Raw genomic sequence first — 288358 nt, 5'->3', positions numbered from 1 at the left:
GTTTCAAGTGTACAACATAATGAGTTGATATTTGTCTATATTGCAAAATGATCACCATAAATCTAGTTAGCATGTCACCATTTTTGAACTTTATGCAAATGGAATCATACCTTATGTATTCTTCTGTGACTTGCTCACTGTTTTTTAGATTCTTCCATGTTGGTGGTATTGCTATAGTTTATTCATTTTCTCTGCTGTAGAGTAGTCTATGGTATGCATATGGCACAGCATATGTATACAATATATCTATGAAAACTGTTTACTGAGATATTGAGTGACTTGAAGGTCAGTTTCTCTGGTGAACCACCCCAGGCTTCAGGCCTGTCTAAAGTATATTCCCGTACATACACTTAATGTTTTCTTGTACATGTGACTTCATATTTGTTCATAATAGACTTTTTCTACCTGAAATATATCCTGAAACATATTTGAGTTGTTATCTCTCCAGCTTCATTTCTTCCGCTTCCCATCGTATATTTTATACTCAGACATGCTGAATCACTGCTGTTCTGAAACTGCGAGTTCACCATGCTCTGTTACCCCTAGGCCTTTGTCCATGTTGCTCTTTCTGACTGGAGTGCTTATTTTCTGGCTGACTCTTGCCCACCTGTCAGATGTGTCTGGTTACAAAAGCCTTCCTCCACCACATTCTAGTGTGGGGCTTCCCCTTGAGCTTACCAAGGGTGCTTCCTGTCGTCATCTCAGGGTTGGTTTTCCAAAGGATCCAACATATTACTGAATAAAACCTCAGAGTTGCACTTGGTGCCTGGAAAGATGGTATAAAAGATCTGTTTTGTATAGTAGTAACTGTGATGAGTGGGAAATATGGAAATACCACTTAGAATGGTCAGTACTCAATTAAAAAATGTTCTTAGGTTGGAGGTAGGGCACAAGTCACATCCTTGTTGGTAAAAAAGAGATGGATAAATACATATTATTTTAATTTGCCTTCAGGTCTTCTGGCTAGATTCTAGAGGACTTTCTCCAAAAACAACAAGGTAAGTCAGACGGAGAACGCCAAATACTGTATGATTTCAGTTATATGTGGAAGAGAAAACAACAACAACAACAAGAAACAGAGACATAGACACAGGGAATAGGTTGGTGGTTAGCAGAGGGGAACGGGGGAAGGGGGGAGGGTGAAAGGAGTAAAAGGGCACATTTAGATGTGATAATGGCAACTAGACTTTGGGTGGTGAACATGATGTAGTCTACACCGAAGTCTAAACATAATGATGTACACCTGATGTTTATACAGTGTTATAAACCAATGTCACCTCAATAAAAATGATTAATTATAAAAAAAGCCAACCCTCTTTGCCTGGAGTTGGCTCTCTGGCAAGGGAAAGAAACCTCTCATTTGGTTCCCTCTTGGTGTTTTTCTGACACCAGCTGCTTATCTATTTGACATCTCACCAAGAAATACCTCAAGGGATGGTTGGAGATGGGAAGTAAAAATCAAAGTAGTTGGTTATATACTTAAAAAAATAAGCTTTTGATTTTTGAATAGTTTTAGATTTATATAAAAGTTGCAAAGACCATACTAAGAGTTCCTAGATCCCCTCACCTAGTTTCCCCTTTTATTAACATCCTCCATTACCATGCTACATTTGTCACATCTAAGGAACCAACGTTGGTATATTACTGTTAACTATACCCTACGACTTGAATTTCCTAGTTATTCCCTAATGTCCTTTTTCTATTCCAGGAATCCATCCACAATGCCACATTATTTATTTATTTAATTTATTTTTCTTATCTCCAAAGCCCTCCAGTACATAGTTATATATTTTAGTTGTGGGTCCTTCTAGTTGTGGCATGTGGGATGCTACCTCAGCATGGCTTGATGAGCAGTGCCATGTCCGTGCCCAGGATCCGAACCAGCAAAACCCTGGGCTGGAGAAGCAGAGCGCACGAACTCAACCACTCAGCCATGGGCCCGCCCCACCACATTATGTTTAATCATAGTGTCTTCTTAGCCTCCTCTGGTCTGTGACAGTTTTTTGGACTTACCTTGTTTTTGATGACTTTGACAGTTTTGAGTAGTGTTGGTCAAGTATTTTGTAGCATGCCTGTCAATTTGAGGTTGTCTGATGTTTTTCTCATGGTTTGACAGGGGCTATGGGCTTCGGGGAGGATGAGCACAGAGGAGAGTGTGATTCTCATTACTTTATATCAAGAATACATGCTATCAATATGACATCACTGAGTTTACATACTTTTTAATGTCTTTCGTTAAATGGTTGGATGATGAGAGCATACATGTTGAAGTTGGAAGACTGATTTCAGATCATAACTCTGTCACTTATTAGTGTGTGACTTGGGAAAGTTAGTCAATCTCTCTATTCCTTAGTTTCCTCATCTGTAAAGTGAGGCTAACAATAATATCTACCTCAGTAATTAGTAAATACATGAAAAACACTTAGAGCAGTATCTGGCACAGAGGAAGTAGGATATAAATTTTGACTTTTATTGATATTATTGACTAACACAAGATTTCTATTATATTTTTCCTATCTCTCTTTACCTCAGAAAATCAAACTGGTGGTTTTTAGTGATTTTAAAAAATCACAAACAACCCTGGTTTTAAATTTTGAACGTGGGAAGACCTTTGTCTTATCGTCTCTTGGAGTTTTGAATTATCCCTAAAATATTGTACTTTCCCTTAAAATTTGCATTGTCTGTCAATGAGAATCTTTGGCAGAAGACTCCTTTGAGTATTTTCATTATAATATAATTTTGTTTATATAATTCAGTTATTAAACTTGTGCTGCTTCCTCTTACAATTTGAAAATTCTCTTCAGCGTGCTGGCTCTTTTAACCATTGATCCACTGATATATTTCTGGTTCTCCAGACCAGGTGTGCAATTCTAATGAATAATCTGTGAAAAAGAGTTATTACTGTTTTCTTCCCTTTGGCCCAAGCAAGAGAATCCCAGGGTGTCTTTCAGCATTTATTAATATTACAAATGAAGATTTAATATTTTTCACTGCATAGGTAATGGTTGATCTTAACATCTCTAAATAGGAAAGACAGTTGCATTTACAAATCTGTATGTCAGTTTTCTGATGCATTTTCCACTTTCCTATTTGCAATTCTAAGTAATAATTTTGAATACTGATTCGGAATATTAACATATATTCTTTTGCTGTTGGGATTTCTGAAAATTTCATTTGGAACTTCGCAAAATGTTTTAGGCAAATCCAGATATGCATATTTGAAAATATTTTTGTTTAACGCCTTATTTTTCTCCCGAAAATGGTATCACCCTGGCTGTTAGTCTCTTTTCTTTTTGTTTTGTTTCTTGGCAATTTTGGCCAGTAGAATAGAGACATTTATAGAGAATCTGTGTGTGCATGTATGTGTGTGTGTGCATGTGTTTGTAAGTGGGTGCCCATGCATAGGCATGTCATGTGTTGGATCAATAAAGAGAACATTTGCCTTTAGCAGCTAAAGACATTTTCACTGAATACTTACAATGACCCACATACTCTTTTAAGCACTTCACGTACATTATCTCATTTGATTCTTACAATAATCCTATGATGTTGGTACTGTTATTGTTCCCATTTTTACCGATGAGGAACCTGAGACAGAGAGAGGTTAAGTACTTGCCCAAATTCACAGAGCTAGTGAGTGACAGAGCTGGAATTCAAACCTAGGTCGATCTGACTCCAAAGTCCATCCTCTTTCTCTACCATTGCATGTTCCCTGGAACATACCCCTTATACTATTTTCTCTGAGATGTGGCATGTATCACTCTCATAATATCTTTGTGTGTATGTGTTTAGGAATATATCCTTCTAGACTTAATTTTTAAAGTGAGAAATAACATACATAAAGTAGCCAAATCTCCAGTATATAACTCCAGGTACTTGTACATATGTACACAGCCACGTAACCACTCCCAAGATCAAGACATGGAGTATTTCTCATACTCCAGAAGACTATCTAATGCCCCTTTCCAATCATAGCCATCCCCCCCACCCCCAAAAGGTATCACTAATGTGGCCTTCATCAACATAAATTTTGCTTGCTCTTGAACAGCCTATAAACGGAGTAATATAATAAGTACTCTTTTCTCGTGTGGCTTCTTTTATTTAAAACTATGTTTGATATCTATTTATGTTGTTATGTGTTTATTTTGTTATATCTTTTTTATTGCTATGTATAATATCCTTTTAAAGCTAACATTTCCTTCTAGCTGCACAAGTAATTCATTTTCAAAGCAGAGAATTTGGGTAAATAGGAAAAAGCACAGACAGGAAAATAAGAATGACTGGTAATTCCCCTACCCAGAGGTAATTATTTTTAAAGCGTTTGATTATACCCTGTCAGGCTTTTTTTTTCCTATGCATATATAATTACTAGATTTGGATTATATATACATTTCTGTTTTATAACCTGTTATTTTCTCTTAACAGTTTATCATGACCATTTTCCATGTCATTAAACATACATTTTTTTACAATGAGCTAAAAATAGTTTTAAAAATATTTTTATTAAAAAAAATGGGTTTTTTTGGTGGTAATGGGGAATGTGTAAAGTATTCACAAGACACAAAATTCAAAAGGTACAAAAAGGTATGAAAAGTCTCCTGCAATCCTTACTCTAGCCACCCCTCCACTTCCTCCCCTACCCCAGGTTCCAGCATTACCAGTTTCCAGTATATTCTTCTAGAGCTATTCTGGGCACATATAAACAAATATGTATGCATGTTATTTCTCCATTTCTATGCAGAAATGTTAGCAGACTACAGTATTTTGCCCCTTGCTTTCTTTACTTAATAAGGTTTCTTGGGGATATTTCCACATCAGTATCAAGAGCTTCATTGTCCTTAACGTATGATAAAATGCTTACTTGACTCATATTAAGCGAATTACAAATTACAGCTACACTGAGACAGCACTTTTCATCTGACTGGCAAAAATAAAATGGCGTTCGATGTTGTCAAAGTATAAAGAAATAGTAATAGTCAAGCACTATTCTAAACAGTTAACTTGTAACAAGTCATTCAATTCTCATAGCAACCCTATGAAATAGGTTTTATTTTTATGCTCATTTTACAGAGGAGGAAACTGTTGCACAGAGAGGATAAATAACTTACCCAGGGCGCTCTTGTACAATGCTAGGGGAGAGTAAACTGATACAATTTCTATGAAGAGAAATTAGACAATAGCTATGAAAATTATGCGTTTACTCTTTGACCAGAACTGTACTTCTAGGAATTTATCTTATCACATACTCCCATGTGAGAAATTACACATATACAAGGTTATTTTTTGTAGCAGTGTTTATAGTAGGAAGGTATCAAGGGCTGAGCTAGAGAGAGCTGAGCTGCCAAAAATGAAAGCACCAGTCAAGCCTGTCATTACTGCTCTAGTATAAGCAAGAGGCTACCCAAGAGAAAGCACGGGCTCCCCCAGGGCTCCATTCTTTCCCTGGGAATGGCACCTAGCAAGGGTCAGGTGGATCCATGCAGATGTGAAGATCTTATCACTGCCAAGGGAGCCCTGAACAAAGGGCTTCTGCCATTTTATGGAACCAGAGACTGGGATAAGCGAGAGAGGGAGGAGGTGGGAATGGAAAAATAGTACTCACTGTGTACTGAGTCAGAGTAGAGAAAAGTGTCTTCAAGATTCCCCCCCAGCCCCCTGTGATAAGGAGGTCTCAGCAGAGGTGTCTGTGAAAGGCTCCTGATAAAGAGGCCTCCAAATGGAGGTGCCTGGGCTAGGGCTGCAGCTATATGTAAGGGCATGGTTGGCTGGGGGCCTGAGCCCTTGACTACAACTCCCTTCCAAGACTGCAGGGCACTGGCTGTGCACCAAGTCTGGTATGGGAGGGCAGCTTTTCCCAAGAGACTTGCTAGGTAAAGCCTTTTTAATTGCCTGTGGTTGGGCCTGAGAGACCAGACATAGGTTTTTGGCCAGAAGTCAGGCTCCTCACTAAGATTAGAAACAATTTAATTGTTCTTTGGTAGGATATTGGTTGAACAAATTGTGGTAAACCAGAATGTGTTACAATGTAGAAGTGAAACATGATTTTCAGTGGCAGCAAAGTCAGGATCCCAGCTGGAAAAAGATGATTTACTTAAAATGAATAATTTAAGAGAGTTTAGGGAAGGTTGAGGGATACTGCAACAGCCAGGGCTAGCAACAGGGAAGCCGTTTCTCTCCCTAGGCCTAAACAGGTGCAGGAGGAAATGGTTACAGCAACCCCTTGAGAGCTCTGGCCTTTGGTAGAGCCACATCGCCACTGCCAAACTATGGCCCAGCAGGGAGGGAGCAGGAGGAATAAGCACCCGGACTTCTCCCCTTCCATGTTTGATCAAAACATCCATTTTTTGCTCATGCTCTCCATCTGCCAAACCCAACCCAAATCCAGAGGGTAAGGGAAACTGTTAGATGCAGTTGATAAAGATTAACCTTACAGGGCACAGAGTTGGGAGGAAAAGAGTGGAGAAAGTGGAGAAGGGTGGAGATTCAAGCTGTACCCAGCAAGGGTTAGGTGGATCAGTGTAGATGTGAGGCAAAGAAAATATCTAGCTCAATGATTTCATTGTAAAAATATATAATTAATCTATTGTCTGTGATTGAGCATTTAGGTTGCTTCAGATTTTCTTTTTGCTTATTATAAACATTCTTTCATTTATATCTTTGCATGCCTATTCTTATTTCCATAAGAAACATTCTTAGGGGGCTGGCCCTGTGGCTGAGTGGTTAAGTTTGCGCGTTCTGCTGCAGGCGACCCAGTGTTTCGTTGGTTGGAATCCTGGGCATGGACATGGCACTGCTCATCAAACCACGCTGAGGCAGTGTCCCACATGCCACAACTAGAAGGACCCACAACGAAGAATATACAACTATGTACCAGGAGGCTTTGGGGAGAAAAAGGAAAACAAATAAAATCTTTAAAAAAAAAAAAAAAAAGAAACATTCTCAGTAGAGTGCCTGGGTCCCACTTTCAAGATTTTTTTTAAAGATTACTTTTTGATTTTTCCTTTTTCTCCCCAAAGCCCCCCAGTACATAGTTGAATATATGTTTTTAGTTGTGGGTCCTTCTAGTCATGGCATGTGGGACGCTGCCTCAGCATGGCTTGATGAGCGGTGCCATGTCCGTGCCCAGGATCCAAACTGGCGAAACCCTGGCCCGCCGAAGCAGAGTGCGCAAACTTAACCACTCACCCACAGGGCCGGCCCCTAAGATTTTTGATATATATAACCTTAATAAAATTTTTAACAATTTACCCTCCACCAGCAGAATGTGAAAGTTTGTTTTTCTGCATTCTCATTAACACTAGGTATTGTCATTAATCTTTGCCAATTTCATAGGGAAAAAATTACATCTTGCCCTTTCAATTTTCTTTGGTTACTAGTTGAACTTAAAAATAAAAAATCTTCATTGGTCATCTGTGGCTTTCTTGTTTTGTTAAGTGATCTTGTTTTAGTACAAAATCCTTACTCTCGCTTGTGCCTAGTGCCCTTTAATCCATAGATCCTCTCTCTGTTTTACCCTCTCTAGAGACTAAACCTTCAATATTTTGTGATGATCTTTGCCATGGTTACTTGATTAGAGTTGGAGGAGAGTTGTCGGAGTGTCTAACTCCTTAACTGGATTTTCAACCAAGCTTCATGTTTTTAGTCCCATTTTCATACCACCACCCTCTTCTTCTATAGACACCTGGTGCTGCCAATTCCCAAGCCAGTTGGTGGCAATGCAGTGTAATTTGCTTTGATTGTTGATTTTCTCCACTTCCAGCTTAGAATTCAAATTTCTCAGGTCTTCCACGTAAGTTACTACTCTTCCCTTTGCTTTCCATCTTTCTCATTTTTGTGGTGGTGATCTCTTCTTCTGATCTCTTTGTCCTTATATATTATGGCTTAGAAGTATATAATTCCCTCTCCTGTCATTTTAATGAGTTTATTGGAGGGCGTGGAGTTTTAACAGAAAGTTCCAAGTTGAATTTGTGTCTTAAAGTTGAAAGTGTTTTACTGGGCCTTGTTAGCTTGGTAAATACTACAGATGTTTCATAGACGCAGAAGGGATAGAAAGGATAGCTGTTTAGACCAGAGAGCCTTGAAGTTGCTTCAGATCAGTGTAAAGAAGGCTCCTCTATTGAGGAAAATTGTTTCCATGACCTCTTAGAATATCTCTGCACTCACATTCATAAAGGTGTTAAACAGTTGGGTTGTTCATGCAAAAACATTTGGGGGGGGGGCCGGCCCTGTGGCTCAGTGGTTAAGTTTGCATGCTCTGCTTCGGTGGCCCAGGTTTTCGCCAGTTCGGATCCTGGGCACAGACATGGCACGGCTCATCAGGCCACACTGAGGCGGCGTTCCACATAGCACAACCAGAGGCGCTCACAACTAGAATATACAACTATGTGCTGGGGAGCTTTGGGGAGAATAAAAAAACAAAACAAAACAAAATATTTGGGAACTTGTTTACTTGCATGCAATCTAATGACTCAGACAGGTACGCATTTATTGTATTCACAATTTAGGTTAAGTCTCTCAGGAGCATAGCATAATATTTAATAACTGATGATGCATGAGCACCGACAATCAGAGTGGACAGTGGCTGGAATAGGGTCCGGGGGACCTTCTGCTGGGCCATTTATGTGCTGGATCATGAGGTGATCTGGGCCACTGATCAGGTCTAGGAGGGGCAGAGTAAGGGGAGGGAGACTCTTTGAGGGCTCAGTGTAGCTGCTGTTTGCCAACTAGTATGGACATATTTTCACATTTTACGGTAGGTATGATCATAATGATACATATAACTAATTATCAGTCCTGAACCTTTCCCTTTAGCTCCAACCATGTTGCTTTTATGTGAATTGTTTACCCTTGCTAGGATGCTCTAGATGTAACTTTAATCTATGTTTTCCCTATGTTGTCTGTCACTGCCTTATTTCCTCCACTCAGTATCTTTCCTAGCTTTCTACAGATAATGAGAGATAATCCCATCTCTCAGTTTCAGGCCCTCACCTGTTCCTGAGCCAGTCCTGAAGCTGGTGGCTGTCTAATCAATAACATCAGCAACCTAGTGCTCGCTTTCCAACAAGAGCTCTTACTGTCTAGGTAATCCCTGAATTGTAGCTTTCCCTTCCATCCCCCAATCTTGGCTTTATTTGTAAGTTGGACTTTTGTCTCAGTTTCCCTCCTCAGTATGCTTGGTGCCTGATACCTTCTGGTGCGTCCTACATCCTTTGATCCCCCCTCTCCCCAGTCACTTTCTGTAGTCTTGCTGCAAATGGACAGATATAGCCTGGAATCAGGGTATAGCTACCTGTGTGGCTTTGAGTGCACCTGCCATCTCCACTCTGCTCTCTATGCCTCCATCACACTCCTTTGGTATTTATGCTTGCCCAACCGATGACCAAGTATTGCTGTGCCCTTTGGATTCTATATTACGGACTGTCTGGCTGCTCCCACAGGACCATGTTTCATACCTTGAATTGGGCAAATTTACCACCCTAAAAAAAAATCGATGTCCCGTTAGCAAGGATGGAGGGAAGAATGCTGACAGGTTAGATACCAAACAGCTTTTGGCACACCGTATCACATACTGGTATTGGAGGTTCCCAACTAAACAGGCCCTCCAAAATATCTGACGATGAAGCTTATGGTGGGCAAGTGCCACCCAGGTGCTCAGAGTTTCCAATTAGCTTTTTTAGTCCCCGTCTCTTAAGTATGAGAAGACAACCAAAGATTATCAGACATTTGAGGAAAGCTGTATACTCACAAGAAAGATACAAAATCATGCAAACATAAAAAATAGCTTGGAGATAACAGAGGCAATGTAGGGAGAAGAAAAAAGTTTAAAAATTATTGTTAATATTCTCAGAGAGATAAGAGAAGATAGTGTAATAATGAAACAAGAAGAGAACAGTATAAAAGAATGATTTAAGGAATAAAAAAGAACTCTTGGAAACTAAAAATATGATCACAAAAATGATAAACTCAATAGAAAGTTTAGACAATGAAATTGAAAAGCAAAAAATAAAGAAGATGAAAAACGAGAGAAAAGAACATTAGAGTGTCTTTCTAGCAGATCTAACGGCTGAATGTTAGAGATTTCAAAAAAGAGAACTAAGAAAATGGAGGGGATAAATTTGTCAATTAAATAAGTTAAGAAAATTCCCCGGAGCTAAAGGAATAATTTTCAATGTAATTTCATAAGGTACATCATGGTCAAGTTTCAGAACTCGAGACAAGGAGAAGATTCTATAAACTAAGAGAAAGAGAAGGAGTGACAGACACAAAGACAGACCAGGAATCAGAATGGCTTCAGATTTTTGAAAAGTAATACTGGAATCTAGAAGGCAATGGAGCACTGCCTTCAAGGTTTAACCTAGAATTCTGTAGCCAGACAAATTATCAATCAACTGTGAAGGTAGAATAAAGACACTTTAATACTTGCAAGGTGTCATATTTTATCTACTGTGCACCCTTTCCCAGAAGTAACTGGAGGATATGCTCCACCAAAACAAGGAAGAGGAAGAGATAGGTACAGGAAACAGGTGAGGCAGATGAGGCCAAGGGAATTCTCAGGAGTGATGATGAAGAAAGATCCCAGGATGAAAGTTATGCACCAAGGAAGGCGCTAAGGGCAGCTAGTCCAGACTAGAGCATTTCAGAAGGCTCTGGAAGAGGCTTCTTTAAGAAGATGTGAGTGATAGATTATCAGATACATATGAATGTCTCTAGTCAGATCACACTACTGGCACAGAGTTAGAGGTTAAATCAAGCTAGGGAAACAAAATCAAGCCAGGGAGAAAGCCAAAAATGGATTCAGACCTGGGAGATAGTTTGAGCAGGGAGGGAGCTACTAGCATAGGAGAGATACCACCTAATAATAGGAAGGAGATCCCCTTGCTCCCAGAGCCGCGTGGAATGTATGGTCTGACTGGGCATTTGTTGACATTTGATTCCTATATGGCTCATTTCATCCTCACTTCTTAAGAAAGGAGTGGCCTCTGATACATAGGATATTCCAATTATAGTTTTATTATCACTTTCCATTTGGACCAATGCTATCAAGCCCTTAGGTCTTAAGTTTTAAAATTGTGTCCTTTCTGTCTAGGTAGTTCTCCCAAACAGATACAGCTTTTCTAAAATATTGTGACAGCAACTGCGCGGTTTATGTAACATGTGAACATCCGGACAACAACACCTGCTTTGGTGACTCTAGGTAATGGAGTCACTACTGCAATGGTCATTGAAGAAATGCTACTGTAGTCTTTTCCTCACATCTTGCTGGTTTATGTTGGCCTTGAGCTTTTTCTGTGTCTGATTCTCCTGGAGTTGATTTGCTCATTTCCTTGTATCAGGGACTTTGTACTGATAGCTATTTCTCAGTCTCTCCACCTGCAACCATTTTGTTTAGTGCAGAACCGTCAATAACTGCATGGAGATTTGTGGTCCTCTTTAAAAAATTCTCTCTCACTCTCTGTCTCTCCCTCTCCCTCTCTCTTGTGTATTACTCTGAGCTTTCCCACACAGGCGGGATGAATGTTAGGGCCTCCACTTTTGGAAAAGAAAGAGAACAGGTTTCAGGTTAAAAAAGACTGTTTAGTGCATTGTCTTAGTTAGATTGAACTGCTGTAACAAAATACCACAGACTAGGGGGCTTAAACAACAGCCATTTATTTCTCACAGTTCTAGAGGCTGCTGGGAAGTCCAAGATCAAGGTGCCAGCAGATTCGATTCTTGGCGAGAGTTCTCTTCCTGGCATGCAGATGGCTGCCTTCTCACTGTATCCTCACATGATGGAGAGAGGCAGCTCTGGTGTCTCTTCTTAGAAGGGCACTAATCCTGTCATGGGACTCCACCCTCACGACCTCATCTAAACCTAATTACCTCTCAAAGGCATCACCTCCAAATACTATCACATGGGGATTAGGGCTTCCACATATGAATTTGGAGAGGATGCAAACATTCAGTCCATAAGAATGCATAGAAGCATTCCTTTTTTTTCCTTTTTCTTTTTTCCCCCCATGAGCTTTATCAAAAATCCTGGCGGTAGCCACTTGGGCATTTACTGATTGACTATGTCACGTCCACTACTTATAGAGGAGTGCTTTTTAAACTTTAGTATACATACAGTTCACCTGGGGGAATTTTGTTAAAATGCAGATGATTCAGGTTCTGATGTAGAGTTTGAGAGTCTATTTCTAACAATCTCCCAGGCAATGCTGATGTTGCTGGTATAGGGAGCACACTTTGAGTAGTAAGGATATATATAACCACAAATACTCAGAAGGATTTATTTGGGAATTTGGGAGAGAAAAGATGTGGGTTTTGTTTAAAAGTATCGAGCACAATTATGTGCAAATGAACTACTGCTGTCTAATATCTGTTCAGTATAGCTTAATGTATTAAAAACCTTATTTGGTCTCAGGTAGTAGGTTAGATACTATAGATCTTATACCTGGAAATTACTGGTGTTTCCATTGGCCTAATTCTCTGTAGATAGTAGAGATCTGTCCTTCTGAGATGAGTGAGCAAGGATCATCTCCTTTTGGGAGGTGTAAATGGAGGAGACGGCAGAGATAGCACAGATAGAGACAGAGGATGTGGGGTGGACAGGGACCAACAAAATTACTTGCTAAGAGCTCTCATCTTCAAAATGTCATTGCAAATTAAACTAGTATTTCTCAAATTTTAGGGCCCTTAAGGATCACCTGGAGTACTTGAGGACAAGTGCAGATTACTCTATGCCCTGAGGTTCTGATTCAGTAGGTCAGTCAGGTAGTGGGACAGGGGAGGCAAAAGTTTGTATTTTAAAGATTTTATTATTCTTTTCTTTTTCTCCCCAAAGCCCCCGGTACATAGTTGTGTATTTTTAGTTGTGGGTCCTTCTAGTCATGGCATGTGGGATGCCGTCTCAGCATGGCTTGATGAGTGGTGCCACGTCCGCACCCAGAATCCTAACTGGCGAAACCCTGGGCCGCCAAAGCGGAGCACGCAAACAACCACTCGGCCACAGGGCCGGCCCCTACAAGTTTGTATTTTAAACAGGCACCTCAGGTGAATCCAAGGCACTTGGGTCCCTGGACCATTAGTGTGAGAGACATTGCATTAGAGAGAGTGGTAGTAGTCTCTGGAGAAAGAAAAACAAAACACTAACAAAACTGGGCAAATATTTCTATCTATTTTGATTGGTGTCTTTGGGAGTTACTGTAAAAGAGAAACAAAGACATCCTGCTGCTCAGGAGACAGGGCTATCAGACATCTAACTGTCAATTAAGCAGGCTCAAACCCTGTGGCAGTTCTCTGAAGCAGGATGAAGGGCCATAATTCACAGGAACATGGAATTTAGAACTGATAGGAATTTTAGAGGCTTTCCAGCTTTTTTGGCTGTGACCCATAGCAACAGATACATTTTATATTGTGTTCCAGGAAACACACACATGCACAGATACACTCACACAACTCATATGCATATATTTATTTACTTCATCAAGCAATACTCTTACAACTTATGATGTACTCTGATATATTTTTTGTTATATTTAGATTTTTAAAAATTCTGGTCATCACCCATTAAATTGATTGTATGCCTACTGTGTTATAACTTGCCACTTGAGAAAACATCAATCTAGCGCAGTCACTTTATTTTACAAATGAGAAACAAGCTTGGAGAGGTAAAATTTGTCCAACACCACACAGCTATAAATAGTAGAACTCCAAGCTAGAGCTCAGATCTCAGATTTCTAATCCAATGATCTGTCCACCATGGCCTACTGTATATGTAAGAGTTTTATTGCTCTTAGCCTGTTTTCTCTCAGGACCAGATGGTCTATTTATATCTACCAGATTGCCAATCTAGTTGAAACATTTTGAAGTGTACAATGTCTTTTCCCTAAATGAACCACTAGATGGTAGTGTGAACTCTTCTGATGGTGGACTATTCAGCTGAGCCAAGGTGAATTCAGTTTTGTATGTTTCCACCCTTATCTTATAAGGCTTTATAGGTTGGTATTTCTCTGTAGATAAGCTAAGCTTTATGCCCATCCTAAGGAAACTATTTTACATGATTTTACAAGCAGGATGCATTTTGTTATTTGGCATTTCTGTTTTTCATCTGTGTGGAAGAGAGCTTTAGAAAAACAAACACACGTGTATTTCCAGTATCCCCCAAAGGACCCTCTTGTTTTGTAGTCAATATATTTTTATTTTCCATGTTTTTATTTTATAGGACTTGAAATAATCATTTTCTGTTATTTCTTTAATTCCAGGTTGAAAACTAAATTTCTCTTAGTGTGGGGAATCTATGTGGGCCCTTTCGGGTTTGAAATAAGTGAACAAAACCCCCAAACAACTTTATATTTACCATCTCCTAAGAAAGAAAGTGAATATTCTGCTTTATAAGAGTTTTTCCCTTTACTTGCAGCAAGGCTGGCAGAATGATCTACGCATGTAATAGGAGCTTCTGAGGAAGGTGAGCATGAAGACAGTGCTATTTGTTGGGGTTTCAGGGTTAAACAGGCTGAACAGTTGAGTTCTTCCTCAACCACACCTTCTTCACAGCTTAAGCTGGAAGAAAAAGAGTGAATCAGATGGCCATCCTTTGATGCTTATTCTTTCTATCCCTCTTTCTGGCCTCCTACACAAGTTCTCCTTTAAAAAAAATGAATTCAAGGATGGAGGAAAGGATAAGAAGTATGATGGTTAATTTTATATGTTAACTTGGCTGAGCCATGGTGCCCAGGTGTTTGATCTAACATTATTCTGGATGTTTTCATGAGAGTATTTTTTGGAAGAGATTAACATTTAAATTGGTGGACTTTGAGTAAAGCAATTGCCCTCCATAATGTGGGTGGGCGGGTCTTATCTGATCAGTTGAACGTCTTAATGGAACAAAGACTGACCTTTCTCCCCCATCCTCCCCTAAATAAGAAGGAATTCTGACAGCAGACTGCCTTTGGACTCAAACTGCAATGCTTTCCTGAGTCTCTAGCATGCTGGCCTACTCATTGGATTTTGGACTTGCCAAGCCTCCACAATCACATGGGCCAGTTCCTTAAAATAAATCTTTCTCCTCTCTCTGTATACATACATACATGCATACATATATATATATATTCATCCTCCTATTGGTGTTTTTTCTCTGGAGAACTTTCACTAATACAAGAAGTAAAGGGATAGGTAAGATAGGGGACTTCAGAATGATTAACCCAGCTTACCAATTAAAAACTCAAAGCATACGGAAAGACTATTAGAACACTGCTATTCTTTCCTTTGTTTCTCTCCCCCAACTTCTTCTTCTTTGAAGCCTTGAAAAATGCAGGGACTTATTCTGTTTTCTGCATCATTGTATCCTCAGTGCTTACCACAACTTTTGCCACATGCTAGACTCTTGGTAATTATTTGTTGGTTGAATGAATGGTTAGGAGTCTTAACTGTGCAACAGGGGGAAGGACTGAATGCTCAATGTCACAGGAGCATGAAAATATACCACAAGTTTGGGGAATGATAAATAGCGCAGAGTTGAAGATGTTTGTGGGATAGGACGGCTAGAAATAAATCTGAAAGTGTAGACTGCTCAGAATTGGGACTTTATCCTTGTGAGCAACAGGGAGTCATGAGGCAATTTTAAGGAAAGATCATATCAATGTTTGCTCCTCAGAATTCTGATTCCCAGGATTTTCTAAAGTAATAGCAAAGCTCAAAGGCTTTTATTTTTACTTTTACTGCAGTTTAGATTGTGTTAAATCCAAATGTATTCCCTTGCCTCTGCCTGTTTTGTCTCCCTAGTTAACTTTTTGTCCACTGACACAAATTGATAAAAACAACATGGGTCTTGAATTGATGTTGAATCCTGGGTTTATTGCTTAGAGGCCTTATGTCTTGAGCAACTGCTTTTCTTCTCAGCAGCATGGTTTCTTCATCTTTAAATATTGGCATAATCCAATGTTGAAATGTTGAAAGAATTTCCTTTAAGATCAGGAACAAGAACAGAGAGTCTATTATCTGCTTTCTTTCAACATTGTATTGAAGGTTCTAGCCAGTGTGATATGGCAAGAAAAAAAGAATAAAATGTATAAAGATTGGAAAATTAGTCAATAGGTAAATTATTAGAATTAATAAGAAAGTTTAGCAAGCCTATTGGTGCATTATAAATGTACTAAAAAGTCCTTATATTTTTATACAATAGCAACAGAAAGTGTAATTCAATAAAATTTATAATAGCATTAAGATATATTAAGTTCTAGGGAGAAACTTGTGTTCAAGTACTTTATGGCATAAATTACAAAACTTTATTGAAAGACATTAGAGAAGACCTAAATAGAGAAATATACCATGTTAATGGAGTAGAAGACATATTATTGTAAAGATTTTACTTATTTGAAGTTATCTACAGATTTGATGCAATTCCAATCAAAATTCCAATTTTTATATTTAAACACAATGAGCCAATTCTAGAATTCATGTGGTAATGCAAAGGACTAAGAACAGATAAGGCATTTCTGAACAAGTATCAGATTGGTGGACTTGCTTTACCAGAATACTAGATGTCAATATTTACAAAGCTATTAGTTCAAAGATGACAAATAGACTAATGGAACAGAATAGACAGTTAAGAAATAGATCCAGATATATATGGAAACTTAAAGCAAATCAGTGAGGGAAAGAATAACTTTTTGAATAAATGATACTGGAAAAATTGATTATCCATATGGTAAAAATAAATTCTACTTGCATTAAGATTTAAACATGAAAATCAAAATTATGCAATTGTTAGAAGCAATATAGAAAAATATCTTAATGATTTGGAGTAGGGAAGGATTTCTTAAATAAGATACAAAAAGCATAAGCCATAAAGGAAAAGATTTATAACTTCAGGTATATTAAAATTAAGAATTTCTGGTTACCAAAAGACAGCACAAAGAGTGAAAATACAAGGCACAAACTGGGAGAAGACATTTGCAACTGATAAAACTGATAAAAGGTCAGTATCCAGGATCTATACATAACTTCTACACATCAGTTAGAAAAAAAATCCATAGAAAAATGGGCAAAAACTTGAGCAGACATTTCACAGAAAAAGAAAGCTGAAAAGCCAATTTACCTACTGAAAAATGTTCTGCATCATTAGTAGTTAAGGAAATGTAAATGAAAATCATAACATAATACCACGTTCTCCACCCACCAGACTGGAAAAAATAAAAACACTCTAACAATAAATAGTGTCGGTGAGACTATGAAGCAAGAGGAACACATATACTGTGGGTGGGAATGTAAACTGATATAACTGCTTTGGAATAAAAAAATTATAAAAATACCCCATGATTCGTTAGTCCCACTTGAGAGAAATTCTTGCATATTTGCACTGGGAGGCATGTGAAGGCAGTATAGGAAGGTTCATAGCAGTGAGGTTGTGACAGAAAAACACAGAAAACAACTCAAATGTCCCTTGAAAGCTGTCAGCCTCACTGTTCATGAACAAGGAGGACGGATGGTGTGACTCTCCCGAGTGTTGCATAGTCCATGAACAGTGCCTGCCATACCGTGACAAGAAGATTCTGAGGAACTCTATTTCTTAAACCTGAGAAAAGTTAACGTGGTCCATTATGTTCTCTCTTTTTTCCTTTCACTTTAAAAATAATTTACAGGTCTTTAGGGATAAAGACTATGATGTCAACAATTGGCTATAAGAGAGGAATAATTTGCTGAATTGAACCTCGGCATTCTGGAAAGTCTAGAGTGGGTATAGTATATAAGAAAAGACTTTAAAAAACAATTTCAAGACCAATCTTGAAATCAATTTGTCAGTCTCTAACTTGCACAGCTACTTTGTATTAATTTTGAAGCTGATTTACACCCTTACAAAATGAGACCACAAAGGCCATGCAGAGGGTGTGGTCAGTTGTTTTTACAATAGTAACAAGCTGAATGCCTGAGCAGACTGCTTTTCCTCATAAGTAAGCCTAGTTGAGTAACTAATGATACAGCAGCTGATGTAGGAGTTGCTCATTCCCCATCCATCAAATCCTAAGGGTTTTCTAGCAAAGGCAGTAGTCCCAGGGCGAATGTTTCTCTCAGTAGCTCACGGTTACCAGCATATTTAACAGTGACGTAAGAAAGCCTAATTTTGCCAGCATCATTGGAATATTTGAATCTTGCCCATCTTTCCTCATCTATCACTCATGTAGGAACTATTTTTTTTCCCCCCAAGATAAAGAAGGAAAAGAAACGCTGTGGGGAAGAGAGATACGTTGTGGGGCACAGGGGTGCGGAGAGAGTTGTATTTCGTATCTTAGGGAAAGAAAATACCACTGACATTTTAGGTTGTCATGTTATCCAAAACAATAACCCCAAGAAAACAGTATAAGATTGAAAGGGGTCAGACACACTTGGCTTCCAGTCCTGGCTCCGTCACTTACTAACTGACTGTGATGCTATATAGCATTGAGAAAGCTGCTTAATCTTTCTAAGGCTTGGTTTCCTCATTTGTAAACTAGAGAGAGTACTAGAGCCACTTTGCAGGATTGTTATGAGAATATGATAATGCATGTAAAGCATGTAGCCTAGCACATGGTAGGTGCACAATAAACCTTATGCGGGGGAACCCTGGGTCCTGAGCTCAGTGATCCATTTCGTTTGTCAAAAGTTGCTCTGAAAATGTTTTTATAACAGAGTCTTTACAAAGAGTCCCCATACCACCAAGTTTATGCTAGAATTTAAGCTGTAACTTTGTGGTTACTAGCTCTGGAAGGTGCAATTGTGAAATTGGTCTCTCACTGAAAGTGGGATTAGGTAACAGCAAAACAATTATGGTGCAGATTTTATCTCTGGGAATAATGCCTCTGAGCTCCACAGCCCTATATACATAGGGACTTGTTTGACATCTGCCTGTAGATGTGTCAGGCATCTCACACTCAACTTATCCAAAATGGAGCACTTGCTTGTCTATCCATGAATCTGTCCCTTTTCAGGTTTCCCCATGTCAGCAAACACTGCTTTTGTGCATCCAACTGCTCAAGCCAGAAACCTGAGTTATTCCCATATCCCTTCATCCCTCACTTCTTAATCCCGTTCATCCCCAAGCACCATTTAAAACTCCACTAACTATATCTTCAATCAGTTTACTCACCCCCATCTCTACAGCCACCTCTCTAAATCCAAATCATCATTTTTTAAAACATGGATTACTGCAACAGCTCTCCAACTTAGTGTTTCTACTTCTACTCTTAGTCCCCCTCCAATCCATTGGATTTGTCACCTTGCTGCTCCAAAGCTTTGGTGGATTCCCTTTGCACATAGGATAAATCCAAAATCCCTAAAATGACTTATAAAGCTCTGAATGATACGTCCCATGCCTAGATTTTCTATTTATCCATGACTATTCCCTCCCTTATGCACTCCAGTAGATTAAGATGGGAACTCAGTTTTCCCAGTGTCAGAATTTTGCATCAGTAATGTGGTATGCTTGAAAAGATGTTACCAAGGTCTCAAGCATTAATGAGGTCTTTATAGCTGTTTGAGAGCAGAATGACATAGGACCAAGAATGTTGAGATTTGACATATTCTCTGAAAGAGGTACTTGGACAAAATTTTGTGATAATCTTGGAATGAGGCTCCAAATAAGAACAGACTAAAGTTAACTTGTCCTAGTTATAGATTACTGTGAGTTCCAGCAGGAAGATAAAAAACAAGTGGAACTCATGCCCTTGTGGTACTACACCCTTAATGGGAGCTATGTCATGCATACATACAATGCTAGGCAGGATACAATCAACTTTATCACCACAATGAGCTAGAGTCATCCATAAAGGCTTGAAAAGATCATGGAGAGAGCTGGATTTTGAAGGAAGCATAGGAATGACATTGATGGAAAAGGAGCAAGAAGATATTTCAAGTGTGTGAAAAAATACACTGGTAGGAATGACTGTTCCAGGTAGAGGAACAGTGAGGAAGCTACGAGAAAGAGGCATCATGATATAAAGAGAGAAGAATCAAATAGAAGTTTCAAAGTAAGGAGACTGGTGCTCCAGGTTCATCTCTGCCTCTAGCCAGCTAAGCAAGAATCTTGGCTTCTTTAGTATGTTTCCTCACATTTAGTAATGTTGACCTTAAACAAATAGATAGCCAGTTATTTCTCCAGCAAAAATAGGCTTATTTGGGATGAGCAAAGAATTGAAATCAGAGGTCTCCAACCACGCAAGCCATGTGCAAATCCCCAACAGCAAGGGGAGGAGAAACTCTTTTATAGAGGGGAAGAGGAAGTTGGGAAGGCTGTTGTAAATAAGCAGTCCATTGGAGCAGACTAGGAATTTGAAGTGTAGTGACTTTTCATTGGCTGAGTTGTGACAGTCTCTCATTGACTGACCTTTTGCCAGTCAAGAAGAGGAAGTCTTGAGGGTCAGCCCAGTGGTCCAGTTATTAAGTTCAGCATGCTCTGCTTCTGCAGCCTGGGTTCAGTTCCAGGTGCAGACCTACACCACTTGTCAGCAGCCATGCTGTGGCAGTGACCCACAAACACCAGAGGAAGACTGGCAACAAATCTTAGCTCAGGGTGAATCTTCCTCAAGCAAAAAGAGGAAGATTAGCAATAGATGTTAGCTCAGGGCAAATTTTCCTCAGGAAAAAAAAAGAAGAGGAAGTCTTTCTTTTTCCTGTTGGGCTCTGCTGTGGATGTAGGGCATGAGAGCTCCCCCTTTTGGCCTCTTGACTCCATTTTAATGTGGTTTCTGCGTATTAATTTCAATACTATACTCCTGTAATAATGAAATGTCATTAGGAAACATGGTATGCTTATTATGCTTATGGTACTTTTCTTTTTTTCAAGTAGAAGCCTTAAATTTTATGTAATCTGAGCATTTGTTCTTTTGTTTTATGATTTCTTAAAAAGATTTTAAGTGTAGGAAGTCATCCTTGGTTTTAAATTCACAGATCTAATACCTTGTTTGAGTGGGCATTTGAAAAAGGATGTTTTAAAAATATTTAACTTTTTAATGTATCCGGGATTTATTTTGTTATACACTATGAGGAATGGGTCTAAATTAATTTTATTTCCCTTAAATTCCTACCCAGTTATTCCTGCACAAGTTAATGAATAGTTCTTCCTTTCTGGTGATGTTACTTTTATTTTTCAGCAGTCTTTTATGGAATAAAATAAATTTCTGGATTATCTAGTCTGTGTTCTCTATCTATATATTTTTTCTTCTCCCAGTAGTATCTTATTTTATTTATCATAGCCTTACAATATATTTAAATATCTAGCAGGGCTAGTCCCATCTCATATTCTTCATTCAAAATTTTCTTTGATAAACTTGTCTATTTTTTCTTCCTGAGAACATTAGAATCTAGTCAGATTCTCTGAAATTTTCATAGAATGTTAATTGGATTTTGTGTCAATGATTTTGGGGATTGTAATGACTTTATGTATAATTCATTTATGTATGAATTTATGCACATTTTCAATAAACTTTGGATGTTTGTGACTATAGAGTACAGATAAGACTAGAGTCAATGAATTGGTCTAAAATGATAACAAAGATATTTTATCTAAGTGGCCTTTGTCATTTGATCAATTTAGGTGTACAGAATAGCCAAATTGAATTTAATTCCCTTTCGTTTTTGTACCTAAATGTCTGGTCGAGATATAATCCAGCAATCAAAGATCCAGTGACTAGCCTCAGGGAGCAGAATAGAAACAATGATAAATATTGTCAGTGAATAGATTTAGAAGCTCTTGAAGGGTAATTCCCATTTCAATTTTTATTTTAACTTAATTCCTTAGTATTTCAAATGGAAACCCATGATCTCTTTCTGCAAGGATCTTCATTTTGAAAGTCTATAATTTCACTTCCTTTGTCTTCCTCATGCTGGTGGGATCTGTACACCCAATTGCCCGGGCCCTGGCTAATTCTTGGTACTTTTATCTCTCTCTTACTTACTTTCTCTCTGTCTATCTTAACTTTCTCTCTCCTGACAGCAGAAAGTAGTAATCAGACAGGTTGAGTGATTCAATGGAAATTTAATCTGATCTCATTTTAGCCACGTGTAAGAAGCAACCTGCTGTGAACTAGAATTGTGATGCTGGGAGTGATCTGATTCCTGCAGGCCCCTCTCCCTTCTCAGCTCTGGTGAGTGACTGATAAAGGAATTTAAAGCGTGTAAAACATAGTATACACTGATTTGTTAACTTAGTCATTGAACTGGACATCTTGTCTTCTTGTAGGTAAAGTTAGAGTGTCAGAGATTGTAGATTTTATTTATAAGGACAAAGCATTTAAGTATATTCATTGAAGTTGCTTCTTGATGCAGTAATCTCTTATTTTCCTTTAAACTAGACTTCCAGTTTTGAACCCAGATGTAAAAGCAAAACAAAACAAAATAACAACTAAAACAGAGGAATCTCGGTCAATAGATCACTGTAGCTGTAAAGATGATGACCTGAAGAATAGGGTTGACATGATGTTATTGGTCAGTTCACTGATCTGAAGGAAAGGAATCCTCTATTTATGGCTGGCTAAAGAAGGCCAGTTACAATGCAGAAAAGCTTAGAAATTGTAGCAGAAAGTAAAGAAACAAACAGAAGAGAGAAAAACTGGACATAAGAAGAGTGTAAGGAACAGAAGGAACAGCAACCTTCAGAGTTGGTGTTGCCAATGTTGAAGAAGGTTATGGTGACCACTGTCACATTGTTGGCCCCCAATGATCCATATCTCCCAGTAGTTCCCCTTGTGTGGTCCTCTCTCTTTGAACCTGAGTTGGGAGTGTGACTTATTTTAAGTAACCGGAAGTGGCAGAGTGATGCTGTATCTGTTCTTCATCTAAGCCTTAATAAGTTCTGCTTTTGTGTTCTTAGGAGCCCTCCTCTGCCTTATAAGAACTTTTGGGGCTGGCCTGGTGGAATAGTGGTTAAGTTTGTGTGTTCTACTGCTGTGGCTCTGGGTTCGCCAGTTTGGATCCTGGGCATGGACCTACATACCGCTCTCAAGCCATGCTGTGGCAGCATCCCACATAGGAGAACTAGAAGGACTTACAACTAGGATATGCAACTGTACTGGGGCTTTGGGGAGAAAAACAAGAGGAAGATTGGCAACAGATGCTCAGGGCCAATCTTTGTCACCAAAAAAAAAAAAGCATAAAAAAATTTTGTTATCCTGCTACAGCTACATGGAGAGGCCATACGAGAAGCCATATAAGAAGGAGAGGCCCTGAGAGAAAAGCCTAGCTAGAGGAATTTAAGGCCAGACCCCTGCTGACCTACTAGCTGGGTGAATCCACATGAGTGACCATTGGCAAGATCAACAGAAGAGTCACCCAGCTAAGACCGGATTGCAGAATTGTAAGCAAATAAAATGTTTATTGTTTTAAGCCACTAAGTTTCAGGGTAGTTTGTTATACAGCAAAAGACAGCTGCTGGTGTGATAATGGAGAAGAGTCAGAGATCAAGACCCAGTCTCGCAGGCCTGGGACCAAAGCAAGCTTGTTCAAGTCTTTTGTCACTTTTTAGCTCTGTGGGTTTGGGCAAGGTATTTAATCTCTCTGGGGGCTCAGTCTTATCTGTAAAATGAGAAAAAATATTTCTTCCCTCAAAGGATAGTTAGGAAATGAAATGAGTGGAAGTTTGGGGCACATATTAAGCACCCACAAACATTAGTTCTGTTTCATTTCCTCCCTGTGGTTCCCTCACCTCCTGAGGGGATGAAAGTGGTCCAAACTGCAGTAACTCTTAAGGGCAGTCCTGTGACCTGCTAAAGGCAGCTCTGTCATAGGTCAGTTTTGCACTGTGTGTATGTGATAAACATTCATTGTGTTTATATGAAAAAGAGGTAAACTACTAAAATATAAGTGATGGATTTTTTTGACTGATGGCAGGTTCAGAGGCCACTTCTGGAGTCAATGCACATTTGTGTTTGTGTCCCGGACTGTCTACACCTGCTCCTCTGGAGGACCACAATTGTTTATCAGACTAAGCTTGGGTCATCAAGGAACCTTAAGTTACACTCAGCTTATTTTATTGCAGAAGGCATGAAGGCATAGGCTATTTCCATTGGGTTTCCACAAAAAAGCATTATCATTTCACTTGTTTGTAAAGTTCACTTAGGCAAAAATTGCACATTTCAAGGCAGTGCTGGATAAAATTTGATGCTTGTTTAGGCCTTGCTCTCAATTTGGAAGGTGATTTAGGGCCCTGCAAAGAAAGAAGCCCCATATCAGATGTCCAAATTATGTTAAAACTGTGCAGTCACCAAGTTCCCAAGCCTTCTGAGAGAACACACACACACACACAGACCTGAAAGGAAGGATTAAGGAGAAAAGAAATAAACCTGCCCTGCCTCACTTTCCAAATTGTAAAGTGAGAAAGCCAGACCGGAAGATTCTCCAAGGTTACTTCCAGCTCTGAGCGTAGCAGACCTCAGATCCTGTGCCTGTATTAGCCCATCTTGGGCAGTGAGATTAAAAACACAGTGTGCTCTCCAGCAAAACTTTAATTACAGAGATTTAATTAGAAAAAGAACCAAAATACTCTTTCAGATTATTTTTTAAAATTTTATTTTTAATTGTTTTAATTGTTTCCATTTTATTTTAAAAGAGAAACGAAAGCCACAATTTGCCAAATTTCTGCACATTTCCTTGCCATACAACTGTTCTAGCAAGTTAACCTAAAAAAATTTTCTAAAATGAATTTTTGATGAGAAACTCAGATCCCTGTAATTTGTCTTAGACATTTTTTTCCTTCAGACCTCTTGTGGGGCTCCAGGGTTTCCATACCTCAATGTCAAGAGCAGGGCAAAGGAATTCGGCTCAGTTTAGTAATTACCTTGTGTTAATTTAGCTCAAAGTTATTTTTCTCTTAATGGCTTAGGAGAGCCATTCAAATGCTTTGATTCTTATAATCAAAGTTCCAGTGGGGAGGGTAGGTGAATGGCCATGTAATGTTTAGCCTATTAAAATGGCCATATCCAAAGCTTATGCAGAGTGAATTCTTACCAGGGACTGTGAATAAGGGGAGGTCATTGTGGAAGAAAGCATGAGAAAGTAGGAGAGTTAGAATAAGTCTGGAAGTGTCTTTCCTTTCTCCCAATTCAGTTCCACAATTTTAGTGGACAGTTGTTTTTGTCCTCTCTCATGGCAAGAGGGAAAGATCTCCCCAAAGTCTCCCTGAGTGCTTCCAGAATGCTGATTTGCCGCCAGGCTTCACAGTGGAGCAAGTACATTAGACCATAGTTCCTCAAAGTATGTGTGGTGAAGGACCAGTTTGCTTTCTCTCCCACATCCTCATCCACTGTGAACTGATATTTGTGTAAAATACAATATAAATGATCACCGGAAAAATGACACGCAGAATAAAGACATACAAAATACAAGCCTCAATTTTTTATTAGATTTAATTAGTCTTGTCAAGTGCAATAAAATTTTCTAACCATCCTTAATTTCTATGCTTATCTTGTTGCAGATGGTAACAAAAATGTGGGAACAGGCACTGGTCCGTGGACCACACTTTGAGTAGAACTGACTTAGATTAGGCCAATAGTATTCTCTGGTTCCCAGTAATTATTTCAGGAGTGTTCTTATGACCTGAGCTGGTCCCATTCACTTGAATGTTGGGACTTTAATTGGGAAGACTGGGACAACAATTCTTTGTTTTTCCTGGCTCTTAACCAGCTTCTCTTTTGTCAGTCATCTTTCCAAAACATAGATCTGGATATGCCATTCTTCTGTTTATGAAAACCTTAGCTTCCCACTGCCATCAGCACAAGTTCAAGCTTCTTAAACTGTCATTCACAGTCTTTCACAATCGAGCCTTCTTCTACTTTTTCAGTCTAATTTTTTGCTACTCTCATTCTCAGGCACATACCCTATGCCTTAGTGTGACCAGATATGTACTTTCATAGATGTTACAGGCTTGCTCATGTTCCCTCTGGCTGTATTGCACTTCCTCTTCCCACACCCCTTTCTGACTTTCTAAGAATAGAACCTTGAGAACATAAGGTGTTCATTATTTTTAAATGGTAAGCATTATGCATTACCTCATTCCTACTGATTCAAGTGCTAATTTTGAGAGTGTTGGCAGCAGGATGAATTGATGCACCCAGATATTTGATAAACACTGCATTTAGACCCCAAAGATCTCATTTCATAGGGAGTCTAACATGGTTAATGAACAAAATATCAGAAAGCACCAAGCTTAGACAGGGTGTGACTTTAAGTTATTGCAAAAATGAATAAGCAAGAAAGAAGAACATACATCTAGACCAAAACATGCACACAAATATTCATAGCAGCTTTATTTATAATAGCCAAAAAGTGGAAACAGTCCAAATGTTCATCAACTGATCAATGTATAAACGAAATGTGGTATATCCATCCAATGGGATATTACTGGCCATAAAAAGAAGTGAAGTGCTCATACATGCTACAACATGGACAAACCTTGAAAACATTATGCTAAGTGAAAGAAGCCCGATACAAAAGGCCACATACTGTAAGATCGCATTTATATAAAATGTCTGGAATTGACAAGTCTATAGAGAAAGTAGACGAGTGGCAACCTAGGGCTGGGGGGAATAAGAAGATTGAAGGATGAAGGCTAAGGGGAATAGAGTTTCTTTTTAGAGTGATGAAAATGTTCTAAAATTGTGGTGATAGCTGCACAACATTGTGACTATACTAAAAGCTCTTGAATTGTACATTTTTAATGGGTGAATTGTATTGTATGTTAATTATGTCTCAATAAAGCGGTTTTTAAAAAAGGAACATTTATAGGAGCTTTATTCATAGTTGCCAAGACTGAGAAACAAACAAGATGTCCAAGGTGAATGGATAAAGCAGCTATTGTGGATCCAGACAATGGAATATTATTCAGCGCTAATGTGAAATGAGCTATTAAGGCATGAAAAAGACACGGTGGAACCTTAAATGCATATTACTAAATGAAAGAGGCCAATCTGAAAAAGTAACATAGTACGATTCCAACTATGTGAGTGACATTCTGGAAAAGGGAAAACTCTGGAGACGGTAAAAAATATTAGTGGTTGCCAGGGGTTAGTGGGGAGGATGGGATACATAGGTAGAGCCCAGAGTATTTTTAGGGTAGAGAAACTACTCTGTGTGATACTACAGTGATGGATACATGTCATCACACATTTGTCCAAACTCAGAATTTAGCACACCAAGAGTGAACTCTAATGTAAACTATGGACTTTGAGCGATAACAATGTGTCAATATAGGTCAATCTATTGTAACAAATGTCCCACTCTGGTGCTGGATGTTGATAGTGGGAGAGGTTGGGTGTTTGTGTGTGGGGGTCATAGAGGAACTCTGTATTTTCTGTTCAGTTTTGCTGTGAACCTAAAACTGCTCTAAAAAATAAAGTCTAAAGAAGGAAAAAGAAGAGAAGGAGAAGGAAGGGGAAGAGGAGAAGGGGACAACAACCTCACAAGGCCCATCTCGCTTTGCACCAACTCTGAAGTTTTCTCTGACACCTCTCTTCCCTCCCTCCAGGCAAGAGAATTAATTGCTCCTTTATCTGTGTTTTCACTGTGTTCATTTTCTTACTTCTTTTACAGTTCCTGTCCCTTGATTAGAGTTGTTTGCATGTCTCACTTACGAACTGTGACCTGCCCGAGGGCAGAGGCAATGTCTTATTTTGTTGATATTTCTACTAGAAATGCTACAGGGTAGAGTTCAATAAAAGTTTGTTGTGTGAACGAATGAAGGGCATCGTGCACCTGTTTTAAATGCCATTTTCAAGGATTTTGTCCCAGAATCTGCTCTCCTTCAGGCCTTTGGTGTCCTGAAAACAGCTGCCTCCATGTGGCTCATCCCAGGGACAGTGGTCAGGATGTGAGAGGACTGTCCCTAGAAAATTGAGAGCGCATGAGAATCCTGAACTAATGACTTATCTCTATTGACTCTCCTCCAATAGCAGCATATTATTCTAGTCGAGCTTTTGGAAAATACTCCTTGGAGACATTATAACCAAGTGCAGTCTGAAATCTGGGACCAGACTTCTGTGTGGTGACGTTGGTCAATTGGGAAGATGTCATGAAGCTGTGAGGAGAAGATCTCACTCTACCAACAAGCCATCTCTGCCACCTCTGGATGGCTACCTGAAATGTTCTGGTGAGAGCTCGTTACAAGGCTTAGGGGTGAGAGAGATGTAAAATGTGTGAGGTATATTCCTGCGAGGGATGACATTTTAAACTGTTATTATTCATATATACCTGACTGAGAGTCGTATGTAATATAGTTCTTGAAAGCAAGTTTTAAGAGGGCAATAGAGAAAACCTATAAAGACACTGGTGCTGAGAGGGAAAAGGAAAAGGTACCTAAGCAGTGACAGAATAACAAAAATGCTTTTCTTTACTTTGCACATTTGCCAGCATTTAATGGAGAAGGTGAATATTCTCAGCCGCACAAGTGCTTTAATTTTAGGACTAGGGCATACTTTTTATTTTAAGAAGCCGCTTATTAATCTTGTTTAAAATAGAAGCGTTGAGAATGTAGGGGACTTAGTAGTCAGGGCTCTGCTACTCACTAGCTGAACGATCTACGGAAGCCACTCACCACCTCTGAGCTTCAGTTTTATTCTTTGATAAAAGGGGCACAATAACACCTGCCCCGCTTACATGCCAGGGTGGTTGTGAAAATCCAGTGAGAGTGCTGAAAGTCAAACGCTTTATAAAGCAGACAAAGAAGTTTATTATTTACAGTTGATGTTAGTGGAGAAAGGACAAGTGCCATGAACCTCTCCTACTAAACTCAAAGGAGTTTATTTTTGGTGGTATGAAAAGAAACAAAACCCAAAATGTTGTACCTTTAGTATCTTGTTCCATGTTGAGAAAAGGAATCTTATTAGCATTTGGGGAAAAGTCTTTTTATTGAAACTTCTTGTAGGTTTTACTTTAAGGCACACAAATATATGTTAAGGACATCTAGCCAACACATGTCCTTTTGAAAAAGAAAAGCTGCTCTTTGACCATCTGTGTTAATTTGTACCAGAAACTGGAGAGGGGAGACCCACATGGACGCCCTCCTGAGGAACCTGGTGTGTTTGAGCAGTTGTCACGCATAGCATCTGTCCCTTCTCTGATCTCTTCCCGAGATAGCTTGGCAGTTTACAAATGTGCTGGGGCGTCTCCTGCGCAGTTGTGTCACTCTTGACCTGTGCCGGGCTTTTCCCTAAAACTGCACCGTGAGGTCCTTAAGGACAGAGACTGTGACTTACAGGTACTTACTTGTGTCTCCTAGTTTCCAGCAGTAAATATGTATTAAATGAAAACTTGGCTGAGGCTGCATATCAAGGCTGGGAGGAAGTGGTGCCTCTTGGCAGGTTTTTATCCTCATGACAGATTACCCGTTCCTGCGTAATTGAAAGGAGACTCTGCCAGGCTTGAAGGCTGTCTCACCCTTTCCCAGGAGGTCAAGGAACAGTGCGGGCCGTGGGGTCGAATCAAGGGCATCACAGTTTGAGAAATCAGCAGACAGTTCAGAGGACAGCTGTCAAGAAGATAAAGAGTTTAGAAAAGAAGATGTAGGAAGAGGGGAGGGAAATACTGGGATTATTTAAAGCTGACAGGAGGAGCCTGGAAAAAGTGTGACAGGTACTTGATTTTTGAACATAGGTGGGGATGATCATATAGACAGAGCTTCTCAGCCTTCTTCGTGGTAGGCACTCTGAGGAAGAGTTCAGATTTACTGGGCCCCCAAGGGCACTCAGGTGAGGCTGCTCAAGACTAGATTCTGCCCTGGCTCTGACACTCCTGGGTCCCACCCTGCCAGCGGAAGGCTGAGGGGCTCCACAGCTTCCTACAATGTAAGCTATCCAGGCCTTGGGGGAGTGTTATGGACTGAATGTTTGTGTCCCCCCAATTCATATGTTGAAGCCCTAATCCCCATGTGATGGTATAAGGAGATGGGGCCTGTGGGAGGCGATTCGGTCATGAGGGAGGAGCCCTCATGAATGAGATTAGTTCCCTCATAAAAGAGCCCTCACAGAGCTCCCGCACCTCTGTTGCCACCATGTGAGGTTGCAGGGAGAAGGCAGCTGTCTGTGAGCCAGGAAGCAGGCCTCACCAGACAGTGAATCTGCTGGTGCCTTGACCTTGGACTTCCCAGCTTCTAGAATTGTGAGAAATAAATGTTGATGGTTTAAGCCAAACAATCTGTGATATTTTTATTACAGCAACCTGCACGGACTAGACAGGGATTTGTACACCTGTAAAGGGCAGGGACGGTCTATATTTTAGGCAGACTAAGAAAAAGTAGGATCAAAATAAAAAATGAAAGATTGGAACAAAAGGAGAAAACACTTTATTCCTGGATTTGAAAATACTGGATTGGTTTGTCAAAGGATCTGTGAGTGTGAGAGTGTGTGTGTATAACATGTCCCGAAAGTCTTTATACAGCTTAAGTTTCATTAACTTCAGAAAAATAAGTGCTACAAACTCACCCCCAAGATCATTTGACGGTTTAGTTATTTACATTTATTCTATATTTTATATAATTAGTTTTGTGAGTGTTGAATAATGAATTATTCATTTTAATTGCGCCAGCCTCTCAAAGATGGTAAAGGTTGACTGAAACAGAAACCGAAAATCTGCTATTTTGTATTCACAAAACTAAGTAAGCGTAGAAGAACTTTAAGTTCTACATCTGGGTTCCTGTGGATTTGAGGACATATATGATCCTGAGTGTAAATGTCTGGGTACAGCAAAAATTCCAGGCAGCATTTCAGACTTTGAAAGCAATAGAATTGGTGAGACCCACTCCAGTTCTCCAAAGAGTAAAGGGAGACCCAGGTAATATCTGGGGTACAAATAAAAAAAGCAGAAACTTTCAGTAAGGTAAATATATGATATGATGAAAGGGTGGAGTTGGAAAATAGGGTGACAGGTAGGGCAGAGGGACCTAGAGGGCCCAGGAGGAGTGGAGAGAGCTGGGCTGGTGGGGGAGGGGCTGTGGGCACACCTCTCCATGCTGTCCCCTCCCCCAACCTCTGCAACCCTTTGTGACTCTTCAGTGCTCTGTGATGCAGGCCTGGGACTACAGTCAAGTGCCTGTGCTCTCAGAGCTCAGTTGTCTCAGGCAGCCTTGCGATTCAGACAATGGAGTTCAGTCAATGGAATGTTCTTTCATTTCTGAATTGCCCCTTTGAGTTGTGTCTGAATTGTGGCTCAGCATTGTTGGATACTGACCCCAACCTCACCATCCTGTGGTGGTTGCTCCTTCTGCTCCTGTGCTACCTGGTGGGGATTCCATCTTTACCAACCTTCTGGAAAGCCAAAGACTTCCAAAAGGTAAGGGACCCTAGGCAAACCCCCAAGAGTGATTCTTTATTCTTGTTTCCATTTCTATTCCCAATTTTAAAATGCGTTTGGTTGCCTCAGAGAGACACCTAAGATGGGAAGTCTGAATAGAGGATGGAACATCATCCTTGCAGGGGAATAGGCTGGGCAGGGCTAGGGGTTCAGCTGGGACTGTTTGCATTGGAAGCTCACAGACCACCTGGGTGTGGGGAGGATTCCAGGAAAAAATCCCATACTCAGTGATTCTGTAGTCTTGGGTTGGGTTATTTAGAGAGTTTGGGATCTCTGCAGGAGAATGGAGTTCCCAGCAGTTGACTATGAGTCACATTCCCATGTCAGGCATCCCTCAACCAAGACTTCTGCGTGTCTGCAGATCAGGAAAGCAGCCTGAGCCCCTGCAAGCCTCTGAGCAGAGGCTGGAGCCCGGCTCTGTCCCAGGATACAGGGTCCTATCTGAGGGAGCACAGATGTGACTGTGGGCCTCAGAGTCTTTGCCTCTTCAAGCAAAAGACTTCTGACGGAGAATATCAAGTGTGAACCTTTTAGACAAAAATCTTTCTTTGAGTTTTTCAAGGAAGGAAAAATTGAAATTATTTTATCATCATTAAAAATTAATAAAAGTTACTACAATTAAAAAAATAAAATTAATAAAAGGAAAGAATACAAAGTTCTATTAATTAAAACAGAGAGTCATATTATTCTTGGATAATGAATATTTGAGTTTCCTAGAGAGAGGAGCAAGAGAAATGAGCCTCAGCCCCTCATTCTTTTCTTTTTGTTCTCAGCATCAGGGCAGAGCCAGGAGAAGGAAAGGTGGAACATCAAGAGGTAAGGTTCTGCCTATTCCACTTGAGCTCTCCAAGGGTGACCCTTCCTGTCCTTTCCAAGAGGTCCCAGGTCCTTACCTCTGAGGATGTCAGTTGCTAGATACAGTCCCTCTCAGACAATAGAGCCCTCACAGGAGAGGCTCATGGGGAGGCAGGTAGAACCTGAGACACTTCTTAGATTCCTGCTCTGCCCACCCCTGGGCATGAAGCAGTGCTGGGCCTGGGCAGTGGGTTGCCTAATAGGTGGCCTTGTGAGATGTCAAGAGTCAGAACTTCTGGCTCCTGGCTTTGTGAAAGTACCTTGACTTCCCGGATGATCAGATTTCTCCTTGAGGTAACCATTGACCTCTGTTCTTCACAAGGTGGTTTTGAGCATCACGTGAGATAACGTATGCGAAAGTACTTTATAAATGAAGCAACATACACATGTGAACCTTGTTAATATTATCATTGACCATTTGACCTCATCTACTGATTCTTGGTGCTTTCAGAATCTAACATCCCAAAGGTCTCCCAAAAAGGGACTCCGGAATAATACCTATGCTTCCACCTTCATTATATATAACCCAGTCTCTTGGTTTCCCAGGTTGGAGATATTATGAGAGGGAAACAGAGGAGAAAAGGAAGCTGATTTCTATTCTGAAAAGGTGACTAGTCTTTCCCCTTCTTTCCCGATCCCTCTTTAGTATGTTGTATGTAATTCCATGGATTCTGTGCAGCCTGTGTCATGGGAGGGGGTTGCCATAGGAACAGGTATGTGAATGAAGGCCTTGGGGTGAGGGCTATTGAGTGTATTGTGAAGTCATGGATGTAAGGTAATGGGAAGCTTCAGGTAGCCCCTCCCCTGCCAGGCCAGCAGGTCCTCCTTTTCTTGTTCTGGGCCTGGCTGTAGCTTTGTACCTCCTGTCTCCCACAGCCCCCTGGGCCAGCATCATGATACCATCCACTTTCGTCAACTGTTATGTCCTGACCCCTTCTGTGAAGTGTGTAATAGTGCGACTGCTGAGGTCAATCGGCTGCTGTTTCTGGAGGAAATGGAAGATGATACTTCCTCTGTGTCCTCTGCGGTTTCCACAGCTTCTGTGACTGAATCATCATTCACTCTGTCCTCTGCCTTCTCAGAAGTCCCTCCAGGAGGCCGAACACCAGCCCCTCTGCCTGAGCCTTCCCTACCACGCCCTCCACTCTCTCACCTAACCCAATGATGCCCTTAGCTGGCTTTCTTTCACCCTCAACACTGGGTCACTCTCTGTCACCAGAACTTTTTTCTCCCTTTGATTCCAAATTAGGGGACCATTCCCCACCCCAACCCCTTGCCTCTCCCCATCTCCCACCACATGACACTCAGACAGTGGATCCTGTTCTCCCCCTACATGCCGCTTTATCTCTGCATACCATCTTCTCTCTTGATCCCACGCATTCCCAAGACATCAACCCCTTACCAAATTTTTCCCAGACCATGAATCCCATGGATTCACTGGATTGTCATCATGTATCATCAACCCTGTCTGTTTCACCACTGCCAGACCGCCCTTAACCTGTGACTCAATCTAAATCAGTTTCCATCTTATTGAACCCTGTTCCAGAGAACTCATCTCCACATAGCCCTGGTGGGTTGTCCACTTATGTCCCAACAATCAGAGGCACTGACCCTTCAAGTCTGTCAGTTTCAGAATTCTGAATTCTGGTGGCAAGCTCATGCCAAAGACTTGTTCCCTTCCACATTGGCACCATATGATTTCAATCAAGAGTTTCTTGCCCTCCATTCTTCAGAGGCCTCTTTTGGGGGAGACCCTGCAGCCAACCTTGTAGAGCCTGGTCACCTCTTGTTTCTCAGCCCTGATGTCCTGGCACTCTGGGAGAGACAAGTCCAACAGAGAAGTGATTTCTTGATGTTGAAGGAAGGGACAAAGAGAAAGGGTTCTTTTCCAAAAGAACTTAGGGCAGACTACCAACTGAATTCTTCAGGGAAAACATTAGAGGCAATTGCTGATAAGCATGACTTGGCAGTCTCCCTTCCTTTTTGGAGCAGCAAAGGCAAACCAAAGGAGTTGCACCTGCACTAGCAGCCCTATATCCTAAGACCTCAGAGGATCATTTACAGCAAAAACATATCCAGCTCTTCTGGGGTCTCCCATCTCTGCACAGCGAGTCCTTGCCCTCTGCTATTCATGTCTCTGGTGACTGTTCCTCAATCTTCATTTTCAATAGAACCTCGAATGCTTCCATGGACCATGAATCCCCAGTACTTCCCCCTCCTCTACCTTTGTCCTTGCCTGAAATCCAGCCTCAACCCTTGCCTCACACTCTGCCCCCATCCCAGCCCCTACCTCTCACTCAGGTCCAGGCACAGGCCCACCTTCAGTCCCCACTTTCAATCCTACCATCGGGTCCATTACCCCAGATTAGGATCTGTGGTGTTTCCATAGAACCCAGAATGAATCAGAGTCTCTCATCTCATCTGAAATTCAGCAGCTGGAATGGAACGTGTTGCAGAAGCAACAGGAAAGTTTGTGGGGTTTACCCTCTGTGGTCCAAAGATCTCAGGAAGAGTTTTGTCCTTCAACTCCGAACTCTACCACAGGGCCTCCCAGGCCCATATTTCAATCTCCATTCTTCCTGGAGAGTTTTCTCTTAGTGATGAGCTTCAGAAGAAACTAGAGCATCACATTCGAAAGGGGCTCATCCAACACCGGTGGGGCCTGCCCCACAGGATCCATGAGTCTCTGTCACTGATGATGCCTCTGAGGGATTTCTCAGAGATATCTGAGTTGTAGAGCAATCATGGACTCTCAGGCATCTCTGTGAACAAAAATGTAAATGTTGGATTGAGCCAACCTGGAAGCTTCCATGAGAGGGGCTCAGAACTGCTTTAGCTGGAGAAGGACATGGGGAAGGACCAGGGACATAGCCCAGAGAATGGCCCAAAAGCTCATCTGTTGAGTGACCCAGAGAGCTCTTCAGATAAGGATCTGGGGTACAACTCTGAGAAAGACATAAACAGTCACATGGTGAGTCTGTCAGAAAAAAATTCAAGGGCCTCAGGGGGCAGCCTAGGTCAGAAACACCTTGAAAATGTTGTGGAAGTATATCTGAGCAAGAAGTTTGAGGAAATCAGTGATGGTTGGCTTCCTGGGACTGTGCACAGTTCATGGCATGCTATCAAGCAGACACTGCAGCTTTCTGACAAAGCCCACACCCAGATAAAACAGAGAAGTTTGCCACCATCAGTGGGTGGGCACTACTCCCTGGATACCTTCCAGTTTTCCTTAATTGATTCCAGTGCGCAAGAGATGCTGGAAGCCCATATTAAAAGGTTTCGTATGAGGATGGTGTGGGGCCTTTCCCGCAGGGTCCTTGAATCCATAGAGATCTTTAAATTGAAAGATGGCACATCCCAGTCTTTGTCCCATTCCCACTTTCTCTCCTCAACCAACCCAATTTCTGAGGTGGACTCCAAATCTGGGCTCTTCAAGCCCCTTAGAGGAAGCTCTAAATCTCCTCATGGAAACAAAGTGGGAAAAACAAATTCAGCCCCATTTTGATTGTCCTTTCTAGGCCACCTCACCTGTGGGCAAGGAAGGACAGGGGACCCTGACACAATCATGCTCTGGTATCATCCAAGAGGTTGGTATCAACCAAGAGGGTGTTCAGAGAAGTAAGGGTGCCAGACAGACTCTTCTGCCTGTCACACATGGCATCACAGGCAAAGCAAGTCAGAGATAGACTCGAATAGCAACAGATGTCCCCCAAAGCTGCCCACAAGGCAAGCTGGGGCTGGACATGAGCCAAAGGATGAGTATGATTTCCAGGGATACAGTAGAAATATGACAGATGGGGAAGAACGCAGAACCCTTTTCCATGTGCAACGTGTCCAGGGAGATATTCAGGGCCAAGGAGCTTGGTGCTCTTCAATCAAAAACTGGTGACATCTTGACAACCAGCAAGCTGGGAAGCTTCCAAATGGTAAAGGTGAATGAGAATAAGGTAGAACCTACTGTGACCACTGAAAGCCCCCCACCAAAAAGTTCAGTTCCCCAAGATCCTAAATCACCAGACCTTACAGAACAGCTGTTTTGTGGGTTAAAGTCTAAACTGGACAAGAGGGAGTAGAGCCAGGCCCATTGCCTCAGAGAGCTTGACTTACAAGGCCTCACTGACTCATGCCCAGGGTGTCTCCAGTGGGGACATGGGAGTTACCCAGGGGCTACACGTCCATTTGGAGGATAGAGGAATCAGTGTGGAGCAGTGGCAGGAGCCTTGGGTCTCTACACAAGTCTCAAGGAGGTGCCAAGATAAGAATTTCCCACCTGCTGCAAAGAGAGTGGGCCGTCTGGGCCCCAAAGCAGAAGAGCTTGGTGGAGGGGATGCAGGGTTGGGGACATCCAAACCTGGAAGGAAGAGTTTCCCTACTCAGGACATGGCATTAGAGGAGACACTTGGGAGTAAGTCTTCCCAGACCCCATCACAGAAGGGACAGCCTCCTCCTGAAAGCCTTTTCAGAAAAAAATGAAGCCCTTTTTACAATGGCTTTATCCTGGGATAAAATGCAAAAGGCAAGAGAATTCCCACGGAAAGGGCATCCCCATGTCATCTGCACAGAGCAGAGGCCCAGATAAAAGTAGAGCTGCTTTTACCAGGACGACTGAAGCTCAGAAGATCAAAACAGATGCTGGGAAGTTCCCAGAGGAGATACAGGGGTGTAGACAGATGAGTGATATCATCTGCCCTGGAGAGCCCCTTCCCTCTGGGGTGAAATTTGGGAAAACTTGTCAGAAGGCAGAAGAAGTGCAGGCCTTGGCAGAGCCCGTCCAGGGGCATCCTTCCTACTACAGAGTTCCCTCCTGTAAAGTGACAAACAGCAAGTCTTGCCACCACAAAGCTGTCTTTGCTGGCCAGAGTTATCCTACAAGTATTAGATGGATCAGAGATAAGGAGAGACACCCCTAGAAAGTTGTGGCATTTAAGACCAGCTATTGGATCAGAAGCGTCCCTCCCCTGTGCCCTGCACAGAGCCTGTGCTGCATCCACACCCCACCTGCAGCCATCAAGTCAGCCAGAGGCCTCTGGCCACTCTCACCTCTGCTGAAGGCACTGTGTTCAGAGATCCGTCTCTGCTGTTTCAACAGAAAATGCTTTGCCAGCATTTTCAGACAAGAAAATTTCCCACCCTAAAATAATTCCTTCCTTGTGCAGTGCATTGATTCTCCCCAATAAATGAGTCTCTAGTAACAGTGATGTCTTTTCTGTGCACTGTGTTGGGGGCATGGGTTTTGGGGAACTCAGGCCTTGTGCTTAGGGAAAGGAAGGAGTTAGTTCAGCTCTCACTGATTGCTTCCTTCGGTTTCTACAAGGGGACCAGTCCCCTGGAGCTCTTGATGAGAAATAGGTGTCCGGTGCCCCGCAAAGCCCCTTTGCTCCCTGATGAAGTTTGAGGAGATGGGCTCTGTCTCCTGCCTCTTAGCTTAGCCTTAAGGAAAATGTAGAGCAGCCCACACCTTCCCCCTCACTGAATGTTTTACATCCTTCAGAGCAGTAGGGAAGACAGGTCTTTTATGTCTCAAGGAGGGTCAAGGACAGGTATACACTTCAGTAAATAACAGGGAGGAAGAAACAGTGGCTTCATCATGATTTAGAAGTCAGTGACCAGAGGATCCCACAGGGAGGTGAACCTTGAATGGCACTGTTTGGGGGGTATTGCTGCAGTGGATCCTGGGCTGGTGGGGGAGGGTCTAGGAACAACACAGATGCTGCTTAAGAATCTGTCATGTGGATCATGTTAATGTGTTGGGGAAGGATCCTTTAGACTTGACATTGAGGTTTCCTTACTGGAAAGGCACCTGGGGCAAGTGGTTCCCCTCCCTGAGTATTTCTTCAGGCTGCCCAATTGATGACATTTTGTTGCAGAGCAAAAGCATCACTCAACTGTCAGTGGTAGGAATGTTGCCCAGGCAGCCCCTACCTCCTAGGGTAAAATAAAGCTGAGAGTAAGGAAAGGATGCCTTAGAGTGAATGGGAAGCTAAGAAAAAACATAGAGGGGAAAGGATGCTCTTGCTAGTAGAACAAAGGTTTATGTCTCATCATCCCCATATCATGACCCTGTCCTGCTCCACCCCCTTCCTAATCTGATTGAGGCACCAGCTCCTTGAGGCTGATCAGAGAACTGCACAGCATACTGATGCCTTATACGGAAAAGGCACGGGGCTGTTCTTTGAGTACTAATGCAATATCTTCAGGGATGTCATCAGGCATGGCATCCCCCTCTTTAGGGAAGGTGATCTTGGTGGCTTCCTTCCATCCATGCTTGATGGAAATATACAAGATCTTGCCCTTACTGTGTACAGTTCCTGTTCAGCATGGAGGTGCTTCTTTTGATATTCATGGCCTTGGTGGAGCCATGGTAGACTTCTCTCAGAACACCTGCAGCTCATGAACCAGAGGTAAGTCCTAGACTATGCATCAGGGTTACAGATATTGGGGACCTCACCATGGAGCTCCATGGAATGCTCTTTTTGGCCAAGACTGCACACATACCCACCCTTATAATAGGCGTCTGGAGGGGAGGCAACTCCATTTACACAGACTGGGACTCAAAAATGGGGTGAGTGTCCTATATGGCACTTGAAGTAATTTTCCCAGAAAGACTTGTGAATGCTGGATGTCAAAACAAAAAACAAACACAAAACCAGTGTCTACTACAGCCCTCTCACTCCCATACTCGTATCTTCTTGTCCAGAGTTATGCCATTGGCCCTATAATGTCTGAAGCTTAGGGTCAAAGAGAGAATGCAGATCCTGTGGAGGCCCTGGGAGAGATAAAGGGTGGGATGGGGCCCAGGGTAGCGAACTTGAAGAGGTGAGGGGGCCATGGAGGGCATGAACATCCATGTAGATAGACCAGCCCAAAGCCTAGCCTCTCAGTTCCTATCTCATCTCATCTTAGGGTCCTCTACTTCCATTCCAGTGCCGTTACTGCCACACTCCAGAATTTATTACCAGGAACACTTCCGCCACCTGGATTAATAGTCTGACATCCCACTCTTTGGTCTCATCCCCGGATTCTTCCAGTTTATAGGCCCCTTGTTAATCTTTCAACCAGGCCATTCATTTTTCCACTTACTCCTCGTCTGTCCACCAAGGTCTTGTCTTCACTTCCTCCCTCTCCAAGGTAGACTTGATGGTCTATCAGGTAACCAACACTTAAAAGGCTCCACTGCAAATGGGCCCCATCCAGTCCCCTTTAATCCTTCCTGTCTGGCAAAATCCCATCTCTGCTTTTCTAGAAATGCCTTCCTATAAGTAACTGATCACTATTGGATGAAATCTCACAATCTACTGTACTGGTGCCATGATAAGTTCAGCCCCAGTACTACCTGGAAAGCATTCGCTCATTCCACATATAATTATCCCATGCTTACTAACTTGTGAACAAAACAAATGGAGCCTAGATCTCTCCTTCCTTAGTCCATTTTCTCTCTGACGCTACTCAAGGTTATTTCAAATCTCCTTCTCTTTCCTCACACTTAGGCCATATCCAATTGCTCAGCAAATGTGCTGGACCACCATTCAGAGGAGCTAGAAGCCATGAGATAGGAACTTTCCATCAAAAAACTTTAAAGAAAACCCATTCCCATTCCTCTTTTCCTCCTCCTTTCCTGTTATACGAAAAGAGGTTTCCTTCCTAACCTCAAAGGAATGACACTTCCTGAAATGTCCTTATTGAGAGAGAGCTAAACCTTCATCTTGATGGACTTGATGCCCTCCTTGCCAGTAACCTCTCATCCCCTCCCTCTCCTTATGAGGCAGTCAACTTCTTTTATTTTTTTAAGCTTTCTATTACAGAAATGTTAAACATGCGCGAGAGCTGTATAACTTCCCAGGTACCCCTCACTCAGCTTTCTCAGTTATCATCTGGCATGTGTGATATATCCAATGTCCTACACTATGATTAGAGGGCAAAAGCCCATCGGAACATCCTGACACCTGTCTCTCAGACATGCTTTGTGGCCATGTCACAGCTCTCACATTTCTTCGGTGTTTACCACCTGCGGACCTACTGATCCACAACAGATGGACACAGCTGTGGGGACAAAAAGCACTGAGTGTGAGGGGCTTTGGCCATCAGTTCTTCTCTGCCCTGTATTCAGGCCTGAGGAGTCACTTGAGTGAATTGCTCCCTCCACCCCACACAGAAAGGAATCTTACTGAGCAAATTCAGTGCCCAGTGTTGCAGTCCCTGAGTCACACAGAAACCACGGCATGCAAAAAGTACAGAAGTAGGAAACTGTATGTGTTGAGAAAGACCTGACATCACTATATAACTGTTTTCAAATATTTAGAAGAAATTTTTTTTCCTCTCAGACAGTTAAAATGAGCTATTTTATTTCGAGTTAAACACAGTAGATCAAACATACTTGTTTATCTCCTCTCTTCCCAAAATGCCATTAAAAGAAGAAGATTAGATGAAAAGATGCTCAGGGGCCGGCCTGGTGGGACAGTGGTTCAGTGTGCATGTTCCACTTTGGCAGCCTGGGGCTCGCTGGTTCGGATCCTGGGTACGGACATGGCACAGCTTGGCATGCCGTGCTATGGTAGGCATCCCACATATAAAGTACAGGAAGATGGGCACAGATGTTAGCTCAGGGCCAATCTTCCTCAGCAAAAATAGGGAGATTGGCAGCAGTTATCTCAGGGCTAATCTTTCTCAAAAAAAAAGAAAAGAAAAGAAAAAGAAAAGATGGTCAACATCATTAGTCATCAGGGAAATGCAAATCAAAACCACTTCACACACAGGATGGCTAGAATCAAAAGGTCAGATAATAACAAGTGTTGGAGAAAATTTGGAGAAATTGGAGCCCTCATACACTGCTGGTGGGGATGAAAACTGGTGCAGCTGTTCTGGAAAATAGGCAGGCTGCTTCTCAAAATATTAAAACACAGAGTCACCATAGGACCTAGCAATTCCACTCCTAGGTATATACTCAAGAGAAATGAAACCATATGTCCACATGAAAACTCATAAAATGTTCATAGCAGAACTATTCATAATAGTGAATAGGTGAAAACAACCTAGCCGTCTATCAACTGTTGAATGGGTAAATAAAATATGGTATATCCATACAATGTAATATTTTTTGGCAGTAAACACACAACAACATGGATGAATCTTGAAAACATTATACTAAGTGAAGGAAGCCAGTCACAAATTACCACATATAATTTCATTCATATGAAATGTCCAGAATAGAGAAATCTAGAGAGATGGAAAGTAGATTAGTGGTTGCTTAGGGCTGGGGGTAAGAGGGGAGAGGGCAATGATAGCTAAAGGTTATGGGGCTTCTTTTTGAAGTAACGAAGATGTTTTAAAATTGACTGTGGTGATGGTTACACGTCTGTGAATATACTAAAAATCATGGAATTATACACTTTAAGTGGCTGAATTGTATGGTAGGTGAACTATATGTTGATAAAGCTGTTAAAACAAGTAAAGCATTTAAAAAGAATAAGCACTCAAGGATGACAAGAAGGGGAGAGGGTAGGAGAAAAGACGTCAACACATTTTTGGAAGACAGATAGCCGGCGGAGTGGTAATTGACTAGCAGAGCAGATGAAGTGCCAGCCAACCAAGTCGCACCTCAAAACCCCAGAAGACAGATGACTTGGTGGCACCAGATAAGAAATTAAGAGTTCCATGCCATAAACATGTTGAATTTTCTGTTTTGTTTTATATTGTGTATAATTTTAAAAAATCTTCTTTTGGAGGGTTGGTGCTCTTGTCCAGTATTGTGTAAAACCCTGTTGAAATGTCAGCACGCTTCAAACGTGCAAAGATGATCTTGGGTCTCTTGCCTGGGACAGAACCAGAGACAATTGTTTTAAAGTCAGCGTTGCACACTCCCGGGGTCTGGGTACGGTGGTGGTAGCAGCTGCAGGAATCAAAGCCAGAAATCTCAAAGGTTAGGTAAAATTCAGGACAACAGCCAACAGTCCATTTTTAAAATGTATTTATTTGAAAATAAAGTTGTGCAAAAGTTGCATGGATGGTAAACAACCATATGCTCTTTATCCAGATTTACCTGTTAATATTTTGACCCATTTTGATCTCTCTCCTGTCTCCTTCCCTCCCTTCCCTTTCTCTATATGAATATGCAAACAATATATGTACATGAAAAATATGCAAACATTCATCAATATTTGAAAATATATTTCTTGCATCATGCACTTTCTCCTTGAATATTTCATCTTGTCTTTCTTATGAAAAATAATACTGTCTTACATACAGCACAGTTATCCTCTTAAGTAAATTTAACATTGGCATAAAACTTTTAACTATCCTTCCAATCATATTCCATTTTTGTCAATTTACTGAGTAATGTCCTTTGTGGCTTTTGTTTTTCCCCAGGAAAATTCACCCTGAGCTAGCATCTGTGCCAATCTTCCTCTGTTTTGTATGTGGGTCACCACCACAGCATGGCTACTGAGGAGTGGTGTAGGTCTGTGCCCAGGAACTGAACCAAGGCCACTGAAGGCAGAGTGAGACAAACTTAACCACTAGACCTTGGGGCCAGCCCTCCTTTGTGGCTTTTTTTAAAGCCCCATTACAGGATTTAGTCTAGAATCACAATATTGCATTGACTTGTCATGTGGTTTTAGTCTCCCCTAATCTGTATCAGTTTCTCAGTCTTTCTTTTCTTTTTAAAAAAAATTTTTTTTTACTGCAGTAACATTGGGTTATAACATTATATAACTTTCACGTGTACATTGAAATATACTTCAGTTTCTGTATAGATTACATCATGTTCACCACCCAAAGACTAATTACAATCCATCACCACACCCATGTGCCTAATCATCCTTTTTGCCCTCCTCCCTCCCCCCTTCCCCTATGGGGACCACCAATCCAATCTCTGTTGCCATGTGTTTGCCCTTATTTTTATCTTCTACTTATGAGCAAGATCATATGGTATTTGACTTTCTCCCTCTGACTTATTTCACCTAGCATAACACCCTCAAGGTCCATCCACGCTGTCACAAACGGCCAGATTTCATCATTTCTTATGCCAGTCGTTTTTTTTTCTTTATGAGAAGGCCATTCTTGAAGAATATACTCAATGTGTCATTCTTATAACACCTTCTCACCTGGAAATTTTTTTGGTGGGCTTATTTTGCTCAGACTTTAAAGGATGTTTTTACAATTGTGAGTCCCAGGAACGTTAGTGGCAGCCAGGACCAGACTTGCTATAAAAAAGCAATGCCAGAGATACAAAAATATGTGGAGGGATTTTTCTGAACAGAGACACCTCCTGCAGTCGAGGGATGGTACGTGAGAGGGGTGGGCTTGTAGTGTACCTTCCTTTTCGATGGAGATGATGGTGAAGCTGTGGATGCAGGAGAAGATGGGGAAAGAAAGGAGCTGTCATTACTGGGAAACACTCTTCACATGGGAGATAAAGGATTGGGTGTCTGTGACCAAGACTGAGTCATCAGACTCAGCGAGGGAATGCAGGCAGGCAAAGAAAGAAATGACAAGGGCTTAATTTCAGCAGTTTATAATCTAAATAATGAATTTGTAAAAGTTATAACTATTAAATCACTAGCTAGCATGGGGAGATAAATACACATACACCATCCACAAAAATGACACCATTGTTTAAAAAGGTACAGAGATGTCAGGTGGAATTTTGGTGAACAGATGGAAAGCGGATGGGGAAAAAAATCATAAAACTTTTAATGGAAGAAGTAATGCAAAGGGTTCCTAGACCCAATTCCAAGATGTGTAGGTGGAGGCTTCCCCACCCCAACAAGGAGTTCTCGGACTGCAGCAGGGTGTCTGAGAATTCAACTGAATTCTGACACTGTCTACTCGGAGATAGAATCAGATTCCACAGGTTAGTCCTGTGGAAAAAGGCTAGTCCCACAAGATTCTCATCCATTTCAGACGCCAGTTGCAAGTCCAGGTTGTTACCTGTGCTTCTGACCAACTGGCTCAATCTGGAGGTTCCGATGACCCCTGACTCAGGATGCCAATCTCAAGTCCAGGTTGTTACCTGTGTTTCTGACCAACTGGCTACAAATTAGAGGTTCCCACGACCCCCTCCTCAGGTTCCATTAATTCACTAGAACGGCTCACAGAACTCAGGAAAACACTGACTTATGTTGACGAATTTATTAAAGGATATGATAAAGGATACAGATGAATATCCAGATGGAAGAGATGCACAGGGCAAGGAGTGAGGTGTGCAGAGCCTCCATGTCCTCTCAGAGCGTGTCACTCTCCCAGCATCTCCATGTGTTAACCAACCCAGAAGCTCTCTGGAAAAGGGCAAACGAATTGTCCTTTTGAGTTTTTACTGGGGCTTCATTACGTGGTCATGACTAAGTCATTGGCCAGGGCAACTGATTCAATCTCAAGCCCCCTCCTCTCCCTGGAAATCAGGGGATGTGACTGAAAGTTCCAGTCCTCCAATCACAGGCTGGTTCATTTGGCAACCAGCCCCTCACACTTGGGTGGGATCCAAAAATCACCTTCAATAACATAAATAAGAAATCCCAAGGGTTTTGGGAGCTGTGAGCCAGGAACTGTGAACTAAGATCACATATATATGAGAAAAATATTTTGGTGATCTTAATGACCAAATATATACTTCTTAATAATCACAATATCGCAGTCTATCCCCTGGTCTTCGAACACAGCTTCCTTACAGCAAAATAACCACAAAAGTCAAAAGACACCGGCACATTACTAGAATCTCATTCAGTCATTAATAATTACCCAGTCCATCATCATATCACAGGAAAATGTCTACCAGGGCAAGGCCACTCAGGTTCAGAGGCTTCCATTCCATCTTGTCAGGTTCCAAAAGCAGGAGTGGTGTCAACAATAAACGGCTTCACCCTTTCAGGCAACTCATGTAATCAAGCTGAGACAATATCGTCTCTTGCTGAGCTTCTTTCGAGGTGTTAAGGTAATGTTGGATTTTCCTGATTACACAACCTGTTTATTCATTCCTTTACCCACAGCTACCATTTTTCCTTCTTTCTATTTATACCTCAACTTTTCCACCTTTGGAAGGGACATAAGCTTTAGCCACTGTGCTCAAGATTGCAGGCAGCAGTACTAGTCTAGCAAGTGCCTCCCCCTCGATCCACTTCTATTCAAATAGGGTAAATTTAGATAGATGCAGAACTAGTGGGCTGTCTTTACCATCAGGCAATATAGCTGCATTCATCGTTAGCCCAAATTTTGCCAGATGGGCTGAAAGCGCATCCAGCCCCATCAGGCCCTCAGGAATTCTCACACAAAGGTAGAAAAGAAAAAAGTTGAGATGATGTGGGGAAGAAAGAATACCAGCACTTTCCCCACCCCTCTTCCCTAGCTCCACCAGAAGAACAAATTTATCCACTGGGGACACTCTTTTAGCCCCACTGATGTTCATGTTGAGTGTCAGCACACACTCATGAAGGCATGTAAACCAGCCCTTCCTGCCTTTATATTCCCCTATTTTAGACAACCAATATTTTAATTCCCCGTTCCAATTCTCTATAAAACTATTACTCTGAGGAGACTATCTCTCTGCATATTGTTGGACACTATGGGCTGTAAATTGTATGCCTTGGTCTGAAGAAATGATAGTTGGCCATTCAAATTGTGCACCATCTTCTGCTCCGGGTCTTTTACAGCCCCAAGCATTTGTATCTACCGCTGAGTAAGCAAAGCCCAGTCAGAGACAGTGTCTATTCCTGTTAGGACACATTGATAACCCCCAGAGCTATCAGCATCAGTCTCACTTGTCAGCTATGTTCAGGGCCTTCTCACCAGGGAGTCTGCCACAGAGCCATCTGCAGTCTCCATCTACCTTGTTGGCAGACAGAACAGTTATTGGCATTTTGTATCTCAGAAGGTGCTAGAGGACTCTATCTAAATTCAGGCCATCTCTGCATTGCTGCAGTGCTCCCATGTCCACTCATTTCAGGGACCCAGGTGTGCACCTCAACTGAGCATACAGGGCTATCTGCTTGTTGATTCCAATCACCTTCCAAATCTGGAAGGGAGTTCTTCTGATGGGCATCCACATGTCCTAGCTTAAAGCACCTCTCAAATTTCCACAGGGCCCTGCCCCATGTGGGCATCCCTTTAATAGAGTGAGTTTCCATTGCCCTTCTATCAGATCCTATGGCCAAACCATTAGCTACTGCCCACGCATCAGTAAAAAACCATATATAGGGGCTTTTACCAGTGTTAATCCTTCCATCACTGCTGGGAAAAGAGCAGGCAATTTAGCCCACTGAGCTGATTTGTTTTACCTTCTTAGATCAGAGTGGTGACTTTCCAAATAGGATGTTGTCCATTCACCTGGAACTGCTCGCCACAAGCCAAGCAGTTCTTTGTTAGCCAGTCAAGGGCTCTTTATCAGGCACTGTCCAAGTGACGACAGAATCAGGCAGCTCCTCACGCGGTTCCAAGGGCAGTCCTAGGGGAAAAAGCCTCCCTGCTTCTGAGTATCTCCTCCTTGCATCATTTCTAGGCAGCATGAACCTGTATAAACCATTTCCATTTCATGATGGAATATTTCTGGGCATTGCCATCTCCATTAGACTGTTTCTCTGACATCTCCGAAGATGCTCTGGGTATTTCAGGTTTCAAGATCATTTTGTGTCTTACAGGTAACTTCAACGAACAATGTCAGATAGCAAGGTGGTAAATGCCCCTCAAATGGAAATTCTCTAGTCCAAAGTCCCAGTAGTCATCGCTGAGAAGTGCTCACAGGCTCTTGCCATAAGCCCCAGTCTATGCCCCACATAGGGCCATTGCACAAAGGATCTGTCCCTTCCAGCACTCCAGCTTCTATTCCACACCATGTGCACTCAGGCAATCTTACTGGTTCCCATTCAGCAGGTCCAATTAATACTGCTTGAAGGGCGGATTTACAGGCCTTCTGTTTTACAGTACTCATAGAGAGACTGTTCCCCAGTGAGATACAATGTCCATCACCACAATGCAATCAGGTTAAACAGATGCAACCACTTCACACAAAGCCTGTTCAAACATACCAATTCTCAGGCCAACTTTTACCTTCATTCCATCAACTCACTTTCCTAACTGTAGCCTCTATTAGGACTTCACTCTACAGGTTTTGGTTTCACAATTCTAGGTAGGGGAAGTGTTCCCAGCCAGACATAATACCCATTCCCATAAGACATTCAGGTAAAGGAGACCCAACTTCTTTACATAGCACCTGCTTAAACACTCCAACTTTCATAATCCTATCAACCATTACATTTTTACGTTCTCTCATTCTAATTGTAGCCCAAGTCAGGGCTTCACCAATGGGTTTTGGTACCTCAGTTTGTGGGGCTCCTGTATCAAGAAGTCCTGGAAACTTCTCTTCTCTGCGTCCTGACCATTTTACCTACTTTTGTGCAAAAGGCTTTGGATTCCCAGCAAGGGGTGCAGCCAAGGGACCCTGGCTCTTTGGTCAATCTTTAAATTGATTAATCTTGCTAACCATTGGCCCGGGGGATTCCTGGTCAGGATTCCGATTGCAGTCTTTGCCTCGTGGTTTAAATTCCTCCAAAATGGGATAAATAGAGAGGATGTGTTTGGGGCCCTTTAATGTTGGGGGATCAACAAGGGGTCCCATTGGTCTACTCCATCTCTAGTAGTGTGGCATCAACACCTTTGTTTCAACTCCATCAATGTCCACTTTATTCATCCCATGTTTCAATAACCATCTGAAGACTTCTACTCTGCTGGGTTGAGTCCCTTGACTCTCCCTATTTTCTTAACTACTTTAATGTTCTTGGAACCAGTAAGACCCATAAGGGGAAGCTGAGATAGCAAATCTGATAAGCCTTCTCAAACTGTTGTTCGATTTTATAGCAGTACAGTTACATGGGGTGCCCTTAATCACAGCATTTACCATAACCTGGCTAGTGGGCATATTCAGTGAGTGAATGTCCCAGTCATCAGAAAGCCAATGCCACCTGTCTTGCATACGAAGCATATCAGCTGCTTCATCTGGGGTGTTCCATTTGGCATTTATTATAGGGGGAGTTGGACAGTCCTCCTTCTTAGCTTAAACACACTTTACTGTGGCTTTTATCCAGTCTTCCAGGCTGGCTGTTCCCTCAGGAATAACCTTCTGTGTGTCTGGATCACATACAGCCATCTGTGATTGTTCAATAGTGAGCTGCCGGTTCTGCATCAACCCAAACATGCTCTTCCATTCTGCAGCATTTAAAACCAAAGACACAGCCCCCAACTGGTTAGTCTCACAACCCATTTTGGTAAAGGCTCTTCAGGAAACCGATGATACTGATCCAAAAAATGAGCCGGTTCCTTCACACTATACCCCCTGGTTCCAGTCGTTTCTTGGTTTTGCCCTCCCCTACATTAACTACCTTCTTGGTGACCACAGGTGTTAGAGGTACTTTCTGTTGCCCCTGCATAATGTTTCCTCCTCTAGGAGGCTTTAAGGCTAATGGTTGAAGCTCAGATCCACCCAGATCTGACAGCTTGGTTCTGCATCATGGCCAGACCCAGCACTTTCTTTGACTTTCATTTTGGCTATTATAGATAGCAATAACCAGGGAATGGTGTATTTAGCGTGCTTCTTCTTATTTCGCATTTCCTTACATACCCAGTGAGCCAACTCCTCAGGAGTGAGGTCTACTACCATTCCTAAATTCCACTGTAACTTTTACCTTTAGTAACTGATCCCAGAGTAGCTGCACTTTCACGCTATGGGCGACTAGGCAGCCATCCAGGGCTCAAAGGTTCCTCATCTCCTGCACTTTTATCCTTATTCTTCAAAAACCACAAATTTCCATGAACCAGGGACATTATGGAGACTTCATTACTTAGTCATGATTGACTGAGTCAATGACGATTGGCAAGTGATTCAACCTCTCCTCCCCAGAAATCACAGCGCGGGACTGAAAGTTCCAATCCTCTGACGGCACAGCTGATTCTCCTGGCAATCAGCCCGCACCGTTGGGTGGGGTCCAGTGGCAGTTTCATTAACATAAACAAGAAATTCCAAGCGTTTTAGGAGCTGGGTGCCAAGAACTGTGAACTAAGACATACATATGAGAAACATATTTTGGTCATCTCAATAACCAAATATATAAATATATATATATATATATATATATATTTTTTTTTTTTAAAGATTGGCACCTGAGCTAACAACTGTTGCCAATTTTTTTTTCTGCTTTATCTTCCCATCCCCCTGGTACATAGTTGTATACCTTAGTTGCAGGTCCTTCTAGTTATGGCATGTGGGACACCACCTCAACACGGCCTGACGAGTGGTGCCATGTCCGCGCCCAGCATCCGAACTGGCCCAACCCTGGGCCCCCACAGTGGAGCGCACGAACTTAACTACTCAAACACGGGGCTGGCCCCCCAAATATATATTTTTTATAATCACATTATCACAAGAAACTCCTTGGGTGTGGTAGTGGATTCCCGTATAAAATCCCAACACAGTGATTCTGTAGTCTTGGATTGGGTTATTTAAAGAGCTTAGGATTTCCGTAGGAGAACAGGATTCCTCAGCACTCCAAATCTAGGTGCTGCAAGCCCCTTAGAGAAAGCTCTAAATCTCCTCATGCAGACAAAGTGGGAACAACAAATTCAGCCTCATACTGATTGTCCTTTCCAGGCCACCTCACCTGTGGGCAAGGAAGGATAGGGGACCCTGAGACAGTCATGCTCTGGTATCAACCAAGAGCTTGCAGAGAGTGTTCAGAGAAGTAAGGGTGCCAGACAGACTCTTCTGCCTGTCACACATGGCATCACAGGCAAAGCAAGTCAGAGATAGACTCGAATAGCAACAGATGTCCCCCAAAGCTGCCCACAAGGCAAGCTGGGGCTGGACATGAGCCAAAGGATGAGTGTGATTTCCAGGGATACAGTAGAAATATGACAGATGGGGAAGAACGCAGAACCCTTTTCCATGTGCAACGTGTCCAGGGAGATATTCAGGGCCAAGGAGCTTGGTGCTCTTCAATCAAAAACTGGTGACATCTTGACAACCAGCAAGCTGGGAAGCTTCCAAATGGTAAAGGTGAATGAGAATAAGGTAGAACCTACTGTGACCACTGAAAGCCCCCCACCAAAAAGTTCAGTTCCCCAAGATCCTAAATCACCAGACCTTACAGAACAGCTGTTTTGTGGGTTAAAGTCTAAACTGGACAAGAGGGAGTAGAGCCAGGCCCAAGGCCAACCCACTGACAGGCCCATTGCCTCAGAGAGCTTGACTTACAAGGCCTCACTGACTCATGCCCAGGGTGTCTCCAGGGGGCACATGGGAGTTACCCAGGGGCTACACGTCCATTTGGAGGATAGAGGAATCAGTGTGGAGCAGTGGCAGGAGCCTTGGGTCTCTACACAAGTCTCAAGGAGATGCCAGATAAGAATTTCCCACCTGCTGCAAAGAGAGTGGGCCGTCTGGGCCCCAAAGCAGAAGAGCTTGGTGGAGGGGATGCAGGGTTGGGGACATCCAAACCTAGAAGGAAGAGTTTCCCTACTCAGGACATGGCATTAGAGGAGACACTTGGGAGTAAGTCTTCCCAGACCCCATCACAGAAGGGACAGCCTCCTCCTGAAAGCCTTTTCAGAAAAAAATGAAGCCCTTTTTGCAACGGCTTTATCCTGGGATAAAATGCAAAAGGCAAGAGAATTCCCACGAAAAGGGCATCCCCATGTCATCTGCACAGAGCAGAGGCCCAGATAAAAGCAGAGCTGCTTTTACCAGGACGACTGAAGCTCAGAAGATCAAGACAGATGCTGGGAAGTTCCAAGAGGAGACAGTGAGGCATATTTATGTGACTGATATCATCTGCCCTAGAGAGCCACTTTCCTCCGGGGTGAAGTTTGGAAAACTTGTCAGAAGGCAGAAGAAGTGCAGGCCCTGGCAGAGCCTCTCCAGGGACATCCTTCCCACTACAGGTCTTCCTCCTTTAAAGTGACAAACAGCAAGTCCTGCCACCATCAAGCTCTCTTTGCTGGCCAGAGTTATCCTACAAGTATTAGATGGATCTGAGACGAGGACAGACAACCCCAGAAAGTTGTGGTAAGGAGTGGAAGAGAATTCTTTTTGTGACTGTTTCCCTTATTAGAAAGTATTACTTAACAAATCAAAAGATATGGAAAGGTAGAAGGAAGAACCTTATAGACAACTCCCCGCTTCAAACAATTACTGTTAACGTTTTGAGGTATCTCTTTCCAGATTTTGCTATGTGTATTTTATTTATCTATTTTTTTTGCTGAGGAAGATTCCCCTTGAGATAACATCTGTTGCCAATCTTCCTCTATTTTGAATGTGGGCCACTGCCACAGCATGGCCACTGTCCAGTGGTGTAGGTCCACGTCTGGGAACCGAACCCAGGCTACCAAAGTGGAGTGTGCCAAACTTAACCACTGGGTCACTGGGACTGGCCCTGCTACACCTATTTTTACATTGCTTAAATAATATGTACTTTAAAAGAAAAACACACTATCCTAAACATTTTTGTTATTATAAACTTTCATAAATAACATGCTTGATGATAACATCCTATTAAGTGGTAGAATATTAAATTCTACGTTTTGTTGACATTTGGGTAGTTTGTAATTTTTTGAAATTTTAATATTTTGCTCACCATGTTTGATCATAATTGTACTTGCTTATGAAGTGTTCTATTCCAAAGTCCTATTCATATCCCAAACAGCATAAAGTTTTTCCTAAATGTCTGATTAACCCAGGGTTCTGACCTGGGCCAATCAGCTTTTCTTTTTCTCTAGCCTCCTTAGATGAGTTATCCACTCATGTGGTTAGCTATTTCAGTGCTGGATTTGTCGGAGTTTCAAGCCAATGTAACCAACTGCTTGTTAAACGTCCTCAATGTACATTCTTCCAAACTTAACCCATTGCCTTCCTCTGCCCCCTACCTTCTCTTCCTCTTGTATTCCCAGTATCAATTAGTGGTACCTGGACACCCAAGCAAGAAACACAAGAGCCATCCTATATTCCTCTTCCTTCATTTTCCCCATAGCTAGTCAGCTACTAGGGGATGAAATGGAAAAATATGCCAGGCAGACAAATCCTAGAGTTCTCACAGTCCATTGCATTCCTGCCAAATAGACTGTAAGATCCTCTAGGTCATGAGATGTATTGTTCAAATTAATTTTTAATTCTATTAGTAATATATGTTTACATTATCTGAGCCAAAATTAAAACATTCTGATTAAGATTAAATATCCCATTCCACATCAAATTTTCAATTTACTTATTTACTATTTACATCAATAGAGTCTTGATTTCCTACTTGATTTGATTCAATCTATTATTATCAATATTTATTTTGGTGCCAAAATTGTAACAGGTTGAGCTAGTTAATTCAATCTGACTTCTGTGCTCTTCTGATTTCTAGCATTTCATACTTCCTGACACAACAGAATGTTTTAAGCTCCTCGTATATTTTTTCCAGCATCAGCCCTGGGTTCAGCCATTTCTCCGAGTAGCCCTGATTTCTTTAAAGGAGAATCGTATTAAGAAGTCAAGGTCAGGGGGCTAGATGTGCTCATTAATGCCACCATTTTATCACTCATTTTCCAGTTCTCCTGCATTTCCTTTGTTTCTCGTCCTGAGTGTTTTGGTCTACCCATTGAATTATGTAGGTTAATGATGTGTTGCTTTGTTTTCTCCTTATTTATTGTTTGTGTCTGTTCTGTTTTTTTGTTTAGTGGTTACCATGAGCTTTGTATTCAGAATCTTGTGTATAAAATAGTCCCTTTTCTGATGGCCTCTTATTCCATAGTCTAAACCGATTCAGTCGCTCTCCTCCTCCCCTCCTAAGTTGTTTTTCTCCCCTCTTATTCCATCTTGTGTTGTGAATTTGTGGTTAAAATGACAAGATTATCTTTATATTTGCTGTTTTTCTTCCCTTCATCTTTAATGCTATACTTGAGTATTTGCTATCCTATTTTGATTCTGTCTACCTATTTATCTCCTTACTCCATGCTTTGTGACCCCTTTCTCCCTTTTTTTCTTTCAGGTATGAGGGCCTTCTTGAGGATTTCTTGTAGGGAGGGTTCTCAAGGCTACAAACTCCCTTAGCTTTTGTTTATCTGGGAAAGTTTTTATTTCTCCATCATATCCGAAGGATATTTTTGCTGGACAGAGTATTCTTGGCTGAAAATTGTTGTCTTTCAAAGGTTTGAATATGTCATTCCATTTTCTCCTAGCTTGTAAGGTTTCTGCAGAGAAATCTGCTGAAAGCCTAATAGGGGTTCCTGTGTAGCTTATTTTCTTCTGCCTTGCTGCTCTTAGTATTCTTTCTCTGTCATTCATTTCTGCCAGTTTTACAACTATACGCCTTGTAGTAGGTCTTTTTACATTGACATATCTAGGAGATTTGGAAGCCTCTTCCACACGGATTTCCATCTCCTTCCCTAGGTTTGGGAAGTTCTCTGCTATTATTTTTTTTGAACACAGTTTCTGCTCCATTATCCTTCTCTTCTCCTTCTTGAATACCTATAATTCTTATGTTGCATTTCCTAATTGAGTCGGATATTTCACGGAGACTTTCTTCATTTCTTTTTAGTTTTAGTTCTCTCACCTCCTCTGTCTGGAGCGTTTCAACACATCTATCTTCGATTATGCTGATACGCTACTCTATGATTTCCACTCCAGCGTTCAGGGAATCGTATTTTGTTCCATTGTTATGTTTCATCTCTAATATTTCTGATTGATTCTTCTTTATAGTTTCAATCTCTTTTGTGAAGTAGCTCCTGAACTCATTGAATTGTTTCTGTACATTCTCTTTTATCTTGTTGAGTTATTTGATGATAGCTATCTTGAATTCACTGTCATTTAAATTACATACTTCTGTGTCCTCAGGACTGAATTCTGGGTACCTGTCATTTTCTCTCTGGTCTGTAGATTTGATATAATGTTTGATATTGCTATAGGGGATGGCTCTAGTCTTATGCATCCCGATATGCTTTAGTTGGTTACCGCCTATCACAACTGGGTGGGAGTCAAGAGCTGCATATTCTGAGTCCTCTGCGTTTAGCCAGGATCCCAGGCAGTGGAGCAGGGGAGGAGCAGGTGTGTGTGGGGGGTGCTTTCTCCTCCATGCTCTTGGGGCTTTCTCACTCTGCTCTCACTACCTGCTCTCTTAGGGTGTTGGTGTGATGAGGTCACCCCCATGAAAGCTCTCACCTCACTAGAGGTCTTCCCTCTAGGCTGCATGGGCCCCTGGGGGCCCTTGATGTTCCTGTGAACAAACGTCCCCTCCCCTGTTCCTTCCCTCTTGGGGGCCTCCTGGGGTCGCAGATCGCAGTTTATTCTGGGAAGGAGCAAAGTTTTCTCTAACCTTATTCCAGCTCTTCCAAGGGAGGCTCCAGCCTCTCCACCCTCCATCATATGGCTGCATGTGTCTCTCCAATGTTTTTGTGTTGTGTTAGGATGTCTTCTGTTGGAGTATGAATGTCACTTTTCATTTTATGTTGGAGGGGACAGAATCCCGGGCAAGTTCACTCTGCCATGATGCTGACGCTACTCAATAATTAAAACTTTTTATTTTGAGCTAAGATTCACATGCAATTGTAAGATATAGTAGAGAAATCTCATGTATGCTTTATTGTTTTCCACCAATCATAACATCTTACAAAACTATAGTGTAATACCACAACCAAGATATTGACATTGATATAGTCAAGATACAGAACATTTCTATCACACCAAGTATCCCTCATGTTGCCATTTTATAGACACACTCACTTTCCTTCTGTCCCTATCCCCAATCTGTTTTCTGTATCTTGACTATTATTGCTGAGTAGTATTCCATGGCATAGACGTACTATAGTTTGTTTAACCACCAGTTGAATCACAGCTGTGTGGTTTCCAGTCTTGGCTGTTCTGAATAAAGCTTCTATGAACATTTGTGTAGAGCTTTTTGTATGAACATAAAGTCTTCATTTCTTTGTGATAAATGCCCAGCAATGTAACCACAGAATTGTATGGTAGTTGCAGGGTTAGTTTTTTAAGAATCTGTGAAACTGTGGCTGTACCATTTTACTTTTCCATCAGCAATATATGAGTAATCCAGTTTCTCCTCCTCCCGTGCTAGCATTTGGTATTGTAATTGTTTAAATTTTTTTTAACCATATAGTGACATTTTAATTTGCATTTCCTGAATGACTAAGGACAGTGACCATTTTTCATGTGCTTATTTGCCATCTGTATATCTTCCTTGGTGAAATGTCTCTTCATATCTTTTGCCCATGTTCTAATTGGGTTGTTTGTCTTTTTGCTGTTGAGTTGCCAGAGTTCTTTATATAATGTTGATATCAGCCCTATGTTGGATATGTGGTTTGCAAATATTTTCTCCCAGTCTGTCACTTGTCTTTTCATCTTCCTAACAGGGTCTTTTGCAGAGCAATAGTTTTGAAGTTTGATGAAGTTTAATACATCAATTTTTCCTTTTATGTTCATATTTTTGGTGTCACATCTAAAGACTCTTTGCTAAGTCTTAGGTCCTGAAGACTTTCTCCTATTTTTTTCTAAAAGTTTTATAGTTTTATGTTTTACATTTAAGTCTGTGATCCATTTTGAGTTAATTTTTATATAAGCTGTGAGACTTAGGCTGAGGTTCATTTTTTTCTTTTGGCTTATGGAACTGCACTTGCTCCAACACTATTGAAAGGCTATCTTTACTCCACTGAATTGCTTTTGTACTTTGTTAATATTCATTGAACATATTCACGTGGGTTTATCTCTAGGTTCTCTCTTCTGTTCCATTGATCTTTGTATCTATCTCCCCATTAATACCACAGAATCTTGATTATCATAGCTACAGTAAGCTAAGTAGACCTTAAAGTCAGGTAGACTGATTTTTCCCACTTTATTCTTCTTTTTCACAATTGTTTTAGCAATTCCAGTTCCTCTGGCTTTCCATATGCATTGTGGAAAATCTTGTCTACAAAAAAACCTGCTGGGTATTTGATAGCAATTATCTTAAATGTGTACATCAATTTGGGAAGAATTGACAACTTTAGTATATTGAATCTTCCAACCCATGCACATGGTATAGCTGTCCATTTATTTGGGTCTTCTTGAATTTCTTTCATTAAATTGTGTAGTTTTCAGCATACAAGTCCTGCATATGTTTTGTGAGATTATAACTATTTTATTTTTCAAGGATTGTTAATGATACTGCATTTAAAATTTTTTGTGTCTATGTACTCATTGATAGCATATAGAAATACAATCAATCTTGTAAGCTTGTTTTATATTCTTTGACCTTGGTGAACTCAAGTATATGTTCTAGGAGTTTTTTTTTTTTGTAGATTCTTTGAGATTTTCTATGTAGTCAGTCATGTCATGTACAAATAGAGGTAGTTTTATTTCCTCCTTTCTGATGTCTATGCCTTATTGCATTGGCTAGAACTTCCAATATTATGTTGAATAAGAGTGATGAGAGCAGGCATCATGCCTTGTACCTGATCTCAGGGTAAAGGCATTCAGTCTTTCACCACAAATACCATGTTAACTGTAGGTTTTCTTTATCAAGTTAAGAAATTCCCTCTTTTGCTATTTTTCTGAGTTGTTTTTATTATAATGAATGGATGTTTAATTTTCTCAGAATTCTTCTCCATTAATTGATATGATTCTGTAATTTTTCTTCTTTAGCCCATTAATAAGGTGGATGCAATGAATTGATTTTCTAACATTGAACCAGCCTTGTATCCCTGGAATAAATGCTCCTTAGGTTTGGTGTGTAATTGTTTTGTTTTTCTTTCTTTCTACTTCTTCTCCCCAAAGCTCCTCAGTAGATAGTTGTATATTATAGTTGTAGATCCTCTGGTTGTGCTATGTGGGATGCCACCTCAGCATGGCTTGATGAGCAGTGCCATGTCCACGCCCAGGATATGAACCTGCAAAACCCTGGGCCACCAAAGCAGAGCACAAACTTAACCACTCGTCCACAAGGCCAGCCCCTGTAATTCTTTATATAGATTGCAGAATTCTGTTTACTAATATTTTGTTAAGGATATCTGCATATATATTCACAAAGATACTGGTCTGTAGTTTTACTATTTTTTACTGACTTTGCCTTGTTTTGGTATCAAAGTCATACTCACTTTATAAAACAAATTGGGAAGTGTTCCCTCCTCCTCTATTTTCTGGAAGAGATTTCGTAGAATTGGTGTCATTTGTTCTTTAAACGTTTGGTTAAATTCTCCAGTGCAACTGGATCTGGGTCTGGAGACTTTTTTTCTTGGGAACTAAAAATTCATTTCCTTTATAGTTATAGAGTTATTCAAATTTTTTATTTCATAGACCCTTACATGGGAAGAGGAGGAGAGGTTTCAAAAGACTGGAAAATAGAGTACAAAGTAGAAAAGTAAGCAGAGAGAAAAAGGATGGAGAATGGAAGCTAAAAGAGGGAGAGAAGAAAATGATTTCACAGAAGAAGCCTAGAATGCACAATTTCTGGAAGATGGCATCCTACCTTGGGTTTCTGCATCGAAGGTATAAAGCTCACTATTAGGTGATGACTTCCCCTAGAAGAGAGTCCAATACAGCATTATTCCTGGTTATTTCTGGTGGATCCCAATATTATTGAACATAGCTGGTACTTCAGGTTTACATTATCCGGGGACAGATCATCTTCACCAGCAGTAGCAGCACTAATATTTATTGAGCATTTACTATGTGCTATAAAGTCAACAAGCATTAGTTTCTTTAAGCCTTAAAAGAAATCTTGTGAGAGAGAAATGATTATAATCCCAATTTTAAAGATGGGAAATCTGAGGTTTAGTGAGCTTACAACTAGTAGACGATGGAGCCTGGACTCAAATCCCAGCAGTTGGACACCAGAGCTTGTGCCCTGTGTCTCATTTTACAGTACAGTCCATGTTCTTGGACACCTTTTCAAAATTCTTCCTGTTATAACTCCTCTCCCTCCACCTCCTCCTCCTCCTCCTCTTAATCTTCTGCCTGCCCCTCTTTACATGGATCCCACCCACAAAGTCAGGTTCTATCTTGTAAGTGATGGATCGTCCAATTCTATTTCCTATCATACAGCTGAGGTATTCCTACTGGTCATCTTTCCAGTGGCTACTAATCCAGTGAAATCAGTATCAGTCTTCACAGAAAATTCAAATACAGGGAACTGCTGCAGCTAGACTTCCATTTCCAAACAGGTGATTTGTTCCTTCCACGTAGTTCCTCCCTTCCTCCTTTCCCAGAAGCCTCTGCCTTGTCTAAACATGAGGCTTTCTATTCCAGGTTAGGCCCCAAATACACTGATCTATGGAGGCATGCTGCAGACATTTAGAGGGCAGTACATTCCTTTTCACTGTCTCTTTTCTAAATAAATATACCTCTATTTCAATCTTCCTTCCTGCTCTTCCCATAATCTGAACTCTCTCTGTCTTTCATCCAGTTATTTACCATCTCAATTTCTGTTCTGCTCATTTAAAAACAATATAGTCAAAACTGACGTGAGAAGGGGCTATTGCTTTACATTGTGCTCGTTTTAAATGGCTCATCCTTACACTCATGTAGAAAAATTTCATCCTGAAAAGTGACAGAGGCAGCTGAAATCCAGATAAGAGTTTCTCCGATCTTCATCTATGGAGGAGGTAGACACATTTGAAAAGAGGACACAGAGTTTTTCACTTTCAAAGTCCAATTGCAAATAAGATACATCCATGACCCTTAAAACAGTGGTTGCTAAGACCCTTAAAAGCAGTTGGGCAAAAAGATTCCAAGAGGAGATTGTCTTGTGGTTATGTATGATCATATCTCCCAAGTTATGAAGTATATTACATTTGCTGGCTGTGTGATTTTGAGTAGTTAATTTCTATGCAGCTGAGTTTCTTCATCTATGAAATGAGGACAATAAAATTAACTACTCCCTAGTGATGTCATGAGGAATAAATTATAAATATATCTTAGAACTTTACCAACCATTGGAAATTTAAATATGTGTTACCAGTATTTATCACCATTCATTTAAAATGCTAGACCTCCTCTTTCTTATTTTAATAGTATTAACTTCTCACTCATAGATCCTTCCTTCCTTTGCAAAGAATGTATTTATTTAGTACCTACTATGTGCCAGACATTGTGCTAGGCTCTAGAGTACAGTGGTAAGTAAAACGAGAGAGTCTCTGGCTTCATGGATCTTACAGTAGTGGGGCGACCAGCAGAAATTAAATAATCATACAAGATCGTGTACATGTCCATGATACATTCTATGAGGGTTCATGAGCTGGTTGATGGTGCCAAGGGAGTGTAAAACACAGGGATTTGGCTTCACCAGGGAGGAGAGGGTCTTCCTCAAGTGTCCCTCAGGAGCTGAATGGGTTAAGAGGTAGAAGGTGAGTAGGAGATGATTTGGCAAAGCAGGGAGGGAGGAGTGTTTCACACAGGGGAATCTGGGTGATGAGAGCCGAGAGTGAGGAGGGAAGAATGTGATGTAACAAGAAGAGGGAAAAGCAGGGAGGCATAGATTATGCAGAGCTCTCTGGGTCAAATCAACTAGTTAAGTCTTTGGAGAAATGGGGAGCCAGAGAAAAACCTGAAGTTAGGTTTTATGTGTACATGTAGGATATTCAGATTTTAGTAGTAGTATTGGAGTTTTCAAAAGATTACTATGAGTATTACTGTGAATTAACAATGTGAATTAATGAATTGCTGTGAATTAATCTAAAGAATGGTTGGGAGGGAGCAAAGCAGGATGAGAGACCAGTTAGAAGGCTGTTGCCTTCTACGAGAGACGTCAGAATGGACTTTGCTGGTGGTGGCCAAGGAGGAGTGATGAGGATGGATGTGAGCAGCATTTATCCCTAACATTTGGAGATGGATGAGGTTGAGGTTGGAGCAGAGAAGCTGGGTGCCATGGATGACTTCATTAATTCTAATGAGACTGAACATTTTTCCTTTTGTTTCACTCCACTGCCCAAGAGGTCTAGGTTGGTATAACAATGTGGGTCTTTATTAGAGCTGGAATAGCCAGCACACCTGAAACATTTGAGAAAGACCACTTAGGCATTCTGATTAGCTAAAATAGAAGAGGAACTTGACCTGCAACCCATCTTTGTTTGGTTCCAGCTGCAATCACTTTCGGTTGCTCTCTGACTCGAGTAAACAACACTCCCTGTCACCTTATCCCTTTGACAGTCGTTCTGCTTCTCTATTTTCACTGGGACATGATTCTCACTGACAGTAGAAAGTGAGGCACCCAGACTTGTGGTTGTGAAAACACTCACTCTTCTCCAGAACTGTTAGCACTTCTGGAAAACCCATCCCAGTGCCAACCACTCTCTGGTCCTGAAAGGACTTGGTTATTTTTGGAGGTAGTAAAACAAATAATATTTTTAAAAAACCCAGGGGGCAGGCCCCGTGGCCAAGTGGTTAAGTTCATGCACTCTGCTTTGGTGGCCCATGATTTCGCTGCTTTGGATCCTGGGTGCAGACACAGCACTGCTCATGAGGCCATGTTGAGGCAGCGTCCCACATAGCACGACCAGAAGGACCTACAGCTAGAATACACAACTATGTCCTGGGGGCTTTGGGGGAGAAGAAGAAGAAAGAAGGAAGGAAAAAAAAGAAGATTGGCAACAGATGTTAGCTCAGGTGTCAATCTAAAAAAAAAAGAAAACCCCAAGTGGCACTCTCTTTGGGATCAAAAGGTGCTCTGTGATAAAATGCTCACTAGACTTAAAGACCTGGGAGTAAACGGGGGCTGGACACTCCCCACTCTCTCTATGGGTCAGCAGAACATATCTGAGCTCAGTGAATTAACCCAGAACCAAGTGTCCTCCTCAGCTGAATAATTAGACAACAGAGGTGGCCAAGGTAGAAAAGCTAACTATCTTCTTTGGTCCCTGCTTTTGATTTTTTATTACAAACAAAACACAATCCTTAGGCAGATTTAAGAGCACAGGACAAAGACTGCTAGATGGTGAACCGCTGGGAGCGCAGCCCACGTTTTATGCTTCTTTGTATCCAAGCACATCCACGGTGCCTGTCACGTGGCAGACACTCAGGGAATGCTGGATGGATAAAGGATTCCTCTATGTTTTCATGGGGTACTTCTACGGTATGATGAGTTAATCATTTTTGGTCCCACTTGCTAGAGATGGATGCTTCCTACACTCCATATTAACTTTGAACACTATTTGGCTACAGAGATGTTCCAAAATGAACTAATAAAGAAATTAGTTTTAACACAATTTTACATATACGATTTTCTCTCTATATATTATCATATATATATATATATATATATATATATATATATATATTTTATAGATACACTTGCTGACTAGGTGCAGATATGGATGCTCTCCCTGGAAGATGCTTTTGTAACCATAGACTGCACTAGAGTCAGGTTATTGATGGGGAAGGTAGGGAAAGTAAAATAAAGCTCACAGCTTAATTTCTAGACAGGGTTGCTATTTTAAAAATGGGTTTCAGGTGCTTCTTGTGTACCTGGCACAGGCACTGGAGATTTTAAGGTGATCTGTGATCTGAAATGACCCAGAACATGGTCTGATGGTCCCCTGTGCTTTGAAGCAGTTGGCCTGTTCTCTTGATTGCTGTTCTGTACTTTCCCACCATCACTCCCCATCAGGGCCCCATTCCTTCTGCTCTGTCCTGGTGGAACAGTCCCCTGGCCTCCATTCTCGCACTACTCCAGCCTTGACTTATTGTTGCTAGATTACTCTGTTACTAGTTCTCAAACTGTGGTTCCCAGACCAGCAGCCTTTGCATTGCCTGGGAACTTATTAGAAATGGGAATTCTTGTGCCTTACCCTGGACCTACTCAAGAAGAAACTTTGGCTGTGAGGTGGGGCCCAGCAATTTCATTTCAACAAACAGGTTTACTTCCAAGCTGAGAACCACTGCCATACGTAGAGCTCAGTTCTGAGCATATCACCCCTTTGCCCAACACCCTTTATTGCCTTCCTGCCAACAACCACATAAGCGTGTGTGTGCGTGTCCTTCTGGCCAAGGCCGTCTGCAATCGAGCACCAGCTCCTGTGTCCCTATCCACAGAGGCGTGTTCCACACTGTCATCCTAATGGGTCACCTGCTCTTCCCTCTGCTTTCTTGCCTCCTCTCTGTTAACGCTGGTTCCTCTGCTAGCAATGACTCCTCTCCTCCCTCTCCTTGTAGAAACCTTATTCATTCTTTAAAGACATTAAGAAACTAATATTTAAGTAATTCATACCTGTGCCTTTAAGATCAAATAATACTGAAAGGTTTATATAGAACCATGACAGGCCTTACCCCACCTTGCAACCCCAACCCCTCTTTCCTATCCCCCAAGTTCCATGGCCCATGGAAAACCACTTTAGACATTTGTATTTTAGTTCTTGTGTTTAACCTACTTACATAACAAATACGCAAATGTAGCCGCCCCTGACACAGGAAGGGTTAATAATCACTGGAAAAAGCTTGCCAACAAACTGTGACCCGGAGGTGAGAAGGCCGGTTAGCCAATGACGGGTAAGACCCCCTGGGGGGGCAACCTAAGCCAGGCGGCGGCCGCCCGGGGGCACAGATGGAGAAACGATATCGATATCGGGAGCAAGAGGGACCGTTGCCTAAGAGACCTTGCCTGCTCTGAGATAAAAATATAGGAGCACAGCAACAACATGATAATATCAAAACAGAGGCCAAGAGAGGGCTCCTTGAGAAATCACTAAGAATTCTTGGCATTCGCTAATTACTTCATCCAGAACACCTGTGTATGTTTAACAGCTGTAAGCTATGTATATATTGAAACGCTGGTTATAATAAACTCAGAGTGGCCATCAGCCCTCTCCGCATCTATCCTGATGTGTACATTGGATTGCGACACCGACATATGGTGACCCCGACGTGATCCAAGATCGGCGGCATTATTGGTGAGTAACGATATGGGGGAATTTCAACCGCCTTTCGGCGGTCCGCCGTGAGAATGATGGGCCAACAATTGGCGATTCAGCAGAAATTATACTTTAAGACACTTCAGCGGCTGCTGAAGGCGATTTCAGTTTCGGTTTCTCCCGCCGAGTCACAGAGGATATTGCTGGCAATATCTCTAAGCAACCGTGACTTGGCGTCGGGAAACTCGAAACGGGGCACACTCTCCAGTGCCCCGAAAAACCAAATTTGGGGAGCTCTCAATCAGCAGGCCGACTCTATGTGAATGATTTAGTGGCGGCCTCGTCAGGAAGTGCCGGAGTGGATCTCACGGCTTCAGAGACAGTCGTCATAGATTGTGTTGACGAAACTTTTCTTGTTCCTACCAATGTTTGGGGACCTTTACAATCAGGATATTTTGGGCTATTAATGGGATGCCCTAGCTCAGCTTTGAAGGGCTTAAACATCATTCCCGGGGTAATTCATGCTGACTATCAAGGTGAAATAAAAATCATGCTCCATTTATCTAGTTATTATGTGATAGAAGCTTTTACGAGGATAGCTCAGTTGATATTAATACCTTACTTGTCCCCTGCTCACGCCTCGATTTCAGTTTCGGTTTCTCCCGCCGAGTTACAGAGGATATTGCAATATCTACACATCGCCCCTGGTTCCCTGAGGATGGCACCTTGGACATTGAGTTGTGGGAAAGGGCTGGCAAGGCACTAAAGTCTCGCTTTGAGCATGGCCTTTTAAAGGATGTACATATCTTAACGACTTGGGGAACAGTACGTACTGCACTGTTCCTTTTGTGGGATCTATCGGATGAGGAAAACTCGGCCTCTTTACCCGAGCGCCCTTCAGGCAAAGCTGAGGAGGCGCCGCCACTGCCTCCTCCGCCTTGCTCGCCGCCAAGAGACTCTTTTAAAAAGGCTGTTAGTAAGTCTCAGACAAATTTTGAACAAACGTCCTCAGACGATGATGATTTACCATTCCCCCCTCTTTTAGAGAGGCGTTTCGCCTTCAAGAACCCTCCTGTCTTGCCTACTGCTCCTCCTTGTACTCCACCAGCCCCATATGTTGATTCCAGGCAGTATAGTGTGGTTCATAATTGCCTTCGGGAAGGATTAAATTGTGGAGATCCTGATGTTTTTTCCTGTGCCTTCCCCATGATGGTCAATCATGGGCGAAGAAAACATGAATCCCTTCTTTTTGGGGTGTTTAAGGAGCTGAAAAAGAGCATTAGAGAGAATGGAGTGCAGTCACCTTTCACTGTTGGGATGATAGAGGCACTGGGAGCCAGTTATTGTATGCTACCCTGTGATTGGCTTTTGCTTGCAAAGACTCTTTTGTCGCATGCTGAATATACTCTTTTCAGGTCTGAGTATAACGAGATATCTGTATCCCAATCTATGGATAATCTATCTTTAAACCCCCCTCTCCCAATCAGTGCCAACATGTTACAGGGGGTCGGCCAATATGCGACGCCTCAAGCTCAGGCTGAGGCAAATGGAATGTTGCATAGACAATGTTCAGAGGTGGCATTAGCAGCCTGGAAGGCAACTCCCCCTTCAGGGGCAGACAAAGCCACCAATTCCTTTGTGAATGTTTGACAAGGGCCAAAGGAGCCATACATAGAATTTATTGACCATCTCCAGCAGGCAATTGAGAGACAAATAGCTCATCCTGAAGCAGCTCAAATTATCGTGTTGAAAATAGCTTTTGAAAATGCTAATGCTGATTGCCAGTCTGCTATGTCTCACCTTAAAGGGCGAACTCACACCTTAGGAGATATGCTGCCAGTGTGTCAGGAAGTAGGAATTCATAGCCATGTGGCCAAAGTAATGGCAGCAGCGTTTTCGCAGCTGCCCAAAGGTGCTTTTTGATAATGCCTGTTTTAAGTGCGGAAGACCTGGACACCGTGCAAAACAATGCAAGTTCAGTCCAAAAGATATCCCTGGTAAAGGAGAGCCAGCTGATATTAAAAAGCCACCTTCTAAACCATGTCCTCAGTGCTGAAGGGGATTACATTGGGCTAATCAATGTTGCTATAAAATTAATGTAGATGGTAATCTAATCAACCATGACTTGGCGTCAGGAAACTCGAAACGGGGCACACTCCCCAGTGCCCTGAAAAACGAAGTTTGGGGAGCTCCGCTGCCAAGAGGGGGGCCAGTGGCTCCGGATAGCCTCGCCCACTTGGCCTCCCCATTGGCCTAAAAAGCAAACCTCTGCATCTGTACAAGGTGTAGGGGGGCTTATGACGCCTGAGGGAAGTGATCACATACTCAAAGTCACAGGACCTGAAAACAGAATTGCCTTAATTACACCCTACGTTCTTCCAACTCCATACTCCCTATGGGGGTGACAAATAAAAATGGCAAGCAATAGGATATATTGGAGTATATGAGGAAGCCATTGGGTATAAACCTAATTCGGCCTGACCTTGTTTTTCCAAAAGGGGCTGACTGTGGCCATTGAGCATGCATTGTATATCTGCTTAGACATTTTGAGATAAAGGTGCAACTTCCCTCCCCCTCCCAAGGTTGGCGTCTCCTTAAAGATTAAGCATCTTTCTTTAGCCTGGGAACTGATTGCAGCGCTCACCTGTGACTGCCCAGCTCGAGGCAACAGACCTGCTAGCCTGCGGGGTTCACTGAGACAGCAGACCTATCTGCCATTTCCATCAATGGCTGTGCCGACAGAGCAGCCTCCTGACTATTGTAAAAGGGACATTTCAATCATATGTGAAACATACTCTTTGAGGGTATATAATAACCACCCTGTGTACCCCCACTTCTTTGGAGTGCTCTGTTCCTTTGTGGAAAGATTCTCCCGGGTTATAATCCTCAGATTTAAGCTCAGAATAAACTCACCCAAATTTTCATTTGTAGATTGGTTGTGGATTATTTTCCTCTACAGGGATGAGATTTGCTTTCTCAATGGAAACTATCTCTAAACATTAAGCCTTTTTCCTAGGGGCCGCTGATGTTATTAACATTCCCCCCATACGTATTCAATGGAAAACTACCACGCCTGTATGGATAGATCAGTGACCCCTTCCAAAAGAAAAATTACAGGCTTTAAAGATGCTAGTACAGGTGCAACTAAAATTGGGCCATATTGAACCCTCAATTAGTCCCTGGAATACCCCAGTATTTGCGATAAAAAAGAAATCTGGAAAGTGGAGATTACTCCAGGACTTAAAGGCAATTAATGCTGTCATGCAACCTATGGGGGCTTCACAGAAGGGATTGCCAAACCCTTCTTTAATACCTGAGAATTGGCAAATTGTTGTTATTGACATTAGAGACTGTTTCTTTTCTCTACCTTTGTGCGCTGCTGATAGGGAAAAGCTCGCATTCACTGTCCCAGTTTATAACAATCAAGAGGTCCCCCAGAGATATCAGTGGAAGGTCTTGCCTCAGGGCATGAAAAACAGTCCTACCATATGCCAACAATTAGTAGGAGATGTGTTATTAACTTTTCAAAGAAAATACCCTACTATACAACTTTACCATTATATGGATGATATTTTATTAGCAGTGCAAACTAAAAGTTTTTCATTAACAGCATACCAACAATTAATTGAATTGCTAAAAGGCAAAGGCCTGCTTATGGCTCAAGATAAGGTACAGTTTACCTCCCCCTGGAAATTTCTAGGATTAATGATTGATAGATACCTGGTAACGCCATGCATTCCCTCTATTTCCATACCCAATACTTTAACATTAGTTACATTGCAACAACTTTTAGGAAATATCAATTGAATGCGTCCTTTTCTTGGCATCCCGACACATTCTCTGAGTCACTTGTTTTCCTTGCTACATGGTGACTCTTCCCCCTCTTCTACGTGCACTCTTACCCCTGAGACAAAACAAGAACTAAGCCTAGTAAACAAGGCTCTGACCTCCCAATTTTTAAATCGCTTTGATCCAGAAATTCCTTTATGCCTTTATGTGATAAACACACCTAAAAGTCCTGCTGTTATCGTCTTTCAAAAAGCGGGCAAGGTTATAAAATGCTTGGGGTGGATATACTTGCCCCATACACCAGCTAAGGTACTCTATACATATTTTGATGGAATAGCAGAGGTTATTCAAAGGGGACGTTTGCGGTGTTTACAATTGCGAGGCGCTGACCCTCAGACCATTTTTTTTTTTCACCTTGCACATCTTCTCAGTTTGATCATCTCCTCAGTTATCTCTTCCCAACCTATTCCTGATGCCTTAACTGTGTTCACTGACGGCTCCGGAAAAACCAGAAAAGCCAGTATAGCTTGGTTTGCTAATAGTGACTGGCAGACCAAAGTCTCTCATGGACATTCAACTACTCAAATTGCAGAATTGGCAGCTGTGCACATTTCCTTCTGTTATCGCTTCTGTTGGCACTCTCTCAATTTCTTTTTGCATCGGCACATACAAAAAATAGCGCTAAACAAGTCATTCGTCATTGGCTTGCTATATTTGCTTTTGTGGGGTCTCCTACATGCATTAAAACTGATAACGGTCCCAAGTTCTCAGCGCAAATTTTCCACCAATTTTGTGCAAATTGGAATATTATCCATAAAACTGGCATCCCCTATAATTCTAGAGGACAAACTATTATTGAGTGATGTCATAGAACACTGAAGGCTGCTTTACAAAAAATGAAAGGGGGAAATGAGTATTATAAGAATGATCTGCAAGGTATTCTCAATCTCGCCTTATTTACTTTAAATTTTCTGAATCTAGCAGAGGATGGCACATCAGCTGCAGAAAGATATATGGGTCAAACTCAGAACCATATGGCCCAACAAAGGCCGCTTGACACGCATCTGTTTTGACACAATATCTTGGCAAAGTGTGGATTAAAACATCCTTATATGGATATCTGGGAGGGCCCTTTTATGGTTAAATGTGGGAAGAGAAGAGCTCTTTGTGTTTTGACAGATAAAGGCATTGAGTGCATTCCATCAAAACGTACACGGCCTGCTCTGGAATAACCGAAAAATGGACAAACGGATAAGTAAATCAGTTTTTTTTCTTTTTCCTCTTTTCTTCTCTAATGCATGTTGAGGTGATTTCAGAGCATGAGAATCTCACATATTGGGCCTTTATTCCTAATCCTCCTCTCTCTACTCTGGTTACTTGGTGGCTTGCCAATCCCCCTTTGTCCTCTAATGATTCTGATTGGACAGGAGGAACCGGGGTACCCCGACAACAACATACAGGCCTGCACCAAAAGGAAGAAGAACCTCTGGTGATGTATGCTAACAATTCACCTTTTTTGTATGGTTTATTAAAACAAAAGCACAACATGTGTCGCCTTTCAGGAACAAATGTATTTTATTACCAACCTAAGAAAGGACAACAGGCAGCCAATGTGACATACATTACTGCTATATCAACATCTTACGAAGACAAAAGTAATGTCACACAAGTTCCTTCCATCCCGATTTGCCATCCAAAAACTGATTGGTGTTACAAACATTACTCAGTACAGTGGTCCCCTTGCCGTACAGCATATCCAAGGCGGGGCAACATCTTTGGGGCCAACGTGCTGGATTAGGGACCTCATGAACATCTTTTGAGTGACAATCATACTTGGGCCTTCAACAGATCAAGTCAGAAACCTATAACATGGAGCGAACACAGCCTATCTGGACCCCTGTTACAACTATCTCACAATGAGACAGTGTGCAGCCCCCTCACAAAGGAATATGGAGGGTCGGGTTGCCTTTATATCACGACAATTGTCCCATGGCAAGTATGGGAATGAAACTGGCAATTATTTACTAACATTGGTCAAAAATGTTTCTCATACCCTTATGATTTGTACCACCCATCCTTATGTGTTATTATGGGGAAACAGTGTCCCCGCTATCCAAGAATCTTCTAGTATGTATGTGGTTAATATTTCTCCCCCATATTGGTATTCTGATTGTTTAACACACTATAGTGTAACCTCATTGAATGCGACCTATGTAATGGTGTTAAAAAGAAGAGCACATATTTGGTTACCTGTTGGTCTAAATCGGACATGGTCCGAAGAGCATGCTCTACATATCTTCCTTGAGTCCATGAGAAAATTATGCCCTAAGCGGTTTTTGGCTACGCTAATCGCGTTCATTGTGTCCGCGGTGATTATCATTGCATCAGCTGCTACAGCTACTACTGCCTTGGTTAACAGTGTTCAAACAGCCCATAAGATGGAGTCCGTCTTGGTAAATGTCACTCAAGAATTACAGACACAGGTGGATATTGATAAAGGGCTAATGTCAGGATTGCAGGCATTAGAGGCAGCAGTAGAGTGGCTGGGAGAGTAGCAAAATGCATTATATATGCGTATGAAACTAAAATGTGACTGGCAATTTACCATGCAATGCGTTACCCCCCTACTGTATAATAGCTGCCTGACATCTTGGCAAGAAATAAAAAAACATTTACAGGGGGCATTTAATACCTCCCTGGCCAATGACATCACTGGGCTACAAGCTCGGTTAGAGAGGCGGTTACAAGAAGTACATAAGGTGTTCTCTCAAAAAATACTTTAAGACATTGAAAATGGGTTACACTGGCTAGAGCCCTCCAATTGGTTCTCGGGCCTCAATTTACACATATTTGTTAATGCTGGTGTGATTTTGATATTATCCATGTTAATAGTTTATGTTTTACGTCTGCTGTGCTCCCTGAAAAAACAAAGTCAACAAGAGCAAGCATTGGTTATGATGGGCCTTCTGGTCTCAGCACAACATGATGCCTTCCTTGCTTTAAAAAACAAAAGGCGGGGAAATGTAGCCGCCCCTGACATAGGAAGGGTTAATAATCACTGGAAAAAGCTTGCCAACAAACTGTGACCCGGAGGTGAGAAGGCCGGTTAGCCAATGACGGGTAAGACCCCCTGGGGGGGCAACCTAAGCCAGGCGGCGGCCGCCCGGGGGCACAGATGGAGAAACGATATCGATATCGGGAGCAAGAGGGACCGTTGCCTAAGAGACCTTGCCTGCTCTGAGATAAAAATATAGGAGCACAGCAACAACATGATAATATCAAAACAGAGGCCAAGGGAGGGCTCCTTGAGAAATCACTAAGAATTCTTGGCATTCGCTAATTACTTCATCCAGAACACCTGTGTATGTTTAACAGATGTAAGCTATGTATATATTGAAACGCTGGTTATAATAAACTCAGAGTGGCCATCAGCCCTCTCCGCATCTATCCTGATGTGTACATTGGATTGCGACACCGACAGCAAATACTTCTATTTCATGCCAAATTCACCTTGGTATGAAAGATGATTCCTTTCCTGGATTGTTTTCAGATACTGCTCCTCCTCTGTTTCCAGAGGGCTCTGTATCTCTCAGTGCATTCCCCTCTTACACCTCCCCCCAAACTTCTCCCCGATCCCAACCTGTGTATTATAGCAACATTTCTAGGTGTGTGTCTCCCATCCCCACCAGCCTCTAAGAGCCAGGGAAGTCTAACCTGTCTTTTACTTTCTCTGTATCCTCCCAGGGCAAAGCACAGGGCCTGGAACATAGTACATACTGAGTAAATGTGGCCAACTTAACCATAAAGAAAAACATTTGCCTGACCTTTGAAGCTTGGTGGTGTGACAGCAGTACTAGGAATCACACTTCCTGTTCCAATGTGGTTTTCTAACATTATTGTGGGGAATATTAAACTGGAGTCAGGAGACTTGAGCCAGACCAGTTTTCTTGGTCTCTTCTTCTAAGACCTTGGGTGAGGCACTTAATGGCTTTGGTTCCATTTTTTTCACCTTCAGTGGCTACAAAAACATCTATAGATGGAGTGGTAGTGAGGACCAAATGCAACAGCACATTACCAAATATATGGAATTACATTGATTGCTTACATTTAAAACAAAAAGGCAACACATTTTCTATTGCACATAGGGCTATAAAGAACACTAAAAACAACCTTTAAACAGAAAATTTCATATGAGATTATCCAGGAGGCTTTCTTCCAAGATCAGCCAAAAATTTTGGGGGTGGGGGGAACTATATTCTCATTGCCTGAACTTTGAAGCAAGAAAATTCGAACATTTACTAGCATTAGCCGATTCCTACTTGTTGATGAGAAATCAGCACAACTGCCAACCCTTCAGTCTTTGAAGGGATTTCAAGCTTTATCTTGATTTGATGATTAAAAAAAAAAATCAACCAAAGACACATTTTCTAAGCCCTTGTCTGGCCCTACCCATTGGAAAAGTGTGAGCTACTGTTCTATCAAAACTTATTAAACTTTAAATGTATAACAACTCTCAATGACCAAGGTTAATGGGACTCCATGCATACATGATTATCTCTTATATTTATACAGTGCTTTTAACTTCTTCAAAGCACTTTCCACTTTACTGCATATATAAAACAGATAGATTTTTTCTAAATCCACAAATAAGGTAAAAAAGCAATCTTGGAATGAGCAATTTCAACTCTGTACCTTTCCAAAGCTATTAGAACTAGTAAAATTGTCTAACAGGACTTTCATCACCCCACTCTCTTCTTGACCCCTCTCCACTAAAGCTGAGAAATGACTGAAAGATCTGGAGGAATCTCCAGAAGAAAGGAGCCAAAAAGGAAAGGAAGCCAGGGACCTGGGCCATCCACAATCTAGATCATTAGCTCCAGCGCCATTAAGAATAATTGACTGTACATGTGACTATATCCAGAAAGTCCAGAAAGAGATGAAAAGACATAGGAAATGATGTGTGAGCAACAGTATTTACAGGGCTCTTGTCATTGCCATTCTCTCAACAAGCATTATTGAGCACCTACTGTATGCCATATGCTTTCAACAAAGAAGATGGATACACAATGAACAACCCAGGCAAGACTGCTATTGCCGCGGAGATGGCCTTCCTGAATGGTGCAGACAGACAACAAACAAGAACATAAACACACATAACTTCATAGAAACAAGATAGCTTCAGGTAGCACTAGGCTCTGTGAAGTCCATAAACACCGGAATGTCAAAGTCAGAGCCTTCAGGAGAGGAAGTTATTGTAGATAAGCTCGCTAGGGAAGGCCTCTCAGGGTATTTGAGTGGCAACCTGCGAGAGGAGCCCATCTTTGCAGGTCTGCTAAGCAGATGGTGGAATAAATGCACTTGCCAAGTATGCTAGAGGGAGGGAGGTCCAGACCCGTTCCAGTTCTGTGGTTGTTCATTTTGTGTCCTTTTGGGGATATTCCTAAAACCTCTCCAGGACCCCTGATTTATTGCCTCTACAATGGGGGTTGCTAATACTGATCACCTCAACACGGGTGCTCTGAGGAATAACGGGTAAACAATTGTGAGGAGTTATTTAATGCTAGATAATGATCATAGTAATAACCTTTTATTAAAGTCAGCACCGTAATAGGCCGCTCACACTCCTTGCCTCAGCAAACGTATAATTGACACAGCTGCTCCCTGCACACACCAGCACCTTCCTTTAAAATACAACAAGTAAATGAGCCAACAGTCCTGATATTCAAGGCAGTTAGTGATCAACCAAGTGTTTTGAGAGAAAGTTGGATTGTGAAGCATAAATGGGAGCAGCAAGATAATGGCACATTACAGCCCAGAGCAAGCAGAGGGTAACTGGTGAACCAACTGGATGCTTGCTGGTGCACACACCACCTGTGACAGGGTGGTAATTCTGACCTCGTCAGGATGAGGTACTGCCACCACCAAAAGCCCTGGCAGATGGAAGTGGGGTGAGGAGCCAGATCAGCAGCATCTCTGCCAGCAGCCTCTTCTGGCCGTCCTGACCTTGCAAAGCCTCCCCTGGGGGAGGACTGAGCAGCCAGCACCAAGGGGCCCTACCTTGGAAGGGCACCAAGGAAGTGGGGAGGGAGGGAGAAGAGGCACGAGCACTGCATTGTTTCCTTCCTAGAATGAACTAGCCCAACGCCAGGAGAGACTTCCGTTGTCTTCATACCTGAGCCTCCCCACACAGAGCTATGAATCCACCCCCTAGCAGCTCCTCTTCCTTCCACCCAAATCGCTCCCCAGAACAGAACATTAACACCACAAAAATGAAGGCTTTTTTGTGGGTCCTACCACCTCTTTGATATAAATATGCATGTGCCTAAACATTCTTTCCTGTCTCCCACCTACATCCTCAATCACATTGTGTGATACACACACACACACACACACACACACAAACACACCCATCGCCTTTGTTAAGCTCTGGCTCAGCTATTAGAGTGCCTGTGAAGTGTATGTCACATAGCAGAAAAGTTTAAATTATTGTTGCTTCTTCTCTGAAAAGCAGAAAGGAAGACAGAAAAAAGAAAGCACTTATTTTAAGGCTGATACTAAACACTTTGTCCCATGTTGACTGAGCAGGTCACTTTCCCAGTGTGGGAACGGGGAGAATCGAGAGGATCTCTGAGGTGCTAAGAACCGCAGTGCATACTTCACGCTTTGAGGCTTGATTAGAAAGTACGGGGGTTAAAAAGATAATCCTAGTCGTCAAGAAATTATGGTATAAACTGGGGTTGGGGAGGATCAAGATCCTCAAAAATATCTAATTGATTTTAATCAAATGGACTAATTTCAAAATGTCAAATATGCTGGGATATTATATTTAAATTACTTTGGGCAAGCATGTTGCATGGGACATCCTAAGTGCTCACTCAATTTCCTGCTGGTAAGTGAGTTATTTCCATCTGCCATGTCTCCGGCAGCTTGGACCTGAACCATTTATTCAAGTGTACCACTTGTTCCAGTGTTTAGTTCCCAAAAAATAGTCAATGCAGGAATCTACGGAGAATTGTCCTAAGGAGATGTCATCGTCATGGCCAGATCAGTCTGGACTAAGTTGGTTAGTTAACAGGATGACCTAAATGCCTTCCAGATCTTGTTTGGTAAGTGTTTTTAATGCCTTGTCAATAATGGACTGTCAACAAGGTGAGGGATAAATCACAAGGAGCAAAGGCACCTACTCAGATCCTGTGCTTTTAAATTCAGCTAACCCATACTCAATAAAATCCAGTATCAAACCCCAAGGAATGGTTCCCAATTACTGTTGGACCTTTTATTTCACTGTGCTTTGTTTTTGTTCAAGTCTCTATTTCTGTTTTTACCTGGCACTTGACTTTCTTGACTCTCTTTCTCCTCCCAGCTTCTGGCTCTGTGTTCCTTCTCTGGATTTGATGAGTAATTTTGGCTTGCCTCCTTTTCACCCTTGGCACTCCTTTGAAAATGGGTTAGGTTTCTCTTCTGGTTCTTTCTACTTGTGGCTGCTTGGATGTTTTCATCCTACTCAGCCAAGTTTTGATCCCGGAACCTTTCCCTGGCTTTGATCTGTCTCAGTGGTATCCGTGATGGGCTGGATTCCTTCAGGTTGGGGCATGGGCAAGAGGAAGGATCAAGCAAAAATCAAGCATGGAAATAGGAAGAATATCTGGTTCAATTTAAACTGTGCAGGATCCTGCGGCCTTGCGGGTTGTACAGTTTCTGCCTTCTTCTTCCTCTGCTGTCTCTGACCCTTTCAATTTTATTACGTCTTCACCCTCTAACTGGTCGATCCTCTTCTAGCATCCCCGTGTAAGATGTAAGTGGGAATGAGAATGAAGGATATTCACTAGCCAAAATAAATTTGAAAGTTGGGAGAAATCTCTGGATCGCTAGTATCTTTATAGCGCTTATCAAATGCCATTGAACCATATTAGTTGGCAAACTGTTCTGGCTTCCCATGGAGTCAGCTGGTAGGTAAGTCAATGAATATCTGTCAAATGAATGAATGAATGCACACTAGTTGTATAGCATAGCATCAGGTACTTTAACAAAGTATAAGACTTCATCCTTGGCTGAAGAAGGACATCTTCTCATGCCCATTCACAAAAAGACTGAACATCACTGAAGGCCAGACTAGGTTCAGAATTTCTTCTAGAAAATAAGAAGTCATCTCAATGCACAACCGCTTCATGTGGGCAAAACGGAATGTGAGCAAAGCCCTGGTTATGGCATAAGAGACACCCACGGGCTAATGAACTTCGAAGGTGAACAATGAATTACTATCAGTGGACTTTGTAAATAATTTCTTCACAAAGAGCAAAATGCATAAAACCTAAACAAGGAGAATGAAGTGAACATTCATAGACCCACCACCCATGTCAAGTCATATAACATGGATAGCGCCCCAGAAGCCTCTACTCTCCTGTCTGATTAATAATCTTTTACTTATTTTTCTTCATAATTTCCACCTATATAAACTCCCCTAAAATGTTTAATTTTACCCAGTTTTGAAATCAAAATAGATAAAAAAAGAAAAACAATTTCGAGCAATTCAACATCAGACATGAAAAAGAAAACTAGCTTTTTCTTAAGATATTTTGAAGTGTACAATTTCTACTAGTGATAAAGACATTCACCCTTCATTCCACTTTTGAGCTTGCTGACTGCCAGTCACTCTACTCCTTAATACTTCAAAAGTATTCTTCCCAAAGCTGCCTTTGGTCTTATACTAATGCTTTCCTGGACTCAATGGAACTTTGAAGGGTACTGAGCTCATGACGATGAAATGGATGTTGGCACTCCATGATCATCACCGTAATTATTCCCAATTTGTACTTTACTTCAAAAAGTCTCTTTCCCTGACCCCTAAAGTCTGTACTTTCAAAATAGTACCCACAGCTTTAATTATACCTGACAATAAACTTCTCTCACCACAAAATCTGTTTGATCATGGACTACACCTATCATTATCTTCAAATATGCTATTTTTTAAAAATCCCATTTATATCAGGCTCCCAAAGAGTTATAATATTAGCAATGGTGATTTTAACTGTTTCTGTAATTAGTGTTTATAAATTATTTCAAATTAAGGCTGTGCAAATGATTGGATGCTGGTTGAATTATCTACCAAACTGGGGTGAAATGGTCATTTAAACCACTGTACTGAACAAATCTACAGAATAAAAGCTGAAATGGAACTTGAGTGATTTGGTCTCCATAGAGAATCAAATCAGATGCTGTGGTGTTAACAAGGTACTTCAGGGCCAGAATAATCCTGCTAATGACACTTCTTCCAAATGAATCAGCTAATGTCAGTTTCCATGAAGAAGAGATCTTCTTGTCGGTCCTGGTGAGATAGGATTTGGGAAGCAGAGAGTAGCAGGGAAAGCTCCCGGTGATAGGATCAGTTAAGCAAAGGACAGAAGACAAAAAGGAGAAGGCTGTATTTGTGAGAACTGTTTATACCATAAGTGCTGTAATTATAAGCTTACGATGTTGCCACACTGCTTTGTGAAACATTTTTGTTGTTTATTATTCTCCTTGATCCAGATTTCATATTTTTCATGATGTAATAAATGGTGAGATCTAGTCTCATTTTCCCGTGTATTTGGATACGGTGAGAAGAATGCTGTGACTGAGTCAATAGTTTCATGTAGGGGAGACTGGAGAAACAAGATTGGCAAGGAAGGTTAGGTCAGACTATGAAAATCCTTAAAATGCTGATATTGGACTTTATCTTTCAGAAGTCATTTAGTGTCTTGTTTTTTCTTTGAATTGGGAGCACCGTGAGAAAAAGAGTGTTGTTGACAGTTTCTACTGGGATAAAGACTCTAGGCAGGGAGATTAGGTAAGACGACATAGCAATAATTCGGGTATTAAGAAATAATGCAGGCTGGCGCTGGTGGCAATAGATTGGAAAGGAAGGATGGATGCAGCATTATAGGGAGAATTTGGTTTCTTTCTCTTTGTCTTTTCAGCCACTTGAGCTTAATACTGCTCAGTCTTCCTGATTTATTTCCCTTCCCATTTGTATTTTCCTTCTTTCCTTAATAATAGACTATTTCTTTCTCAATTTTTCCCTCTCTTCTTTACTTTGCCTGCAATTAAAAAAAATTATCTTATTACCTTCCTATACAGGATAATGACTAAATCAGTTAGGCAGATATCAAATGAGAGATATGGGTAGAAATTGACCATAAGATTTACTAATTAGAATATGTTGCTGCTTTAATTTTTTTTTTTTTTTTACCTTTTATCTTCAGTTACAAAGAAGGAAAGAAAAGAAGAAATGTGATGAGGGGAAAAAAAGAGTAGAATGGAAAAGGGAGAGACAGAGACTTTCAATTATTCATTCATTCAAGTTCTGTGTTTCCAGAGAAAGTGAAAGAGCCAAAGAGAGAAAATACAACAAAATAATTTATGTTATTGTAATTTCACTATGTATTTCCCCTTCTAACTCAGTTGGGTAAAGTAGAGATGTGAAGATGGGAGGCAAAAGACTAAGGTGAGATGGGTAGTCTCTTTCCCTCCCTTTATGGCATGTTGTTTCTCATATCAAAAGGTGGAGTCTACGTCCCTACCCCTAGGCCTCAATGACTGGTTCAACCAATAGGATGCTGTGGAAGTGACTTTCGGGTAATTCTGAGGCTGCGCTGTAAGAAGCCTGGGTCTTCTGGAACATTTACTCTTGGGATGCTTGCTTGCTTTTTAAAAAAATTATTTTATTGAGGTCATATTCGTTTATAATATTGTGTAATTTCAGGTGTACATTATTATATATCAGTTTCTGTATAGACTGTATCATGCTCACCACCAATAGTTTAGTTTTTATCCATCGCCATACATATGTGCCCCTTTACCCCTTTCACCCACCCCTTGGGAGGCTTTCTTTTGGAACCCAGCCATGACTTTGAGAGAAGCCAAAGTCACACGGAGAGGCCATATGTAGGCCCTCCGGTTGGCAGCCCCAAATAAGAATAAGCTAGCAGCCTTGCCAGTCATATGAGTGACCCATCTTGATGCCCAGCCCAACTGAGCCTACAGACGATTGCAGCCCAGCCGACATCTGACTGCACTTCCTAGGAGACCCCAAGCAAGAACTGCCCACCCAACCCCAGCCAATCCACAGAACCCTTAGAGACAAGGATAAACTGCTGTTCTAAGCTCCTACACTTTGCCGTGGTTTGCTACAGAGCAACAGATAACTTCTTTCATCCTGACTTGAGACACAAAGAATACTTTATCAAATGTTTTAACTGTTTGAAAGATTCATAATGCCACCCAGAAGGCATGTATATTTTTAATGTATTTTTTCTTTTTAAAGATTTTATTTTTCTCCTTTTTCTCCCCAAAGCCCCCCGCTACATAGTTGTATATTCTTCGTTGTGGGTCCTTCCAGTTGTGGCATGTGGGACCTCAGCGTGGTTTGATGAGCAGTGCCATGTCCGCGCCCAGGATCTGAACCAACGAAACACTGGGCCGCCTGCAGCGGAGCGCGCGAACTTAACCACTCAGCCACGGGGCCAGCCCCCAACGTATTTTTTCTTTTAAAGTTCACTGTATTATTCATTAGCCTTGAAATTGGAATCTGAATTGACCTTAATCAGAAATCATAGAAAATGTTTAAGCAAATATTTTAAGCCCTATCATATTCTGAGTACTGGTTCAGGATAAAGTGGTATCAATGTGACAAGAATAAACGACAGGTAATCAGAAGATGGAGTTTAAATCCTAGTTCTGTCATTTAATACTGTGTGACCTAGGGCAAGTTATTTAACATCTCTGATTTCTAGGTTCCAATGCTATAATTTTTTGAAAGTATTAGTGATGCCCGACAAAATGCAGATATTCAACACATTTCCATTTCTTTCCTTCTATGGAAGTCCTGTGTTCCTAAGTACAAGCGTCTCAAAGCTTATCATACTGCTTCCTAAAACTGAGTATTTTTATTATTTAGCAAGGATTCCCTTGATAAATATTTCATAAGCTTCCATAGTGTTGCCTTTACTAGCGTGATCTACCCTACTTTTCCTGTGAGATAGCTTGTTTAATAGATTTTGGGGACTCATTCTGTTGCTAGATTCTCACAAAGGCACTTTCGTGACAACCTTCTTTGATTTTCAAGGACATAACTCTCTTTCACATCTTGAATGTGGTACCCTACCCTCGTGCAAATGCTAATAAGCACATATTAAACAGGAATTTTAATTCCCTTTCTCATATGTTTATGTATTTAAATTTGAGTCAAATTGATATAATAGGTAACTTTAAGTTATAATTGATAACTTACTTTAAAAATTTGGACACCAGATCACCAGTTAGAGCATCTGGAACCCATAATTTAATAATAGCGTTTTTCAAACTGCAGGTCCTGACTTGCTACTGGATTACGAAATAATTCTGGGAGCTGTGACAAGCACTTAAAGATCAATGAAATGAAATGGAATAGATAATATTAGAGTGCATCATGTGTAATGAAGGAAAAATAAAGTTTCATAAAACTTTTGTACCAGTTTTGTGCATGTGTGTGTATACTGGTTTATGATAAAAAATTATTTTTTATATATACATATTTTTTATGAGTTGCTGTGAAAGAGTTTGAAAGGTACTGCCTTGGATTTAAAGCTATCTGAAATGGTTTTACGATATAGTAGTTTGAAATGAAGCCCCAACAATATATTTAAAATATAGAAGTGCAGACAGCTTTTAGTTACATATTTTGAAGGGAAAGGCAAATTACTTTTCCTGAGAAGCCTAGCCCTGGGACGACTGGACATTTTGCTAAGGGCCAGGAACCAGTTTTCCCAATAAATGGCAGGAGCCCAAATGCTCTCTCCGCAGGAGGCTCTGAGCTAACAGGCTCCTCATCTATTTGTGATGTTGCTGTTGCCCTGCTGCAGGTGGCGATGGAAGAACTCTGTCTTTCCTAACCAGATCACAAGGACCCAGTTTTCCCAAGCTCTCAGGATGCCAGAAAGATGGCATCTCACTTCTCCCCCATTCGTGGGACCTGCACCAGGCTTGGAGAGCTGAAAACTCAGCCCTTAACTCCCCTCTTTGCTAGAGAACCTCCCTTTTCCTTCCCACTGGGTCCTGGGAAGATGGGAGGCAGCAGTAAAGGTTACTGGTGTTTTAGCCGTACCATGGGAGTCTGTGGTTTTGTGTGAAGGCCGACTCACTTGGAGGAGAGTTCCATCCCCGGAATGAGAAGATTAATCCTAATCCGAGTAATGCAGTGCCACACTTTCAATCTGCTAATGAGCTTTAGAGAGAGGTGGCACATCTTTCTCCAGCTGATGGACGCCCCTTTTAGAGGATATATGACATCCTCCCCAGGTGTTTATTCATGAATGCTGGGCTAACACACTTCAGAACTAAAAGAACCCTGGGCAGGAAGGGGCCCCTTACCTTTCTGGCTCTTGCCCCTTGAAGTTTCACAACTTTTCCTCACTTTGCAATCCACTTTCTCTCCCATTAACATGGCTGCCTATTAGACAAATTAGTGGAATCTGCCATATTGTGTCACTTAACTTTTTCCATCTGCTTATGGTTTTTAATTTTTTTCCATAGAAATCCCTGACCTAAATCCTTTACTCTTCTTTTATAATGCTTTTATTTTGACCTTCCTACTGCTGAAAATCAACCAAACTTCTTCATCACTGCCCCTCCCCGCAATCGCCAGGGACATTTCCTGTTATCCGGGTGTTTTTAATATACACTCGAGGTAGTCAACAAAGATGGACTACATCTTTACATAGGACATTTTCAAGAATAGGAGCTTTCAGACATATTAACAAAACCAGGTAAATAAATTTGTTACCAACATTAGAATCTTATTCTAAAATATTTTCTACATCTTAAAGCATGACATAAGGCAGATACCTATTTAAGAGAAAGGGCCTTATTATAAGTTGTCGTGAAGACCCTGAGATTGTCCTTAAGAGCACTGCAATGGGAGGATATGAGCCAAAATCTTGGTCATCCCAAAATTTAATATAAATGGAGAAAGTGAGATAGTCTCCCAAAGCACTGAAATCAATTTTGCCCTGAGCCTCTTGTTGGTTTTAAATTCTTATAATCACAGGATACAGAGAAGGAAGAAACTTGCTGTTCATTCTCACTGCCTCATTTTACAAACCAGGAAACTGAGGTTCAGAGGCATGAGGCTATTAAGGTTACCCAGTTATTTAGTTGGTTACTTGGACTAGGGTGGTTTTAGAAAGGATGCAGGCAAGTAGAAGTATTTGAGAGCTATTCACAGACTGTAACAATCAGCACTGACTGTCTGGTTGGTGGTGGGATGAGAGACTGGGTACTGAGGGAGAGGAAAGACTCAAAGATGTTGTTTGAGTGTTTAGCTAGCATCCATGCAAATGAGAGGTGCTCATTTTGAAGGAGGACATAGGAGGAAAAGCACCTGCAGAGAAAGAATTCGAGTTCAGTCTGGGAATGTTGAGTTTTGGGTGACTTTGTAAACCCAAGACAATGTATTACAATTGAATATACACAGGAGAGAAACCACAAGACTACTGAGTTATGAAAATTAAGTAAAGAGAGTGTTTCCAAGAGGAAGTTATTATCATCATCCATAGCCCCTGTGAGGTCAAGTAAGACAAAGATGGAAAGGTGTCCATTAGGTTTAGCTATAAGGAAGTCACTGGCAACCTTGGCAACTCCTGGAAGAAAACATGGAAAAAGCTCCTTGACGATCTTGGCAATGGTCTTTTGGGATATGACACCAAAAGCACAGGCAACAAAAGCAAAAATGGGGATTCTATCAAACTAAAAACCTACTACAAGTGGGATTCTATCAAACTAAAAACCTTCTGGACAGCAAAGGAAGCAATCAACAGAGCAATGGGGATTCTATCAAACTAAAATCCCACTACAAGTGGGATTCTATCAAACTAAAAACCTTCCGGACAGCAAAGGAAGCAATCAACAGAGTGAAAAGGCAACCTATGGAATTGCAGAAAATATTCACAAATTATAATAATAATTATAAGGGGCAAATATCCAAAATATATAAGGAAGTCATACAATTCAATAGCAAAAAAGCAAATAACCAGATTTAAAATATAGGCTAAGGACCTGAGTTGACATTTCTCAAGAGAAGCCACACAAATGGCCAAAAAGTATGTGAAAATGTGCTCCACACATTAATCATCAGGGAAATGTGAATCAAAACTACAATGAGGTATCACCTCACACCTCTTAGAGAATGGTGATTATCAAAAAGACAAAAGATAAGTGTTGGTGAGGATGCGGAGAAAGTGGAACTCTTGTAGACTGCTGGTGGGAACGTAAATTAGCAGAGCCATTACAGAAAACAGTATGGAAGTTCCTCAGAAAACCAAAAATAGAACTACCCTATGATCCAGCAATCCCACTTCTGAGCATATATCCAAAGGAAATGAAATCAGGATCGCAAAGAGATATCTGCACTCTCATGTTCACTGCAGTATTATTCACAATAGCCAAGAAAAGAAAACAATCTAAACGTCCTTTGAAGGATGTATGATGAAAGAAGACATGGTATATATACACACAATGGAATAGTATTCAGCCAAAAAAGGAAATCCTGACACTTGCCCCAACATGAATACACCTTGAGGTCTATGCTAAGTAAAACAAGCCACACACAGAAAGACAAACTTTGCATGATCTCAGTGGAAGCGGAAACAGTCAATCTCATAGAAACAGCAGAATGGTGGTTTTCAGGGGCTGGGGAGATGGAGGATAGGGAGATGTCAGTCAAGGGGTACAAAGTTCAGTTATTCAAGATCAATAAGCTATGGAGATCTAATGTATGGCAATGTGACTATAGTTAACAATACTGTATTGTATTCTTGAAATCTGCCAAGAAGGTAAATCTCAAGTGTTCCCACTACACACACACATAAAAGGTAACTATGTCAGGTGATGGATATGTCAATTAGCTTATCCCTGGCAATTAATTCACAATGTATCTGTATATCAAGACATCAGGTTTTACACCTTAAATATATAGAATTTTTATTTGCCATTATATACAAATAAAGATGGGGAAAAACGCACAAAAGCCATGAATAGACATTTTACTGTCTAAAGATATATAGACGGCATATGAATACATGAAAAGACAAATAATATCACTAGCCATTAATGAAATGCAAGTTAAGACAATGAAGAGATATCACTATACACCTATTACAACCACTAATACAAAAAATAGTGACAGTACAAAGTACTAGGAAGGATAGGAAGTAACTGGATTTCTCATACATTGCTGGTGGAAATGCAAAACAGTACAACCATTCTGGAAAATATTTTGGCAGTTTCTTAAAGAACAAAACATATACTTATCATACAACCCCAATCACATTCTTGGGCATAATTTATGTTCACACAAAAACCTGAACATGAATGTTCATAGTAGCTTTATTTACAATAGCCCCAAATAAGAAACAACCAAAATGTCTGTCAAGACGTGAATGGCTAAACAAACTATGATACATTCACACAGTGAAATACTATGTAGCAATAAAAGAAATAAACTATTGATTCACACTACATCTAGGATGGACCTCAATCTCAACACATCAAATACTGCATGACTGCATTTATATAACCTTCTTGAAATATCAAAATTACAGAGATGAAGAGCAGATTAGTAGTTGGCAGAGGTTAGAGATGGTAATGGGAGAGAGGATGGGGACGATTATAAAGAGGTAACATGAAAGAAACCTTTGTCATGACAAAAAAAGTTCCTTTAAAAGTATACGTAAAAACCAAAAACAATCTGAAAACACTTTCTCCTTAAAAAGGCAAGCCAGAGATGGAGAAAAAAAGTTTGCAAAACATATATATTTGATAAAGGTCTGAATTTCTTCAACTCGACAGTAAGACCAAAAATCCCCCAAAATTAACTGAACAAAAAATGGGCTAAAGATTTGATCAGACACTTCATTAAAGGAGATTATGAATGGTTAAAAAGCACATGAAAAAAGGTTCAAAATCATTAGTCACCAGGGAAATGCAAATTAAAACTCAATAAAATACAACCAGACACCAACTAGAATGGTTAAAAATAATAAAACTTACCAAACCAAATGTTGGTAACCAAAGAGCAATGAGAACTCTCAGACATTGCTGATGGGCATAAAAAACAGCAGAGCCAGCTTGGAAACATTTGGCAGTTTCTTCCACAGTTAAACACACACTTACCAGAAGACCTGGCCAGCTCACTCCTAGGTATTTACACAAGAGAAACAAAACATGTCGACACAAAGACTTGTATGTGAATGTTCATAGCAGCTTTACTCATAATTGCCCCAAACTGAAAAAACCCATGTGTCTGTCAACTGAAACGATAACAAACTGTGGTGTAAGCACACAAAGGAACACTACTCAGGATAGAGAGAATAAACTAGTGATACACACACATGCACGAGTCTCAAAAGCATTCTGCTAAGGGAAGGAAGTCAGACAAAAGAGTCAATACTTTATGATTCCATTTATGTGAAAGTTGAGAGCAGGCAAAACTATTGCAATAGAAAGCAGATAATGGGGCCGGCCTGGTGGCGCAGCGGTTAAGTGCACACATTCCGCTTTCGCGGCCCAGGGTCCACCAGTTCGGATCCTGGGTGCGGACATGGCACTGCTTGGCAAAGCCATGCTGTGGTAGGCGTCCTGCATATAAAGTAGAGCAAGATGGGCACGGATGTTAGCTCAGGGCCAGTCTTCCTCAGCAAAAAGAGGAGGATTGGCAGCAGTTAGCTCAGGGCTAATCTTCCTCAAAAAAAAAAAAAAAAAAAAGCAGATCAGTGATTGCTTTGGAGAGTCGGAGAGATAGGGATAGAGGGAGGGGACACACTACAAAGGGTTACAAGGATCTTTTCAGGTTGATGGAAATATTCCAAATCATGATTTTGATGATAGTAACCTACTGTATAATTTTTCAAAACTCACACACTTGTACACTGAAAAGCGCTGAATTTTATTTTCTGTTAAATACACCTGAACAAAAATGATTACCATCTAAAAAAGAAAAAAGGACAAACAGAATTTGCAGTCTAAAGGGAGTCACATGGTAAGGTCTGCTCACCCACTGAGACGAGGTGGCTGTGGTTCTCCAGCACCACATCCTGTACGGGGTCCTCTGAGCAGACTTCATCCACCGCCACTCCTCTTGGGGCACTCCACAGTCATGCCCTTGAATGACCATGACGCCTGCAACAGCACATTTCTAATCAATCTGAGGGTCCAGAATCAGGGACAAGGAAACTATTTTTGGAAACCAAGACTTACTATGTTTACTGTTCAGAGGTTAAAACAAAATGCTATAAAGGATGACTATCATGGCCCTAATTCTGTCTTATACTTTGGGGATACTACACAATTAGTAAAAAAATATTATTCTCATGTTCTGATTTATATATATTTATTTTTAATTTACACACATATATTGTCACTTAATAGAATGAGAAAGCCTAATGCCTTATTCTTTTAGGTAAAGTTGTTATAAATAGTATTCCTGTACACATTTCCCATACACCAATGGGTGATACTGAGCACTCCGCAGGGTATACACATCCCAACCCGGAGATCCATGCTGGGTAATGGGGAACCAATGGCGATACACACGTAAGCCCAGGGAGGTATTACATACCACAAGATTTATACTTCAGGAGCAATCCTCTAGAACAGGGTTTCTTCAACTTGACACTACTGACACTGTGGACCAGATAATGCTATTTTTGTGGAAGACTGTCCTGTGTATTTTAGGATGCTTATCAGTATCTTTGCCTTCTATTGATTAGATGCCAGTAATATCCCCAGTTGTGACAATCAAAAATATCTCCAAAGGTCTCCTGGGGAGCAAAATTGACCTTAGTTAGGAACCACTGCTCTATGTGAATAGTGGAAAATGTATTAAGCAGCAAAGCAAAAAACCTATATTAAAGCAAAGCAACAAAGACAAAGATTGGGAAACTAATCCTCACAGGACCAAAATCTGCTCATTATTTTCCTTTGCAGCTATACAAAGAGATACTGCATAAGCAACTGGGTAGATGCCAATGCCATACACAGAGACTGGAAAAAATAAACAAGAGTCAGAGGTTGGGTCACAGTGAGGCAGATCTTTTTCATTTGCGTTCAAAACACTTGTGGAACATACAGATGGAATCATTTATTTCACTGTTGGTTGCATAATTTTGGAACAGAGATGGAAGTGTAAAACAAAATTAAGGACGTAGGAGACATTAGTCATTAAGATGGTAACTGAAATCATTACAGAAAAAGGGCTGGCTCAGAAAGGACACAGAAACTGAGGAGAGGACAGGAAATGACGGGAATAGCAAAATTTAAGAGGAAGGAAGAAAAAGAATAGGCTATGAAGACTGAGAAAGAATTTCTGAATGGTGGAAAGAGAAATCAGAAAGATTAGAGTACTGGAAATCAAGAGAAGAGAGAATTACAAGCATAACTGATTCTCTAGTTCAAGGGAACAAACTGAGCACACACATTTACATCCCCTGCCTCCAAAAACATGTTCAAGTGAAATACAAAACCTGCTATAAAAGTACAACAAAAAAGGGTTGTAGAGAAATGTCCTAGCAGAATGCCTGAAAATTTGGACAAATTTTGGAAGAGACGGTAAGATAGTACTAGATAGAAAAAACAGGACAATGTTGCCCATAATCTAATACACACACACAAGTGGGCAGAAGGAGCAGGGCACTGATCAGAGTCCAGAAAGATGTCCAGGCTTCAAGTGAACAAGACCTAGAACAAAGTGTGTGGTGGGAAGAATGATTAACAGAGTAAACTTCTTGTTTGAATATAGGTGACATCATTCAAATGAATGAGGAAAGGCTGGACACTAATGTCACAGGGATAGCTGGAGGCCACCTGGGAAAAGACAGATCTGTCTCTCACACCACAGAGCAAGATAAAATTAAATTGCACTCAAGATCTAATGTAAAAAATCAAAGAAGACTTACACAGAACAATGACTTGATGTTAAAGTGGGAAATGCCCAGCTATGGTTGAAAATCTGGGAACCAGAAAAGAAAAAACTGCTAAATTTGACAACATAAAAATCAAATGCCTTTATCATAAAGAAAAAATCATGAGCAAGGCAAAAATTTAAAAAACTGTATGAAAGTTGTGCAATTTCTATCACAGGAAAAGAGCTATAAAGGTATACAGGTACAGTCGTTAAAATCAGCACAGCAATAGGAAAACGGGTAAAGGATAGAGCTCAACAGAAAAGAAATATAGATGAATTACAAACAAAAATGATGTCCCACCTTACTCATGAGAAGAGAAAAGCTTGTAAAACTAAACTGAGAGATCATCATAAAACCACACTGGTAAAAGTTCAAAGTTTGACACGCTCTATTTGCAAGCTTGTGGGGCAGAAACACTCAGACTGTTGGCTCTACCTTCACTTACATCCACAATCTGACCACTTTAAAGGAAGCAACACTCTATGATCATTTCTTGCTAGGAATTTCTTACAGAAATGGCCTCCTATATTGTTCCTGCTTCCATGACTGTCCCACTAGAGTCTATCTTCAAAGAGTAGACAGAGTTACTCTTTTAAACTCTGAGTCAAAACTGTCCTCGTGACTCAAAAGGATAAAAACCCAAATCCTCAAAACCCTCCATATCACCTAACTCAACGGAGAGAGACACTGTGTTCATGAATTGGAAGACTCATATGCTCTCCCGAAATGGATCTATACTACAGATTCTATAGATTCCATGCAATCAAACCCAAAAACTCAGCAGGCTTTTTTGAGACACACAAGCTGATTTTTAAAACTTTCTATAAAGAAGTAAAGGACCTAGAATATCCAAAACAATTTTACAAAAGAACAAAGTTGGAAGACTTGCCTTACCTGATTCCAAGACTTACTGTAAGGAGACACTCACCAAGCAGTGTGGTATTAGCAAAAGGACTAACAGAGATCATCAGAAGTGGACAGAGTTCGGAACCAGACTCATACGTACATTGCTGGTTGATTTCCCACGGAGGCGCCATGGCAATTCAATGGAGAAACAATATTCTTGTTAACAAATGGTGCTGACGGGTGGGTATGCAAAGCTACACAAATATAACAAGAGTATGTTCCTCTACTCCCAATGTTTAGAGTCTGCTGCCAGCAGATTGGGCCACCTAGAACATATTGTGCCCTTTTCTTACTAGCAGCCTTTATACTAAAATAAGATTTCAGAGCTGATCAAAAAAGGAAATTATTGATAGAACAGATGAAGATTTTGAAATCCTAAGAGAATACTATCAATAAGCTCGTGAAAATACATTTAAAAACATAAGTGAAAGTGAATAATTTTCTATGAAAACGTAACGACAAAAGTTATACTAAAAAAATTACAAATCCAGTACAGGCTTATGACAAATAAATTAATTCAATGATCAAAATCTTCACACCAAAAGTCTTTATAAGGCCCAAATTTATAGGTGAGTTTCAAAAAATCTATAGGAAACACAATTTTCTCATCTAAATTATTAGAAAAGAAAAGCAGGAAAGTGCCCCATTTCCTTTTATGAGACTATGACCTTGATACCATAATTGGAAGGGAAACAACAAAGTATAGTCTAATCCAAACTGGGGATACAGAAATAAAAATCTTAAATATAGTATTAGCAGAAATCCCTAGGAAAATACGTAAGAAGCAACTTACCACACTTATTAGCAACTAGTCTAGACAGAAATTCAAGTTCATATTAGAAAACCCATTATACTGTTTATAGTACTTATAGATCAAAGGAAATAAGCTATAGCTTTATTCTACTAGATGCACAAAAGGCAATCAATATTCAATGCACATTCACGACCAACATGAAGTCTTAGCAAACCAGTACCTGGAGGGAACCTACTTACCCTGACAAGGTCCCCTACAAAAGCTCACAGCAAACATCACAGTTAACAGTAAAACCGTATATTCTCCCTCAAGAGTGACTTGATCTACTTCTATTTCTCCTTCTCCACTTAACGCATGGATCCGTCGAAACCTTACAAATTCATTACAATACAAGTTAGGGGATGATTAAAGAGCTCACCTGAGGGATGGTCATTTCCTGCAGCTCTTGGGAGTGTGTGGAGAGCTGTGGTTCCGCTGAGGGGACAGAAAGAAGACAGGGGTCATGAGACTTGGCCTGCCTTGCAGCTCCTAGATTCCCCTCCCAAAATATCAGCACCCTAGTTGGGAATCATTCTCCCCATAAGTGTAGGGTCCTCTGGGCCTTGAAAAGGTATGAGAAGCATCATGGACAGGTGGCACCAGCTGTCTCTTTGTGACTCTGAAATGATCACAGGGCTTAAATCTGCAGGTTTTCACTGAGTGAACATAAATTTTTCTCAACTGATTTAACAATAATACATGCATCCTTTTGAGTAACACAAAGAAATAAAAAACAACAGATTAGTTGAATTCAAGTACACCAAAGGATACTATTCTTTCATTAAAATTAACTTAGCAGAAAAATACTGAGTATGCATCATTTATCTATTTTTCTCAGCAATATTATTTACCTCCTGGTATAGACAATTCACAGAAAAGAGAAGGGATGATTTAAGGCAGGAACTTTTAGTAGTTTCAGCTGTGATGGATTTCTCAAAAGGCCCTTTTGATAAGATGATTTCGGGTACTTTCCTGTGAGAGAGTCAACTACACTATTTTCCCTCTGACTCTGTCACCAACAGACCGGGTTTCCCCGGACAAGTCACTGAACTTTTCAGGCCCAGTGTTTTTAATGCTTTCAAAAAAGTTAGAAGTAGATGATCTTGGAAAACCTGTTACATATCATCAGTCTGGGATGCTGTCAGGTTAGGATAATATCACTAGTGTCACGTCGTAATGGACACGTGTGACAGCAGTGCAGCACCTGTAAAGAGCAGGGGGCATTTAAGGGGAGTGGAGACAGAACTTCCTCTCTCTGCCTGGTCATCCCTTACCCCAGACCTCGCCCTCACAAGCTCGCCAACAAAGTGGCCTTTCCTGAGCAGCCTTCCCCTGGGCCACCCCAGCTCACCCTGGTCTTCTCAAGGATGGCCCAAATGCCCCACTGTCACATGGTGTGGTGGCTTCTGAATTGCTTCTGACCTTGCAAATCTAGGATCTGCTCCTTTCTGGGCTCTTCTGTCTCTGCTCTGAAGCGCTGGAGAGGTCTAAGGTCAGAGGGGTGCTCTTCCAGGTAAGACTGCTGTTCACAGAGGGCCCCTGCTTCCTACTTCATAAGGGCTGCTTTGTTTCAAGGCAATTGAGACGCGGATCTGAGAAACAAATTCATCTTAGGGGCAAAAACCTGACCCTCAGAATTCATTACAATCTCAGACTCAAGAGACAGGTAGCCTGACAACGCGCAAGGGGCCAGGAATCTCTGTCTGACCCAAGGGACCTGAAGAGACACTAGAAATCCCAGAATACATTTGACACATGGTAGGATTCCATCCATATTCACTTTCCCTTATATCCCCGGGGATTTGGGGACAGGCCACTTTGCTAAGTGCTGTGAAGGCTGCGATGCCAGTTTTACATTACATTACGCCATCCAGTGAAAAAACAGTGTCTTCTAACAACAATAGCAGTTGTCACTCACTCAGTGCTTAGCACCTGGCACCTGCCTAAATACTTTACAAGTGATGACTTTGATCTAAGTTTCAAAATAACGCGGTGAAACTGCTATTATTAATATCATTTTCAGATGAGAACCCTCTTACCCAGGTCCCTTCTCTTGCCCATGCCTGCAGGTAACAGAGCTGGAAGTGACCAGCGCCTTTCAGGCTCCGGAGCTCGGGCTCCACCGCAGACCCATGGTTACCGTGACTGTTCAAACGTACTCCTCCCCCACCTTCCCCGCCGCAGACATGAGCTGTTCTCCGGTCGGGGTGCAGGCAGAGCCGGGCACACGGTTCCTGCACACCCCGGGCGGCAGCCACACCTGCACCCAGGAGCCCGAAGGCCGAGGACCCGCCCCGGGCGCTCACGCCGGCGCTTGGGGTGGAGAGCGAGGGTCCTAAAGACTTCCCGCTCCCATCCCTAGGCACGCACGCACCGCTCCCAGCTGGTCCCTGGCACTCTCACCCCAAGGACACACCCTTTACTTTCCAAATAGACCCAGAGGTTCCCAAACCGCTTCCCTGGAGACCAGAGACGACGGCTGACGAGACCAGGCTACGGCCGCACATGCACAGAAGGAGCCCAGAATCCCCTTCCCAGAGTGCCGCGCCGTGAGCAAGACCGATTCCAGACCGCGTTTCCCACAGGCCTCCCCGTCGGTTTTTGAAGGTACTCTTCGAGCGTTTCCGCGATTTAGAAAGATGGAGGCTGCTGTCCCTAAAAGTCTGCTGGCCAGGTTCTCTCTGAGCCCTAAGAGGTTGAGGGTTAAACTTGAACTGTACCGCCAAATGCAAAGGGTGGTCATCTATTGGCTCCTGATTGAAATAGCATTTTTTCCGTAAGTCGTTTGGAGACAATTGGAGAAATTTGAACATGGATTGGATATTGAAAATATTAAAATTACGGTTGCTTGCATGAAGTGTGAAAAAAATTTGGAGTTACGTAGGGAAATTGATTTTGTGGAAAAACTTCATGACAACTGAAGTATTTAGAATTGAAATTATATAGTTGTAAAATTATAACTTTATAATTTTTCAACCTGTGACCTCCACCTTGTTCCTTTACAGCCACTAGACCCACTAACCCCTGAGCCCCATCCTGGTGCCCCTAAAGCCCAGTGTGGAGGTTCTACTGGGGGCAGAGACAGGTGCTCCAGATGTAGGTGTATATAGGAAAGCTGTTGGTTTTTATACATTAACATTGTTTCTTGCTGAAATCTCTTATTGTTTCAACAGATTTTTGTTAATTATCTTGGATTTCCATGCGAATAACAAGTTTGCTTGCTTTTTGCTGATATTTATAATTCTTTGTCATTCTTTAACAAAGTACAAATAAAAGCACAAAATTGCTGGTGAAACTGTGTTAAATCAGTCATAATAGGCTTTAACATAAAGATTACCAATGGAGAGAAAGTGGTCACTTCATATGTACATTCAAGAAACATATATTGTAAACCTGCTGTGCAATAGACATCATTTTAGATGCTGGGATAGCAACATTAAATAAAAGAGATTAAATTCCCTACGCCCTTGGAGTTTATGATCAGGGTTGTTGTGGGGACATATTAGGCAGGGTCTCCTCAAGAAACAGGTGTCAAGAAACAATGGGACACTTAAGAAGAGTCAAATAAATGGGGCCCTAAAAACATGGGGAGGGTTTGTGAAGCATCCTGTAACTGGTGACGGTAGGGAGTCATCATTACCACCAGGCCTCTAGTGAGGGTAGGTAATATTACCAGAACCTGGCGGAAAAGGCCACCCTTACGAGAGCTGTGACCTTAGGAAGAGAAACATTGTAATGGCTGTTACATGACTCAGCACAGACAGACACAGCAATAAATACCCAAACCTCACTTGTTCTCTTCTCTCTCATATATTACCTTCTGTTAAGCATTTGTAAACCCCATTGAATACCTATTCCTAGCATTCCTACATCCACCTACGTCTACTCCAGACAATTTTCTTGCCAATTTTCCAGTATTATTCTTTTCTAGCCCCCGTTACTAGTCAACTCATTGAGCTATTGGACATGAATCATTATAAATCTAAACTCAGGATATGTCTCTTCTTCTCAAAGTGAGCAACTAAATGTACCTCCTTAAACTCTGCCCACTGGGAAGATTTCTTTTCACCACGCATGTCATAACCACTCCTAAGTGAGACTAATTGCAGCAGCCATAACTTCCAATGATGCTGCCATACATTGTAGACCTCGTTTGAAGGAGATTTGACTGATATATGGTCACAGGTCTCCTTTGGGGACTTTTCGGGAATGATTAATTGTATATGCTTGTGACTAAGTTATGAGGAATTTTGTCAAATGGAGCCAGCCTCCCCTTCAGTTGAAGCCTCCTGTCTGTAAAGTAGGGACATATCAAGGATTGGGAAAAAGGATCTAAATTCCTGTTATGATGACTTGTGTTAGTTCTGCCCATGAGACCCAGAATTTCATGCATATATATGTATATATTGCAAGAAAGATCTTAGTAGGGTGTCCATCTATTTAATTTCAATGGACTTCACAAAGAGCCACCACCACAGATACCTTCAGGTCACCTAAAAGATGCTGCACATCAGAAATAGTCTGAGAGTTTTCAGAAATATTTGTCAAGATCCCATTAGAAAACTGTATATTTCATTGGTATGAAATTTGGCCCTATCCAAATATAATTCATCCTTTCTTGTCTGATATCCTAAGGATTCACTCTTATCTATGCTACCTAGTTTCTGCTGGTACTGTTGAGCAAGATCTTGAGTTCCTTTTGTGTTTTGCTTTTTTATTTCTGGATTAGGCCTAGCAGTTTTCCTCCAAACAGAGCTAGGTTTTTATTCCCATCGTGCACCTGGAGTCAGTAAAGGAGGTTGTACAGAGAGTCTCTCAGGAGAGCATGCATCCCATTTCAGGAGTGAGTTATATTAGGATCACCCCTTAGGATTTGGAGAGAGAGAAAGAAGTGAGAGAGCCACTATCAAAAGTCAGTTAATCCTCACTTCTTTTTCTCAGCTCCTCACAAGCAGTGACTTTTGGTACATTTTAAAGGACTTAAAATTGTGCCAGGTACAATGAACCTTAACTGCCTAGTAAGCCCCAGAGGCCCAATTTTCCAGGCAAAGTGTACAGAGCAGAGAATATCTGTTCTTACCAGCCACTAGTAGATGTTTGACCATATTCTCCTCCTCTAGTAGTAACTCTGGGCTTCCTGGATGCTTGGTAAACCCACCCAAGTGAAGGAATACAATTTCTTCACCTTGATCTTAACCTCACACTGCATCCATCCTTGCAGGGATTGGGGGAGAAGGTGTACTTACCTGGCATCCATCCTCATAGGTAGTGATCATTTTATAAAAGATTCAGGAGCATAATGTCCCTCTTGAAGATATTCTTGAATTCAAAGCTTATCTGAATGAGTATTAGAGACAATGTTCATCTATTGAGAGCCAAATATATCGGATCACCTTTTAAACTGTCCAGACATCTGCATCTGGGAACTGTCCCACTCAATTTCTGTCACTATAGATTAGTTTCATCTTTTCTAGGGTTTCATGCCAAAGGAATGATACAGTGTGTACTCTTTCATGTGGCTTTTTGTTTTTTCACTCAAGATAGTGATTTTGAGATTCATTCTATAGTTGAGTACCAGCAACGCAGGAACAGCCTCACACAGGGAGAAACAATTGCTTTGAGATCAACGGGTGCTTACTCATTGTGCCCAATGAGTTCAGGCTATATCTGCATCCAAAGACATGTACTCATTCCAATTTCCAGGTTCTCAGACGTTCCCAATAAATGTTCCAAATTTCATCTAATATACTTCCTCATATTGTGGATCCAATAGTTATTGTAGCATTTTGAAGAAATAATGACCCCAAACTTCCCAAATTTGATGAAAAAATATTAATTCACATATCCAAGAAGCTTAGTGAATCCTAAGTAGGATAATCCTAAGTAGGGATTTATACCTAGACACATCATAGTCAAAAGCCACAAAGTTGAAAGCTGCACACAAAGAGAAAATCTTAAAAGAAGAGAAAAACAACTTACTACGTACAGGAGAGCATCAATATAAATAATGTTTAATTTCCCATCAGAGCAAACGGCCTCTGGAAGGCAATGAAATGACAACTTTCACCACTGAATAAACCAATGGACAGCACAGCCACTGCAAACTCCCTGCAAATTTCACTGGTTTTTGCCCCACAGGTACATATTTGCTTTAACTGATGCCAGCCACCTGAGTCCCTCCTTGCTTCCCATTCCCACTGGAGCCTGGGACACATGTTGGCAGCCCGTTCAGGCCTCTGCAGCTGTATGAGTGCAAAATGCCAGTCTAGACCCCCTCTGCCATGCATGCCTTTGGGCTAGTCTCTCAATCTGTGCACATGCATACCACTGGTGTCCATTGCCTTCTGTGCACCATAGCAAGATCTTATAGCCAAGGAAGTGCACTCCAATAGCCAAGGCCCTCACAGCTGCTTGTGGGCCCAGATTTGGCCCTGTATCCTGTTACCTGCCCACGTCACTGGTCTTACCTACAACTAGCCCCCACGCTTGCCCACCTGCATGCCCCTAGCCTTATTCTTATCACCAACCTCCAATGCCCTGTGCACACCTGTGGAGAGATCATGCAGCCACAGGAGTGCACACCAATAGCCAGTGCCCCCACAGCCACTTTTGGGCCTAGATTCAGCCCTGTCCCCTGTCCTGGCCTGCATCACTGAGCTCATCTGTAGGTAGTCCCTTCAGTTGTGTACCTGTACACATGCAGCCTGACCCCTGTCCCTGGCCTCCACTGCCATGTGCATGCCTTTGAGGAGACTGTGCAGACACACGACTGCATGCCAACAGCCAGGGCCCCTGCAGCCGCTTGTGGGCCTGCATCCAGCCCTGTCTCCTATCACTCACCTGCAGCATTGGACTTATTTGCAGCCAACCCCTCCAGCTGTATACCTGTATGTTCCTGGCCTGACACCCAGCACTGACCTCCATGGCCATGCACCTGTAGTGAGAACCAGCAGCCATAGTAGTGCACACCTACAGCCAGGGCCCCCATGGCTGCCAGGGTGCCTGCAGTTGGCCTTGGTCCGTCCTGCTTACCCTGGCACCCACCACTAGGTGTGTTTGCAACTGGATATGCCACTACACAGGAACCTAAAGCTATCCCTGTGGCTGAGTGTGTACACACCACTGGCTCCAGCTACTACTGCTGCCTGTCCTTGTCTTTAGCTGCTGGACCTGGAGGTGGCTCCCATGACCTCAACAGCCCTTGCAGCCTCTATGAACTCCCTGCTGTGCTTGCCAATGACCACACAGCTGTGAAGTTTGCCCAGAACTCAGTGGCTTGAACCAATGAGTCAACACGCCCCTATCCCCCAAAGCTGGAGCCACCACACACTCTCATTCTTGGCGTCCGAAGCACTGGACCTGGGGTCACCATGCTCCAGTATGTGCCCTCCTGCCAACAAGTGAAGATCTTTTCCTACCAAATTCAGTCCATAAAGTCTGGAAGAGGTGACTGTTTCTTCAAATGCACAGACACCTACACAAGGCTACAGGGATCACAAAGAATCAGAGAAACATGACTCCACCAAAGAAACACAGTACCCTTCCAATAACTGACCACAAAGAAATGGAGATACAGGAATTACCTGAGAAAGAATTCAAAATAATTGTTCTAATGATGCTCCGAGAGCTGCAAGAGAACACAGGTTAACATTTAACAAAGTCTTGAAAGCATTACAAGAACAAAAAGGTCAATAAAGTGACAAAAAACATAAAAATGAACTGAGCAGAAATTTTGGAGCTGAAAAATACAATGACTGAACTGAAGAATTCAATAGAGAGCTTCAATAACAGACGGGACCAAGCAGAAGAGAAAACCAGTGAACCTGAAGACAGATCATTTGATGTTATCCAGTCAGAGGAGCAAAAAGAAAAAAGAATAAAAATGAATGACTAAAGCCTACAAGAATTATGGGACATAAATAAGAGAAGCAATAGACACAGCATGGACTCCCAGTAGGAAAATTTGGGGAGAAAGAGGTAGAAATCTTTTTTAGAGAACTAGTGGTTGAGAAATTCCCAAACCTGGGGGAGAGGTTTGGACAGCCAAGTTCATGAAGCTAATAGGTCACCTCAAAATTTCAATCCAAAATGATCTTATTCAGGACATATTATAATGAAACTGTCTAAAACCAAAGACAAAGAGAGAATTCCAAAAGTAGCAAGAGAAAAAATGTTTCTGTTACACAGGTAACCCCCGTAAGGCTATCAGCAAATTTCTCAGCAGATACCTTGCAGATCAGAAGAGGGTAAACTGATATGTTCGAAGTGTTGAAAGAAAAAAAGAATGTCAACCAAGAGTACTTTACTCAGCAAAGCTGTCCTTCAGCAATGAAGGAAAGATAAAGACTTTGCCTAATAAAGAAAAGCTGAAGGAGTTCAAGTGAATACATGGGAGAAGATTCTACACAAATGCAACCTAAAAGAGAGCAGAGGTAGCTATACTTATATCAGACAAAATAGATTTCTAGTCAGAAACTGTTACAAGAGATAAAGAAGGTCATTATGTAATTTTAGAAGGGTCAATTCAACAAAAGGATATAACAATTGTAAATATATGTGCACACTTAATTGGAGCACCTAACTATATTAAGAAAATGCTAACAGATACAAAAGTGAGTAAAAGACAACAATACAATAATAGTGGGGTACTTTATTACTCCACTTTCAATAATGTATAGGTCATCCAGACAGAGTATCCACAAGGAAGCATTGGACTTTACTATACCTTAGACCAAAGGATCTAACAGACATACAGAACATTCCATCCAATAGAAAGAGAATACACATTCTTCTCAAGTACACATGGAACATTCTCCACAAAAGATCATAGTTTAGGTTGCAAAACAAATCTCAGCAAATTTATAAACACTGAAATCATACCAAGTATTTTTTTCTTACCACAAAGGTATAAAACTAGAAAATACTAACAGAAGGAAAACTGGAAATTTCACATCTACATGGAACTCAAACAACACACTCCTGAATACCCAATGAGTAAAAGATGAAATCAAAAAGGAAATAAAAAAATATCTTGAAACAAATTAAAATGGAAACAAACATACCAAAACTTAAGGGGTACAGCAAAAACAGTATTAAGAGGGAAGTTTATAGTGGCAAATAACTACATTAATAAAAAAGATAGTGGGGCTGGCCCCATGGTTGAGTGGTTAAGTTCATGTGCTCCATTTTGGCAGCCCAGGGTTCTACCAGTTCAAATCCTGGGCACAGACATGGTACTGCTCATCAGGCCACACTGAGGCGGCATCCCACATAGCACAACTAGAGGCACTCGGAACTAGAATATGCAACTGTGTACTGGGGGGCTTTGGGGAAAAGAAGAAGGGGGGAATAAAAGAAGATTGGCAACAGTTGTTAGCTCAAGTGACAATCTTTACAAAAAAGAAAAAAGAAATATCAAATAAGCAATCTAACTTAAACCTTAAGGAACCAGAAAAATAAGACTACCTAAATCCAAGTTAGCAGATGGAAGAAAATAACAAAGATCAGAGCAGAAATAAATGAAATAGAGAATAGAAAAATAATAGAAAAGATCAATGAAACTAAAGGTTGGTTTTTTTAAAAAATGATAAAATAATTGACAAGACCAGCTTTTTTTCCAGAAAAAAGAGAGAAGACTCAAATAAGAAACAAAAGAGGAGACATCACAACTGGTATAACAGAAATACAAAGGATCAAAGAGAGAACTATAAACCATTATATGTCAACAAATTGGAAACCTACAAAAATGGGTAAATTTCTAGAAACATACCATATATATACCCCACATTTTCTTTATCCATTCACCCATTGATAGACACTTAGATTGTTTCCATGTTTTGGCTCTTGTGACTAGTGCTGCAATTGACATAGGAGTGCAGATAACTCTTTGAGATAGTGATTTCGTCTTCTTTGGATATATACCCAGATGTAGGATTATTGGATCATATGTTAGTTCTATTTTTAATTTTTTGAGGAACTTCCGTACTGTTTCCCATAGTGGCTGCACAAGTCTACATTCCCATCAACAGTGCACCAGAGATCCCTTTTCTCAACATCCTTTCCAACATTTGTTACCTCTTCTTTTTTTTTTTTTTTTTACTTTTTATTGAGATTATGATAGTTTACAACCTTGTGAAATTTCACTTATACATTATTGTTTGTCAGTCGTGTTGTAGGTATACCACGTCACCCTTTGTGCCCACCTTCCCACCCACCCCCACCTTTCCCCTGGTAACCACTAATCTGTTCTCTTTGTCTACATGTTTAGCTTCCACGTATGAGTGGAGTCATACAGAGATTGTCTTTCTCTATCTGGCTTATTTCACTTAACATAATACCCTCAAGGTCCATCCATGTTGTTGTGAATGGGACGATTTTATCCTTTTTTATGGCTGAGTAGTATTCCATTGTATATATATATACCATATCTTCTTTATCCAGTCATCAGTTGATGGGCACTTAGAATGCTTCCATGTCTTGGCTAGTGTAAATAATGCTGCACTGAACATAGGGGTGCATGGGACTTTTGGAATTGCTGATTTCAAGTTCTTTGGATAGATACCCAGTAGTAGGATGGCTGGGTCATACGGTATTTCTATTTTTAATTTTTTGAGAAATCTCCATACTGTTTTCCATAGTGGCTGCACCAGTTTGCATTCCCACCAGCAGTGTATGAGGGTTCCTTTTTCTCCACAACCTCTCCAATTTGTTACTTTTTGTTTTGGTTATTTTTGCCATTCTAATGGGTGTAAGGTGATATCTTAGTGTAGTTTTGATTTGCATTTCCCTGATGATCAGTGATGGTGAGCATCTTTTCATGTGCCTATTGGCCATCCGTATATCTTCTTTGAAGAAATGTCTGTCCATGTCCCCTGCCCATTTCTTGATCGGGTTGTTTGATTTTTTGTTGTTGAGTTGTGTGAATTCTTTATATAGTATGGAAATTAACCCTTTGCTGGATATATGACTTTCAAATAGTTTTTCCAAATTGGTGGGTTGTTTTTTAGGTTCAGTACCTCTTCTTTTTTTGATAATGGCCATTCTAACAGGTGTGAGATGATATCTCATTGTGGCTTTGATTTGCATTTCCCTCATAATAAATGATATTAACCACCTTTTCATATACTTCTTGACTATTTGTATGTCTTATTTGGAAAAATGTCTATTCAGATCTTTCTGAAAAATTAACATGGTTAAAAGAAATGACATCCTAGTAGCAACAAGAATATTCAGATCTTGGTTTCTAATACCACTTTCCAATAAAAGCAAACAGGTCTTCTTGGAGAAATATCTGGTTCTATGACTGGTACATAAACATACACAGTGAACCTGGATCATCTTGTCATACCATAACATAAGAAAGTGAGAATAAAACACTCCTGAAAACCAAAAACTCACAATGGTGAGGGTATGTCAAAGGGACACAAAAGCCTAGTGAGAGAGCTCCCAATGATCAAAACTAGAACAATGTAGGCAACAAAATAAAGTAGTGTGGGTTATAAACTAAAGCATAAATAAGTATCCATGAGTCCATACTGATATAAATAAATTAGAAAATAAGTTAATAAAGGGGGGAGAATAGACAAATTCAATCAAGTAGAAGAATTCCAAATAAATTACATAGATATTTCACCCTAAAGGAAGTGGAGCATAACTCTCCAGTCTTTAAGTGTGGCTTGCACACAGTGACTTCCTTCCAAAGAGTGCAGGATGGAAGGGGGGGGTGGGGGCGGAATAAAAAGTAACTTCACAGTAGAGAAACATAACAAATACTATTTAAGCCAGGTGATCAAGGTCATGAATCATGTTGATGGTATGATATGAAAGGAAGAAAATGGTACTTTAGCTCTGTAATCTTTTTCTCATAAATCCATAACCCTAGTTTATTCACAAGAAAAACATCAGACAAATTTCAATACAGGGACATCCTACAATATACTTAGCCAGTACTCCTCAAAGCTGTCAAGGTCATGAAAAACAAGGAAAGTGGGAGAAACTATCACAACCAAGAGGAGCCTGAGGAGATGTGACAACTAAATGTAATGTAACATCCTGCGTGGGATCCTGGAACAGAAGAAGGATGTTAGGTAAAAACTAAGGAAATCTGAATAAACTATGGACTTTAGTTTACTAAAGTAATGACTAATAGTGACTAATAATTTGTCAATATTGATTCATTAACTGTAACAAGCGTACCATACTGATGTAAAATGTAACGATAGGAGAAGCTGGGTCTGGGAACTAGAGAACTCTGTACTATCCTCTCAATTTTTTGTAAATCTAAAACTATTCTAGAAAATAAGATCTATTAATTTAAGAAAATTAAAATTGTCCCAAAGCTGGGACAGAACTGTTTGCATGGTATAATTCACAGCTTCCGTCTAGAAAGAAATGAACATTACGGATGAGATGCTTAATTGATTTTCTGATAAACTTTAATGTGATATAGACTTGTTCTGGGAAATGAGTTTCTCCCTCAGCCAGTAACTGTCAGTCAAGAGTCCAGTGACCTTTCTTTAACCAGACCTTCCCTTTGTTGGGAGTATCTACTATAACAATGCTTATCTGAGTCATTCTCTTTTCTTAATAGCTTTTTTAACCAAAAATGAAAATTTGAATTGTCATAATAGGGGCTTTTTCATAAAACTTTGGAATCTGCTCATTTTATAATTATCTAAAAAGTCATTTTCAAACTTTGAAATCTTAGACTCTACTGTTTTAGAGGCATTATAAGGAGTTATTTTCACTAGCTATTACCAGTTCCTCTTCTTTTGTCCACTTTCTCACACTGTAAAAATAAGACAATAAAAACAAGTTAAAATACCCCAAGGAAATTAAAAAAAGAAAAAAAAAATCAGTGTTGGATTTCTTCCTTTGAGTTGGAGAAAATAAAGCATCTGCTGAAGAATTTCTCTCTGGGTAGTATAATATTCTGCCCATAGGCATGGAGCCTTTGGAAAATAACTTGTAAGCTCCCTTCTGAAAAATTAGGCCTTAGTCTAAGAATGAAAAGGAAGGAAAAGGATTTTTAAAATTGCCTTTTAGACTTATTGGAAAGGAATGTGGAGGATTCCTCTAAAGTTGTGGTTTCTATCTAGAGCAAGGAGAAGGGACGTGCAAGTTGCACTCAGCAAGGACTGATCTTGCTTCTCTGCGGGAAGTTATGTGGGGGGTGGGTGTCACTGGTCAGGATGCTGATCTTGGTGACCGAAGTGGTCTAAGTGGCAAAGAACCAAACATACCTAAGGCGAGAGAGAGGGTCCCTGTGTGAGCCTTTGCCATGGACAGTCTCTGCTAGTAATATATATGGGCTGGGCTGTGTTTGAGACCCTTCTGAGTGAGACTGAAGCCGTGAGTTTCTGGCTTATTAAACCAGCATTAATCCAGAAACCTGAACTGTTTTCACTAGAGATAGAACAGGACAAAGAACTCCCCAACTCTCAGGAATAGCCTCTTTTTATGAGCTAAAGATGGATAAAGCTACAACTGGATAGAGAGCTTGTTTGGTGGTTTGGTTGCGTTGGCAGTGTAGGGTCCGGAAGACAAGACTAGACCCCCAGTGATGACCCCAGTTGAAAGAAGCTGCTTGAATTGTCTTTTCATTCTGTCATGTGACAACCTACGTTTTTAAAGTGGATTTTTTTTCTCATTTTTAATAATTAAATTTTATTTCCTAGAGATTTACAGACTTATTACCAAATATTTAGAAAACAGATATAAAGAAAATTAAGACTGCTGGGAATCTTACCACCTGCCTAATATTTTTTCAGCATAATATTTTTTAGGATAGTGCCCTCTGGTTTTTATGTATGACTTCATAGTGAGCTTGAGATAGGTTTTGTAATCTTTACCTTTCCAATGAGAACACTGCCCTCTGGGAGCCCTTCCCTGCCCTCCCTGAAGAGATAGATGCTCCTCTGTGTCCCCAGCCCCTTCTGTTCTCTCACCACTGTGCTGTGACAGTCTGTCTCTGTGTCTGCTTCCCCAGCAAAGCAGCGTAGATTTTGAACAGAGGACATCCAGGTCTGTTCATGTGGCCTTTTTGATGTATCATTCCTGCCCTGGTTCCATAAAGCTGGTGCAATATTGAAATAGACCCCCTCGTCCATCTGCTTTGTCCCAAATCATCTGCCCCAGTCATTTCTGCGCCTGGGGCTGAAGCTGAAACTGAAACTGAAACTTTCTGGCTGCTTTCCCTAAACCTTGATTTCTTGTCTATAGCCTTTCATCAACAACATGATGTACAGTATTGTCTCCTTGGCTCTGACTTCTAGTTGCCCTTCCTGCCCTTCTAGTTGGTCATATAGATTTTTGCCATTCTAAATCCAGCCTATCCTCAGGACCCTACAGCTTGTCACAAGCTTTGCAGTAGTAGAGTTCCAAATTACTGAAGCCCTGTGAGTAGAATAGAATCGTGGGAGTGACATGGCAAAATCAATAGTTTAAAAGGGTTATTCTGTGTGATGGGAACAGAGAGAGATAGAAAGTGGAGAGACAGATTTATCCAGGTTGATGGTGCCCCACAGGTTGAGTCAGTCCAACCTTTCTGTCTCGTACCTGAGATGCATGATTGGTGTTCCCCTCCAAACATTCCTCTCACTTTTCTGCCTCTCTTTTTCCTTTCATCTCCCACATGAAATCCTTTTCCCTCTCTTCTCCATCCATTCAGAATTTTTTTAATCCCTCAAGGTCCTGTTCTGTCTAACTCAATCCATCTCTAGGTCTCATCCCAGGAACACTTATTATTATGCAGGGCTTGTCCTCTGATGTCATTTGTTGTTTTATTCAGATGTTCCCTACCCATGGCATTATCAACAGAGCCACTAGGAGAGTGACTTTTCTATCCTCTTCTTTCCCCATCTACTCTTTTCAGGGACTAGAAGTGAGCCTTTCACAAGTCAATGTTTGCTGTATGCTTGTTGATAGATCGAAACATATTGTAGTAATTTGAGTATGAGTAGTGGTGGCTTGGATTAGGGTTGAGGTTGTAGGTATGATTCTAAAGGGATGCCATTGGGAAAAAAAGAGTTTAGAGTCTGTTTCTGGGCTGATGGGCTCAGGGCTGTCAGCTAATACCCAGAGTGTGGATTCTTTCCCAGTGAGGCCATCCCTCAGTCTGCTTCAGTTATGAATGCCTTTTGGATGAATTCTGGAAATTTGTGTATTAACCACAAGGGCCTCATATCATGTCTTGTTGTGGCCACTGTACCTCAAGAGAGACACAGAACAGCTGCAGAAATGCCAGATGTGAGAACCAAAGTGATTGGGAATTTCCCCTTCCTTCTGCCCACCCTTTCTCTCCCTCTTCCTTCCTTCTTTCGCAAGTTCTTCTGTGCCTGTATCTCCTTAAAGCATAAACAAGGCTCCTTAGACATCAACGAGAGCAGGGGAATTTAAAAAAATCAAATTGGGTTTTTTAAAGGGCACAGTTTTTAAGTAAATTTCTTTGTAATATGCAATATTTGTAATATATACAAGTAGAATGAATTATTCAACCTCCTTTTTTTTCTTGTGAATTGCACCAAATTTCATATAATTATGTAGAAATTACATAATAAATGCCTATTTGAAAAGTTTAAGTGGCCACTAGTTTTTTCCAGTTGGGGATCACCAACTGGATGACAAGCTTGGGCAGAAAGTCAACTTCCTTGAAAACTGATATTAGAAAAAAGACAACAGGGCTTAATGCTAAACAGTCAGTTTAAGGAGAAGAGATTTGATCAGCAAACCAAATCTACTGCCCAACCTCTAACAGTCAAGCGTAAGCTTTAGATTGTTTTCCCAGTGACAACGCTGGCAGCATGAGAGGCAGTACTGGGTAGTGGTTCAGAGCTCTCACTCTGGCTTCAAATCCCAGTTTAACTCCTTACTGTCAGGAGGATTTAGGCAAATCACTCAACATTTCTGTGCCTCAGTTTTTTGCTTTTGTTTCTTAATCTGTAAAAGAGGAGTCGTTAGGGTTACCTATTTCTGCCTAACAAGATGTTCAAATTTAATGGTTTGAATCATTTCCTTTTCTCACAAACCTGTGATTTGGGCTGGGATTGGTGAGGAATTCTATGCTCTACATAGGGATGGCTTGAGGGCTGGGTGTGACCAGATGACTGGGAACTGGCATCATCTGAAGCCTCGCTCACTAACATGTCTGGCAGTTGAAGCTGGCTGCTGGCTAGGAACTCAGCTGGGGTTGTAGGTTGCAACATGCACACTTGGCCTCTCCACATGGCTGCTTAGCTTCCTCACAGTGTAGTGGCTGAGCTCCAAGTGCAAGCAAGCCAAGAGAGTGAGGCAGAAATGCACAATATTTTCATGATCTAGCCTTGGCAGTCACAGAGGTCTGCCCAGGCTCAAGGCGAGAGGAGATACATCCCACCACTTCGTGGCAGAAATGTCAACGACACATTATAAGAAGAGCATTTGGGATGAGAAATATTGTGGTGGCTGTCTAGAAGATACAGTCTGCTACAGTCTGCCTTAGAAGGCCTATTGTCTGTGTGAAAGGGCCTACGAAGTGTCACGTAGAGGAAGTTTGGGGCATGGTTTGATACTCAGCTGCATATTGAAAGCCCAATGTCTAAAAACGTATTTTTCAAAATGCTTATCTTTAAGGGCCTTATTTTATTTAATATTTCTTAGCTAGTGGCTTAAAGAAACTCGCCTATGGATAAAGCAATGTACCTCAGGACATCAATGTCCTTAAAGGAATAGTTTTTGCTCATGTAAATGTTATGAGACATATGCCCTTTTTGTGCCATGTGGGTCATTTGTCTGCAGGATCAACTATAGCAAAACGTATGCCAACATGAAAATTTTCCTTGGATACTATTTGGGTTCAACTAGGTTTGGAACCATGTATTAAGATGTATCTTAGCATTCTTTAGAAAAATAGCAAATTTGGCCAAAGTGAGTCAACACCTGTTGAAGCTTAATAGGGACAAAGAAAAGAGACTAATGCTAAATGTTAAACATGCATGAATTCCAACCTTTAAACCGTAAAAATAAATTCCTAAAGTACCTAACATCAGTTAAGTGGCTCTGAACTAGTGATGGAGTTGTGCTCAATCATCAAGATCATGTTACCTAATTCCTATGAAAACAAAGGCATCTCTATGGCAGATGGCTACTTTAGCAAAGAGTTCAGTCTGCTGTGTGTGTTTTTAATGAGATGTAATTGACATGTAACATTATATTAGTTTCAGGTGTACAACGTAATAATTGGATGTTTGTTTATATTGTAAAATGATCACCACAATAAGTCTAGTTAACATCCATCATCACACATAATTAGAAAAAATTTTTTTCTTGTGATGAAACCTTTTAAGATCTACTCTCTTAGCCACTTCCAAATATACAATACGTTCAATTTAGTGTGGTCTTATCCACTATATTTCCACTGGCATATGATAAAACTCTGGCACACTGTGTTGGAGCCCTTGTTGTTGATCATGGGAATGGAAGTCATGGTGGCTATATCCGGCAAATTGCCAATATCTTCTCAGCCTTAACAAATTATTTTATTGCAATTAGACTGGTAAAGACCTGGGATTTTAAAGATGAAAGAAAGAAAAAGAAAGAGAGAGAAAGATCGGGGTAGGGGGAGAGAGAGGGAGAAAAGAAAAAGGAAAGAGAGAAAGAGAGAAAGGAAGGAAGGAAGGGAGGGAGGAAGGGAGGGAGGGAAAAGAAAAGAAAGGAAGAAAGAAAGAAGGAATGAAGGAAGGAAAGAAGGAAAGGAAGGAAGAAAGAGAGAGGAGATAAGGGGGTAGAGAATAGTGGTCAAAGAGATTTCCTAGTTGAGAGAGTTCTTTTTTTTTAATGACATGTCAGTAGCTTCACTGGATAGTATGACAGTTTGGGTAAAGTAGCTGTCAACTAAGGTCAGGACTGGGTCATAGAGCAAGGAGGCGAAAGAAGGCAGGAGGCTATAGAAAGGAGAGGAAGGGGTAACTGGGTAAATGCCTTTCCTGGCTTGTCCTCTGCTCTGCCTCCTTAGTCCAAGAACAAAAGTTCATGGAGCAAGTAGAGTTTGAAGCTCTCTGGGAGAATAGGAAGGAACCCAAATTTTATCAAGCTTTCCTCAGAGGTCCCGTGTTGCATGACTCTAGGGAGAACCACTCACAGAAAACAGTACAATAACATATCAGTAATCTGGGCTTCTTGTTAAAAGGCAGATTCAGGTTCTACAGAACCAGGATGAGGCATGAAATTCTCCATTTCTAACTTGCTCCCAGTTGAATGTGGATGCTGCAGATCAAAGAAGCATACTTTGAGTATCAAGATTCCAAGGGAATTATGTATATTAAATTCATTTAATCCGCAAAACAATCCTATGATGTAGTTCTTACTGTATCCCCAGTTTATAGACAGGAAAGCTGAGAATAAATCACTAGCTTAGTTCACACAGCTAAGTAAGGGACAGAGCCAGGATTTGAACTCAGGTAGTCTGTGTCTATCATTCATGTTTTCTTTCTTTTTAAAAAAATTTAAAGTAATATGCTTTATTTTTTAGAAAAGTTTTAGGTTTACAGAAAAATGGAGTGGAAAGTACAGAGTTCCCACATACTCCCTCACATCTTCCCACAGCTGCTTCTATTATTAGCATCTTGCGTTGGTATGTTACATTTGTTATAATTGATGAACTAATATTGAAACATTATTATTAACTAAAATCCATAGTTGACAGTAGAGTTTGCTCTCTGTGTTGTGCAGTACTATGGGTTCTTACAAATGCATCATGTCATGTACCCACCTTTACAGCATCATACGGAATAGGTTCACCGTTGTAAAAATCTCCTGTACACCACCTGTTTATCTGTCTCTGCTCCATTTCCCACCTGAGTCCTTGGTACCACTGATCTTTTTACTGCCTCCATAGTTTTGCCTTTTTCAGAATGTCATATAATTGGGATAATATGTAGCCTTTTAGCTGGCTTCTTTCACTTCTTGCATTTAGAGTTCCTACATGTCCTTTAGTGTCTTGATATGTCATTTTTTTATTGCTGAATAGTATTTCATTTTATGGATATACTGCGGTAAGTTTATTCATTCGCTAATTGAAGGACATATTTGTTGCTTCCCAATTTGGGGAATCTCAATTTGGAGAAGTTATTAATAAAGCCGCTATATGCATTTGTGTGCAGGTTTTTGTGTAGACTTAAGTTTCAACTCATTTGGGTACATACCCAGGAGTACGATTGCTGGATCATGTAAGACTGTATTTAGCTTTTTAAGAAACAGCCAAAGTTGCTGTACCATTTGGCATTCACACCGGCAAAGAACAAGAGTTCCTGTTGCTCCACATTCTTACCAACATTTGGTGTTATCAGCATTTTGGATTTTAGCCATTCTAATGGGCATGGAGTGGTACCTTGTTTGAATCGTGTTTTCTTTTTGGCTGTTATATTCTACTGCCTCTCACTGGACGCAGTTCATCTTCCTGTTATTCTAGGCAGAATACATTCCAATCCCAGTGAGGAATTTAGCATTGTGCCAAACTTCAAGTAAGTTTTTAATGAAAAAACAACCAACCAAACCAAAACACCATTGCACTTTCATGTCTCTCTAAAAATGCCAAAAGTTTCACTCACAGGCTAGTAGACCAGTTCCACACTGCATGGAATCAGGCAAGACTGCTGTTTGACTTTATTTTTTAGTCAGCTTTATTGAGGGATAATATTCATACACTAAATCTCATTTTTATTACATGTATAGTTTGATGAGTTTTGATAAAGAATACAGATGTATAATCACCACCTCAATCAAGATATGAACATTTCCATTACTGCAAAAGCTTCCCCCACATCCTCTTCTAAACTATCCCCACCCTAGGCTGATTTCTGTCTATAAGTGGTTGACTTTTCAGAATGTCATATAAATAGAATCATACAGTATGTTCCCTTTTGTGTATGACTTCTTTCACTTAACATGACATTGAGATTCATCTGTGTTATTGCTTGTATTGGTAACTTTTTATTGCAGAGTAGTATTCTGTTGTATGGATATATCACATTTTGTTTGTCCATTCACCACTTGATAGACGTTTGGTTGTTTCTAGTTTTTGGCTATTAAGAATAAAGCTACCATAAGCATTTACATGCCAGTCATTATGTGGAAATATGTTTTATTTCTCTTGGGTAAATACTTAGGACTGGAGTTTTTGGGTTGTATAAGTGTATATTTAATTTTGAAGGAAACTGCCGGACTGTTTTCCAAAGTGGCTGAACAATTTTGCATTCCCTCTAGCAATGTAATAGACTTCCAGTTGCTCTTCATCCTTGACAGCACTTGATATTGCTAGTCTTTTAAATGTTACGTATTATAGTAGTTATATAGTGGTATGTCAGTGTGGTTTTATTTTGCATTTCCCTGATGACTAATGATATTGGACATTTTTTCATATGCTTGTTTGCCATCCATTTATCCTCTTTGGTATTTGTCTAAATCTTTTGTCCGTTTTCATTGAGTTATTTGTATTGTTGTGTCATAAGAATTCTTTATGTATTATTCTGAAAATAAGTCTTTTATCAGATAAATGTTTTAAAAATATTTTCTCCCAGGCCAAGGCTTATCTCTTCATTTTCTTAGTGTCTTTTGAGGAGGAGAGGTTTTTAACTTTTATAACATACAATAACAATTTTTCTTTTGTGTGTTTTTTGTGTTCTATCTAAGCAATTTTGCCTAACCCAAGGTCACAAAGTTTTTTTTTCCTATATTTTCTTAAAGAAGTTTTGTATTTTCAGCCCTTACGTTTAGGTCTGCGGTCTTTTCAAATTAATTTTTGTGTATGGTGTGAGATAGTGGCAGAGGTTCATTCTTCTTTCCTTCCTTCCTTCTACATATGGGTGTTCAATTACTCAAACACCATTTGTTGGAAAACCATCTTTTTCCATTGATTTACATTTTTGTTGAAGGCAATTGACCATACCTGGTTAAAGCTATTTCTAGACTCTCTGTTCTATTCCATTTATCTATATGTCTGTCTTTAAGCCAGCACCACACTGTCTTGATTACTATATCTTTATAGCTAGTCTTAAAATCAGGTAGTGTGAGAATTCCTACTCTCTTTTGAACATTTTTTGGCTCTTCTCAGTCTTTGGAATTTCTATATAAGTTTTAGAACCACCTTGTCAATTTTAGAACAAGCTTCTTAAGACTTTGTTATGGTTTTGATAGAGATTTTAATAAACCTATAAATAAATTTGGCAAGCATTGACATTTTAACAATATTGATTCTTCCTATGCATAAATATGCTTGGTACATCTCTTCATTTAATTAGATCCTTTAAAAACTGTTCTCAGCAGTATTTAAATTTTTCAGTGTACAGGTCTTGAAATATATCGTTATATGTATTCCTAAGTAGTTTATGTTTTTGATGCTGTAGTATGTGACATTGTTTTTCACATTTAAATTTATAATTTTTTGCTGGTATATAAGAAATAATTTTTTGGTATTGGCCCTGTATCTTGTGACCTTGCTAAACTTACTTATAAGTTCTAATAGCTTTTTTGGTTAATTCTTTGGAATTTTCTCTGTATAGGATCGTGTCATAGACAAACAAAGACAGTTTTGCTTCTTATTTTCCAAACTGTATGCCTTTTATTTCTTTTTCTTGCCTTATTGTGCTGGTTAGTATTGCCAGTACAATGTTAAATAGGGGTGATGAGAACAAGTGTCCTTGCTGATGTTATTCCTGTCTTCAAGGGAAAGCATTGAGTCTTTCAGAATTAATTATCAGGTTAAATTTAGGTTCTGTGTAGATACGTTTTATTAGGTTAAGGAAGTTCCCTTCTATGTCTAGTTTGTTGAGTTTTTAATCCTGAATGGATGTAGAATTTTGCAAACGCTTTTCTGTATCTATTGAGGTTATGATATGATTTTCTTTTTTATTGTATTCATATGGCAAATTACAATGATTGGTTTTTGAATGTGGGACGAACATTGCAGACCTGGAATAAGCTTCATTTCATGATGTATTATCTTTTTACATATTACTGATTTCAATTTACCAATATTTTATTAAAGATTTTTGAGTTCAGGAGGGATATTGGTTGGTATATTTTCTTCTCTTGTAGTGTCTTTGTCTAGTTTTGCTACTGGGGATAGTTTTGTCATCATAAAATGAGTTGACAAGTGTTACCTCCTCTTCTATCTTCTGGAAGAGTTCATGTAAAATTGGTATCATTTCTTCCTTAATTATTTGGTAGAATTTGCCTATGAAACCATCTGGGCTTGGGGGGTTTTTTTGGTGGCAATGTTTTTGATTATAAATTTAATTTCTTTAATAGATATATGGCTATTTAGGTTATCTATTTTTCTTGAGTGAGCTTTGGTTATTTCAAGGAATATGTGCATTTCATCTAAGTTATCAAATGTATTGGCAAGAAGATGTTCAAAATATTTTCTTATGGGATCTATAGTGATGTCCCTTCTTTCATGCCCAATATTGACAATTTATATCATTTTTTTTTCTTGATCAGTCTGGTGACATGTTTATCAGTTTTACCTAGCTATTCAAAGAACCAGTTTTTAGTTTCTTTGATTTTTTCCTATTTTCTTTGTTTTCTATTTCACTGATTTCTTTGCTTTATTATATGTTTTCTTCTGCTTGCTTTGGGTTTAATTTGCTTTTGTTTTGCTAGTTTTTAAGATGGAGGCTTAGAGCATTGATTTGAGACTTTTCTAAAATAAGTATTTAATGTTGTAAATTTCCCTCTAAACATTGCTTTGGCTATGTCACACTAATTTTGATATATTGTGGTTTTATTTTCATTCAAATAAGATATTTTATAATTTCCGTTGTGATTTCTTATTTGACTCAAAGTTGTTTAAAAGTGTGTAATTAATTTCCAAGTATTTGGGATTTTCCAGATCTCTCTGTCTTATTGATTTCTAATTTACTTCCATTGTGGTCAAAGAACATACTTAGTATGATTTCAACCCCTTTGTATTTCCTTCTTAGTGAATGTACTATGTGCCTTGAAATAATGTATATTCTGCTGTTGTTGGTGGAGTGTTTTGTAAAAGACAATTAGGTTGAGAGTGTTGTCAAAGTCTTCTATATCCTTAGTGCTTTTTTTCGTCTGCTCACTCTGTCAAATCCTGAGAGAGCAGTCTTACAGTTTCCAGCTCGAATTGTGGCCATCCTACATTCTTTCCAAAGTGTGCCTTCCCTGGCCGAGTAGTACCAAGGCAGGGCCTGTAATAAAGCAGTCACAAGCCAGGAAATCAAATGTCAGTTTCCTTCTCTGGCTGGCTCCCCAAATTTATCAGAGACTTTATGGGAAATGCTCACTTTTGATTTCCAAAAGACAAAGGGAAGGGATTGTTTCTCTTCACAAGCTTAGCATCCCTCAAAAAGATGACTTTTCCATCCCGTCCCAGTCCTCTTTTACGCTAAAGGGCAGAGACATGTCGTGGGTGAGATGATTTGCTCAAATAGCTGAATTTCAAATATTGGGTAATTACTGCTTTTGTTTTTGACAATGGGGCCTGGATGACAGTTCAAGGGAAAACAGAAAAAATCCTGTTGAGTAAGTTGTACGTGCATGGAGCTGAATTACTAAATCAGTTCATACTGATCTCATTAAAATTCTTTGTGATAACTACTTAAGATTTTTCACTGAGGACTGTTCATGCTAAAATAGGCGATGTGTCAGCTGAGGCTCATTCCAAAATTCCCAAGTGTTTGCTTGTATAATGTTGCAGAGTAGTCATTCTTTTGATGGAAGCGAAGGCCCCCATTGTGCAAGGGGAGTATATCATGTTAACTGCAGCAGAAAGTAGAAACATATTTAGTTTTCCTCATGCCTTGTTTAACTTTACAAAATGCTTCTACCTGAGGATCCCATTCAGCTGCAGTGTTCTGACCAGAAGGAGCATCTCCCAGTTCCTTTGAGTCTAAGCAACACCAATTTAGCCATTTGTGTTTGTTTTCCTTGACTGATTCTTTGAGAAGTAGACAACCCTTGGGGAAAAAAAAAGTCCTATTGGGTATTGAATTACAAATGCATGTGGACAGGAAGAAATGGGATTACCTTTGGTTGATCTTTTTTTTTTTGAGGAAGATTAGCCCTGAGCTAACATCTGCTGCCAATCCTCCTCTTTTTGCTGAGGAAGACTTGCCCTGAGCTAACATCCGTGCCCATCTTCCTGTATTTTATATGTGGGACATCTGCCACAGCATGGCTTGTCAAGCGGTGCCATGTCCACACCCAGGATCTGAACCAGTGGACCCCAGGCCGCCGTAGCAGAATGTGAGAACTTAACTGCTGTGCCACTGGGCCGGCCCCTCTTTGGTTGACCTTAATATGGCCTAGGCACTGTGCTAGGTACTTACAACCATTTCCTTATTCCATCTTCTCAGGGGCCCTATCTGGGAAATATATTAGCCCCATTTTACAGGCAATGAGACTGAAGTACAGAGCGGTATGAGGTCCCATAGCTGGCAGAAATTAAAATTAGAACCAGGATCCCTTTAATACCCAAATTCATGCTCTTTGCTGTCCATTATGTTTCCCTTAATATGGAGGTCTGACACAAAAGTAACTCACAATCCATGACTGATTTTATTGATTAGTTCTGTGGTTTATGGAATGGTCTTACTCAAATGTAGTTGGTAGTTGAGTCCATAAAATGCCATCCTTGTCTTTAGATTTATTGTTAGGGAAGCTTTGATCATACCATGTACCTTAAACAGAAGGATATTTTGGTCTTTGATAAATTTGGCATTATACAATACTGACATCTCTTTGGACTCGAGCTTTTGCAAACATTAGGCTTGATGTCAGGACTAAACGAGGGCAACTTACGGCTTTGGTCTAGGAAAGGAGGACCAGAAAAGTTTAAAGATTTTAGCAAGGTTAATTGGCCTGTAGAAATGAGAAAGCTGGCAGGCAGGCAAAAATAGTGTCAGAATTCAGGGTAGAACAGAAATCAGTGACCCAAAAGGACTGATACAAGAGAAAACAATCATGTAGAGAAGTAATCCGAAGTATAGATCATCAGTGGCCAGGCCCTTGTATGAGCTGGAATGTTGATTCTTAAAGTGTGATCCTCTGACCAGCAGCATTGCCATCACAGATTACCTTGTTAGAAATATGAATTCATGTGTTCCACCTTGATCTACTAGATCAGAATCTCTGTGGCTGGGGCTCAGGAAATTGTGTTTTAACAAGCTTTCCAGATGTTCCTTATTCGTGTTAATGTTTGAGAACCTCTGAACTGGAGGTACAGAGCAGCAAGTAGCAGGAAGAAGCAAGCCAGAGTCAAGAAGGCTTGACTGACTGCTTCATGTATTTAATAAAAAACTATTGAAAGTTCCTGTGTTATTATTTAAAGGCACTGTGTTAGGTACTGGTAATACAGAGATGAAGAGACAGAGTGTCTTTAGTGATGGGAGAGTGGAAAACAATGCATTTGCTTAGGGTTGTGTTGAGTTTTAAGGGTCTAAGGCACATCTAAATGGTCGTGTCCCACAGGCAATAGGAAGCACAGTTGGCCTGTAACTCAGGAAAGACATCAGTCTACGGAAGTGTCAGTCCACAGAGGAATAGCTAAAACCCAGGATCTAATGGCATTGAGCAAGGTGGGTTTGGGTTGGGGGATGGCAATGTGGAGTGAGGAATAAGAGGGTCGAGTGTCTGAGATTTCGTGATGCCTTGTTAACCACTCCCTCTGCAACCAGCAGCAGGCTGCCAGCTGTTCTGACCACCTTCTATTTACTCTGTTAGTTAAGGGGGGGGGGGGGCATCCCCTGCCCTAAATAGTATGAGATGGCCAAACACACAAGACCTGACATGGGCAGATGGGATTGGTAGCAGTTTATTAGTCACAAATACTCACAGCCTGGGGGGAGGAGGACACCATATGCTGTGCACAGCCACATGGAGGTTGCTCTTGGGAGCAGAGTGAACCAGCAGGGGCAGTGGGAAGCAGACTTTGTAATAACAAAAGGATGAGGTGACTCTTGATTCCTGTTGGAGGATGCGGTTTGCTGAATAATATCTCCAGCTGGCAGAGAGATGAACCCTATTAGCTTGAGGACCAGGTGGGGTGCAGCTGCTCCAGTTGACAGGGGTTCTGTGAGGCTTAAAGATGTCAAGGTAGCACATGGAATTTCAGATTTTACAATCTATCAGCATACAGAGGAAATCCGCTTCAAAAGTCCTCTTCTTTTAAGGGAGCTTCTCTGAACTACAGCCTTCTTGTTATCTTTTTGTTCATCCCACAGATTCATATTCAATTATTTCTCTCTCTCTCTCACCCTCCCCCCTTGCCTTCACCCCCCCCCCCCCACCCTTTTGTATTGACAATAGGTTTGAATAGTCATCCTGGCTGTGAATTAAACTGGAAGTCAGATTACCACCTCAGTGCCTTAGGCTATAGAGGAAAGTGCCCTCTGTTCCTTGAATGATCCAGATACCCAGACTTGGCAGTCCCAGACTAGGTCTGGAGCCCTATGCCCTTGCTTATTTGGGAAAGTGGCCCAAATACGTGTATATAGGAACACAAATATTTGAGAAGGCAGAGAGAAAAAGAGAACCTGTATAGGCAGCTAAAAAGAGTGGTGAGAACAGTTGGAAAAGAAGCAGGGCAGTTGTATCACAGAAACCAAAGTAAAAGAGACGACCCAATAATGTTACAGGCACATGGGTTCTTGTTGTCCCCCAGGATGGAAATCAAGAGAGACAACAAAGTGAAAGTTTATTAGGTTGTGCACAGGAAAGTCACAAGGGAGCCAGTCCAGAAAGGACATGGGCAGGTGACCATCTCATTAGGGAATGGGATTGTGGGGCTTTTATTAGGCAAAGGCTGGGGAGGAGTGCCTTGTCATGGCATGGAGAGGTGGGGTTGTGCTTGTGCCTGCACTGTCGCGTGGCATGCTACTACGTGCAACACATCTATCATTAGCATGCTAGCTCTCTACCCCGGGGTGTGATGTTTACTATGCTAATGGGGCTAGTGTCGCCTTCAGTGGACTCCTGGGTGCTAGGGCACATGCATAAGCCTGAGAAAGTGCCAAAACTAGGGAATGTGTATCTTGGTGGTCTCTATCTGATTCTCCTAGCTTGTGGCTGGGTTAGGGGCCTTATCTTGTTAGGCCAGGGGTCTTGCAGATGGCCCTGTCTTGTTATGTTGGTTCTTGTCTCAATAAGAACGGAGTGGTTGAGAAGGACACATGCAGCTGGAAGCTCTCAAGGAAATGGACTGTAAAATGAGTATTGGATTTGCCATTTAGGAGGTATGCATGCTACCTTGCCAGGGCCATTTTGATGGAATATGTCTGTATAGGCATGTGTGGGGAAGGGGGAGGGGATGAGTAGGAGAAACTCAGATGAAGCCATGTAACAGTGAGTTCAGAGGAAACGCATACTGAAGCATTTATGGGCGAAATCATGTCCCTTAAATACTCCAGTACCAACAACAAAAATTTAGTGGGGCTTGATTGGGGAATAGATGAAATATGAACAGAAGAATATTGATAATTGATGGAGCTGCTTGTTGGGGCCTTACGGTTCTATCTCTAGACTATTTTCTTGAACTTGTGATATGTTTGGAAAGGTCCATAACAGATGTCTGAGTGTTTCCTTTGGACCAGAAGTGGCCATGCAGGAGAAAAAGCCATGGTGGGGACACTTGTGACGGGGCAAGGAGACCTCGGTGGAAAGAGGACGGAGGTGTATCAGCTAATGACAAGAATCTGAGGGAGAAGCTGTAATGTGTTCCAACTCTCCTAACCCTACCCCTCTGCAGGAGAACAGCTGTAGAGAGGAGCCCAGAAGAGGATTATTAAAGATCCCCTTGAGAGAAAGCATCAACTTTAATCATCTTCCAGGCCATGAAGAATATCAGCTTTAATTGACCGCTAAGCCTGGATGTTCAAAGCTACCCAACTAGTAAAGAGCTCCCTCTGCTCCCTGCTACCCTGCCCAACGTTGATCCCTAGGGTGGAGCAAACCTTCAGGTAGAAGGTGAGGGAGACTTGGAGCCCCCTTCCTCACTGCAGGATTCCAGCCTGAAGCAGGACTTGGGGGTGGGAGTAGGGAAGGTCAGGGAGGGGAGAAGATTTGATGCCAAATTAAGTCAGAGGTTTGACTGTTTCATGGAACTGGACATTCTAATTATTGAATTGAGACTGTGTTTGCAACATAATATGGCAGTAGGATTGTCTATTACTTAAGAATGTGTGGAAAAGTGTTAAGAGGTAGGATCTGAATCAAGGGATGGTGGAAGACAACTAATATTTTGATCACCAACTATGCTTCAGGGTTGTGGACTGTACGAGTTATATTTCTAGGTGTATTTCCATATCATGATCCCATTGTCAGCTCACACTCAACCTGTCCCAACAAACTCTTTCTTTTCCTTCCCACTAATTCCTGTTTCTCACCTCTTCATTTCTGTTTCTGACAGCATCATTTCCCCTGTCCCTCACACTCAAAATCTAGGAGATAATCTTGATTCTTCAGGCATCAAATCTATCAATTTTTCCTTCTCATGAGATTCCCTGGCTCTACTGCTCATTGACTGTGGTGTCTGGCACAAGATAGGAGATGTGTTCTGGGAGTCCTGGGATGCCTACTGCCCTCTTCTCTGCTGTTTCCATTGGTGAAGGTGTTCATATTTATGCTGAGTGAATGTGACCCCATGACCACAGCTGACTAGATCAGCAATCAAGGACAGCTTGATAGGTAGATTCACTGGGGCGATCTGATTCCCTCTCGAGAATGTGAACCAATATGTTTTTTGTCGAACAATTTTGAGAAAGTTTTTATTCCTAGTGACCAAACCAGCTCTGAAGGGAACAGACTCAGTATTTAATCCTTCTGAGCCTTAATTTCCATATTCATATGAAGATTTAATACCTATTCCATTTAATTACTACTCCATCACTTACACTAGCAGTGGCATGCTAGCAATTTACTACTTCTAAGCAGTATCATTTAAAAAAATTGAGGTGTAATTCACCTACCATAAAATTTACCATTTTAAACTGTACAATTCAGATGTTTTATCATACACAAGGGTGTGCAACCATCACCACTGTCTATCTCACTCCAGAAAATTTTTGTCACCCTAGAATGAAACCCCTTACTGGTTATCAATCACTTCTCATTCTCTTCTTCCACCCTGTCACTGGAAACCACTAGTGTACTTTCTGTCTCTATGGATTTGCTTCTTCTGGATATTTCATATAAATGGAACCACACAATATGTGACCTTTTCTGTCTGGCTTGTTTCACTTAGCACTGTGTTTTCAAGCTTTATTTATGTTGTAGCATATATCAGTACTTCACTCCTTTTTAAGGCTGAATAACATGCCAGTGTATGAATATTATCAGTTGATGGACATTTAGGTTGATTCCACTTTTTGGCTATTATAAACAAAGCTGCTATGAACATTTGTATGGATGTTTTTGTGTGAATATATATTTTCATTTCTCTTTGGTTTATACTTAGGAGTAGAAATTTTTTGTCAAATAACTCTATGTTTAACTTTTTGAGGAACTGTCAAACTATTTTTCACATTGGTTGTACCATTTTACCTTCTCACTAGCGATGTATGAAGGTCCCAATTTCTCCACACTCTCACCAACATGTGTTATTTCTTCTTTTTTTTTTTTTAAATTATATCCTTCCTAGTGGGTATGAAGTGTATCTGATTGTGGTTTTAATTAATTTTCTTTTCAGATAATTGATTTTCTTTTCAAAATGGAAATAAGTATTCTTTTTCTCATTATCTTTGTTCATTGTAATGCATTCAAGTAAGACAAATAGCTCTCAAGATGAAAATGAAAATTGTCCGTAACTTCATCTACCCAGTGAACTTACTCCATTAACTTTTGGAGGAGGGCATTGGTTTGGAGGCCTATTTCAGCTAGGCCTTGCTATAGCTCCACTGTTGAATATACCTCTGTAGAGACTCAGTTTCTTGTTTGCCAGAGTTTTGGATAAATACTGCCCAAATCTTGGAGAATGCCCATACTTCTCACCTCCTTTTTGCTGTTTACATGCTCTTCAGATAATTGCTCACATACAGTTTTACTTAGTCTATTGTATATCTATTGTACAGATACACCGTAGTTTGTTTATCCATTCACCAGTGGATGGACAATTGGGTTTTTTCCAGTTTTTGACTGTTACAAACAAAACAGATATGAACATTCATGTACAAGTCTTTGTATGGAAATATGCCTTCATTTCTGTTGGGTAAAGACCTAGGAATGGAATGGCTAGATCGTATCATGGTTGTATGTTTAGTTATTTAAAATATTTTTTAAAAAACAACTTTATTGAGGTATATTTTACATACCTTACAATTTGTTCATTTTAAGTGTACAATTCAATGAATTTTGAATGTAACCACAATGCAATGCAATTTTAGAAAATGTCTTTCACCTCAAAAAGACCCTTTTATCCATTTATAGTCACCCCCTGCTCCTACGCTTAGCTCCAAGCAACTGCTAATCTACTTTCTGTTTCTATAGATTTGCTGTTTCTGCATATTCATGTAAATGGGATAGTACAATATGTAGTATTTTGCATCTGGCTTCTTTATTTGTATAATGTTTTTGAGATTCATGCATGTTGTAGTAGGTATCAGTACTTTGTTATTTTTTATTGCTGAATAGTATTCCATTGTATATATACACCACACTTGTTTATCCGCTCATCAGTTGTTGGACACTTGGGTTGTTTCCAGTTGTTGGATATTATGAATAATGCCTCTATAAACATTTGTGTACACATCTTTATGTGGATATATCTTTAATTTCTCTTGGATAGATTCTTAGGAGTAGAATTGTTGAGGCATAAGGTGAATTTATTCTTAACTTCTTAAGGAACTACCAAACTATTTTTCAAAGTAGTTGTACAAGTTTACATTCCCACCAGTAATGTGTAAAGGTTCCAGTTTCCCTTTATCCTTACCAACACTTGTTATTGTTTGTCCTTTGATTACAGACATTCTAGTGGATGTGAAGGAGTTTCTCACTGTGGTTTTAACATATATTTCCTTAATGACTTATGATGGTGAGCTTCTTTTCATGTGATTATTTCCCAACTATATATATTCTTTGGTGAGGTATTTATTCAAATATTTTGTCCAATTTAAAAAGTTGAGTTCTTTGTTTACTTGTTGTTGAGTTTTGAGTGTTCTTTGCATATTCTGGATAAAAGTCCTTTAACAGATACGTGTTTTGCCAATGTTTTCTCACAGTTTGTGGCTTGTCTTTTCACTCTTTTAACAGTATCTTTCTAAAAGCAGAATTTTAAAATTTTGATGAATTCCAATTTATTGGGGTTTTTTTTCTTTTATGGATCATGTTTTTGATGTCATATATAAGAAATCTTTGCCCAACCCAATGTCACAAAGATTTTCCCCTAAGTTTTCTTCCAGAAGATTTATAGTTTTAGGTTTGACTTTTTAGTCTGTGATCCATCTTGAGTTAATTTTTATATATGGTGCAAGGTATGAATTGAAGTTCAGTTTTTTGTTTTGTTTGTATATGGATATCCAACTACTCCAGCACCATTTGTTCAAAAGACTATCCTTTTTCCATTGAATTGCCTTTGCGCTTTTGTAAATAATAAGTTGTGTATATGTGACTGAGTCTATTTCTGAACTCTCTATGCTGTTCCACTGATGCATTTGTCTATCTTTATGGAGATACCATAATGTCTGTATAAATGTAGCTTTATAGTAAGTCTTGAAAGCAAGTAATAGAGACCTGTAGTGTTGTTCATCTTTTTCAAAATTGTTTTGGCTATTCTAAGTCCTCTAAATTTCCATATAAATTTAAAAATCAGCTTAGGATTTTGATTGGGATTGCACCAAACCTATATATCAACTTTGGGAGAATGGACATCTTAAGCATATGGGGTCTTGTGAACCATGAACAAAGTATGTGTCTCCATTAGATCTTTTTAAATTTATCTCATTTGTGTTTGGTAGTTTTCAGTGTACAGGTCTCGGACATATTTGTCATATTTATCCTAAGTATTTTTAAATTTCTAATTGTTTTATAAATGATACTTAAAAATTTTAATTTCCAGTTATCTTTTGTTATTATATAGAAACGCAATTGACTTTTGTATTGATCTTGTAACACCCTGCATCCTTGCTAAACTCATTTATTAGTGCTATTTGCTTCTTTGTAGATTCCATCAGATTTTCTACATGGATGATCATGTTATTTATAAACAAAGGCAGTTTTACTGTTTCTTTTCCAATCTGGATGTATTCATTTCTTTGTCTTGCCTTATTGCATCCAGTAAAATATTGAGAAGGAGTGGTGAGAGTCGATATCCTTTTATTGTTCTTGATCTTATTCAGTCTTTTTCTGTTCAGTCTTTCATTATTAATTATGATGTTAGCTGTAAGTTTGCTTTGGTCTAAGCTCTTTATCAGACTGAGGAAGTTCCTTTCTATCCCTACTTTGTTGAGTGTTTCTATTAGGAATGGAAGTTAGATTTTGTCAAGTGCTTTCTCTGCATCTATTGAGATGATTAGACTGTTTTTCTATTTTAGTTGTTAAAATGATGATTACATTGATTGATTTTTGAATATTAAACCAAGCTTGCATTCCTGGGATAAACTCCACTTGATCATGATGTATTTTTATATCATTTTACTATACATATCCTTTATATATATTATATATCCTTTTTTAATATTGTTGGGTTTGATTTACTGAAATTTTACTTAGAATTTTTGTGTTTATGAAATATATTTGTCTGTAATTTTCTTGTAATGTCTTTGGTTTTGGTATCAGTGTAATGCTTGCCTCATAGAATCAGTTCAATATAACTCACTCCTCTTCAATTTTTTGATAGAGTTTATTTAGAATTGATATTATTTCTTCCTTAAATGTTTGGAAGAATTCACCAGTGAAAACTGGAGTTTTTTAAATGAGATTTTAAACTGCAAATTTACTTTTTAAAAGTGTATATAAGCTGTTCATATTGTCTGTTTCTTCTTGAGTGAGTCTTGATAGTTTGTGCCTTTCAATGACTTTGTCTATTTTTATTAAAATTGCCAAGTATTTTCCATAATATTCCCTTTTTTATCCTTTTAATATCTTTAGAATCTATAATGATGCCAACTCTCTTATTATAACATTGGTAATTTGTATCATCTCTTTTCTTTCTTGATTAGTCTGGCTAAAGGTTTATGAATTTTATTGACTTTTCTCTAATATCCAGCTTTTGGTTTCACTGATTTCTTTATTGTTTTTCTGACCTATTTAATATTAGTGAGTTATTACATAATTTTTTAGTTATCCTATTCCTATATCTTGGAACATCTGTACTTTTATCCAATCATCTTGTGAAGGAATATGGGTCGTTCTTTAATTTTTACTGTTATATATTTTTATATTTATAATGTAATATTTGATACACATGAAAGACTATATGTAACTTATTTTTAGGTTAAGAGTAATCAAATAAATACCTATGAACTTGATGGATTACTTCTATGCCTATCAGATCTCATCCATTCTGATTTTCCCCCCTACTTTCTTCCTTGCAGGATAACTTCTCCTGAAATACTGGAGGAATTTGGTTGTGTCTTTCTATGTTCTAATTGTACCTAAGAAAACTTTTTCTCAGTTAAATCAATCAGGTTTCCCTGTCTTCCTAAGCTAGCATTCACTGAGTACTCACAATGTGCAAGGTAATTCCTGTCAGTGTCCTAAGAAGCAGGTGTTACCATCATCTCTTCTGTAGATAAAGTTGCTTTAAGCCACGTTCAACAGAAACCCAACACTAGCTTAAGCAGACATGGATTTATTTTTCTCAACAAGAAAGTCTGGCATTAATACTACAAAACTAGTATGGTAGCAAAACAATGTGGAATGTGACCTGATGTCTTACCTTAGGTTCCACAGAAGCAGACTCTGACTTAGGGATTTATGAGCGTGTGATTTACTGAGGGAGTTTTCCCAAGAAAAACTGCTAAGGGAGTTGGGCAGGGTGGGAATGGACAGGAATCTAAGCAAGAATGCAAGGTCATGCTGAAGTCCAAAAGAGGGTAGCTTCAGAATGAACCTGTAGGGGAATTTTGGAGTGAAATTTAAGACGGAATTGTTCCACCCAAGACAAGGGAGCTGGACTTTCAAAAGCCTTGTGAGGCTGGTGGGAGGAATGTAAACTCACAAAAACTTTCAACTCTGTGCAAGAAGGCAAAGCAGCATCAGTATCACAAAGGCCATCCTTGTAAGAAGAGCTACAGCTGCGGAATGTTGAAAGTATACAGAAAATGGTGGTAGTGATGTGGGTGTGTGGTACACACAGAAATGTTATCAAGAATGTTATCAAAGGATCCAGGATAAAGGAATCCTAGGGGATTTGGGAAGAACACCAATATTCTCCACAACACCAGTGTTCTTCCATCTTTCCCTATTGCTGTTTTTAATAGTAGGCCTTGTCCCCATGCTCATCATCTCATGGTCAGAAGTTGGCTGTTCTACCTACAGCCTCATGTCTACGGTCTAGGGAGGAAGAAGGGGAGAGGGTGAAAGACTGAAAAAGGGGACGCCAGTTGAGTATGTGCCCTTTAAAAAAGCTTTTCTCAGAACAAAGTCAAATGGCAACCACATCTACTGCATGGGAGTCTCGGAAGGAGTGTATTTCTAGGTGGGCCTGTTGCTGCCCAGTACAAAGGTTCTTTTTTGAGGAGGTAGGGATGGTGGTGGCGGATACTATGTAGACAACTATAACATTTGCTACCTCCTCATTTTTTAGAGGATAAACAGAGATTGGGAGAGGTTACATAATTTGCTGAAGTTTCACAGCCTGTAAACCAAACCTATGTTCTTAATATGCTGGGCAGTGATTTATGAATTCTTTTTATGGGACTATCCTCTTGGCTAGGAACTGTAGTTGGACTTGGACCAGTGTTTCATTCTCTTAGCACCTTAACAGGAAGTAGGTCATTGATTCTATCTCTCCCAAATGGTTTTTCACTTTTGTCTCTTGCATACATTCCTCAGATTCCTAAGTCCTCTAACTGACCCAAACCCTGACTTCAAGGGATTTGGGACAACAGAATTTACCCCCTTTTGCCTAAGAACTACAGAAGGAACCTGTTTAAGATGCCCTTGAGAATGGATATATAAATAGGTCAGGATGGATACTAGGGAATGGGGATAGAGAATTCACTTCTATTTCTTTCCCTACTGACAAACTTACACTAATCTCTCTCACCTTTGTGCAACTGTGTACTGCAGAGTTGGAGTTTTAATACATATTGTGTATGTTTTAAGTTCTATGTGGACAAGGAACATAGCTGAGGTTTCTTTTATGCTTTCATGGTGCCTAGCAGAGTCCAGTATACATGGCATTTTTATACTGGCATTTAAATACCAGTATACATGGTATTCAAGAAGTAATGGCTAGAAAATGAGGTTTCTGGGCTGTATGGGTGATAGTATGAGGGAAGAAGGAGTTTTGGGACAAGCTTGTCCCAACCCCCACTGGAGTACGCCAGCTTAATATTTCTCTACCCATCATGCAATTTCCCAGCATGAGGCACAAATATTGAAATTGTTACTTTTTTTGGCTTGTTTTCTTCTGCAGACATGGAGTTATGACTCAATCTTTTTAGACTTAAGTCAATCTGTTGCATTCTAATTAAATTAGCCATTTTTCCCCCAAATCCCCTGAATCTCAGCTCTTACTTAGTTTTCTTTTCTAATTGTAAGTCACTTTACTCATTCAAACAAAATTTTCTTGACAATATTTCAAGGTATCCAATAAATATATAAAATATAAAAAATATAAATAAAATGAGGGAAAAGTAACTTTTGACATACTTGTCATTTCTGATACAAGGAAGTGGACAAATTCCTTCCAATAATGTGTGTTATGGACTATCAAAACACATGCAAGGGGGCCAGCCCTGTGGCCGAGTGGTTAAGTTTGGGTGCTCCACTTTGGTGGCCCAAGGTTTTACCAGTTTGGATCCTGGGTTTGGACCTAACACCCACTCGCCTAGCCATGCTGAGGTGACCTCCCACAAAGCAGAGCCAGAAGAACCTACTATTAGAATATACAACTATGTACTGGAGGGCTTTGGGGAGAAGAAGAGAAAAGATTGGCAAAAGATGTTAGCTCAGGTGCTAATCTTTAAAAAGAAAAAAAAAAGTTAGGGCCGGTCCAGTGGTGCAGTGGTTAAGTTTGCATGTTCTGCTTCGGCAGCCTACGGTTCGCCCGTTCAGATCCCATGGCACCACTTGGCAAGCCATGCTATGGTAGGCATCCCACATATAAAGTAGAGGAAGATGGGCATGGATGTTAGCTCAGGGCCAGTCTTCCTCAGCAAAAAAAAAAAAAAAAAAAAAGCAAATAAGTGACAAAATGCCACCACACAGTTGAATATGTTAATCAAATAACACTGACCACTTCCACTGATGGTGGAAAGTATATTTTTAAAAAAGGAAAATTAAACATGGAAAATAAGATAGCCAGGTTGAAAGGTATCTAAATAGGGAGTCAGAAGTCTCAGGTTGAAGTTCTGATGCAAGTACACTTTGGCTGTTTGATCTTGGGTAAAAGTCACTGAATACCTCCTTTCTGCTGGCCGCCATGATGGGCACTAGGGGTACAGAGGTGGAGAAGACACAATCTCTTCTCTGGAAGATCTTACTTAGTTTTGAATCACCAAAAATATCAATTACTCCAGATACCAACATTGGTGAATTACTTACTTTCACTTAAGAGTTTCAGAATATTGAGTCATTTTATAATAAAACCATTATGGCCTCACAAACTTTTAAAAATACTGTTTATTCAAGAATACAAACTATGTAATGGGTATATTTGGTTACTTAATAATAATCATTTAAGTATATCATACAAATGCACATGCTCAACATTTAGTGTTTTTCAGAGGAGATGATATTGATTCTGCTTTTATTTTTGTCTCTATAGTAAAATTATTCACAATGAAACAAAGTCATATTGTTCTACAATTGTTTGCTCTCGTACAGTAATTCTCAGCCTCTTTTATCTTAAGTTAAACCAGCAATTAGATCCAATAGATATCAACAAATTAGAAATTTAAAAGCCTACACTTTCAGAAGTCATTTTTTATAAGTATTCCGTTATTATGTTTATCATGTATTGCCAGTGTTAAACTTATGAAAAATTGTAGTAGAAATTGCTAAGCCCTTAAAATCAGCAAAAACTATTCATTTAGTAATTGAAAAATGTTATTACATAGTTGAGTATAAATTTTACTACTTTACTAAAAGTAAAACACAAAGATGTTTAATAAAAAATATTGCCATCAATAGATTTATGTAAAAATTTTACAATGTCAGGTAGACAAAGTAGAATAAAGGTGTTGGCATACGGAGATCAGATCATACGGAAATGAAGCTCAGGGGGTGCAAAAGACATATCAAGGACATGGTTGGTCAAAGGAAATGAAGACAGAACAGAAGTCAAATGAATATTCCATAGTAACCAGGGTCATCGGGAAGCTGGACAATAAAAAGACTTGTGCACATAGGAGGAAAGGATTAGAAGACATTTTGTCCAAGGTGCTGAGTATATCAAGTCATAGATCCCTGGGATCTAGGGTCAGAAGAACATGGTACGCCACAAACATGAGGGATAGCCAGATATTGAAATTGTAAGGTTAATCCTGTGCCCCATCCAGGTCCTAGGAGGTCAGAGGACTTCTGGCCCCACTGTGGGACTGGATGACCTAACATATGTTGTGGCTTGCTGCTTTTTAAAAAAATGTTTCAGTTTGTTAGATATTCTTAATGATTTCAATCATAGGTCTGAACTAAAATGTATTTCACTTCCTAATGTTAAGAATGCCTTGCTTAAAGTTAACTGTCTACAAAAATCAGAACTTTAAAAATGAAACAATGAGAGGTGAAATTATTTGCTTTATAAATATTGGATTTATTTTTCATAATTTTTTGATAATCCTTGCCTCTTCACTTATTTATATTACCTGCCTAGCCATAGAGGCATCTGAAGTTTCCGGCATCTATAAACAAACTTGGTGTTTTATTCCACTTTTGGAATGGGCAACCTGCGTGCCTTTTCACCAGCAGCTTTAGTGTTTGAGCCTATTATTTGGAACCAGGAAAAACTGTGTCCCTATGTAGTTCTTTAAAACAGATACCTGTCTACATTGTGACTTGGGCTAAGACTCTTGCTTCTTCCCAGAGGTCTCAGCTCTAAATATGAAGTTCTTTATGGACTGAAAGTGGAAAAAAGTAAAGGTCAGGCTGTGTCTCTTCTGAATGTTGGCAGATCTCTTTACCGATACCCGATTTAATATACCAATACTTGTGTTGAATATACAGTGATACAGAGGGAAGTAAAAAACAACTGAAGGATAATGAAAAATATTTTTACACATAATAAGAAAAGCATTCCACGGCGTGTGAGCACTCTCCATTTCCCTTAAATGTTCCCTGCCTCTTTCTTTTGTCTCATCCCTTCTGCAGTGGTAGCCATTTGGGCTACCCAACCCAGGATCCACAGCTTCCCATCACATTAAGTTTAAGAGAGCTTAAATATGATATTCTGCCTACTTGAAGGCTCAGTTTGCTCCCCCACTTTAATTAGAGCAAGGTGCTTGTCCTTTACTCCTATAAACACTCCAGGATTGTTCTTACATTCAAATGAAACACATCTGGACGACGTCTTATGCATAAGAAAAAAGGCCTGGTCTGGGAACGGGTTTTCACATTTTTGTAGCTGAGGAAACAAGAGAGAAAGCAACCATTATGTGTGTAGGAGATCTAGTGTCAACTTCACCTTCCTGTGTTAGAAACTAATGGGGAATAATTATTTACAACTTGGTATTTCTAGCAAGCCTACTTACTAAGTAGGGGATGGGAAGGGGATGGGAAGGAGTGAAGGAGAAAGAAGTGAGTAGAGGGCCAAAGTGGGGGGTTTGATTTGATTCATTGATAGTAGACTTTGAGAGACTATGGCTTAGAATGACTGGATCTGGATACAGCAGATCTGGATTTGTACCCCTCTTTGGCCATGTGCTATCTCTGAGACCTGGGCACATTGTTTTACCTCTCAAGCCTCAATTTTTTAGGCTAGCCAGTTTTCTAGATGCATCAACTTCCAACTTATCCACAGACATATGAGTGATATAAATGGTTATTATTTTAAGCCACTAAGTGTTCGGGATAATTTGTTACACAGCAATATCTGACCAGTACAATAACTCCATCATAGAGTTACTATGAGAATTAAATAAGACAGTACTTGTAAAACATTTAACACAGTGCTTGGTAGATGATAGAGCTCAGTATGGGTCAGCTCTTATTATTGAGTAGTTATATATGCCAAACACTTATATACACTTAGGAACATTTTGTTAAGGGAGATGTTGGTTACCATCCAGTGTTTGTGTTAATACCTTACATGGCTGTATTAGTTAGCTTTATATTTTTGTGAATTTATATAACTTATCTTCTATATTTATACTCTCATGTTTTCTTCTTTGTCTCCATCTTTGACTTGTTTGTTCCTCCAGATGTTCATAATTTTTCATCATGACCCATATAATACTGCCATTTACTAACTGAGGAAGACTATTCAGTGAATTCTATGATTAGAATGTAGGTTGTTACGCTATCTGTAAATCTCGGTATATGGAAATGTTTATGACCATCCCTTTAGCAGGCTCAGTGTGTAAAATTATATTTGCATTTGCCTAAGAAAGCAATATTTTACAAAGAAACAATTCCTGGAAGAACAGTATTTCCTAAAGCCAAAGAGAAAGGATTTGAGATCATTCTATATAGCAGTGCTTCTCAGACTTTAATGTGCACATGAATCTCCTGGGGATTTGTTAAAATGCTGATTCTGATTCAATTGTGAGTGAGTGTGAAGTTCTGCCTTTCTAACAAGCTTCTGGGTGATGCCATACCGCTGGCAGAGACCAGACTTTCAGTAGCAAGGCTATACATGCCATTTCCCTACTTTTCCTACTCCAGAAGCAGGTGATTAGTAATAACTGATTGTGTTTTAGATACAATAGCACAAACAAAACTCCTTCAAAATACCCCAAACACCCAAATCCGCACAAATGAGTGGAGTCAATCATGACAATTAAGTGCTTATTTCTATTACCTCCACAGAGTGCTCCTTGTTGTTGGCATGCAGCAAAAAGTCTTTGTATTTTTTAGGACTCAGGTTTACCATTAACTTCTGACCATCAGCACCACCTGCTTGCAATTAAAAAATGTAAATTGTAAAGTTAAGAAAAATAACTCATTTTAATTTAAATAAATTTAACACCCTGGAAAAGAATGCAACATATCACGTAAAACAATGACTTCATTCACCAACATGTCTCTTAGAAATATTTGCACACAAATAAAACTAAAGAGTCATTGATTAAGTAGGGGATAATTCTAACTCCCTTGAAGAAAAGAGTTTAGTTTCTTATATGCTTTCTAATTGTAGGATTCTGACTCTAATGGGTATTTCTCTGGGTGTCAGCTTCCCTATTTGCATAAACAGCCACTGATAGTTGGCCCCCAATATCCAACTCCTCTTCTTGTGAAATAATAGGATATTTCCCAGCTTGCCTTCTTGTAGCTCAGTGTAGCAATGTGATTAAGTTCTGACCAATGTGAGGTGAGTGGAAGTGTCAGGCACAACTTGCAGGTTGTGTCCTTAAAAGGAAAGAGAATTCATGCACCTGTCTTCCTCTGTCCTGCTGATTGGACATTATCATGGTGGCAAGTAATCTTGAATCATGTAAATGTTGGACGAGCCACAAAGAGAGAAGCAGCTGGGTTCATGGACAACCTGTGGAGTAGAACTGCCATTCCAGCCTTCACTAAGACAGAAATAAAGTTTTGTGTAGCTTAAGCTGCTATTATTCTGGATCTCTGTTAAAAGTAACCAGAGCTTGGGGCCGGCTCCATGGCCGAGTGGTTGGGTTCACGTGCTCCACTGCGGCGGCCCAGGGTTTGGATCCTGGGTGCGGATATGGCACCGCTCATCGAGCCGCGTTGGGGTGGCGTCCCGCATCCCACAACTAGAAGGACCTGCAACTAAGATATGCAACTATGTACGGGGGGCGGGGGTTTGGGGAGATAAAGCAGAAAAAAAAAAAGAAGATTGGCAACGGTTGTTAGCTCAGTTGCCGATCTTTAAAAAAAAAAAAAAAAAAGTAACCAGAGCTTTACCCTAAGCATTAAACTACAAGATAGATGGGATGGAGTAAATCCTCTAAGAATCTAAGATTTTACCATGAACTTGGGCTGGAGAAAACCTTCTGAGACTGTCTTCCTTTCCCATGGAGCATTTTTAGATCTGTCTTTACCTCAAATTTAAGAATTCAAGCACTACAGCTACCCAACTCTCCAAATTACCTGTTTCACTTGAGGAGCACTGAGAAGGATAGCAACGGAATAACACTGGGTCTGAAAGAGAATGCACAAAATCCCTTTGGTGAGATACAATTTTATCAAAAGGTTTCACTTTCAACATACACACAACATCAGAAAGTATCCTCCTCTTTTATTATATATCAATAAAAGCAAGACATTTGTGGTTTTGAGAAAGGTCTCAAAAATGTGTGAATATGTTCTGATGAATTCTCTGACACAGTTGTTATTAAAATATTTAAAATATTGTTCATGGCACTGATATATTCTTTTACTAGAGGTTGAACTTTGGTGATATTGATAAGATTGGAAAAATCTAGTAGGTAATTTAATGATAGCAAATATGTGTGGTCTCTCCTTCCATTTTTCACAACAGATGCCACTTCTTAATATCAGCACTCTTCCCTGATGAAACCTGGCTAAGCTTCTGAATCCTCCTCAGCACAGGGACATCCAGGCACCCCACTGCCAATGCGTTGGAGTTAGCACACAGCATGAAATAGGTTTGTCATGTCTGAGTTAACACATTTTTTATGGTTTGGTAAAATTATTTTTCACTTTACTAGTCATCATTATAGACACAAGGAAACATTCTACCTTTCTCTTGTTGTCCACTCAGGTCTTCAATGTAGATCTCATAACTTCCATCCTCAATAACAAAACTAATGGATTGATCGTTGTATGTGCTCAGGGAAGCAAAATCTTCTGTAACAAGTGGAAATCTTGTCATTAAGAATTCAAAAAACTTATTTCCATGAACAATCTTTTAGCAATTTTCTAAATGCCTCCTCTAAGGTTTTTTTGTTTGGTTTTGCAATTTGAGCTACACTTTGTCCATCGCTGTCAGTTAGATGAAAGCCTTTGGTGCAAGCTTAATGTAGCTCAAAGGCTGAGGTGTGCCACCTGAACAGGATTAAAGAAGCTCTTCTCCTGCATGAAGGCTGTGGGTGGCCATGTTACTGTGCTTATGGGAGGCTTTGGTGAGGAGAAAGGAGCTGGAAAATTGACAGACATTGTCTGAGGAAACCTCTGCTTCCTAGCTCCTCATGGTCTAGGGGACTGTGACAAAGAAGGGACTATTTTGATAGACATGGGTAAATGAATACCTGTCTGTAAGGTGTGGAGTCATACAGAGACTTCCAACAGTCCTAGAGAATTCAGGTGTGAGCCCCATCCCGTCCTCTGGCCAAATAACAGAGACACTTAGACTCTAACATTTTTTAATGTCCCAGCACACAAAGAAAATGATAATATTTCTATGGCAGGCTGGGGAAAACCGGAGCAGATTTAGGGACTACCTATATGGGTCCGGGAGAAGAAATGTTCTATATTTTCTTTACATTATAGAATTATGCTAAGAAAAATAACACACAGAATATTAAGGAGAATGTCAAATATTGAATTTGTATGTGAACTTCTAAAGTAAAATGATTTAAAAATACTTCATGAGAGGGGCTGGCCTGTTGGTATAGTGGTTAAGTTTGTGTGCTCTGCTTTGGCAGCCGGGTTATATGCTGGTTTGTATCCCAGGCATGGACCTACACACCGCTCATCAAACCTTGCTGAGGTGTCATCCCTCATACAAAGTAGAGGAAGATTGGCCCAGATGTTAACTCAGGGCCAATCTTCCTCAGAAAAAAAACCACAAAAAACCTAAATGAGAAATTTCTACCTGCTTCTGAGAACTTAAGACATTTATTTCAGGAATAATACTTGAAATGGCAACATGCCATTCCTGGTCAAATTTTCTTAATGATCTCTTCACTTCTTGATAGTCATCATCAACTTGGACTTTATTTGCACAAGTAGATCATACAATTTAAAAATCATCTTAACAACTATTTAAAATGTTTAAGAATTGAAATTATATTTTAAAAATATAATAGCTCTTCCTTTTCTTTCATGGTCAAAATGTTGAAATTTGGGGGTAATGTGGTTTTTTTCCACAAAAGGTAATATATTTTCCTCAGGAATAATGTGTATGGGATTCCAATCCACAGCAAGCATCTCAAAATAGTAATGGAATGCTAACTATAGAATGCACATGCATTGTTAGAGCAACTGTCCTGTACCCAGTTTGGATATCCCTAAATGGGGATGTTAGCAGCAAATGGACAGAAGTTTCTGATATACTCAAAGACGTACACTTGGGGCAGCTTCCTGGAGCGCCACTTGCCAAGGTCCTGTGTCTTACCTCTCTCCTCATCTCCACACCACCCCTGCGACCAGTCATACCTTCAAAAATTGGACCAGCAGTTGATCTAGCACATCTCTGGATCATGGGCACATCAAAAGTGAAGCCCTCCACAGACTGTTCAAGGTGTTCCAGCTGCTGCTCACAGGCAGCCAATACCAGATGTTGCTTTCCACCTGCAGGACAGGGGTGGAGGTAGGAGTAGACTGTCAGTCCCCAATCTGCCCAGACCCATCATTTGAGGATTCCCTTTCAAGGCTACTGGCTGAGAGTGGTGACTGACCCCAGGGCTTCAGCCACCCATGGTCTGAAGACATCAATACCTCCCGGCACACTTACACCCCAGTAGGGCACACTCTTTGGAGTCTAGGTGGAAGAAAACTAGTCATGTATGGTCTCAACATCCGAAAGGCAATCACTATTAACTTTTTAGTTTACTTCTTTTAAATGAAAAAAAATCATTAAAAAATATTCTAAGTATATTTATAATTTTATACCCTCTGTTTTCACTTAACATTGTAACATAACCATTTCTCTCATGCTATTAAAAGCTCTTTATATGCCGTTTAGGAAATGGCTAAAAAATAGCTCATTATCCTTACTCTTTTCCAGAAGGAAAATTTGGGTGAGGGAAAAAAAATTGTATATCCAGATATGGTAAGTGAAGACAAATAGATGCCCATTACTATATTGAAGAATTACCAGGAGATGTGTAGTTTCCCCTTACCTGGTTTTGGTACATGCCTTCTGGTGGTTTCTTTCTTAAAGTAACAGGCTTTCTTTTCTATAAGAAGGCCTGAGCGTAGCTTCATAAAGTATATCTGGCAAACTTCTTCCACCTTCTGTTGAGATTCTAAATAATTAAAAAAATCAAAATACTATTTCTTTCCATCCATCTTTATCCTTTTACAAACCCTGAGAGTAGCAGACCAAGAAAGCAATTACAAGTCCACAGTGTCTTATCAAAAACCTTGGGGCCAGGTGTGTTCCAAAATTCAGTTTTTTAGACTTTAGAATTGTAATGTAGAGCATAAACTATATATACATGTAACACTCCCAGCAGGGACTAGCGGCAGCACCCCATAATCAAAAATTAATAATTTTACAGGGAAACAGAAAATTTACATAAAGTGAAATAAATAAAGACCTCACATTGGTTCAGGTCAGGACTTAACTGTCAAATGAGTTCAGGTCATATTTTACTGCCAAATAAGTTACGAAAAACTTGAGGTCTTTAGAAAAAAATTTCATTTTCAGAATTTCTGATAAGGGAGTGTCGATCTGCATCCAATATACATCAATCTTTGCCTAACTGAGGGGGAATGCTTATAGTCATATGAAATCTGTAATCCTTTCTACTTGCCTAGAATACACTTTTAATAATTTTGGAGGGATAGCTATAGTCTATAAAAGTTATTGATATTAAAAATAGCTGACCCATATCAAGGAGCTTTTTTCCTATGTTTTTTTTTCTAGGAGTTTCATAGTTTCAGATCTTCCATTTAAGTCTTTAATCCATTTCCAGTTAATTTCTGCGAGTGGTGTAAGATAGGAGTCAAGTTTCTTTCTTTTGCATGTGAATATCCAATTTTTCCAGCACCATTTATTGAAGAGCCTGTCTTTTCTCCATTGAATATTCTTGGCTCCCTTGTCAAATATTAGCACTGTACTAATAATTTTACACACTGTTTTCATTTAATCCTTCACAAACAATATTGCAAGCTAGGTATTATTCTCATTTTACAGATAATGATCTGAGGCTCTTAGTAGTCATGACGCTTGCCCAAGGTTACAGGTCTGCTGAGAAGTTTTGACTCAGCTGTGCCTCATATCAAAACTACTCTTTCCATCTACCTCCATCTGCCAAAATGCTGCACTGAGATTTTAGGGACTAAGAAAATGCAAATTCAAATTAAATCAGTTGAAGTGAAAAATTTAATCAATTTTCACGAATTCTTATTTCATTTAGCCAAGAAAAATTAAAATCTCAAATAAAAAATTAAATTTGCTACTTGGAAATCATAAAAAGCCTGTCAGAGTTAAATAGAAAAGAAAATTGTAACACACGTCATAGGATCTCAACTTTCAGCATTCTAGTAAATGAATTATTAAGCAACTTGTACAACCTAGCCAAATTTCAATTATTCACAGTAATTCAGAAAATGGAAATAATTGCTTGTGACTGGAATCCATTCTATGATCTTTTTTTTATTCTCCAGAAGATTTTCCCTCCTAATACGGTTTTCAAAGTCAAGTGGAATAAACTTTTTTTAGCTACTATTTTGAATTATCTATACCTTGCTTCCAATTCAGATGGACATCTACCTTTAAGTATCTTCAACTGTCTGAACAGGGCAAGACCACTTAATTATACTCACATCTGCCCTGGAACTCCCTAACATTGCATCACAATTCAGAAATGTCAACTACAGTATCTCACATTTATATGGTTCTTTTACAGTTACAAAGGTAGTTTACAAATCTGTGCCAGAGCCAGCATTGAACTTGGTTTCCCAATGACTAATTTAATACAATTCTTTATTAACTGTACATCACATTATCTCTTCAGAGCTAAAAGGCATAAAGTAATACCACAAGCATGCTCATTCCTAATATAGTCATCTTTAAGTTCTAGTCAGTATCCCATGGAGACATGAAAGGCATCTCTAATATTGAGAGTGGACTCTGTATACAGCAGGGCATGGGTCTTGGGTAGTTGAAAGTGAGGGTCAGGATGCTGAGGAAGTATTGTAAATGTAGAAGAAGAGAGTTAGGAGCTGAAGATATGGATGTAGGGGTTAGCATCTGGTGGGACAAACACTGGGTACAATTCATTGGAGCAGGGTCACTACATTTGAAGTACTGAAGATACATTACATCAGGATAATTTGGAAGAATGCATACTTTGGTGTTTGGGGCAGCTGAAAGTGGTGTACAGGTTGTGTTCTTGGGAGGAAAGCACAAACGTGGCATGGCCATGGGGACTCTGTAGGAGAGAGTGCTCCACTGGGGTCAAAGGGCCAGTACAAGCTTATGTAAGGGCTGTTGTCACTTCCTATGTCTCCATTCTGCCTGTGTCTGAGGGCAGCATCTTAGTATGGCTTTTGAGGAAATTCTCATAACTAGTTTCATCATAGAAACAGCATGATGAAATCCTTCAGGCATTTCTGGTAAGTAAATGGGAAGGGGCCTGGAAATCTTTCTTTAGCTCTGCCACTGAGAGAGCTAGACCATAGTTGACAGGAACTACAGAAGTGAATCACTTTATCTTTCATTTCTTCCCCAAACATCTATTTCACCAAGGTCTCTTCTCATTGCTCTCTACCTTTGATCTGTCTGTGACATTTGACTTTAAGGACCACATCCTTCTTTGACCCCTTCTTCCCTCATTGTCATGTCGCCAGTCTTCAGGCTCTTCTTGTTTCTCTTTGGTCAGTCCATCTCTGTCTCTTTGTTAGTTCTTCCTCCTCTTCCTGCTCCTAAAATGTTGATGTTCCTCAGGATTCTGTCCTTTGCCTTTTTTTCTCACTCTAGACTTTCTTTCTGGGCAATCTTGCTTGTTCCAATGACTTCAATCATCTTTTTGTATGCTGATGATTTCCCAAGCTGTAGCTCTACCTTCGGTTTCTCTCCTGAGCTTTGTATCTATTGCTCCTCAGGGCATTGTGATGGTAGCTATTTTAAAGCATCTCTACCTCTTAAAGCATCTCTCTCTATAATCCTCCTGAACTATGGACATCTCCACCTGGATGACCTACACATACCCCAAATTCAAATATACTCATAAATTCTTTTTAAAAAAAACTTGTTTATCTTTCTCTACTCCCAATACAGTCCTCCTGAATTTTCTATCTTGAAAAACAATACCACTATCTACCATTGTCTGCCCAATTCTTAAATCAGAAAGCTGAGATTCAACCATTTTTCCCTCTCTCTCCATCCCTCAATTTATTCAATCTGTCATTAATTCTTGTTGATTTTACCTTCTGAGTGTATGTGAAATTCAATCCTTCTTTTCCATTCTGTTGGCTTAGGTCAGGTACTCATCATCAGTCCCTTAGATGAATATAGTAGACCTCTGACCAGCTTCTGTTTCTACTCTTGGCCCCTCACTCTGTCTTTACACCATGTTGCTCTAAAATAAAAATATCTTGTTATTCCCCAATTAAAAATTTGTAGTGGTTCCCTGCAGTCCACAGGATCAAGTCGAAGATCTTTCACTGTAACAGATCTTCCGTGGACAGACCCAAACTAACAGGGGTGATCTCTACTAAGTTCTACCCACAACTAATGCCATGTCGGGATATGGGCCCAGTGTTGCTAGATCTTCAGATTTTTCAAGAGAAACCATACATTCAGATTCTTATGCAAAGTTCTCCAATTTTTAAGTGTTGCCTCAATTAAAAAACAACAGTAACACTGTTCAGGCCAAATAAAATACTTCTGCTGGGTGGATCTGTCCCAAGGCTCCCGTATTGTGACCTCTGGCTAGATCCATAAGGAAGCTGGATTGTCAGGGCAGGGAAAGGGTTAATGGTTATGGAAGAGAGGAAGTAGCAGAGGGGAATGGCCGACCAAGGAGAGTAGCTTCCTGGAAATTGGAAAGGGGATTAATTTGGGAAAGGGCTTTTATCTAGCTCATGAATTCCTGTGCTCCGTTGGCACTAAAGGTGAAATGCCCTGGTGGTGACCATAACTCATATGGGACCTGACTGTGTGGATACCTGTAGTGGTTGGATTCTGAGTTTTGTGATGGTGTCAGATTCTGCTAGCCCAAGGGAGGAGAAGGAATTAAAATGAGCTTTCTTGCTCAGGGACTCAGAGCAGTTTATTTAGAAATATGAGATGTGACATTTCTTGCACCTTGAGTTTCGAGAAGTGGTTCCTACCTGTCACATACCTTATAGCTATCTGTCGAAATTTTGTCCAGGAGCATTTAAGTAATAACAATTTTAGTATTAAACTGAGCCACTTTTATGGAAAAGGGACATCTGCTAAGGGACAATAAAAATATTGTAATGCATTACAAAGCCATATAAATGATTTGGGGATTATCTTTATCTCTGTTTCTCTAAATGGGGTAACTAAGCCATTAGGGCCACTGCACCCTTAAAAGAAGGGTTACTTTTTAATTATTGCATCAATGCCAGCAAGTCTGGCATAAACTCCAGCCTGCTTCCTCATTCCAGTGTCTGTAAGGAGACCACATCTCCTGGGATAAAAAGAAAATGCATTCTCTATTAAGAGGGAATCTGGGACGCGAAATCATTTCCACTCAGTCACTGCTTCTGCACAGAGCATTTTGACTCAGATGCAAGTAAGACTAACTTAACTGGTGATTTCCTAGTTATTCAGAAAACACAGTCAAATTAGCCTTTTCCCTGGTTACCAAAGAACAGCGTGGGTGGGCCAGAGCCTCAGTAAGGACAGAACGATATCCTTTAACACTGCTTTCTCTTCTAGCTTTAAAGATGTTCAGAGAAACAGACAGAAGCACAAAGGACAAAGCTACACCAGTCCCCACCATCATTCCTCATCCTCTATTTTCTCTCCAGTCCAACAGGTCTCTGTTAACTCTCTTTTGTATTACTGCTTCCATACGCAAGAGTATATATTTGCATAATTCTTTCCTAGGATAGATCATTTCAAAGATCAAAGATGTATATGGCCCTTTCACCTTAAAGCTATGGCTACTACCTGAGTTTATTTACCCTTCAGCTTATTCTAGACCCTTTGGGTTTGCAACGGGATAGACTTGAGCATCACTTGGTCAATTCTGCTTTATTTGGGGCCTGGATTATTCAAATATCTTTACTTGTTATTCTCTCCTTTATCAGAAGTCACAAGTCAAGACCACAAGCTTGATACACCAAAGATGTTAATAAATGTTTGTTGAATGAAAGTGGGTCAGTTTTCAATTTTATTCGTTAGTCTGGGAAAAAGTTTTTAGGATTTGGCGGCTCAAGATGTATGTAGGGAGAAGGGATTCATATGAAGGGCTATAGTTAAGTTTATCACTATTAGCAGGTATAAACCATCTGAGCCATTCCTGTCCTATGATGTATCATATAAGCAAAAGTTGGCTGTATATAGTCTGTTCAAACCAAAGCCTGCTGTATTACACACTTATGAGTTACCCCTTTGAATTTCAGCTCTTGTGTTCTTAGTAGCTTTTGGTAAGGTAGCATGTGTGAACATTGGCCTCATAAAGATTTGGTAACAGACAAATAATATTATTAAAACAATCCGAAATGCTTACTTCTTAACTTGGGAGATTTTACCAAGGCTTTGCCTGCTGAGCTGTTCGTCTTTGCTGGGGAAGTTTTGCTGCTTGAACACTTCATTTTAGGCTTCATTTTTCACGCTTCTGTTGGATTAAAATGTAATATTAGTCCAAGTGTCTCCACTTGAAAACAAACAGAAATGACTGTGGCTTAACTCAGTTTAAAATTGATAATATAACCTCATAGAGAAAATAATTATCTCAGTAAAATTTGAACATACTATTCTGAATATATATCTATACTGGAATATAGTCAGAGGACAAAAAGAACTGCAAAGGAATCCCAAACTTTACGAGGTGGGTTTATTGTTAGTGGTAATATTGGTATTGGAATTCTGAGACTATTTTGCTCTACTATAGGATACAGCAAATAAGTGGATATATTGATGTTATAGACTTTCACTGCAGGGAAACGAGATGCAAATATAAAATAAGTCAAGAGAAAAGCCCTGTAATGTTAAATTTGAGTCAGCAGTATCAGTGTGCCCATATCTTAATTTCTAAATATTTTCTCCACTAAAAGGAACCAGGACTCTAGATCTTGGCTGAGAAAGTAGAAGTGAACAGGGAATATCCTGTTGTGCCAGAAAACAGTGAGTCATTAAAAAACCAATAAAGTTGTGTCAAAAGAACACAAGGAGCCTCCTTGAAGGATCTCCAGCTGGCCTAATTTGGCACAATTCAAGCATCAAAAAGAATAATGATGATAATTGACTATAAAGCATTCGATGAAAAAAGAAATCCGCATGTCCTGTAGCATTTCTCAAGAATGAATGAATGAGGGCTTTATTCATTACAGTAGGAATGATAGAATCAGAAAAATCAACATCTTGCAGCTCCCCAATGTAATACTTGATTCAGGCAAGGATCGCCAATGAATGCTGTACCTTGATTATCAAGCTGGATAAAGAATATGGAGTTCTCTGTCATAAATTGCAGAAAGCTCCATGTTCTTTCAGAAGCACACTGCACCTGGCTTCATCATCAAGATAAGGCAGTGGGGCTGTGGTTTGTGGAGGGAGCAGGACTTCTTCTCCAGTCTTAAATTCTCTCTGACGTTGCCTGCAATTCTACTAATAGCTACTACTTCTTTTATTAAGCACTGCCTTCTTTTTGCTAGATTAAAGAAGATAAAATCCAAATTATCCCAGAAGTGGTTGTCATTTAAATCTCTTATAAACTTCATATGGATCAGCTCTTCTAGCAACATAAGAGAGGAGCATTGAGTTCCTGGCTTAGAGAACTCATTGGAAGATAAACTTCATGCGTCTTTATTTTTGTCCCCAGACAGTCCCAAATAGGCTGAAATTCCAAATTTTCTTGTTGTAATGGAACATGAATCTTACACACAGCCATTCTATTTGCAGCCAGTCTTATGAGCAAAATCCTTCAATGGTAGGGTAGTCGAGAACTCCCTATTCTGACCCTGGAGTGAATCTTATCTTCCCTTAGGAAATGGATATTATCCTCACACAGCTTGAGGGCCTCACATCAATCCTTACCTTCTTCCTTGGATTCTTCCACCTGTATTGGTCAAGAACATTTAGAAGCAGGGAAGCTTAGACATCATTTTACTGAGCCCCTAACTCTGTAGATGAGAAGGCTAATACTGAAAGATTAAGTGCCTTGTCCAGGATCACAATAGCAGAACTGGGACCAGAATCTAGTCTCCTGACTCCCATCTTTATGCCAGAGCTTCCCTACCCTGTCTCCTTCCTCCGTTTTCCAAATGTAGGGAGAAAATAATGAGATCTAGGAATTTAACTTCAAATGCTCAGTCCAACTTCTTTGAAATAATGAACTTGTGAATATGGTAGTTAATTTGTAATCATAACCTGTGGAATAGTGCAGTTAGGTAAACTTATCATAGTTAAATTTTAAATTGTACAGAAAATAGTTCAAATAGTACCCTGCACACAGTAGGTATTCAGGTAACACTTTAATGATAACATGAAAATTGCATTGCTGGATTTGTTTGTTTGTTTTGCCTTATATTCAAGGATCTTTGTGTCCTAGAAAAAAATTCTCCTGGACGGACATTAAAAAAAGTTGCATTTTCAAATAAATCTTGGAAATGTTCCAATGCGTATTCCACCTCTTGGGAAGTCAGAACTCACATTAGCACAGTGAGGGTTTGAAAGTCCTTCATTGAGCAATTGTGGGTACCTTTGTTTAACTAAGTATTTTAAGTAATTATTATTATTATTATTATTTAGCTTGTATTGTCCTCCACCCCCTCTATTAACACCTCCATGGACTAGTTTGAGAGAACACAGTTGGAGGAACTCTGCTCTTAAATCAAGCAAGGTAGATAAGAAACTAATATATCACATTTACAATGGAGTCACTGATACAGAGAAAGTCAGGTGCTTTTTAAGAATCACATGGTAAGTCAAAAGCATAGTCAGGAAATATTTGCAAATTGTATTCTAAAAAGCAAAGCATTTTCTTTAAACAACCTACAAATCTTTCACCTTAAAAAAATACGATTACTCTTGTCACCATTTTTTTCAGATTTAACATTTACTCTTTACTCTCCCATTTTTAAATCAGAAATATTTCAGAATATATGGCGATATAAATATCACTGATTCTTTTGTACGGCTTTTTCTAATACCACACGACAAATATTCTTGCACACTGGTGGTCATACTCACCCAGGTTATAAACATGAAGGGCTGGTTTCAAGTGATGAGATTTCCTGTCTCAACACTTGGTAGTAGCTGATGCAGTTATATTCCAACTCCACTTATATACACACAGGCCTGGATTAAGCAACATTAAGTGACAGCATCTGATGAATGAAGCTATGCAAATAGAGCTAGTTGAATCGCTTAGTATGAGCAGGAGCATAACTTAACGTCAGAGCCAAATCCTAAACAGAGCTTTGAGATTATTTTAGCTGTAGCACTTTCAATGAGTTATACTCAGTTAATCATTAATTTTCATAAAACTTCTATGACATGAACTCTAGACAGTGTTTATTGCTTAATAGAGAGCATACAAGGATACAGATGGTTTAATTGCTTTTCTCTTTTCCACAGAAAGCTGAAAACTTTTTAATTGTTTTCTAGTTACAAAAATAATGTGTGTGCACTTAGAAAATGTGTAAATGACAGGAAAACATAAATGCTGTAGATCCTGGCATTCTTTTTTCAATGCAGAAATACTACATATATCTATTTCTGTAGACTCATACTGCAAATATTATTTCATAAACTGCTTTTTTCATTTTCCAATTAACACTACATCATGAACATTTCCATATCAGAAACATTCTTTTACAGAAAGTGTTATAAATAGCATTCAATCATAAAACCATATCTAATATTTTATCAATTAACACTTTGGCTATTTCCAGTTTTTTCCTTTCTTTTCTTCTTTGCTAGTATTACCAGTGTTGCAACTGACAGCTGTGTGTGTATGTGTTGTGATTCTTAGTAACCCTTTTTAAGTTCATTGGTAGCATAAATTCCTAGTAGTAGGATTGCTGGATCAAAGGGTACATCTGTCTTATATTTTGAATGATGTTATCCAATTGACTTCCAAAAGTTTGTATTGATTTATAATTTTTTCAACAATCCAGGTGTGTGCTCTTTTCTCCATTGCCTTATCAGCAATGGCTGTCATCACCTTTAAAATGTTTGCCTTTCTAAATGGAAACATTTGAAACATAGTTTCAAATTTTATTTCTTTAATTATTTAGTGAGTGTGCATCTTTCAAAAAAACATATTTGTTGTCAATTTCTGTAAATTATTGATTTACATGAACTCTTTGTAAATTAAGAAATGAAACCCTTGGCTGTGATATGTGTTGAAAATTTTTCCCCAGTACCACTATCTTTAGACTTTGTTAATGGCATTTTCTGTCCATACAAAAGTCTTCAAATACTATGTGGTAAAATTTAACCCATGTTTTCTTTTTGAACATCTGGGTTTTTGTATCCTGCTTCAAAAGAGCTCCCCTCCTCCAAGATTATAAATAAATTTATTATGCCATTTTCTAAAACTTTTATTGTTCACTATTTAATACCCAAATCTTTGTTCCACTATTACTTTTAGTATAAAGAATAAGTTAGGAAGCTTAACTTTCCCAAATGCTTACTCCAACGACATATACAATCCGACTTACACAAAGCTCAGTTTCATATGCCCTGTTGGGACTAGCATGCAGAGGGCTGTGTGCAACAGTAAGAATAAGGACTATGAATTTTATCCTACAGCCAACAGGAATGTTTTGAAAGATTTTTAAGCCAGTGAGAAACATCATCAAAATTGTGTTTTATGAATGTAATTTTATGGCTGTCTGAAGGACCATCTGAAGGGAAGAAAGAAGAGAGAGAAAGGAAATAAGGCCACTTCGGATGCCAGTTAAGATAGCCCAGGCAAAAAGCAATGAGGACAGAGCTAAGCGAATGTTAGTGAGACCAGTAAGGAGGGGTGAAGGTGGTGAGCGCTGCAGGCATTTCGCAGAGCCCTTGAATAGTAGAGTGAGAAAGGGCCCTAGAGACCCCTGTTCCAGCTCCAAGTCACACAGCCCCTTAGTGCCCCAGTCAGGAGTAGAACCCAAGTTTCACTCCCAGTTCAAGGTTGTGTCCACCACAGATCATTTTGGATGTGGGTGTATCAGCTCTGGACTAGGGGAGAGGGGAGTTTAGAGAAGTGAAGGTGATGCCAGCGGTTCAGGGTAGGAAACTTAGGTGGGGAGTTCATTGTCAGGGACAGGTAATGAGTGTGATGTGGGGCAGATGGAGTTTGAGATAGTTCAGGAACAATAATATGGAAATTTCAGCAGAGAGCTCGAACTGGGTTGTGGGTCAGGGAGGCCAGAATTAGCCATGTTGATTTGTTCTTCATTTGTGAAGGTATGAGAGTGTTGGTGTGGGAGCAAATGAGATCGTCTCGGCTGAGTGTGAAGCAGGAGGAGAAAGCTGTGTCTAAATGGAACTGTGAGGAATCTTACATTTAAGCAGTAAAAGAAGAAAAGGAGTTAACAAAGAAGACCAGAAAGAGAAGGAGAAAAAAGAAGTCATATTATGAAGGCTAAGAAAGACGCTCATCTCAAAAAGGAACATTTGGTGATGAGCACTACAGAGACCCAGCTGGGATTAGAGACTTTGGAGAGAGGCCTTTAAGCATGGTGAGAATCTCCAAGAAACTACAATGGACTGCACATTGTGGAGAAGGAGGAAGTGAGACTTTTTCAAGAAGTGTAATTATGAACATGAAACAAAGAGAGAATGGTATCTCGACAGAGTAGCATGAAAAAGGGAAGATGCTGCTTACTAGCTAGGTGATCTTGAGGAAGTTACTTGACGTCTCTAAAGCCTCAGTTTCCTCATAATAATAATTTTCCTAATAATAATTTGACTTCATTACGTTGTTGTGAGAATTATATGAGAAGGTGTATTTTTAGCACTTGGCACAGTGGCTGGCACATCGTGGAAACTTAATACATGTTTTTAATATTATTGTTGTTATTGATTTTTTTTAATTGAGATGTGGTACTCTTGGGCCAATTAAAGGAAAAAACTGAGGTAATAAAGTCCCAGAGAAGGCGGAAGTAGAGATGTTCTGATGATAATGGTGGTCAGGATGGGGTTTTGTGGGTGAGCTGTCGAACACTATTAGAGTCATCAAAACGTCACTGAAGTCACCCAGGCTGACTAAAGCAGAGGCAACATCGAATAGAAAATGAGGTCAGGGTTCCGGTGACCAGAATGGAAAGGAATTCACATAAGTAGTTGGGCCAGGGTTGGGGTTAACAAGGGCAGGGTAAAATGAGAAACATGCCACTTTCTTTATTGGCCCTGGGAGATGGGCATACAAGGAAAGAGAAGGGTTTGGAGAATAGTGGTATCACCAGAGAAAAGTTACCTTTTGGGTAAGAAAAGGAAATAGAAGGAGCTTTTTAAGGAAAATGGAGGAAAAGAGTTAGGAGAGTGCGTGTGTGTGGGAGGGGAACATTCCAGATGAAATGACATACATTTAAATTATGAAAGAAAGAAAAATTGAAAGAATATTTTAACCTATCAAGAAATAGTATCCTGAATAGAAATTCATTAGTTGATAATTCACCTCTGAGCAACAACAACAAAAATGTATGAAGTACCGTAATTTCCAGAGTTGCAGTTTGTGTGGTTGCCTCTGGCTGGAGAAGGCTTCCAGAAACTTGCATTCAACAGATGTTGAATGCTCATTATCTGCCAGGGACTATGTATTCCATCAGCATTAACCCATGGGACCCTGCATGAAAATTTTCATTTCATTTGTCATATTATCTACATCTAATCAACTGGAAAATCATGTATTGAATCACTAACTTCTTAAACATCAGGCAAGGCCTTTTGATTAGTTTTTTTCCCTCTTTTAAAATACTGATAGCCTTAAGAACATTAGGCTGGCTGTTAGTCTTTCTTTACTGTGAATTTTACTTTTGAAATAAATTCATTTAAAATAAGTTTTAAAATAAATTCATTTGATTTCCTGTGAAGGGTCTTGTTGTTAAAATGCAAAGTTTACAAGAAATTTTTATTAAAAATACATGTTCATCATGGTAAATGTGGGTGATAGAAAATAGAAAGCTCAATCTTGGATGTACTAGAAAGTAGTTAAATGCTTTGAAAAGTAACATGACTAGTAATCATTGTAAGGAAACCTTAACCTCCTTGAGATGCCAAGGTCACAAATGAAGCTAAATTTGTATCTGTTTGTACTACAGCACAGAGTGCTGCCTAATAATAACAACAGTAATAAATCAAACACTTGTCTGGTGCTGGGGATTACTTTGGTGAACAAAGCAAACTCTTTCCCACCCTCCTAGAGTTTACTCTCTTTTGGGGTGATAGATGTTGAGCAAATAATCATACAAATAAGTCATTTACAAACAGTGATAAATAAGAATTAGGCTAGTAAAGAAGATAAGGAGGTACAGTGGTACTGAGGTAGTGTGGTTAGAGAAGGTCGCATTTAAGCTGTAGCCAAAGGGTGTGAAGAACATATGGAGGGAGGGGACAGAGGGAGCCTTCTGGGCAGAGAAAACCCCAGGGACAAAGGCCCTGACAGAACCTGTAGTGTCCAGGGAACTGAGAGGGCAGATGTGGCTGGAGCAGAGAAGGTAATAGGGAGACTATAATGTAATCGGGTTGGGAATGGACGAGGACAGAAAGCCAGGTAGAGTTGGGCCCTGGAGGCCAGGGGAAGGAGGTTGGATTTTATTCAAAGTGCAATGGGAAGCCAAAGGAAGGTTTTAAGTAATATGGGATGTGACTTGGTTTTTGTGTTCAAAAGAGTTCTCTGGCTGCCATGTAAAGAACAGATAGAGGGCAGTAAGAGGGAAGGAATGAAACCAGCAAGGAGCCTGCATTACTTCAAGCTCTTAATAATGGTGGTGGAGGTGATGATGATGATAATGGTGACAGCAGTTACAGTGTCTTGGGCATCTTCCGTGGGCCAGATGTTTTACATACATTATCTCTAATGGTCACCGTGACTCTGGTATTTGAGTATGATTGCTTCTATTTTACAAGTGAGGAAACAGAGGCTCAGAGAGAGGGTTTTGCAAAAGGCCGCATAGCTAATAAGGGTAGCAAAGCCAGAATCTGAAATCAAGTCCATTTGGTTCTTTCTCTTAGTCCAGGGGAGCCACTGGTAGAATGAGCTGGAACTGAATTCCTGGGCCTTAATTTCCATTCACCATCTTGTCAAGCTTGCATTCTCTTGCATGAGGATAGGCTCTATAAGGGTATGGTGGGATCATACAAACCCATTGCTGGGTACTAGAAACTTACTGGAAGAGAGTGTCCCAAGACGAGTCCTGACTGGTAAGAGAGAGAGGAAATGGGGAGCATGGCTAAGCTTGACAACACTCTGACTTTATTCAGAGAGATTTTGCAGAGGAACAGAAGGGGGAGTGTGAGAGGCCAGGGTGCTCACACTGATCCTCTCCTTCCTTGGGTGTAGTGGTTTCACTTCTTTCTTGAGGAGGTTAGAATAAGCCATGCGGGAGAAAGGGAGGCCGCAGTTTGGAGAATAGCAAGGCAGCACTTTCCTCACTCAAACTGAATCACTTCCTGTCCCCACTACCCACCACTCAGAAAGTTCCTACATGCCGCTTAACTGAACCCAGGAGAGAACGTTTCTGCTAGGGAGAGGAAACACTCTATAAAGAAATCTGGCAAATCAACCTATAACTGAAGCCAAACCCCTTGTGAGAGGAGGGGAGGGATGGTGTGAGATTTTAGGGAAATTTTCTTTCAAGTCTGTAAAGTGAATAACACTTAGCATTTGTAAAGCATTTCTATGCTTTCCAAGTTTTCTTGGATGCAGTCCTATCCAATCATTTTTATACACTGAAACTACCTGCCCCTTCAACATTTCTGGACTCACACAGCCTCTCCCGCCACACCCCGTACGTCTGGACGTACTGTTCCTCAATTCACCATGAGCTTTCACACCTCCATGCCTTTGCTCGAGCTGTTCCTCTTGCTAGAGATGCCTCTCCCCCTTTGCCTGGGAAACTTCTACTTAACCATTAGAGCCAAGTTCAAATGCTTTGTCCCCCTAACCATCCACAATCAAGCAGAATTTATTGCTTCTTTTCTTACTTGCTTATCACATTCAACTTTATTTGTTTCTTAGCTCCTCCACTGGACTGCCTGCTCCTTGGGAACAAGAGTCGTACCTTGGTTATCTTTGTTTCCCATGCAATCATCCACAGCACACACTCAGTAAATGTTGTATAATTTGGATCAATCCTCGTAAAAACTCTGCAAATTAGACAAGGCAGGCATCACCCACTGGACAAATGTGGAGACTCTGTTCAAACCCCCAAAAGCTACAGACTGGTGGAACTGGCACTGTGGGTTGAGCAGTACAAAATTGGCGCTACTACATTTTGACCTACAAAAATGACAGTTTTATAACCTGATAGAACCCAGATCTGCTTGTTCTTGGGTCAATGCTCTTTCTAAAGCATTTAAAGAAGCTGACTTTCTGTTTGGCCTATGACCCTGTGGTTGTAGGGTGACCAAACATTTTGAATTATTCAATCCAACATATTTTATTTCCCTCCAGTGCCTCCTCCCCATGCCTCACATACTTTGGAGACCTAGCTGTGTGTTGGACCAAATCTTTAGGGATTTTCGAAGAAGCAGAGGTAGAATGACCTTCCATTCCCAAGCTTAGACCCAAGAGTTTCTCCCTCCCTGCAGGGCTTGTCAGCTCTTCAGGTCTCAGTTTCCTCATCTCAGAAATGAAGAGAGTGCATGAAAGCCAGTGCCTTCCTATCCCTTTGAACCTCTTTCCTATGGTCCTGTACAGGCTCCTGGTCCAGCACCTTCCTTCCCCTCTCCCTGGTCCCGCATTTATTCCAGCAGCTGCACCGGCCTCTTGCCCATCCTAAAGATGCCATCCTTGGAAGGATGCACAAGCTCTGCCTCAACCCTGTGTCCTCCTCCTCTCCTTTCACTAACCTTCAAGCACACAGGATGAGGCAGGCAGACAAGGGGGCATATAAGTAACCTGGGGTTTTGCTTTACGTGGAGGCAGATCTGAAATCCAGGTAAGCCATGAACTTGGCTACATTCGTCTTAGGGCAAAATTACAGTGAAAAGAAAAGTCTATAGAGTCCAAACTGTATTTTTGTTTTGTCATTATGGATTCAGAATGTTCCAAGTGCTAGAAGAAAGCAATGTATGGGAAAGAAATAACATGGAACAAACAGGTCTTTGGTTTTAGTTTAACTCTGAAGTTTAAAGTTAAGATTATTTTTTCTTTTACTTTTAAAATTCTTTTTAGTAAAACTGGACAAATAATATACAAATTATGAATTTTATAGAAATTCCAAGAAGTAAGAAAAATTCAATAAGAGTATGCAGAGTTCAAATAAAAGTTCTCCTGTCTTTTTAAAAATTAACTCATATAGTATTTGCTATATATTTAATGTATTCAATCACCATAGCAGTCTTGTCAGGGGGGTGCTATTTGCCTATTTTAAAGATGAGGAAACTGAGGCACAGAGAGATCAAGTCACTTGCCCAAGGTCCCATAGCTAAAACTTCAAGCAGACATTTTCAGACTCTTGAGGTGCTCCAGGAAAGACGTAGAGAAACGTAGACATAGAGAAACCCAACACCGGGTTTCAGAGCTTCCTCCCTACCCCCCACACCCAGAGCAGAAATCCCTTATCCATACTGGGCTTCTGCTCAAAGTTTTCTAGATCAAAAAGATTTTGCTGCTAAGCAAACAAAAGTTTGAAAATACGGCATCGGTCCATGACACCTGGATTATTTGACCCTGTGAGGGAGAGTGAGACCGATGGTACACCATCAGCGGCAGTGTGGCTAGCGAGTAGATTTAACAGCGTCATAAGGAGAAATCATCACACTTTATGATTGTAAGAGGGAATTTTCAAAACTTTTTAAGGAGAATCCTTTTCTGAAAAAGAAACATTGCATAGAACCCCAAGAGATTAAAGAAAAGAGAAAATCAGTAGTTTGTTAATATAAATGTGATTCGTGTCTAGACTTATAACATTTGCTCATTATAAAGTTAATTAATCAAAGATGTCTGTTTCCAGCATAATAGTGGATTAGTTACCATGACCAACCCTCTCAACAAAAACAACTAAAATGCTGAAAGAAATATTTTAAAAATCTTTTCAAACTTGTTGAGCTGGCATGAAAGTAAATAATGTAGTGTCCAGAGCACAAGTGAGGCAAGCAAGCTTGGCTTTTTCTGAAAGTTGTCTGCTAAATGCTAGAGACAGAGTGGACAACTATATGATGTGCAAGGGCCAGGAGATAAAGCTCAAGATATGGTTATGATGGGGATTCTAATAGGAAACTGCTGCTTAAACCTGGATGCCCAAAGGGCTACACTCACAGTGTAAGGATGATTGAGATAAACAAACCCCACCGGCAGAAGAGGACAGGTAGGAAGCTTGTTTGTCTCAACTCTGGCCTTACATGGAAGGAGAACCATTCCTCTAAGAATTTATCTTCTTGTGAAAAGTCAGCTTCCACATGGATGTGTAGTCTGAAATCACACTACCTGTGTGCATCCAGAAGCCTGAAATAGAGGATTAAATATAAAACGGTTTTAGTTTGGTAGTGTCCAAAGACAAATGGGAAAGGCAAACACAGATCTTATCTTGAACAACTCAGCCGCAACCCCAGACACAAAGCATTCACAAAGAAAAATTTTCAGGGCAAATAAGTAGTTTGCAGTCAAGATTTATAAAGCGAACAAGCATATTAGGGGCCATGGTGAGAGTTCACAAAAGGAACAGTCAGCAGAAACCAACCTGCAAAGGTTTTATGTACTAGAACAATCAGAAATGACGTAAATAACTGATTTTAATACGTTTAGATAGAATTCTAAAAATATTGAAGAAATGAACAGGGAGAAGATGGATTTCAAAAAGATACAAATAGAATATCTAGAAATGAAAAATATGCTATTGAAATTAAAGGTTCATGGATCGATTAAACAGCAGATTAGACACAGATGAAGAGAGTCAGTGAACTAGACAATATATCTGAATATTCTTTGGAATACAATCCAGAGACACACAGAGATGGAAAATAGGAAAAAAGGGGTAAGAGACTTGGAGGGCAGAATGAGACAGTATATATGTGTATCTATGTGGAATTTTAGAATGAGATGATAGAATAAGGAAGGAGCAATCTTTGAACATATGAAGGCTGAGAACTTCCCAGAATTATTGAAAGACCCCAATCTTTAGATACAAGAATCCCTATGAATCCCAAGAAGGTTAAAAAAAAAAAAAAGAAAAACTCCACATCTTGATATATTAATTATGAAACTGAAGAATATTTTAAAAAAGAGAGAAGATTGTAAAGTTTGTCACTGAGGACAATGAAACTATTTGGATGAACAAACTGGAAATTTTGATTAGGCTTATGGATGGATGTTTGGTTTTAGAGTAGCTCCAGAACCTGTGAAGTTAACATCAGATATTTGCAGAACCACAAAAGCACCTCTGCAGTCCCCTGAGTACCATTAAAAACCTAAAACTCCTTATCTTACAGATGAGGGAAGTGACAGAGCAAGCATTACTCAAAGTCACACAGCTGGTGAGTGGGTATGTGATGGAGCCAGGATCAGAACTCAGGTCTCCCAACTAGCAGAGCAGTAGCTATGACTGCTCTTTCCTCTATATCCTGCTGCTGTTCCTTTAAAATATTAAACAACAACAGCAAATAAAAACAGAGTGGAGAAAGTACAGGGAAAAGTTACAGTTTATTGTGGAATTTTTGGTGCTGTTTTTATGTCTCATGTATGGAATTTAATAACCATTGGAATACATTCTTACACAGTGCAATGTCCTAGCTCTAGGAAACAATGAAACTGCTCAGTTTTTCGGATGCAGATAAGGGGGTGCGGCCTTGATTTGCTTCCTTCTAGCTTGTAAGACAACATAAGGGTACGGTGAGAAAAGTTTTAGGAGATGTGATTAAAACTGAGTCACAGAAAATAGTTCTGGCACAGCATTCTGCAGAAGGGGCCAGGAGAACAAGGGTGGGGCAAAATCCTAGCCTGGACAAAGGCTTGTTGAGAAATACACAAGGAAATGCAGGTGCCAAGTCACACCATGCGTATATACCTGAGTCACTAGGTCATAACTGAGCACACAAAACTTTATTTCAAATTGGAGATACAATCTAGTCTATTTTGGCTTCAGTTTACTGCTTTAGAATGGCTTGTTTTATGTTCTAAAAAGTTTATACCTAGATCCACAAATGAAGACAATTTGCAAGGGTAGGCAATGCCAAGAGTATATCAAAATATACTGTTTATTCATGAAAAGATAGTAATTGCATCTATGTGTACGGATGGATAGAAGAATTATTTCTGGATATTGACTAATTCTTCACAAATAGTATTACTAAGAAGTGTGAAAGCATCTGGAATGGGCAGCAATACAATCAAAACAGATTGCTTAACTGAGAATGAGAACTTGCTCATTAGTGCCAGCTTTGACTCTGGGAATAGTGCCCAGATGCTAATGCCTAAAGTAGTTATTAATATTTGCACAATTCTAAAATCCTGACAAGGATACAGTTCTTTAGGCAGTAACCTAAATTCTATCAGGTGACTAGTTGTTTGTTTTTAAAGATTTTTTTTTTCTTTTTCTCCACAAAGCCCCCGGTACATAGCTGTATATTCTTTGTTGTGGGTCCTTCTAGTTGTGGCATGTGGGACGCTGCCTCAGTGTGGTTTGATGAGCAGTGCCATGTCTGCACCCAGGATTCCAACCAACAAAACACTGGGCCGCCTGCAGCGGAGCGCACAAACTTAACCACTTGGCCACGGGGCCAGCCCTGTAGTTGTTTGTTTCTAAAGAGAAGCATGAGATTTTTAGACAGGCAAAGGTTTGGATTTTGAAGCTCATCTTCAAATAGAATGTAATATATATCTTTAAATTGGCTCATTTGTAAAGAAGCAGGCTGATTTGAGTATGGTACACTTCTCAGACACAAAAAATGTTGATAAGAAGAAATGTATTCCAGACACCACAGATACATATTTAAAGGCAGTGAAAAGTGTACCCAAGTTCCATTCCCACTGCACGGGGACACCACTAGATACTTCCTGGGAGCTAGTAGGCTTCACTTGAAGGCAGCTTTGGGAAAATAATTAAAAATAACAAGAGGTGTTTCTGAAAAGATGAACCAGATGTTTATGGAAATGGAGAAAGACTCTAATCTCCAAAATGTAGGACCAAGAGGAGGCAGTCCAAGTAGCAATCGAGGTAGCAAAACTATGCATGAGTGGAACATAAATGTACCAGCCCTGCTTTAAAAATAAAAACATTAAAAAAATTTTTTTTCTTTAAGAATGGAAGTAAGGGACTGGTTAGTAAAGTGCTTGCTAGTTATATTATGAAGATTAAAGATAAGTTTCAAAAACGCACTTTGCTTTACCTGAACTTTCTATTTTCAAGCTCCTGACATCCAACTGGAAGATAAGAATTGTCCTAGTGCTAAAAAAAAAAGTAAGCTAACAAACTAATCAACCAGTCAGCCTTTCCTACTTTGGTGTCGCATGTAGAACCTCTGTATGCTCTGGTTTATCAAATGCGTGTGATAAATTACACAAAGCAGACACTTTGTTAAGTTATACGTCATTTGAAAAACGTTTTAATTAAGAAAGTTAATGAGGGCGGCTTATTATTAGCTCATACTGATTCAACAATAACTTGACTAAATTTTCGTAAACTATATTTTATTCAAAGTCTAAAAAAACTCAATTTGTGACCATGTGGTTAAAAGAATAATCCTTTTTTAAAATTTCTATGCAGTATAACATTTTTAAAAAACTGATTCCTGGCTATTTTTTTTTTCTGAAACCCAAGTACAATATGATGGTTTGTTTTATTAACATTTTCTTCTCCAATTAATGTTTCCTTGCAACTAGGACACAACAGAGGCGTGCCTCAGCTCCAAAATTACAATCCCAGGAAAGATTTTTTTTTTTTTTCCTAAAGTGTGTTTGCTACCTAACTCAAGTCTGGAGAAAAAATACCGGTTGCCCAAGACCAATATAACATATTTCTAGGAAAGGTAAAGAAAATACACACACTAAAGTTGAAGGTGAACCATAATGCCCACCTTTGAGAATGGCTAAAATGAGGACAGAAAATACCAGGTATTTGCAAGGATTTGGGACATCTGGAATTCTTATACATGGCTGGTAAGAGTGTAAATTGTTACAACCACTTTGGAAAATAATTTGGTCGTATCCACTAAAGCTGAACATATGCATCCCTTTGGCCCAGCAATTCTATCTGAAGGTATATACCCAACAGAAAGGTATAGAAATGTTTGCCAAAAGATGAACATTCACAGCAGTCTTAGTCATATAACTCCAAGCTGGAAAGAACACAAATATCCATTTACATTTTAACAGATAAATTGTGGAACATTCATTTACAGGACTTCTAACCAGTAATGAGAATAAACAAGCCGCATCTATGTGCACCAACACAGATGCATCTCACAGACATGGTGTTGAGTGAAAAAGGCCAGACACGAAAGGGTATAGAACGTATGAATTCATTTATAAATAGTTCTAACCCCACAGGCAAATCAAATATATGACATTAAAAAGCGTAATAATGGCTATCCTTGAGATCACAGTGACTAGAAGAGCGTATAAGGAGGCTTTAGGGGTTCTGTACTCTCCTGTTTTTTTATGTGGTTACATAGGTTTGTTCATTTTACGACAATTCGTTAAGCTGTACAGTCATGACTTGGACAATTTTCTGTGTGTATGTTATATGTTAATAAAATTTTTAAGTTAAAAGAGAGACTATCAGTGATTTCTAAAATATATAGATTGCACATTCTCCATATTTTTCATAGCAGCTTGTTTAAACATTTTAATGTTTTTAAAGTATTATGTTTAAAAAAACTTTAGTATAATAATATAGATATATAAATTGATATTAAAATCAATAAAAAAATATTACATATGAGAGAAAAAGCATGATATATCAGAAATAGAATAAACTGAAAATTGTTGTATCAGGACAAGGTTTTGAAAACTTATAAGTAACTATTTGAGGTGCTCGGTTTAAATGCAGATTGCCAATATAGTACTATTATTACTATTTTATTCTTGTGAAAGGGTAAAACACTGACTGGGTTTGTTTACCAAAAAATTTTGTGTATATAAATTTGTATATAAAATTGATTATGAAAATAATGTACATATATCCATGCATTAAATCATTGTGGCTGGACAAATAGTGAAAAAATGAAATGACTTTGACTTGACAAATGTCAAAACTTTGAAGATCAAACTTCAGTTAATATCCTATTCATAAAATGAATTGTTAAGCAGGTTTGCGTATCTCCCAGTAACTAATGTAGCTACCAAATAAAAAAACTGTCAGTTAATAAGGCAGCAACACTTTCAAAGTTAAAAAGAACTTCGACAATTGGACCAAAGTATAAATCAAACAAATCTTTATATATTCATAACAAAATAAAATACTAAAAATAATTGTAAGAAGTATTTTGACTTACTATTAGTAAAATAGATAAAATAGGTATATAATAAAGTAATGTTAGAACTCCATTGAAATAGCCAATATGAACTCATGATTTTTTTTTTTAAAGATTTTATTTTTTCCTTTTTCTCTCCAAAGCCCCCCAGTACATAGTTGTATATTCTTCATTGTGGGTCCTTCTAGTTGTGGCATGTGGGATGCTGCCTCAGCGTGGTTTGATGAGCAGTGCCATGTCCGAGCCCAGGATTCGAACCAATGAAACACTGGGCCACCTGCAGCGGAGCGCGTGAACTTAACCACTCAGCCACGGGGCCAGCCCCATGAACTCATGATTTTATATATGTATATATATATTTCCTCTCCTATCTCTGTAACTGAATTCCTTTCGTGTCAGTACTGTGATGAAATAACCCAATACATATTCCAGGGCCCAGATCTTGTAATTTATAATGTTCTCCACTGAAGAAATCAGGGCTCTTTGGAGAGTGGCAAATTTCATGTTTTGGGTAGAAGAAATGCAAAGTAAACCTGAATAACTTGTTGCCTGAAAACAGTGATGCATTTTTTAAAGTGCTGAGGTGGATAAAAAAAAAAAAGAGCAAGTGAACCAGCATAAAGGGGCTTCTGTGTGCTGAACTGTGACAATTTGACTCAAAAAGTAAAAAATTATAACTAATCAAAACAAGTTAAATCTGAAAATGACTTAGTTATAACAGTATCAACAAAAATAACAAGTCCATAATGATGCTCAGAAAAGAAAAGCAAGGGCTGGCCCCATGGCGTAGTAGCTAAGTTCAATGCTTTCTACTTTGGTGACCCTGGTTCATGGGTTTGGATCCCAGGCACGGACCTACACCACTCATCAGACATGCTGTGGTGGTGACCCAAAGACAAATTAGAGGAAGATTGACACAGATGTTAGCTCAGGGTGAATCTTCCTTAACAAAAGGGAAAAAAAGAAAAGTACTAAAAACTGTTTCCTGATCAAAATATTATTTTGGATTACCTTTTTTCAGAAGTTAGTTATAAATATATTCTCAAAATATGTGAAAGTTTTTCCTTGTACAAAGACTACACTTAATGCTAGCATAACTTTTACAGGATTTTTTTTTTTTTATGTTTGGGATATGCCTATCAAATTGTGGCAGAAACACTGGCCAGGTTGTTAAAAGTTCTGTAAAGCTTTAGCTATTTCACAACACCTTCAATGCCACGATATTCCCAAATTAGCTGATATGGTCCAGAGCCAGAAGGAGAGTCCCTCCCAATGCTGGTATTCAGCTGGAATGCTCCATGTGGCTGGTTTCTTTCTCTTTTATCTCTGCTCATGCCATACCATAAGCTGTTAAATGTTTTGAACATCACCCCTGGGTAGACCATGAGACTTTCTTTCACAACCAAATGGCCACCCAGTAACACATGTCATTGTGTATTAGATGATATTAAATTTGATTATTAGAAGACATTTAAGAAGTAAGAGTATGGAAGCTTTCCACTCACAGATGTGAGAGTTCCTGGCCATTGACCTGAATAAATCAAGCCACAATCCACACCCTGGATATTTAATTCCCGTAAAAGTTTAAATAGTTTAAATAGTTAAAAAAGTTTAAATGCCTTGGGCAATGATCAAGAAATCACCTCAAAGGTCTGGAAACTTGTCCACTGTGGTGTGACAAGACTTTTTCTCTCACTCTGCCTGCTCCGTGGGCTGCTCCAGCTCTTCCCCAAATCGCTGACTTTATCATCTTTACATGGGAGTCTAAGCAGGCTCAGCTTGGTTACCTGGTCACTGGGTTTGAGGTGAAAACTAGTAAAGCGGAAAGACTACTAAATACCTTTCGTCTTCTCCAAGATAAGACTTAAACATTTTCCTCCTCTGGATAGCTATGACCTGTTCCTTAGTGTACCCAATGATGCAGAGTGAAAGAATATAACAGTTGTCCCTTCCTTTGCCAACAGACCTTGCATATAATAGGTAGAGAAGTTATCTGGACCTAGTAATGAACCATAACCTTAGAAGTTATTAGAGCCTGCATGGTTCTGCCTAGATAGTAGAAAGAGCCAATGTGTCTAAACCCAGAGTTCTTTTAGGAATATGTGCCACAATAACTGGACAAGAAAAATTGGATGCTGACAAAATAATGGACTTTTATATAATTTTTATACTTTTATGAATTAAGAAACACAAGGATTTATAAGCAATATTTTTTCCCAACTGGCACATCACAATGCAGATGACTTTAATGCTTTTAAACGCTGAGTCTGATCTCACGGACCTCACAGTACTGAGGAGAAATCCTTCCACTTGACATAATGAAAGGTAATAATCATGGGAGAGCCAGATGTAAGCATTGCATATAATGTCCCAGGAATGGGACCTTCCAAACTGTCTTAGTAGAACAGCTTATACTCCTTTGAGTTAGTAACATTCAATTTATTCTATTAAATGACCACCACATAGTGGCAATTATGATTATGACTTCACAAACCATATGGCTCTTGAGTAAGTCAGTGAAGAAAAAATATGCATATTCATTCAGGTAATATGGATCTTATACAAGTCATAATGAAGGAAAAAAACGGAAGCTAAAGAGAGCCACTTTAGAATGAGTACTGGCCCTAATGTCTGTGGCTAAAACCTTTATAAAAAATTAGAAAGAAATATTATTCAAGGAAACTTACTACTACTAATTTACCAATATGAAGAAATTATGCTAAGTACTGATAAAGTATTGTCTAAACAGGATTGTTAACGAATGTGGGCAGTACATAATATATGTATGCAAGATAAGGGGAAAACTAAACCTTGGGAAGGAAAAATTTTGGAACCAATAAATTCAAGTTAGAGGAAAATTAATGTTTAGGTGTAATAAGCCCCCAAATGAAAGAACTCGAGGGAAAAGGAATATAATCTCCTCTTACAAAAGAAAAGATAAACTGCTTAAATAGCATTTCTTCTTTTTTTTGCTTTCCTGATTATTTTATTTTATTGTAGTGAGAATACTTAACATGAGATCCACTCTTAAAACTAAGTGCACAATACATTGCTGTTGACTATAGATATCATGTTTTAAACAGATATCTAGATTTTAAAAAAATTTATTTTCTTGAAGTCACATTGGCTTATAACATTTAAATAGCATTTCTTAAACAACTGCCACTGATAGAGCCAGGAGGCTAAGAGGTTGGAGTAGTTGAGATTTGAATCTCTGCTAGGAACTCCAACAGAAATAATGAACAAAACAGTCATACAATTGCAAAAGATCTCAGTGCTAGTTTTGCTAGGGAAAATTGTGACGATCATCCAATTTATGTGGTGTTCTTAGTGACAAGGACTTAGATATAGACATGCTCTGATTAAAAGCAAAGCACCAGCCAAGTTTGTGGGTGGACTCCTCTTGGTTCCAGGAATAGCAAAAGAAAGTTACATAAGAGTGATGGCCGGCAGGGACCATTTCTCTCAAATGGCAAAGACTGTAGTCCTGAGAAAATGGGTGCGAGGTTTTATTGTCATCCCAACAATAATTTTATGTTTGAAAATGATGGAAACTTTGAAGAGAAAATGGTTTCACAAAGATGATTGGCCATGTACTAAACGAAGTCATTTGGAATCGATCTTTCTTGGTTCTTTTTCCTTCATGGGAGTTGACTCTGGGTTTTAATCTCTGGTCTGAAATTTACTGATTGTGTCATCTTGGCTTAGTGCAATCTTTTCAAATTTCACCTGCTTAATTTTATAAATGAAGAAGAGAATATTTATCTTCCAGAGATGTTGTGAGGATTAAATGGGATAATGTGGGAAAAATATCTCACATCGCGTGTATGGTTCAGGGATTGATAAGTCACCTTTAATGACAGCTTCTGACTTGGTTTACCTTCATAAGCATCACAACACCTCTCTAGTGTAGACTGTTTTGTTGTTGTTACTGTTTTGTTTGTTCTTTTTTTTACATTTTACACCATAGGAAAAAGATTTAGGCTCAGGAACATTAAGTAAGATCCAAAATCACACAACTAGTCAATGACAGATGATGGATTTGAGGCCTGTCTGACTCAAAAAATCTGTGTTTTTTACTATTACGCTATATTGCACTCATTTAACAACAAAAAGCTTCACAGCTATAGCATGATCTACCAACAGTAACAAGGGCAGCAAGTGAGAGAGGAAGGGCCCCAAACTCCTTCCTCCTCTATGAGCACCTCAACAATGGACTCTGCCTGCCCTCTAAAGCTGTGTCCCTTGAAATGTTCCTTTTGCAGACAGATGTCAGCACCAGAGAACCCAGAGGGAAACTGTGAAGAGATCTACCATGATTTCCTGAAGTCCTTGAATAAAGCATCATTTATTTGACCTAATTAAAGTTTTTTTCCGCTATTCAAGGAGATTATTTTTGGTCTGAATATTTCTAAATGTCCCTGCTGCAAAGTGAAATATAAAGAAGAATTCTGACTGTCACTCTTGATTCCCACTGTGTTGGCCAAAATTTTAATTTGTTGAATGAAAGATACTCTGATTTTGGTACAATCACACTCAAATCTCTGGAAAAGACCTCATGCTATCAGATTTACTGGCATAAATATTCTCTGATGTATATATATTCTTCCCCAATGCTGCCCCCTCTGCAGTACTTCCCTGTAATGATTTAATTCTGCACACAATCTCAAAAAAAGACATCATGCTGTCAGATATACCGGCATAAATATTCCTTGGTGTTTATTTTTTTCTTCCCTTAATGTCGTGGCCCCCCGACTCTTACCTGCTGCAGTATTTCCCCATAATAATTTAATTCTTCTGTGGAGCAGAACTTCTACAACTGAGACTCAGGCACATTCCCTGAAGTCAGTTGCAAGCTCTGTGTCTTTAATCCTCTACAGACCCTAGCCAGGGTGGCAGCTCCCATTTCTCAATCTCTTCTCTTACTTCCAGTCCTATTTCAATCCCTAAGTGAAATTTCCCCTCAGAACTTCTCCCTCTCTATAAATGGAAAAGGGAAAGAGGTACACTCTGGCTGTAGATATTGTAAGTTAAGCAGTGATGGGAAAGAGAAAAATATCTAGGTCAATACATGACTGAGAAAATGAATTATGCAACCGCTAGTCAAGGATTGGTAGGAAATCCAGCATCCTTTCAGAAAAGAGTGGAGAAAATGTGAGATCTGAGCTGCAGAGAGTGATGCCTGTGCTGAGAATTCTTAACTATTGAAGGACACTACTGATTTGTGTGATTCAGCTCCAGCACCCCCAACTTTGGAAAACGGAGAATTCCAAAGTTTTCTGAACACAGAGCTGTGCCTTTTCAGGGATGAAATTAAAAGAGGAAAGATAAGACAGAGAAAAGTGCAAGGAGAAAATATCACCACAAGGCAGACAGCAAGAAATAAAGAGGACAAAACAGTCTTTAAAGGAAAATCTCCAAATGAAGAATAGCAGCAAAGCTAATGAGCTTTTGAATTGACCCATTTAGGATGTCAGTTCCTTATTTTTCACAGATTTTTGAACACATGATTCTCAGGGGATGGTACCTCTCCATCCTTCTGTTTGTTCCCTTTTCTTGAAAACCACTTGTTAACAATCATGAGTAGGTTGTCTTCAATGAGCATTAGATGTATGAAGAAGAATTACCAACTTGCTTTATGAAATTTTGTGATGAGGGAGGAGAATATTTACTATAAAGACTATTACAATCTATTTTAGCAATTTATTAATAATTTTCCAAATCACCTGAAAGAAATCAAAATGGAGTTATAAGTTAGTAGCAACTATTATCATCAACTTTTACTGCTATTGGCAATAATAATAACAAATCAGCCTAGTCATTTATGTTATAGAAATAAAAAACAGTTCTCCTTGGTTCCCAACATCTTACTTTACAAAACCTGACCAAAAAAATCTATCAGAATATTCGTTTCATCCTTACCTTGTGATATCGTTTTGATCTCTCCCCTGACCAGCTGCAGCCGTGTGTTCAGAGAACTTGCAGACTCTATTTATTACCCAAAGTTTGGCAGAGAACCAAACTGCTGGAGAAGGGAGATCTGAGTGGGTGAGATTCCGGCAGATTTTTAAACTCATGTAAAAAGCCAACAATACAATTCTGTCAACATCTAAGTTTCACTGCTTTCTGCCTTCTCCCTGTCTCCATACCAAAATGAATCCAGCAATTATGGATTTTATGTTCTGTGTTTTTTTACTTCCAACTCACATCAGAATCATCTCAAATGTAACTCCTACCCCGTCTTCCACTCACAACCCTTCCTCTGCCCCCACACATTACAACTTGGCTCCCTTCAGAGTTGAACTTCACAATTTCAACTTCAGTGCTATTTATATTGAAATTCTTTTGCCATTTATATTTTCACTTTGGGCCACTGGCTTCTTCATTTACAACCTTCACTGAGAAGTCAATTTATTCTTCCAAACTTCTTTATATATAGGGTCACCCCCTATTGTATATCAGTTATGCGCAGCTTATTTGCAAATAAAAGCTCTCAGATACTCCATGCATCACAACATAACTGACCTGCCTCTCTGCTCCCCATTGTTCATCTCTCCTTCCATATAGCCCACAAATCTTACAGAAGATATCACTTTTTGTTGTAAAAGCAAATCCTACGCTGTAGATCCTAGCTCTTCTTCACCTCATGAGAAATTTTGCTTCTACATGCTCTCTTTCTTTCTCTCTTTTGGCATATGTAATATGCCAACTTGGCTGTTTCTGCATCCTCAGACCATACATCAGAAGGAAGACGGCTGTAGTACTTATAGGATGTTGTGATGGGACTATTTGCTACATACACACAGGCCTAGCAAGTCCCCACCACTGTCCAATCTGCAAGTTTAGAAGGGTGAACTTGAAATAAAGGGGCAGAAACACTGTTCTGAAAAATAAATAACAGGAATCTTTTAGTTTTCTTCTTGGCATACTGGTTAGGGTTCTGGAATTCAAGGGAAAAGGAACTGAGATAGCAAGAGATGACTGACCAGAACTTGGGAAAGGTACAACTGTGATAGCGTCCCTTTTGGAAAAAACTATTGAGGGACTGAGAAACAGTTATCCAGTTTAAAGCTGTTTCCTGTTCTATGTAGTAATGTCCTTTCTTCACCCCTAAGCCTGAGCAATATCTGCTACAAGCCATAGTGTTGTGTTTGTGGAAAAGGAAGGAAAAGGGCTATGTCCACTCTTGTGATAAAGCGGTTAAGAAGGAATGCAAGCAGGCAGGAGGCTGAGATGACCAATGCTGATTAGGAATTGAGCTGTGTGCAGTAAATTGGAGGGAAAGGTGACAAGTAACAATCAAGGGAATGTCAGCATACTCTACCCTGAGAATTCTTGCAAGTACTGAGATTACAAGGGATAGATAGTGTGACCTTCTAATGTATACTGAACTCTTCATTATTACAAAATTTCCCTCTTTATCTATTTATTTATTTAAGAAGTATCTCTTATAAGCAGTATATAGTTGGTTTTTGTTTTGTTTTTAACCAGTTTGACTATCATTTGTCTTTGAACTGGAATATTTCCTATTTACATTTATTGTAAATACTGACATATTAGCATTTATTTCTATCTTGCTTTATTTTTCTCTATTTTGTCTCCCTGGTTTATGCCTCATTTTCTTTCTTTTCTTGCTTCTTTTGAATTAATCCATTTTTAAAATTATGAAATTTTTCCCTAGCAGTCATACACTATAACTTTTGCCTCCTCAGTAGAGTAAGACTGCAAAAAAACCAGAAACACACAACAAACAAACAAACAAAACTGCCAGAACTTTGGCTCTGCTTTTAAGAAGCTTTCCAACTTTTTTCTTTTTTTGTTTTTGCCTCTCCCTCAGGCAACTGCATAATTTGGCAAGTGTTTTGAAAAAAAAGAAACTCTTCGCATGTCAGGCTTAGTTCTCCAGCCCTCTCTTTTCACTGAGTTCTTGGCTCTTTGAGCCTCTAATTTTGTCTCTTCAGCCCCACAAAACAACCAAAGGCTTTGCTGATTTCTCTGTGTCCTAACAGCAGCCTTCTGCCCAGACAAAACCCAAATTCCCTGCCTCCTACAGAACACACAGAAATGGCAAATACCAGTAGAGGAAAGGCAGCTGTAACTGTCAACTAATCTCTCCTTGGAATCTTGGCTCCTCATCCTGATTGCTTCAGCAGCTTTCTCCTGCCTTTAAACCTTCTCTTGGATATTTTCAGTAGCAACATTGGACTGCCACAAACTACTGAATTCCATTGGAAGTAAAATCTCTGACTGTCTGAGTTGAATACAAATGAAAGCCTGGCTCTAGAAGCCAGGAGGATTGCCGGCCAGTTGGGCTTTCTTCAAGTGGCCGTTGAATTTATTATCCAAACTATAAAACTTTCGAAAATGAAAAGAATGTTATTAATAATTAGGTGAACACTGAAATATGGTTACTCCAGGTTTTATGGCTTTTTTATAGTTCTTCCTCCTTCCCTGTTTCTTCTCAAATACCAAATCTGCCCTACCGATTGCCTGCTTTCAGGGCAGATTCAAGGTATACAGATGACTGTCTGAAATTTTGCAGACTCACAGATACATACTAGATCTGGTGATGTTATTTTGTTCCTAAAAGAGAAAGAAAGCTAAAACTGAGGGTTTGCTACCAACAGATTTTTAAAAACTGAAATTGTAAAGGATATACTTCAGGCAAAGGAAGTTGATCCCAAATGGTAGGTCTGAAATTCAGGTGAGATTAAAGAGCAAAGAGTATTATGAATGTAGAGGTAATGCTAAACAAATATTCACTATAAATGATGAAAATAATATCTTGTAATGTTAAGGGAGAGTAAAACATAGGAAAGACAAGACAGAGAGAAAAGACAAAATATAGTAGATTTAACCCAAATTTATCAATACTTTCACTCCATGAATTAAATGCCCTAGTCAAAGAACTAATTACTACACTTGAAAAGACAAGATCCATTTATATACTGTTTTTAAGAGACATATGCAAAATCTATAAATTGAAATTAAAGGGTAGAAAAATATACGCTGGCAAATCCAAATCAATAGAACGGTGACATTGCTTCATTCATGTTATGCTTTAAGGTAAAAAGTATACCTGAAGATAAAGAAGTTGACTGAATAATGACAAAACATTCAATTCACTGGGAAAAAATACATCTAAACTAACAAATACCTATTAACCTAATCTAAAGTACATTAAAAAAAATGAACAGAATTACAGGGAGAAATACACATATCTATCATTCTAGTGAGACATTGAATACATATATCTTAGCAATTATTATTAAGCAGAAAAAACATCAAATGGATACATAAATTGCACCTCATCTAAGAGTGGAGAATACATACTCTTTTCAAGCACACATAGAACATTACCAAATTAAACATATTCTTGTCCATAAAGTAAGATGCAGAACTATTTCAATTGATGTCACTGAATATGGCAGTGTAGAGAATCCCTCCACAAAAGCAACTAAGCTGGAAAAATCTCATAGAATCCAACTTAACATGACCCTGCAATCTAGTAAAAATTTAGAATAACTGTGGAAAGCTTAATGAAGAAAGAAACTGATGCATTACAATAAGAGAGTGCTGTGGAATTTTAAATTGCCCATTTGCCGTCCTTCATCCCCAAGATCAGTGGCAGCCATGAAGATGGCAGTGTTACCAAACCAGGTTGGGTTTTACCTGTTGCCTGGAAAGCCAAACACCAAGACAATGAGATTGAAGCAGAGAGAGGGTTTAATCACAAGGCAGCCAAGTGAGGAAACAGGAGAATGAATCTCAAATTTGCCTCACCAAAAATGGGGACTCAGGGATATTTATGGCATGGGGGACAAGGTGGTCTGAAATGTGGAGACAGATGATTGGAGCTGAGGAGAGGTGAAGCAATTGATGATCTGTGCAAGCGTAGTCAGACTTCATGCCTCTTCATAGGAAGCACGTTCAAAATGCGTATTATTGTGTTAACATGATCTGAAGGTGGAGTTTTTAGCCTCTTGACATCAAAAGTTCACTTATCAGACATCTGCATGGGCCCAGTTGTTGGGTTTGTGGTCTCAACTGGCCTGAAGTGGACAAGGGATTCTAATTCCTGAAAAACAGCTGAAACACCCTTTACCATGGTGACACAGTCTCCAGGGAGATGTTACCTATAGGAACCTACTGGGAGTCAGATAACATATTGCCTAAACAGCACAATTAACAATGGGTGGGCAAACAGCTTAAAGCCTTAATCAGTAATTGCAAAAAGGAAAAAAAAATTAGCTCCTGGCTACTTAATCATCAATGGTTAACTGCCCGTTTCAGCAGCCTCCAACACTACTGTAGATGCTAGTACCAGAGGAAGCAAGATGGACCTTATTCTCAAAGAATTGCAGTTGTGTGTTTTGACCTGTCTGGGGTTCCCTAAAGGACTGGTGCAAGTACTTGCTTTTGTTTTATCTTATTTGAAGCATTCCCAGGGCTGTGGTGGCTTCCCAGGCAGTGTTTTCCAAAGCATTTAAAGGGAAAAGTATTGGCTGCAGCAGCTTGGGCCAGTGATAAAACAGTCAGAATAAGCAATAAACAGATCAAAAAGCCTGGGAAGGAAAAGGGTGAGAAAGGAGATACATGGGAGAATAACGGCTTTAAAAAATACCCAAGTATACTGGAGACTCAAGGAGGAAACGCTCAGACCCAAAGCTGGACACAGGTTCAGAATAGGCTGAGAAGATCCTACAATTTCACTTCTCGCTGATGAACAGTAAAGAAGAGTTTTTGCATACCATTGAAAATAAGTTGGCATTCCTTCAAATTTGATTATTACAAAGTTGAGATTTTATTGTAATCCCCAGGGAAACCACTAAGAAGAAAATAAAAATATACAGAAAAAGAGATAAGAGGAGAATCAAAATGGTACACTAGAAAAAATCGGTTAATCAAAAAAAGAGTGCAGCAATAGAGGAAATGAAGAAATAAAGATACAAGACATATGGAAAACAAATAGCAAAATGGCAGAAGTTAAGTCCTTCCTTCTGAGTAGTTACTTTATGTAAATTGATTCAATTTTCCAATACAAAGGCAGAGATTGGCAAAATGGATAAAAAACATGATCCAACTATATGCTGTCTACAAGAGACTCACTTTAGATCCAAAGACACAAATAGATTGAAAGTAAAAGGATGGCAAAAGGTATTCCATGAAAATAACAACCAAAAGAGAGCTAGTGTGGCTAGGCTAATATCAGACAAAATAGACTTTAAGACAAAAATTGTCACAAGAGACAAGGGACATTATACATTGATTAAAAGAACAATGCATCAAGAAGATTGCTAATTATAAATATATTCACACCAAACAAAAGAGCCCCAAAATATATGAAGTAAAAACTGACAGAACTGAAGGGAGACATGGACAATTCAACAATAATAGTTGGAGACTTCAATATCCCATTTTCAATAATGGATAGAATAATTGACAAGAAGATCAATAAAGAAATATAGGTCTTGAATAACATTATGAACCAACTAGATCAAACAAACATCTGTAGAACACTTCAGCCAACAACATCATAATAAGCATGTTTTTCTCAAATGTACATGGAGTATTCTCCCAGAGAGACATATACTAGGCCACACAACAAGTCAATGAATTTAAAAAGATTAAAATCATCCAAAGTTTCTTCTCTGAGCACAATGGAATAAAACAAGAAATCGATAACAGAAGGAAAATTAGAAAATTCACAAATATGGAGAAATTAAATAACATACTCTTAAGCAACTAAGTCAAAGAAGAAGTTACGAGTGAAATTAGAAAATAATTTGAAATGAATAAAAATGAAAATGCAGCATACCAAAACTTATGGGATGTAGCAAAAACACTTATAAGAGGGAAATTCATAGTGACACAGGTCTACCTCAAGAAATAAGAAAAATCCCAAATAAACAATCTAACATTTAACCTAAAAGAAACTAGCAGAAGAACAGGCAAAGACCAAAGTTAGTAGAAGGAAGGAAATAATAAAGATCAGAGTGAAAATAAATGAATTAGAGGCTAAAAAGACAATAGAAAAGATCAATAAAACAAAGAGCTGGTTCTACAAAAAGAGAAAAGAAATTGACAAGCCATTTACTAGGTTAACCAAGAAAAGAAGAGAGAGGGTTCAAATAAATAAAATTGGAAAGGAAAGAGGAGACATTACAATTGATACCACAGAAATACAAAAGATCGTAAGAGACTACCATGAACAATTATACACCAACAAATTGGATAATGTGGAAGAAATGGATAAATTACTAGAAACATATCATCTTCTAAGACTGAACCAAGAAGAAACAGAAAATCTGAATAGACCAATTACAGTCATGTGGTGTGTAATGACGTTTCAGTCAATAACAGTTCATACATACAACGGTGATCCTATAAAATGAGTACATTATAGCCTAGGTGTGTAGTAGGCTATACCATCAAGGTTTTTATGAGCACACTCTGCAATGTTTGCACAATGAAATCATCTAATGATGCATAACTGAGAACATACCTCTGTCATTAAGTGATGCGTGACTGTACTAGTAAGGAGATTGAATCTGTAATAAAAAATCTCCCAGTACACAAAAGTTCAGGACCAGATGGCTTCACTGGTGAATTATACCAAACATTCAAAGAATATTTAATACCTATCCTTCTCAAATTCTTCCAAAAGATTGAAGAGAAGGAAAAGTTTCCAACTCATTTTATGAGGCCAGCATTACCCAGATACCATAACAAGACAAGGATACCACAAAAAAAGAAAAATACAGGCCAATATCCCTGATGAACTTAGATGCAAAAGTCCTCAAAAAAATCAGCAAACCAAATTCAACAATACATTAAAAGGATCATACACCATGATCAAGTGGGATTTATTCCAGTGATGCAAGGATGGTTCAACATCTGCAAATCAGTCAGTATGATACACCAGATTAACAAAATGCAGGATAAAAATCATATGATCATCTCAATAGATGCAGAAAAAGCACTTACAATTCAACATCCATTTATGATAAAAACTCTCAACAAAGTAGGTATCGAGGGAACCTATCAACATAATAAAGGCCATATATGACAAATCCAGAGCTAACATGATACTAAACAGTGAAAAGCTGAAGCTTTTCCTCTAAGATCAGGAACAAATCCAGGATGTCTGCTCTTTCCACTTTTATTCAACATATTATTGGCAGTTCTAGCAAGAGCAATTAGGCAAGAAAAAGAAATAAAACATCCAAATTGGAAAGGAAGAAGTAAAACTCACTATGTGCAGAAGATGTGATACTATATATAGAAAACCCTAAAGACCCCATCGAAAAACTGTTAGAACTAATAAATGAATTCAGTAAAGTTGCATGATACAAAATCAGCGTACATAAATCTGTGGCTTTTCTATACACTAACAATGAACTATCAGAAAGAGAAATATAGAAAGAAATTCCACTTACAATTGCAAGAAAAAGAATAAAACACCTAGACATAAAGTTAACCAGGGAGGTGAAAGACCTCTACACTGAAAACTAAAAAACATTGAAGAAGGAAATTGAAGAAGAAGTAAATAAATAGAAAGATATTGCCTGTTCATGGATTGGAATAATTAACATTGTCAAAATGTCCATACTACCCCAAGAAATCTATAGATTCAATGCAATCCCTACTAAAATTCAAATGGCGTTTTTCAAAGAATTAGAATAAAGGATTCTAAAATTTGTATGAAACCAGCTGTATGTCTACACAGTAGCAATGAATCAAAAAATAAAATCAAGAAAACGATTCTATTTCCAGTAGTATCAGAAAGAATAAACTACTTAGGAACAAATTTGACTAGGAGATGTAAGAATTGTACACTGAAAGATTGTTGAAAGAAATTAAAGAAGATATAAATGAATGGAAACACATTCCATGTTCATGAATCAAAGGGCTTAATATTGTTAAGATGGCAATACTCCCCAAGTTGGTTTATAGATTCAGCATAATCACCATCAGAATTCTAGCTTTCTTCTTTGTAGAAGAAAGACTTTGATAAACTCATTCTAAAATTCATATAGAATTGCAAGGGACCCAGAATAGCTAAAATAATCTTGAAAAAGAACAAAATTGGAGGACTCTCACTTCCTGATTTCAAAACTTACTACAAAGCTAAAAGAATCAAAACGGCCAAATGTACTGACATGAAGACAGATACGCAGAACAAAGGAATGGAGAACCCAGAAATAATCCCTCGCATATATGGTCAAATGATTTTTGTCAAGGGTGCCAAGGCCATTCAATGGGGAAAGGAATGGCCTTTCTGACAGTTGTGTTGGGACATTGGATATCCACATTGAAAAGAATGAAGTTGGACCTCTACTTCACACCATTTGCAAAATACATCAAAATGGATCAAAGACCTAAATGTAAGGACTAAAACTATAAAAATTTTAGAAGAAAATACAGGGGTAAATCTTCATTACCTTATATTTGGAAATAGATTTTTAGATCAGCCCTTGTGTAATATGAGACAGAAATAGATATTTGTTGTAACAATTTGCAGCTATTGGCTATGCAGCGTGACTCAGTGAAAGCTCACCAGAAGCCTGAGGGCAATGGAGCCAAGTAGGGCAGCCCATAAAGTCAGCCTCTATGGTCACAGAGCAGGGTTGTGGGATGGGGAGAGTGGGCCTGAGGGACACTCAGAAGGCATCTAGCCCAAAGGCCAGGGTCCCCTTCTTTAGAATTTTGCCCTCAGCAGTCATGTCTCTCTGCAGGCCAAGAATCTAGCCTGAGTTGGAGCTGGTGGCATGATCCCTAGGTCACTGGATATCCTCCCAGACTGACACACCACCTCCTGGAGGAAACCTCTAATGGTGCCTCATTTTTCTTTGTATCCTCTGTGCTCAGCACTTGCTCATGGGATATGTAATAAAGATGTAGGTGTTGACACAGTGAAGGTAGAAATACTTATTTCTGACTCAGTTTCACAGGATCATATTATACAATTTCCCTATTCCTCTTCCAACCCATATAAGACCATCTGGGATTAATCTCTTTGAAAAATTAATTTGAAAAGTCTCTTTTCCTCACTGTTAAAATATTTGTTGACCAGAATGTGGTATGACTTGAACAATGTGCTCCTCAAATATCTGCTGTAAATGCTCCATCTTGAATCTCTAGCTCTTAGGGTTCTTTTTCTTCTCTAATTCCACAGAAATCAGAACTGCGTAAAGGTCAATCTTCCTTTAGCAAAAAACAGTAGAAACCAAATACCCTGAGTACAATCAGGATAGCAAAGTCTAAAGTTCAACCCTGAAATTTAGTATCAGGTATCACCTATTCTTATCCGCAATTTTCTCTTGACTTAAAGCTATTGTTGGTTAATCTGACTCTGCATAGTGGCTCAAAGATGAAATTGTGAGAGTAATAAAATGCAGAGAATCACAGGTGTGTTCCTGTGAAAGACATTTTAACAAGTGAATGTGGTGGTTTTTATGTATCATTCTTGGGCATGTGTCCCAGGCGCTGGGCATTCCTGCTCCCATTGGTATTACAATGAAGTGCAATGTTTGCTTTCCGTCTCATCTATAAGGTGTGAGCTGCTAGATGAACCTCATCATATGCAAATATCTCTGTGACTAAATTAGGCCCTGGCACCTAGGAAAGCTCAATAAGTATTTTCTGAATGGATGATTTCCCCAGATTGTAATAGTAAGACAAATTGCTAAGTGTACTATTTGCTCACTCTGAGTCATGCACTATGCTAAGCATCTTGCATGTACTATCTCATTTAATTTTACAGTAATTCAATGAAGTTGATACTAGTTATCCTCACTTTGCTGATTTATAACCAATGTTTTGAGATAAGCAACTTTCCCAAGTCAGTTTTTAAAATATATCTAGAATTTGATCACTTATCACCACTTTACTCCTCTCACCTGGTCCAAGTCACTATCATTTCTCACCTGGATGTACTGTTCTCCAAATATCAGTTAGCTCAAGTGGCTTATAGCGTTGTTCAGATCTTTTATGTCTTCACAGAATTTTTTGTCTAGCTGTTTTATCAATTGCTGAGAAAGGGGTGTAAAATCTATAACCATACTAGTTAAATTGTCTATTTCTCTTGTTAATTCTGTCAATTTTGACATCATGCATTTAGAAACTCTGTTATTAGGTACATACACACATTATTCTTTTGTCTCGCTTTTATTATTTTGAAAGGTCCTTTTTTTCTCATGATGTCTTTGTCTCAAAGTCTACTTTATTTGATATTAATAGAACTGCTCCAGTCTTGTTATTCTCACTATTTGTATGATATATATTTTTCATCCATTTACTTTCAAGCTATCTGTGTCTTTATATTTAAAGTACATCTCTAGTAAACAACATATGTTTGGAATTCCTTTTTATCCATTCTGACAGTTTCTGACTTTTCATTTGAATCTTTAGTCTATTAACACAATGTAATTATTGATATGATTGGATTCAGGTCTACCATTTTACTATTTGTTTCACTTTGACTCCTGTGGTTTTTATTCCTTTTTCCTACATTTTTTGGATTATTTGAATATATTTTAGAATTCCATTTTAATTTACCTACTGTCTTTTTAGCTATAGTTTTTTGCATTTTTAGTGGATTTATAGGCATTGCAATTCACATCACTAACTTTTAACAGTCTGCTTTGAGTTAATATTGTACTGCTTCACAGAAAATGGGGAAAACTAGCTAGTGTATAGGTTGATTTACCATCCCCTTATGCTATAGATGTCATATGCATTACACCTACATATATTACAAGCCCTACAATATAATTTATGCTTCTAATAGTTTGTGTGGATTTTAAAGAAATTAAGGGGAAATAGTCTTCTTTTAAATTTTATTTTATTCAGGTCATAATGGTTTATAATACTGTGAAATTTCAGGTGTACGTTACTATTTGTCAGTCACCATATATATGTGCCCCTTTACCCCTTATTCTCACCCCGTAAACCTCTTCCCTTCTGGTAACCACTGATCTGTGATCTTTGTCCATTTATCTGTTTATCTTCCACATATGACTGAAATCACACGGTGTTTGTCTTTCTCTGTCGGGCTTATTTTGCTTAACATATTACCATCAAGGTCCATCCAGGTTGTTGCAAATGGGATGATTTTGTCTTTTTTATGGCTGAGTAGTATTCCATTGTGTGTGTGTGTATATATATATATATATATATATATATATATATATATATATACCACCTCTTCTTTATCCAGTCATCAGTCAGTGGCACTTAGGTTGCTTCCACAACTTGGCTATTGTGAATAATGCTGCAATGAACATATGGGTGCATAAGTCTCTTTGAATTGCTGATTTCAAGTTCTTTGGATAAGTACCCAGTAGTGGGATAGCTGGGTTGTATGGCATTTCTATTTGTAATTTTTAAAGAAATTTTCATACTGTTTTCCGTAGTGATTGCACTAGTTTGCATTCCCACCAGCAGTATATGAGGGTTCCCTTTTCTCCACATCCTCCCCAACATTTGCTATTTTTTGTCTTTGGAATTATAGTCATTCTAATGGGTATAAGGTGATATCTCATTGTAGTTTTGATTTGCATTTCCCTAATTATTGGTGATGTTGAACATCTTTTCGTGTACCTACCGGCCTTCTGTATATCTTCTTTTGAAAAATGTGTGGTCATATCCTCTGCCTACTTTTTGATCAGGTTGTTTTTTTTTTTTTTTTTGATGTTGAGTTGTATGAGCTCTTTATTTATTTTGGAGATTAACCCTTTGTCAGATAATATGATTTGCAAATATTTTCTCCCAGTTGGTGGGTTGTCTTTTCCTTTTTTCCTGATTTCCTTTGCCTTGCAGAAGCTGTTTAGTCTGATGAAGTCCCATTTGTTTAGTTTTTCTTTTCTTTCCCTTGCTCAAGTTGACATGGAATTTGAAAAGATGCTGTTAAGACCAATGTCAAAGAGTACTGCCTATATTTTCTTCTAGGAGTTTTATGTTTTCACATCTTACCTTCAAGTCTTTAATCCATTTTGAGTTAATTTTTGTGTATGGTGAAAAATAATGATCTATTTTCATTCTTTTGTATGTGGCTGTCCAGTTTTCCCAACACCATTTATTGAAGAGAATTTCTTTTCTCCATTGTATATTCTTGGCTTCTTAGTTGAAGATTCACTGCCCATAGATGTGTGGTTTTTATTTCTGGGCTTTCATACTGTTCCATTGATCCATGTGTCTGTTTTTGTACCAGTACCATGCTGTTTTGATTACTATAGCTTTGTAGTATATTTTGAAATCAGAGATTGTGATGCTTCCAGCATTCTTCTTTTTTCTCAGGATTGCTTTAGCTATTCAAGAACTTTGTTGCCCCATATGAATTTTAGGATTCTTTATTCTATTTCCATGAAGAATGTCATTGGGATTGGGATTGCATTGAATCTGTAGATTGCTTTAGGTAATATGGACATTCTAACTATGTTTATTCTTCTAATCCCTATGCATAGAATATCATTCCATTTCTTTATGTCATCATCAATCTCTTTCAATAATATCTTATAGTTTTTATTGTATAGGTCTTTCACCTCTTTGGTTAAATTTATTCCTAGATGTTTTATTCTTTTTGTTGTGATTGTAAGTGGGATTGTATGTTTCAGTTCTCTTTCTGTTAGTTCATTATTAGAGTATAGAAATGCAACTAATTTTCATAAGTTGATTTTGTACCCTGCAACTTTGCTGTAGTTGTTGATTATTCCTAATAGTTTTCCAATGGATTCTTTAGAGTTTTCCCAATATAGAATCATGTCCTCTGCAAACAGTGAGAGTTTCACTTCCTCCTTACCTATTTGGATACATTTTATTTCTTTTTCTTGCCTAATTGCTCTGGCCAAAACTTCTCATACTATGTTGAATAAGAGTGGTGAGAGAGGGCACCCTTATCTTGTTCCTGTTCTCAGAGGGATAGCTTTCAGTTTTTCCCCATTAAGTATGATGTTGGCCTGGGTTTGTCATATCTGGACTTTATTATGTTGAGGTAGTTTCCTTCTATATCCATTTTATTGAGAGTTTTTATCATAAATGGATGTTGGATCTTGTCAAATGCTTTCTCTGCATCTGTTGAGATAATGATGTGGTTTATATTCCTTAATTTGTTAATGTAGTGTATCACATTGATTGATTTGAGGATGTTGAACGATCCCTGTACCTGGTATAAATCCCGGTTGATCATGGTGTATGATCCTTTCGATGTGTTGCTGTGTTCCAACTATTCTCAACTCAATCCTTTTCAAAAAAGAAAGTATTAAATCTTCTTTGAATGTTTGGTGAATTCTCCTGAAAAGCCATCTGGTCCTGGACTTTTGGTTGTGGGGAGGTTTTTGATTACTGTTTCAATCTCTTTATTTGTGATTGGTCTGTGCAAATTCTCTATTTCTTCTTGATTCAGTTTGGGGATGTATGAGTCTAAGAAATTAATCCATTTCTTCTAGATTGTTCAATTTGTGGGCATATAGTTTTTCATAGTATACTCTTAAAATCCTTTTTATTTCTGTGGTATCCATTGTAATTTCTCCTCTTTCATTCCTAATTTTTTTAATTTGAGCCTTCTCACTTTTTTTATTAGTGAGTCTGGCTAAAAGTTTGTCTATTTAGTTTCTCTTCTCAAAGAACAAGCTCTTAGTTTCATTGATAGTTTCTACTATTTTTTTTTGTTTCTATTTCATTTATTTCTGCTCTAATTTTTATTATTTCCCTCCTTCTGCTGACTTTCAGCTTTGTTTGTTTTCTTTTTCTAGTTCTGTTAGGTGTAGTTTAAGGTTGCTTATTTGAGATTTTTCTTGTTTGTTAAGGTGGGCTTGTATTGCTATGAATTTCCTTCATAGGACTAGTTTTGCTACACCCCATATGAGTTGGTATGTTATATTTTCATTTTCATTCATCTCCAGATTTTTTTATGTCTTTGTTGATCTATCGGTTGTTCAATAGCATGTTGTTTAGTCTTCATATATTTGTGACTTTCCCAGCTTTTGCTTGTAGTTGATTTCTAGTTTCATAGCATTATGTTTGGAAAAGATGCTTGATATGATTTCAATCTTCTTAAATTTATTTAGACTTGCCTTGTTTCCCAACATATGGTCTATCTTTGAGAATGTTCCATGTGCACTTGAGAAGAAAGTGTATTCTTCTGATTTCAGATGGAGTGTTCTATATATATCAATTAAGTCCATCTGGTCCATATTTTCATTTAAGACTACTGTTTCCATGTTGACTTTCTACCTGGATGATCTATTCATTGATGTAAGTCGTGGGTCAAGGTCCCCTACTATTATTGTGTTGCTGTTAATTTCTCCTTTTAGGTCTGTTAATTGTTGCTTTATATACTTTGGTGTTCCTGTGTTAGGTGCATATATATTTACAAGTTTTATGTCCTTTTGGTGGAATGTCCCTTTTATCATGATATAGTGCCCCTCTTTGTCTCTCATTACCCGTTTTATCTTGAAATCTACTTTGTCTGATATAATAATGGCAACACCTGTTTTATTTTGTTTGCCATTAGCTTGTAGTATCATCTTCCATCCCTTCACTCTGAGCTTGTATTTGTCTTATAGCTGAGATGTGTTTCCTGAAGGCAGCATACTGTTGTGTCTTGCTTTTTAATCCATCCAGCCACTCTGTGTTTTTTGATCAGAAAATTCAATCAGTTTACATTTAGAGTGATTATAGATATATAAGGTCTTAATACTGCCATTTTATCACTTGTTTTCCCATTTTTTCGTATTTCCCTTGTTTCTCATCCTATGTATTTCCAACTGCCAGTTCAGTTTGGTGTTTCTCTATGATAGTTTTCTCTTTATTTATCATTTGTGTCTCTATTCTGGTTTTTTGTTTAGTGGTTACTGTGAGGTTTGTATAAAAGATCTTGCAGATGAGATGGTCCATTTTCTGATAGCCTCTTATTTCCTTAGCCTAAGCCAGTTCCATCCCTTTCCTCTTCCCATATGAGTTATGTCGGTGTTGCAATCCAATGTATACATCAGGATAGATGCGGAGAGGGCTGATGGCCACTCTGAGATTATTATAACCAGCGTTTCAATATATACAAAGCTTACATCTGTTAAACATACACAGGCGTTCTGGATGAAGTAATTAGCGAATGCCAAGAATTCTTAGTGATTTCTCAAGGAGCCCTCCCTTGGCCTCTGTTTTGATATTATCATGTTATTGCTGTGCTCGTATATTTTATCTTGGAGCATGCAAGTCCTCCTAGGCAATGGCCCCTCCTGCTCCCGATATCATGTCTCCATCTGTGCCCCCAGGCGACCGATGCCTGTCTTAGGTTGCCTCCCCCTGGAGGTCTTACCCGTCATTGGCTAACCGGCCTTCTCACCTCCAGGTCACAGTTTGTTGACAAACTTTTTCCAGTGATTATTAACCCTTCCTGCGTCAGGGGCGGCTACAAGTTACTGTTGTCACAACTTATTCCATTTTGTGTTCTGAGTTTGTGATTAAAATGAAGTGATTTTTGTTATTTTTGATGCGTTCCTTCTCTTTATCTTTAACGTTGTAATTAAGTGTGCTAACCTGTTCTGATAGAGAGCTGAAATTTTCTGATTTTGTCTGCCTATTTATCTCCTTGCTCAAGGCTTTGTAAACTCTTTCCTTTTTTTCGGGTATGAGGGCCTTCTTGATCATTTCTTATAGGGGGGTCCTGAGATGAACTCCCTCAGCTTTTAGTTACCTTTTAGTTATTTCTCCAACATATCTGAAGGATAGTTTCACCAGGTTGAGTATTCTTGGCTGAAAGTTTTTGTCTTTCAGAATTTTGAAAATATCCTTCTACTCTCTCCTAGCCTGTAAGTTTTCTGCTAAGAAATCTGCTGAAAGTCTGATAGGAATTCCTTTGTAAATTATTTTCTTCTGCCTTGTTGCCCCTAATATTTTTTCTTTGTGATTGGCTTTTGCCAGTATGCCTCAGAGAAGGTCTTTTTGCATTGATGTAATTAGGAATCCTTTTAGCTTCATTTACATGTAATTCCAGCTCCCTCCCCAGGTTTGGAAAGTTCTCAGCTATTATTTCTTTGAACAAGCTCTCCACTCCTTTCTTCCTCTCTTCTCCTTCTTGAATACCTATAGTCCTTATGTTGCATTTTGTAATTGAGTCAGATATTTCTTGGAGAATTTCTTCGTTTCTTTTTAGTCTTAGTTCTCTCTCATTGTCCATCTGCAGCATTTCTATGTTTCTGTCCTCTAAATTACTGATTCTGTCCTCCATAATATCAGCTCTATTTTTTAAGGATTCCAGGTTTTTCTTTATCTCATTGATAGTGTTTTTCATCTCCAATATTTGTGATTTTTTTCCAGTCATTTCAATCTCTTTTGTGAATAGTTCCCTCTGTTCATTAATTTTATTCCTGAGATCCTTAAACTCTCTTTCTGAATCTTCTTATAACTCATTGTGTTTCTTTATAACTATTTTGAATTCTCTATCATTTAGGTTGTAAATTTCTGTGACTTCAGGATTGATTTCTGAGTACTTGTCATTTTCCTTCTGGTCTGGAGTGTTAATATACCTCTCCATGCTATTTGATGGGGTGGACTTTTGCTATTGCGTAAAGTAGCATCTGGTAGCAGATTCCACCTGCCACCACTGGAGGGGGCAGGAACGGTGTTATCTGAGCCCACTGTGACCCTTTGCAGATGTGGCTATCCAGCTGTGCCACCAGAGCCCATCTGTGTTTGGCTGCTGGCCACTCTGTTTCATGGACATATGTTCAGGTGCTCTGGCAGGGATCCTCTGCTCTGGCCAACTGGCTGAGCTGGTGTGCCAAGTAGGAGGGGTGGAGAGGCACTTTCTTTCATGTGCAGGATATTCCTGTGATTGTTTCACTGTCTCGGTGTGGAGCATTCCCACAGGCTTGGAGGGAATTGTGAGAGCACAAGCATTCCCACAGAGGGCTGCCTTTTCCTCCTTCTCCTCTCTGTCACGTGCCAGTTACTGTGCAATGTCCCATGCCCTAGATCACTGCTGGTTGGGAGGGATAGGAGATCTCCTTTTGTTCCTCTGCTGCCTCCCGGAGGGTGTCCAGCACTTCCACCTTCAGACCTAAGGCTGTGTGGATCTCTCGGACGTCTATTGTGTTCTGTGAATGTCTTCAGTTGGTTTATGAATGTCCTTTTCATTGTATCTTAAGGAAGAGAGACTAACGGAAGAGCTCACTCTCCTGTGATGCTGACATCACTCTTGGGAAATAGTCTTTTGTGTTTACAAACATAGTTACCATTTACGATGATCTTTCATTCCTTCTTGAAGATCTGAATTTCCACATGGTTTTATTTCTCTTCAGACTGAAGAACTTACTTCAATATTATTTGTTGTACCACAGATGTGGTGGTAATGAGTTCTCTTAGTTTCCTTTTATCTGAAAATCTTATTTCACTTTCATTCATGAAAGATGTTTTAGCTGAATATAGAATTCTGAGCTGACAGGTTTCTCCCCTAGTGCTTTAAAGATATCATTTTGCTGTCTTCTAGCCTCCATTGCCTCTTATGAGAAAGCATCTGTCATTTACACTGTCATTTCCTTATATGTAATATATCATTTTTCTCTTTCTTTCAAATATTTTTCTCCCGTCTTTATCTGCTTGCCTATGATGTACTGAGGAGGATTTTATCAACTTATTTTTCCTTTATTGGCTTCACCAAGCTTCTTAAAATTGTGAATGTGTGTTTTATGCTAAATTTGGGGGATTGGGGCATTTTTTTCCATCTCAATTAACTCTCTCCTCTTCTTCAATTATCCAATTACATATATGTTAGAACTTTTGATATTATCCCATTGTTCCATAGGCATTGTTAAATTAAAAAAAATTTTATTTATGTTCTTCAAATTGGGTAGTTTCTATTGATCTATTTTCCAGTCTGTTGGTTCTTTCCTCTGTCATTGCATTCTGTTCTTAAGCCTACCCAGTGAATTTTTTATTTTAGCTATTTATTTTTCAGTTTGAAAATTTCCAATTGGGCCTTTCTTCTGCTGAAATTTCCCATCTTTTCATTAATTGTGAGTTTATTTTTTTTTATGCCACTGAGTATGATTTTAATGTAAGCTTTGAAATGTCAGCTAATTCCAACATCAGCGTCATCCTAGGTTGTTTTCTGTTGATGTATTTTCTTACGAATTCATCATGCTTTCCCACTTCTTGGAATGCTGTGTAATTTTGGATTACATCCTCAATATTGTCAGTGATATGATGTAGAAGCTCTGGAATTTGAATATTCGTCTGAAGAATATTGATTTTTAAAAACATACAGTTAACTTTTCCTTTGCAATGAGTGTAGTTTAAATGTTAGTTCATTTCTTTTAACCTCAACTGGTCTACTTTGAGTCCTTCCCCAATATGTATCTTCAAGGGTTAGGCAGAGATTTTGGCAAATTTTATACCCAGAATTTGGGGCTTCCACTTTTTGGTTCTCTCCTCTCTGGGATTTCCTCCTTTATTTTTTAGTGGATGTAGTGTCCCAAACTCAAACCCTCTTCTCTAGTTCTTAAGGAATTAAAACTATGGTTTTCTATCAAAGCTTAAGCCACCTCACATGGCTAAAAGTCACACTAATAAAATGGGAAACTGGCCTTTGTTCTCTTCTGTCAAGTATTGAATCCCTGTAGTATCTACTTGTTTTTGTCACTATCTGGTAGCAAGTATTTGTTTTTATATTTTTTTCTACTTCATACTTGTTATCTATGAGAGGACTGATTTGGTAACTGGCGTCATTGGAAGTGGTTCTTTCATTTATTGCTTTTTTGCTAATCTTTTGTTGTAAAATAAAACACAGATACAGAAAACCATCCAAAATAAATGTATAACTTAAGGAAATGTGTTGTCTGCAGCCACAAAGGGCAAGGAATGACAGGTACTGCCAAAGCTACTTGGTTGTTTAAGCAATCAAAGTTTATCGATAAAGGGAAACAGAATGAGGAGCAGGGATTAAGGGGAACAACAAATGGGTACTTACAACATCCACACCACAATCAGCCTGGGAAGTCCCAATAGTTTGTACAGCAGGTGGGAGTGCCAATTGTCCAGGTCAGAGGCAAAGTGTCCTTTCCTCAGTGAGCCTCCCAATTGTTCTATGCCTGTGACTCCCTGTTATCTTAAGGTTTCTCTGGTTTCTGAGTCAGGGTTTCATACCTTTTGATACTTTGAGTTATTTCTTCTTGTTCCCACAGATAGGGTGTTTTCTAAAGTCCAGTCAGGTGCCTGTCAGGGTGGCCAGCCCAGACAAGGAATATGACTCAGGATATATTCTTTGTAACTTGTGCCTTAGAGTCAGGGTGGAAGTGGCCATCTTTGGCCCCGAGCCCAGACACATTCCTTCATGTAGGGCCCAGGCCCAGTATTCTTGGAAGGTGGGGAGGTCAATGAACTCTGTACAAAACGTTATAAGACAACCTTGTAATCACCTCCCACGTCAGAAAACAGAATCCTGTCACACTTCAGAAGCCACTTCCGTGCGCCCCCTCCTGTCACAACCCTGCTACTCTGCCCATAATTAACAACTACTTTAACCTTTATAGCAATTATTCTCTTGCACTTTGTAGTTTTTTCTTCCAAATGTGCATCTCTAGATATCATAGTTTGTCATGTTTTAAAATACTCCTACTCAAATATAAGCTCCATGAGCGCAAGAGTTTTTGTACATTTTGTTCACTATTTTATCCTTAATACCTAGAACAGTACCTGGCACAGAGTAGGCACTCAATAAGTATTTGCTGAATGAATGAATTAACAAGCATAATTTCTGCTATGTGTTGCTGTCTCTCCTCATATTCTCAACATTGAATATTCAGAGATCTAAAAATTACTCTGGAAACATTGATATGTCTTTATATTACTTAAAGAAAATGCCCTTCTCTGGAAAAAATGACAAGTTATAGTAGCTTCTGTTCTTTTTACAACTCAATGCATTCATTCAATCAACAAATATTTACTGAACACCTCTGAAGTGCCAAGCACTAATCTATACACAGAAAATACAACACTAAAATGGCAGAAAAATCCCCTCACCCTGGAGAACTTATATTCTAGTGAGGGAGAAAAACTATATAAGCAAATAAACAAATAGATATAGCATGCAATATCAGGTTGTGGTAAAAGCTGTTAGAGAAAAATAAAGTTAGATAGGAGTGCAGAGCATGTTAGGGTTTGCTATTTTAGACATCTTGGGGTAAGATCATGCTTGTCCAAGGAAGAGAAATGAATGCAGTGTGCCTGAAGGCCAGTGCATGAGGAGAAGAGGGGTAAGAGAGAAGATCAGAGAGGAGGCAAGGGATCAGGTTATGTAAGGCTTTGTAGGCCATGGTAAAGACTATGGGATTTATTTTAAGTATGATAGGAATGTAGGGGAGGATATTTGGTAGCCAAATGACATTATATAACTTTTGTTTAAAAAAAAAACTTATTCTGGCTGCTGTCTAGTGAAAAGACTTAAAGAATGGACAAGAATTTTTTTAAAAAAAGGAGTTCAATGGGGGACTATTGCAATAATCCAGGCAAGTGATGATAATGGCACAGACCAAGTGCTGGCAGTACTTTAATTTGGGGTATATTTTAAAGACAAAGGCAGCAGGACATTTCTAAAAATCACAGGTGAAGTGTAAGAGAAAGTGGGGCACCAATGATAATTCCAAGATTTTAAGCCTCCCAATGGGGTTAGGAGATGTCACTTATTGAGAGACAGAGGAATAAGTAGAGAGCAGGTTGTGGGGTAGGGGGAGAGAATTAAGAGTTCATTTTGGGCTGCATTAAACGTAAGATATCTACTAGACATAGTCAAGTGGAGATGTAAGTATGCTGCTGGATATACAAGTTTGAAGTTTGGCATATACATGGTTTTTTAATTACAAAACGGAAAACCATGGGACTTGAGGAGGTTGCATAGAGAGGTTTCCTAGTCTGTTTGGGATGCCATGAGAAAATACCATAGATTGGGTGGCTTAAACAACAGAAATTTATTTCTCACAGAAATTTATTTCCGGAGGCTGAGAAGTCCAAGATCAAAGTGCTGCCAAGGTAGGTTTCATTCTGAGGCCTGACAAATAGAAATGGCAAGCAATAGGATATACTGGGGTATATGAGGAAGCCATTTGGTGTAAACCTAATTCAGCCTGACTTTGTTTTTTCCAAAAGGGCCTGACTGGCCATTGAGCATGCATTGTATATCTGCTTTAAACATTTACTATGGCAAGAACAAATGGCCTTAAGATAAAGGTGCAACTTCCCACCTACATTGGCATTTCCTTAAGGATAAGCATCTTTGCTTAGGCTAGGAACTGATTGCTGTGCTCACCTTTGACTACCCAGCTCACCTGTTACCACCCAGCTGGCGACAACAGACCTGCCACCCTGCTGTGTCCACCGAGACAACAGACCTACCCGCTGTGTCCATCAATCGCTGTGCCGACAGAGCAGTCTCACGACTATTGTAAAAGGGACATTTCAATCATATATGAAACATCCTGTTTGGGGGGATATAACCACTCTGTACACCCCACTTCTTTGGTGTCCTTTCTTCCTTCGGGAAGAAAGGCCCCAGGTCATGGTCCTCACATTTTAAGTCAAAATAAACTCACCCAAATTTTCATTTATAGATTGGTTATGGATTATGTTCATCGACAGCCCTCTTCTCTTGGCTTGTAAGTGGCTGCCATCTTGCTTTGTGCTCATGTGAACTCTTCTTTGTGCGTGCATGAAGAAACAGAAAACACAAGCTCTCTGGTGTTTCTTCTTATCAGGACACTAATATCATCAGACCATAGCTCCACTCTCATGACTTCATCTAACTCTAGTTATTCTACAAGGCCAAATACCATCTCCAAATGCCATCATATTGGGAGTTTAAGGCATCAACATATGAATTTGGGGAGCACAAACATTCAGTCCATAACAGGAGGGAATGTAGACTGAGAAGAGCAGCAATCTGAAGATCAAATCCTGAAGTATTCCAACATTTAAGGATTGGAAATAGTCAGAGAGCCCAACAACTAAGACAGGAAGGAGCCACAAATGAGGTAAGAAGAAAACCAGGAAAGTATGATGTCTTGAAAGCTAAATGGAGAAAGTATTTCAAGTGTTGCACCTGTGTCAAACTTCTGCTAAGAAGTTAGGAAAGAATAGGATTCAGCACTCCCCATTTGGTTCTGACAATTTGGAGATAATGATTACTTTGGCAAGATCTGCTTTAGTGGAAGGTGGGATGAAAAGCCCTCAAGAGAGAACAACAGGAGAAATGCAGAGATCATAAGAATAAACAGCTCTCTCAAAGAGTTTTGATGAAAAGAAAGTGGTAGCCAGAGGGGACGATGTGGTGCTAAGAAAGGATTTTATGGGATATGTTGCAACAGTTTGTATGTTGGTGTGAATTAGAGAGTAGGGCGGGGACATGATGATGCAGGTGAAAGAGGAGTAATCACAGTGTGAAAGTCTTTGAGCAGGTCCATGGGGATGGGATCCAATGCACACATGCAGCAGTTAACCTTATATCCATTATTTTTAAAAAGACAGACAGAATATATGGCACAAATGCAAGTATGCTGGTATATTTGGGTGTGGGAGTATATAAAAGTTTTCTTTTACTTCTATTTTGTCAAGGGAAAAAGAAGAAAGGTCATGAACTGAAAGTGAGAAAAGTGGAGAAACTGTTCAATGTTTAGAATAGAACAGAACAGAACAGAATAGAATAGGAGAAATGCTGAACAACCCTGAAGACCACTTGCATTTGAGAGTCTTATGTTTAAAATGAGACCTATTTGCTAGTTGTGTGCTTTTCTTGGGATACGTTCAGATCCTCTGGTACAAGTGCTGAGTAGATAGAAAATTGGATTTACAGGGCTGGAATATGTTGGGTGAGAATGATAGAGAAAGATAGGAGAAAAGGAGTTGAAGATGTATGCAAAGAAGTGATGAAAATGACAGATCATAGAATGTCAGCTAGGTGAGAGGAAAGTGAGAATATGATTGAATTGATGGATAGTGCAAAGGTGGTAAGATCAGTGAGCTGAAGGTGCCAGTGAGGTCAAAGGCTTTTTGGACTATGAATGAGATAGGAAGAGATGTGGTGGTGATCATAAAGCAGTATGCTTGAAATAGAGATTTTGTTAATGGTACAATAATTGATCTCACACATGACCATGGGAGTGAGTAACTGCAGTGGGTTAGAAAACAAGTTCACTGGAGGTGAAGAGTTCAAGGAGTTATGACCTGGATATTACTTGGATTACCTTCACTAATATTAGAATCATCAATTATGATGATAAGATGAATAGTGAAGAGAGAAAGACTGTAAGCCAAGTAATCAAATTTTTACTGAAGAAAGAAGATCAACCATGATGATGATATATGACTGAAATAAGGAATGGAAGTTTCAGTGCATGGAATAGTCTGATGGCATGTACTTTAAGTACTTTATAAACATCAATTTTTTCTCTTCTCAGGCGTTTTGTTTCTAAATGAGAAAGCGTCTTTTTTTTAGTATAGAAATTACCATCATCTTCATAATCATTTTAGTTGACCTTCTATAGATCTCCTTTAGCTTCATTATGACCTTAAAAGTAATGGTTAGGACTTCTGGAAGAGTAGTGTGAAACTTGCCCCAGTGAAACAACCAAAACTGATAAAAACTATTTTTTTAAAAAAAATTTTAAAGTCTCTGTAAAATGTCCTAAAGGCATAGTGTAAATGAAGAAACATTTATTTTAAAAAAATCTAGATCTCAATAAGAACACTGAGAATCTGTGAAACTTGAGCCATGATCTGCTCCCTCCTCCTCCTCACCCCACCTCACAGCTCAGCATGATGGAAGTTCACTCCAGGCAGGTGTGGCCAAGAAGACAGGGGTCCCTCTTTCTCCATTTCCCTGGGCTTTGGTTTTTCCTTGGGTGGGCGAGGAGATTACCAGCATTCCTCATCTTTCCCAGCTTTGTGTTGCAGACTCTAAATTCAAGGACAGTGTGGCCAAAAAGTTGGGGTTTCCGTTCTCCACCTAGCCCCCACTCATAGGGCAGAGACTATACCCTAAGCATGGCAGGCTGAGAATACTGGGGCCCTGAATACCCTCATCACAAGTCACTTGTAAGGTAGAGGGTTCCAAACTGAGAGAGGTAAATTGAGAGGACCAGATGCTGCCATCCCTATCCAGCACTCTGCTCCTGAAGCAGAGGTGTTGCTCTATGAGAAATGGACCGCTGTGCCTGCCCCCAGCTCTGGAGCAGAGGTGCAAAGATTTTGCCCAGAGGCAAAAGCAGGCCATAAGAACAGAGTTTCAAAAGTTCTCCCCAAGAGAACTAACTTTATCTGCAACAGAGAATGGAGAAGTTTAAGCCAAAGGACACTCTTGAAAACAATGGAGATTTTGATGGTAAGCATTTAAAAGGAAGACAATAACTCCAGGAAAACAACAACTAAACTGTAGACCAGGTAGTCAACCAAGAGGACCAGGAAAAGAGACAGCTAATAGGTAATGTTAGGTATTTTGTAGAAACTGGAAAGAATATTGAACTAGATATCAAGGGATGTGCTTTCTAGGCCAATCTCTTTCTCTTGCTGGGACAGAGAGGTGCAATCACTCTTCATTTTATGTGCATTCTTCAAAATTGAGAACTTTTTGATTATTTGTAGTTATGAAAGTTGTGAAGATTATAATGAATATATATTAGAGGATATATGTGAAAGCAAGTGTCTGTCTGTTCAATACTAGATTTAAATATCAGTGCTTGAAGTCAAAGAGTGACATATTTTTATGTTGGGGTGACCCCATTAGCCAATGGCATAGGACTACCACTGATCTGGCTTCATCCTCCAGCCCCACCCTAAGAGGCCAAAGGCTCTGGCCAAGGCCGTTCCAGGAGGGAGGCAAAAGATAGCACATTTTTGGGTCTTCCCTCCCAGATATAGGAAACCTGGTTACATTTCCCCCTCTAAATCTATGTGTCACTTGGGAGAAGGTCCCTTTGATGAGGATTTTTAGGCTGGTTAATTTTAAAACTGCAGATGAGAATCAGGCTCCGAGGAGTGGAATTTGCTTGCCCTTTGATCAGAAACAATTGCATTTGTGAAGGAAATCTCCATGCCTCCCTCTCTGTGCCAGGAGGAAGGGGGGATGGCCTTATCTCTGGAAACTCTTAATGGGGAAGGCAAGAACTTAAGTCGTTTACTGTCTGGCAACCTCATGTAACTGACCCCCCTCCCCAAAATCCTCCTTTGTCTTTAGTTGAAGATAATATTTGAGCGGTGACTTCTGCCATTTACTCAATCCGGTTTGATTCTTATCTAAAAGTTGTGGGACCGCCCAATGGCCGGACCCTACCGGCACTGGTACCATTTTAACTTTTTTTCCTTTGTCATGTAAAGAGATGACTCACATATCCATGCCTTAAATTTAGCCCTAACCCTCAACTCGGGACAGCAGCAGGAGCTCTGACTGCCCGTGGGTCCTGTCCCCACACACCAGCTCTGCCTGCCCATGGGTCCTGTCCCCATGCTATTCTATACTATTCTCTAAATAAAAGAGCACTACTGCCAGATCTTGAGAGTCTAAGAAATCTTTCTTTCGACTCCTTGGCTCACCGACCCCGCATCACCTTCTCCTCTAAGTTTAGGTTTTCTCTTCTAAAAAAATAAGAGAGTTGAAGGTGAGGATCTTTAAAGCATCATCAGTGCTAGTATCTTATAAGTGTATTCCAGCCTAGAGATCTTTAATCTCTAATCTTTTCTCATGAAGTCTTGTCATGATCTTTTAGTCATTTTTTAAAATCTATTTTGGATTTGCTTCACTTTGGAGATTCAATGTTCCAAAGGGCTAAAGGGGCCCTTGTGAAAAGGCATGTTTTCTCTGTTAACACTCAACATGACACAAATGATAGAAAATGTGAAATTTCTATATAGATAGGTCAAAAATAATTGACTCTAACCTCCAAATTAGATAATGAAAATACCCACAGTGGCATTTGCAGCCCATTTTTCTCTTCCAAGTGAATATCTAATTCCCACGCTTATGTAAGAACATCATTTTTCTGGGTACAGGTCTATATTTATGATTTGAATTGAAGTGAGAATTTTAAATTTTTTAAATCATATTTCTCTCCTGAGAAGCATTTTTTCTAGAAATCCTGTTTACCACTCCCTGTCAAAAACTGCTTAATTTCCTCTCCATACCTGACTTCCTCTTCTACTTCATTTCTATTGTAGCCAAGTTTTTAAAATAAGCTTGACTGAAGCAAAACCCTCTGGAATGTGTCTATGTTCACGCATTCAAACTATGCTCAGGCAAGTGCTGGGAGACATGTGCATAGGAAACTAAAATTCATTGAATGCCTGCTAAGTGCCAGGTACTTTACATACATTGTATCATTATATATACAACATTATATCATTCAGTATACATAATGTCCCTATAAGAGATCCTGCTACCTCCATTTTACGGATAAGGAAACTGAGGTATGGTTAAGTTACTTGCCCAAGATAACACTGCTAATATGTGTTGCAGCCAGGTCTGTCTGACTGCACTACACCTTGCTGATTCTACCCCTGTGTTAACATTTCCACCAAAGGTTTAATAATAAATCACTCTCAGTTATCAGTCAGGGTCCAATCAGAAAAGCAGAATTACTCTAGGCATTTCAAATAGAGAGAATAAAATCCAAAGGGGTCAAAAGGGGCCACTGATGGTACCCCGAGCTCACAAGGGTTGTGTTACTGAGGAGACACTGCTGGGGCCCTTCTGTGGTTGCTGTTACTGTTGAAACAACTGCTGCTGTTATATTCCAGGAATCCGAGAATATGCACTCTTACTCAAGCTGCAAGAACTTGGGGGTCCACAGTCCCACTGATCGCTACTGGGCTCACTGCCAGGACTTCTGGAGCTTATGGTTGCCTGCTGCCACTGATAGATCCAAAGGCAGAAAATGGAAAAGATGTCTTCTTTCTCCCTCTTGCCTTCTAGTCTTTCTCCAGGACCTGACTTTGGTGGAATCTAACTGGAAATTACCTGGCAAGGAAACTTAGAAAATTTAGTTTGCAGATTTCCAGTACTCTGCAATATAGAGAATGCTGAAGGGCAGGAATGAAGCTAAAAACAAGCTTTCCCAGGGAGTAAAATTGTAGTATTGACTCCCATCTTCCTCTTATTTTTTGGGTGTGTGAGGAAGATTGGCCCTGAGCTAAAATCTGTTGCCAGTCTTCCTCTTTTTACTTGAGGAAGACTTACTGAGCTAACATCTGTGGCAATCTTCCTCTATTTTATGTGGAATGCTGCCACAGGGTGGCCTGACGAGCGGTGCTGGGTCATGCCTGGAATCCAAACCTGCAAACTCCCGGTCATCAAAACGGGGCTCACGAACCTAACCCTTAAGCCACCAGGCTGGCCCCATCATCCTCTTATTTTTAGAGGCCTCTTTTCTCATAAACTGCATTGTGATTTGGTGCCATTGCTGAGTAATTGGATTTTAATCTCTGACTTAAGCAGAAAGGGGATTCATGCATTGGAAAGATACTAGATGACTCAGAGAATTGAAGGAAAACCTGGAGAATCCACTTCAGGAAACAATCAGATCTGAGAACCAGGAACTGATAGGGGTAGGAGAGGGTAGGGGCCCTGCAAGGCACTCCTGCTTAGAGGAGTTCACTCAAAACATTTTTTATTTTTAAATCTCTACTTAAGATTCAAAGTCTGAGAGAAGCAAATTAAATTGGCCAGTCTTACAAATGATGGCAATTCTTTGGGAAATGTAATTTTCCCAAAGTAAAATAGAGATCCGTCACCCAAAGATATGGAAATAGTTCTCGGGCAGAAAATAAACCAACCAAACAAAACCAGCTACCCTGGCAGTCCCTATTTATTGCCAGGTACTGTCTCTAGTGTCCTCCCTCCACCCTGGGTCCGTTCTAGATTCCTCTGGGATAATGGTATCCATTCCTCCTCCCTGAGAATTGCAGCCCCATCTCTACATGGGATTTTTTTCATAGGAATTTCTGCTTGAATGCAAATAGAACTTTTAATGAACTTTTAACTCCCTTCTTTGACCTGATGAACCTTCCTTGGCATCCTCTACATCCAGGAAAGCTTCCTGAGTGACCCTCCCATCTTCATGGTCCCTTCTAATTTCGGTGAGAAGTGAATGAAAAGCCACGACATTCTCTTCCCACTCTGTCTACTCCTCCTTCTTTCCCTTCTTTCTTCCACTTAAGAAATGTTTTCTGCGTCCACTCCATTCTCCTGACCGGTTTAAGGTCCATAATAAATATCATCACGGCTGCCATTTATTGGGCACCTATTAGGTACCTGGGGTTTTATACACATTATTTCATTTAATAGACACCCGAACCTCAATAAAATTCTCATTACACAGGTAGAAAAATTAGGCTGATCCAGGGTCACATATGTAATTAGTAGTAAAGCTCATATTTGATTCCAAGTCTGTCTGATTTCAAAACTTGTATTCTTTTCATAGAACTGTGGAATCTGTGCTGCCTCCCATATAAGGGCACAGGAGATAGAAGAGAGATCAGAGAGTCTACTCGGGCTTCTTGCCAGGCCTTTGTTTCAAAAGAACATTTTAGACAGAACATAGGGATATGACAATACACAGAGAACTAGAAAATTAGGAAATCCCCATTTTTGTCAGATTGCATAATCTCAACCTTTCAGAATGAAGTCACACAGTGACCCCCATATTTCTGGATACTTGGAAATTTAGCCTTCTGCTCAGTTCAGCTTGCCAATAAAAAATGGAAAAATAAAATCAAAACATTTCAAGAAATTACTCTGCAACATTATTCAGAGGCATATGTCTCCTCCTTGAATGAGGGGCTTAGTCAGGTTTAGTTTACAGGTAGTACACTTTGCTCATTTGTGGACCAAAAGAAATAAGACTTTACACAATTGGTATAAATTGACAGAGCACATTATTCCAAGAAATATGTCATCTGCAATTGTGATGACAGCTGCTTTCATTTAGGCACACCTTTTCCATTAACCAGACAATTTAATAGCTCTTAGGATTCTTAATGCAACCTTGAGAGATACAGAGCTCAGAAGAAAGAATGTTAACATTTACTGAGTATCTACAATTTTCCAAGCTCTGTCATGGGTGCTTTAATTTGTCTACATTATCTCATTTAATACAGAATGTTATGAAGATAATTACTGAAGATTATTATCCATGTTTTCAGATAAAGAAAAACTCAAAGAGTTAAACTCTAAATTTTGGCTGTTTGACTTCACTCTTTGGAAAGGCCCAAAAAGGAAGGGAGGTTGGGATTGTGTGATTCCATGGAAAGGTCACAGAGTTCGGCCTGGTCTCCCAGAAGATCCAGCATGCAAAGCTGCTCCCATTCCCCTGGCCAGGTCTTTCCAACAGTGGGGGTAGTATACAAAACTCAGATTACCCTGGCTGAGACAGGGTGCCCTGACACATCATCTAGCACCAGAAACCAGAGGCTGCGTGAGCAAGCTGCAAGAAAAACCTCTCCCTGCTTAGCCCCTATTCCCCCTGTAGAGGTAGCAGGTAGAACCTGTGACCAGAGGCTTCAGGAACCACAGCGGAACCAATGACCCAGGCCCCAGTGGTGGCACCCTCAACAACAGCTCCACCAGCAGCTGGGGCTGCATACAATTCCCCAGGTCCCCAGGCCCCCAGCAGTGACAGCAACAGCCATGAACTCAGCACCCCTGGCAGTGCTGCAACCAGCACCTCCAGAAAACCCAGGAATGGCAGCAAAGGCAGTGCATGGGACAGCAGCTTCTGACCCTCTGGAGAGCCCACAGAGAGCCAGTGGAGGAACACAAGACCCAAGTGACCTTAGAAGCAATAGAAGTGATCACAGCCTGGTAAACCCAATGGCAAAACCTGAGACTGAGGCAACATTGTAAACAGCAAGGCACCAGCAACCCCAGAGGCACAAGTAGCACAAGGACGTCACTGATGATGCCCCTGGCAGATGCTGTGGATGGTGGAAATCTCAGGCTCTCAAATACAACTAGAAGCAGTTCAGAAACAAAGTAACCAAAGCCATACCCAAATAAGAAAGGTGTTTACTACCACAAATGCACTGGCAGAAGATCAATTTATCAAACACTATGAAAAACTACAGTAACATGGCAGAACAGAAGGAGAATGACAGCTCTCCAGAAACCAAATGTGAACTCACAGAAGATTACATTCTAACTGGCAGACAATTCAAAATAGCTGTCATAAAGAAACTCAACAAGTTATAAGACAACTCAGAAAGACAGTTCAATGACCCCAGGAATAAAATTAATAAAGAGAAGGAGTACTTCACCAAAGAAACTGAAACTAAAAAAAAAGCAAACAGAAATTCTGGATGAAAAATAATGTAGAGAGCATTAAAAATAGAGCAGACCATATGGAGAAGAGAATTCATGAGCTCAGAGATAGAAACCTAGAAATGATTCTGGTGGAAGAGGAGAGAGAATTGTTTTTTTAAAAAATGAAGACATTCTTTGAGAAATATCCAACTCAATTAGGAAACATAAAATAAGGATTATAGGTATCCCACAGGGGAGAAGAGAGGGAGAGAGGTGCAGAGAACTTATTCAAATAAATAATAGTTGAGAACTTCCCAAACCTGGGGAAGGAACTGGACATGCAAATACATGAAACTAAAAGAACTCCTAATTACCTCAATGAAAAAAGACCTTTTCCAAAGCATATAATATTAAAACTGTCAAAAAGTCAATGATAAAGAAAAAATATTAAGGACAGCAAGAGAGAAGAAAATCATCCTACAAAGTAATCCTGATCAGACTTTCAGCAGACTTCTCAGCAGAAACCCTACAAGTAGGTGAGGGTGGAATGATATATTCAAAATGCTGAAAGACAGAAACTATTAGTCAAGAATACCCTATCCTGTGAAAATATCCTTCAGATATGACAGAGAAATAAAAGCTTTCTCAGGCAAACGAAAGCTGAAGGAGTCCATAACCACTAGATCTGCCTTACAAGAAATGTTGAAAGCCCTCCTATATGAAACAAAAAAAGCAAAGGTTTACAAAACCATGAGCAAGCAGATAAATAGACAGAATCAGGAAATTTCAGCTCTATATCAGAATAGGCTATTAAGCACTTAATTATAACATAAAAGAGAAAGAGAAAGAAAGCATCAAAATTAACTATAACCACCAGAATTTGATCACGAACTCACAACACACACACACAAAAATGTATGACAACAAAAACATAGAAGTGGAAGAGGAGGGGGCTAGAACTAGCATAGGCTAATGGAGAAAAGAAGCTATCAGAAAAAGTACTGTCTCATCTATGAGATCTTTTATACCAACCCCATGGTTACCACAATAAAAAATCAGAGTAGAATCACAAATCATAAATAAAGAGAAAAGTAGCAAAAAAAAAGTCACAGAAAACCACAAAACTGAAATGGCAGACAGAAATGCAAGGGAAAAAAAGAAAGAAAATATAGAACAACCAGAAAACAAAAGACAAATGGCAGTATTAAGCCCTCATATATCAATTATCACTCTAAATGTAAATGGATTGAATTCACCAATCTAAATACACACAGTGGATGAATGGACTAAAAAACAAGACTCAATTATATACTGCCTTCAGGAAATACATCTCAGCTCTAAAGACAAACATAGGCTCACAGTGAAGGGATAGAAGATGATACTTCAAGAAAATTTCAAGCAAAATAAAGTGGGTATAGCCATACTTATATCAGACAAAACGGACTTCAAGATAAAAAGATAACAAGAGACAAAGATGGGCATTATATAATGATAAAAGGGACATTCTGCCAAGAAGACATAACATTTATTAATATATATGCACTTAACACAGGAGCACCAAAGTATGTAAAGCAACTATTAACAGACACAAAGGGAAAATTTGAGAGCAACACAATAATAGTAGGGGACCTTAACGCCTCACTTACACCAATGAATAGATCATCCAGACAGAAAGTCAACAAGGAAACAGTGGTCTTAAATGAAACACTAGACAATATGGACTTAATAGATAAATATAGACCATTCCATCCAAAAAACAGCAGAATACACATTCTTCTCAAACACACACGGAACATTCTCAAAGATAGACTATATGTTGGGAAATAAAGCAAGTCTCAATAAATTTAAGAAGATTGAAATTATATCAAGCATTTTTTCAAACCATAATGGTATAAAACTAGAAATAAACTATGAGAAAAAACCTGGGAAAGTCACAAATATGTGGAGATGAAAAAACATGCTCTGAACAAGCATTGGATCAATGGAGAAATCAAAAAAATAGCTGGAGACAAATGAAGATGAAAACACAATATACCAACTATTATGGGATAGAGCAAAAGCAGCACTAAAAGGGAAGTTTATAGCAATATAGGCCTACCTCAACAAACAAGAAAAACATCAAATAAACAAGCTTGCAGTATACCTAAAAGAACTAGAAAAAGAAGAACACAACCCAAAGTTACCAGAAGGAAGGAAATAATAAAAACCAGAGCAAACATAAGTGAAATAGAGACTTAAAAAACAATAGAAAGGATCAATAAAATTAAGAGCTGGTTGTTTGAGAAAACAAAGAAAGTTGGTAAACCCCTAGCCAGACTCACTAAGAAAAAAAGAGAGAAGACTCCAATAAATAAAACCAGAAAGGAAAGAGGGGAAATTACAATGGACACCACAGAAATACAAAGGATTATAAGAGAATACTATGAATAAGTATATGCCAACAAACTTGATAACCTAGAAGAAATGGATAAATTCTTAGAATTATACAACCTCCAAAAACTGAATCAAGAAGAAATAGAGAATCTGAATAGACTGATCACAAGTAAAGAGTTTGAAACAGCAATAATAAACCTCCCAGAAAACAAAAGTCCAGGACCAAACGGCTTCCCTGGTGAATTCTACCAAGCATTCAAAGAATATTTAATACCTATCCTTCTCAAGCTATCCAAAAAATTGAAGAGGAAAGGATGCTTCCTAACTCATTCTATTAGGCCAACATTACCTTGATATCAAAATCAGACAAGGACAACACACAAAAAAGAATATCATAGGCCAAATCACTGATGAACATAGATGCAAAAATCCCAAGAAAATACTAGGCAAATCAAATACAACAATAAATTTAAAGGATCATACAGCATGATCAAGTTGGATTATCCCAGGGATGCAGAGATAATTCAATGTCTGCTAATCAATCAATGTGATACACCACTTTAACAAAATGAGGAATAAAAACCACATCATCATCTCAATAGATGCAGAGAAAGCATTTGACAAGATCCAACATTGATTTATGATGAAAACTCTCAATAAGATGGGTATAAGAGGAAAGTACCTCAACATCATGAAGGCCATATATGACAAACCCATAGCCAACATCACACTCAACAGTGCAAGCTATTCCTCTGAGAAGAGGAACAAGACAAGGGTGCCCACTCTCACCACTCTTATTCAACATAGTATAGGAGGTTTTGGCCAGAGGAATTAGGCAAGAAAAAGAAATAAAAGGTATCCAAATTGGAAAGTAAGAAGTAAAACTCTCACTCTTTGCAGATGACATGATTCTATATACAGAAAACCTTAAGAACCCACCAAAAGATTCTTAGAAATAATCGGTGAATACAGTAAAGTTGCAGGGTACAAAATCAACATACAAAAATCGGTTGAATTTATACACACTAATAATGAACTAGCAGAAAGAGAAGTCAAGAATACAACCCCATTTACAATTGCAACAAAAAGAACAAAATATAAAGGAATAAATTTAACCAAGGAGGTAAAAGATCTATACACTGAAAACTATGAGACATTATTGAAAGAAATCAAAGATGATATAAAGAAATGGAGAGATATTCCATTCTCATGGATTAGAAGAATAAACATAGTTAAAATGTCTGCATTACCTAAAACAATCTACAGATTCAACACAATCCCAATCAGAATCCCAAGGACATTCTTCACGGAAATAGAACAAGGAATCCTAAAATTTATATGGAACAACAAAAGACCCCAAATAGCCAAAATAATCCTGAGAAAAAAAGAACAAAGTTGGAGGTATCACACTCCTGAATTCAAATTATACTACAAAGCCATAATAATCAAAACAGCATGGTAGTGGCAGAAAAACAGACACACAGATCAATGGAACAGAATTGAGAGCCCAGAAATAAACCCACACATCTATAGATAGCTAGTCTTCAACAAAGGAGCCAAGTATGATGGAGAAAGGAAAGTCTCTTCAATAAATGGTGTTGGGAAAATTGGACAGCCACAAAAGAATGCAAAAGAATGAAAGTAGACCATTATCTTACACCATTCACAAAAATTAACTCAAATTGGATTAAAGACTTGAATGTAAGACCTGAAACTATAAAATTCTGAGAAGAAAATATAGGCAGTACACTCTTTGACATCAGTCTTAGCAGTCTCTTTTCTAATACCATGTCTACTCAGGCAAGGGAAATGAGAAAAAATTAAGAAATTGGACTATATCAGACTAAAAGCTTCTGCAAAGCAAAGGAAACCATACACAAAATAAAAAGGCAACCCACTCACTTGGAGAAAATATTTGCAAATCATATATCCAGCAAAGGCTTAATTTCCAAAATATATTAAGAATTCATGTAATTCAACAACAAAAAATGAACAACCCAATCAAAAAATCAGCAGAGGATATGAACAGACATTTTTCCAAAGAACGTATACAAATAGCCAACAGGCATATGAAAAGATATTCATCACTCATTATTAGGGAAATGCAAATCAAAACTACAATGAGATATCACCTCACACCCATCAGAATGTCTATAATTAACAAGAGAAGAAATAACAAATGTCAGAGAGGATGTGGAGACAAGGGAACCCTCATACACAGCTGGTGGGAATGCCAACTGGTGCTACTCTGGAAAAGAGTATGGAGGTTTCTCAAAAAATCAAAAATAGAAATACATGTAACCCAGCTATTCCACTACTGGGTATTTATCCAAAGAACATGAAATCAATAATTACAAAAAGATTTATGCATCCTTATGTTTATCACAGCATTATTCACAATAGCCAAGATATGGAAGCAGCATCAAATGGCCATCAATGAAAGAACAGATAAAGAAGATGTGGTATATATACAATGGAATACTACTCAGCCATTAAAAAATAGGTAAAATCGTGCCATTTGCAACAACATGAATGGACCTTGAGGGTATTATGCTAAGCAACGTAAGTCAGACAGAGAAAGACAAATCCCATATGATTTCACTCATATGTGGCATAGAAACAAACAAACACATAGATAAGGAGAACAGACTGATGATTACCAGAGGAAAAGAGGGTGGGAAGGAGAGGGTAAAGGGGCACATATGTAGGGTGATGCATGAAAACTGGACTATTGGTGGTGAACACAATGCAGTCTATACAGAAACTGAAATACAGTGATATACACTTGAAATTTACACAATGTTATAAGCCAGTATGACCTCAATAAAATAATTTTTTAAAATCCAATTTGAAAATGGGCAAAAAACATGAAGAGACAATTTACAGAGAATATATTGATAACATGGGAGAAGATATTCAATGTAACTATTAGAAAAATGCAAATTAAGACCACAATAAGATATCACTACACATCTATTAGAACAGCTAAAATGAAAAAAAGTGACAATACCAAATGCAGGCAATATCAAGAACCTGATCTCTCATACATTTTGTGTGGGAATGTAAAATGGTAGACTTAGAAAATTAGCTTGGCAGTTTTTTAAAAGAATGAAACATACACTTATATGACCCAGCAGTTGCATTCCTGGGCATTTATATCAGAGGAATGAAAACTTACATTCACGCAAAACCAGTAAATGACTCTTACAGCAGTTTTATTTGTAATAGTCCAAAACTAGAAGCAACCAAAATGACTCTCGATTTGTGAATGGCTAAACCATTCAAACCTTGAAACATTACTCAGCAATGAAAAGGAATGAAGTATGAATACATACAGTAACTTGGATAGTTAAAAAGACATTATGCTAAGTGAAAAAGCCAATCTCAAAAGTCACATACTATAATATTCCATTTATACAATATTCTCTAAATGACAAAATTATACAGATGGAAACAAATTAGTGGTTGCTATTGTTTAGGCATGGTGGGAGATTGGGTGGAAGGAGGCAGGTGTAACTCTCAAAGATTTGCACGAGGGAGACCTTGTGGTCATGAACCAATTCCCTATCTTGCTTGCAGTGGTGTTTACACCAGTCTCCACGTGTGATAAAATGGCATAGAACAATATACAAACATTGTACCAATGCCAACTTCCTGGCTTTGATATTGTTCTATAATTGCATGAGTCACAGTTGGGGGAAACTGGGTGAAAGGTACATGGGTCCTCTCTGTACTATCTTTGCAAGTTCGTGTGAATAATCAATTTAAAATGAAAGCTTTTTTAAAAATCAGAAAAAAAATAACTCACCAGTGTCCTCACATTGTATACAGAATAAAATCCAAGATCCTTGATATGGCTTCCAGACCCTTCCTGATGTGGGCTGGGCCTTCCTCACCAGTTTTATCATATATCACCCTCCTCCTGCTCTATACTCCAGCCATGCTCAACTTACCTTGGTTCTTTCCTATCTAGGCCTTTGTAAGGGCTATTCTCTCTCCCAAAAATATTTTCTCCAATCACTCTCCCTTTAATCTGGATACATCTTACTCACTTTTCCAATCTCAATTTAAATGTCACCCCCTGCAGGAATTCTCTTATAACATGGCCCTGACTGGGTTTAGTGCTTTCTCATGGGTACCCATATCCTACCTCCACATCTAAGGCTTCAATAAATTGCCTGTCACTCCCACTATACTGTAAGTTTTAGGGAGCAGATTGTATTTATCATGTTCATTATTATATCCTCAGGGTGTGCCTGATACTGGTAAGTACTTAAATATTTATTGAATGAATGAGCACTTATTATATTTCATACCTGTCATTCATTACCTTTTTCATTGATTTCCTTTTATTTCCGTTTTAAGTAGAGATTTTATTAGGAGAAGCTGCTGAATTTTATCAATGACTTTCCAGCAAGTGTTCATATGATCGTGTGGTTTTTCTTCTTTAATTTGCAGGTGTAATGAATGATGTTAAATGATTGATTTTGGACCATATACTTGCATTTGTAAAATATACACCATTTGATAACACTGTATATCATTTATTTTAATAGATGCTAAATTTTTTTAACTAATAATTTATTTAGAATTTTTATATCTAGATTCATTAGTGAAAGTGGCCTGAAAGTTTTACATTTTCATGCTCTTCATCTTGTTTTAGTAATAGGATTATGCTGGCTTTATAAAATAAATAAAGGAGCTTAAATCACATCAGCATTGTCTGTTATTTAAGAGTTAGAGAGAGCACAGTTATGAAACAGCTGGTCTTGGCATCTTGTTTTAATGGTAGATCTATAATAACCTGTATTAGTTTCTTATTACTACTGTAAGAAATTACCACAAATTTAGTAGCTTAACAATACAAATTTATTCTTGTACAGTTCTGGAGGTCAGCAGTGTAAAATCAGTTTTACTGGGCTAAAATCACTGTGTCAGCAGGGCATTTGTTGCAATAGATTTGCATATAATAGTCTCATAATTTTTAATCTCTATTTCTTTGATGAATATCCTTTTTCATTCCTAATCTTGTGTAATTTTTATTTTTTGCCATAGTCAGATTCATGAAGTTTGTTTTTATTTGTCTTTTCAAAGCTTTTTAAAGCTTTTAAATTGATGTATTTTCTCTGCATTAAAAATCTTTTCTATTTCATCAGTTTGAGCTTTTATTTTATCTTCCTAGTTTGGGTTTTTGTTTGCTTTTTCTAAGTTTTAGCATCATCTTTACATTATTTATTTCTGATCTTATTGGATTATGATCAGAGTTTGTGGTTTAAAAAATAATTGCTGTTTTAAACTGAGATGAGGATCTTACTATCTGGCTTTGCTGGCTACCACAGGAAATACTAACAGAAAAGCTGTTGGACGAAAGGCAAAAAGATCCAGATCTTAAAGGGCCCATGCACAAACTCACCTGTCTCAGGAACCTAAAATCACCAGAAAGAAGGCTGACAGTTCTTTGGTGAAAAGAGATCCACCTGGTAGGCTCTGGGTGCATCTCAGTGAGAGGAGAGACTTCTGTGGAGACTGAGACATTGGTGATGGCCATTGTTGTCACCTAGTCCAGGCTTGCTGACACAGACAGGCAGACGCCATTGAAGTTCTTCCCCTGGCATATTAGCTCAGAGGTCTGCCACACCCACTAGAGTGCAGACTTAATCTAGCTCAGCCAGGGCAGGCAGCCCACCCTAAGGACTGGCCCTGTCCAACAGCAAACCCTCAGGCTACTTGTTGGCCTACATTGACTGGGTGCCTTGATCCTCTACAGGCAGGTGAGTGTGTCCACCTCCATGGGGCATGGCCTGTGTAAAGACCAGGTGAACTGTGGGGGGTGTTGGTGGAGAGGTGGGGGCCTCTGCAGTGGGGCATTGGGGTATGCTCCAGGGAGTTGGGAAGTGTGCATGGACCAGGACTGTGTTGACAGTGTATGTGGTCCTGTGGGGGGTGAGGTTTATCAGCTGCAGAAGACCTGTGCTTCACAAATAGCCATAAAAAGGATCAGCCCCACCTTCCAAAGCCTGAAACAATTGAGTGCTCCCAAGCCTAGGGCCAGCCCCACTCAGCTGCACTCCTAAGAGAACTCACAACAGGCTTGTAGGCCTGAGGCCTATAGAAACTGTAAGCCCCTAAGTCTAGCAACCAGTTACACCGGGTACCTACCCAATTAACAGGAAAACTGCAACAGGAGTGTGCTCTTAGACCTTGTAGCCAACAGTGCTGAAGCTCCCCAAACCAGATTTACAAACAGCTGGCCAGGGAAGGAAAGACTAGACTCCCTCAGTACCTGCGTTAAGAGCAATGCTGCTATAGCAGAAGGACACAAGTAGCCCACAAAGGGGTCACTCCTAGATCATTTGGACTGGTGACAAGAGGGAAGAACACTTCTGGACCTCAAAAGTCATCTCTTAATAAGGCCATTTCTCCAAGATCAGGAGACATTGCCAGCTCATCTAATACAGAGATATAAGCACAGAGAAAGAGGCATAATGACGAGACAGAGGAATACATTCCAAACAAGGGAAGAGGACAAAACCCCAGAAAAAAGACTAAATGAGAGGCTGGCCCCGTGGCCGAGTGGTTAAGTTCACGCGCTCTGCTGCAGGTGGCCCAGTGTTTCGTTGGTTCGAATCCTGGGCGCGGACATGGCACTGCTCATCAAACCACGCTGAGGCAGTGTCCCACATGCCACAACTAGAAAGGACCCACAATGAAGAATACACAACTATGTACCGGGGGGCTTTGGGGAGAAAAAGGAAAAAAAAATAAAATCTTAAAAAAAAAAAGACTAAATGAAACAGAAATAAGCAACCTACCCAACAAAGAGTTCAAACAAAAACTCATAATGATGCTCACAGATATCAGGAGAAGACTGAATGAACACAGTGTGCTCATCAACAAAAAACTGGATAATATAAAAAAGAACCAATCAGAAATGAAGAATACAATGCTGGAAATGAAAAATTCACTAGAGGGACTCAATAGTAGAGTAGATGATACAGAAGAACAGATCAGTGAGCTAGAAGAAAGACTAGAGGAAATTGCCCGAGCTGAACAGAAAAAAGAAGAAGAATTAGACAGAATGAGAACAGTCTAAGGGAACTCTGGGACAATATCAAGTGCACTAACATTGGTATTATAGGTGGAGATGAGAGAGACAGAGGGGCAGAAAATCTATTTAAAGAAATAATAGCTGAAAGTTTTCCTAACCTAAGTAAGGAAACAGACATCCAAGTACAGGAAGCACAGAGAGCTCCAAACAAGATAAGCCCAAAGAGGCCCACACCAAGACACATTATAATTAAAAGGTCCAAAATTAAAGATAAAGAGAGAATTCTAAAAGCAGCAAGAGAAAGGCCACAAGTGACATGCAAAGGAAAGCCCATAAGGCTATCAGCAGACTTCTCAGCTGAAATCCTACAGGCAAGAAGAGAATGCAATGACATATTTAAAGTGCTAAAAGGAAAAAACCTACAGCCAAGAATACTATATCCATCAAGGTTGTCATTCAGAATGGAAGGAGAAATAAAGAGCTTACCAGACAAGCAAAAATTAAAGGAGTTTACCACCAAGAAACCAGTTCTACAAGAAATGCTAAAGGGACCTATTTGAGAGGGGAAGCAATGACCACAAATAGGGATTAAAAATGATCCAAAAAGCCCCCCCAAAACTAGGCAATAAAATCACTGGTAAAGGTTAGAATATAGTAAAGGTAGCAGATCAACCACCTATGAAGATAACATGAAGGTTAAAAGAAAAAAGTACTAAAATTACCTATTTCAATGATAAGAGGGTAATGGATAGACATACACAAAACAGAGATTAGGTATGATTTCAAAAACATAAAATGTGGGAGGAGACAAAAGAAACCAAACTATTACTAAAGAAATCCATCAAACCACAAGGGAAGAGAGCAAGAGAAAAAGAAAGGAATAGAGAATTACTAAAACACCCAGAAAAAAGTAACAAAATGGCAATAAATGCATACTTATCAATAGCTAGTTTAAATGTCAATGGACTAAATGCTCCAATCAAAAGGCGTAGGGTGGCCAATTGGATAAAAAACAAAACCCATATATACGCTTCATACAAGAGACACACTTCAGACCTAAAGACACTCACAAACTGAAAGTGAAAGGATGGAAAAAGATATTCCACGCAAATGGCAAAGAAAAGAAAGTGAGAGCAGCAATACTTATGTCAGACAAAATAGACTTTAAAACAAAAACTGTAACAAGAGACAAAAAAGGACACTACATAATGATAAAGGGAACAATCCAACAAGAAGATATAACACTTGTGAATATCCATGCATCCAACATAGGAGCACGTAAATACATAAAGAAATTATTAACCGACATTAAAGGAGAATTAGACAGTAATGCAATAATAGTAGGAGGCTTTAACACTCCACTTACACCAATGGATAGATCATCCAAACAGAAGATCAATAAGGAAACACTGGCCTTAAACGACACATTTGCCCAGGTGGACTTAGTAGATATATATAGAACGTTCCATCCAAAAGCCACAAAATACACATTCTTTTCAAATGCTCATGGAACACTCTCCAGGATAGATCACATATTGAGCCACAAAACAAGTCTTAATAAATTTAAGAAGATTGAAATAATACCATGCATCTTTTCTGATCACGAAGGTATGTAACTAGAAATCAACTACAAGAAGAAAATCAGAAAAGCCACAAATATGTGGAGATTAAACAAAATGCTACTGAACAATGGAGAAATCAAAAAATTCCTGGAGACAAATGAAAATAAAAATACAACACACCAAAATCTATGGGCTACAGAAAAAGTGGTTCTAAGAGGGAAGTTTATAGCAATTCAGGCCTACCTCAACAAAGAAGAAAAATCCCAAATAAACAATCTAACAGTGCACCTAAAGTTACTGGAAAAAGAAGAACAAACAAAGCCCAAAATCAACAGAAGGAAGGAAATAATAAAAATCAGAGCAGAAATAGAGATTTAAAAACAATAGAAAAAATTAATGAAACCAAGACCTGGTTCTTTGAAAAGATAAACAAAATTGACAAACACTTAGCTAGACTCATCAAGAAAAAAAGAGAAAAGGCTCAAATAAATAAAATCAGAAATGAAAGAGGAGAAATTACAATGGACACCTCAGAAATACAAAAGATAATAAGAGAATATTATGAAAAGCTATACGCCAACAAGTTGGATAATCTAGAAGAAATGGATAAATTCTTAGAAACATGGAACCTTCCAAAACTGGACCAAGAAGAAGTAGAGAATTTGAATAGACCAGTCAACAGTAAGGTGATCAAAACAGCAATCAAAAACCTCCCAAAAAATAAAAGTCCAGGACCAGATGGCTTCCCTAGTGAATTCTACCAAACATTCAAAGAAGACTTAATACCTATCCTTCTCAAACTCTTCCAAAAAAATGAAGAGGAGGGAGGCTTCCTAACTCCTACGAAGCCAACATTATTCTGATACCAAAACCAGACAAGGACAACGCAAAAAAAGAAAATTGCAGGCCAATATCCAAAATGCACGCAAAAATCCTCAACAAAATTCTAGCAAATCAAACACAACAATACATTAAAAAGATCATACATCATGATCAAGTGGGTTTCATTCCAGGGATTCAGGGATGGTTCAACATCTGCAAATCTATCAACGTGATACACCACATTAACAACATGAAGAACAAAAATCACATGATCATCTAAATAGATGCAAAAAAAGCATTTGACAAGATACAGCATACATTTATGTTAAAAACTCTAAATAAATGGGTATAGAAGGAAAATACCTCAACATAATAAAGGCCATATATGACAAACCCACAGCAAATATCATTCTCAATGGAGAAAAACTGAAAGCTATCCCTCTGAGAACAGGAACTAGACAAAGATGCCCACTGTCACCACTCTTATTTAGCATAGTATTGGAAGTCCTAGCCAGAGCAATCAGGCAAGAAAAAGAAATAAAAGGGATCCATATTGTAAAAGAAGAAGTGAGACTGTCACTTTTTGCAGAGGACATGATTTTATATAGAGAAAATCCTAAAGAATCCACTAAAAAACTTTTGGAAATAACAAATGAATACAGTCAAGTCACAGGATACAAAATCAACAAGCAAAAATCGGTTGTGTTTCTGTACACTAACAATGGAGTAGCAGAAAGAGAAATTAAGAATACAATCCCATTTACAATTGCAACAAAAAGAATAAAATACTTAGGAATAAGCTTAACCAAAGAGATGAAAAATCTGTACACCGAAAACTATAAAACATTGTTGAAAGAAATCAAAGACGACACAAAGAAATGAAAAGATATTCCATGCTCTTGGATTGGAAGAATTAACATAGTTAAAATGGCCATACTTCCTAAAGCAATCTATAGATTCAACCAAATCCCTATCAAAGTTGTAACAATATTTTTCATAGAAATAGAACAAAGAATCCTAAAATTTATATGGAACTACCAAAGACCCAAGACAGCCAAAGGATTCCTGAAAAAAAAAAAAAGAACAAAGCTGGAGGTACCACACTCCTTGATTTCAAAATATGATACTAAGCCATAGTAATCAAAACAGCACGGTACTAGAACAAAGACAGATGCACAGATAAATGGAACAGAATAGACAGCCCAGAAATAAACCCACACGTTTATGGACAGCTAATATTCGACAAGGGAGACAAGAGCATACAATGGAGAAAAGAGAATCTCTTCAATAAATGGTGTTGGGAAAACTAGACAGCCACATGCAAAAGAATGAAAGTAGACCATTATCTTACACCATGTACAAAAATCAACACAAAATAGATTAAAGACTTGAATGTAAGACCCGAAACCATGAAACTTCTAGAAGAAAACATAGGCAGTATGCTCTTTGACATTGGTCTTAGCAGTATATTTTCAAGTACCATGTCTGACCAGGCAAGGGAAACAAAAGAAAAAATTAACAAATGGGACTACATCAAACTAAAAAGCTTCTTCACAGCAAAGGAAACCATCAACAAAACAAAAAGACAACCTAACAATTGGGAGCAGATATTTGCAAACTATATATCAGATAAGGGGTTAATATCCAAAATATACAAAGAACTCATACATCTCAACCAAAAAAACCCAATTAAAAAATGGGCAAAAGATCTGAACAGAGATTTCACCAAAGAAGATATACGGATGGCCAACAGCGTGTGAAAAAATGTTCAACATCACTGGCTATCAGGGAAATGCAAATCAAAACTACAAAGAGATACCACCTCACTCCAGTCAGAATGGCTATAATTAACAAGACAGGAAACAAGTGTTGGAAATGATGTGGAGAGAAGGGAACCCTCCTACACTGCTGGTGGGATTGTAAACTTCTGCAGCCACTATGGAAAGCAGTATGGAGTAAAATTAGAAATTTAAGAAATTTCAGAAAATTAAGAATAGATCTACCATATGATCCAGCTATCCCACTGCTTGGTATTTATCCAAAGAACTTGAAAACACAAATGCATAAAGATACATGCACCCCTATGTTCATCGCAGCATTATTCACAATAGCCAAGACTTGGAAGCAACCTAGGTGCTCATTAAGGGACGGATGGATAAAGAAGATGTGGTATATATACATAATGGAATACTACTCAGCCATAAGAAATGATGAAATCTGGCCATTTATGACAACGTGGATGGACCTTGAGGGTATTATGCTAAGTGAAATAAGTCAGAGGGAGAAAGTCAAATACTGTATGATCTCAGTCATAAGTAGAAGATAAAAACAACAAACACATGGCAACAGAGATTGGATTGGTGGTTATCATAGGGGAAGGGGGGGAGGGCAAAAGGGGTGATTAGATTCACATGTGTGGTGATGGACTATAATTAGTTTTTGGGTGGTGAACATGATGTAATCTACACAGAATTCAAAATATATCATGGTGTGCATCTGAAAAAATATTTGCTGTTTTATTTTTTAATGTTTTCACCAAATATAACTTTCATAAGTGGATTATGGTCATGTAAAATATGTACTGTCAATTCTAAAAATGTAAAGTTCTATATGCACCTATTAAATCAAATTTTATTTATATATTAAATTCTTCTATGTTATTGGTTATTTTTTGTTTATAAAATCTAATTCTGAAAGCAGTGTATTAATATCCTATGACAATTATATCTCTATTAGGGTTTCCTTTTGTTTTAACAGTTTTTGCTACATTTTTTGCTGCATGAAGATTTAGAGAAAGAGAGAGATTGATTATAAGGTATTGGCTTATGCTATTATGGAGACTGGCAAGTTTAATCTGCAGAGTGGGCTGACGAGCTGGTGACCCAAGAAGAGCACTCAAATATCTACAAGGTTCAAGGTACTGTTTGAGGCACAGAGGATGCCAGTTGATAAAGGCAAACCAAGCCTCATCGGGAGAGAGAGGGTTATCTTCCCCAAGACTGGGTCAAGGTTTTAGGGTTTTCGTGAATCACAAAAACTGTGCCCCAGTTGCTGATAGCACCCTCAGTAGGGATGGCTAGGGGAGGCCTGTAGAGTTGACCATTAAGTCTCTTGGTCTCGAGAATAGCAGTGAAGGCCTCTATGGCTGTGTCTGTGGTCTGTGGAGAGAGAACCACTATCAGACACTTTCTGAGCCCAAAGCAGCGGGATATGACAGATAGAGCAGGACCAGGCTTGAGAGCAGAGACATTTTGCAAGAAGAGCAAAAGGAGAGCTATAACAGTACAGATAAAGGGCTGGACCCTCTTCATTACCTGGTTAAGTAACTTGTCCATGTTCTCATAGTTAATAAGCATAGAAAGAGGCTTGAACTAATAGGTTGAACAATACAAAATTTCCCGTCTTTGATCGTATTTAAGGCAATTTCATATGGTTAAATCTAATAGTTTTGAACAGTTTAAAATCATACACTATCATAAAAGGATTGGAAAAGTTTAGCGTTTCTCAAAATTTAGTCATTTAAGAACCAATTTTATGATTTTTGCCATTTCTGTGTACCACCTCTAATATTATTAGTATTTTCTAAGGTTGACTCTTTTCTTTCTCCAACTTTATTGAGGGAAATTGCCAAATATAATCATATATATTTAAAGTGTGCAATGCGGTGATTTGATATACATACAACATTGTGGAATGATTACCAAGATCAAGATAATTAACACATCCATTGTCACACATAGTTAACTCCTTTTGTGTGCATGTGTGCTAAAAACACTTGAGATTTACTCTTAGCAACTTTCAAGTAAACGATACCCTATTATTAACTATAGTCACCATGCTGTACATTAGATCATCATAACTTATTCTTCTTATGACTGTAGGTTTGTACTCTTTGACAAACATCACCTCATTTCCCCCACCCTCTAGCCCCTGGCAAGCACCATTATATTCTCTATTTCTATGAAATTGTGAAATTGGCTTTTTTTTTTCAGATTCCATTAATAAGTGTTTTTCTCTGCCTGACTTATCTCACTTAGCATAATGCCCTCTAGGTTCATCCATGTTGTTGCAAACTGCAGAATTTCCTTCCCTTTATGGCTAAATAATATTCCATTATATATAAATGCCAAATTTTGTATGTCTTTTATTTCTTTTTCTTGCCTGATTTCTCCGAGATACACACACACACTCACCATATTTTCTTTTTTTTAATCCAGTTTTATTGACATATATAACGTGGTGTAAATTTAGGATGTATAATGAATTTATTTGATACATGTATATATTGTGAAATGATTACCACAATAAATTTAGTTAACATACCTATCACCTCATATAGTTACATATTTTTATGGTGAGAACTTTTAAGATCTACTGTCTTAGCAACTTTCAAATATACAATACAGTATTGTTAACTATAGTCAACATGCTGTACATTATATCTCAGAAGTTATTCATCTTATAACTGGAATTTTGATGCTTTGATCACATTCACCCATTTCCTTACCCCCAACACCCACTCCTGCCACTGGCAAACACCAATCTGCTCTGTTTTTATGAGTTCAGGTTTTTTAGATTTCCCATATAAGTGAGAACATACAGTATTTGTCTTTCTCTGTTTGACTTATTTCACTTAACATAATGTCCTCAAGTTTCATCTATATTGTCACAAATGGCACGATTTCCTTCTCTTTATGTCTAAATAATATTCCCTTGTATATAAATGCTAGGTTTTAAATGGCTTTTATTTCTTTTTCTTGCCTGATTAGTCTGGCTAGGACTTTCAGTACTATATTTAATATGAGTGGTGAGAGTGGGCAACCTTGCCTTGTTCCTATATTAGAGGAAAAGCTTACAGTCTTCCCACATTGAGTGTAATGTTACCTGTGGGCTTGTCATATATGGCCTTTCTTATGTTGAGGAACATTCCTCATATACCCAATTTGTTGAGAGTTTTATTGTGAATGGGTGTTGAGTTTTGTCAAATGCTTTTGCTACATATATTGAGATGATCATATGATTTTTATATTTCATTCTGTTAATGTGGTGTATCACATTTATTGATTTGCATACATTGAACCATCCTTGCATCTCAGGAATGAATCTCACTTGATCATGGTGTATGATCTTTTTAATATGCTATTGAATTCAATTTACTAGTATTTTGTTGAGAATTTTTGCACGTATATTCATCAGGCATATTGGCCTATAGTTTTCTTTTCTTGTAGTGTCTTTGTCTGGCTTCAGTGTCAGGGTGATGCTGGCCTCATAAAATGAGTTTGGGAGTGTTCTCTCCTCTTCTGTTGCTTGTAAGAGTTTGAGAAGCTTAGACATGAATCGTTCTTTAAATTTTTGGTAAGATTCACCAGTGAAACCATCTGATCCTGGGCTTTCCTTTGTTAGGAGGTTTCTGATTACCAATTCAATCTCCTTGCTTATTGATGGTCTGTTCAGATTTTCTATATCTGCATGACTCAGACCTGGTAGGTTGTATGTATGTTAGCTTAAAGTCTATTTTATCTGACGTAAGTAACTGTCCCTGCTTTCTTTTGGTTACCATTTGTTTGAAATATCTTTTTTCATCCCTTCACTCTCGTCATGTGTTTCCTTAAAGGTAAAGTGAGTCTCTTATAGGCAGCATATCACTGGATTTTTATTTTTGTCCATTCAGCCATTCTCTCTCTCTCTCTCTCTCTCTCTCTCTCTCGATTGGAGAATTTAACCCATTTACATTTAAGGTAATTGTTGATTGGCAGGAACCTGCCTTGACCACTTTGATAATTATTTTATGACTATTTTGTAGATAGCCATGTATCTTGCTTCCCTTCTTGCTGTCTTCATTGTAATTTTAAAACTTTTTGTAGCAGTATGCTTTGATTCCTGTATCACAATCATTTGCATATCTACTACAGGTTTTTCCTTTGTGATTATATTGAAACTGACACAAAATATCTTATATTTATAACATTCTATCATAAGCTGATAACTTCTTACCTTTGATAGCATACCAAAACCTTATACTTTTACTTCTCCCCTTTCACATTTCACTAATGTTACATTTTATGTAGTTTTTTATATTGTGAATTTGATAACAAATTACTGTAGTTACAGTTATTTTTAATACATTTGTTTTTTAACTTTTAAACTAGAGTTGTAAGAGAATTAGGCACTACCATTATGATATTTGAGAATCTGTTTTTGACTATACATTTATCATTACAAGTGTTTTACACATTCATATATGTTTACAACATTAATTAGCATCCTTTTATTTCTACTTGAAGAACACCCTTAAACATTTCTTGTAAGGCAGGTCTAGTAGTGATGAACTCCATCAACTTTTGTTTGTTTGGTAAAGTCTGTATTTCTCCTTTATTCTGAAGGACAGCATTGCTGAGTGTAGTATTCTTAGTTGACAGTTTTTATCTTTTAACAGTTTGAATATATCACCCAAATCTCTCCTGGCCTGCAAAGTTTCTTTTAAGAAATCTGCTGATAGTGTTATGAGGGTTCCCTTGTATGTGACAAATTGCTTTTTTCTTGTTATTTGCAAGATTCTCTCTTTGTCTATGACTTTTGACAATTTAATTATAATGCATCTCACTGTAGCCCTTTTCAGGTTCAACCTATTTAGGGTCTTTTGGGTGTCCCATTTTTCTCCCCAAGTATGGGAATTTTTTATCCATTATTACTTTAAATAGACTTTCTGTCCCTTTCTCTTTCTTTTCTCCATCTGAGATTCCCCTAATGCATGTATTAATTCTTTAGATATTGTCCCATAAGTCCTGTAGGCTTCCTTCACTCTTTTAATTCTTTTTTCTTTTACTCCTCTGACTGGATAATGTCAAATGACCTATCTTCTAGTCATTAATGCTTCTACTTGTATGTCACATTTTCCTTATCTGTTCATCCATTGATGGGTGTTTAAGTTGTTTCCATATCTTGGCTATTGTTAACAATGCTACAGTTAACATGGAATACAGATATCTCTTCAAGATATTTATTTCATTTCCTTTGGATATATGCCCAGGAGTAAGATTGCTGGTATATATGGTAGTTCTATCTTAAATTTTTTGATGAATTGCTATACTGTTTTCCATAAATGCTGTATCAATTGACATTTCCACTAACAGTGTATAAGGTTTCCCTTTCCTTCACATTTCCACTAGCATTTGTTGTCTCTTGTCTTTTTGATAATAGCTATCCTAAGAAGTGTGAGATGATATCTCATTGTGATTTTGATTTGTTTTTCCTTGATGATTAATGATGTTGAGTACCTTTTCATGTGCCTATTGGCCATTTCTACTTTCATATCATTTTGATCAGAGAATATACTTAAGATGATCTCAATCTTCTTAAATTTGTTGAGATTTGTTTTGTGACCCAACATATTATCTATCCTGGAGTATGTTTTGTGTGCACTTGAGAAAAATTCTGCTGCTGTTGGATGGAATGTTCTGTGTATATTTGTTATGTCTATTTGTTCCAAAGTGTAGTTCACATCCATTATTTCATTATTGATTTTCTGTTTGGATGATGAATCCATTGTTGAAAGTGGGGTATTGAAGTCTCCTACTATTATTGCTTTTCTATGTATACCTTCAGATCTGTTAATAATTGTTTAATTAGAGTATTTTGAATTTGATTATATATTTACTTTTACCATGCCCTCTCCACCATATGCAATGCAGCACCACTGATTTGTAGGTAAATTTCTATCCATTTGCCAACACTAGCTAAGGTTAGTTCTTCTCATTTCCTAATGTTGAATTTGGAAGGCCAGATGACCTTTGAGAAGGAGTCTTTCTTGTAGGAGTCTTTTTATAATTCAAGAAAATTGCCCCATGGAGAATCAAAGTGTTTTAATAAAAGTCATTACATCTCTGAAGAGTTAACTATTCCATAGTTGGGTTTAGCTAAAAGAAAGAGAGAATAGTTTACATTCCCATTTAATGAAGCTTTATGAAAAAAAATGCAATTTGCTATAGAAAAATCTAAAAGCATTAATAATCACTATTAATAGGGTACCCAGAGCAAAATTTGAGTAATGCTAATTGAAAATGCTAATATTTATTGAGTGCTTATAAGTTACCAGGCAGTGTTCCAAGTATTTTACATTTATTTTTCTCATAGCATTCTCTGAAGTAGGTGCTGTTATTAACCCTGTTTCACAAATGAGAAAAGTGAGACATAGAGAGTGAAATATACAGCTAATAAGCAGAAAAACTGGGATTTGAAGCCAGAGAGCCTGGCTCGGAGCACATGGGCTTAGTTATATCAAACACAACATCTCAGCATTTGACTTTGTATTATGTAAACTTTTTACTTATCCTCACCCACAATTAGCCACTAATAAATTTAACCCTGGTTCACAGAAGTAATTTAGTGTAATGGTCAAAAGCACAGACTCTGGAGCTTACCTCTACCCTTTATAAATTGTGTGGCCTTGGACAAATTTATTAACTTCTCTGTGCCTTAATTTCCCTATATGTAAAATACGGATAATAATAGCATCTACCACTTAGGGTTGTTGTGAAGACTAAGTGAGTTTGTATATATAAAGTGTTTAGAACTCTTTATATATTATAGTATTTATAGTACTAGTATTTGTAATTATAGTTATGTAATTATAGCATTCACAATGTAACTATTATTAGTTTCCCACCCTCAGGATTGAATATAAGAATTATTTCCAATTCACTGTAAAATTTCTTAAATTTAGATCTTCTGATGGCTTGTCTAAGGCTTCAGGGTATCAAATTTATTGAAAATCCAAAGCATTCCTAAGGCCGCACCCTAAGTTCATTCTTTGTCTTGGTGATCATTCAAGCTAGTAATGCAAGTGATGTAAGTGGTATTCTTGGCAAGTTCTAAGAGTTTCCCATTGATTTTTTGGATTTCATCCTCCTGGCAAAGAAGGAAAAGAGGCTTAGTCATGAAGAAGTGATGTCAGCATCATGATGGAGTGATTTTCTCCCTTAGTCACTTCCCCCTAAGTTACAACTAAACAGACAAGTCATTAACCAACAGAAGATTCCCTACAAAGCACAGTAGGATGTCTGAGAGAGCCAAGGCAGCAGTCCCACACCAGAACACCCGTGCATGCATGTGTGACCCATCAAGTGGCTGTGGCCAGCAGGCAAATGCAGATGATCCTTACCAGCACAACTGCCAGCAGACATGGTGGGTTCATAAAACATAGCTCCTGCCCACCCACAGAGGTGGCAGACTGAATCTGCAACCTGGTACTACTACAAATGCCCCAGCGAAGGATCAGTTCATCAAACACAATGAAAAACTACAGTGACACTTCAGAGCATAAGGAAAATGACATCAACAGAAACCAATCCTGAAGTCACAGAAATTTACAATCTAAATTACAGAGAATTCAAAATAGTTGTAATAAAATCAACAGGGGCTGGCCCAGTGGCACAGGTGTTAAGTTTGCACGTTCCACTTCTTGGCGGCCCGGGGTTCACCAGTTTGTATCCTGGGTGTGGACTTGGCACCGCTTGGCAAAAGTCATGCTGTGGTAGGCATCCCATGTATAAAGTAGAGGAAGATGGACATGGATGTTAGCTCAAGGCCACTCTTCCTCAGCAAAAAGAGGAGGATTGGCAGTAGTTAGCTCAGGGCTAATCTTCCTCAAAAAAAAAAAAAAAGTAAATTAACAAGTTACAAGAAAACTCAGAAAGACAGTTCAATGAACTCAGGAATAAAATTAATGAGCAGAAGGAATACTTCACCAAAGAGATTGAAACTATTTAAAAAACCAAACAGATATTCTGGAGATAAAGAACACAATGAATGAGATAAAAAATAATCTAGAATCTTTAATAACAAATAATAGATCTGATGTTATCAAGGACAGAATTAGTGATTTAGAGGATATAAGTATAGAAATCCTTCAGGTGGAGGAGGAGAGCAAACTAAGATTTTTTTTTAAATGAAGAAATTATTTGAGAAACAGCTCATGCAATTAGGAAATGAGACATAAGAATCATAGGTATTCCAGAGGGAGAAGAGAGGGAGACAAGAGCAGAGAAATTGTTCAAAGAAATAATTGCTGAGAACTTCCCAAATATGGGAAAGAAACTCACCGTACAAGTACATGAAGCCAATACAACTCCTATTGACATCAATGAAAAAGGAAGGACCTTCTATAAGGCATATAATAGTAACACTGGGAAAAGTCAATGACAAAGAAAAAATATTAAGGACAGTAAGACAGAAGAAAATGACCTACAAGGGAACCACCATCAGGCTTTCAGAAGACTTCTCAGCAGAAACCTTACAGGTTAGGAGAGAATGGAATGATATATTCAAAATACTGAGAGACAAAAATTTTCATCCAAGAATACTCTATCCAGGGAAACTATCCTTCAGACACGAAGGAGAAATAAAAGCTTTCCCAGATAAACAAAAGCTGAGGGAGTTCACCACCACTAGACATCCCTCACGAGAAATGTTGAAGGAAGCCCTCATACCTGAAACAAAAAGACAAAGGTTTACAAAGCTTTGAACAAGAAGATAAATTGTCAGACAAAATCAGAAAATTGCAGCTATCAGGACAGGTTATCAAACAATTATAACATAAAAGATAAAGGGAAGGAGAGCATAAAAAATAACTACAAACACTTCAATTTAGTTACAAATCCACAACATAAAACACAGTAATTTGTGACAACAATAACTCAGAAGGGGGATAGGTAAGGGATGGAACCTGCTTAGTCTAATGGAGATTAAAAAGTATCAGAAAATGGACTATCTTGTCTATGAGATCTTTTATACAAACCTTATGGTAACCACTAAACAGAATATCAGGACAGCGCTACAATTCATAAATAAACAGAAAACTGAGAAAACCACCAAACTGAAATGGCAGTCAGAAATACAAGGGAAGTGGTGAGATGGTGTCAAGATGGGGGTGTAGGTGAACTCTGAATTCACCTCCTCCCATGGACACAACAAATTTACAACTAATCTTGGAACAATTACCCCTGAGATAGAACTGAAAACTGGATAAAAATAACCCCTGCAATAAGGGACAGTGCTGACTAAGGTGGAAGAAGTAGAAATTGCTTACTGGAGAGAAAAAAGTCACTTTCATGAGCTGCAGTGCTTCACAGCTGGCCAGGAGTGATTCTAAGGAATGAAGCATTCCCTGGGGAAACCTGGGATCTGAACAGGGGAACATTACCACTATAAGCAGCTTTTGGACTCAGCAGAACTGAGATGAGTGTCATAACATCTGGCTTTGCTGGCTACTAACAGCAACAGAGAATACCACCCCCCCCCCCAAAAAAACTATCAGATATAAGGGGAAAAAGCCTGTTCTTAAAGGGCCTATGCACAAAATCACCCATTTCTGAAAGCAACCTAAAATCACCATAGAGAAAGGTGCACAGTCCTTTGGTGAAGAGACTCACCTGAAAGGCTCCAGGTGCATCTCAGTGAGAGGCAAGACATCTCCAGATACAGACATTGTTGGCAGACATTATTGTGACCTAGTACAGGTGTGCTGACACAGATGCTGGCAGACATCATTGGAGTTTTTCCCTTGGCCTGTTAGACCAGGGTCTGTGCCACCCACTAGAGCACTGATTTAATCCAACTCAACCAGGGCAGGCAGCCTGCCCTAGGGGCTGGCGCCACCCAACATCAAGCCCTCAGGCAACTCATGGGCCCACATAAGTGAGGTGCCTGGAACCTCTGCAGTGGGGCAAGTGGGTCCACCTCTGCAGGACAGGGCATGTGTGAGGAGTGGGTGCAGTGTGTGGTGCATTGGTGGAGTGTGTGGGGCCTCTGCAGTGGGGTGACTGGTTCCACTAGAGTGGGTCAGGTGTGCACACAGGGCAGGACTGTGTGGACAGGGTGTGTGGCCCTGTGGGTGGTGAGGCTTTTTAGCTGCAGCAGACTTGTGCTTCTCAAACAGCCACATAGGGGATTAGCCCCACCTTCCAAAGCCTGAAACAATTGGGTACACCCACACCTGGAGCTGGCCCCACTTAGCTGCAATCCTGAGAGAGCTGGCAACAGCCTTGCTGGACAGAGGCCTACCGCAATTGTAAGCCCCTGCACCAAGCAACCAGCCACGCTGAGGGCCTAATCACTTAACAAAAAAACTGCAACAGTGATGTGATATTAGACCTTGCAGCCAACTGTGCTGGGGCTCTCCATGACCAATAAAGTGACTGAAGTGTCCAGAGCAGCCACATGCAGCTAAGCATTACAACCAGCTGGCCAGGGGAACAGCATAGCCTCCCTGAGTGGCTGCATCAAGAGCAACACTGCAACAGCAGAAGGACACATGTAGCCCACAAAGAAGACACTCCTGGAATATTTGGAACTGGTGACAAGAGAGAAGCATACTGCTGGACCTCATAAGGTATCTCTTAATTAAGGCCACTTCTCCAAGATTTGGAGATATAGCTGACCTACCTAATACATAGATATATGCGCAGAGAAAGAGGCAAAATGAGGAGACAAAGGAATACGTTCTAAGTGAGGGAACAGGACAAGACCCCAGAAGAAGAACTAAATGAAACAGAAATAAACAATTTACCTGACAAAGAGTTCAAACAAAAAGTAATAACAGTACTCACTGATCTGGAGAGAAGAACTGATGAACTTAGTGAGAACTTCAACAAAGAATTGGAAAGTAGACTTTAAAACAAAAGCTGTAACAAAACATATAAAAAAGAACCAATCAGAAATGAAGAATACAATACCGGAAATGAAAAATTCACTAGAGGGACTCAATAGCAGAGTAGATGATACAGAGGAATGGATCAGCAAGCTGGATGAAAGACTAGAGGAAGTCACTGAAGCTGAACAGATAAAAGAAAAAAGAATTAAAAAGAATGAGGACTGTCTAAGGGACCTCTGGGACAACATCAAGCACACTAATATCCATATGATAGATGTCCAAGAAGGAGAAGAGAGAGACAAAGGGGCAGAGAATCTATTTGAAGAAATAATAGCTTCAAATTTTCCTAAACTAAGGAAGGAAACAGATATCCAGGTAGAGCAAGCACAGAGAGCACCAAACAAGATGAACCCAAAGAAGCCCACACCAAGACACACTATAATTAAAATGTCAAGAATTAAAGATAAAGAAAGAATCCTAAAAGCCACAAGAGAAAGGCAACAAGTTACATACAAAGGAAACTCCATATGGCTATCAGCTGACTTCTCAGCAGAAACCTTATAGGCTAGAAGGGAGTGACATGATATATTTAAAGTGATGAAAAGAAAAAAGCTAAATTGAAGGATACTCTAGCCAGCAAGTTTATCCTTCAGAATGGAAGGAGTGATAAAGTGTTTCCCAGATAAGCAAAAACTAAAGGAGTTTATCACCAAGAAACCATCCCTACAAGAAATGCTAAAGGCACTTATTCAGCTGGGAAAGAAAAGACCACAAATAGGAATAAGAAAATTATCCTCCAAAAAAGTAATAAAATCACTGGTAAAGGCAAACATACAGTAAAGGTAGCAGATCAACCATCTATGAAGATAATATGAAGGTCAAAAGACAAAAGTACTAAAATTATATATTTCCAGGATAAGAGGGTAACAGATACACACACACACACAAAAAGAAGTTATATATGATATAAAAAACATAAAATGGGGGCTGACCTGGTGGAGCAGTGGTTAAGTGTGCATGTTCCACTTTGGCAGCCTGGGGTTTGCCAGTTCAGATCCTGGGTATAGACATGGCACAGCTTGGTAAGCCATGCTGTGGTAGGCGTCCCACATATAAAGTAGAGGAAGATGGGCATGGATGTTAGCTCAGAGCCAGTCTTCCTCAGCAAAAAGAGGAGGATTGCAGCAGATGTTAGCTCAGGGATAATCTTCCTCAAAAAATAAAAACACAAAATGTGGGAGGAGGAGTAAACGAGTAGAGTGTTTAGCAAGACATCAAACTAAAGACACCATCAATTTAATATAGATTGCTATATATGTAGGTTGTTATATATAAACCTCAAGGTAATCACAAACCAGAAACCTATAATAAATACACAAAAAAATAAGAGAAAGGAAACAAAACGTAATACTAAAGAAAGCCATCAAACCACAAGGGAAGGGAGCAAGAGAATAAGAAAGGAACAGAGAAGAATTAGTACAACAAACAGGAAAAAAAATGGCAATAAGTACACTCTTATCAATAGCTACTTTAAATGTCAATGGACTAAAAACGTCAGTCAAAAGGCATAGGGCAGCTGATTGGATAAAAAACAAGACCCATATATACGCTGCATACAAGAGACACACTTCAGATCTAAAGACACTCACAAACTGAAAGTGAAGGAATGGAAAAAAGATACTCCATGCAAAACAAAAACTGTAACAAGAGACAAAGAAGGGCACTACATAATGATTAAGGGAACAATCCAACAAGAGTATATAACACTTGTAAATATCTATGCACCCAACATAGGAGCACCTAAATATATAAAGGAATTATTAACAGACATTAAAGAAGAATATAGTAATGCAATAATAGTAGGGCATTTTAATGCTCCACTTACACCAACGGATAGATCATACCAAAAGAAGATCAATAAGGAAAAATTGGCCTTAAATGACACAATAGGTCAGATGGACTTAGTAGATATATATAGAACATTCCATCTGAAAACTGCAGAATACACATTCTCTTCAAATGTACATGGAACATTCTCCAGGATAGATCACATATCAGGCCACAAAACAAGTCTCAATAAATTTAAGAAGATTGAAATAATGCCATGCATCTTTTCTGACCACAATGGTCTGGAACTAGAAATCAACTGCGGGAAAAAAATCAGAAAAGCCACAAATTATGTGGAGATTAAACAAAATGCTACTGAACAATGATTAGGTCAATGAAGATATCAAAAGAGAACTCAAAAAATACCTGGAGACAAATGAAAATATAGCATGCCAAAATTTATGGGATACAGTAAAAGTGGTTCTAAGAGGGAAGTTTATAGCAATACAGGCCTACCTCAACAAAGAAGAAAAATTTCAAACAAACAATCTAACAGTGCACTTAAAGGAACTGGAAAAAGAAAAACAAAGCCCAAAATCAACAGAAGGAAGGAAATAATAAAAATCAGAGCAGAAATAAATGAAATAGAGACTAAAAAAATAAGAGAAAAAATAAATGAAACCAAGAGCTACTTCTTTGAAAAGATAAACAAAATTGACAAACACTTAGCTAGACTCACCAACAATAAAAAGAAAGAAGGCTCAAATAAACAAAATCAGAAATGAAAGAGGAGAAATTATAATGGACACCTCAAAAATACAAAAGATTATAACAGAATACTATGAAAAGCTGTATGCCAACAAGTTGGATAATCTAGAAGAAATGGATAAATTCTTAGAAACATACAACATTCCAAAACTAAATCAAGAAGAAATAAGGAATTTGAATAGACGAATCATCAGTTATGAGATCAAAACAGTAATCAAAAACCTCCCAAAAAATAAAAGTTCAGAACCAGATGGCTTCCCTGGTGAATTCTACCAAACAATCAAAGAAGACTTACTATCTATCCTTCTCAAACTCTTCCAAGAAATTGAAGAGGTGGGGAAGCTTCCTAACTCATTCTATGAAGCCAACATAACCCTGATAACAAAACCAGACGAGGACAACATAAAAAAAAGAAAATTACAGGCCAATATGACTGATGAACATCAATGCAAAAATCCTCAACAAATACTAGCAAATTGAATCAACATTATATTAAAAAGATCATAGACCATGATCAAATGGGATTTATTTTAGACATGTGGGATGGTTCAACACCTACAAATCAATCAACGTGATACACCACATTAACAAAATGAAGGATAAAAATCACATGATAATCTCAATAGGTGAAGAGAAAGCATTTGACAAGATACAATATACATTTGTGATAAAAATTCTGACTAAAATGAGTATAGGAGTACCTCAACATAACAAAGGCCATATACAACAAACCTACAGCTAATATTCTAAATGGAGAAAAAAATGAAAGCTATCTCTCTAAGAACAGGAACCAGACAAGGATGCCCACTTTCACCACTCTTATTTAACATAGTACCTGAAGTCCTAGCCAGAGCAATCAGGCCAGGAAAAGAAATAAAAGGAACCTAAGTTGGAAAGGAAGAAGTGAAACTGTCACTCTTTGCAGAGGACATGATTTTATATATAGAAAACCCTAAAGAATCCACCAAAAAACTTTTAGAAATTAAATGAATACAGCAAAGTTACAGGATGCAAAATCAACATACAAAAAATCAGTTATATTTCTATACACTAACAATGAAGTAGTAGAAAGAGAAATTAAGAATACAATCCCATTTACAGTTGCAGCAAAAAGAATAAAATACCCAGGAATAAACTTAACCGAAGAGGTGAAAGATCTGTACACCAAAAACTATAAAACATTGTTGAAAGAAATTGAAGAAGACACAGAGAAAAGGAAAGATATTCTGTGCTTTTGCACCATAGGAATTAGCATAGTTAAAATGTCCATACTTCCTAAAGCAATCTACAGATTCAATGCAATCCCTCTCAAAGTTCCAAAAAGACTTTTCACAGAAATAGAACAAGCATCCTAAAATTTATATGGAACAACAAAAGACCCCAAATAGCCAAAGCAATCCTGAGAAAAAAAGAATAAAGGTGGAGGCTTCACAGTCCCTGATTTCAAAATATACTACAAAGCTAGAGTAACCAAAACAGCATGGTCCTGGAACAAAAACATACACATCGATCAATGGAACAGAATAGATAGCCCAGAAATAAAACCTCACAGCTATGGACAGTTAATCTTCAACAAGTGGCCAAGAACATACAATGGAAAGAAAGGAAACTCTCTTCAATAAATGGTATTGGGAAAACTGGACAGCCACATGCAAAAGAATGAAAGTAGACCATTATCTTACACCATACACTAAAATTAACTCAAAATGGGTTAGACTTGAATGTAAGACCCAAAACCATGAAACTTCTAGAAGAAAACATAGGTAGTATGTTCTTCAACATCAGTCTTAGCACCATATTTTCAAGTACAAGGTAAACAATAGAAAAAATAAATAAATGGGACTACATCAAACTAAAAAGCTTCCCCACAGCAAAGGAAACCATCAACAAAACGAAAAGAGAACCTAACAATTGGGAGAAGGTATTTGCAAACCATATATCTGATAAGGGGTTAATATCCAAAATATATAAAGAACTCATACATCTCAACAACAACAAAAACAAACAACCAAATTAAAAAGTGAGCAAAAGATTTGAACAGACATTTCTCCAAAGAAGATACACAGATGGCCAATAGGCATATGAAAAGATGTTCAACATCACTAACTATCAGGGAAGTGTAAATCAAAACTACAATGAGATATCACCTCACTCCCATCAGAATGACTATAATTAATGGCTATAATTAACAAGACAGGAAATAAGAAGTGTTGGAGAGGATGTGGAGAAAAGGCAACTCTCATATCCTCCTGGTGGGAGTGCAAAATGTGCAGCCACTGTGGAAAATGGGATGAAGATTCTTCAAAAAATTAAGAATAGAATTTCCATATGAACCAGCTATTCCACTGTTGGGTATTTATCCAAAGAACATGAAAACACGAGTGTGTAAAGATATGTGCATCTGTTTATTCATTGCAGCATTATTCACAATAGCCAAGACTTGGAAGAAACCTAGGTGCCCATCAAGGGACAAATGGATAAAGAAGATGTGGTATGTATTCACAATGGAGTATTACTCAGCCATAAGAAATGATGAAATCTGGCCATTTATGACAACATGGGTGTAACTTGAGGCTATTACACTAAGCAAAATAAGTCAGGGGGACAAAGTCAAATACTGTATAATCTCACTCATAAATAGAAGATAAAAACATCAACAAACAATCACAGAGAGACAGAGATTGGATTGGCAGTTACCAGAGGGGAAGAGAAGAGGAAGGAGAGCTAAAGGGGTGATTAGGCACATGTGTGTGGTGATGGATTGTAATTAGTCTTTGGGTGGTGAACACGATGTAATCTACACAGGAACTGAAATATAATGATGTATGCCTGAAATTTATATAACATTGTAAACCAAAGTTACCACAATAAAATAAAAAAAGAAATACAAGGGAAGAGAAACAATGGAAATGAAGAACAACTGGAAAATAAGAAATAAAATGGCAGTGTTATGCCCTCAGATATTAATAATCACTCTAAATGTAAATGGAATGAATTCTCCAGTCAAAAGACAGAGAGTGGCTGGATGGATTAAAAGACAAGACACAACAATATGCTGCTTCCAGAAAACACACCTCAGCTCTAAAGACAAACATAGGCTCAGAGTGAAGGGATAGAAGACAATACTCAAAGCAAATGGAAAACAAAAGGAAGCAGGTGTTGCCATACTTATATCAGACAAAGCAGACTTCAAGATAAGAAAGGCAATGAGAATCAAAGAGGAGCAGTATACAATGATAAAAGAGACATTCCACCAAGAGGACATAACACTTATAAACATATATGCACCTAGCACAGGAGTACCAAAGTATATAAAGCAACTGCTAACATACCTAAAGGAAGAAATTAATGGCAACACAATAATAGTAGGGGACCTCAACACCCCAATTACTTCAATAGATACATCATCCAGACAGAAAGTCAACAAGGAAATAGTGAATTTAAATGAAACACTAAATCAGATGGACTTAATAGATATAAGTAGAACATTCAATCCCAAAATAGCAGAATATACATTCTTCTCAAGTGCACATGGAACGTTCTCAAAGATAGATCATATGTTGGGAAACAACGTAAGTCCAAATAGATTTAAGAATATTGAAATCATATCAAGCATCTTTTCCAACCACAATGCTATGAAACCAGAAATCAAATACAAGAAAAAAGCTGAGAAAGTCACAAATATGTGGAAATGAAACAACATGCTTTTGACCAACCATTGGATCAATGAAGAAATCAAAGGAGAAATAAAAAAAAATACCTGGAGATGAATGAAAATGAAAATACAATATACCAACTCTTATGGGATGCAGCAAATGAAGGTCTAAGAGGGAAATTCATAGCAATACAGGCCCACCTCAGCAAACAAGAAAAATCTCAAATAAGTAATCTTAAACTACACCCAGAAAACTAGAAAAAGAAAAACAAAGCCCAAAGTCAGCAGAAGGAGGGAAATGATAAAAAATAGAGCAGAAATAAATGAAATAGACTAAAAAAAATTAGAAAGGATCAACGTAATTAAGAGCTAGCTCTCTGAGAAGATAAATAAAATAGACAAACCCCTAGCCAGACTCACTAAGAAAAGAAGAGAGAAGCCTCAAACAAATAAAATTAGGACTGAAAGAGGAGAAATTACAACAGATACCACAGAAATACAAAGGATTAAAAAAGAATAGTATCAAAAACTATATGGAAGAAATTGGACAATCTGGAAGAAATTGGACAATCTAGAAGAAATGGATAAATTCTTAGACTCATACAACTTCCCAAAACTGAATCAAAAAGAAATAGAGAATCTGAATAGACCAATTACAAGAGATTGAATCAGTAATCAAAAGCCTCCCCAAAACCAAAAGTCCAGGACCAGATGGCTCCTCTGGTGAATTCTACCAAGCATTCAAAGAAGATTTAATACCTTTCCATCTCAAACTATTCCAAAATATTACAAAGGACAGGATGCTTCCTAACTCATTCTATGAGGTCAACATTACCTTGATACAAAAACCATACAAGGACAACACAAAGAAGGAAGATTACAGGCCAATATTGCTGATGAACATAGATTCAAAAATCCTCAAAAAATATTAGTAAATCAAATACAGCAATACATTAAAAGGATCATACACCATTACCAACTGGGATTTATACCAGGGACGCAGGAATGGTTCAACATCCACAGATCAATCAATGTGATACACCACATTAACAAAATGAGGAATAAAAATAACATGATCATCTCAATAGATGCAGAGAAAACATTTGACAAGATCCAACATCCATTTATGATAAAAACTCTCAATAAAACGGGTATAGAAGGAAAGTATCTCAACATAATGATGGCCATATATGACAAACCCACAGCCGTATCATACTTAATGGTCAAAAACTAAAAGCCATCCCTCTGACAATAGGAACAAGATAAGGGTGCCCACTCTCGCCACTCATATTCAACATAGTACTCCAAAACACAATAATTCATTTAAAAATAACCACAATAACACAGTACCACTAAAATAAAACAAAATACACGTTATCAAATTGTTTACCCTATTGCCAATGTTCAAATTTTCAGTTTTCTCATAGATGTCATAGATGTGTATGTGCATGTATGTGTATTTTAGTTTATTTTTGAATCATGGTTCGAATATGTAATTAATTTATATATCTCATGAATAGGTTAATTCCTAACAATTTATTTATTGAATAGCCAAGACAATCTTGAAGAAGAATAAAGTTGGGAATGTTACTCCAACAGATAGCAAGACGTATTATAAAGCCATAGTAATTAAAACAGTGTGGTATTGGTACCAGGACAGACAAATAGACCAAAGGAATAGAAACAAGAACACAGAAACAAATCCACACATAAGTGAACACTTTAATAATGATAAAGGTGGTCCAGCAAAGCAGTGGGGAAAGTATGGTCTTTTAGTAAAGGTAATTGGAGATGCCAAGATGTTCAACATCACTAATTATTAGGGAAATGCAAATCAAAACTACTGTGAGGTATCACCTTACACCTGTCAGAATGGCTATAATTACCAAGACAATATAGTCAATTTTTCAATATTCCTTTGTAGTTAGTACTTTTTATATCTTGTTTAAGAAGTCTTTCTCTACCCTTAGCTTACAAAAACATTACTTTATAATTTCTCCCAGAAGCTTTGTTGTTTTATCTTTTATATTTAGATTTACATAGCATCTGAAATTCATTTTTATTATAGTGTGAGGTAGGAGTTAAGATTTGTTTTTTTCTTTTTTTAAATAAGAGTATCCAATACATTCTTTATGGAAATAGAACAAATAGTCCTAGATTTATGTTATGTGTTTTGGAGATATATAATGAAATATTTATAGTTGAAATATGTCTGATATTTGCTTCAAATAATTCAAAGAGAGGGAAAGTGAGTGGAGCTATAGATAAAACAATATTGACCATGAGCTGATAACTGTCGAAGATGAATGATAGGCGCATTATACTATTCTGTCTACTTTTGTGTATGTTTGACATTTTATATAACTGGCTTAAAAATTTTGTTTTTTCTATTCTTGACCCTTTGTATTTTTATATAAACTCTAGTGTCGGTGTCGCAATCCAATGTACACATCAGGATAGATGCGGAGAGGGCTGATGGCCACTCTGAGTTTATTATAACCAGCGTTTCAATATATACATAGCTTACATCTGTTAAACATACACAGGTATTCTGGATGAAGCAATTAGCGAATGCCAAGAATTCTTAGTGATTTCTCAAGGAGCCCTCCCTCGGCCTCTGTTTTGATATTATCATGTTTTTGCTGTGCTCATATATTTTTATCTCGGAGCAGGCAAGGCCTCCTAGGCAACAGCTCCTCCTGCTCCCGATATCCGATATCGTGTCTCCATCTGTGCCCCCAGGCAACCGCGCCTGGCTTAGGTTGCCTCCCCCTGGAGGTCTTACCCATCATTGGCTGACCGGCCTTCTCACCTCTGGGTCACAGTTTGTTGGCAAGCCTTTTCCAGTGATTATTCACCCTTCTTGCGTCAGGGGTGGCTACACTCTAGGATTCTTAATTTCTCATTCTCCTCCCTAAAAACTCATTGAATTTTGTATTGGGATTGCATTGATTTTACAGATCAACTTTGGGAGTAAGTAATGACCTTAGAACATGTTAAATTCATTTGCCCCCCCTTCTGCCTTTTATGCGAATGATTACATGTGTTTTAACAATGTATTAAATTATACATTTACATTTAATACACATATACTCCATACTCTAACCACTTTCTTTACTGGGCTTTCACAATACCCAGCCACTACCCCCTGCCCTAATAACCCCCAGAGCCAGGTAGTAGACAAGTAGAGATAGTCCCTACACCCTAGAGCCTACTGAAATGATTCAAACTAGCCAGTCCTAACCTGCCCATTCTTTCCCACAGAAACCACAATGAAGATTCTTGCCCATGTTTTCTCCTTGCTCCTTCTGCCTCCAGACTGACCCAGTTGCTTCCTCCATGTGATTCTACATGGTGTAGCATGCCACCTCCTCCTGGAAACTGTGAGTATCAAACTGTCTATTCAACAGCAGTTGTTTCCTGATCTGTTGGCCTCATCATATCTGAATTTTAAAACATTTGAGTTTTAGTATTCAAAGTTTTATTATGACCTGCCTAAGTTTAATTTTTTAGGTATTCCATAGTGCTTGGGGTTCATAGGGCTTTTTGAAAATGTATCACAATGTCTTTTGTCAGTGTGATTGATTGTGTAATTATTCCCAATTGTTTATTCCTTCATGTGTCTATACATTTTGCCATGTGATTTTACAGTTACTCACATCACAGACAGAGTGTACTTTTCTGTCCTTTAACTTTGAGCTTGCCTATAGGACTTGCTTTGGCTAATGATATCTTAGCAAACTAGACACAAGCAGAGACTAGAAATGTATTTGTGCAACTGGACTTGCTCTTTTGCACTTCTGCCATTAACGTGAGAAAAACACTCGTTGGGAGCTCTCTGAACCCACCTGAACCTTGGAGACAGGCCTACCTAGGCCCAGCTAAATAAAGAGCATAGAAAGTGATTAATACCTAGTGAATGAATAGATGAATGAGTGAAAAAAAGAAATTAGAGAGACTAGAAAAGTCATAAGAAGATTCTGGACCTGTATCCCTTTTTTTCCTATACTTGACCATGAGTGAGTAATTCCTGGGTAGGGGTGGAAAGTAGAAACCAATATGATGAATTATAAAAGTTAATTTTCTTCTATAGGTTAAAATGGCCTTAAATTGACTGACATTCTTGAGCTCAGTATGAAAGACTTGTCTTTATCTGCCAAAGAGATGAAAGTTCATACTTGTTCCTGAATGATATATTGATTTAATAATTGCCAAGTTCAGCCACAAAGTATGAAAGAAGGAAAATACCTGCTTGCTATGGGGAACATAATTTAAGCACAATCTAGGCAGGGTGGAAAAATGAGTGGAGGAGGTTGTGGAATGAAAGCTTTCTCCTGCCCTAAATATGACTATAGTGCAAAAGGCTTGAACTCTCTTGTTAAAAGGATTAAAAGTTCATATTTTTTCCTGAATCATGTACCAATGGACTAACTGCCAAGCACAGTGTACAACTTAGAAATCAGGGAATATCCCACTCACTTTATAGCAAAGAGCCCCAACCTGAGATCCTTGGTCCCTGAAGTAATGGAGGCTGTATTGGGCATGTACAAGACAGGTCTCAAGTGTCACTGTCCCTACTCCCCTTTCCACACCCTCTCTCAAGCCTACCAGGCAACTTTGTAGTAACTAAGACATTTCCACTTGGTGGAAGAACTGACCTTTGGGAAGAAGTTCTTCTGGGTCTTGGGATCATTCTTAATAGAGGGGAGTGATAGGGCAAGAGAACTATGGCAGCAATGAGGTAGTCAAATTGAAAGGGCCCCAGGGTATCAGTGGCTAAAGTGGTCATTTTAAGGCATCAGAGGCAACTCAAACCCTCAGCTTATCTTGTGTTTTCTAAGTAGCTGAGTTGAGGGTCTTCCAAGTCCAAGCTTTGACCACAGCTCAGCCTATGAGAAGAAGGAGGTCTTTGGCTGGGGACTTCGTTCAGTTCTTTGATTGAGTTGCCTAGATCCTATGGTTTTAAAAGGAGAAATAACCAAATGTGGAGAAAATTTTAGGGCCATTCAAACCACTACCATCCTTTCACCTATTCCTTTACTCACTCATTTTTCTGTTTCTGTTTCTTTTTCTTTTTACCAAGTACCAGGCATGTGCTAATACTAGGGAGTTAAAAATGAATAAATTTAACACCCAGAAACCAAAATCCAGTTTAAATTCAAAATAAGCAGACCGGACGGTGAGACTTGTTCAAGAAAAAGCAAGTTCTCTGTGACTTACAAGAGGCAGATAATTGGACAAGCTGCTAACTTCTCTGTGCCTCAGTTGGCCCATCTGGAAAATGGACATAATAATAATGACATACTTCACAAGGTTGTTGCAGGAATCAAATGAGTTAATACTTGTAAAGCACTTAATATGATGCCTGACAGATCCTAACCACTTAAATGTTAGCTAATATTACTCCTCTCTGAATCATTCAAGCCAGTTTCTTAAAGCCCAGTGCCTCAGTGGACTTCACTGTTGGGTTTATTATATATAACATCGTTTTGTGCTGGTCTCAGCCTATCAATAACCAGTGTTGTGGTTGGACCAGCCCTTGTCGTTCTTATTATTATTGTAAGATGCCCTTTAGCAATAGGCATCAGGAAACTTTGAAAAAATAAAGATTTAATACCTACAGGACCTGGAAATTACACAGCACACCTGGGGCCACAGAGCAAGATCATGGGGAGAGAGAGAGACAGAGAGAGCAAATTCTAACTTGTGTAGACAAGTTGGCTAAAATTGGATTGCTATTATAAATGCTTTATAAAAAAGCTTTACTATCAATAGTATGCTTATGCAATTTTATTTCATCTTATAAACTGACAGTTTTCTTAGGATACTGGTCTGATCCTGATAAGAGATTATGAAATGTCTTTCTTTATCTTTTAAGTAATCTGGCTATAAAGCAAAGATTTTGTGTTTTATCAAAATAATTTCCTATACTTCATGTTGTCTCAATCAGGTCTTTGATTACTTAAGAAAACTGAGTCTTCCCGATATGAAAAGAGCTAAGTTTTGCTCACAACTATGCAACCTTATGTATTTGCCTTTAAAATCTTTGTCACTGTGGTTAAGTAGATAATTAAACATTGTTTCATAACAATCTGTGATTCTATTTAGTCAAGTGTCCAAAACCTTTTAATATTTTTGACAAGCTTCCAAAAATCAAATTCTAAATTGTCTTTGTGACCTGGAAGTAACTTTGGGACTTTCCAGAGGGTCCCTGGAACATCTCAAAAGATTTGTTCTCTCTTTTTATAAAAAGAGAGACATTAAACTAATTAGGTTTATTTGATATCTTAAATTATATGTGAAGCATTGTCAAATTTAAAAAAATGCTACACCTTCTTTATGGATATCCTTGTGTGAATATGTCATTAATATAAATGTTCCAGAAATTATATGAAATTCCTGAAAATCTGATATGTAATACTGTCAATCATATTTCCAGTTTTCACCTTAAAATGTTGTGTCTCACCAAAATTACCAAATTTCCTTGTCAATTACATTACAATGAACTCTCATCAAATCTTGAACCATGAACATTTTTAAGTCTTTTGTCATTTACAGACAGTTATTGTGTTACTCTGATGCTTTTACAAAAGTGCTTCATCTAAAAGGAGATTCATGGAAAGGACTCTGACAAGTACAGGTTTCTGATAATTTTCAGATCATACCACTGAACTGGGTAAGAATTTACATAACTCTAAGAAAGAACTGGATTAATAAAACTCCTAACCAAAGATCAAAATCAATAATTATATAGGACTAAATGAACTGATGAAGATGATTACCATTTTTTATGACTTGTTTGAAACATTGCTGGTTATCTAATCTTTTGTTTTCCAGATTTAAGTAACTTTTTTTCTTAAGATAGCTATAACTTACAGCAATTTGGTAAAGTATACCTTTGGGAAGATGAAAGAATTTTCTCCCTACCGGAATTCAGAAACTCTCAGTGAATATTCTTATTTTCATTGTAATACAGTTATTTTCACAAATATAATAAAAATCTGTTCTCCTTCTAACAGGACACAATTTGAAAATTTGGTTATATTCCCAAGGCTTTGACTGGGATATCATATTTGAGAGAGACATACATAGACTCAGATATGATCAGACCTCCTTAAGGAACTAAGGTTGACTTTATGGAGCCAATAAAGCCTCTTGGAAAAATTGGCTTGGTACCTTGCTTACAGGGTTTCAGCAGCCTTACCAAGTAAATAAGGAAGGTCGCTTTCTGGTAGGCCTGGGAACCTCAGGATGCTTTCTGGGCCCTGAGAAGAGAGGAACTCACCTAAACCTACAGGTATTCCGGGTGAAGTCTAATGATTTCTTGGCTTAGCTTCTTAGCCTGGAGAGGCTTTTAAATGTTCAATCTGAGAGTCCTTTTGAAAGATTCCTGCAAAGCAGACTTTAAGAAGGCTATTTCATTCATCATTTACTTTAAGAAGTCAATCATTATTCTTAAGTTTATTGAAACTAGACTTGATTTGCAAATAAATTAGTCTTACTGTTGTCATCTTTGATAGAAATGTCAGTGATTGTGCAGAGAAAAATTACATTTCAGTAGAAACTACAATACACACTTGTGGATATTTGATTCTAAGTTCTGTTAATTGTCTTTGAAGGTTTGTTTTCTACCTGTAAACTGGACAAAATTCTGAATTCTTCTCATTTTCCCCAATATCTGGCTACAACTTGGCAAACTAATGTTTCCAATTTTTCTTCCACCCTTCTTACTTTGAATCATCGAGAACTAAAAGTGTCCTTTTCCCAAAGCCATGCTAGCTAAAGTGGGACAACTTGATATAAACTTCAGAGAGATCACCACAACAGCTCATATATGGACAATAATCATGCCCGTTGCTATATGAGCCACTCAGAAAAATCACCAGACATTCAATCTGCAAACCAGGAAAACCTATCAGGTTGCCACTGCCTGCCCTCAATCCACCTGAAGATGCTTTGAACCCAACATCTAGAAATCTTCTCAACCATCCACCCTCAAGACTCAGACTGGGTTTATATCTGCTTCAACCATTAACTGTTGTTTTTCTCTTGTTTACATAGAAATGCCTTTTATTGAATAACCTGATGCAAATATTTACACCATGGAGGCCTACCATTGGGAGCCCACCTGCATCACCACCTCCTGAAATGAGACACATCCCTTTAACTTAACTGACCTATCCTCAGGACTAAGAGACTAGTTCAATGAGATATGGAGAAATCTACTAACTCAGGACAGGTTCAAACCTACTTAGACCAGATAGCCTAATAAGTTAAAACATTTCACAGTATTACCCAAAACCTTAAACAAATTCCCAGGACCCCAAGATCACTAATTTATTTTCATGGCTGGACCCTTCAAGTTTGTGACAATGGCTACAAACTGGATTTCAGACTATTGCCTACATAATTACTATAGGATTTGCTAGAATCATCTTATTTAGATGTGTATTTTCTGAGTACAACATGCCCTACCTCTGACTTTTAGCAGATCAGTTACCCAGGCAGTTAGTGTCCTCACATTGACTCTGATGCCTCCCCATCACAGGATGGATTATAGAGTAAACCCTGACAGTCGGCTTTTCTTTTTGTAATGCAAATGCTTGACTTACGCTTTGATTGCTGAGGCATCCACTTCAAAGAGGGCTATCTTGAAGGAACATACTGGCAGCCACACAACTAGATAAAGAGCCAGGCTGCCTCCCTCTACTGAGGCTCCTTTGTTTTAGAGATCTTGGTTGATTTCAATAACTGACCATTTGGGCTACTTGTTTTTTCTCTTCCTATGCTTTAAATTCCCGCTATTATGTTTTAAATTCACCAATAAAGAGCGATCCCACAATACCCCTAGGCCCCCACCATCAAGCCCAATAAAAGCAGAACCTCAGGCCCATGCTCGTTCTCTCTCTCTCTCCCTCTCTCGTGTCCCCCCCCCCCCCCCGCCCCTTCGCTGTGTTACCCCAAGTGTGCTGTGTAATTTCCAGGTCTTCTAAGTCATAACCTTTATTTTTTCCAAATTTCCTGATGGTTGTTGCTGAAGGGCATCTTGCGATCATAATAAGAACCACAAGGGCTGGTCCAACTACAGCATTGGTTATTGATAGGCTGAGACAGGCATAGAACAATCAGAAGTTATTAGACCAGAATTTTTACCAGTGAGATCAAAGAGCATTAACATTTCAGTTGCTTCTGTTGAAAACTGGGAGTGCCTGAGCCTCCTTTGTGACTCACTACCATGGTCATTTCCTTATTTTCTGACTATATACTATTATTCATGTAATATTTGTCTTTAAACTCATCTTTTTCTTAAATATATGAGGACTTTTTCTAAACAATATTCACGAATTCATGAGCTTGGTGTCCTAGAAGTATTTTTTTTCACTGAAATGTATGAAAAGAAACTAACCAGCATAATAAAGTTTTTATTAAAATAAAAACAGCCATCCATGGAATCACCTGAAATCATCTCAATGTATTACAGCCTCTTGGAGTTTGTAGCTTCTTTAGGTTTTATCTGATCTAAATAATTTTCTGATATATGAATCCTCAGGCTAGGAACCTTGGCAAATGGTTACTTAGTTTCTCTACTTAGGAAGTGAAAGGGAAAAGAAGGGATTTAATTCAGATAAAGAACATATACTTGCAGTCTGAGAAGTCTTTTTGATTTTAAAGAGCTCTTTCTATTAGAAGTTCTTCTTGACACTCCCTTAGCCAAAAACTACTTGGAGTAGCTCAGTCTCAATTCTAAACTCTGGGAGAGAGTTGATTGCCTTAGCTTTGTTCAGCCAGGGCTAAGGAAGCAAGATCATAATTTGGTTGTTGGAGGAAGGTTGCTGGGGAAGTCATTGGCTTGTATACTAGGCAGATAGTTCAGAAGTTACACCATTTAACCACTGTCCCCTCCACCATGTAAATACACCTAAGTCTTTTCTCAGCTCAAAAGTCCTAGTTTGTTATATAACATGGTTTCAAATCCTCTCATCATCCTGAGGATTAATTTTGGGGCACACTCAGGTTTGACAAAGAGCTCCTTATTGAAGTACAACAGGTAGAGTCTGTCAGCTGGACTTCAGGAAAGTCACTGTCCTTATTATAGAGGTAATATTATAGAGGAAATACAGAGAGGATTAACTCCAGACAGACTATATTTCTTTCTTTTATTGCTGTAGTCCATGAAAGCCCTAAGATTGTTCTTGTGGCCTAGTTAAAATTGTCCATTCTTTATACCAGAAGTTTCCAACACATGGACTGGTACAGATCCAGAATAATGCTCCCACTGGTTGAGGACAAAATAGGAAAAATGAGGACAATGTATAATATATACATGAGTCTAAGGTAATACTGACTTTTTTGGGGCAACACTTTTGGCAATACTGACCTTTATTATGATATTATTCCATTCCTACTTGATTGGTAAAGGAGATATTTACAACTCTATGTCAGTTCTCCAAACCTGATGACAACAATAAAAAATTATAATTTTGTGAATTCCAGAAATATGACAATTTATCTCAGTGATTCAAGGGGCCATTAGCTGTATGCGTTTATTATTGTGACATCCAGGGAGGATGCCAACGGGCCTCAAGACTTCTTCCTGTGTTGTGGTAGAGAGTACACACTGTGACCCTCACCTGCCCCAAGGACAGGATTGAAGATAAGGAAGACGTCATCCCTAGATAGAGCTGTAAGGAAAGGAAGATCAAAGGAACCTATTCACAGGCCTCTTCAAAGCTAGTTTTCCAAGAAAAAACACTCTAGCTTTCATCTCTGCCCATTACCTCAGATTTTCTGGATTTCTGCCATGATTAAGCAGTAACCACTCTCACATCTTTCATAGATTCTAGTTATTATTCCTGGCAACATCTTGCCTTAGCAGCTTCCTCCTTCCTCCTAGAAAGTCCACTTTCTTTGTCTGTGAGCCAGTTCCAACATCTGTCATCTCTGATACCCACACTATCCTCTCTGTACACCTTCTCTTAGATTTGAATGTCTTGACATGCTTAACTCATTGATTCATTAATTCTTTTAACATTTGCTGAATATCTTCTCTATGCCAGGCATTTTTCTGGGTGCTGGGGACACAGATGAATGATCTTGGCTCTTGAAAAGTGCCCAATCTAGTGGAAAAAAGAAAGACAACAATAGATTACTATAAAATGATCTTCAAACTAGGGTCTGTGATTGCAGCATCCACTTTGGTGTTTCTGCTAGAACCAAGCAGTACCACTTTACATGTCTCAGACAAAAGAGAAAAGAACAGAGGTGAATCATTACATTCCTGGGGCTTTAAGGAAAGGCTGACAATGTTTTGAAATATTTCAAATGGATAAATTGCTACCTGCTACCAGATGAAAGGGACCCTCAGGGTACTGCTTCGTATACTCCTGCCCTAAGGCAGGGTGCTCTAATCCCTCAAGCTAGTCTTTTAAGGGATTTGAAACAAGGTATTAGTGTAGGTGAACTTAAAAAACAGATTATGTCACAAAGCTAGGAATCTCGTAAGATACTGAGAGTACCCAGTTGGAACACTTATCTATTGCCACAATAATGCTGTATAACAAGCCAGCCCAAAACTCAGTGACTCAGTGGCTTAAAAAAATCATTTATTTCAAGTCCGTAGGTTGGCAGGGTGGTCCTGCTGATCTTTGCAGTGTTTCTATCACAGCTGGGACTCATTTACCTATTGGGTAGTTGACTGGCCTTTGACAGACGTAGGATGGCCTTGGCTAGGAAGAATCTCTTTGTTCCATGTGTCTCATCCTCCAACAGACTAGCTCCAGCCTGTTCCCATGGTGAAGGCAGAGGAGCAAGAGAGAGAGCAGAAGTGTGTAAGGCCTTTGAGGCCTAGGCTTAGATCCAGGATAGACACTTCTGATGCTTAGACAAGTCACAGACCAGCCCAGATTGAAGGGGTGGAGATGTAGATTCCACTTCTTGATGAGAGTGACTGCACATATTGCAAAGAGCATGAGTACAGAGAGGGAAAATCAAGGCTGTTTTGTAATCAGTTTACCACACTGGCCTCCCAGCTTTTTAAAAAATGGCACCCTTTTCCCACCTCATTACTGTGACAGGAAGGAAGAGTGACTAAAGCCACACTAGCATTTGAAGACTCTGGCACCAATATGTTCAGGATATGTGTAAAACAGCCTAACTTCTAACCAGATTAATATCAACCCTCTAAAGGTAAGAAAAAACACAGTCTAAAGAGACAAAGCAATCAGCAGAACCAGACTCAGATGTGACATAGATATGGGCATTACCAGACAGGGAATTTGAAATAACTATGATTATTGTTAAGGGCTGTAATGGAAAAAGTAGACTACAGGCAAGAACAATGGAGGATATATGCAGAGAGATAGAAACTTCAAGAAAGAATCAAGAGGAAGTTATAGAAATAAAAAACACAGTAACATAAAAAATGAATGCTTTTGATGGACTTATCAGTAGAGTCAATATGGCTGAAGAAAGAATCAGTGGGCTTGAACATGTGTCAAAAGAAACTTCCCAAACTAAAATGGAAAGAGATAAAAAGAGAGACAAGACAACCAGAGCAGAATATCTAAGTGGGACAAGACTAAAAAGTATAACATACATGTAATAAGAATATGAGAAGGAGAAGAAAGTGAGAATGGACAGAAGCAATATTTGAATAATGATCAAGAATTTTCCAAAATTAATGCCAGACAAACTACAGACCTAGGTGGCCGAGAACACCAAACAGGATAAGTAAGAAAACTAAATAACAACTGCAACCCCTCACATACATAGCTGTGTGTCATAGTCAAACTACAGAAAGCCAAAAACAAAAAGAAAATCTTAAAAGAATCTATAGGAAAAAAAGAATACATTACCTATAGAGCAACAAAGATAATAATTACAACGGACTTTTTGTTAAAAGCAATGCAAGCAAGAAGAAAGTGGAGTGAAATATTTAGAGTGTTGGGGGGAAAAGCCCTACCAACCTAGAATTCTATATTCAATGAAATTATTCATCAAAAGTAAAGGATAAATAAAGACTTTCTCAGAAAAAAAAAGCAAAGAATTCATCACCAGAAGAAATAAAAGAAGTTCTGTAGGCAGAAGGAAAATAACTTTGAAACTTGGATCTATATAAAGAAAGGAAAAGCATCAGAGAGGGAATAAATGAAGGTAAAATAAAACTTTTATTTGTCTTAATCTTAGTTGATTTAACTGATAACTGTTTAAAGCAATAATAGTAACAATGTATTGAGTCATTATACCATATGGGTGAATAAAAAGAATGACAGCAATGTCACAAGGGATGAGAAGAAGGAACTGAGAACACTCCATTTTAAGGTATCTGCCCATGTGAAGCGATATAGTGTTAGCTGAAGGGGGTGTAGATTAGCTAAAATTGTACATTGTAAACTCCAGAACAACCACTATAATTGTTTGAAAGAACAACTGATTGTCTAGGAGAGAAGATAAAATGAAATCATATAAAATGTTCAATTAAAACAAGAGAAGGTAGGCCAGCCCTGTGGCCAAGTGGTTAAGCTGGTGCACTCTGCTTTGGCAACCTGGGGTTCACAAGTTCAGATCCTGGGCACAGACCTAGCACCACTCATCAAGCCATGCTGAGGCAGCGTCCTACATAGAAGGACTAGAAGAACCTACAACTAGGATATACAACTATGTATTGGGAGGCTTTGGGGAGGAAAAAAAGAGGAATATTGCAACAGATGTTAGCTCAGTGCCAATCTTCCTCACCAAAAAGAGAAAAAAAAGCATACCTTTAAAAAATTTTTTTTAAAAAAAGAAGGCAAAAAAAGAGAGGGCATAGTAGAAACAAAGAACAAATACAATGACTAGTAAACAGTTACAAGCATGGTACATATTAATCCAACTATAACAATAATCAGTTTAAATGTGAATGGTCTAAATATACCAATTAAAGGACAGAGATTATCAGAGTGAAAAAAGACCTAACCATATGTTGTCCACAAGAAACTCATTTTAGAAAATTTCAGAAAGCATCATTCTAACACTGGGCATCCTTACTGTGAAGGAAGGTGAGCCCAAAGGCTATTCTCCTGAAGACATCTTTAGCCTGGTATGCAAGAAGGTCCTGATCACTTTTGAAGAAGAAGATACCATCATGGAAGAATCAATAAAACACCATGGCCAAAAAATTGTCTTAAAATAAAATACCATTCTCTGAAGAAAAAAAAAGGAAACCCACTTTAAAGATGAAGTCTTCATTAAGTTAAAAGTAAAGAGATCGAGCAAGATGTACTATGCTAACACTAATCAAAAGATGGAGTATCTATACTAACTTCAGAGAAAACAGACTTCAGAACAAGAAAGATTCTCAGGGTTAAAGAAGGGCATTAAATAATGATAAAGGCATTACATAATGAAAAATTCTCTGAGAAAACATTACAACCCTAAACGTGTATGTACCTAACAAGAGAGTGTCAAAATATCTGAGACAAAAACTGATAGAACTGAAAGACAAATCCAGTTTTTTGGAACAGGGACTTCAATACCCTTCTGTCAGTAATAAATAGATCAATCAAGAAGAAAATCAGTAAGGATATAGATGACCTGAACAGCACTATCAAGCAACTTGATCTAGGAGACATTTATAGAACACTCTTCCCCATGACAAGAATACACACGCTTCTTAAGTTCACATAGAAAATCACCATAATAGACCACATTCTGGGCTATACAACACACTTTAACAGATGTAAAAGAATAGAAACAATACAAAGAATGTTCTCAGACTGCAATGAAATAGGACCAGAAATAAGTAACAGAAAGATAGCTGGAAAATTCACAAACATCTAGAAATTAAACAACACATTTCTAAATAACCCATGGATCGAAGAACAAGTCTCAGGCAAAAATTAAAAAATACTTTGAACTAAAAGTAAATGAAAATACAACTTATCAAAATTTGAGAGGTGAAGCAAAAGCAGAAATTAGAGGGGTATTTAAAGCATTAGGTTCATATATTAAAAGAAAAATGATCTAAAATCTATTATTTAGCTTTCATCTTAGGAAACTAGACAAAGAAGAGCAATTGAAGCCTAAAGCAAACAGAAGAAAATAAATGATAAAAAATTAGAGTAGAAACAAATGGTGTTGAGAAAAAGACAATCAATGGAGAAAATCAATGAAGCTGATTCTTTGAAAATATTAGTGAAATTGATAAAGCTGTAGTTAGGCTAGCCAAGAAAAAAATGAGAAAAGACACAAATTATCAATATCAGAAAAGAAAGAGAGGTCATCACTACTGATTCCAACACATTATAAGATTAGTAAAGGAACACTATGAACAGCTCAGTGCTGACAAATTTGACGACTTATCTGAAATGGACCAACTCCTTGAAAGAAATAAAGAACCAAGGCACAAGAAGAAATAGATAATTCAAAAAGCCTTATATCTATTTTTAAAATTGAATCAATAATTAATAAACAATTTGAAAAAGAAAGCACCAGGCCCAGATGGTTTGCTGGTGAATTCTACCAAATATTTAAGGAAAAAATAATACCAACTCTCTACAATCTCTTCCAGAAAATATGAGAGGGAATACTTCTTAACTCATTCTGTAAGATCAGCATTACTTTAATGCCAAAATCAGATGCAAACACTAAAAGAAATACAATCCCAGGTTTGCAAGGCTGGTTCAGTCAATGTATTCCACCATGCTGACAGATTAAAGAAGAAAAATATGTGATCATATCAATTGATGCAAAAAAAAAGTATTTGATAAAATTCAACATATACTTGTGATAAAAACTCTCAGCAAACTAGGAATTGAGGGGGGCTTGTCAACTTGATAAAGAAAATATATAAAAATCAACAGCTAATACCACACTGAATGATGAAAGAACGGATACTTTGACCTTAGTATTGGGCATTATCACTCTTATTCAACATGATACCAGTAGTCCTGCCTAGTGCCATAAGAAAAGAAAAGGACATAAAAAGTATACAAATTGGAAAGGAAGATATAAAACTGCCTTGGTGCATAAATGACAGGGTTGTACATGTAGAAAACCTTAAAGAATCTACTAAATAAAAACTTCTGGAACTAGAAAGCAAAGTCACAGGGTAGAAGGTCAATATGCAAAAGTCACTTGCTTTCCTATATGCCAGCAATGAACAATTAGAATTTAAAATTTAAAAAACAACATCATTTACAATAGCACCACAAAAATAGATAGTTTAGTATAAACAAACAAAATATATAAAGATCTGTATGTGGAAAATTACAAAACACTGAAGAAATAAATTAAAGAAGATCTAAATAAATGGAGAGAGATTCCATGTTCATGAACAGGAAGACTCAATATCGCTAAGATGTCAATACTTCCCAACTTAATCAATAGAGTCAACACAATACCATCAAAATCCCAGAAAGCAGTTTTATATATATTGACAAACAAATTCTTAAGTTTATATAGAAAGGCGAAAGTCCTAGAATAGCCAATACAATATTGGAGAAGAAACAGATAAGAGGACTCACATACCTAATGTCAAGACTTACTATAAAGCTACAGTAATGAGACAGCATGGTATTAATGAAAGAATAGAAACACAAATCAATGGGACAAGTAATCCAGAAATAAGTCCACACAAATGTAGTCAAATGATTTTTTTCCACAAAAGCACAAAGGCATTCAATGGAGAATGGAGGCATTCAATGGAGTCTTTTCAACAAATGGTGCTGGACCAACTGGAAGCCCATGTACAGAAAAATGAATACAGACATAGACGTCAAACCATACACAAAAATTAACTCAAAATGGATGATAGACCTAAATGCAAAACTCTAAAACTTCTAGAAGAAAACATATGAGAAAGTTTAAGTGACTTTGGGTTTTCCGATGAGTCCTTAAATACAACACCAAAAGCATAATCCATGAAAGAAAAAATTAATTAGCTAAAACTTATTAAAATTAAAAACTTCTGCTCTGAAAAAGGCACTGTTAAGAGAATTAAAAGACAAGTCACAGTCTGGGAGAAAATATTCACAAACCAGAAATCTAATAAAGGACTTGTATCCAAAATGTACAAAGAACTCTTAAAAGCAACAATGAGCAAACAATTCAACTTAAAAGTACAAAAGATCTGAATAAACACCTCATCAATGAAGATTTGTAGATGGCAAATAAGCACCTGAACATACGCTTAACATTATTTCTCTTCAAAGAGGTGCAAAGTACAACAATAATGAGATATCAACACACCGATTAGAATGGCTACTAGCCAACACACTGACAACACTAAATACTAGTAGGATGCAGAGCAACAGGAACTCATTTGTTGCTGGTGGGAATGTGAAATGAGACAACCACTTTGGAAGATATCTTGGTGGTTTCTTACAAAACTAGACATATTCTTATGATATATTCCAGCAATCATGCTCCTAAATATCCAAGCTGATTTATGGATTTATGAAATTTATGAAAATTTATATTCACACAAAAATCTGCACATGAATGCTCAGAGAAGCTTTATTCATAATCACCAAAAACTGGAGCAACCAAGATGTCCTTAAGAGGTAAATGTGTAAACAAACTGTGGTACATCTATTCAATGGAATACTATGCAGAAATAAAAAGGAATGAGTTATAAAGCCATGCAAAGACATGGATGAATCTTAAATGCATATTGCTAAATAAAATGGGCCTATCTGAAAAGGCTACATACTGTATTCCATTTATATGACATTCTAGAAAAGGCAAAACTATAGAGATTGTAAACAGTTAAGCAATGGCTGTGATTTAAGGGTGGGGGAGGACTGAACAGGTGAACACAGTGGATTATTTTCGGTGGTGAAACTATTTTGTATGATACTGCAATCGTGGATACAGGACACTATGCAATTGTCAAGACCCATAGAACCTATTGCACAAAAAGTAAACGTTAATGTATGAAAATTTTAAAAAATCATTCAGGCAGTTGGGGGATCTCGGCAAGGAATCTATGCTGTGACAAAAGAACCTAACTGTATTCCAGATATATGAAACATCCTCACTGAAGGGCACGAGGGAAAACGTGTTGACCTAAGTAACTTTGGAAATAAGTGGAGTCTGTAAGACTAAGGGCAAAAAGAACTATACATAAGCACCGTACTCTAGTTGATAAGTTGTTTCCCCTGAGAATATGGATTAACAATTCTGATACTGCTATACATGTATCCTGCAATTTAACAATTAAGTGAATGGGTAACAGCCAGGTTTCTCACTGTTGGAGTTAGAATTTACAGATAAGCACAAGGAGGAGGCTAAAATGACCAGTGTGATAATGGATTAGTTGGAGACATCCATATGAACTAATGTTTAGCTTAATACGGAAATAGATGGCCAAGATAGAAATATTTATGGATATGTGTATATAGACGGATGAGTATACATACATATATTTCCTTGCTCTGTCAGCTGAAAGGGCCTGGAAGCCATAACACACCAGTGTGACAATGACCACTCCTAGCATGCAGATCTTGTATCTAATACCATTCTCCAATAAAAGAAACCAGGAGTCCTTGGAGAAATGGCTGATTTTAGAACGGAGGCAGGAAATATGCAAGATGATCCTAGAGTATCTTATAGTGCCAAAAAAGTGAGGAAATGCTGAAACAAGATACAATAATGGGGGTCTGTCAAAGTGACACAGGAGCCAACTGAAGAGGTCCTAATGGCCAAAGCTGGAACAATTTGAGCAACAAAATAAACGCAGAGTTGTATTATAAGGCAAAATATAAAATAAATTTCAATACTGATATAAATAGATGATTATATAGATATATAGATAAGTGGAAGAGAATAGACAAATCTCCCACGGAGAAGAATATCACCCAAGCAGAAAAATTCCAAATAACTTCTGTAGACACTGCACTCAAGGAGGTAAAACATAACTCCTCACTCCTTAAGCTGGAAGCAGCTTTTAAAGTTCACAAATATATGTCTTTCAGAGAAAGAATAGGAGATGGGCATTTCTGTCTGTTATCTCTGCACTGAGGCCTGGGAAGATAGCCTGTTAAGAACTGTTTGTTTGCTACAGTCCCGTGGGATCCATGAACACAAGTGCCACTGGCTCAGTGACAATCTTCTTCAAGCAAAAAGAGGAAGATTAGCAACAGATGTTAGCTTAGGGCCAATCTTTCTCACACACACAAAAAAAGGATGAAAATACAGAGTAGGGAGAAGCCATATCATGCAGAGTTTTGAAAACTTTGCTAAGAATTTAGGCTAAGATGTTGAATGTAAATATTTGTTCCTATTTTCCAAAAGCAATTTGGCAAATACTGCCAATTACCTTTATAGTTAACCCTTCATCCTTAGCAAGAAAACCCCTATTTTCAGTTGGGCATATCACTCAGCTTCCCCAGTAGCTAATTGCAACCACATGGCTGAAGTCTCATGAATCAGAATTAAGTTATATTTTTGTATGACCAGTGCCCAAAGCAATTCCAGGAGCACCACAAATATTTTTTGAATAAATGGATGAATGAATATGAGGTTTCCATGAAGTTTTCTGGAAGAGGATAGGATATACAACATCATTATCTTTTCTCCAACCTCCTGACTGGAACACAGATGTGGTAACTGGAGTTGTGGCAACCATCTTGAACTAAGGATGAACACTTTATAGCTCACTTGTCAATGTCAGAGTAGGGAACTGGAAGGAGTCCCGACAACTACTTGGAGCCATTCCAGCACTGGAGTGCCTGTCTCTGGATTCCTTTTACAATTTCCACCTGTTTAAGCAACTGCTATTTTAGAAAGTTTCAGTTATTTGTAGGTAATCCTATTCTTAACTAATATGAGCAGTGATCCTTCCTTCTAACTCCAAAATAAAATACTCCCCAGCTAAGGCAGAGAAAACTAATGACTGGAGGTGTATTGTTAAGGATTTAGGCCAGCTGTAAGTGACAGAAAACCCAAAATAGCAGTGGCTTAAATAGGATAGGAGTTTATACGTCCCCATGTAATGAAGCAAATAGGTGGTATCTTGAAGATTTAGAGCTCAGGTTATGCTGATGTCCATATTACTTCCTTTGAATCCTATGGCATGGGGGATGTGAAGAACAATGCCAGTAGGGCCACAAAGTTTAAAAGGTGACATTTCAGCTCCTTATTGGGTTACCTTATTGAGGGACCAATATGAGGGGAATCTTGGTAAATAATGCTTATATTGTTATTAAGAAAGAAACATAAAATACATATATATACATCAAAACCCCCAAGTACACACCATCTGCAAACAGAAACATTGAAATTAATCTCACAGGCCACCTAGGGAGGAAAAGCAGACCTGTATTTTCAGTGACGCATTACACAGAATCTACTCCTCTAGCAAGCATTTGTTTAACATCTACTCCGTGGCTGGCACTGTGCTCAGTATTGCACTTTGAATGACACAAAGGAGTAGAACCCGTCTCTGTCTTCTAGAAGCTTGCAATTTAACAGATATATGATAACACACAGGAAACTATCATTGAATAGAGACGAATGTGAGGCAAGATTAATCTATCTTATCTACACTCTGTCCACCCACACTCCACAAACCAGAAGAACTGTGCTTCTTAAACTTCTTGTGAGAAAACTGATTGTCCTCCCAGAGGACGTGAGCACTCCCCAGGGTGGGGTCAGAGAGACCTGAGCAGGCAGAAGGATCAGCAAACACATCCAAGTCCTACAAGAGGTAGAGGGCCAGGACAAGGGTTGCTAGATAAAATACAGGACACCCAGTTAAATGTGAGTTTCAGATAAACAATGAATAGTTTTTCAGTATAAATATGTCCCCAGAAGTCAATTGGGTGTTCCATATTTTTATTTGCTAAATCTGGCAATCCTAGGTGGGACAAATTACATACAAAAAGGCCAGACTTGGGAAGCCAAATTCACTCATGAAGTGCCAGAGACGAGGGGTGCTGAACAGGAAATAAGGGACCAAGAGGAAGGGTGCAAAAGTTAGATAGACCTGAAACAGAATAGGGCAAGTGAGCAAGAGTAGAGCTGTGCAGATTGTGCACTGCACAATTCAAGACTACCACATGCAATGTCGTGGCTCTGGAGGTCCAAGACAATTATACCAACAGTGATAGAGTGCCCAAGCCTCTTTCAAATTGACGAGATTCCATAGTACAAGATATAAAAAGCAATATTAAAATCTACTCTCTCTTCTCCCTTCCCCCAAAAAACAACCCACTGTAACTGGGTTTTTCAGTTGGTCTCCTTTGTCTAAAAGGAATCTAAAAGAACTAGAAAATTTAGAGGGGGGAATATATTTTTTTTAAATAGTTCTTGAAGCTAAAAGAAACTTAGACTTAAGAGTCTAACTCCATTCTTTCCCAAAATTGAAAAGCAAAAAAAAAATAAAAGGATCTTGATACCAACAAGTGGTAACTTTTCACAAGTCTATATTTTCTACAATAAACATGTATTACTTTTGTAAAAAAGAAAACAAATTGAAATGTTACTTAGCTCTTTATCCACACGAAGGAGGAAAATGAGCAAAGTTGTAAGATGAGTAAACAGTCCTCCACAGTTGGGAGGGGAGCCAGCAAAGTGGCTTCCCAGAAATGAAAAGGCCAAAAGGGCTTTTTCCTGGTTGGGATGGAGATGGAGTTGGGGGCTCTTAGGCCTGTATCTTAATGTCTTTTAGGCTCTAGCTGAGTTTAGACCAAGGTAAAGGGCAAGGAAAAGAGAAATTTTCCTACTCCAACCATTAAAGAATAATTCAAGTAGATTTGCCTGGTGAAGAGAGAGGAAAAAAAGGTTCTGCTAAAATAAATCAAAATAAGCCACTTAAAAATCTTTTTATTCCCAGTATCAGATGTAACCACAAGCTCTGTGGTCCAAAGGACCTAGCAGCTAGTAGCAATCCAACCCCTTTCAGCTGGGATCTGATTGGAGGCATCACAGATGACAAAAGATGTAAGCTTTTCTTGGAACACCTTAGAACACGTAAGATTTATTGATCATCAATGAATAACAGTTGATTTCAGAAAGCGAATGGTTTTTCATGCTTGTTTATTTACATTCTTGCTTTTTCAATATCCTCAATCTATCTTACAGGAATTCTTCCTAACCTCATTTCTGTCTATGTTCTCTTGGCACTATGACTCTGTTACTTCTAACTGAAAACTGGGCAGTTTTCATTTATGCGTGTGATTATTGGACTGTCTACTCTGACACAGAACTGTAATCTCCATGACATCAGCAACCAGACCATTCTGCTTACTGTGGAGTTTCCCAAAACCTAGCATAGAAAAGGTACTGAGTATATATGTATTGAATAAATAATAAACGAATGATTTTATTTTGCCAAGAGGCAGTGTGGTATTGAAACAGGAGCCAAATGCTTCCATTTTAGTCATGGTTCTGCCAGTACCTAGTTAGATGTGGGACGTGGGGCAAATCCCGTCTGTACCTCTGCTTTCTCTTCTGTAAAGAGGGTAAAATAAAAGCTAACTCACAGCGTAATAAGTAAAAGTGCCTTATGTTCAAGCTGGAGACTTTCTGATTAATTTCTATGTAAGAACTTAACGTTCACTGCTCTTGGGTTTGTGTCTGAAGTCATAAATCCCCTCCCTGTCTATGCTACATGTTATGTGTCCCTCCACCAATAAAGTCAACGTTTATTAAAGAGGGATAAAATATTGCATCAGTTGTGTTAAACAGGTGGTGCAGAACCACTGCTCAGAAGGCTCAGAGAGATAGCAAGAAAACAAAGTCAGGGCAGTTCATCTTCCAAATTTAGGACTTAAGTGCCAGCTGAGAAGCAACCTCTGCAAACAGCCACTGAGCCACCAAACCAAAGCTGGAAAGCTGTGAGTCCCATTTCTATTTCCCTTTCTCCAACCTCAGCAGCCGTGAGATGATGTTCGGTTACATAACAGCAGCTCAGGCTTCCTGAGTCTACCAGGGGTACCAAGTTGGGGGGAGACTTTGAACACTTCAGGCAAGAATTATTTGCAAGGAGAAGAGACAATAGAAGGCTGCAAGGAACAAGGGCATACTATTTCAAGCCAAGAAGTCTTTGTTCATTTTAAGGATACGACTTAAGTAATAGAAGGGCAGGAAACAAAGTATATCCAGGTTGTACTTGAAAGGTAAATATGCTCTATCTCAAAAGTTAAAACAAGCTTGGCCAGGAGGACAGAGCCAACTGATAAATTCAGTGGTGCCGGGGCCCAAGGCCAATAGCTTCAGAGGGACCCAGGTAAGGGATGTGAGAAAGAGATTCCTGAGTGGGAGGTATGGGTGGTCCGGCAGTCTAGCCAGGCCTCCTGTCAGATCTGGCTTCGAAGCACGGCTTTGCCACTAAGCTGTGTAACCTTAAGCACACATCTTAACCAGTTCTCATTTTCCTTAATGTGAAATGGAAATAATTATAGGACCCACCTGGGAGACTTATGGGTAAGATTAAATAATATATATAAAGTGTTCATCATAATCTCAGTGCATAGTAGACTCTCAATAAATACTAATTATTACTACTATTACTATAATAGTGAAGTTCATGCAGATCTAAGTATATTATGATTTTTCTTGCCTTCCCTCAGTACTTGTATTTTAACAATGGGTTTTTCAAAAAAGCAAAATCATTCATTTAAGAACTATTCTTCATTCCAAGCTTATGTTTTTCCTAACTTTTGGTGGTTAAGGGTTCTCTTTTTATTTATGAGGAAGATTGGTCCTGGGCTAACATCTCTTGCCAGTCTTCCTCTTTTTGCTTGAGGAAGATTATTGCTGAGCTAACATCTGATCCAATTTTCCTCTATTTCATGTGGGATGCCGCCACAGCATGGCTTGATGAGCAGTGCTAGGTCTGCACCTGGGATCTGAACCTGCCAACACCAGCCTGCCAGAAGCGGAGCATGCAAACTTAACCACTACACCACCAGGCCAGCTCCAAGTGTTCTCCTTTTTAATGAAATGCTATTGATGGGGGAGGGTAGCATTTTGCCTCCCTGGTTAAGTTGATTCTTAAGTATTTTGTTTTTGATGCTGTGACTGGGATTGTTTCCTTCATTTCTGTTTCAGATATTTTATTGTTAGTCTATAGGAAATCAACTGATTTCTATATATTGATTTTGTATACTACAAGTTTATTGAATTCCTTTATTAGTTCCAACCAGTTTTTTGGTCAAGTCTTTAAGATTTTCTATATATAAGATCATATCATCTGCAAACAGGGACATTTTTACTTCTTCCTTTCCTATTTAGATGCCTTTTATTTCTTTCTCTTGCCTGATTGCTCTGGCTAGGACTTCCAGTACTATGGTGAACATGAGTGGTGAGAATGGGCATCTTTGTCTTGTTCCTGATCTTAGAGGAACAGGATTTCCTCTAAGCTAATGCAGGCCTCATAAAACGAGTTTGGGAGTATTCCCTCCTCTTCAATATCTTTGGAAGAGCTTGAGAAGATCTGGCATTAATTTTCTTTAAATGTTTAGTAGAAGTCACCAGTGAAATCATCTGTTCCTGACCTTTTCTTTGGGAAAAGAAAAGGTTTATGACTACTGATTCAATCTTCTTACTCATTATTGGTCTGTTCCAATTTTCTATTTCCTCATGATTCACTTTTGGTAGGTTGCATGTTTCTAGGAATTTATCCATTTCTTCAATCCAATTTGCTGTTGTTTAACTGTTTAGTCCCTTATGATCCTTCTCATTTTGTGGCATTAGTTGTAATGTCTCCTCTTGCATTTATAATTTTCTAATTTGGATCCTCTCTCTCTCTCTTTGTTTTTTCCTTTTGGTTAATCTAGCTAAAAGTTTGTCAATTTTGTTTATGTTTTTGAAAAACTAGCTCTTAGTTTCATTAATCTTTTTAATTGTTTTTCTGTTTTCTATTTCATTTCTTTCTGCTCTGATCTTTGTTATTTTCTTCACTCTGCTAACTTTGGGCTTAAGTTTGTTCTTCTTTTTCTAGTTCCTTGAGATGTAAAGTTAGATTATTTATTTGAGATCTTCCTTTGTTCTTAATGTAGGTATTTATCACTATAAACTTCCCTCTTAGAACTGCTTTTGCTGCATCCCGTATATTCTGTTTACATTTTCATTTCATTCAAGATATTTTTTGATTTCCATTTTGATTTCTTCTTTGACCCATTGATTGTTCACATGTATATTGTTTAATTTCCACATTTTGCAAATTTTCCAGCTCTCCTCCTGTTACTGATTTCTAGTTTCATACCATTGTGATCAAAAAAGGTCCTTGGTATAATTTCAATCTTCTTAAATTTGCTAAGGCTCGTTTGTGACCTATCATATGATCTATCCTGGAAAATATTCTGTGACCATTTGAGAAGAATGTGTATTCTATTGCCGTTGGTTGGAATGTTCTCTATATGTCTGTTAGATCCATTTGGCCTAAAGTATAGTTTACGTCCAACATTTTCCTGTTGATTTTCTGTCCGGATGATCTATCCATTATTGAAAGTGAGGTATTGAAGTTCCTTAATTTATTGTATTGTTGTGTATATCTCCCTTCACATCCATTAGCATTTGCACTATATATTTAGGTACTTCAATGTTGGGTGCATACATATTTACGATTATTATATCTTCTTGATGAATTGTCCCTTTTATCATTATATAATGATCTTCTTTGTCTCATTACCATTTTGCCCTAAAGTCTATTTTGTCTGATATGGCATAGCCTCCTCCACTCTCTTTTGGTTTCCACTTGCATAGAATATCTTTTGCCATCCCATTACTTTGAACCTATGTGTCTCTTTAAAGCTGAAATGAGTTTCTTGTAGGAAGTATATAGTTGGTTTTTTTTGTTTTTTTTTTTTAAATCCATCTAGCCTCTGTATGCCTTTTGGTTGGAGAATTCAATCCATTTACATTTCGAGTAATTATCGATAGGTAAGGACTTACTAATGCCATCCTATTCACTGCTTTCTGGCTGTTTTGTAGTTCCCTTGTTCTTTTCTTCCTCCCTTTCTGCCTTCCTTTGTGAAATAACAATTTTCTGTAGTGGTATGCTTTGATTGTCTTCTCTTTATCTTTTGTAAATCTACTGTAGGGTTATTTTTGGTGGGTACCATGAGGCTACTGTATGGTTTTTTTGGCAGTTACCATGAGGATTACATAAAAAATCTCATCGATATAACAGTCTGTTTTATGATGATAACAACTTAACTTCAATTATATACAAAAATGTACACTTTTACTACCCCCTTTTATGTTTTTGATGTCACAATTTATTTCTTTTTATGTTGATTCATTATCAAAATATTGTAGCTATAGTTATTTTTAATACTCTTGTCCTTTAACCTTTATACTAGAGTTAAATGGTTAATACTCCACCAAATTACAGTATTAGAATGTTCCGAATTTGACTATATACTTACCTTTACCAGTGTGTTTTATATTTTCATATGTTTTCATGTTACTAATTGATGTCCTTTCACTTCAGCTTGAAGCACCCCTTTCAGCATTTTTTGTAAGACAGGTCTAGTGGTGATGAATTCTCTCAGCTTTTGTTTCTCTTGGGAAGTCATTACTGCTCCTTCATGTCTGAAGGACAACTTTGTCAGGTAAAGTATTCTTGGTTGGCAGGAATTTTTATTTCAGCATTTTGAATATATCACCTCACTCCCTCTAGCCTATAAGGTCTCTGCTGAGAAACCCACTGATAGCGTTATGGTTGTTCCCTTTTAAGTTACAAGATCTTTTTCTCTTACTGCTTTTAAGATTCTTTCTATTTTTGATTTTTGACAGTTTTATTATAGTATCTTGGAGAGGATCTCTTTAAATGTTTTTTGATGTCCTATGACCTTCACAAATTTAGATATCCAAACAACTCCCCAGATTTGAAAAGTTCTTTGCGATATTTCTTTACAAGGTTTCTACCCCTTTCTCCTCTCTTTTCCTTCTGGAACTCCATTAATTCACAAGTTAATTCTTTTAATGGCATCCCGTAGATTACATAGGCTTTCATCACTCTTCTTCATTTTTTCCCTCTGTTCTCTGTGTAACTTCAAAGTCCTGTTTTCTATCTCATATATTTTTTCTTTTGCTTGATCCATTCTGATGTGAATGCTGTCTGTAGGATTTTTTAAAAAATTTCTTTCATTGTATTCTTCAGCTCCAGAATTTTCTGTTTGGTTCTTTTTTATGATTTCTATTGCTTTTTGTTCATGTATTTTTTCCTGATTTCATTGAATTGTCTTTCTGTGCTTTTGTTGCAGCTTGTTGAGTTTCCTTAAAATAGCTATTTTAATTCTTTAAATTGGAGGTCTCCATGTCTTTGGGGCCAGTTGCTGAAAGACTGTTATGACCCTTTGGTGGTATCATGTTTCCTTGACTTTTCATGTTGCTTGAAGTTTTGCATTGCTGTCCTTGCATTTGAAGTAGCAGCCACCTCTTCTGTCTTTATCAACTGCCTGCGGGACAGAAATACCTTCCTTCAGCCCTACTAGTGATTCTGAGGCTTTCTCAAATCTTCTATAGATACACCTGTTCCATGCTTCTTGCTCCCGCTTGTGGCAGGATTCTTAAGCTTATATGCCTTCCCTCAATCCTGAAACACACCAGGCCAAGTGCCAACAGCCTCTCTTTTGTTTTCCCAAAGGCAGCACTAAAGCTCAAGTTTGTGGTCTCTACCTGGTGCTCAGATTCAGGCCAGCTTTCTGCACATGCTTAGGAGCCATCTGCCAAAGCTCATTCTCACCACTGCCATTGGGAGCCTGTCAGAGGGTGGGAGTGTATGGGCAAGGCTCATAGAGTGATGGGGGTAACCATGGGCCAGTTGAGGGCATCTGCGGCTGTGGCATTCCCAGTGGTTCATGGGCAGGCATCTTGATGGAGTCTGTAATAAAGTTAGTAAGATCTGTGCCCCTTTAATGACCTCCAACAGTCCTATCTGCAACTCTCCCAGACTCTTCCCACCCATCTTACATCCCATGATTCAGTACTCTGGATGGGATAAGAGAGAAATGATCCCTTCTGGCAGTGTCCCACACAGCTGGGGAAGCCAGTATTCACTCAAACATTCTCCCTTTCCTCCACAGAATAAATCATGGGCTGGTCTCCCACAGAAGATCTTTCTTGGCCCTGAGCTGTGCCACCTTGGGGGTGGGATGATGCATATCAAGTCAAGCTGTTTCTCTTATCTACTCCAATGTGTCCCAACTCATATTTTTTGTTCCAACAGCATGTTGAAACGTCTCCTCTGGAGACCTGGACTTCTACAAAGGCTCTTTCATCTGTGGGTATTGTCTAAGACAGTGTTTTTGGGGGGTTCCCAGACTGTGCCCAAGAGGGAGACAGTTCACAGGCCACTGCAGAGTCCACAGCTGGAACCTAAGTCGGTATGCCTATTACCCAATGCACAAGTGAGTGAGACTACTCCAGGGTCTCTTGGCACATGGTGCTGGATCCCACAGCTGCCACAAAGGCACTTTTGTCCATAGTTAAATACCAAATTATTGTTTTGAGTAAGGAATAAAAGCAAGGGATGACTTATTCCACCATGATGCCAATGTCACTCTCTTTCATCCATCTTTTCATTTGGTTTTCTAAATCTTCTACAATCCTGCTTAGCATACAAAGAATCCCTCTGCAAGAACAGCTTTGATGAGAAAAAAAGAAATAAAGATTTGGACATAAATATTGATACAGATAAACATTTCTCTGACAATTTTTGGAGAAAAGGATAAAAGAGAAAGGTTGATGAAAAGTGTCAGTGCTGGAAACCTAATAAATGAGAGACAGGAATAACAGGGACTAAGTGAGTAAGTCTTTGTCAGTTCCCCACCCCAACAGCCGCTTAAGGAAAACTAATCTTGCCTGAAGTGAGAAAGGGGATTGCAAAAGAAAAGCAATTTCTTAATCTATGATTTGTTCCAGAACCTGAGTTTGCCTAGGTAAGTGATTCTCTGTAAATCTGATCTTATGACTAATTTTACATTAATATAGATGGGATAGAACAGAGGAAGAAGGAGGTCAATACCATGATTCAAGCAATAATTTCGTATCACAGTTCCCAGAAAAGATGATTTTTTGCCAACTTAAATTGTTTTAAGAACAATCTCTGCCTCTGGGAGCCAGCCTGAGGTAAGACTTTTGAAATAAGCAAAATTTATCCTCAACATTCTTTCCTGCCATTTCTCTGCTCCTTGACCGTTTTCAGGGAGCCATTGGTCTTAGGCTGCCTCCTGGCTATGAGGTCACCACACTCAAACATTGCCTCCTCCCCACCAAGTCTTCCCCACCTCAATTGCCTCATGCATTTTACTCATTGAGGGCATAATGTCCACAAGTTACCAAGAAGGTCCTGAGGATACAAGAGGACATGGAGGACAAGGACTCATAGGCTAGTTAATGGAGACTTACAATGCGCTGTGTTCCAATACAATCCACTAACCTCTGTTATATTATAAATGACACCATACTCTACCCTCTGAGTATCTGCATTTTAAGAGGATCTCCAGAGATGAAAAACTCATCGTAAAAGGATGATTCTCCTGATAGTGGAAATTTTAGTAGACAACAGGCTCATGAGAAAGAAATGATGGGGCCCGAGGTGTATTTCAAACCATAAGATGAAGAGAATTGTTTACACTAAGTCAAACTATCAAGTAGTCTCCACAAAACACGTAAAATTTTTGATAAAAATATACTGACCAGCTACATAGAAAGATAAGCAGATAAACAGAAACACAGATGGACAATAAATAAATGCACACGTGGCCTGGGAAGTTTACTGATGATAACTTACATAACATCTTGTCACATATTTAATATAAAAATTTGTTAACAGATGTTGGAGAACTGACAAGGCTAACAGGGAGCACGGAACGTAATGTTGAGATGGATATTGGAGAAAGCAGCTATCACCATCAGGGCTGGGGGAACAAAGGGAAGAGTTTGGAAATTAAATCTTAGAAGCTTGAAGGAGGAGTCTTTTAGGGCTGGGACTCAGACCTCTGAGGAGGGGCTGCTGCTTGGCAGTTTATGGGGCTCCGAATGCTTGCAAGAAGGACCACAGAGTTGAACTGAGACCCCTGAGGAAGGGACACGAGCTAGCTGGGTTGGTGTCTCTGGAGGAGTGCAATGGAGCTGGTTCTGGGAGTGTTGGGAAAATTGCAAACTAGTATCGACTGTACCTAATGGAAGCACTGCACTAGAGGTGAAGAGCCTTTGCTGGGGTGATGGGAGAGGAATAGGAAGCAGACAGGAAGAAGCCAGGCCCTTCTGCTTCCTCCAGCCTTCCAGTCTCCATCCAGAACCCCCTACTGATGAGGCCTAACAGGGGTCCAGCTGGCAAAGGAGTAATGGGGTTTGCATAATCCCAGCCTCAGCATCACAAAGCCAAACAGAGAAGGATCGGTTTGAAGGTGAGGGACAGTAGTTTAATAACCAACACACATCTCATCTTAGATCTTACAATGTTTTACAGTTTTGTTTTTCAGAAATCTCCTTTGCTTTCAAATGAATGATTTAAAATTTAAAGTTATACCTTTTAATTATAGTTTTTAAAAGTTACTTCTGACTGATGTAACATTCAGTTCATCAGTCGTCCTCTTTCCACATGGAAAATTAAACCCTCATTTATTGAAAAAGTATATCCAATTATAACAGATGGTGTTCCCTCAAAAAAAGCAAATATCATGGCCAGGGAGTTTCCACTTCATAAGGTTTAGAAGAGACCATTCTTTCCCATAGGGACACGATCAGGATTTGAATTGCATAATAAAAATATGGAGATTTCTCAAAGATTGACTAATCAAAGCACTCAGCATGTATCTAAGTGAAGTTTCAAAAGGCTATGACTGCCAGAGAGTTTTGAGGGCTCCTGTGTACATATCTAGGTTTTGCGAGGGGCTGGGGGGGAGAGGATATAATTATTGAAAGAGTTGGTAAAATATTCTTTCCACAACATAAATAACGTCATCAAAAACTTTCTGAGAGACTACCACATGCCAGGTACTATTATAAGTACTTAGCACAGTTTAACACATTTCATCCTCACAATAACTCTAGAAAGCATCTCTCTTTCACAGACGAATTAACTTGCCCAGAGTCATACAACTAGTTAGTGGAACAGCCAGAATTTGAACCCTGCAATCTGGTTCCAGGATACCTACACTTCTACTCCATCAATCCTCAATGTGGTATACTCAGAAATTTTATAACTGCTTATGATCAAATATATATTTCCAGAAAATGTGGTCTTAAATCTAAAGCTATCAAATGTCTTCTCTTAAAAGTTATGAGAGTGAAGAAAACTGGTCAAGGAACAACACTGCCACAAGTTACCATTTAGTGAAAGAAACATATTCCAGCCTTCTCTCAGCCACACACCACCTAACTAAAAGTCACAGAGAGGTGGACTCGGAACTCCACAATGGGTTCTGCGTAGCGGGTTGGTGCCGCCATCTTGAGGCAAAGGGAATTCTGGGCCACAGTTCCCTCCTTAAAGGGTATAATAAGGCTCCTCTAACTCTCAACCTCCAGGGCACGTGCACAGGGACAGAGTGGAACTGTTTTATATCCATGAAGCACTGTCATATGACATGCCATTGCTCACATATGCATTATTCATGAAGACAGAGAGAGAAGATCTGTGTTTCAGAAAGGTTACATGAGGGAAGAGTAAAAGCTGGGATGCTATAAATTATTATTCCAGTCATCTATGTGAGTAAGAATGAAAGCTTCATCTGAGCAAGCAGCGATGATGGAAATGAGGAAACAGATTTGGGAAATAATTACACTAGTTGCTTTCAAGTTGCAAGGCACGTAGGCCCACTCAGATTATCTCAGGTAATAGACTGTAAAGATGGAGGAGGAAATAACAAACACGGAACTAAGTAGTCTTGGCAAATTTCATAGAGAAATGGATCATTATCAGGATATGACACAACTCATGCAACCTATTATTTCAGTTTACTCATCATTTATGCTTATTCATGATTCCCTACCTCATGGCTTTTAGTTTTACAGTTTTCTCTGCATTCCTCTCTGTTACTGTGTTTCTCTATCATCTGCATCCCTCTGTAGATGCCTCACCTTCAAATTCCCCAAGAGAGAATATGATTGGTTGAATAAATCATTAGCCAATATAGAGTAGCTTTGTGAAGAAGAAAGCTTTTGTGCTTCCTCATGGGTTGCCTTTGAGTCAGATTCCATTCTTTGTTCAGTGGAGCATTTATGTATTGTCAGTACAAATATAGAGGATATATAATCTGTAGAAGTTCAAAAGAAAACTTGATGTGTGCAGGATGTTGCTGGGGGAGGCTGGTGGTGTCTAATGCCTAAGAAGCCTCACTAAGTGATGAATTTATCACAGTCTTCCTCAATCTTGCAGTCTAAGAAAATTAGTTTGAAAATATACCAAGATTGGGTTTATCTCTCAAGGTGAACACCAATTAAATAGGTCCATGGAGTCTAATATATGAACCAGAATGCTAGCTTCTTAATTTACAATGAGAAATTTTAAATTATAGAGACCTAAATTATTAAGTCCATGTGACTTATATATTCTCTTCCAATGGGAGGACTCACTTCTTCATCCCATCCAGGAAGAAAGGGAAAGGCAAAGGGCACAATGTGCAAACCAGCTGAGACTGCCTATACCCTAACCTTCTTAAGAACTTTTTTAGGAAGCCTCACCCAACAGCTTCTGCTTATATTTCAACAATCAGAACTGTGTCACATGGCCATATTTATCTATAAGGTGGGCTGAGAAATATGAGTTTGGGCTGGACTCACTGCCACCCACAAATAAATTGGGATTCTCCTTAGACATAGAGAATAATTAATATTAGGCAGGTAGGCAACCATCAATCTCTTCATAAAAAATAAACCTAAAAAATAGAAAACATGGGATCCAGGAACCATGTAAACCATCACAGGAGAGTGACATCAGCATCATGGTGGAATAAGTCATCCCTTGTTTTTGTTCCTCACTCAAAATAATAATTTGGTATTTAGCCATGGACAAAAGTGGCTTTGCGGAGCTGTGTGCTTTTGTGGGGGACAAGGATGGGGAAATCAATTGTCCCTCCATTGGACACAATTAATTTGCATATTATGAGCAAGAATCATTTGCTTTACTATCAACTGTCTAAATTTACAGTTGTAAAATAGCTCAAAGGCAATGAAAGGTGCAAACCTCATCAAATCAGGTAACCTGTAAGGATATGTGCTAAACAAAGCCTAAGTTTCCATTGAAGACACCCAGACATTTCAGTCTTTCATAAATTTTCCCTACATGATCCACCCTTATATGACATTCTACTTTATTGCTTTATATTTCTAAAGCCGTATCTTTGTTCTCACTGTTCCAGATGAGATCGTCCTGAAATGTGATGCTTTTTAGAAGCAAGCTGTCCTGATTTGTCAGATTCTCTATAAGATTGCAGTTTCTATTGATTTTTTTTTTTACTAATTCTTCTCCCCTTCTCACCCCCACCCAATTTATTTCCTTGCCATACTATGACAGACTATAGCTGTACCATAGTTGGCTATATTACATGGCCTTGTAGCACAATCTTATTCTGGAAGCTAGCACTGTCAAGGATGGAACTGTAGGAGGGTAGGGAGTCATGGTAGCAGAGCAAGCTCTAGTAGAAATAACTAACTGTGCAGTATACAAGGAGGGGACAAAGGCAAAGGTCTGGGTGGAGTAACTTGGGATTATCAGGATTATCAAGATAAAGGCTAACTCCTTAGGAGTAAATAAAGAGGTCTGGTTGAGAGAGGAATAATGCACAGCCAGAGTGGCAGGGACAGCATAGCCCACCATGAAAACTCAAGGACTAGAGACTGCTATTGAGAAGATGCAGAGAGGCATTCTTAGTTACAGAATTCTATTTCCCCTATCCAGGTTCCAAACTAAACACAGAAAGAAGCATTTTTCATAATGCATTTCATGCCTCCTAAGCTTTAGAAATTCAGAAGGAATAAGGCTGAAGTATCCAATTATAATAGTGTTTCCTGGTGTGCATTCAACTTTCAGTTGAAATATCTGCTCTGGAATGGATTTCCTCCTTCCTCTTTCTTTGCTACCTCAAATTTTAAATCTTTAAGCTTTGTTTAAACCCAGAAGTCATCTCTCAAGAATATGTTAGGCAGAACAGAAGCCTGAAGCCCACCTGAATCCCAACCTCAGTCCCTGGGGGAATCACCTTAGAGGTTCTTGAAGTTAGCAGAGCATCTAGAATTTGGAGCACCCGGCAGCCTGAAAAGTAACTATCCAGTAAAAAACCTAGTACTGTAACTGACTTTTGGCTAACCAGAGGGAAGCAGAAAATCTTTTAAAATAAAATTTTTCTCCCAATTATGAAAGTAATATAAACTTATTGTAGAGAATACAGAATAAAGAAAAGCAGGAAGAAGAAAAAAATCATCCAAAGTCCTAACAATGACAAGATCTATTCATCTGATTTTGTTTCTTTCCAATCACTTTTATGCCTTTAAAAAATGGTTCTAATCTTATATTATATAGTTCATGCCCTACTTTTTTCAATAAGATAAAATATGTTAACATTTACTAAAATTTTAATAATCAAGACAGCATAGTATTGGCGTTAAGATATACTAATAGATGAGTGGAACAGAATTGAGTCCCGAAATAGACCCACACATACACTGTCAATTGATTTATGACAAAGTACCCAAGGAAATTAAATGGGGAAAGAAAAGTCTTTTCAACAAATGCTGAGGGAACAACTGGGCATTTACATAGATGAAAATTAATCTTGACCCACAACTCACACCATTCACAAAATTAATCCAAGATAGATCATAACCCTGATATAAAAGCTAAACTACAAAAGCTAAACACTAAAACTTTAACTATAAAGAAGAAAATGTAGGAGAATATCTTTGCAATCTGAGCAAAGCTTTCTTAGACCTAACAAAGGCACTAACCATAAAAGAAAAGAGTGATAGATTCATCAAAATAAAAACTTTTGGATCATCAAGAGACACTGTTAAAAGAATGAAGAAAAGAAGCTACAAATTCGGACAAAATATTTGCAATTCATATATCTGACAAAGGACTTGTATCCTGAGCATATAAAGAACCTCTATAAAATTCAACAATATAAAGACAAATAATCCAGATTCATCACCTACGTTCATTTTGGGTAGTTGGCCAGGTGGTCACAGGTAGCTCTCAGAAGACAGCTGAATGAATTAGTTTGGTAGGAAGCAGAAACATCTTTGACACAGAAGATGGCGTACAATCAGGGAAAGGAAACAAGGAGTGAGGGACAGTCTCAAGACATAAAGCAACTGGAAAATCCAATTCAATATAATTAAGAGTTGGATATACTTTACTTTTGCTAGGGGGTCTGTATCAGTCAGCTTTTGCTGTGTAACAACCATAAAATCTCAGTGGAATACAAGATGCATATAGCATTTATTCCTCACATGTCTGAGGTCGGATGAGGCAGCTCTTCTTCAGGCTGTGGTAGCTGGGGTCCCTTTACTTCACACTTCTTTGGATCAGCTGAGGTGGCTGTGCTCCACATATCTCATTTTAAGGCCCAGGCTGAAGAGGGAGCAGCTGCCCTGGAGACAATCTACTTATAGCAATGGAAAATGCACAAGAGAGCAAGCTTCACTATAAGTGTATTTCAAGCTCCTCCGGGGCCAAGGAAAGTCACATTAGCTGGGACCAAAATTAGTGGGAGAGCCACCCACCTTTAGAGAAGTGACTCTGAAATGAAGGCAATTTTGCACCACCACCACCACTACCACCCCACACACACATCCAGGGGAGGAGAGTGGCAATGTCTGGAGGCATTTTTGGTTGTCAACACTGCAGGGAGTGGGAAGTGATACTGGCTTCTTATAGGCAGAGGCCAGGGATGCTGCCAAACATCCTACAATGCACAAGAAAACTCCGCTCAGCAGAGAATTACCCAGCCAAAAATGTTAATAGTGTTGAGGTTAAGAAAACCTTCATTAGAGGGAGGAATTGCAAAGTTAGGTGGCAAAGGGCATGGATATAGGGATGAATGAGGAAATGAGGGAATTAATCCAATCTACTATAGATCATAAATATAGATTCTCCTATTATAATTCTTCGTTGAAAACCTAAAGATGATGAAAATATGGAACTTTTGACTTAAATTTATAAAACATTAAATTAAAAATATATAAACCTGGCATTCCAAGTCCCTTCAAAATTTTGAGTACTTATGTAAACAACAATGGCAGCAAAAGCATATATCAATGGTGAATGTTCACAATATCACTCCTAGAGCAATTCTGAAAAGAGAAAACTTCAGAAAATATTCTCAAAAGGCTAATCCCAACAACATTGCCCCATCTCAAAATCAATCTCAGTTAAATCATGAAAGGCTGGAGAGTCATGAGGTCTCCCTGTGGGCCAGGTATCAGGCTAGAAGTAGTAATTGCTATTAAGGTTAAAAACATTTCAGGGAAATACTCACTTAGGGGAAGGGTATTCAAGTCCTTGATATCTGGTTTGACCATAAATGACATTTCCAGTCAAGAGTTTATATGATAAGATTTTATATGATAAGACCATGGCTGCAATTTTGGATTTGTAATATACCTTGTCTTTGATGTTTCTCTTAGCAGTTTCATTTGCCTTATAAACAAAACAGATCAGAAACAAGAGGAAAAGAGAACGAAGCTCTCATACTATTACAAAGCTTTGTTGTGAAGCTGAGGCATATTCTGTTGACACCATGAAATATCATTTTCGCTATGATGTGGGCCATTGAATGATGTCATTCAGCTAATATTCTTTGTTTCCCTATAGAAAAGAGAAAGTGACTATAAGACATGAGATGCAAATTTAAGGCTATAGATTTAAAGCAGAAGTCAGGATATTAACAAGTGAAAATTCCAGAGTATTATTAATACACATAAGGTGGGATTGGCTGATATGGGTTTTTGTTTACTGCATTTGCCTTTCAGGGGTATACTGGTTGGGGACTTAGCTGCCAACAATAGAATCCTCTCTAGATAGTTTAAGCAAAAAAAAAAAGAAAAAGAAAGAGAACTTGTTAAAGGATAACAGATAGTTCACAGACTTGCTTGGAGGATGAGGGGCCAGACTCTGAGGGCACATCGTCAAAGACAGTATCCAGACACACTTTGGGGTGGGGGAGGCTTTTCTGAGTACATTACTGCCACTGTTATTTAGTACTTATGATACTCAGGAGCTAGTGCCAGAAGTCCTGTTACTAGTAGAACCTGACACTTTTGATACCACTTATGCCAAAAGATCAGTCTTGCTTTCTGTGGCCACCTCCTCACACACTGCACTTGGAGAAATCTGACCATGTGGACACATAACGATTAATAGAAGATCGGTCACACATTTGCACCCTAGCTTTAAGGGAATCTGACCATGCAAGTTTTCTGAGAAAGTCATACTCATAATATGGAAAATTACTAAAATGAGAGAAAATATTTGATGTTGTTGTGTGGCCACTAACAGAGAATATCCACTACAGAAAGAAAGAATATCAAGGCGAAGGGAAAAACAATAGTAACCAGTGTTCCATGTCAAGAGCGAGCAGATGTGGGTTAAACAATAGTTTGGCAGGTCTGCAACACAGGGTGCTATAGATATGGAAGATGAGATGGTGCAGGATTCTAGCTTGTCTCACTAAGCCTCCTGAATCTCTGTCTTCTTGTCAAGAGAGCTGTCCACTCTGCAGGACTCATGGATGGTGCAAGGGCCCACAGTTGCAGCCTGGTCTTTAAAAAGGCAAGAGTTTCTATGAGATTTCTTCAGTTCCTGTAAAGTGACTACCCCTATAATTTGAGATTCATGTCTTTGGCTTAAGGCTTTGGTCTCATTATGAAATGAAATTATTTCCAAAAAGGGTAAATATTCTATGCCCATCTGCCATTTACATCCAAATGTGGATGACTTTGAGATCCTTTCCTGCAAGCTCACCCCTTTTCTTTAAGTTAGATATTCTGTTACTTGCAAGTGAATGTATTATAACTGATAGAATTATTGGTAATTCTATATATATACACACATATAATTCTATATATATCATGGGCAGAATTGTTGATAGAATTGATAGGGTATCACTCTTTAAACCAACAATAACTTAGTTAAAACTACATCATCTCAAAATAAAGAGTTGAGTGGTAGAGTGGACACTGTGCTATACCATCCAGATCCACTTTCAGGGATAGAGGATTTATTCCCAAACCTGGTATAAGTGCTGCTGGCTGACACACTTCATCTGTATCACTCTTCGGAAAGTACCTTGAGCATAGAGATCTGCCTGAACCAAGGGCATACTCCCTTCCTTGGGGACAGCCCATAATAGGCTGGTCAAATCAGTGACTGATCTACATGAGAACATAAAGGCTGGGCCAACTTACCTCTACTCAGGCCAACTCTCAATGGCCACACCGGCGTCAGAGCTCTTTGTGAGGTCAGCTGAGGCCTTTGCTGTGACTCCATCACAGCTCATCTCCCTCTGCCCAATCCTGCTTCCTTCTCTTCCACAACTACAGATTCCAAGAACACCCCTTAATATAATTCCTGCATGCTGATCTCCATTTCGGTCTGCTTCCTGGGGAACTTCACCTGTGATAAGAGGTGTATTTATTAGAATTAGGTTCAGTAGCAGGTGATCAATAACCAACATAATATGAATTAAACAGCATCAAAACTTGTTCCTCCCAAGTCAAAGTCTATATCAGAGGCCCAGAGGTGGTATGGTGCATCACAGGAGGTGCAGAGACCAGGTTCTCTCTATCTTTTTGCTCTTCTCTGTGTAGATTTGACGTCATGGTCCAAGATGGCAATACACACATTCTAAACCACAAGACAGAGGAAGGGACAAAGAAGGAACAAAGAGCACACTTGTGCTGTCTCTTGAAGACTGTCCCATGAGTTGAGGGGGCCCAGGGGAAAAACTCATGTTCCTGTTAAAACTTTAGGCATTTACTATGTCTTCGATGTTTTTAGTTTTCTTGGCCCTGTGACAACCAGGTCATGCTTGGACCTGCTTTGACTACAGATCTTCTCTCTGGACTCAAGCTTACTAGGATGGCTTTCCTCACTGCCCACTCATTCTCCCTGGGCCAAATTCCTATTTCCTATACTCGCCCATCATTTGCTTCTGGTCCCAGCATTAGGCCTAGCACTTATACTCACTGCCACCAGCCCTTAACACCACACTTTAGAAACAAAATGTGACCTACAGCAACCCTTGTTATAATTTGTTCTCTTCTGACCCTCTCATTGCAGGCAGAATCACTGATTCCAAAAAAAAAAGGCTTGATCTTTAACCAGACTGCTAACTCATCACCAATTACTTTTCTTGCATAAAATCACCAGTTGCCAAAACATCCAGTTTGGCCATTTCAAATTATTTGGAATAATGAGTTTTCATATTTGGAATTTATCTTTATTTTCCTATTTTCATTTGTGCAAAGTTTCACAACAGGAGTCTCTCTTACTGATTGAGAACATATTTTGACTCTACAATAAAGGATATTATTTTGCCCTACTCTTTTCACCATAACTTGACAAAGATGGTGTTAGAAATGTATGACAACAAGTAACAGCATGGGCACTGACCAATCAGAAGGGATGCGAACTGTAAGTAACCTGTGTGGCTGTACCAGCATCTGAATCCTGGCAGTGACCATGTGATGAACATCGTGGTGTTGTGTAGTCGCAGGAGGCAGTATCATGTGACAGTCAAGCATACAGGATCAAATCCCAACACTGCTGTTTACTATATGGGGCCTCAAGCTTTCCCTGAGCCTTAGTTTTCTTATCTGTAAAATAAAGATAAAGTCCCACCTTCAGAGCATTTATTAGGAACATTAGGGAAGATAATTCATGTGGAGTATTTGACACAATGCCTGACACATTGCAAAAAGTTCAAGCTACTTTTATGGTATTTAGCAGCTATTTTTATTATCTTGGGCTCTTTTGCAAAATTCTTGTAAACAGTGTTGAGCAGAATGTCCAACATCACTTTTTGTAAATTCTTCTTAGTTCAATTCTGGTCACCTGATAAACAAAGGTCTATTTTAATTGGCCTGGAGGTACAATAAGCTAAATTTAACATTTGGTTATGAAGACTATGTTAGCCATCTTTGAACATAATTGTTACCTCTCTTCCTGTGGTATTTAAATTTTTATTTTAATAGCATAGTGGTTAAAAACACAGGCTCTAGAGGCTGACTAAGTAGGCTTGTAGCCCAGCTCTTCCACTTCCTAGCTGGGAAAACTTGGGCCAGTTGCTCTCCCGCTCTGAGCTTCATTTCTCTCATCTATAAAATGGATATAATCCAAATCACTTGCCTTGTAGATTCAATGATATACTTTAGAACATTTAAAACAGTGCCTGGCGGAAAGAGGAATCATTCAATAAACATTAGCTATCATTATTTTATTGTAAATGATCTCAACTCCTTTTGTGAAGTAGAGGCAATATAAATCATAAACTTAAACTATGATTAAACCACTAAAGGAACTTTTTCACTAATTTTTTCATTATATACGGTCCTGATTTTTTTGAAAAAGCCTAGAAAATGTTCATATTTACTTATGGCTGTATAAATAAGGATTCAAAAATATTCACACTACACTCAGATGTGTAGAAAGCACATAGTTTTTTCTTTTTTGGTGTATAATTAATCTGATTTCCTTCATATGCCCCCACTTGTCAAGTAGTAGAGCAAGGGCAGTAGCCAGATGTTCTCATGACAGCAGAAGTGAGACAAAGCTCTCAAATCTTTGTGGTGACTTCTGGATCAGTGCTTTTCTCTGCCACTGAGTAGCTGTTCTGGGTGCTCCCTAGTGCTGAAGGGTGACTGGTCTCATCCCTGTGCATTTACCCGCTGCTGAAGTCAGCAGTGGGATACCTCATGGTGGTATCTCTCAGCTCGGTTGGAACCTGGTGGCACTCTCTAGATAGCTCAGCCTTGCCTTGGCTCTCAACTGATGCTGAAGATTCCTCTAAGAGCCTGCCTTTCTTATGTCTAGTCCTGACCTGCGATGCCCACCTAAGTTATTTGCCATAGCAGACTCCACAGCAGGCCAACCTTCTGTGTGCCCTTTCAGAGACGCAGGAATTTTCCATCTTTCCCGCCTGGAAACCAAAGGCAGCTCAGGAAAACTAAACTTAGACCTACCTTCTGTGCAATCAGGCTGTGCCGCAAAGATCTTTGCTGTGGCTGCCCCTAGGTTGGTGTAGGAGCTCCCTCTGGAGCCCCAAATGTGGAATGAGGCAAAGCCCTCTGCCAGGGATGGTCCCATTCTGGCTAAAGCTCAGAGAGGGGAGACTAGGCCATTTCATACTCACCCCTAAATCTGTCTCCCTTCTCCTGCCCCACAATCCCCTAGGGCCATATGACAGTTAATTTTATGTGTCAACTTGACCGGGCTAAATGATGCTCAGATAGCTGGTAAAACATTATTTCTGGGTTTGTCAGTGATGGTGTTTCTAGAAGAGATTAGCATTTGAATTGGTAAACTCAGTAAAGATGATTGCCCTCGCTGATGCCGGAGGGCATCGTCCAATCCATTACTAGTCTGAATAGAACAAAAAGGCAGAGAAAGAAGGCCAAATTTACTCTGTTTCCTTGAGCTGTGACATCTGTCTTCTCCTGCCCTCAGACATCAGACACCGGTGCTCCTGGTTCTTGGGCCTTTGGAGTTGGACTGGAGGTTACACCATTGGCTCCCCTGATTTTCAAGCCTTTGGGCTTGAACTGAATTACACCACTGACTTTCCTGGTCTCTGACTTGCAGATGGCAGATTGTGGGACTTCTCAGCCTCCATAATCATGTGAGCCAATTCCTATAATAAATCTCCTTTTATATATAATTATATATATTCCGTTGTTCTGTTTCTCTGGAGAACCCTGACTAAAACAGGAGGGACAACATTTAGACTTTCCACTTCCTCTAAGTCATATCCTCTTTCTTCCAAGTCCATAGCTGAACCTTAATGGTGGACAGAGTATGGGAGGAAAACAAAATTGGTTTACCAGTGAGATGACTTAAATTGTAGGTAATCCAAAATGTTACCCCACCCCCCACATATGAACTGATTGAATTAGTAATTGGGTTATAGATTATTTTTGGTTTAAGTAAAAATGCAGTGTATGACTATTAATAAATTATTTCTTTTAGTCAAGAGGATAGTGTTATTCTTGTATTGACAGAAAGTAAGTTCTGACTCCTACTTATTGTAAAACTAAAAATAGAAATGTCTTCTTTACATTATCCTGCAAAAAGTAAAAACACAAGGGGTTTTCTGAGTGCTAAGGAAAACTAAAGTAAAGATTTTTTTTCTGTTATGGGTTAGAGCAGAAATGGAAGTAATCATGGAAAAAAAGTGTTTTCATTTAACCTTTCAAAAATATTAAATCTAATGATATATACTTGTAACAACTGGAAAGTTCCTCATTTGTCAGTGGTGAGAAAACAAATTTCTCAAAACAAATATCTTCAAGAGGACCATGGATAATAAAAATAAACTAATTAAATCATCTCTTTTTAAGCCATGAAGAATTTACAAAGCTATTTGGAACGACCACCTTTCTTCAAGCCCCATTTGCCTAAAAATGCTGAAAAGAAAGTGTTTCCTAAAAGAAAGAGTTTAGTTCTTTGCTGACCCACTCACAAATCCCCTTACCCCCAAACAAAAGGCCAGGAGAGTTAAATTTTCATAAAAACTGACTTTTAGGGCCAGCCCTGGTGGCCTAGTGGTTAAGTTCAGCTCACTCTGCTTCAGCGGCCCAGGTTTGGTTCCCAGGCGCAGACCTATACAGCTCTCTTAGCGGCCATGCTATGCTGGTGGCCCGCATACTAAAAAACAGAGAAAGATTGGCACAGATATTAGCTCAGGGTGAGTCTTCCTCAGCAAAATGAAAAAACTGACTTGTAGGTGTGATAAAAAAATATTGTAAATTCTTTTTCTCACCAAAAGAGCTTAACTTACATGAGGATTGAGTAGCATAAATTCTGTATTACACTTTCCTCCAGTTTATTCATTTCCTGTGTCTTACAACCTTCTCTACATTAGTATTCATCCTTCCCTTCCATTAATTCTGTGGCTTGGTGTGTATTCTCACACATCTGACGCTGATCACCAGAAATTCACTTACGCAGTCCTTTAGCATTTTATTTTATGTATATGTTAATATTCTTTTTTAATGAAAAATTTCAAACATATACAAAAATAAATAAACCCCCACTTTCCTATCACCTTGCTTTAACAATGATAACATGGTCATCTTGTTTCATCTATACTACCATCCACTTCCCACCACCACCTTCTTCCTCAAATTCTTTTAAAGCAAATTGTTTCAAGTATGTGTTGCTTTTGCCAGCATAACCCGCTGTTTAATGTTCCTTCCTTGAATTCTTCCTGCAATTTCCATCATATGATTTTCAGTTCCTATTCAGGAGTTTATTTCTACTTTTGAACTTACCGTGTATATCTAATAAATGATTCAATCTAGAAGGAATTCAGTGCATATTAAGTGTGATGTCTACATACAAAAATCCAGAATGGAGCTAACAGGAAGAAGAAAACCCTCACAACATAGACAAGAAAAATGATACCACAGTGAGCCTTCTGTGTGTTGAAGAGAACCTATACTACTGTGTAGAAGAAATGTTTGGGGAATTGGTTGGCTAACAGGTCCTCAAAATCTTGCGGTTTTGTGTTATGTACTTTAAAACAGTAAAACCCGTAACCAATCACATTTTATATACTAGATCATAACATCTTAGTTAATGGACTTGAATTTTATCTACTGGAATTTGAAACTTTCCCTTAAGACTAAGACTATTACAACCTTCTGTGGTCACATCAGCCCTTTGTTCTCAAGCTTCCCTGAGATCATTTGTATTCTTGTTCAAGGAGCTGGCGTTACTCTTCCTTATTCTTAAAGCAATAGCACCACCCTGTGGTAAGACCTCACCCTAGCGCCTAGAACTTTTTACAGCTGTTCTTAACATGCCAAGCAACTCTTTAGCAGTCTGAGGCTGTTTGGGATGCCTTCTCAAATTAATGTTTTTAGATGCATATAATACAATACATGGTATTACAAAGGAAACAAATAATATGGAAATGTTGTAGCCAGGTGTCTGAGGACTCCAGTTAAGAAGCCACAATAGGAGACTAGGAATGTGAAATTATAGTTCCTTCAGAAGCAACTTTTCTCTATTATTCTTGTAATTAAGGATTGTTATTCCGATTGAGTTTGCAGACAGGCCTTCAGGAATCACATAATGGTTTTGGCTTATTCTCTATGAATATTTATATCCATAATATGTACTATTAGAAAGGAGAGGGTATTGGAGACAGAAGGGGAGTTTCTAGCCAATAAAAACGATGTGAACAGTGAAAAAATGTTGGGTTTTGTACCCAGGTCCTTTAAATACTTGAAATTTGGATACTCTTGCCAAGAAGAAAAGATAGATTTCACAGGGTACTCCTGAAAGTGTGGTCTTGCAATATAAGGGCTTACCCTGCATGCTTTTATGGGGCCTACAAAGTAGGGCAAACTGGAAAAGTAATGCTATTATATACAGCTCTGCTAGGGTAAATTTCACTCCGGAGGGCTCAAAATTAAGTTCCCTCAGAGGGCTAATGAAATAGCTGTAGGTACCACAAGAGGGCACCGTAAGGGCTGTTACCAGTCAGGAGACAGGTGGTTATTGGATTGCAGCCCCCTGAAATGGGGGCTCAAGGAAGAGGTGGGGGTATAGGAAGGAAGAAAATTAACATTGCAGATCTTAGAGTATAAGTAAATATCAATAATAAAACCCTACCTAATATTTCAGTCTCTCCTATCTCCTGGGTACACCGTCAATTGCACTTTCCAGCCCCCTTGTAGTGGGTGAGGCCAAATGATTGGCACTGGCCAATGAGTTGTCAGTGGGAGTGACATGTACCTCTTCTGAGTCAAACATTTAATCGTCAATGTGAGACCCTCTAGCATTCTCTTTCCCTTTGACATAAAGAAGGACAATAGTCAACATGGTAGCTACTCTGTCCGCCTGGGTCCCTGAGTAACTACAATGGACAGAGTTCCCCCGCGGACCCTCAGTGGACATGTATCATGATTGAAAAGTAAATCTCACTTTAAACCACAGATATTTGGGGATTCTTCATTACTGTAGCATGACATAATCCATCTTGACTATCACAGCCAGGTACTCAACTAAGTGCTTTAAGCGTTTTCATGTTCAATCCTCTCAACAGATTTATTCCTGTTTTTTCCCTTTTTCAGATGAGGAAACAGACTTAGAGGGTTTAAGGACTTACCCAAGGTTCATGAAACAGGGTAAGTCCTTTGACTCTATATGGTGTATAGAATAGTATATTGTATACAAAATTATATATATGTAATATATAATTACTATGTAATCCTACCTCTGAAGACCTGTTGGAAGCTGTATTTCGTGGTCCCAAAAGAGAAAGGAAAAATTCTTGGAAGCAGGAAGGCCAAAGAGAGGATTGCTGAAACTAGTTTCTAGCCTATGGGTCCTGATTTATTCTCAACATTTAGCAGATAAGATTTCTACCAACCTCTCCTCACTAATTTAAACTGGATTCCTCTGCTCTTTTCCCACAAACACTCCCTGGGTTTTGCAAGTCTTCTACCTGGATTCCTTGCCTCTAGCCTCTGCCTCCTCCTAGTCACACTGCCTCCCAAATTATCTTTTCAGTTAGTGGTTCTTAACTCTAGCTCCCCATCAGGACCACCAGTGGAGGTTTGCATATACACATGCATAGCTCAGTAGGGGCCTGGGGAAACGTATTTTTCTTGTTTGGCTACAACTAAGGACCATAATATGAGAGACTCTATTTCATGTTTTCACCCTATCAGGCCCCAGTTAACCTTTTCTAACTTATTGCTCATACAACCCTCTCCCCATGCCTCAGTTACAGTAGAGAAAGTATCTCTTGAATGAAACATTAAGGATATTTTTCTGTCTCCGGGCCTCTGCTCCAGTTGTTCCCTTTACCTGGAATTTCTTCCTCTTCCCCACAGGTAAAAGTTCTACTATCCTTCAAGTGCTACCTCCTCCATTTAGTCTCCTCGTGCTGCCCCAAGTCGGAATACATACTTGATTCCTTGGGCTCCACCTGTATTTGGCTGCATCTCTACCATGCTTTTGATTATTCTGCCTTTATTACGTTTATTTACACGTCTGTCTCCCCACTAGCCTGTCAACTCCAGAAGGGAGGACTCCGTATTTATTTTTTTCTTTTTTGCCCACTGTTATCTTATTTTAGTATTCCACAAAGCACCTCTCACAATGCTTGATATGTAGCAAGTACTTAATACTTTAAAATGCAATTTAAATTGATGAGTTAAATATTTATTCACTCATTCCACAAATATTTATTTAGTGCCTATTATGAGCCAAGCACCAGAGATACAAACAGGCAGAAATCCCTCCCTTTGTGCAGCTTGCATTCTAGGGGGTAACACGAACAATAAATGTGATAAATAATTATATATGTAGTATGTTAGAAGATGCTAAGTGCTAAGGAGAAACACCAAGCAGAAGTGGTAGATGAGTATCTATTTGAGTGATTTGTATGCAGATTAAAGTTTGAGGAGCTGCACTATAAATGAAGCAATATTCCTTATAGGGATTCTCTTCAAAATGATAAATGGAGGTACATGTCAGACCCCAAACCAGCTCTTTATGGGAAGCAGGGAGATTCCAGACCAGTTTCTTAGAGGTTCAGAACCAAATGCTAACATCACACAGGAACAAACTTACAATGGAATCAAAGCACTTCCTAAGAATTTTTCCTCTTATTTTTAGACAAGGGTGTGTGTATATATGCTGCCTGTGTTTGTGTGTGTGTGTGTGTGTGTGTGCTTATGCGTTTTGATGTGTGATTAGAAGGGGGGAACTAAACTCGGTTTTGTTTCGCTTTGTTTTTTAGCATCTGTAACGTTAGGCATTGCACTACTGTAGCAGGATTAAATCTACTCCACAAATAAGGATCTAACAGAAAGATTACATTTGTATTTAATCAAATTAAATTAGTTTCTACTTCAAAAATATATGTACTACTTTTTTAATCAGGAGGAAAATAAATTTCCAAAAGTCTGTATGTCCCATATTGCTCAGTCATTATTTAGCCTCTCTCCCTGTAACAGACATCTGGAGCCCCACTTCAGGTCCTCTAATCTTCAGCTCCCATGCCCGTGATGGCTGTGGCAAACAGGTCCCTGCAGGTTTCCTCCCTCTTTGCACTGACAGCACTTCACCTCAAGCCTGTGCCTTGTTTCTTTCACTTCCTGCCTCCGGGCTTCTCTGGTTCCTTTCTGTGAGTGCCCATAGGTGCCTGCTCAGCACTTGCACATGTGCAAACCCAAGAGGTTCATGTCCCAACCAGTGGGAGGCAGGAGCAGATGAACAAATGCTTCTCTCTCTTGCTCCTAGTCCCTTGGGTGGACAATTTTGATTTGAGCTCATGCCAATAAGCAACTCAATAATGCAACCTTGTTTTGACTTCCCCTCATTCCCTTTCCCATACTTCTACTCCAAAGGATTACTTTCCAAATAAATTACCTACATCCAAGCCCTTGTCTCAAGCTGTGATTTCAAGGAAATACAGGCAAAGACACGCTCCTGTCCAACTGAGTTACACATAAGGCCCAATGGGTCTTATAAAGAGCAAAATAGTTGAAGAAACCTTGCCAGGCATTGGTGCACACTTTGAGCCACCACTTGAGATGTTTATTACCCAAGCCCAAGTTGTCCCTTGGAAGTATGCAGTCACCATACTACCTCCTTTTGGGCACAGCGATATTTACCAGGGCTGGGAGCCCCAGTATTAGCATTCATCTCACCTCTATACCACATACCTGTGGAGAGCTGGCCTCCAAATAACAGCAGTTCCCCATCCTCATGGAACATCCTTCATCCTCTCCATGAACTTGGGAGAAATGCCCACTTCCTCTCTGTTCCTATTTCTTTCCCGGTAAGGGCACCGTCTCTCCCTGCGCCCATACCTAAAACAATCTCCCTGATAAGTTTAAGCTTTCACAAAAGAGTCTTGCTTACTCAATGTTATTCTATTTCTTGTTGGCATCTCCCCAAATGTCTTGCTCTGTAGAATTTATCTTCACAGGAAGATTGCATTGACTAGAACTACTTCAAGAAATTAACTAGTGTTGTTCTAGATTTATCTTTTTTTTTTTTTTGAGGAAGACTGGCTCTGAGCTAACATCTGTTGCCAATCTTCCTGTTTGTTTTTTCTTTTTTCTCCCCAAAGCCCCAGTACGTAGTTGTATATCCTAGGTGTCTGTCATTCTAGTTCTTCTATGTGAGATGCCGCCACAGAATGGCTTGATGAGCAGTGCGTAGGTCTGTGCCCAGGATCCGAAGTGGCAAACTCTGGGCTGCCAAAGCAGAGCACGTGAACTTAACCACTCAGCAACAAGGCCAGCTTCCTAGATTTATCTTGACATCTAGTACATATAAGGAGGAAAGTCACTTACATTCTGAGTCAATTATGGAATTTCTGCAATTGCAACTTATCACAGATATGAAAACAGAACCTGGAGATCTCTCCCACCAGCTGGAAGGAGATTTTAGTTTAGTTTTCAGCAGCCGGCAAAATGTAGTTTTATGAGCTGTCCAGATCTTCTCTGAGTCTGAATGGCTGTTAATGGACAGATGCAAACACTACGGCTAGTTGATATCTCCCACCACAGAAACAGCAGAACCAGATACCACTAACCCTCGAGTGCTGGCTCTGTTTTAAGCTGTGAGGCCTATGGAGCAGCTGTGAGCTGTGCTGGGAGGAGCCAGGTAGGACTTTTGCTGGCTCTGAAGCTTCAAGTCACTGTAGAATAGGCTCTAGATGATCTCTGTGGAGATGGAGACATGCTCAGAAACCTATGGCCTTTACTAGACCATCACTTCACATTCCCCATTTTTTATACAAGTAATGCAAGAATACATTGGTATCAAAAAAAAAAATTCAAATAATAGGGGCTGGCCCAGCGGTGTAGTGGTTGAGTTCCTGTGCTCTGCTTCAGCACCCTAGGGTTCACAGGTTCGGATCCTGGGCATAGACCTATACACTGCTCATCAAGCCATAATGTGGTGGTGTCCCACGTACGAAATAGAGGAAGACTGGCACAGATGTTAGCTCAGGGCCAGTCTTCCTCAACAACAAAAAAAATTCAAATAATATAGAAATACACACAGTAAAAAGTAAAAGTCCTTTCCCCAACCTCAAACGCACTCTCCTCCTAGAAGTAACCATTATAAAAAATTGGTATATATACTATACATTTTTCTGCATGTGTTTTACACTTACATATGGGTGTTTTTTTTAAACATGGAATTGAACCAATGATATTGAACCCTGCCTTTTTCACTTTAGAGTATGAATTGGTGGATTGTTACCACTGTGGTTTCCTGGTTTCTAACCTCAACAGGAGAAAACTTTTGCAATTCTGTTTCTTTTTAATTCTTATGTTTATCTTTGTTCAGCTCCTTTACTCCTCACTCCCATGGCTCCTCCAAAATGTTTGACTCTTTCTTCAAACCCTTACTCCCTCACCTACAGTCAATGGCTTCACCAAAAAAAGAGAGGATATCAGTTTTAAAAATTCCCTTTAACTACTGCCTACCTATCACCTCAACTGCAAGCTTACCACACATGCCTTCTCTTCCAGGCTCTCCTTCCTTTTCAATAGAAGTGTCTGTTCTCTTCTTCAAGACCTATCCCCTCTACTTGTTCTCTGAATGTTCACACCAGGGACAGCTTGAGAGCCAAAAAGACTAAGTTCCAGTCTTGTTCTGCATTTTCTAGCTGTATGACCTCAGACAAGTTACTTGACTTCTCTGAGCCTAGGAAAGGTTCTGTACACATTGTCAATGGATGACTTGTATTGACACTAATCTAAAAGGGTTTTTTTTTTATCATTCTCTAAAAGTACTCATTGATCCAGTCATTTTCCTATCTTTAAGATTTTCATGAATGTTGTTGACACTTCATTTTCTCCATTTTTACAAAAATGCTTAAGTAAAGTCCAAGTAAATGCCACAAACTTAGAATGTTGTGTTAAATTGCTAAGTAAATTAACATCTTTAAAATAAATCAGAAATCTAAGAAACTTTACAGGAAAACAAAAAGAAGCCAACGGACATAGAGTTATGTTTTTATACAAAGTATATGTAGTATGTACACATTGCATATCCTCTTTTTTCCACATAAGCATTTCAACATGTATTAAAATATCATGGTCTATTCAACAATTATTCTACCCATTGTTGAGTTATTGTCCATTTTTTCAGTACTCTGACATACGTCCATTGCAAATAACATGCACCTCATTTTTGTTTTCTTTTGTAACATCTACTTAAGATCTATTGCTCACAGTGGAATTGCTGCATCAAAGACTTTTGTAACCACCATTCTGGATCCTCAGCTAAGTCATCAGGGGCCACTAGCAACAGATCACTTACCAACAGTCCACCAATGTTGTGTTGCTGGTGTGACTTATCTTGGGTAATTAATGAGAGATGTGATTGTGCCTCTAATTTGCTTTGCTTTAATTACTACCAAAATGGAGAATTTTTTCCTGTCAAGATTATAGTCTATATTTCTTCATTGGTAAACCACCTGCTCTGGCCGTTTATCAAATAGGATATAAATCTTTTGTACTTTTTAGTCTATGATTTTTCAAATAATTTCACTGTTACCATGTAGTCACATCTGTAAATTGTCCTAAAAGGGTCTTAACGGTATTGATCTTATACATTTGTATAAATATATTTGCATAAATTAGCACATTGAGGATAATAATATTTCCATATTTTAAAATCTCTTTTTTTGTTAAACTACCTTTCTAATCCTTGGTTTTAATAATTTCTGTTTTTTCTCTTTTAAAAACTAATAGATTCTATGAGTTCATGTAAAGATCCTAGCATGAAACAGAAAATATATTTAGAAAGTGTTACTCAAGAGATTGTACTGAAAGGATTATTTACAAAGACTCAGGCAAGGTTAAGAGAACACAACAAAGTACAGGGACTAAGAACAATTATACACTTATACCATCTTTAAGCCTAAAAAGGAAATGGGAGAAAATGAGCCTAGAGTTTCTAACATGGAAGAAAGTACCCCTTATGAGAACTGTAACTATAAATGCATCTAGTACCAGTGGGGAGAGAACAGGGTGGGGAGAGGGGACTAAATACTCTAGCCCCTCTTCCTAATCTTTTGCCGATGCCTCTCATTGGCCAATCCAACTAGAACCTGGAGAGAAAGGGAGCCTGTGTGAGGCAGCCTGTAGATGTCAGCCTCCAGCTACAGAAAAGGGCAGAGAATGTAATGAGGGAAGGGTGTGATGGAGAACAAGCAGCACATAATGATACTCATGGTCTTTCATTTTTCTGCACATCTTCTGAGCGAAGACATTCTGGACTACTTTATCAAGGATGTTTGTGTAGTGGATAGGAGAAGATAGAGAGAATGTCTCCCTCTGGAGCAAAGGGCAAGCATGATTACTGTCCAGAATAAAGAGATAATGTCTCCCTCTGGAGGAAAAGCAGTTAGGCTTATTGACTACAATAAAAGTTTCAAGTATCTAAGCTCAGTGTTTCTCTCCTATAATATAATCCACAGTGTGTGCAGCTGTCATCTATCCCTCTTTGCATCACGCTGTAGGAATTGGGGTTTGGGAACTGGTGAAAAATGCCAGTACTCTGACTACTGCTATTGCTGTGAGTAATAAACTATTTTTTCTCTCTGATGCAGGAGTCTCAGATCTTTTACCATCACCCATGAAACTATGGCAGACTAACTTATTAGCTTTGAAGTAGGGTAAAATTTCAGACCCCCCTTCACAGCTCTTGACAACTCAAAAAAGAGAAAGTCAAACAGGTGCCAGCCCGGTGATGTAATGGTTAAGTTCATGTGCTCCGCTTCAGTGGCTCAGGGTTCATGGGTTCAGAGGTCAGGCACAGATCTATGCACTGCTCATCAAGCCATGCTGTGGTGACCTCCCACATACAAAAAAATAGAGGAAGATTGGAATAGATGTTAGCTCAGTGGCAATCTTCCTCAAGCAAAAAGAGGAAGATTGGCAACAGATGTTAGCTCAGGGCCAATCTTCCTAACAGGAAAAAAAAAAAAAGAAAAGAAAGCCAAGCAGAACATAATGAGACAACCATATTTGGCACCATCAGAGGTAGTTATTACACAACTCCCTTACTCCAAAAATTGATAAAGAGAAAGAATTAAACACTCCTTCACAGTGACCAAATAGCCTCAGATAATGAGGTAGAACTCTTCAATACAGAAAAATGCCAGGGGCCGGCCCGGTGGCACAGTGGTTAAGTGCACACCTTCTGCTTTGGCAGCCCGGGGTTTGCCGGTTTGGATCCCGGTTGTGGACACTGCACCGCTTGGCACGCCATGCTGTGGTAGGCATCCCACATATAAAGTAGAGGAAGATGGGCACGATGTTAGCTCAGGGCCAGTCTTCCTCAGCCAAAAGAGGAGGATTGGCATCAGCTAGTTCAGGGCTAATCTTCCTCAAAAAAAAAAAAAAAAAAAAAAACAGAAAAATGCCAGCTTATAAACATAGAAGAGATGATGGAGTTAGAAAAATAATTACCTTTCTCCTGCTCCTGGATGAAACAACTGATTCAGACAAGAACAATTTGCAGGCAGTCAAAGTATCACCCCACAGGTAACTTATTGGTCTCAAGAGGAAAAACAAAATGGAGAGATCAGGCAGCCACTACTTAAAGCTTAGTAACAATAATCGTAGGACAACCACATATTATGTGCATCTTGATATAATGCATATGAAGTACATAGCATCACTTATAAAGGATTCTTGTCAAGAATGTTTAACTCGAATCTAATTTACCTTTACAGCTAATGTGTTTTAGCAAATCATATTTTTCCAAAACTTAAAAATTGATTGAAAGTTAGGATAATCAACTATCTCCCTTTGCCTGGGACTGTCCCAGGATCCAAAGTCCTGCATTCCAAGAAAACCCAGTGTTGGGCAAATCAGGACAGTTGGTCACGATATTGCAAGTTTAACCAATTACACCCTTCATAATTCTAATACATCAGATTTTCCTAAATCTTGTAGAAGTAGACATACAATAATAAATTAGACATATAACAATACAATGGCTGCAAAAGAGATTAGTACACGAATGCCAGTTTTATACTAACAAAAGTTCTAATTCAATGGATAAATAATTTATTCTTCATTACCTCATTATTACTTCTTCCTAGATATACAATTTCCTCAACTTACCTAGAAAGTCAAGGTTATTTCTCACACCAGCTAAAGATGCAGATAAAACTGTTTTGGTGGGGGCTGGCCTTGTGGCCGAGTGGCTAAGTTTGCGTGCTCCACTTCATTGGCCCAGGGTTTTGCCGGATCAGATCCTGGGCGTAGACATGGCACCGCTCATCAAGCCATGCTGAGGTGGAGTCCCACATAGCACAACCAGAAGGGCCTGCAACTAGTATATACAACTATGTACTGAGCGGCTTTGGGGAGAAGAAGAAGGGGAAAAAAAGATTAACAACAGATGATAGCTCAGGTGCAAATCCTTAAGTAAAAAAAAATTGTTTTGGCAACTTCCAAGATGATGTTACCAAGTACACTGCACAATTGAACAGCTCCTTTTTGTAGTTTATATTTTGTCTGTTACACAAGAAACTGTCCAAAACATTATCTCTAATTAACCAGATATATTTTCCTTTTTTTAACCCTAATATTATTAGAGGTAGTAGTAGTAATACCAAAGAGATAATTTTCTGAGTGTTTTATCTTTACAAGAGAGTTTAATATGTCTGCTTTGTCTTTTTTCTTAAAATTACAGCTAATATAATTTATAATTGATTGTTTGGAGTAGGGCCCAATCTGCTTCCTACTTTGGTTCTTTTCTCATTCTCCACAACCACTGCCCCTGGGCATTGCTTCTCCTGGGCTCTCCCTAACCTTGGGAGTAGGGGCCAAACATTCTAATTTTAGGAGAACACAAAATGACACCAAATTTCTGGATGGTTAATATCCTCTACCAATCACTATCATAATTTTCCTCTGCATCAGCTATTTTATTTGCATTTAATTTTTAAAAAATCTATCTGTATTCACCTTTATTTGTTATGATAATCAAATCTATTAATACTTGCAAGTACTATGTAAATATTCTCACCCATCTGGAGAAGCCAGTCGAGTACTCACCTTGTGAGCTTTCTGTTCCCTCCAATTCATTACGTTTTTATGTAGTTTTAGGTATTCTGAATCACTGCCATGTAATTCTTAAAGATGGTAAGAGTGTTCTGCTACTGTACTTAATATGCCTGGAAGTAAGAGGCAATATGCCAGGAAATACACAAAATCTCAGGTTAAACTTGGCTGGTCTTCCTGGCATAAGCTAAGAGTTCCAGACTAGATTGTAAATTTCATGAAGGTAGGCATTCTGCCTGATTTATTAACTATTGTATCTCCAATGCCCCAGCACAGTGCCTGAAACGTAGTGGGTACTCAATAAATATTTGTTGAATAAGTGAATGAAGTAGAAGGCTAGGAGAGAAAACAATTTCATATGAAAAAACTTGAAAATATTATCAATTGGAACATCATATTCACATAAAAAATTTAAGTTTAAACATAAGCTACTCCAGGTTACAGCCCCAGATGTCAGGAATATCTTTCTCCTCAGCTATGTTTTGGGAAAAGGTCTGGGTGGAGTGGAAAAGCTGAGATATTATTCTAAATCAATAAGTTTACATTGAAAAGAAATAAGAAATTTGCTTTTAGTTTTTTCTAGCCCAGTATTTAATTTTTCAATGCACAGTATGTATAGATTTCAAAAAGTTCCTAATTATACTCAAATTTCACAAATTTGTAGGGGCTTTAAGTAGGTTAAAACTATCTTAAATTTACCGTAGACTAGAGAGGGATTTCTAAAAATTAAAATGTTCAGTGATTTGTCAGAATCTCATTATATATGTCTAAATATATATATATATATATTTAGAATCTTATATAAGATTTTAGAATCTTATTATATATTCTTCACAATAAAGCCAGAAAAAAAAGTCCCAGGTTAATAAATTGGATTATGAATATTTTCTATTTACTTTAAAGCCAGAATTAGAGCTCTTACAGAAGATTATCTCATAACAAAAAGAGATATTACTAGAATGAATGAACAATGAATATCTTCACTAGACATTTTCACTGGGGGTACAGAGGGGATTTTATGTCTCTTATGTCTCTTTTATTCTGTAACAATCCTCTTTACCTTTTTGGATGAGAAATTGGGTCATTTTTCAAAAAGAACAAAAATGATGGAAGACTATAACTACCTAGGCTCAAGATTTACTATAAAGCTACAGTAATGAAGACAGTTGGTATGGCAGTGGAGTAAGGATAGACACATAGATTAATGGAACAAAATAGTTCAGAAATAGGACTACATATATATGGTCAATTGATATTCAACAAAAGTGTCAAGGTAATTCAATGGGGTAAAAGTGGAACAACTGTAAATCCACATGCAAAAGGTAATGACCCTCAACCCATGCCTCACACCATATACAAAAATCAAATGTAAAACATAAAACTATAAAACTTATAGAAGAGAATATTAGAGAAAATCTTTGTGACCTTGAGTTAGGTAAAGATTTCTTAAATAGGACCTAAAAGGCACAAACCTTAAAATAAAAAAATTGATGAACTGAACTGCCTCAAACTTGAAAACTTTTGATTTTCTAACTAAAGACATAGTTAAGAAAAAGAAAAGGAGAAAATATTTTAAAACATATATCTGATAAAGGACTTATATCCAGAATATATAAAGAACTCTTAAAACTCAATAATGCAAGGACGAAAACTAGATCTTTAAAAATGGGCAAAAGGGGGCCAGCTCCGTGGCCGAGTGGTGAAGTTCACGTGCTCCGCTGCGGCAGCCCAGGGTTTGGATCCTGGGCGTGGACATGGCACTGCTCGTCAGGCCACGTTGAGGTGGTGTCCCACATCCCACAACTAGAAGGACCTGCAACTAAGATATACAACTGTGTACAGGAGGGGTTTGGGGAGATAAAGCAGAAAAAAAAAAAGGGCAAAAGATTTGAATAAACACCTCACCAAAGAAGATACACAAATGGCAAAAAAGCACATGAAAAGATGCTCAATACTGTTAGTCCTTAGGGAAATGCAAACTAAAATCACAATCAGATACCACAACATACTCACTAGAATGACTAAAATTTAAAAGACTGACAATCCCAAGTGCTGACAAGATGGGAAGCAACTGGCACTTTCATACATTGCTATTGGAATGCAAAATGGTATGTCCACTTTGGAAAGTATTTGGCGGTTTCATATAAACCTACACTTAGCATTTGACCAAGCCATTCCACTGCTAGTGTTTGTCAAGAGAAACGAAAACATATCTTTATAGAAAAACTTGTCCTCATATGTTCATAGGAGCTTTATTCATAATAGCCTAAAACTGGGAAACCCCAAATGTCTATCAATTGGTGAATGCATAAACAAATTGTGGTGAATTCATATGATGGAATACTACTATATTTATATGATGGAATAAAAAGGAACAAACATGCAACAGAATGGATGAATGTCAGAAGCAGTGTGCTAAGATAAAGCCACCAGACACAGAAAGCCACATGCTGAATGATTCCATTTACATGAAATGCTAGATGAGACAAAGCTATAGCAACAGAAATCAGATCAGTGGTTGCTTAGAGCCAGAAGTGGGGAAAGGAGATTGTCTACTGAGGGACCCAAGGGAACTTTTAGGGGTAATGAAAATATTCTATATATATGATTGTAGTCATGGTTACTTGACTGTAATCTAATTATATACTTAAAATTGGTGAATTTTATTACATATAAATTATATGTCAATAAACATGATATAAAATAAATATACCTCATAGGTGATGCAGTGTACTTCCTATTGTATCACTGAATGCCTGGTATATAAGTCAAGGTCCAGTTGGGAAAACAAACCACATTAAGTACTTCAAGAGGAGATTTGATTTAAAGGATTGGTTACACAGGTGTGAGAGACCTGAAAGAGTAAATAAATAGCACCAAGGTAATCAAAATATGATAACTGAGGGGCCAGCCTGGTGGCATAGCAGTTGGGTTCACGTGCTCTGCTTTGGTGTCCTGGGGTTCACAGGCTTGGATCCCAGGCGCAGACCTAGTACAAGTCATCAAGCCACACTGTGGTGGCATCCCACATAAAATAGAGGAAGAGTAGCACAGACGTTAGCTCAGCAACAGCCTTCCTCAAGCAAAAAGAGGAAGACTGGCAACAGATATTAGCTCAGGGCCAATCTTCCTCAATAAATAAAAATGATGATAACTGAAGGAACTGTTACCATGCCTGAGGGAAGCTGAGGGAACAAAATGGAACTGGTATCTTTAAACTCAAAGGAGGGACCTCCCAGAGCTGTAGGTGAAACCTCTGAGTAAGGGGTGCCCCCAAGCTACCGCTGCACTGTCTGCAGAGATGAGACATTGGGTTTTTTGAGTGTTGCAAGAGGAAGGAAATTGCTGCCACCAAGAGGAAAGGCCATTGCTGGGACAATCCAGACAATAAAAGGAACAACAGGAAGGATTAACCCCTTTTCTATCCTCCAATCTCTAGTGGCTCCTTACTGGTAAAACCTACCAGTGACCCAGCTATGAAAAGAGAAATTCTGTTTCCGGAGCCTAACCTCAGTATCAGAGAATAAATTATAGGAAGTATGGATGTGGAGCTGAAAGACAACAGGCAAATGACACCTCTGGTTTATCCTACTTTTAATAGTAAGACTAATTAGTAATTTCAGGTGGTTTCAGCTTAATTCTTCTATTATTAAATTCCCAATCAATGTTTCATTTAATGGTTTTAGCATCCATTGGTTACTATTACCTAGATTCATTCTTTCTTTTGAGATTATGACACAGCAATTTTCTAATTTTAGCATTTCTTTGTGCACTTATTAGCTGAAATTCTATAAAGAAGAATGTACCCTCATCAACTATGTGGTTATCCTGCACAGTTTGTACAGGAAAGATAAGAAAAATCTTGATTATTTCCCTTTATCAATTTTCAGAGTTGGTGACCTAGCAACCTCCAAAAATGATTAATGAGCTAGTGGCTTTTGTTAATTGTAGAAAATCATCCCTTTTGTTTATTTTTGATGTTTTTTAACCCATTGTAGGCATTATTCTTTTTGATATTCAGATTGTCCCATTTTAGGCCAGTGAGAGACTTTATGGTATTTTTGTTTTCTGTATTTTTATTTATTTTGGATTATTCTTGTAAAAATGTCAAGTATGTACAATGTAATTCTATCCTCCTCATTTAACTCTAAATCTCTCAGATCTTGGAAGAAATTTGCAACTTATTTTGCACTTTCCTCACTTAGTAAGCTGCTAACAAGCACTTGAATTGTGTAGTATTGAGCCACGTTATGGAAATATTCTTAAATGGCTCTCGACAGTGCAAACAAATTTAAAAGCCAAATTTAATTACAAAATTTAATAGAATTGTTCAACTCTAATGAAGTCTGCAAGTCCAGTCTTGAAATCTAGGGTATTATGTGTGTTCCTTGGGGGAAAACAAGAAAGGAAATAACAATGCAAAAAGTAAAAAGAACAGAATTATGTAATCGAGAGAGGAAGTACCTTAAGATTTTAAATCAGTGTATGTTTTTCTAAAAATAAAAGATCACACATAATTTTCCTAAAATGGTCAGTTTAGCTCCTACTGTTAAAACGATTGTCACTATAGCATTTAGAGAACAAAATATGGACCCTGGGAATCACCTTCTTGGGGAAACCTCTTATTCCTCCAGAAAGAGTTAGTAGTCTTTTGGTCTGCATTAATACTGTTGTTTATTCATATATAGGTAAATAAATAGGTAAATTGCAGTACCTCCAACCAGACGCCCAGGCCAAAACTTGGGGAAATTTCCTAAGCTTCTCCTTCCCCTCTAAGTGCTATACAACTTCTTAAAACCTCACTAATCCTTGCCCTCTTTTCTTTTCCTCCACCACTGCTATGGTTTAGACTTTCAGCTTAACTGAACTAGGTTATTGGCCTCCTAAATGCCCCATCTTCACACTATTATAAAAAAAAATCTTTCTAAAAATTTATTATTTCACAGCCCTTGATTAAAATCCTTAAACAGCTCATCATTACCTTTAAGGAAAAAACCCCAATAACACAGAGTATCAGACCCTTCAGGATCTGGCCTCTATTTAACTTTCTGTCTTCCTCTTTCCTGCCTCCTGTGTCATCCCCAGGCCCCCTCAAGTCCCATACCCAATGCTCCAGCAATTCTGAAATACTGGCAGAATTCTTACCACACTAGGCTCTAACACCTCTCTGCATTTGAAAAAAGCTGTTCCATGTACTTAGAACAACCTTCTTCTCTTTCTTCAAATAGCTAATGAAGATTCATCCTTCAAAAGTCAGCCCTGATATCACCTCCTCTGGGAAGCCTTACCTGATTTCTCCCACACCCAGATTAGATCAGCTGTCTCCATAACCCCATATGGTTCCATGAGAGACTCACCGTCACCACAGTGATCACTACACTATGTGACATTTACTGTCTCTTATGAGCATCCTTACGTATTTAATCTTTGCCCCTAGCATCCAGCACCATGTTTGAGTATACCCTCAATGAATGTTTGCTGAGAGAATAAATGAATAATTGCATAATCCAGCATTTTCCAAGCATTTTTTCAAAGTAGTTGTACCAATTTACATATATCAAAAATGTAACTGATACCCTGTTGTTCCACATCCTCACCAACCCTTGATATTGACAGACTTTTAAATTTAAAACATTGTGGTGGGTCTGTTGTATTTTGTAGTTTTTAATGTCTTAAATATGCTAATAGATACAGTTTTAAGAAGAACCTTTCACCTCTCATATACTTATTAACATTTCCTGAAACAGCAAATGCAAAGGCTCTGCAGTTAGATTATTTCAAGGAACAGTAAGAAAACCAGCGAATCTGGTGCAAGATGCAAAACTATAGTCATGATCTTGGAATAAGAACCAGAATTGATCTCATCAGTAGTTCTCAAATTTTGGTATTTATATGAAAATCCAGTGTGCTTGTTAAAATTGAACATTCTTGGGTTGCATTCCCCAGAATTCTGATTCACTAGTTCAGACTTTGAGCCCTAATATCTACATTTAAAAAAAAGTATCTCAAGTGATTCTGATGAAGTTGGTTGTCAGTCCACAGAAAGAAACAGTGTTTAGAGAGTAACATTTCTTCCTAAATGAGCATAGTATTACATATTACAATGTAATTTATGAGACTAACTACTTAGTCTATCATTTCATTAATGCAAAAGCTGTGATTTTCTATCTTTGTGGGTATATGCAGCAGCATTTTACAAAACTAAAATTAAGCCCGAACTACAACTAGAATATACAACTATGTACTGGGGGACTTTGGGGAGAAGAAGAAGAAGAAAAAAAAAGATTGGCAACAGATGTTAGCTCAGGACCAATCTTCAAAAACAAAAAAATTAAGCTCACTGGAGAAGTTTAAGACTGACTTTGCAATAAGTAAGTTAAGACCAACTTTGCACTAAGTAAAGGCCTCTAATCATGTTGCAAAGCCAAGAGTAATTATGGGGAAGTGCTATGGTGAAAGATCACTGGTGTTGCCTTCACAACAGGTGGATTTAGACAGCTGTGTCATCTTAGGCAAATCCCTTAACCTCCCTGAGTTTCCATTTCTCACATAAAATTAGTATTATATCTATCTTACCAACTTTGCAAACCTGTATAATGGTCAAAATGACAGAATGGCAAAGTGCTAATACAAAAGTAAGATCTAATCATTGTTAGAGATCTTAGAAGATCTAATCATTCAATCCTTGTTTTTGATTGACAAAACTGCCTAATTAAAGAAACAATATTTATCCTCAGGGGCATTTGTTTCTTGAAATAATCTCAGCATCTTCCTACCAAAAGGAAGACTGTAAAAGGATTTTACCGTTTAGACAACATGCAAGGAAAACCTTGAGTGATATGACCAAGGATACAAAATTAATTTAGAGATAAGACCAAGATTCAAGTCTTCTGATTACTAGGCTAGGTACACCTTCCACTATACTTTATTCAGTTGTCTTTCTCATTCTTTATTTTAATCCACAGGTCAGGTGATTCTGACACACATCAGAGTTTGAACATCACTGCTCTACTGCATTAGGTGTGGTAGTGGGGTGGTAATCATTGTCTTTATCTTTTATTGCACTAATTTGATAAAAAGCTTTATTGAGGTATTATGCATATATCATACAATTCACCGGTCTAAATTGTACAAATCAATTGTACTAGTCAATGCAGACTATTTTAGTATAATCACAGAATTGTGCAACAATCACCACAATCAATTTTAGAACATTCTCATCACCCAAAAAGAAACTGCCTGACAGCATTCTCCATTCTCCCCTCCCCCCAGCCTCTGGCAACCACTAATGTACTTTCCGTATAGACTTGCCTATTCAAGACCTTTCATATATATGGAATGATACAATACGTGGCCTTTTGTGGTGGGCTGTTTTCACTTAGCGAGATTTCAAGATGTACTTACTGTTTTAAAATTGTCAGGGTAACAATAGAGAGAGTGTAGGAATAAAGAAACGGAGAAAAAAATCACCCATAAACCCCACTCTAATACAATCAATATCACAATTTTCTTTCTTTTCTTCCCCGCTCTGCAGTGCACTTTTGTCTGATTAGAAAACAGGTGGAGGACGACCCTCGCGCCCATCCCGCTCTCACCTATCCCCGGGACCGCCCGGCTCCCCAGCTCCCAGAGCGCACCCGGAGAGCCCCGGCAGCGGGGGAAGAAGCGGCCCCGCCCATCCCTGCCGGCGCCTCGCTTGCGTCACTGCTTCCGGCCGCAGGCCCGCTCCCTCCTTTCCGGTCGCGGTTTCTTTGACAGAGCGCGATGGCGGCGACCGGGTCTGCAGGGATACCGGCGACCGTGTCGGGAAAGCAAGAGTTTTACCAGCTTTTGAAGAACCTGATAAATCCAAGCTGTATGGTCCGGAGGCAGGCAGAGGAAATCTATGAAAATATCCCAGGTCTGTGTAAGACTACATTCCTCTTAGATGCTGTCAGAAATAGAAGAGCAGGTTATGAGGTGAGACAAATGGCAGCCGCACTGCTACGACGGCTTTTGTCCTCTGGGTTTGAGGAAGTCTATCCAAATCTCCCCTCTGATGTTCAGAGGGACGTCAAGATTGAACTGATCCTGGCTGTTAAATTAGAAACACATGCTAGCATGAGGAAAAAACTTTGTGATATTTTTGCAGTGCTGGCCAGGAATTTGATAGACGAGGATGGCACTAACCACTGGCCTGAAGGTCTGAAGTTCCTTATTGATTCAATCTACTCTAAAAATGTGGTTCTCTGGGAGGTTGCACTTCACGTTTTCTGGCACTTTCCTGGGATTTTTGGGAACCAAGAGCGGCACGATTTGGATATCATCAAACGGTTGTTGGACCAGTGTATTCAAGATCAAGAACATCCAGCAATCAGGACGTTATCTGCTAGAGCCGCCGCTGCATTTGTACTTGCTAATGAGAATAATATTGCTCTTTTCAAAGACTTTGCAGACTTGCTTCCTGGAATCTTACAGGCTGTGAATGATTCATGCTACCAGGATGATGATTCTGTGCTAGAATCCCTTGTTGAGATTGCAGATACTGTACCTAAATACTTGGGTCCTTATTTAGAAGATACTCTGCAGTTGAGTCTAAAGTTGTGTGGAGACTCTAGACTTAGTAATCTGCAACGCCAACTGGCCCTTGAAGTTATAGTGACCTTGTCTGAAACTGCAACCCCAATGTTAAAAAAACATACAAATATTATTGCACAAGCAATTCCTCATATATTAGCAATGATGGTTGATCTACAAGATGATGAGGACTGGGTAAATGCTGATGAAATGGAAGAAGATGATTTTGACAGCAATGCAGTTGCTGCTGAGAGTGCACTAGACAGATTGGCTTGTGGGCTCGGAGGAAAACTTGTTTTACCAATGACTAAGGAGCATATCATGCAGATGCTTCAGAGCCCAGACTGGAAATATCGACATGCTGGATTAATGGCCTTATCTGCCATTGGAGAAGGATGCCATCAGCAAATGGAATCAATTCTAGATGAAACAGTTAACTCTGTTTTGCTTTTTCTTCAGGATCCGCATCCTAGGGTGAGGGCTGCAGCCTGTACTACACTTGGACAGATGGCCACAGATTTTGCACCTAACTTCCAAAAGAAATTCCATGAAACAGTGATTGCAGCTCTGTTGCGTACCATGGAGAATCAAGGTAATCAGCGTGTGCAATCACATGCAGCTTCCGCGCTTATTATTTTTATTGAAGACTGCCCCAAATCATTGCTAGTTCTATATTTGGATAGTATGGTGAGAAATCTGCATTCCATCTTGGTGATTAAACTTCAAGAGTTGATTCGGAATGGAACTAAGTTGGCCTTGGAACAGCTTGTGACAACCATTGCCTCAGTTGCGGATACTATAGAAGAAAAGTTTGTTCCCTATTATGACATATTTATGCCCTCACTAAAGCACATTGTTGAACTCGCTGTTCAAAAGGAACTCAAGCTTCTGAAAGGAAAAACTATTGAATGTATTAGTCATGTTGGTCTTGCTGTTGGGAAGGAAAAATTTATGCAGGATGCATCAAATGTGATGCAGCTATTATTGAAGACACAATCAGACTTAAATAATATGGAAGATGATGACCCTCAGACCTCTTACATGATTTCAGCATGGGCTCGAATGTGTAAAATTCTTGGAAATGATTTTCAGCAGTACCTTCCATTGGTTATTGAGCCTCTTATTAAGACTGCTTCAGCTAAACCTGATGTCGCTCTCTTAGACACACAAGACGTGGAGAATATGAGTGATGATGATGGATGGCAATTTGTAAATCTTGGAGACCAGCAAAGTTTTGGAATTAAAACTTCAGGACTTGAAGCAAAAGCAACTGCTTGCCAGATGTTGGTTTACTATGCTAAGGAGTTAAGGGAAGGCTTTGTGGAATATACAGAACAAGTTGTAAAGCTGATGGTTCCTTTACTGAAATTTTATTTCCATGACAATGTTCGAGTGGCAGCAGCAGAGTCCATGCCTTTTCTCCTGGAATGTGCAAGAACTCGTGGCCCAGAGTATCTTGCACAGATGTGGCAATTCATATGTGATCCCTTAATCAAGGCTATTGGGACTGAACCTGATACAGATGTACTGTCAGAAATAATGAATTCTTTTGCAAAGTCCATTGAAGTAATGGGAGATGGGTGCCTTAATGATGAACACTTGGAAGAACTGGGAGAAATATTGAAAGCAAAACTTGAAGGGCACTTTAAAAATCAAGAATTGAGACAGGTTAAAAGACAGGAAGAAAACTATGACCAGCAGGTTGAAATGTCTCTGCAAGATGAAGATGAATGTGATGTTTATATTCTGACCAAAGTATCAGATATTTTGCACTCATTATTTAGTACTTATAAGGAAAAGATTTTACCATGGTTTGAACAGCTGCTCCCATTAATTGTAAATCTAATTTGTTCCAGTAGGCCATGGCCAGACAGACAGTGGGGATTGTGCATATTTGACGATATCATAGAGCACTGCAGTCCAACCTCTTTTAAATATGTAGAATATTTTCGGTGGCCAATGCTACTAAATATGCGAGACAACAACCCTGAAGTCAGGCAAGCTGCTGCTTATGGCCTGGGTGTTATGGCACAGTTTGGTGGAGATGACTATCGTTCTTTATGTTCAGAAGCTGTTCCACTGCTGGTAAAAGTTATTAAGTGTGCAAATTCCAAAACCAAAAAAAATGTCATTGCTACAGAGAACTGTATCTCAGCAGTAGGGAAGATTTTGAGGTTTAAGCCTAACTGTGTAAATGTAGATGAAATTCTTCCACACTGGTTATCATGGCTTCCACTGCATGAAGATAAAGAGGAAGCTATTCAGACTTTGAGTTTTCTCTGTGACTTAATTGAAAGTAACCATCCAGTTGTACTTGGTCCAAATAATTCCAATCTTCCCAAAATAATCAGTATAATTGCAGAAGGAAAAATTAATGAGACTATTAACTATGAAGATCCTTGTGCCAAACGCCTAGCTAATGTCGTGCGTCAGGTACAGACTTCTGAAGAACTCTGGTTGGAATGCGTATCCCAACTTGATAATGAGCAGCAGGAAGCCTTACAGGAGTTGCTAAATTTTGCTTGAAGCACTTTAATATCACTTGAATATCATCTACCATAAAAGTAACTCCAAATAAGTGTTGTGAATGACTTCTATTATAACTGAGAGAATTGTTCTCTCCCTACTAAGCAGTTTATATTTCTTCCCTGTGTTTCTCTAGGATTAGTTAGTGTTATAGCCTTGTGTTCACCTTGCATGTTTTTATCTCTTAAATACAGATTTTGATGACAACCTTTGCTTCTGTTGTCTTAGAATGTTTGTCACCTTTCCCCTAGTTGATGTGAAGTATATAAATTGTCGCTGTTTGTCTGAATCATTGATGCTGGATAAGCAATATGCTTGGTTTCAAGATGTGCTGCCTATCACAAGATGCTAAGAGCTCACAAAGATAGCATAAGAGAACTTCCAGGACAAACATCTTTGGAATTATGGGTGAAGAATATAGTGGCAGGCTTATCCCTCCTTGATAATACTGGTTTTCTTGGTAATGAGAAGATGCTGAAATTGGGAGAGAGTTTTGAGATATTGCAGATGTGGGGAGTTTTCTCTATAATGTATATGAACCTTTTCATATTGTCCTCCTGAGAAATAGGTGAGACATATCCATATTCTAGTTCCCAAGGTGTCCAGCTGAGAGTTATGAGAACTTTAAAATCTCCTTAGCCAGAACAGTCTCTCTTTTTTAAGTTATCCAGGACTCTAAGAACCATGGTTACTGAAAAGGGTGTCCTGGTACATCTAACATTGGTAGCATGTAACATACTGTAACACAGTATTTGACAAATATTAAGTAATTGATATTTGTGGGAGTCAATCAGTGTTATGTGTTTGAGCAGAATATTGCATTGTGTATGTATGCCATTTCCTCCCTGAAAAGCAATTCAACAAGAAGAGAAGCCCTGATTCAAAATGAGGCTTAAATAGATTTCTATTTTGAATAAGTTCTTAATAGATTCTATAGTAGCACTGAAGAGTATTCTATTGTGAAAATGAAAGGAAAGCAAAATTAATTTTATCTTTAAACATGAAAAAGAAACAGCTTTGAGACCAGTCATTTAGTAGTTTATGCATTATAAGAAAACAGATCTATAAATCTAGGGTTAATTATATTAATTGGAATGTCAGTCTTTAATGTTGAGCTTTTGTTAGGGTAGGATAAAAGCTTTCTACTCAGCAAATCATTGATCCAAAATTTAAAAATAAATACATCTGTCATGATTTCCTGTGGCTATTGTGAGCACTGTGTATGTATTTAGCAAATATTTAAGACCTAGTAAGTGCTTAATAAATGGTAACTGTTACTGCTTTGTTGTTTGTACCTCCACTGTGTTCTTTTTTATGGTTTGGAATTCCTCTTATGTTAGGATTTCCCTGATTCACCCTCTACCAATTCAGATGAACAGGCCATCTAGGCCATTGTGGAAAGAGAGATGAACTTGAGGTTTTTAGATAAGCAATTCCTGTCCATTCCCTACAATTATTTATCATTAATGGGGGGGGAGGACATTAAGTACAGTATAGTCACAATTTTAAGTTTATTTAAGATAAAAAAGTATAGATGAATAAATAGAACAGTCCTACCTCAAGGTATTAATAGAGGTTTTCTCTGGGTGGTAGGATTAAATAATGTCAATTTTTCTCCTCACCTATCTGTATTTTCTAATTTACCTACAACCAACATATTTCTTGTATAATAGATTATAGAAATAGAGAATAGAAATATAATATTTCTTTGTTGTTAAGTTCAAGGACCTGATCCTACTTACA

General features: G+C 38.9%; 3 protein-coding genes and 2 pseudogenes across 39 annotated transcripts; 4 read left to right on the top strand and 1 right to left on the bottom strand.

The window, feature by feature from the left end:
• Positions 1 to 30977: 30977 nt before the first annotated feature.
• On the top strand, positions 30978 to 37337 carry LOC103540119 (spermatogenesis-associated protein 31D1-like). The gene is made up of 4 exons (XM_008506635.2): positions 30978 to 31266; positions 32061 to 32103; positions 32689 to 32749; positions 33019 to 37337. Exons 1-4 carry the CDS (start codon positions 31075 to 31077, stop codon positions 33305 to 33307), a joined length of 585 nt encoding a protein of 194 aa, XP_008504857.1. The 5' UTR covers positions 30978 to 31074; the 3' UTR covers positions 33308 to 37337.
• On the top strand, positions 33593 to 35647 carry LOC103540138 (spermatogenesis-associated protein 31D1-like; annotated as a pseudogene).
• LOC139078369 (spermatogenesis-associated protein 31D1-like) lies at positions 36190 to 37282 on the top strand (annotated as a pseudogene).
• Positions 37338 to 125208: 87871 nt separating the features above from the next.
• Positions 125209 to 283214, bottom strand: IL33 (interleukin 33). Of its 37 annotated transcripts, none has more exons than XM_008539193.2 (10): positions 229796 to 229827; positions 160262 to 160379; positions 140963 to 141070; positions 138282 to 138389; positions 132750 to 132875; positions 132064 to 132198; positions 130426 to 130530; positions 129814 to 129864; positions 128561 to 128658; positions 125209 to 127165 (listed from the first exon to the last, which is right to left on the bottom strand). In XM_008539193.2, the coding sequence occupies exons 4-10, from the start codon at positions 138376 to 138378 to the stop codon at positions 126968 to 126970; spliced, it is 810 nt and encodes a 269-aa protein (XP_008537415.1). In that variant the 5' UTR covers positions 138379 to 138389; positions 140963 to 141070; positions 160262 to 160379; positions 229796 to 229827; the 3' UTR covers positions 125209 to 126967. The 37 variants fall into 37 exon arrangements, with proteins under 37 accessions (XP_008537415.1, XP_070446148.1, XP_070446125.1 ...); XM_070590047.1 differs by having other exon boundaries at positions 128561 to 128655; positions 229796 to 229813; XM_070590024.1 differs by having other exon boundaries at positions 130426 to 130533; positions 229796 to 229812.
• A 27-nt stretch (positions 283215 to 283241) lies between these two features.
• On the top strand, positions 283242 to 287892 carry RANBP6 (RAN binding protein 6). The gene has a single exon (XM_008539194.2). The coding sequence runs from the start codon at positions 283298 to 283300 to the stop codon at positions 286613 to 286615; it is 3318 nt and encodes a 1105-aa protein (XP_008537416.2). The 5' UTR covers positions 283242 to 283297; the 3' UTR covers positions 286616 to 287892.
• The last annotated feature ends 466 nt before the right edge of the window (positions 287893 to 288358 follow it).

Source organism: Equus przewalskii, chromosome 22 (assembly GCF_037783145.1).
Source record: "Equus przewalskii isolate Varuska chromosome 22, EquPr2, whole genome shotgun sequence".
Lineage (NCBI taxonomy): Eukaryota > Metazoa > Chordata > Mammalia > Perissodactyla > Equidae > Equus > Equus przewalskii.
This window is presented reverse-complemented; position numbering and strand designations above follow the sequence as displayed.

What these genes read in the sequence shown, in the direction of transcription:
- IL33 (XM_070590028.1), bottom strand. Translation starts at nt 138,378, where the DNA reads ATGAAGCCTAAAATGAAGTGTTCAAGCAGCAAAACTTCCCCAGCAAAG. An exon ending in AAAATCTCCCAAGTTAAGAA is followed by an intron (nt 132,876 to 138,281) that starts GTAAGCATTTCG and finishes TTAATTATTTAG; the next exon opens with AATCTCAACAGAAGGTGGAA. An exon ending in GTGCTCCTCAAGTGAAACAG is followed by an intron (nt 128,659 to 129,813) that starts GTAATTTGGAGA and finishes TTTAATTGCAAG; the next exon opens with CAGGTGGTGCTGATGGTCAG.
- RANBP6 (XM_008539194.2), top strand. Translation starts at nt 283,298, where the DNA reads ATGGCGGCGACCGGGTCTGCAGGGATACCGGCGACCGTGTCGGGAAAG.
- LOC103540119 (XM_008506635.2), top strand. Translation starts at nt 31,075, where the DNA reads ATGGAGTTCAGTCAATGGAATGTTCTTTCATTTCTGAATTGCCCCTTT. An exon ending in GAAAGGTGGAACATCAAGAG is followed by an intron (nt 32,104 to 32,688) that starts GTAAGGTTCTGC and finishes TTGGTTTCCCAG; the next exon opens with GTTGGAGATATTATGAGAGG. An exon ending in CTGATTTCTATTCTGAAAAG is followed by an intron (nt 32,750 to 33,018) that starts GTGACTAGTCTT and finishes TGTCTCCCACAG; the next exon opens with CCCCCTGGGCCAGCATCATG.